Genomic DNA, 218231 nt, shown 5'->3' with positions numbered 1-218231 from the left:
AGCTTTAACCCATGGGCTCTGAGGCCAATTAATGGAACCCCTTTTACTCCTTGGCTAAGTCAGAGCAAATTGACTTTCAAACTTGGATCTTCCTGTTCTTTATCATAATGTGCAACACATTTACTGTACCCCGGGACATTGAAGCACCAGTTCATTAGTAAATATACTTTTAACAAAGGCAAATGATACTTTGAAACACCAGCAGATTTTAGAAGGATAATTAGTTTGTGTGTAAATACATTTTTGATTGACTAAGTTACAGAATGAATGATTTAGAGGAGAAAGATAATCAGATTGGCAATTTGTGTTTGGGAGCTTACACAAAACCCTTGATTCAATTATAATCTTGATCCAAGCATAATATTTCTTGGCACACTACTTATGTCTTGCACCCTGTATTCTAATATATTCCTCATGTGGATCCCAAGAAAAGGAATTTGTAAAATGTCTACGAGATGGCTTTTTGGAGCAGCTTATGGTGGAGCCCACTAGGGACAGGCAATTCTAGATTTAGTGATGTGTAATGAGGCAAAATTTGATAAGGGAGCTTAAGGTGAAGGAACCCTTAGGAGGAAGTGACCATAATATGATAGAATTTACCCTGCAATTTGAGAGGAAAAAGCTGGAATCAGATGTAACAGTATTACAGTTGAATAAAGGCAACCACAGAGGCATGAGGGAGGAGCTGGCCAGAATTGACTGGGAGATGAGCCTAGCAGGAAAGACAGTGGAACAGCAATGGCAGGAGTTTCTGGGAGTAATTTGGGAGACACAGCAAAAATTCATCCCTAGGAAGAAGAAGCATGCTAAAGGGAGGATGAGGCAACCATGGCTGACAAGGGAAGTCAGGGACAGCATAAAAGCTAAAGAGAAAGCATACAATGCGGCGAAGAGTAGTGGGAAACCAGGGGATTGGGAAGCCTACAAAGACCAACAGAGGACAACTAAAAAAGAAATAAGGAGGGAGAAGATTAAATATGAGGGTAAACTAGCCAGTAATATAAAAGAAGATTGCAAGAGTTTTTTTAGATATATAAAGGATAAGAGAGAGGCAAAAGTGGATATTGGGCCGCTGGAAAATGACGCTGGAGAAGTAGTAGTGGGGAACAAAGAAATGGCGGAGGAACTGAATAGGTACTTTGCGTCAGTCTTCACGGTGGCAGACACGAGTAACATCCCCAAAGTTCAAGAGAGTCGGGGGGTAGAGGTGAGTATGGTGGCCATTACCGAGGAGAAGGTGCTAGGAAAACTGAAAGGTCTGAAGGTGGATAAATCACCTGGGCCAGATGGATTACACCCCAGAGTTCTGAAGGAGATAGCTGAAGAGATAGTGGAGGTGTTAGTGGTGATCTTTCAGGGATCACTGGAGTCAGGGAGGGTCCCAGAGGACTGGAAAATCGCTAATGTAACCCCCCTGTTTAAGAAGGGAGTGAGGCAAAAGACAGGAAATTACAGGCCGATTAGCCTGACCTTGGTTATTTGTTAAGATTTTAGAGTCCATTATTAAGGATGAGATTTCAGAATACTTGGAAGTGCATGATAAAATAGGGCAAAGTCAGCTTGGTTTCATCAAGGGGAGGCCATGCCTGACAAATCTGTTAGAATTCTTTGAGGAGGTAACGAGTAGGTTAGACAAAGGAGAGCCAATGAATGTTATCTACTTGGACTTCCAGAAGGCCTTTGACAAGGTGCCGCACAGGAGGCTGCTCAGTAAGATAAGAGCCCATGGTGTTAGAGGCAAGGTACTAGCATGGATAGAAGATTGGCTTTCTGGCAGGAGGCAGAGAGTGGGGATAAGGGGGTCCTTCTCAGGATGGCGGCCGGTGACTAGTGGAGTTCCGCAGGGATCAGTGTTGGGACCACAACTTTTCACTTTATACATTAATGATCTAGATGAAGGAACTGAGTGCATCCTGGCTAAGTTTGCAGATGATACAAAAATAGGTGGAGAGATAGGTAGTATTGAGGAGACAGGGAGGCTGCAGAAGGATTTGGACAGGTTAGGAGAATGGGCAAAGAAGTGGCAGATGGAATACAACGTGGGGAAGTGTGAGGTCATGCACTTTGGTAGGAAGAATAGAGGCATAGACTATTTTCTAAATGGGGAGAGAATTCAGAAATCTGGAGTGCAAAGGGACTTGGGAGTCCGAGTCCAGGATTCTCTTAAGGTTAACTTGCAGGTTGAGTCAGTAGTTAGGAAGGCAAATGCAATGTTGGCATTTATTTCGAGAGGACTAGAATATAAAAGCAGGGATGTGCTGCTGAGGCTTTATAAGGCTCTGGTCAGACCACATTTAGAATATTGTGAGCAATTTTGGGCCCCGTATCTCAGGAAGGATGTGCTGGCCTTGGAGAGGGTCCAGAGGAGGTTCACGAGAACGATCCCAGGAATGAAAGGCTTATCATATGAGGAACGTTTGAGGACTCTGGGTCTATACTCGATGGAGTTTAGAAGGATGAGGGGGGATCTGATTGAAACTTACAGAATACTGAAAGGCCTGGATAGAGTGGACGTGGAGAAGATGTTTCCATTAGTAGGAGAGTCTAGGACCCGAGGGCACAGCCTCAGAGTAAAGGGAAGACCTTTTAGAACAGAGATGAGGAGAAACTTCTTTAGCCAGAGAGTGGTGAATCTATGGAATTCATTGCCACAGAAGGCTGTGGAGGCCAGGTCATTGAGTGTATTTAAGACCGAGATAGATAGGTTCTTGATTGGTAAGGGGATCAAAGGTTACAGGGAGAAGGCGGGAGAATGGGGTTGAGAAACTTATCAGCCATGATTGAATGGCAGAGCAGACTTGATGGGCTGAATGGCCTAATTTCTGCTCCTATGTCTTATGGTCTTATGGTCATCTATATGATAACTGCCCAGAATTACACAATGTGGCCTTTACCCACCAATTCAAATGCATGCTTCCTTTCATTAATTATTCACACTGTTAGTAGATGATTGTAAAGTATTCTGTTCAGAGTGCCTTTGGTTGATTACTTGTGATGTCAAAAAAAAGAATAGACATACATTTATATAGCGCCATAAAAACATCTCAAAGCTGCACATAACATTACTTCTGGAGTGCAGTGAGTGCTGTTCTGTGGGAAGAATAGAGCAGGCATTCTACCAGCAACATTCAGCAAACAGTAGTGAGATAAATTGCTGTTTAATCTGTTTTTGGTGGTGCTTATTAAGGGAGAAACTTCAGCAAGGATACTGTTGTAACTCTCAACTGTTTTGAATAATGCCATGGATCTTTTACACCTGTCTAAACAAGTAGATGTCTCAGTCAAAGAGGTTGGCATCTTCAAACAAAAAGAATTGTCTTCATTTTATACTGGAATGCCAGGATCAAGTACTCAGGTCCAGGTGTTGGACTTAAACCCAGAACCTCATGAACAAGAGCTAAAAGCCTTAAATGAGGGGGGAAAATTGCTGAGATGCTTTGGCAAAACAATATATCTAAAATAAGTTTAGCGATTTGACTAAAATATTGTGTCCACTTCTGGGCATCACACTTTAGGAAGGACATGAACACGTTGGAGAGAGAACAAAAGAGACCTACTAGAATAATTCCAAAGATGAGGGATTACAGTTATGTGCATAGACTGGAGAAGCTGGTGCTGTTTTCCTAAGAGCAGAGAAATGTAAGAGGACATTTGATAGAGATGCTTAAAATCATGAAGGGTTAGATACAGTAAGTAAAGAGAAACCATTTTCAATGGCTGGAAGGTTGATAACCAGAAAGTACAGATTTAAGGTTTGGCAAAAGAACCAGAGGTGACCATGAGACAAAGGTTTTTTATGCAATGAGTGGTTAGGATTTGGGATGTGCCATCTGACAGGGTGGTGGATACAGATTCAATCATGGCCTTCAAAAAAGAATTGGATAAATATTTGGAGATAATCTTCCAGGAATATGCAGGGGAAAGACTATGGGGTGAGACCAGCTGGATTGCTTTTCCGAGGGGCAGATTCAATGGAGTTTCTTCTGCGCTTTTTATATGATATAAAATCTCCTGAATTTTAATTCAAATTTCTCGATAATGAGTTGGGATGGTGGTACGGTATATTGGTGCAGTAACATGTTATAGTAGTTGAGACAAGTTGACATCAGCAATTTCTCCACGTGTGTTCCTTAACGTTAACTAGGTGAGGAGGAGCAGGTGCTTATTGGAGACAGGGAGAGCAATTTGAGGAACTGCTTTCATCAGGTCTTTCGCATGTCCCTTCTGGCAATTGACTTTGATAGATAATTGATAGACAACTGGACTAATTACAAAGTGGGTTAATAGTTTCCGTCTGTCCTCCCAGATTTTGTTTGTATGTATAGAATCAACGGGGCGGGGGGAAAGGTTTTTAAAAACAGGTAAAAATGAATGGTACTGAAAAGTGAAAGAGAAATCTTGCAAATCATTCATCTCAGCCTCGTCGATTAACAGAATTTCAAATGCCCTTTGTTCTTGGCAGAAGGATGGGGAAACAAGAGTCATAGAATAGTACAGCACAGAAGGAGCCTATTCAGCCCATTGACTCTGCGCCAGCTCTTTCGAAGAGCAATCCACATGCTTTTTCCTCATATCCCTGCAACACTTTCTCCTTCCTGTATTTATCCAATTCCCCTTTGAAGCAATCAGTTATAAAACAAACTAAGACACTGATTCAATCTAGTTACCAGAACTGAAAATTCTAAAATGGGAACGGCTAGTCGTTCATCACTTGCCTTAGAATCCAGCTCTTCTCTTTTCTACAGCAGCCGCATTGAATTTCAGTGATATTATTGATCCTCCTTGTAATCCCCAACAATTATTCTTGATGTTCTTCTCACATTTGCCTTGTCTCCCTTGGATGTTACACTGTGCGTAAACACTCAAAAGAAAGTCTAATTGAATGGCATTAGTTAATTTGCATTCTGATTTCTCCATGTAAAATCTTAATTCTCATTAAACTTGAGTGATGTTGCCAAATTGTGGGTCACATGACTAATCTTGTTACAGTTCATTGTTAGCATATGGATGGTGATTAACAGCTCCTGGTTTGGTGTTATTTACTAACTAATCATATACTACTTGATCTTAAAGCTTTTGTAACTGATGTGACAGCATGTTAAATTTAATCAGTTACTTCTCCTGATCCATTCAGATCTTTTTGTAAAGCAGCAGCATTGTGTGTTTTTTGTGTTTTTTCATTCAAGCAACAAGTATATAGAACGGAATCATCAACAAAATTGTAATCGAGGTTTATAAGGTGAAGGGGTTAGATTGTTACATAGAGTCTACAATACAGAAACAGGCCATTCTATCCAGCTGGTCCAAGTCCATGCTTATGCTCCACATGAGTCATCTCCCACCCCCTTCATCTAACCTCATCAGCATGTTACATAGAATTAAATAGAATATGCAGCACATAATCAAGCCATTCGGCCCAACCAGTTCATGCCAGCGTCTATGCTCTACTCAAGCCTCCCAACAAGTTGTAGTTGCATTTCACAGAGAAAATAAGGTGGACTGACAGTGAGGTCAAAGAAATTGCATACCACGGGGCTAGGTTCAAAGGCAACAATTCAAGACTATGCACATATGAACAACGATGGACAGGTCCATCCAACCTGACCCCACACAATTGTGATACCTTGTGTATTACAATATATTCACTCTCCACCCCACCCAAAACCATGTGACCTCCTGGAAGAAGCCAAAAATCAGGTAACAATCTAAGCTAATTTGGGAAGAAAATCTGAGAGATTCTTCCCTGACCCATCTAGGTGATCAAAACTAGTCGAGGAGATCATTCTGGTCCTCAATTCCCTGTTGTACCTAGTCCTTTGTAATATGTGATGTCCACCCAGCCAGAAGCAGGACCAGCTCTTACTGGAACAAATGCAGCAATTTTTAAAAATTCTTCCATGGATGTGGGTGCTGCTGGCAAGGCCAGCATTTGTTGCTCATTCTGAATGGCCCTTGAACTAAGTGACTTTCTGGCATTTCAGAGGACAGTTAAAAGTCAACCACATTGCTGTGGGTCTGGAGTCACATGTAGGCCAGACCAAGGACAGCAGACTTCCTTCCGTAAAGGGCATTAGTAAACCAGATAGATTTTTACAACAATCAACGAGTAGTTTCATGGTCGCCATTACTTAGGCTAGCTTTCATTGAGTTGAATTTAAATTCTAACAGCTGCCATGATGGGATTTGAACCTGTATCGCCAGATGATTGACCTGGGATTCTGGATTACTAGACATTACCACTATGCCAGCATCTCCCTGTAATTATGGCATGAGACGGCATCCTGTCCAGGGATGGACCATCTTTTGGAAAAAGAACCACTACCTGACAACTAACTTAGATCTAGCCAAGTTAAAATTGTGACCTCCTGGTCCTCCATAATCTATTTAATTGGAATAAACTGTCAACTGACATACAGGGCGGAATCATCCCAGATTTGCACCAAGTGCAGTAGTGGGTTGTATTGCCCCATACCCGCCGTATTAATTATGCATTCCCGGGAAACGCATCATTTCAATGGTGGGTGGGCTCTTGTTTGCCCGCCATGCCATCACCTCGCCCCTTCATCACGCAGGGCGCCATATTTAAAGTCCAGCCACGTGCACACCTCTCAGTGCTTCCAGCCCAGGACTACTGCAGGGAAGATGTCCATGAAAGGCAAAAAGACTGCAGCCTCCAGGTTTAATGACGCGTCACTGGAATGCTTTTTAAACACCGTGGAGGCCCGCCGCGATGTCCTCTGGCCACAGGATGGACAGCGGTGTGGGCTTGGGAGGTGGTGGCAGCGGTGGTCAGTGCCAATGCCCTTCAAAAGAGGACAGCCACCCAGTGCCGAAAGAGGATGAATGATCTCCTCCTCCAGGGTAATTTACTCTTCTCATCACTCTCAACTCACACACTCACAAACCCATCACACATCCAGAGGGCCCTCACTCACTGCCAGTTCAAGGGGTACAACCATTCACTTTTTCTCACACACCTTCATTGTCCTCACCCCATCCATGGGACCAGTCACCACCCACGAATGCCAGGCATACTTATCACCTGGCCTAGCAGGCATCCTGCGTACACTCTCTCCGTCTCTATTCATGCAGGACAAGCTGGCACACAATAAGAGGGAGAGGTCGCAGGCCGGTAGAGGAATGCCTGAAATCAAGGTCCTCACAGACTTTGAAAACAGAGCCATCCAGCTGGCTGGCGACGATCTAGACCGTTCCTGTGCTGACGGTGAGGTTGGTGGTGCTCTACCAAGTGAGGATGCAGCACTGCAACATCCATCAGACAACCATGCTGTGAGTGAGGTGTCCTCTTTCACAGGCCACTGCCGTGCACTAATTATCTCCCCTTGCTTCTGCAGGCACATCTGGGATGTAGCCAACAGAGTCCATGACCCAGAGCCTTCAATCAAGCGCCAAAGAAACCTCTGAAGGGGAATCTGGAGGCATCCTCCTTGAAGTCCCATCACAGCATGCACCCACACCCTCCACCAGCGAAGAGACACAAACCTCGATGGGACCTAGCTTTAGAGTAGCCTTGGGATCACAATCTGGAGAACACATTACAATGTCTGATCCACAGCAGGTGGCAGCAGGGACTTCCCAGGCATCCGGCACTCGGAGGACTGCTGGAGGCCAGAAATTTGCTGAGTCCAGATCAGATGACGAGCCTCTGAACTCAGTCATGTCACAGTTGCTGGAGGTGCAAAGGCAAGCTCGGGAACACCAGGAAGGGATGTTCGCTGCACTCCTCATATTGCAAGGCATGATGGAGGAATCCGTCCACCGTCAGGCTGAGGTGATAGTGTTGGCATGCCAACGCACAGAGGTCAACACAGGTTGGATGGCAGCCGCAATGGAGACCTTGGTCCAGGATGTCGCTCCTGCACTGCTGCGCAGGCTCAACTCCATCGCTAACACCATAGCTGGCTTCCAACGTTGTGTACATGAGAGAGGTGCAGAGCAGCTCGATCTCACTCTAGCTACCCCTTCTGCTCAAGGAGTCAGCCAGGGGCCCTTGGGCACCCATAGGGAGGAGGATCAGTAGGTGCAATCCCCTTTTCCTGAGACCTCAGCAGCTCCATCTCCACAGGCCAAGGAGGGTGCCACTGCCACAAAGCAGGACCCCAAAGGCAGGTCCTAGCCTGCCAGAGGATGCCAGCCAAGTCATCACAGGCAAGGTGTAGCAGTCAGCAGGCTGCCTCCACCTCCGCTGTGGATGCCAGGGAGCACCAAGATGTAGCAGCAGGGTTAGGAAAGTTAAGAAGATACAGTTACACAGCCTTGGCATGGGTGTTAATCACTTGTACGTTCTGTTCACTATTGTCAATAAACTCCCACGAATGTCTCCCTGCTTATGGCTCATTGTTCTGATGAGCAGTGTTCGTGTCACTCAGATGTGAAACCTTTCTGCACAAGATAAAGATAGGTGTCTCGGTCCAGGGCCTCTTCCCTGTGCTTTGTGCAGCCTTCAGACCAAAGTGATGGTCCAGCCTCACACTCCATGGACACATTACTGATGCCTGCACCCTGATGGTGCTTGTCATTGCTGCCAAAATGTTGTGGGCAGGCGTCACAGAGTTCCGTTGTTCTCTCTGTATACTCTCAGCACCTTTAAGGCCCCCATCTTGTCAGCATCTGTAACCAGTGATGCTGTGTTCCTGAAGGGATCAGGTGCATTTAAAGTTTTATGGCTGTATCTCCATGATATGACCCTGATCACAGATCGCAAGCGATGTGCCCTCGGCCAGACAGGAGTCAGATATTCTCAGAGCTATGTGAAGATCTATGGAGTGTCCTCACTGCATGTCATCGTCATCCTCCTGCAATTGAGCAACTATTAGGGCCTCCACTGCGTCTCTATGACAGGAGCATTCTCACAGAGGGTATGCGCCTTGCCATAAGCCAGACTGGAGTCAAATGTTCATAGATGCAATGTGAGGATCAATGGTGATTCCTTACTGCATGTTGTCATCATCCTCCACAAATCTAGCAGTTATGAGGGCCAACCGAGCATGCCAGCCTCATCTGGCCAGTGCGAGGGCCTAATCACCATCATCATCGCCTTCAAGGATCTCCTCAACCTCATCACTGTTGGCGTCCTCCTCATCGGAGGAGACGTCAAGCTCCTCCTCAGCCAGCTTCTCCTCCGATTGCAGTGCCAGGTTGTAAAGGGCGCCGCAGGTGACGGCAATGCATGACACCCTCTGTGGACTAGATTGCAGGGCTCCACCAGACCGGTCCAGGTACCGGAATCTCATTGGCGTTCAGGGAGTATTTATACAGAATTTGCCCTCAGGAGATGTAACCAGTAATAAGTGTTGTACAATGCAAGGTATGGCTGATTGTAGTTGATCTATGGACAAAACATGCTTTTCCTCTTTTTTGTTCATTCATGGGATGTGGGAGTCACTGGCAAGGCCAGCATTCATTGCTCAATCTTAATTTCCCTTGATGGACTGAATGTATTTTTCTTGTTGCATGCTTTAATATGTTCTTTAAGTTTGTATAGAGGAAATTGCTGCTTTTTCTACCATAGCAAGGCTGCTATGGTAGCTCAAAGGATAATTAAGGGTTAATATTGCTTTATAAAGGATCAAGTGATCAATTTATACAGACTGACAAATTGGTTAAGAAGGAGGTAGATTTAAGTCAGATAGGTCAATTTGAACTCTACCTGCCTGGCTGAAACTGGGTGGGTGGGCATTTAAACAATGAGCAAAGTACTTTCCTGCTCAATCTCGACACTTTCCCACGATAAAAGAAAAAAGACTTGCATTTATATAGCGCTTTTCAAAGAGATGTCTCAAAGCGCTTTATAGCTAATTGAAGTATAGTCACTGTTGTAATGTAGGAAAAGTGGCGGCCAATATGGGCACAGCAAGCTCTCACAAACAGCAGTATGATAATGACCAGATAATCTGTTTTAGTGATGCTGATTGGGAGGTAAATATTGGCCAGTACACCAGGGATAATGTCTCTGCTCTTCTTCAAACTAGTGCCATGGGATATTTTACATCCATCCGAGCAGGCAAATGAGGCCTTGGTTATATGTCTCACCTAAAGGAAGGCACCTCTAACAGTCTTCCCTCTCCCATGAAACGGTCTGGTCGTCTCTGGCAAGACTGAAGCAGCAGCAGTAAAATCGTCTTGCACTGGATGGTCAGCTGTTTTTTTTTTGTGCTCAAGCCCTGGAGTGTGACTTGAACCTGGAACCTTTTGATTCAGAAGTGAGAGTGTTACACGCTTAGCCTCAACTGACACAACTAAGCTCTTGGCCATTTCCAATTTTAACCTGCAGGCAGATACATCGCCTGCTTAGATCAGGCGAGGACTTTGTGATTTGATGTAAATCAGGGTCCTATTACGCTAATAGGCACCAATAGCATTTTCACCAGGGCCTGTGTGAGGGAGCAGCCACGGGTTTCCCACCAGGCTGAAATTTGTCTGCAGCAGGCCTGTGGACTAAAAAGGCCCTTCCAAGGTAAACATGGAACCAGAAGCAGGAGTGCTCTTCTGGGATTGTGGCACCTAGTAAACTATCTTACCCCTCGCTCAACCTTTTCCTCTCCCAAATATACCCCGGCCTCCACCACCATGTCACTTACGAACACATCAGTGGGTTGCTAAAGTGCCACCTGATCTCTGGCAGTTGCCGCTGTTCTGTTTCTTCTTCCCACGCGGAGCTGAAAATGGATCAGCAGCATTCCACTCATTAGAGAAAGTCCAAATTTAGGGATCATTAGTATAAGATAGTCATTAATAAATCCAATAAGAAATTCAGGTGAAACTTCATTACCCAGAGAGTAGCAAAAATGTGAAACTCGCTACCACCAGGAGTGGTTGAGGTGAATAGCATTGATGCATCTAAGCAGAAGATTGATAAACAAGTCAAGGAGAAAGGAACAGAAGGATTCGCAAATAGGAAAAGATGAATTGAACCTTCCCATCTTTGAAATTCACCATTCTGGTTGATCTAAAAATACATATGTTCTTTACACCTGACATCCTAAAACTTCAACCATGTTTACATATTTAGCATTTTAAATCTGGTTTCCCTTATCTTACATCAAAGCACCCAAACCAGCGGTCTGCAATTCAATTAAAACACACACACACACCCCATACACAAAAACTATCCAAACCCCACTATTAACCTACCGTTACAATAAATTACAATAATATTATGAAAATTATTATATTTTCATGATAAACCAGATGGGTTTTTACAACAATCGATGATTATTGAGTCTAGCTTTCAAATGCAGATTCATTAATTAATTAAATTTAAATTTCACCAGCTGTCGTAGCAGGATTTGAACCCAGCCCTCTGGATCGCTCGATAGTGACATCACCACGACACCACCATGGCTGGAAGTATGATCAATTAGCACCTTCATGTGGGAAGAAACGTTGAATATTGAGGGAAAAATAGAAACTTGTGCAGAATCAAAGGGAAGAATCCATATCCTGGCACTCATGGCTTAGCACAGTCCAATACCAGCCCCTTCCAGAAAGCATTTGGCAGACTGACTGACCCTTGCAAACGCGCTTTATAAAAATGCTCATTTGAGTTCAGCTATTTGAAATCCCACAATCCTTTTTTGAGAAGTGGCCAATCAGTTTCAGGTCAGAGTCACAACCAAAGAAGGCACTTTATTTCATTTGAGAGCTTTGAAGTACTTTTTGAACCAATGTCGAGAATACAACGATTTCAAGTGGAGCTGACTGTTATAACAGAATCTGGAGGCTGATTTTAATCTTGAGTTGATTTTAATCTTTTGAAAGGAAGTGGGTGAGTGTTTCAGATTTGAGGTACTTTAGCTTCTTGATCTCATTTCCGTGGAATTACTTAGAATTTACAGCAAGAAATACAGCCATTCAGCCCATGTGGTCTGCATGCTGGTGCTTATGTTCCACAAGAGTCTTCTTCCACCCCACTTCATCTTTTCCTATTTGCGAATCCTTCTGTTCCTTTCTCCTTGACTTGTTTATCAATCTTCTGCTTAAATGCATCAATGCTATTCACCTCAACCACTCCTGGTGGTAGCGAGTTTCACATTTTTGCTACTCTCTCGGTAATGAAGTTTCACCTGAATTTCTTATTGGATTTATTAATGACTATCTTATACTAATGATCCCTAATTTTGGACTTTCTCTAATGAGTGGAATGCTGCTGATCCATTTCCAGCTCCACATGGGAAGAAGAAACAGAACAGCAGCAACTGCCAGAGCTCAGGTGGCACTTTAGCAACCCACCGATGTGTTCGTAAGTGACATGGTGGTGGAGGCCGGGGTATATTTGGGAGAGGAAAAGGTTGAGCGAGGGGTAAGATAGTTTACTAGGTGCCACAATCCCAGAAGAGCACTCCTGCTTCTGGTTCCACATTTACCTTGGAAGGGCCTTTTTAGTCCACAGGCCTGCTGCAGACAAATTTCAGCCTGGTGGGAAACCTGTGGCTGCTCCCTCACACAGGCCCTGGTGAAAATGCTATTGGTGCCTATTAGCGTAATAGGACCCTGATTTACATCAAATCACAAAGTCCTCGCCTGATCTAAGCAGGCGATGTATCTGCCTGCAGGTTAAAATTGGAAATGGCCAAGAGCTTAGTTGTGTCGGTTGAGGCTAAGCGTGTAACACTCTCACTTCTGAATCAAAAGATTCCAGGTTCAAGTCACACTCCAGGGCTTGAGCACAAAAATAAAAAAACAGCTGACATTCCAGCGCAAGACAATTTTACTGCTGCTGCTTCAGTCTTGCCAGAGACGACCAGACCGTTTCATGGGAGAGGGAAGACTGTTAGAGGTGCCTTCCTTTAGGTGAGACATATAACCAAGGCCTCATTTGCCTGCTCAGATGGATGTAAAATATCCCATGGCACTAGTTTGAAGAAGAGCAGAGACATTATCCCTGGTGTACTGGCCAATATTTACCTCCCAATCAGCATCACTAAAACAGATTATCTGGTCATTATCATACTGCTGTTTGTGAGAGCTTGCTGTGCCCATATTGGCCGCCACTTTTCCTACATTACAACAGTGACTACACTTCAAGTGTTTAATTAGCTATAAAGCGCTTTGAGACATCTCTTTGAAAAGTGCTATATAAATGCAAGTCTTTTTTTCTTTTATCGTGGGAAAGTGTCGAGATTGAGCAGGAAAGTACTTTGCTCATTGTTTAAATGCCCACCCACCCAGTTTCAGCCAGGCAGGTAGAGTTCAAATTGACCTATCTGACTTAAACCTACCTCCTTCTTAACCAATTTGTCAGTCTGTATAAATTGATCACTTGATCCTTTATAAAGCAATATTAACCCTTAATTATCCTTTGAGCTTCCTACTTTGCCGGCAGCCTTGCTATGGTAGAAAAAGCAGCAATTTCCTCTATACAAACATAAAGAACATATTAAAGCATGCAACAAGAAAAATACATTCAGTCCATCAAGGGAAATTAAGATTGAGCAATGAATGCTGGCCTTGCCAGTGACTCCCACATCCCATGAATGAACAAAAAAGAGAAAAAGCATGTTTTGTCCATAGATCAACTACCATCAGCCATACCTTGCATTGTACATCACTTATTAGTCCCCTGAGGACAAATTCAGTATTAATACTCCTTGAATCTCAAAGAGATTCAAGCAAAACGCACAATATTCATCCTATTCCTCTGTCCCCACAGCTTCACAACTGAACACAGGCTATTCATTCTCAATGGGTCAACACTGTGGCCCCCTGCAACACAGGAACCATCCTGAGTATCTGAGCATCTCACCTATATCTACCTAAAAATGCCCAAATACATTGCCAACCAAAAGCAAACTTGATATATCAGTTGGTTGTTTCCTGTCCCATCAATTTCATATGCTTGTAAATATTTTGAAAGACTCAATCACTAAACCATACATTTTTTGGGGTTTACCCCACACTTTCGAGGGTAAAGTATTTATTCCAACCTCGTACCTTGCTTGAGATTTGTAATTTAAATGCATATCTTCCAGTTCTGTCCCCACAAAAGGGACAAATTTTGCTTTTTGATGAGTGTATTTACTATCTAAGGGGAGAGGCTCAAAGCCTCAACCTTTATTGCCCAAGCAGGGTGCAGGTGAAGAGACAACGAGGCAGCTAGGTAGGCCGAGAGTGGATGGGCAGGTGGAATAAATTTAAAATGCAATTAAGTTAAATTGAAATAAAACTTACTTGGCATGGTTATTTCGCCCAAAGAATAAAATTTGACTGAATTGTAAATAAAAATTTATCTGTGGTGGGGCATAGATTTATTTTGGGAGATTGTCTGAAATGGGCAATAATGAATTAGCAACCTGTTTTATTTTACTGAACATGGTTTTCTTTTCCAATCATATCAACAAAAAAGTCAAGTTGCCGATTCTCCATTGCCCATTTTACACTACGCCCAAGACAAATCTATACCCCACAAGCTTCGCCTCCCACCCTAGCTACAGAGCAAGCAAATAGTTTACTTGCATCTACATCATTTATGCTTCTCAGCATTTTATGGACACAAATCATGTCTCTTCCAAATTATTTCTCCAATGAGAAAAAAAGTTCAACTTTCTTCAAAACTTTGAGTTCCAAGCTGTGAAAACATCCTTGGGCCTGTCCTCCAACACCTCTTCCAGCTTTAGGTTGCAATTTCCTACACCCCAGTTAGGTAGTTCTAGCATGCAACCAGAACAGAACCCCATTAGAGTCTGGTATTTGCAAAGTTCAGTTTTTGTCCCTAAGTTGAATGAGTCCCATTGTTTTAACATCTAATAATCACAAGACTTGTTTTTATTATCACTTAATCCTAACTTTAATTTACAGGAACTGAGGTTCCGGGGGAGGCGATGGCGTAGTGGTATTGTCACTGGACTAGTAACCCAGAGACCCAGGGTAATGCTCTAGGACCCAGGTTTGAATCTGGTGTAATTTGAATTCAATAAAAAAAATCTGGAATTAAAATGATTACCATGAAACCATTGTCAATTGTTGTAAAAACTCACCTGGTTCACTAATGCCCTTTAGGGAAGGAAATCTGCTGTCTTTACCTCGTCTGGCTTACATGTGACTCTTCAATGCCCTCTGAAATGGCCAAGCAAGCCACTCAGTTGTATCAAACTGCTACAAAGTTTCAAAAAGGAATGAAACCAGACAGACTACTCGGCATCAACCTATGCACCAGAAACGACAACAGCAAACTCAGCCCTGTCGACCCTGCAAAGCCCTCCTTACTAGCATCTGGGGGGCTAGTGCCAAAATTGAGAAAGCTGTCTAACAGATTAGTGAAGAAACAGTCTGACATAGTCTTCCTCATGGAATCACATCTTACAGATAATGTCCCAGACACGACCATCACCATGCCTGATACCCTGATTTCCTGTCCCAACGGCAGGACAGACCCAGCAGAGGTAGCGGCACAGTGGTATACAGTCGGGAGGGAGTTGCCCTGGGAGTCATCAAACATGGGCAAGGAAACCTCCTGCTGCTGACCACATACCACCCTCCCTCAGCTGATGAATCAGTGCTCCACCATGTTGAACACCACTTGGAGGAAGCAAGGGCACAGAATGTACTCTGGGTGGGGGACTTAAATATCCATCAACAAGAGTGGCTCGGTAGCACCACTACTGACCAAGCTGGCTGAGTCCTAAAAGACATACCTGCTAGACTGGGTCTGTGGCAGATGGTGAGGGAACCAACAAGAGGAAAAAACATACTTGACCTCATCCACACCAACCTGCCTGCCGCAGAGGCAGGCCATGACAGTATCGGTAGGAGTGACCACCGCACAGTTGTTGCAGAGACAAAATCCCATGTTCACATTGAGGATACCCTCCATCGTGTTGTGTGACACGACCACCGTGCTAAATGGGATAGATTTCGAACAGATCTAGCAACTCAAAACTGGACATCCATGAGGGTCTGTGGGCCATCAGCAGCAGCAGCAGAATTGTACTTAAACATAATCTGTAACCTCGTGGCCCGGCATAACCCCACTCTACCATTACCATCAAGCCAGGGGATCAATCCAAGTTCAATGAAGAGTGCAGGAGGGCATGCCAGGAGCAGCACCAGGCATACCTAAAAATGAGATGTCAAACTGGTGAAGATATAACACAGGACTACTTGCGTGCCAAACAGCATAAGCTGCAAGCGATAGACAGAGCTAAGTGATCCCATAACCAACGGATCAGATCTAAGATCTGCAGCCCTGCCACATCCAGTCGTGAATGGTGGTGAACAATTAAACAACTCACTGGAGGAGGCGGCTCCACAAATATCCCCATCCTCAATGATGGGTGAGCCCAGCACATCAGTGCAAAAGATAAGACTGAAGCATTGGCTACAATGTCCAGCCAGAAGTGCCGAGTGCATGATCCATCTCGGCCCCCTCCAAAGGTCCCCAGCATCACAGTTGCCAGTCTTCAGCCAATTCAATTCACTCCACATGATATCAAGAAATGGCTGAAGCCACTTAATAGAGCAAAGGCTATGGGCCCTGACAATATTCCAGCAATAGTACTGAAGACTTGTGCTCCAGAACTTGCCGCGCCCCTAGCCAAGCTGTTCCAGTGCAGCTACAACACTGGCATCTACCCAGCAATGTGGAAAATTGCCCAGGTATGTCCTGTACACAAAAAACAGGACAAGTCCAAGTCGTCCAATGACCGCCCCGTCAGTCTACTCTCCATCATCAGTAAAGTAATGGAAGGGGCTATCAAGTGGCATTTGCTTAGCAATAACCTGCTCACTGACGCCCAGTTTGGGTTCCACCAGGGCCACTCAGCTCCTGACCTCGTTACAGCCTTGGTTCAAACATGGACAAAAGAGCTGAACTCCCGAGGTGTGGTGAGAGTGACTGCCCTTGATATCAAGGCAGCATTTGACTGAGTGGGGCATCAAGGAGCCCTTCCAAAACTGGAGTCAATGGGAATCGGGGGGAAAACACTCCCCTGGTTGGAATCATACCTAACACAAACTGGTTGGAATCATACCTAACACAAAGGAAGATGGGGTTGTGGTTGTTGGAAGTCAGTCATCCTAGCTCCAGGACATCACTGCAGAGGTTCCTCAGGGTAGTGTCCTAGGCCCAACCATCTTCAGCTGCTTCATCAATGGCCTTCCTTCCATCATAAGGTCAGAAGTGGGAAGTTGTGATGATTGCATAATGTTCAGCACCATTCGCGATTCCTCAGATACTGAAGAAATCCATGTCCAAATGCAGCAAGACCTGGACAATATCCAGGCTTGGGGTGACAAGTGGCAACTAACATTTGCACCACACAAGTGGCAGGCAATGACCATCTCCAACAAGAGAGAATCTAACCATTGCCCCTTGATGTTCAATAGCATTACCATCTCTGAATCCCCCACTATCAACATCCTGGGGGCTGACCATTGACCAGAAACTGAACTGGACTAGCCATATAAATACTTTGGCTACAAAAGTAGGTCAGAGGCTAGGAATCTTGCAGTGGGTAACTCACCTCCTGACTCCCCAAAGTCTGTCCACCATCTACAAGGCACAAGTCAGGAGTGTGATGGAATATTCACCACTTGCCTGATGAGTGCAGCTCCAACAAGACTCAAGAAGCTGGACACCATCCAAGACAAAGCAGCCTGCTTGATGGCACCACATCCACAAGCATTTACTCCCTCCACCACCAACGCACAATAGCAGCAGTGTGTACTATCTATAAGATTCACTGCAGGAATTCACCAGGGCTCCTTCGACAGGCCTTCCAAACTCACAACCACCACTATCTAGAAGGACAAGGGCAGCAGATAGATGGGAACACCACAACCTGGAAGTTCCCCTCTAAGTCACTCACCATCCTGACTTGGAAATATATCGCCATTCCTTCGCTGTCGCTGGGTCAAAATCTTGGAACTCCCTTCCTAACAGCACTGTGGGTGTACCTACACCACATGGACTGCAGTGGTTCAAGAAGGCAGCTCACCACCACCTTCTCAAGGGCAATTAGGGATGGGCTATAAATGCTGGCCCAGCCAGCAAAGCCCACATCCCATGAATGAATTAAAAAAAAGGTAACTAACCCCCTTTGGGATAAAGGAAAGAACCCAAGCACCATTTTAACTTTTTGAAAAAAAATAATAATGCTTATAAATCTTCCTGATACATTGCCTACCTTGGCCCCTGCCTCAGCTTGCCTGCTGCTGAAACTTTCATCTTTTTTTACCTTCAAACTCATCTGTTCCAATGCCCTCCTGGCTGACTTCCCATGTTTCCATAAACCTGAGCTCATCTAAAACACGTACCAAGTTTCATTCACCCAATACCCTTATGCTTGCTGACCGACCTTAGCTACCAGTCTGGCAACGCCTCAATCATAAAATTCTCATCCTTGTGCTCATATCCAACATGTCCTCCCCTCCCTTTCTCTGTATCCTCCTCCAGCCCAAAACCCTCTGAGATTGCAGCGTTCTTCCAATTCTGGCCTCTTGCGCATCCCTTATTTTCATCACTCCGCCACTGGTGAATGTGCTTTCAACTGCCTAGGCCCTGAGGTCTGGAATTCCCCCCTTAAACCTCTCCATCTTTCTCTCCTCCTTTCAGTCACTACTGAAAAGTTCCCTCTTTTACCAAGTGTTTGAGCACCTGTCCTAATACCTGTTTATGTAGCTTGATGTTAAATTTTGCTCAGTGACATTCTTGTGAAATGCCTTGGTTCAAATTTACTACATTAAAAGCATTATATAACTGCAAGTGGTTGTTATTATCTATCATATTTATTTATAATACGTGAATATACAATGTTCCATGTTCGCATTTCTCTGAATAAAGAGGTTTCTTCTGAATTCCCTATTGGATTTATTAGTGACTGTCTTATAATTATAACCTCTAGTTTGGGGCTCCACACAAGTAGAAACATCTTCTCTATATCTGCCCTTATTTTTTGTTTATTTCTTATTTCATGGGATGCAGGCATCACTGGCAAGGCCAGCATTTGTTGACCATCCCTATTACCCTTGAACTGAATGGCTTGCTGGGCCATTCAGAGTCAACCACATTACCCTGGGTCTGGATCACATGTAGGCCAGACCAGGATGGCTAATTTCCTTCACTGAAGGGACATTAGTGAACCAGATAGGTTTTTACAACTATCAATGATAGTTTCATGGTCACCATTACTGAGACTGTTTTCAATTCTGGGTTTTTCCTTAGCTAATTGAATTTAAATTCCACCAGCTGCCATGGTGGGATTTGAGCCCATGAACTGGAGTATTAACTTGGGCCACAGGATTACTAGTTCAGCTCACCACCACTTTCTCAAGGGCAATTAGGGTTGAGTAATAAACGCTCACCTAGCCAGCGACACCCACATCCCATGAATGGATAATAAAAACATTATCACTGTGCCACCATCTACCCAAACCCCTTCATAACCATAAAGTTCTCTATCAGATTACCTCTCAGCTTTCTTCTCTATAGAAACAAGCCCCAGGCTGTTTAATCTGTCTTGATAGTTATAATCTCTCAGTTCTAGTATCATTCTTGAAAATATTTTTTGAACTTACTTTCTCCGGTGCTTCAATATCCTTTTCATAATTTGGAGAGCAGAACTGAGCACAGTACTTTTACCAAGAACTGAAACAAGCTTAAGATAAGTTATTTGCTTTCGAATTCTATTCCCCCAGAAATAAACCCAATACTTTGTTTGCATTTTTGATGGCTTTGTAACTTGATGTGAAGCAACTTGAGATGTTTAATTATGTTAAAGGTATCACAAACATACCTTTTATTGTTTGTTGTGATCTTGTCAAGCATCTGACAAACAAAAATGTTTGCTGAACAGCTTCCCATTAGAACAGTGCCACTTTAAGGCAAAATTTAACAATGTCTGAGCATATTTCTCTTATCTCTAGTGGTGTGTGCTCACAATTCTCTCCCGTCTCCTCCCCTTACGTACTACATTCAGATAGTTTTTTGGCCCAAATCAGACTTGAGAGAAAATCTATTTTGACTTTTTCTAAAGGTCACAAGATGGTATATCACAGCGCTGGCAACTGTGAGGGACTTTAAACATTTATTTCCAGATACAGAGGCAACAGATAGTGACCTCACTTACAACAAATAATGAACAAAAAATTGCACTCTGAAATATAGAGAAGCGCTGACATCAGAACTTCCTGTACCAGGAATATGGATACACTGTGCAATAAGATTAGTCACCCTGCCATCGTTTTGCTGGGATCCCAAAGGTTTGTGCAATTCTGCTGTTAAAGTCCCATTGTCTGCAAGATGTCACAATATTAAGACACAACAGCAACTTACATTATATATTGCCTTTAACATTAAAAAATGTCCCAAGGTGCTTCACAACAGTATTATCAAACAAAATTTGATACTGAGGCATATAAGCAAACATTAAAACACATGCTCAAAAACTTGATCAAAGAGGTGGGTTTTTCAAAGAAACATCTTAAAGAAGGAGAAAGGGAGTGAGGTAATGCCCACCACAAACTAATACATCCACACTCGCAGTCCAGACAGATACATGCAGAATGGCCATTAAAATAAGCAACCAGGCCGGCACCTATGAAATGACATCCAAACACAAATCAGCATCATCAAGAGGAAATTGGAAGAAACAAAACAAAATGAAAGAATTTCTATCTTTTATTACGAAAAGTAGTATCGACTTTTGAAGCTGGTCATGTGCAACACATCTTTGAGGTAAATGTTCTGATGTGATTGGAAGTGGGATTTTTCTAAGATCAACAACAATTATTGATAGTCATAGCATTTTGCCTCAAATCTGTAACAGTGGTGGAGATGGGCAGAATATGCAAGGGTGCTCCTCCAGAGATAGAACGCACAATTCTTTTGGTCACAGTTGGGGAAGTTTCATTATCAGAGTCACTATTTTGATTTTACTGAAAATGAAGATTGCTCAGAACAGCAAAGTACACCATCTTCTGAAAGGAAGCTAAAGAAATATAGAGTAAGATGAGATTGTAAACATGCAAACTCTGCATCCATGCAAATAATAATGCATGTGTGAAAAGGTAATTGGATTGCTAATTTCTAATATTGACATCAATAACTCAATTTATCTGTTTTGTTTTCTTTCCTTCTCCTTTTTCCTTCTCTTCTATCAGTCTGTAGGAAAAAAAGTACCCAACGGGTAGCAGAATCATGGAATAAGTTATCAGGGAAGGTTATTACATAGAATATACAGCAAAGAAACAGGACATTTGGCCCAACTAGTCTATGCCTATATGTGTGCTCCACATAAGCCTCCTCACACCCCTAGGTCATCTCACCCTATCAACATATCTTTCTGCTCCTTTCTCCCTCATATGTTTGTCTAGCCTCTCCTTAAACATGTCTATACTATTCACCTCAGCTATTCCTTGTGGCAGTGAGTTCTCCATTCTTCTGTGCCATTCTGTGTAAAGAGCTTCTCCTGAATTCCCTATTGGCTTTATTAGTGGCTACCTTATAGTTTTGGTCCCAGGTGTTGTTTCTCTTTCTTTTGACGACCCTATCAAACCCTTTCACAGCCTTAAAAGCCTCCATCATGTCAGCCCTCAGTCTTCTTGATTGAATTGGAGAAAACAAATGGATTGGCAAGGTCTTTGACACATTTCTCTAGACTGAACTGATTGAGGAGTGAATAAGTGACATTGACAAAAGTAATGACAGATTTGTTGGGCAAATACTGCAGATGCTGGGAGTCTGAAATAAAAATAAAAAATGCTGGAAATACTCCGGTAGCATGTGTGGTAGCAGCTGGGGAGAGATATTGATCTTTCAATAGAAATGATTGACACAAATATTTGATCTGTCCAAATTTAGTCCATTCCATGAAATACTTTTACAGAAACAGATGACATTACTCGGGTGTTGCCTTGAAAAGATTAGTAAACTAGTATTCTAGTTTATTATTTAAGTACAATCATTAAACCCCAGATGATTCAGGATTACTGCATGTTAAATCATCTCTTTCCCACTGTGTTACTCAGTAACTCTTCCAACCCAACACAAACAATGACCTCAGTGCTCAGTGTTTAAACAAGAATATTAAAAAAGTCTCTTATTTTTAATTTGTTCCCTCTCAGCAGTCTTACAAATAAATACCACCTCCATTCTCACCACTCTAAAGTATTTCTAACCTGCTTTGTGATTGTTTTAATTTTGTACACCCTCCTTACCATCTAACAAACCTATCATTACTACTGAATCATAACTTTCCATAATTTTGATGACATCTATCAACTCTAATTAAAAGCCCTAACTCCTCAAGTCTCATAGCTGCAATGATACACAGCTGATAACAACTGAATGAATCTATGCTATAGCTTTTCCATTATATCCTTCTTATAATGGAATACACAACATTTACACAATATACCAACTATGATATTCCTGATGTCTTGAACAAACTCTGTACCTCCAAATACAGAAATAAGGATTCTGTTTGCCTCTTTATGTCTTTATCTACCTTTTAATAACCTGAATATCTGAACACCAAGGTCTCGATGCTTATTTACTCCATTTATTATGTTGCCATTTAATTACAATTTACTTTTCATATTCCTGATTTTAAAAAAGCATTGCCACATATTTTTCTGCATTGAACTACATCTGCCACCTACTTGCCCATCCTGCCAGCTTAGGTCATCCTGCAGTCTTTCACAACTCCACCCAACTTGTCATGTTATCAGCAAATTACAATACTGTCCCCTCACTTCCAAAGTCCAGGTCATTTATGTATGTTATAGATGAGTGGTTCCCACACAGATCTCCGTGGAACACCACTCATCATATTTCTTCTTTTACCCCTTTTCTTCGTTTCTGCTCTCCAACCATTTTTCTATCCATGTAGCCAACACATCTCTTAATTCTATGCCCAATTACTTTTGCTCTAGTTTTCCATTTAATGCACTTCCTTTTATGTCCTCCCTTTCACCTCTCAGTTGAATATTTCCCAGTTTAAACAAATAAATTCAAGCAGTTTCCAAGCCCTTTTGCCTGCCTACATTTCTCAAAAAAATCCACAGCTCCAAAGGATGCCTTTTACCCCAGTTCTTTCTTTCTGCCCTAAAGACACTAAATCAGGCTTGTCCAAGCGGCAGCCCGCGGGCCAGACTGTGAACCCAAATCCATTCCATGTGGCCCCCGGAGCTAGTTTTCAAAATGCCACTCAGACAGGTAAGGAGAGTGGGATTCAGTAAGGAGCCACTCCTCCAATCATAGGCTGGTCCTCTCCCGCGTTTGCTGCTGATAGGCTCACTGGTGATCCTATCAGCAGAAAATGTGGGAGAGGAGAAGTCTGTGATTGGAGGAGCAGCGAACACTAGTGGCGGTGAGTTTGCTGGGCAGAAACAGGCCTTTTTGCGGGAGGCAGGGGGGTGGCAGCATGCCGGGGCCGGTGAGGGACCAGAGAGCTGGGGGTGAGGATAACCAAAGTGCCGGGACCCGGGGAGGTGGGGCAAATGAGGCTGCCGGGATGGAGAGGCTGGCTGCGAGGCCTGGGAGCAAGATGCCTCGGAGTGTGGGGTCAGAGGAGACGGGGTGTGGAAGAGGCTGGCTGGCGTGTGTGAGATTGAGTGAGTGTGTGAGGTGGGGGTGGTGGGTGAGTGAGAGAGTGAATGAATATGTGCGTGTATGTCTGGAGTGAGAGAATAGAATGTGTGTGTGTGGGAGTGAGAGAATGAGTGTATGTGGGAGTGAGAGAATGAGTGTATGTGGGAGTGAGAGAATGTGTATCTGTGGGAATGAGGGAATGAATGTGTGTGGGAGTGAGAGAATGAGTGTGCGTGTATGTCTGTGAGTGAGAGAATGTGTATGTCTGTGAGTGAGTGAATGTGTATGTCTGGGAGTGAGAGAATGTGTATGTCTGGGAGTGAGAGAATGAGTGTGTGTGGGAGTGAGAGAATGAGTGTGTGTGGGAGTGAGAGAATGTGTGTGTGTGTGTATGTGTTTGGGAGTGAGAGAATGAGTGTATGTGTTTGGGAGTGAGAGAATGAGTGTGTGTGGGAGTGAGTGAATGAGTGTGTATGTGTGGGAGTGAGAGAATGTGTGTGTGTGTTTGGGAGTGAGAGAATGTGTGTATGTGTTTGAGAGTGAGATAATGTGTGTATAGGAGTGAGAGAATGAGTGTGTATGTGTTTGGGAGTGAGAGAATGTGTGTATGTGTTTGAGAGTGAGAGAATGTGTGTATGTGTGGGAGTGAGAGAATGTGTGTGTGTGTGTTTGGGAGTGAGAGAATGTGTGTATGTGTTTGAGAGTGAGAGTGTGTGTATGTGTGTGTGTGTGAGAGTATGTGTTTGGGAGTGAGAGAATGTGTTTGTGTATGTGTGGGAGTGAGAGAATGTGTTTGTGTATGTGTGGGAGTGAGAGAATGTGTTTGTGTATGTGTGGGAGCGAGAGAATGTGTATGTGTGGGATTGAGAGACTGTAGATGTGTGTGTATGCGTGGGAGTGAGAGGCTAGATGTGTGTGTATGTGTGGGAGTGAGAGAATGTGTATGTGTGGGATTGAGAGACTGTGTATGTGTGGGATTGAGAGACTGTAGATGTGTGTGTATGCGTGGGAGTGAGAGGCTAGATGTGTGTGTATGTGTGGGAGTGAGAGAATGTGTATGTGTGGGATTGAGAGACTGTAGATGTGTGTGTGTGTGTGTGGGAGTGAGAGACTAGATGTGTGTGTATGTGTGGGAGTGAGAGAACGTGTGTATGTGTGGGAGTGAGATAGAATGAATGTGTGTGTGTGTCTTTTTTTTTTGAAAAATATACTTTATTCATAAAATATCTGGAAGAACATTCCAAAACATTTCAAAATCACCATCACATAAGTACAATCAGATTCAACTTTTACACATGGATCACAAGGTGAATCAATACAATCAATGAATATTACAATCATTTCGATATGGTCAATGCAGACAATCAGACAATGGTATTGGAGTTATCAACATACATCATGTTGCACTCTGAGGTGCTTCAATACAATTATAATACAATTAGTATTCACTGCATACATTCACTTTGAGCTGTACAGCCCGAGGGGCTCTCAACAGTTCCCAGCCCCTCGGTACACTGTGGCAGAAAGGTCTTAGACAGCGACCTTTCCCCATTGTGCCTTTGTGGCGGCTGCCCCAAGCTTTAGTGCGTCCCTCAGCACATAGTCCTGGACCTTGGAATGTGGCAGTCTGCAACACTCGGTCAGGGACAACTCTTTGCGCTGGAAGACCAACAAGTTTCGGGTAGACCAAAGAGCGTCTTTCACCGAATTGATGATCCTCCAGCTGTAGTTGATGTTTGTCTCAGTGTGTGTCCCTGGGAACAGCCCGTAGAGCACAGAGTCCTGTGTCACAGAACTGCTCGGGATGAACCTCGACAGAAGCCACTGCATCTCTCTCCAGACTTTCTTTGCAAAGGCACAATTCACAAGGAGGTGAACAACGGTCTCGTCCCCACCACAGCCACCTCGAGGGCAACGTGCAGAGGGGGTGAGACTCCTGGCGTGTTGGAAGGATCTGACGGGGAGGGCCTTTCTCACTACCAGCCAAGCTACGTCTTGGTGCTTGTTGGAAAGTTCTGGCGATGAGGCATTCTGCCAAACGACTTTGACAGTCTGCTCGGGGAACCATCCCACAGGATCCACCCTCTCCTTTTCCCTCAGGGCCTCTAAGACGTTACGTGCCGACCACTGCCTGATCGACTTGTGGTCAAAGATGTTTCTCTGCATAAATTTTTCCATGAGGGACAGGTGGTACGGCACGGTCCAACTACTTGGAGCGTTCCGCGGCAGCGTGGCCAGACCCATCCTTTGCAACACTGGGACAGGTAGAACCTCAGCACGTAGTGACACTTGGTGTTTGCGTACCGAGGGTCTACGCACAGCTTGATGCAGCCACACACAAAGGTGGCCATCAGTATGAGGGTGATGTTGGGCACGTTTTTTCCCCCTTTATCTAGAGGCTTGTACATCGTGACCCTGCGGACATGATCCATTTTCGACCTCCAGATAAAGCGAAAGATGGCTCGGGTGATCGCCATCGCGCAGGAGTGTGGAATGGGCCAGACCTGCGCCACGTACAGCAACAGCGAGAGTGCCTCACACCTGATGACCAGGTTCTTACCCGCAATGGAGAGGGAGCGTCACTCCCACATGCCCAGTTTTCTTTTCACCATAGCCACTCGCTCCTTCCAGTTTCTAACGCATGCTCCGGTCCCTCCGAACCATATCCCCAGCACCTTCAGGCTGTCAGCCCTGACAGTGAAGGGGACAAAGGATCAGTCAGCCCAGCTCCCAAAGAACATGGCCTCGCTCTTCCCACGATTTACCTTGGCTCCCGAGGCCAGTTCAAACTGGTTGCAGATGTGGATCAGTCTGCGCACCGACAGCAGATCCGAGCAGAAGACAGCGACATCGTCCATGTACAGGGAGGCTTTGACCTGAGTGCCTCCACTGCCTGGGATTGTCACTCCCCTTACGCCCGGATCCTTCCTGATGGACTCAGCAAAGGGTTCTATGCAACACACAAAAAGGACAGGGGAGAGAGGGCAGCCCTGCCTGACTCCAGATTTAATCGGAAAGCTATCTGATTCCTACCCATTGATTGAGACGGCGCTACTGATGTTAGTGTAGAGCAGTTGGATCCAATTGCAAATTCCCTCCCCAAACCCCATTTTGGACAGAACATCCACCATGTAAGTGTGCGATATTCTGTCAAAGGCCTTCTCCTGATCCAGGCTGATGAGGCAGGTGTCCACACCCCTGTCCTGCACATAGGCAATCGTATCCTGAGCAGCGCGAGGCTGTCAGAGATCTTCCTGCCCAGCACAGTGCTGGTCTGGTCAGGGTGGATCACCATTTCCAGAGTAGACTTGACCTGATTGGCGATGGCCTTGGACAGAATCTTATAGTCCACATTCAACATTGAAATGGGTCGCCAATTTCTAATCTCCTCCCTTTCCCCCTTGTGCTTGTAGATGAGGGTGATGATGCCTTTCCGCATGGATTCTGACATACTGCTGGCCAGAAGCATACTCTCGTACACTTCTAGCAGGTCTGGGCCCATCCAGTCCCACAGAGCCAAATACAACTCCGCTGGCAAGCCGTCGCTTCCGGGAGTTTTACTCTTCTCGAAGGACTCAAGGGCCTTAGTCAGTTCGTCAGGAGTTAGCGGTTTGTCCAGGCTCTCCCGTGTACTGTCGTCTAAGACCTCCATGATAGAGGACAGGAAGGATTGGGAGGCCGTGCTGTCTGTGGGCTTCACGTCATACAATCCGGCATAAAAGGATTTGCTGATCCTCAAAATGTCAGACTGCAATGACTTTACTGAGCCGTCTTCTTCCTTCAGGCTGCTGACCACAGAGCTCTCTCTGTGTACCTTTTGGAAGAAGAAACGTGAGCACATCTCATCCTGCTCCACGGAGCGGACTCTGGAATGGAAGATGATCTTGGAGGCCTCCGAGGCAAAGAGCGAGGCTTGCTGGCTCTTCACCTCTTGGAGCTCCTCCTTGACATCGACCCCCATCGACTGCAGCCGGAGCAGATTCTGCATGTTTTTCTGGGGTCGGGACATTTCCCTCTGTTCCTTTCTAGCTTTCTGGGTGCCTTTGAGGATGAAAAACCTCTTGATGTTTCCCTTGATCACTTCCCACCAGTGTGTCAGGGACTCAAAGAGGGGTTTCATGGTTCTCCAACCTTTGTAATCCCTCTTGAGCTCCTCAATGTTCTCTGGGGTCAGCAGTTGCACCTTTAGCTTCCATGCCCCCCTGCCCACCCTCTGGTCTTCCTCTAAGTGACAGTCAGCTAGTAGGAGGCAGTGGTCAGTGAAGAACACTGGCTTGACGTCGGTGGATCTGACTGCGAACGCGTGGGACACAAACAGGAAATCTATCCTGGAACGGATGGACCCGTCTGGCCGCGACCAGGTGTATCTACGCCGCGATCCGTCTGCAGGGTTGCTGAAGACATCGTGCAGCTTGGCATCCTTAACTGTTTCCATCAGGGATCTGGACGTCACGTCCAATCTGCTGTCGGCCCTGCTGGATCGTCCAGCCGCATCGATGATGCAGTTGAAGTCACCGCCCAGAATGACCGGCCTGGAGGTCGCCAGCAGCAGTTGGAGCTGCTGAAAAACCTCCAGCCATTCGGCTCCTTGTGACGGGGCGTACATGTTAATTAACCGGAGTGGAGCGTTCTTGTACATTACGTCTTCTATGAGGAGGCGCCCGCCCACCACCTCCTTAACCTCGGAGATGGTGAAGTTGCCTCCCCGCAGCAGAATACCCAGGCCGGAGGAACAAGAGTCGTTTCCTCCCGACCAGATCGATGGCCCATGGGACCAGCATCGTGACCATTGCCTGTAGTAGCTGAGATGCGGTATCACACACTCCTGCAGATACAACAGGTCAGCTTTGACCTTGGCAAGGTAGTCCAAGGTCGCAACACATCGCGTGGTAGATTTAATGCTACGCACATTTATGGATACAATCTTTACATCCATTTTAAAGCATTTAGTCTCTTACCAAACCTGTTGTCTCTGAGAGTCCCAGACCTTTGGTCTACTCCTGCATACCCATAGTGTTCACAAATTGCCTCACTTTGGATGGGCTGAGGAAACTGTCCTGAACCTCCCCATTGGCAATGTTCTGCTCAGGTGGCATCTGGGGGTTCGTGCAGGGAACGGGATTTGAAATGTCCTCTGTTGGAGAAGCTTCTCCAATCCTCTCCCCCTCTGGGCCGTTGCTGCTCCCGGCTTCCTGGAGCTGGGGAACCCTGAGCGCCTCACTGCTCCCAGATTCCTGGGGCTGGGGTGCGTTGGCCTCTTCGGGTTGTGGGCAAAGTTGGGGTGCGCTGGTCTCCTCATTGTCTCCAATGATCTGGAGCTCGGGTGTCTCATCTCCCAACTCCCTAGCTCTTTGCTGCTTCTTCTGTAGGTGCCGCCCTTTCCCTTCTTCATCCGAAGAGCAGCTGCCCTTGTCATCCGTGTCGGATGGGAGACTGGGAGACGCCTCTTGCCACTTGTCTGGGAAGTGGCTTGGTCCCTTCTTAGCCCCTTCTTCCTTTTGGCTCTCTTCACCAGCTGCCACTCCCCCTGATGATTTTCCACTGCTTCCTCCTCCTCCATTGATTCGCTCTCCTGGGGAGTGGGAGGTTCAGGGGGCAGTGCTGTTGATTGGCTGTCTGCTGCCTCAATCTTTTCCTCCACCTTGTCTCTCTCTGTGTCCTCCTTTGTCCCGTTGTTCTCACTGGGGGCCTTGGTGGTTGGAGTGTTGCAAGTGTCCTTGGTAGTAGTGACACGAAGCATTTCATCTGCTTCCCCCTCGTTGGCTTTGGCTGCCTGTGCATAAGTGAGGCAGCGTTTGGGGCAGGTCCTGTAGAGGTGACCTGCCTCGCCACACAGGTTGCAGCACTTAGTCTGTTTGCAGTCCATTGTCTGGTGCCCTTCCTGTTTGCAGTTCTTGCAGAGGGCAGCGCTGCAGTTGGCCGCCACATGACCAGCCTTGCCGCATGAGTGACAAAGTTTGGGATGACCAGCGTAGACAAGGTAGCCACGGCTTCCCCCGATAGTGAAGCTGGAAGGAGGGTGGAAGATGGCTCCCTTACCATCGGTCTTGAGCATGACCGTTACCTGGCATTTGCATGTCCAAATCCCAAAGGTGTCTCTAACCTCGGTGCAGTTCCCAACCTTGTCAACGTACCTGGCGAGAAAGGTGAACATGTCGGTGACAGGGACGTAGGGGTTGTAGAGATGCACAGTCACCACATGCTCCTGTTGCAACGGCAGAGCAAAGAACGGCTCCACCGTCAGGATCTTCATCTCCGGCTGGTCTCCCTTCTCCTCGAACACCTTCAGGAACTTGACGAAAGCTGCCACACACTTGAAAGTCACCTCGAAACATCCAGCGCTGGGGAAGTCCTGCAGGGAGTAGATCTCCTCCACTTCAAACCCACACACCTTCAACAGGATCCGCTTGATGAAGAAGGCCCGATCCATGGGTGCTCCTCCTTCACTGTCCTTCACCATCACCCGGACGGTGTTACGTACCCCATGGTATGGGGCTCGATTGCTTATAGCCATCGCTTCACGACTACACTTGATCTTAGCCAAAAGGCCGAGAAGCGATGATATATATTCTATCAAAGGCCTTCTCCTGATCCAGGCTGATGAGGAAGGTCCAAGGAGAGTGAATGTGTGTGTCTGTCTTACTCCCAGGCTCAGGTTTCGCACTCACTCACAATGAGCACCCTGAGACTGGGAGTGACCCTGGCATACACAATCTGACCCTATCACACTCTGGTCAATTTTATTAATTACTCCTTTTTAATTTATCATTTATTGCTATGACGATGCTTTAATTTTGCTCAGCAGTTGTTTCTTTTCTTAATACCTCAATTTTTTTTTTAAAATTCAGTTTAACATTGTGCCAAACCTCATCTTTCCAAAATCTGCTCATCAGCACCTTGAGTGAGAAAAAAATGGACTGTGGCCTCCCAAAGCGAAAAGGTTGGACAAGCCTGCACTAAGTCATGGCAGAGGTCCAGGACTGTTGCTCAAACACAATCAGAAAATGGTATCTTAAGTGAGGTACTGAATCACAGCTTGGAATGGTGATAGCTGAATCACTGCCTTTTTAAAGTAAGTTAGATTTAGTGGCACAATCCTACAACATATAAGAACTGGCATTTATGTAGCAGCTTTAACATTGTAAAATATCCCAAGAACTCCCAGGAGCATTATCAAACAAACATTCACATGACATTCACATGAAGCCATTTCAGCGACATCGGGATGGGCTTGGTCAAAAAGGTAGGTTTTTAAGTGCATTAAAATAGAACAGAGAGGTTGAAAGGTTTATGGAGACAGGGCAATTATGGCATTTAGGCCTAAGGCAACTGAAGGTGTAGGCCGCCAAAGAATTAAACAGCCAAACAACAACGGCAAGGTGAGGTTCTGCTTATAAAAGGAAGCTTTGTTTCAACACTAGCAAATTTCAGCATGGTTAAAAGCTGCTTCAAAGAAATAAATCAGAAAGATACTGAAGTGTATGTGGGTGGAGATGAGGTTGGCAGGATTGCAAAACTGGCAGTCATGCCATGATGTGAAGCTGAGCTCTGAAACTATAGAAACCATCACTTGAAGGTTCAATTAGCTGACACATCAGTGTTGTTTTAATCTGTGATGGTTTTATACGTCTACCCTGAAAAATAAGAACATTAAATTGGATAAAAAAGAAAATGTGGACACGGAGTCTTAACACAAAGGCAGAATGTTTCTACCATTGGTACTGGAGCCAAAAGCTTTCTTTGTATTTAATTAAATGTGTGAGGACTAGTGAATAAAGACAAGTCATCGGAGAATTTGGGTCAGTACACGGAGCTATTTTGCATTTTCTTCATTTATTATTTACTGATATTCTCCAACTGTTTCGTTTCAGCACTGTTTTTACAAGATTGTTGGTCTTGAGGAAGATGATAATCTACCCAAAGGTTGAGATTATGAAAATGAAACCGTAGACCAAAGTGACAATTACAGCCTTCAGTTTTGTTTTATTTCTAGTTAAATTTTATACCAGCAGCAGCTTTCAAGGCAGAATTCCAACATCTTCAAATAAACTGGGTTATTCATGACCCCTTGTTGTTCAGTGTGTCAAGTACTACGTGGTTTGATACTGAGCCACAAGCCCAGAAGAATCCTGGTATTGATCCACAGCCTGTGTTGAGTCAGGGTAATGGTTTTGGGAGCGTTGTAGTTGCCTTTGGCTCCCTGGGGCTAAAGAGGAGAGAAAATAAAAGTTAGACAGGGTCCTCACTACTGTTTGCTCTCCAGTGATATCTGACTCAAGTTTGGATACCAAGAGGGGAAAGAACCAAGCATAGCTACAATGCCCCCAGAAGTCAAGCAGCCTGTTGATGCTCACTATTAAGGTTCACAAATGAAGAATGTTCATTTGAGGAGCACTGCTAGTCCCAGTACCCCAGCATGAGTTAATATTTTATGAAAAGGAAGGGAAAAAATTGGGAAGAAATTACAAATTTCAAAAAATTAATTTTTGGGAGGTGAGGATCACCGGCAAAGCCAGCCTTTGTTGTCAGTCCCTTGTTACCTATTGCGAAGGTGACAATGGGCCTTATTTTTGAACCACTATACAACATGTATTAAAGATGTTGCCACAGTGCTGATAGTTGGGAGATCCAGGCCTTTAACCCAAAGACAATGTAGGAATGGCGATAAAAACTTTTAAGTCAGGATGGTGTTTGACCTGGAGGGGAACATTAGAGGTTGTGGTGTTCCCATGCACCTGCTACTCTATCCTTCTGGGTGGTGGGTTTAGGAAATGCTGCTGAAGAAGCCTTGTTGAATTGCTGTGTAGATTGTGGCTGTAGTGTGTACTATGTGCTAATGATGGAGCGAATGAATGTTTAAGGTGGCAGATGGGATGCCAGTCAAAAAGGTTGCATTGTCCTGGATGATGCTGTTGATTGTTTTTGCAGCTGCATCCATCCAGTCAAGTGAAGTGTATTCCACCAAACCCCTGAAAGTGTTACAATGGTACAATAGGGACCACCTCATTGTAGTTGGCTACAGAGCAAATTTTGCAAAGTAGTAGCAGCTGACGTGGAGATAGCACCTAAAAAGTAGAAATTGAATGTAATGGTGGTGTCCTTTGCGTGCTCCGTGAACAAATGGATAGTTTGTTGTGTCATTTGCTGGGTGTTAGATGATCTCAGCAATTTTAGCAGTGAAATTGACTTTCAAGGAACATGAAAAAAAATCAGTTCACATTCCCACTCCCAGATTTTTTCTAGTGACCCATAAACAGATGTTGCATATGTTCAGTGATGGTGATCGTTGCTGTGATCAATTAGCCCACCGGCACTCCAAATGTCAAGGTTCACACATTAACAAAGCAATGTCCAGCCTTGGAGCCAAACCTTTACCATGGGCTATTACCTTCAGGGGAAGAAGGTTAAGGGGAGAAAATTAGAGGAAAAGAAACATGAATGAAATGGTAGCTTAAAGCAAATAATAACCAAGAATAACACAAGCATCTCAGTCACAGATTCAATGAGCAGAAACAGAACCATGGCACCCAAATGGCATTATTAGATGGGGACAGAATTTCCAATTGGTCCATCGATCCTTTAATTGAGCAGCATGGCAGTCTTCTTCAGCTGGTTTTATTGCATGTATGGTTTAAGAATGAGAATGTTTAAAGCTTCCCCACCACCACCACCCCACCAATAATCTGAAGTTAATAACACAACACAAAAAGAAAACTTGCATTTCTACAGCATCTCCCATGACCTCAATGTCCCCAAGTGTTTTTTTTTAAAGCCGATTAAAGTACTTTTTAAGTGTAGTCACTTTGGAAATGAAGAAAATGTGGCAGACAGTTTGAGCACAGCAAGCTCCCACAAACAGCTATGTGATTATTAGTAGATAATCTGATCTAGTCATGTTGATGGAGGGATAAATATTAGATGGGACACTGGAGAGAACCAGTGAGAACCAGAGAGAATCCTTGGCCTGCTGCATTGTTCCAGTGAAGCTCAACGCAAACTGGAGGAACAGCACCTCATCTTTCGACTAGGCACTTTAGAACCTTCCGGACTGAATATTGAGTTCAACAACTTTAGATCATGAACTTGCTCCTCCATCCCCACTCCCTTTCCGATCCCCCCCTACTTTTTTCCCAATAATTTATATAGATTTTTCTTTTCCCACCTATTTCCATTATTTTTAAATGTATTTCCATCCATTGTTTTATCTCTACCTTTTAGCCTTTTTCGATTCCTTCACCCCTCCCCACCCCCACTAGGGCTATCTGTACCTTGTTTGTCCTGCTTTCTACCCTTAATTAGCACATTCCTCAGATAATATCACCACCTTCAACACCTCTATGTCTTTTTGTCTGTGACATCTTTTGGTTATCTCCACCTATCACTGGCCCTCTATCCAGTTCTACTTGTCCCAGCACCCCCTTAAACCACCTTATATTTCACCTCTCTTCTATTTTTACTTAGTTCTGTTGAAGGGTCATTCGGACTCGAAACATTAACTGTGTTCCTCTCCGCAGATGCTGCCAGACCTGCTGAGTTTTTCCACGTTTTTTTTGTTTTTGTCTTGGATTTCCAGCATCCGCAGTTTTTTGCTTTTATCTTAGTGTTTAATTGACTGCCACCTCTCTTCAAGGAATGCCTACCTTGAAGAAGTATTGCACTTTTCTCCGTCAGGATTTTCGTATCTCTCTTTTGCCTTGTTCACCTTCATTGCTTTCCATTTCTCTCCTGGTGTTTGACAAGGTGTTTACTAAAACCTGCTTTCACAGCCATATTTCCTTCCTCAGTGACTGTCTCCGTCTCCGACTTACCCCACGTGGATTTCAACTGAAGTTCCATCCCTCATGTTTCGAACCCACCCAGGATTGCGGGTACCTCCGGGACATACAACGCTCCTCAGACTGCTGTTCCCGTCGCATTCTGAGATCCACACTCAGTGCCATGCGCCGCATTATGAACACACTCGACCTCTCCCTCTAGCAGCACCGCCGCACCCTTTTTCGAAGCTGCGCGTGCCCCCAGTTTCATTTTATTCTTCATCTCATCTGACGCCTCAACAAGAAACTTTGTCTCTTTCTTTCAGGTGCAAAGGAACGCAAGCTCCAACAACTCATCGACACCAACACCCATCCAGGACCCTCCACCCCTGCCTGTCCCTCTGTTCCCACCCCATCTTACAATCCCAGCCCCGGCCGTGTATTCACCATACCCCCTGACCTTCCCCTCTCCGACGCTGAACGTTCAGTGCTCAGCAAAGGATTTAGTTTCATACCCTTACGCCCTCATCTCAATGAATTTCGGGCTCGGCACGATGCTGAACTCTTCTTCTGCCGCCTTTGTCTCCGTGCTCACTTCTTTGGGCAGGAGTCCTCTCCCCGTTCAACGGATCCTTTTACCCACCTCCAGTATTCTCCCTCCACCTGGACCCCTCCCTCTGGATTCTTACCTTCTCTTGATCTTTTCATTGAGAACTGTCGGCGTGACATTAGCCGTCTCAATTTCTCTGCTCCTCTCACCCACTCTAACCTGTCTCTCTCTGAACTTACTGCACTCCGTTCTCTCAGGTCCAACCCTGACATTGTCATCAAACCCGCTGACAAGGGTGGTGCTGTTGTTGTCTGGCGCACTGACCTCTACCTCGCAGAGGTTGATCGTCAACTCGCAGACACTTCCTCCTACCTCCCCCTGGACCATGACCCCACCACTGAACATCCAACCATTGTTTCCAGGACTGTTACTGACATCATCTCCTCTGGAGATCTTCCTTCCACAGCTTCCAACCTGATAGTCTCCCAACTCGGACGGCCTGCTTCTACCTCCTACCCAAAATCCACAAAAAGGACTGTCCCGGCAGACCGATCGTGTCAGTCTGTTCCTGCCGCACGGAACTCATTTCTTGCTATTTTGACTCCATTCTCTCTCCCCTTGTCCAGTCCCTTCCCACCTACATCCGTGATTCCTCTGACACCCTACATCATATCAAGAATTTCCAGTTCCCTGGCCCCAACCACCTCCTCTTCACCATGGACGTCCAATCCCTCTACACCTCCATCCCCCACCGGGATGGTCTGATGGCTCTCCGCTTCTCCCTCGAACAGAGGCCCAAACAATCCCCATCCACCACCACTCTCCTCCGTCTGGCTGAACTTGTTCTCACACTGAACAATTTCTCCTTAAACTCCTCTCACTTCCTCCAAAAAGGTGTGGCTATGGGTACCCGCATGGGCCCCAGTTATGCCTGTCTCTTTATGGGGTATGTGGAACATTCCCTATTCCAGTCCTACTCCGGCCCCCTCCCACAACTCTTTCTCCAGTTCATCGATGATTACTTCGGTGCTGCTTCATGCTCTCGTCGGGACCTGGAAAAATTTATTAATTTTGCTTCCAATCTCCACCCCTCCATCATTTTCACATGGTCCATCCCTGACACTTCCCTTCCCTTCCTTGACCTCTCTGTCTCAATTTCTGGTGATAGACTGTCCACCAATATCCATTACAAGCCTACCGACTCCCACAGCTACCTCGACTACAGCTCCTCACACCCCGCTTCCTGTAAGGACTCCATCCCATTTTTTCAGTTCCTTTGCCTCCATCGCATCTGTTCTGATGATGCAACTTTCAAAAACAGTTCCTCTGACATGTCTTCCTTCTTCCTTAACCGAGGTTTTCCACCCACGGTGGTTGACAGGGCCCTCAACCGAGTCCAGCCCATCTCCCGCGCATCTGCCCTCACACCTTCCTCTCCCTCCCAGAAACATGATAGGGTCCCTCTTTTCCTTGCTTATCATCCCACCAGCCTCCGCATTCAAAGGATCATCCTCCACCATTTCCACCAACTCCAGCATGATGCCACCACCAAACACATCTTCCCTTCACCCCCCCCTGGCGGCATTCCGCAGGGATCGTTCCCTCTGGGACACCCTGGTCCACTCCTCCATCACCCCCTACACCTCAATCCCCTCCCAGGGCACCTTCCCATGCAACCGCAGAAGGTACAGCACCTGCCCTTTACTTCCCCTCTCCTCACCGTCCAAGGGCCCAAACACTCCTTTCAAGTAAAGCAGCATTTCACTTGCACTTCCCTCAATTTAGTCTCCTGCATTCGTTGCTCCCAATGTGGTTTCCTCTACATTGGAGAGACCAAACGCAGATTGGGTGACCGCTTTGCAGAACACCTTCGGTCTGTCCACAAGCATTACCCAGACCTCCCTGTCGCTTCCCATTTCAACACTCCACCCTGCTCTCATGCCCACATGTCCGTCTTTGGCCTGCTGCATTGTTCCAGTGAAGCTCAACGCAAACTGGAGGAACAGCACCTCATCTTCCGACTAGGCACTTTACAGCCTTCCGGACTGAATATTGAGTTCAACAATTTTAGATCGTGAACTCTCTCCTCCATCCCCACCCCCTTTCCGATACCACCCTTTTTTTCCCCAATAATTTATATAGATTTTTCTTTCCCAACTATTTCTATTATTTATAAATGGATTTCCATCCATTCTTTTATCTCTACCTTTTAGCCTTTTTCGATTCCTTCACCCCACCCCAACCCCACTAGGGCTATCTGTAACTTGTTTGTCCTGCTTTCTACCCTTAATTAGCACATTCCTTAGATAATATCACCACCTTCAACACCTCTGTGTCCTTTTGTCTGTGACATCTTTTGGTTATCTCCACCTATCACTGGCCCTCTGTCCAGCTCTACTTGTCCCACCCCCCCTTAAAGCGGCATTTATTTCACCTCTCTTCTATTTTTACTTAGTTCTGTTGAAGGGTCATTTGGACTCGAAACGTTAACTGTGTTCCTCTCCGCAGATGCTGCCAGACCTGCTGAGTTTTTCCAGGTTTTTGTTTTGGATTTCCAGCATCCGCAGTTTTTTGCTTTTATACACTGGAGAGAACCCTCCTGTTCTACTTGGAAATTGTGCTATGGGATCTTTAATGTCAGCAAAGAAAGCAGACAGGCCTCAGCCTAACATCTCATCTGAAAGATGGCACTGCACCTCTAACAGTGCAGCACTCCCTCAGTCTGGAGTGTTAGTCTAGGTTTTTGTGCTCAAGTCTCTGGCATGAGACTATGAACCCACAATCTCTTGACTCAAGAGCAGGAGTGCTACCCACTAAGCCTTGATTAACAAGTCAGTTCAACTATAATCAGTAAAAGCAATGGGATTCATGCATAGTTCAATTGCAGTGGGTTGCTCTTGGAGCTCCTCATTACTGGGTGAGTTGAGTTGCTGCAATGCACAGTGTCAGTACAATGGCAGCATAGCAACAGGCAAGAGATCCTGATTCCCATGATGTAATAGGGAGTCTTTCCATCAGCACCGGTAGCCAGGAAGGACCGTGTGAATTTTCAAGCTGTAGATACTTCTCATTTATTTCAGAATTCCAATTGTTGGAAAACTGTCAAGTCCATTTAACTGTTTTCTTGCAGTGCAATGAGAGATGAATTCTGACCAATGCGTGTCACCTTTATCAATGGGAGTTCTATATGAGGATCCTCATTGCATTGTTTTGCCTTTGGCAATAAAAATAATAAAAGGCGAAATGCATCTAAACTGATAAGCAAAAACATTGAGAGACTCTTATTCTGGTGTTACTCATAATGGGTGGAAGTGAAGGATAAGAGAAAGCTTCTCATAAGCTTGTCACTAACATTGAAAGCCTTGTTAAAAATCCATTGTTAGGAAACAGCTACAACTTTCCTTGTGATGTAAAATAATAATGAAGAATAACTCTAAAGGAAGGACAGGATTAGCATTCTGGTAATTATTGTTGTAATCTAATGTCACGAAAGTATAATAATTCTCATAATATTATTGTGATTTATTGTAAAAGTAGGTTAATAGTGGGGTTTGGATAGTTGGTGTGTGTGGGGGATTTAATTGTATTGGAGATAGCTGGTCTGAAGGCTCTGACTCATCAAAAGAAGCTCGGTTTGAAATGCTAAATATGTAAACATGGCTGAAGTTTTAGAATGTAAGGTGCGGAGATTTGCATTTTTTAGATAAATGAGGGCAGTTTGAATTTCAAAGAGATGGTAGGATGTTTACACCAGCCAGAGAAGCTAGGCCAAGAAGTATGTTTATTTTTCCCAAAGGTTACTTACAATATAAGCACCATGAAAAGATTTATATTATGAGAAAGGTAAAGTTCCAAAGACATATGGGAACAATGGAATTTACATTAAAAGGGAGAAACATGTATAAAGGAGAATGAGGCTATGTGTAGGGGAAGGCATTGTAGGATCTCCCAGAAGTGTGAGAAGCCCCCAGTATTTGTGCATTAAGCCTGCTGCCTACAGAAACCAAAGCTGGGAAAAGCCACTTTGAACTCTACAGTCCAGGGTATTGTGGTCTCTTGCCTGGATCTGTTTAAAATCTATTTTTGTTTACTGTTGCCTTAATGGGGATGTAACTGGAAGCCAGGTTAATTAGGGGTTTTAGGAGTTATTATAGTAGTAATTTGTAGACCTATGTATGTGCTAGATATCTTTTCTTTTGTTATGTTTAATCTAGTTTTCTAAAAAGTCTCTGAAGTCTTGGTGGACTTATTATTGTGAATTCAGGGCACGCATCTTGAAATAAATACAAATTGTAATTGTGATAGCGGGATCAGGTTTCCCTCATGGATTTGATCTGCCTGGCACACATCATCTGCGTCATAACACTAATCACTGACAGACTTGGGAGCCAAGGCTAAACCTATATTATGAACCTGACTCCCGCTGACAGCATCAGGATTGTCTGCTCCTCATGCAAACTTGCTCATTCATTCCTCAGTGTGAATATATATCTTTTAGGAAACAAATTAACTTTATTGCCAACACCTTCAATAAAGTCAGATTGCATACTGCACTTCATTGTAAAATCAAATTGATTAGATTCAACATTATATAAATCACAATCTACGTGCAGAACATCAGCCATTGAAAAATGCTGGTTAATTATGATGAATGAATTAAAAATCTATCAGTTCAGAAATAATTTCCAATGCAACTAAGTTAAAGAGACTGCAAAACCGTTTTTTCATCTACTCTTTTAATTGATATACTTCAGTTCTATTTTGAATCATTTTCTCAATAGATGCCACTATTTATTGGCTTATCAATTCCCCCAGATTCTCCAACTCCGATTCTCTTTTCCTCACCATATTAAGCGCTACTCCCAGTAATATCTCACTTCCTGCTCACCTGCTTATGATGAGGTCTCCTCTACATTAGGGGGTCAAACACAGATTGGGTAACCACTTAGAGGAACATCTCCGTTTAGTGTGCAAGTGTTACCTGAACTTCTGATCACTTTAATTCTCCACCTTTCTCCCGCTCTGATTCCACCATGTTCACTGTCTTTGGCCTTGTGCAGTTTTCCAATGAAGCTCAACATAAGCTCGAGAAACATCACCTTATCTTTCAATTAGGCACTTTACTGCCTTCCAGACTTAAGTTCAGCGATTTCGGATCATAGTCTCTGCCCCCATCTTGTTTCCTTTCTCTTTCCCGTTTTTTTTTGTTTTTGGATGGCAGCTGTTCATGATTCTGCCAGTCACACTTCCTCTAAGCACATCTTTTGTTTCCTTTCTTGTCCCATTACCACTCCCTTTGGCCTTGCACCATCAAGCCTCTCGTAATTTAATCTCTCCTGCCTTCCACCCAATCATAGACCTTCCCTTTAGTTCTTTTTCCCACCCTGCCCACTTTCACTGACTCTTTACTTGCTTATAACTTATTATATCTCTAACTTTCCGGTTCCGATGAAAGGATATCAACCTGAAACGTTGGATGGAATTTAATTAGCACAACGCGGGTCCCAATGGGCCACAATGTCATTCAGAGCAGAAGCAGCCAGCTTACCACAATTACATGGCGGCCAGCCAATTAACAATCTCCATGTTCAGGGCCCATTGAATCATGGGCCATGGTGGGCTGGAAGATGGAAAACATGGACAAAGCTGCCGCCATCAATATGGCCTGGCAGCACTTTTAAATGCCAGCCAGGCCAGCCTGCAGATGAGAGAAGCTGGGATTATTCTTCTTGGAGCAGAGAAGTTATCTGGTGTTCAAAATTACGAAGGATTTTGATTGTTACGAGCTCAATGAATACATTGCTCCTATACTCTAACTTTATGAGAACTGAATGTAACATGGCTGATTCTAGTCAGTGCCTCATGGCAAAGGTCACATGACTATAGCAGGCCAGGTAGGACCTTTAGTACATGATTGCATTTCAACCCAAACATTGATAGAAGGAGAAATTGTTTCCACTGTCAAGAGGGTTGATAATCAGAGAGCATAGATTTAAGATAATTGGCAAAAGAACCAGAGATGAGAAGAGTTTTTTTTCCCACAGTGAATTATGATGTGGAATATGCACTGACTGAATGGGTAGTGAAGGCAGAGTCAACAGTAACTTTCAAAAGGGAATTGGATAAATATTTGAAGCCAAAAAAATTACAGAGATGTGGGGAAAGAGTTGATACGTGTGATTCATTGGATGGTTCTTTCAAAGAGCTGATGTGGGCATGATGGGCAGAATGGCCTCCTTTTGTATAATTCTATGATCCTATAATGTCCTTGGGCTTTCTGTAATATCCCTACTAAAAGCAATTGCAAGGTGCTAGACGTGAGCCACTGATGGTTTTGAAAAAGTTTATTTGGACAAGATGGCAGCTTCAACTCTAAATGTCACTTCTGCCAGGCATTACTTACACAATTTTTGTTGCATCAAAACACTAAGCAGAGGGTAGAATTGATCTATATGTTAGACACCCTGCAGTACAGCTGATTGACATTGCATGGGTGGCCTCAAGAATTCCTGTAACCTGCTTTCAAGAGGAGTCAGCATCTTTTTAATCTAATCATGGTTGTTTAAAATATGTTTACTGAGAAATTTCATTCATGGCCAACTGATCAACAATCTCATCTGACCTATGGGTCAAAATAACATACCAAGGTTCTTGTTAACTCTATGTTTGCTAAGTCACAACCAGTTTCTCTATCTGTCTGACTCACCCACTAAAATCTACAATTATGTTCTCTGCATACAAACAAAATTTGATTGATATTTCCTCATTAAACTTATTTAATTGGTAGTCCTTTATTTTATTCCTTTTTTGATTCCTCCTTTTTCCCCCTTCAAAGCTTCCATGTTTGATGTAGCTTTCCACAGCTAGGGAGATGTACAAGCATCCTCTTCCATTATGATTTAAAATTCTTATCCTTGTTTTCAACTCTCTCCATGACCTCACCCCTCCCTACCTCTGTAACCTCCTCCAGCCCTACAATCTTCCAAGAGCTTTGTTCCTCAAATTCTAGCCATTTGTGTATCCCCGATCTTAATCGCTTTTTGGCGGCTGTGCCTTAAGCTGCTTGGCGCTAACCTCCGGAATGCTTTCCCTGGACATTTCCAACTCACTCTCCTCTTTTAAGATTCTCCTTAAAACTCTTTGACCACTTGTCTTAATATCTCCTCCTGCAGCTCGGTGCCAAATTTTGATCATGCTCCTGTGAAGCGCTATAGGAAATTTTATCTTTTCTTTATTTGTTCATGGGTGTCGCTGGCTAGGCCAGCATTTATTTCCCATCCCTAATTGCCCTTGAGAAGGTGGTAGTGAGCTGCCTTCTTGAACCGCTGCAGTCCATGTATTGTAGGAATGCCCACAGTGCTATAAGGAAGGGAGTTTCAGGATTTTGACCCACCGACAGTGAAGGAACTGAAGCAACAGTAAATGAAAATTGTATGTTTAATACTTCATTGCTGAAGAAATGACCATTTCTGGATCAATTGATGCGCAGTCACCACCTTCAGGGCTTCTGATAAGCATATCTGGCAACCAGTTATTTTGTTATGGTGGACAAGATGTCATTCACTATACTGGGGCATAGAGGCTGAAATCATGTGCACAGGGTGCAAAAACATGGCATGCATTCCCCTGAGTTTAGAAGATTGAGCTGTAATCTGATCAAAGTGTCTAAAATGTTGAAAGAATTGAATAGGCTTTTCCTTTTGCATTTCCTTTGCTGTGGGAAACCAGGACAAGGGACATCATTTTAAAATTAGAGCTCAGATGTTCAGGAGCAAAGTCAGGAATCACTTTTCCGCAAAAGGGAAATAAAATCTGGAACTCTGTCCCGAAAATCATGCGGACACCGAGACGAATGGAGCTTTCAAACCTGAAATCGATAGTTCCCCCATTTCACTCTGTTGTTGGTGGAGAGACATATTAAGGATTATGTTAAGGATACAGTTACACTGGCACTTTTGAATTGATATGCAGCCATTCTCAGTGAACATCAAGAGTCCAGTCTGGATCTACCTTCAGATATGTAGGAGTTCCCTTGGGCAGTGGGGATTTGCCAATGGGGGGACTAGGAGAAAACACCTTGTAATATAACTCCAGGCCAATGTGAAACTGTTTAAAAATAACTCAGGTACTCTTTGTATCTTCTAAGCACTTTAGACACTTAAGCAGCGTCCTCCAGTTGGCTCTCTTAACATTAAAAATTTACTGGACGGGAGAATAGAACTCTTTCCATTTTCATTGTGCGCACAGCATCCATAATTTATCTAAACTCTGGAATTCCCTCACTAAGCCTCTCCGCCTCTCCCCCTCTTCTCCTTTAAGATGCTCCTTAAATCCTAAATCATTAACCAAGCTTTTGGTCATCTGACCTAATATCTACTTGTGTGGTTTTGAGTCAGATTTTGTTTTGGGAGATGCTATATAAAAATAAACTGTTGTTATATCTATTCAAATGGATTGCAAAACGGTTTGTTGAGACAAACCAGAATGGAGGTTGGAGATAATCTGATACTATTGTAGTTCCAACCATAAACAATGCCAATTCGTAATCCATCGGTGTTATTCCCATGACCTGCCAAGCAGCTTCCAGGGAGGTTCCAGGGTCACAAAGGTAAACTTTAAAGAATTGACTGAAGGGCACCAACAGGAGTAGAACCTATGGAATTGTCTGCCTCAACACTGGAAACCTCACCTGGTCCGGACACAGAAAGAAGCCGCAGATTAATAGCTCTTTCTGTGGTTGCATGGCCATTGTTAGTTGGTGGAATGATTTGGCTGGTAAATTTTGATAAACAAAACTCCACCATACAGCAACTCCCAATCTGCAACCCCCAGCAGCCACTCCCAACTTCTTAGACGGGGTAAGTGGTGTTTAGTCACATAAGACTAAATAATAACAGGATTTTTACACTAGATATTTTCTTGGGTTCAGTATCATCAATCACCCTCATAATTGGGCTTGACATTCCCTGCAATGTTTCTACTTGTAGCAGAGTCTAAATCTAAGAGCCATAAATATAAGATACTAATAAATCCTTGAGGGAGTTCTGGAGAAACATTTTTATCCAGAGAGCAGTCAGAATACAGAACTCAGTATTTCATGGAGTTGAGGCAAATAGACGCATTTTAAGGGCATACTGGATAAGTACAGGAAGGAGAAAGAAATTAAAGATATGTTGATTGGGTGACATAAAGTAAATAGTGAGAGAAGGCTCATGTTGAACATAAACTGATGGGCTGAATGGCCTATTTGTCTGCTGTAAATTCAAAATAACTTGGAATGTATCTTTATTGAGCCCAATATTTATTTAAATGTGACTGTGACACAGGAATCATAACAAAAAATTGATACTCTGTACACCTGCTATGGGACATGTCATAAGCCAGAAAATGAATTCTCTCTTTATGAAGGGCAGACCAGGACAAGGCACAGCTTCAGACCAGTAACTGATCTGTTTACATAAAATGCATGAATGAGTGGTAGCCAGTTTTCACCTTGGGAATAATTTCTTTCCTTACACTCCTTGGGTTTATAAAATACAATAAAATGCACAATTTGTTTTCTCTCTAAACATTAACTTCTTAGTCTAGCCCTTCAAATCTAAGTGGTTCAGATGTTATAATGCAAATACCCTTCCCCTGAAATCACAACGCACTCTGTGAATGAGAAAGAAACAGGCCTACCCCAGCCCCGAATATTTTGAAGATCAAGGCTGTCAATCAAAGTTGCTACCCTAAGGTGTGAGCCTATCCTTTGATGTGGAACCGGGAGTCTTGCCAAGTCTCTGCCCAGCTAAGCCCCCTGCTGTGTAAATGGAGTAGAACAACTTCTAGAGCATCAGTAGTCACAAGGAGTCATCTTCTCACAAAGCACCAGATGTTTAAGATTATACATATCAACCTTCTTCAGAATAACTTATTATTAACACTTCAAATCACTATAGTAACCAGACTGGTTTCAGGCTGCCTTGCTTACTATTGAGAAGAATGCTGTGTGCTAGCTTGGCAGTTAACCTTTTCTATGCTGAATCTAGCATTGCAGAAACAGCGTAAGTTAAAAGAATCCATCAGAGGTAAAAATTCCATCTTCCTGCATCTTTGACATATAAGGCTTGGAAGTGTTTGTGCATCAGGTTTTAATTTCTAAATTAAGCTATTAGGAATGTATGGGCCAGAGAGAGGGACCACCTCTTGGCCTTGTCACCATATATACAGCATCATGTAGCATCAATATATCTGAGGCCCCCATCACTGACAGACTCTCGATCTTCATTTCCTCAACTCCTTTCTCCTACAGATGCACCTTCCCTGCACCGAGCTTCCCCACCATTGTCTTTCACCCGTGAAGTAGGGTTGCCAACTCCGGCTGGACATTTTCCGGGAGACACTGGTGGAAGTGCTGTCATGGAATCCTGGTGGCGTGGCATGAGCAGGTGAGCCCACCCAGAGGGGGCAAAGTCCAAAGCTCCAGACACTCGCGGGAGGGGATGGGTTTCTTTGGTGCCCATAAATGTACATAAGTACTTTGTGTTAGTATCCTTGTTCGGAAGTGGCTTGTTCAGGCACTGCTGTACCTGGTCGCCCGCTGGAACCGCGGCCCTTCAAAGCAGCCGCTGCTCAATCCACACCCCCCCTCCCCAGCTCTAAAGGGGACTCATTTGGACTTGAAACGTTAACTCCGTTTCCCTCTCCACAGATGCTGCTGAGTTTTCCCAGCATTTTCGTTTTTATTGCTGAATCCTCACGCCACCAACCCCACCCCCCCCGCCCCAGCTCAGACCCCGGTCTCTCCGGTTGCCCCTCACACACACACCAGGAGGACAATTCCCTGAGCGGGGACACACACACCAGGCAACAGCCAGTCCCCGGCCCCAGCAGCGACCCTCGCCTGCTCCTTCCTGATGGTTACCCGCATTGTAACATGTGGCGCTGCCGGTTACAATGTTGCAGCAAATGGAACCCGGTGCGCGCTCCGTCCCCGGGACCCCAAAGCCCCACAGCTCGCGCCTGCCTCCCGCTCACAGCCGGCCAGGGGCAGCGGCGGAGCAGCCCGACCCCAGCCAGGCAACCCAACAGCACCTAGAGACACAACGGCCGCCATCCGGTCACTCATGTCCACTCTTCTCCACAACGACACGGGAGCACTCAGCCTTTAACCTTCTCGGCGGGAAGAAAAACAGCCAATGACCTTTCTGAGCCCAGTACCCGTGTCTGTACCGGTTCACGCCTTTATGTCTTCGAGCTGCCAATGGGTCACCGTTTTACGACGAATGGTGAAGTATTTACGAATTATGGCGCATATTAATTAATTTGTTTGTTTGTTTTAAAGCCTCCCGGATTGCTGTCAACAGCAACCGGGAGATTGGTGCCGATTCCAGGGGACTCCTGGTCACTCCGAGGGGGTTGGCAACCCGGCCCTGAAGAGGAGTTTTCCAAACTGCTCTCACCCTCCGCTCCCTCAGCTTGGGCGGCTCATTTTTAATTCTACCGAAACCCAGCACCATCAAACATGCTACCCTGATGTGTGATGATCCTCTAGAATGACTCAGTCGCCCATCTGTACACAGTGACTTAATACACTTGGATGGGGGAAGTCTTATATGGCAGAAATGTGGAAAGATTATTTTTTACTTGTGATGAGTTTTATTTGACGTATACTTATCCTGTAATGCTAGATTCGGCATGACAGTGGTTAACTCCCAAGGCTGCACTCTGCATTACTTCTCAATAGTAAGCCAACAGCCTGAAACCAGTCTGGTTACTATAGTGATTTGAAGTGTTAATAAGCTATTCTGAGGGAGGGCTTGATGACTGGAGGTGAAAAACAATTGTAGAATTTTACAGTACAGGGCCATTTGGCTCCCTATCCTCTGCTTACTATCTGAAAGTACTATCCATTTATTCCCCCTCCCCTATCACCATGCATTTCCATTGGGTGCATTGCTTGATGGGCGTAGTGGAATGTTAAATTAGGGAGTGAAAGGTCTTCTCCAGTCTCTTTCTCAGTCAGAGAAAATTAAGGCGTGTACTTAAATAGCTTATTTCATTACTTCAGGACATGCCAAAGGCCTTTAATGCCAATGAAGCACTTTCAAGTGTCGTCACTCTTGAAACATAGGAAACACGGCAATTAGGGCAAAAACACACACAAACTGCAATATGATAATGACTAGGTCTGCTTTTCAATGATGTTGGCTGAGGGATAAAATTGACCAGGACATTGGGAAGAACTCCCCTGCCCTTCTTTTAAATGCTATAAGATCGTTTGCATCCTGAGAGGACAGACAAGGCCTTGATTTACAGGCTCAGCCAAAAGGCTGCACCTCTGACCGTGTAGCACTTCTTCAGTACTGCACTGAAGTGCCAGACTGGATTATGTGTTCAAATCCCTGGAGTAGGACCTGAACCCAAGATTGTCTAACCCAGACATGAGAGTGCTATCCAAGAAACTGCTTTGTCATTTGTGAGCCATGGAGATGAGACAAATCCTCCAAAATGAGGTTGTGGATGAATTGTGTGATTCATACTATTGCATAAGTTGAGATCATCTAACACAGACCAGCAATTAAACTGGAGACCTTCCTGATTTGCAAGTCTCAGTATCTCTGACAGCTATGCATTTACTCATGAAACAAACAGCAATGCCAACAATTGACATTTCATTCATAAATACACTCTTATCATTGGCAAACACCACTGTCAAACTTAAGAGATATAATCAATTTGTGTAAATATATGCTTGAATAAAAGTTTTCAAACAAAGTTTGTTTGATCGAAGTTACTAAATGAATGATGATATAGACTAGGGGAGAAAGACCAGCAACTTTTTTGTGTTTTGAAGCTAACATTAATTCTAATCCTGAGTAGTTGGCAAACTATTGAAACCTTTGATGAAAATTTGATTGTAGTAGTAAAATAAGAAATAAATAGATACTAAATAAAGTAAAATAAAGCAACTTGAGAAAGAGCAAGAATTTAAAGCAGGAAACTTGAATTTCTGTCAGATGCCGTGGTTCATTCTGGAGCTTGCTCACCTCTGAGTCAGGCTGACACTGCAATACAGTGCAGAGGGAGTGCTGCACTGTCAGAAGTGTTATCCTTTAAATCAATGCCCTGTCTGTCCTCTCAGATGGATGTAAAAAATTCCATGGTCACCATTTTAAGGGAATTACCTGCAGTGTCCTGGCCAATATTGATCCATCAACCAACATCACCACATTTTCACATTTTCAAATTGCTCTTTGTGGGAGCTTGCTGTGCACGAATTGGCTATCATGCTTCCTACATTACAACTACATCTCAGAAAGTACTTAAAGGTGCTATATAAATGCAAATTTCTTTTCTTCCATGGAATGAGAGAAACAGGTTTGCTCCTGTGTTTTTCCTGATCTTTGGGTAGGGGCTGTAAGCAATAAGGGAGGAGGGAGACTAATGGATAAATATTTCCAGGGCCATCCTTATGAAACTTTGTGACATTAAACACGAAAAGATTGGACACGGGTCTGTGAATTGGTTAAACACCTGCCCCTGAGGATGAGTGATCAGTGCAGGACTTGAAAGGGATAAAAATACTAACTTGGTAAACATTTAATAAAGATGATTTTCTACTTTCCTTCCATGCCAGAACAATGACCCCACAGCTAAACTGCTCTTCTCTCTTACTGGGCGCAGGTCTCTCTAGGGTGTCCAGCTCCATTGTGTAATATTAAGATTCTACTGTAGGTGTATACAGTCATATCCATGTCTAGCTCCTACATTTTGCAGGCAGAGGGGTTTGGGGGAGGTGGAGAACTATAGACCCACAATTTCACAGGTCCATGATAATATTTGTTTTGTGGACTTCTATATTACTCGAATAAAAACATGACTTAGGAGCAGGAGTAGACCATTCGGCCCCTCGAACCTACTCCAACATTCAATAAGATTTATAGGTAAGACTTTCTTTGGCCTTACTCCACTTTCCTGCCCTATCTCTATATCCCTTGATGCCTTAGTCTCCAAAAATCTACCAATCTCAGACTGGAACATACTCAATGACTGAGCATCTACAGTTCTCTGAGATGGAGAACTCCAAAGATTCAGAACGCTCTCAGTGAAACAATTTCTCCTTGTCTCAGTCCTAAGTGGCCGACCTCTTAGCCTGAGACTGTCCCCTAGCACTAGACTTTCCAGTTAAACGAGACTCTAGTGAGAAACAGATTAAGATCAGTAATGATAATCATGCATCATCCAGTGCAGTAAAAGAATAACTCAGTAAATAAAGGCATTTCATATATTGAATTACCTGGAAAAACTCAGCAGGTCTGGCAGCATCGGCGGAGAAGAAAAGAGTCGACGTTTCGAGTCCTCATGACCCTTCAGCAGGTTCTGCTGAAGGGTCATGAGGACTCGAAACGTCGACTCTTTTCTTCTCCGCCGATGCTGCCAGACCTGCTGAGTTTTTCCAGGTAATTCTGTTTTTGTTTTGGATTTCCAGCATCCGCAGTAGTTTTTTAGTTTTTTGTTTTTATCTCTGCATTTCATATATTGTCTTTTGTTCCATTTACTGGGTGCAGGTTCCACTATGTAATCAGGAGACCTATTTTCTCTCTCCCTCTGCTCCCTTTTGCTGGCTTGAGCATGATCCTCTTCATCCACAACCTCATTCTAGAGAACTGGAGAATTCCCTTTCCTTTTAGGGAAAATAACAGGAAGGTTTCCTCACTACTGTTGGAATGTGCCCGTCATATGAGGGCAGAGCTAGCTCAATGCTGCCCCCCACCTGCTGGTTGAATGGTCTATTAATAATCAGTGTCTGGACTTAATTATGAAGAACAGGCACCAGCTGAGGGACCAGTGGATAACAAAGGGTTATGGAAATCTGGAATTCTCTCCCACCAAAGAGCTGTTGAGACTGGGATTCCATTCAAAATTTTGAAGCGATAGAATTTGTTATGCAAACATTACAGAACCAAGGCAGACAGATGCAGATCAGCCATGTTCTAATTGAATAGTGGGACAGGCTCAATGGTCTGCTCTTGTTCCTATGGTAGCAGTGAAGCCTTCTCTCAGCATGAGTTGGAAAAGATCACTTGATCTAATTTTAACTGACTGATCAATGGTTGGAGTAACTGAGATCCTCCCCACTATCCTGCTCCCCTCTCCATTCCCCCACAGCTGTTGGGCCCGCTGCTGAATTTGGGGAGCTCCTGGTTTAAATTTTCTGCTCAAGTGTTTATTTTTAAATGTGTAAATTAGTGCCCAAATGCCCATTGAAGGATCCCATTGAGAAATTTGTCTGCGTTGAGTGGGGTCCTATTCAGGATTCTTCAACCACAACCTCCGGGTAATTAAAAACCCTGTCATGTGGAGCCAGAAGGAGGAGATGTGCTCCATAGTAATCGGAATTGGGTCTCTGATAGTTGCCCCAGCCTAGAACCCCACCCACCTTTCGAGACACAGTTGAGGGCTGCTGAGGTTGAGGAGGGAACCTGACATTGATCTTGATGCGTGTGAATTACACGCAATTTACAGCACAGAAACAGGCCATTCAGTCGAACTGGTCCATCATGGCATTTATGCTCCACTCAACCCTCCTCCCACTCCACTTCATCTCATTAAATCAGCATATTCTTTTATTCCTTTCACTCATATGTGTTTATCTAGCTTCCCCTTAAATAAATCTATGCTATTACCACTCTATTAATCACTCTCTGGGTAAAGAGGTTTCTCCTGAATTCCCTATAAGAATTATTAGTGACTATCTTATACTTAAGGCCCCTTGTTTTGGTCTCCCCACAAATGGAAACATCTTCTCTACATCTACATTAACAAACCCGTTCACAATCTTAAAAAACCCTATGAGGTCATGCCTCAGCCTCCTCTTCTCTAAAGAAAAAAAACACCAGCCAGTTAAATCTTTCCTGATAGGTACAATCGCTCAGTCCTGGTATCAGCCATATAAATCTTTTTTGTACAATTTTCTGCCTCTCTATATAGCTTTTATAATGTGGAGCCCAGAACTATGCACAATACTCTCAGGGGTGGTCCAACCAAGGTTCTATGTAGATTTAACATTACTCCTATGTTTTCAATTCTATCCCTCTAGAGATGAACCCCATACTTTGTTCTTTTAATGACTTTATTAACCTGCATCATTACTTTTAATAATTTGTGTATATGTACCCCATGAGCACTTTGCTTCCCCGCCCTAGTTATTTTCCCAGAGTATGTGACCTCTTTGTTCTTCCTACCAAAATACCATCACTGCACTCTTACCTATGTTGAAATTTATTTGCCAATTACACGCCCATGCTGCAAGTTTATTAACGTCCGCCTGTGTCACTTATCAATTCAAAACACATTGGAGTTTAGCTTTCACTTTCGTTCATCATTCTGCCGATTACATTGAAACTACTTATGAACCACCTTGTGGCTCTCAGAGCCCCTACAATAGACAGTGCTAAAGTGCTAACAGGCATTTCATCATTGGATCAATGGTCATGATAATTACCAAGGCTCGCATTTGAAGTTGGGATGGGGGATAAGAATTATGGACAGAAAACCTGGAAGTATGGGTTCCCGGAACATTCTGTGCAGGGTACTTTTTAAATATAGGATGTGTTTCAGAGTTTTTTCCCCAGGTTTCCAGCCACCAGATTGTTTGATTGAGAGACTGACAGCCTGTTGGCCGGGCAATGCCATAGAAGGAGGCGGTAGAGGAGAAGGAAGGTCATGGGGGAGAAGGGAACATATTGCAGGGAGGGTGGGGTCAAGCGGTGATGGTGGAGGTGGGCGTTCTGACAGATTGAGTTGGCAGGGAATAATTTATGGGAATATTATTGGGCTTGTAAGATACACTCCTGCTCCTTCTGGTCCACAAGAAGTGTCATGAAGAAACTTACCGCACAGATCCCACGCCCTTTAACATTCTATGTTTCAAAAGGCTCAGGAAACCTGGCTGACTTGAGTTAAAAATAAAAAACTTGTTAAAGTGGAGGCACGAAACCTATTAAAAATGTTTCAATGACCAACCTGACTCCTGGAAATGTATTGGTTGCCTGCTGTTGTATGATGTGCCTGCATGCCACTGTAATGTAAAGGTGCTCAGCAGAACAATAGTTAATGTGGGACTGGAGCATAGCACCACCCACGTATGATGCATAGAGTCACATGGTAATAGACTGAGAGAACAGTCTAGAAAGAACACTCTGCAAATAGCCTGCATCGAGGTAACAGCACCCTTCATGACCATACCTTGGATCCTTAAATAGTTAAAGGTTAACAATAAATGGTTCATGTTTAAATATACAAGTCTCAAGATCTCATCATTGAGACATCTAAGAATCCCTATTACAACACCTGCTCCTTGTCGCGTCTTCATTTAAACCAACATCGGTGGTTTTAGGTTTGTCATTTTAAAACTTTTAGCTTCCTATCCAATGCAAACTGAACCATTTTTGAGATTAAAATTACTCTAATTTCAGCACGAGCAAGGTGATTTATCTCGGGGAAACGGCGAACATAACTAACTGAAGCTGTCAGCTTTGGCAGTGGGTAACACTCTCACCTCTCAGTCACAAGGTGTGGGCTCAAGTGTCCTGTCGATATTTATCCCTCAACTATCATCACAAAAATAAAGATCTGATCATTTATTTCATTGCTGTTCATGGAACTTTGCTGTGTGCAAATTAGTTGCTGCATTTCCTGCATTATAACAGTGACTACAATTCAAACGTATTTACTTGGCTGCAAAGTACTTTGCAATGTCCGAAATGGTGCTATATGAATGTGAATCTTTCCTTCTGTTATTATTTTCCCTCTTTTCCCTATCTGCTCCCCAGCCATGTGTTGTAATGTAGTTTATCACTGGGAGGAATCAGAATGGCCTTTTACTGGCTGTCCTGGTGACATTCCCTATTCTGCTTGGTTGAAATTGCAGACGTAGGGTGTGGGGAGTTGATAGCATAACCCTTTATCGCTCATTGGAGTTCCATCGTTCTGTGTTATTGTCCTGTCAGACTTGATGGGCACTCTGTCCGCCAGCTTAAACATTCACTTCTTCCACTACTGGCACACCGTGACTGCAATATGTACCATCGAGAAGAGGCACTGCAGAAATTTGCCAAGGCTTCTTTCTCAGCCCTTTCCAAACCCATGACCTGTACCTCCCCAACCTAGAAGAACAAGGGCAGCAGGAGCCTGGGAACACCACCACCTCCACCAGATCATGCATTATTATGATGTGAAGATATATTGCTGTTGCTTCATCGTTGCTGGGCCAAAATCTACCTTTTCAAGGGAAATTAGGGATGGGAAATAAATGTTGGCCTTACCATTGACACCCACTTCCCAGGAACCTGTATCAAACCTTGGTTAGAACTTACTGTGCCCTGTACACAGTTCTGGTCTCCAGATTACTAAAAGGCTATAGAGGCATTGAGAAAAGTGTAAAAACTGTTTACAAGGATCGTACCAGAATGGAGAGGTTAAAACTGTGAGGAAAGACTGAATAGGCTGAAGCTCTTTTCTCTAGAAAACAGAAGGCTGAGGAATGATCCGATAGAAGTCTTTAAAATTCTGATAGAGTAATCATAGAGAAGCTGTTACCAATTATGGTAAAATCCAAAACTATGGGCCATAAATATGATAGTCACTAATAAATTCAACGTGAAATTCAGGAGAAATTTCTTTACCTAAAGAGTGGTTAGAATATGGAACTTGCTACCACAAGGAGTACTTGAGGTGAATAGCATAGATGCATTGAAAGGGAAGCTAGATAAACACATGAGGGAGAAAAGAATAAAAGGATATGTTGTTAGGGTTAGATGAAGTATGGTGGAAAGAGATTCATGTGAAACATAAACACCAAATGGCCTGTTTCAGTGCTGTAAAATTCCATGCTGTACTGTGTAATGAGGGAATTTATAAAACAGCTTAAACAATTGATTAAATGGCACCCTTTCACCTTCCCAAACTGAATGTATTGCCTTTATACAGTGGACACCCCTGAAAGACAAGGAGGATGTTGCAAAGAAAAAAAATTGCAAGAAAATCATGGTGCTTATTACAAAAAATAAACAGCTCTCTGGAACGTGTGCTTTGCGTAAGAAGGAAACTGTTACATGAGAGGACCCGAACCCAACCCCAATGATCCTGAGAGTTTTCACAGAGGTTATCCTGTTTTTGGAGAACTGTTTTCTTATGTTGGAGGGCAAGACTAATGGTTGTTTGGGTTTTGAAATGCAACAGTACTACATGTCCTAACTGGCTTGCTGTAGTCATGTGACCTCTGCCATGAGGGAATCTCTTTGTAAGCTGCCATTTTAGATCAGTTCAATAAAGTTCAATACACTGGGAAAGACACTAAGAAGCACTGCTGTCTTTGAACACGAAACATGGTGTCAGAAGTGGGATAGAATAGAGTTTTGTAACCCAGAAAATGCTGCAGAGAAGCCACAGCCCAGAAAGGCACACAGAAATGTTCAAATCTACTAATCAAACAAATTGTGACGACAGTGCCAATGCTGAAGTACTGTGACATCAACAATGAAGTCACCTTGCAGTGTGTACCAGCGAGGCAGGTTTTGGAGCAACCTTAATGCAGCAAAGACAACCAGTCTCATTTGTATCCAGGGCGTTAACGAAAACGGAACAATGCTATGCTCAGATCAAGAAAGAGTGCCTGGCTATTGTTTTTGCTTGTGAGCATTTTCACCAATACCTGCTTAGGAGAAACAAAGTAACAATGGAGTCTGGCCACAAGCCACTTCAAAGCATGTTTCTAAAACCACTACTATCTGCTCCAAAGCGTCTGCAAAGAATGTTACTTTGTTTAGAGAGATGTCATCTGGACATGACATATAAGCAAAGGAAACAGATGCTCATCGCAGACATGCTGTCGAGAACAGTTCTCCCCATGAAGAAAGTTGAGGATGCTACAACAGAATGTGAAATCTTCCAGATTCAACGTGAGGCAGCAGCTAGACATAATCTGAAAGTCATCAACCCAGCAGAGACATTGAACCTGACAGAAAAGCACCTTGCTCAAATCAAGTGAACTACCCAACATGATGCAACTCTCCAAGTGCCACAAGAAATAGTGATAAAAGGATCACCTGAGAGCACCAAGACACACATGTGGTCACAAGAGCATATTGGGCATCCCGAGATGAATTGACAGCCCAAGATGGCATCTTGTACAAAGGAAATGGAATCATCATCCCTAAGGAGTTGAGAGGAGAGATGCTGAAGCGCATTGATGCAAGCTACAAGGAATTGAATCGAGTCTAGCAAGGCAAGAGAAGTGCTCTACAGGCTAAATATGAGCAACGAAATTAAAGACCATAGAGGTCAGTGTGGTGCTTGTAACGAATACCAAGCTAAACAAGCTAGAGAGCCATTGATGATGCATGACATCCCAGACAGACCATGGATGAAGCTGGGAGTGGACCTCTTCACTATAGCAGGAACTAATTATCTTGTCACTGTAGATTATTATTCTGACCACTGGGAGTTAGACCAGCTGACTTCAAGGACAACAGGAGAAATAGTAGAATGCCTGAAAGCACACTTCAGTCATTATGGCATTCCAGACATTGTAATGAGTGACAATGGCCCTCAGTTCACGAGTGAAGAATTCAGCCGCATCACAAAGGATTGAGAAATTCAACACTGTACATCATCACCGCACTATCCCCAGTCGAACGGAAAGACTGAGGCGGCTGTGAAAATCACCAAAGGGATCATCAAGAAATCGGGCCAATCTAGCACAGATGTACACAAGGCAACCCTCGAATGGAAAAACACACCAATTGAAAGCATAGAAAGTAGTCCAGTCTAAAGACTAATGTCACACTGCACCAAAACTAAGCTTCCAATAGCAAAAAAGCTATTGAAACCAGAAGCAGTAACAGGCATGAGTGAAAAAATCAAGGTGAAATGGCATAAAGCCGAATTTCAGCTCAACAAGACTGCCAAACCATTGTCAGAGCTGAGCATTGGAGAGCCCAGTCAGAGTACAAGCCTTCAATGCTCTGAACAGGAGTCAGTCCACATGGAAACTTGGGACATGTGTAGAGAAATTGTCACTTTGATCGTACGCAGTGGAAGTGAACAGCCAAATATACTGGCACAATTGCAGGCATGTACGCACAACTAGTGAAGCTCTTCCTTCACAGCAATCGGCCAGTCAGGGAGAAGGGATCCCACAGCAGTACTGAGTACAGAACTACCATCAATCCTGGAGGTTCATGTGTCCCCAACAGATGCAATGGAACAACAACAATTACCATGGCAACAAGTGCCACAGGAATGACAATCTCCAGACAAGGAACATCACCCAGACGAACAACGTGCATGCGTAGCATTAAGAGACCTGCATGCTTTAAAGACTATGTATGCAATGCAGGGGCAGAGACTGACTAGTAGAGCAAACAGTTATTAATGCATGAGAACAGTGGGTATACGATGGGTAACTCACAGGTACACATGATCATGCATGCAAATTTGTCTTTTGCCTGTTAGGAAAAGGGGGATGTTTGGATCTTTTGTTCGTTATGACAAAGGGGATGTTTAAGTTTTGAAATGCAACAGTACTACATGTCTTATCTGGCTTGCTGCAGTCATGTGACCCCTCTGCCATGAGGGAAGGTCTGGTAGCTGCCATTTTAGATCAGCTCAATAAAGACCTCACACTGAGAAAGACACTAAGAAGCACAGGTATCTTTGAACATGAAACAATGCTAGACAGTGACAAACATGGGCTCCTTTGCTCAAATCACTTGCACTGAACTAAGTGCTGGATTAGTTCATGCTTAGCATTGCAGTGATAATGGATTTTATTTCATTGAAGGTTATTATGGACATGAAACTTTTTGATGGTTAAAATGTCATTTAAATTATCTTTAAGATTCTATAAAACTGCTATCTTTCAAAGTAACATTATCCTGAGGCCCTGTCTACCCTGTCATGTGGTTGCAAAATTGTACTATTTCAAAGAACAGGGAAGGTTTTTCTGGTGACCTGGTTCAATATGTTATTCCTCAACTAACATTACTAAAAATCAATTCTCTCATTGCTGTTTGTGGGAGCTTACTGTGCACAAATTGACTATCACATTTCCTACATTACAGCAGTGACTAGACTTTAAAGGTACTTCATTGGCTGTAAAGTGCTATTGGGAAGCCCTGAGGTTGTGAAAGGCGCTATATAAATGCAAGTCCTTCGTTCGCACTGAATGGGACTGATAAGCAGTACTGCTTCTCTTGCTCGTGTTAATAGGTAACTACGCAATGGGAACAGCCAGATGGGCTGAAATGAAGGGCTCTGCCTGAACTATTAACACTTTACTTTCTCTACAAATTCTGCCTGACTTGCTGAGTCTAAAATGCTCTTGTAAATTTCCATGACTGTGTAGTCCACCTTAACCTGAGGTAAGAACACCACAAGGGGACATTGGAAAAATGTTATTGTGACAGTAATGCATTTTTTTCTTCTTTGCAGAGCAAACATTAACTGAGACGACAAAAATATTTGTCAGTAACTTGAGTTAAAAGCCATGCTAATTGAAGTATGATGACTATATTGGGTCAATGTGTTTCAGAGTCCTTTACAGTAAATTGATTTTTACACTAAACTGACATCCTGCAAGATGCTTTATTTTGAGCGTTGCTAGTTGAGGGAGGAATCTTGGTTAGAATCAATTGCTTGTTTTGAAATTGAGCGCTAGGATCTACAAAATCCACCCAAACCACATCTTTGTTATCTCTAGCCTTGACTATTCCAATGTACTCTTAGCCCATCTACAACATTCTACCCTCCAGAAACTTGACATCATCCAAAATTCTGCTGCCCTCACTTGCACCAAATCCCGTTCACCCATCACCCTTGTGCTCACTGACCGACATTGGCTCCAGGGTAAGCAATGCTACGATTTTGAAATACTCATCCCTGTTTGCAAATCCTACCATAATCTCACCCCTTTCTTTGTAATCCCCTCCGGTCCTACAACCCTCCGAGATTTCTGCGCTCTACTAATTCTGGTTTCACGAGCATCTCTGATTTTAATCACTCCACTATTGGCGGCCTGTGCCTTGACATGCCTGGGCCCTAAACTCTGGAATTCCCGCTCTAAGTTACTGTGTCTCTCTCTCTCTACCTCCGTCTCCTCTTTTAAGACGTTCCTTAAAACCTATCTCTTTGACCAAGCTTTTGGTTATCTGTCCTAATGTCTCTTTATGTGTCAAATTTGTTTGATAATTGATCCTGTAAAGTGCACTGGGATGTTTTATGACATTAAAGATGCTATATAAATGCAAGTTGCTGTTATGTATGGGAGATACTTGATAGATAGATGACTAAACCATTGTGCTTATCAAAGCAAGGTTAGGGAAACTACATGTTGACATAATCTGAACTCACAGCAGCTGCACTAAACACTCTGCCTCTTTATTCTTTCTGCTCCTGTGCACACATCTCCCATGGATTAACTAATGAATAAAAAAAAACTGAACCAACAGATGGACAAGCAGATAACTCGCTGCAGTTAAACACCTTTACTCTTCCCCATGCAGTAATAAGGGGTTTGCGAGGCTGCCTGAATAGATAATCTGGTACCTGCTGGTTCCTGACAATATTTTGAGTTTTGTTTTAAACTCGCAACTGGGGAATGTTGCAGCTGATGAATCATTGCTCCAAAACTGACCAATGTGAGAACAGCGCAGATTTTAAAACCAGCCAATTATGTGACCAATTTTTTTCTACCTGCCCCCCTCCCCCGAAAGTTTAAGAGTCTCTGTGGGATGGAGTTACATGGAGGTGGACAACCTTTCTTCCTTCTCCCAAGTGACTGTTCAGTAATCTCTATGGTTGGTGTCAACAGGGCCTATGACCAAGTAGGACAACAGACAAACCATGTTTTCTTCTCACACCAAGTGTTCTAGCAGACTCAGAGGTGGGAATCAGGAGCAGGAAATCTGGCTACTCGTTCCAGGAACTAGCGCAGGGCAGATGATCACAACAGCCACCTAGGTTGAGAAAGAAAGAAGTTGCATTTCTACAAACCCCTCCACCACCTCAGAACATCCCAAAGCACTTTACAGCCAAATGAAATACTTCTGACATGTAGTCTGTTATGACCGATGCAGTTGGTAAATGCGGAGTTATTAAAAAATCCCAGAGGGAAACTTTAAACAACTGTCATAACCTATAATTTTAAGTGTTATGTTTGAGTTGCGACTCTAAATTCAGGAATCAGACCACCAGTTCTCGAGGCTTTACATTAAACTAAATGAAACATTTTATTAATTTACACAGGTTAAAATACATACACATGGCTACACATTACTACTATCATAACTTTTAACAAATTCCCAAACTAATCTCCATTAAGGCAACAGCAACCCATAGACTTAACCAAACACCAGGCAAAGCATTTGCACCTTACAAATTCACAATGAGGCTCTTTTCACTGTGGAGCCAGCTGGAGGATTGCAGCTGCCTTTTGATCTCACATTGCCTCTGCCCTGCACACCCGAAAACTGCTGAAGTTATACCTACCACCACTGACTGAATTCAAATTCTCATTGTCTCACCAGCCTCTTTGAACTTCACCTTTTAACAATGAAACCCCTTTCATAATACCAATTTTATTAGTAGTATAAACATATTTCTTGGTAGCTGCGAGATAGGCATCAAGTTTTCACCCCACTTCTTGAATGCTCTATTCAAAAAATGCAAATGCACGCTATCTCTCTTCAATATCAAAACTAATACCCATCAAAGCACCCAGACTAGCTGTCTTTAATCCAATTAAGTCACACCCGCAGACTAAACCTCTATTTTAAAAGAAAAATATTTTCCAAAATATATACATTAATAGCTTCATGACAAGTCACTGTTGTATGTAGGAAAGGTAGCAGCCAATTTGTGCATAGCAAGATTCCACAAACAGCACTGTCATAATGACCAAATCATCTGTTTTCTCGGTGATGTTCATCAAGGGATCAATATTGGCCAGAACACAGGGGAGAACTCTTCTCTTCTTTGAAAAATGCTATGGGATATTTCATGTCTACCTGAGAGAGCAGAAGGGTCTCAGTTTAATGTCTAATTTGAAGGACAGCACCTCTGACAGCGCAGCACTCACTCAGTACTGCACTGGAAGTGCCAACCTACATTTTGTGCTCAAATCTTTGGAGAGGGACTTGAATCTATGACCATCTAATTCAGAGGCAGGTGTGCTACTCATTAAACTACAGCTGACATGGATATCAGCTAACTCATTGAAGAGTGGATATTGCATTTGGGAGCTTCTGGTTACTATGCTTCAGCACCACAGGAGGTGTAGTTTTCATCTACTGACCTATTGGGAGGCTCAGGGATGCAGGAGAACACACTTCTTTTCTAAATTCTGCTGAATTAATCCCTTTGTGACTCGATAAGCACATATTGTAGGCACAAACAATTCAACATAGCATCAGGGTCAGAGAATGGAAACCAGGCAAAGAATGAAACACCAGAGAAATCAGTCCACCTGAACCTAGTAAAGCTCAGGCACCTTGGAGCAGGTCATTACCTTGTCCTCTTGGTTGCACAGACCTGGAACAGGAAAGAAAAAAAATGAACAAATTACTTACTTTCTCAACCTGCAATATCTACTATCCAGAAGGACAGCATCAGCAGACTCATGGGAACACCACCACCTGCCAGTTCCCTCCAAGCCACATGCCATCCTGACTTGGAAATATATCGCCATTCCTTCACTGTCGCCGTGTCAAAATCCTGGAACTCCCTCCCTAACAGCACTGTGGGTATACTTACAACACATGGACTGCAGCGGTTCAAGAAGGCAGCTCACCACCACCTTCTCAAGGGCAATTAGGGATGGACAATAAATGCTGGCCTAGCCAGTGAAGCCCACATCCCTCGAATAATTTATTTTTCTTAATTCTGAAACTCAAATATTATCAGGCTGATTCTGCAAACTGGCCTAAAGATCCCACTATAGCAGTTTAGGACCTTCACTAGGAGACTACATAGACAGAGCCTGTGCCTGACAATGACATGGTTCAGATCAAGAGTTGTGCAAAGTGGAACTTGTTCCGATGCTCTCTACACTCTTTAGCACTACATCTCCCTATAACTAACCATCCGTCAATCAGAAATAAATAGATTTTGTTTTTAATTCTCCCATAAATCATTGGAATCTTGACTTTTGTGAGACATGATTCCAGTCAGGCGCTGCAACCAATACTAAAGATTAATTCTTAACATTAAAAATTGGTTACTTCAAAATGGCAGCAGTGGAGCCCTTGGTATGATTAGGACATATGATTCCCTTAAAATTCCAAAACACTTACATATTTTAAATAAACTGGAATATCTTTACCTCACAAAAGAGCAAAAGTGGGAATTAGACCGCGAGAGGATTCTTCGGCTCTTCATTCTTGGATAAGGATGGCCTCCCAATTAACGAGGTGGACTCTTGTTTCAGATCTAATTGCGAGTTCCTCTCATGCTTTGATGGGACTGAGCTGGACTGACAGAAGTCTCTCAGGACTTGCACAAATACCTTGCGGAACTGCTTAGAGGTCATGTTATAAAGAAAAGGGTTGATTGCAGAGCTGAGGTAATAGAAAGTGTTGGTAACAGGCTGCATGGCCAGATAGGATCTGTAGTAATATTCTGTCCATTGGGTTTTGGATTTCACAGCTGTCATTAGACGCTTTGCCTGGAATGGAAGCCAACAAATGGCTAAGGCTGCGACGATACACCCTGCGTAGAAAGGCAATATATCATAATAGTACAGTGCGGCCAAACCTAAGTGACTCTACTTGTCTTATGAGAATAAAAGCTAAAGAAGAGCACAGTAGTACAGACTGCTGGTGTTTTGATGGGCTGTCTCATAGGGTTGGATTGGCAATATATTTGGCATTTGAATCCTCATCCAGTGTGTTCCATGTCTCAAGAATGCCCTAGAGAGGTGCCCTAAAGGGGATACCAGATGTTTTCCCACAGGAAGGGAGGGAAAATTGAAGACCTTCACTTGACATCTCACTCTACACCTCCCAATGATTAGCTATGAAACATGGCTGCCTGCGCTCCAAGCAGTGATATCCAAGCTGGCTGACATTGTGAAAGTCCCAACTAGTGAGTTGTGTCAGGACAGCCTCTTGGCGTCTGCAGCTCACTGATTTTATGTAGATGAAGCCAGAGGCTCAGTGTTTAGTGAGCAAAGGCTGATGCCTGCGGGCATGGTTCCAAATGTGCCATTCACTTTGTGTGGTTTCTGGTGGTAGACCCATTTTTCCCAACTATAATTTTATACTGGGGCCTGAATTACATCCATGTGCTCTGGTCCAATTACCCTCAATCCTCTAAGCCCACTTCACCTGAAAATTGCACTCCTTTCGTGCAATACTGCAGGAGATCAGCCAGTGTATATAAAACCAGAACAAAACAAAAACAGAATTACCTGGAAAAACTCAGCAGGTCTGGCAGCATCGGCGGAGAAGAAAAGAGTTGACGTTTCGAGTCCTCACGACCCTTCAACAGAACTGAGTAATATTAGGAGAGGGGTGAAATATAAGCTGGTATAAGGTGGGGGGGGGGGTGGGAGGAGAGAAGTTGGGTGGGGGGGGTGGAGGGGGGGGGTTGTAGGGATCGTTCCCTCGGGACACCCTGGTCCACTCCTCCATCACCCCCTACTCCTCAATCCCCACCTATGGCACCTCCCCATGCCCACGCAAAAGATGCAGCACCTGCCCCTTCACTTCCTCTCTCCTCACCGTTCAAGGGCCCAAACACTCCTTTCAAGTGAAGCAGCATTTCACTTGCACTTCCCCTAACTTAGTCTACTGCATTCGTTGCTCCCAATGCGGTCTCCTCTACATTGGAGAGACCAAACGTAAACTGGGCGACCGTTTTACAGAACACCTGCGGTCTGTCTGCAAGAAAGTCCCAGACCTCCCTGTCGCTTGCCATTTCAACACTCCACCCTGCTCTCTTGCCCAAATGTCTGTCCTTGGCTTGCTGCATTGTTCCAATGAAGCCCAACGCAAACTGGAGGAACAGCACCTCATCTTCCGACTAGGCACTTTACAGCCTTCCGGACTGAATATTGAATTCAACAACTTTAGATCTTGAACTCCCTCATCCATCCCCACCCCCTTTCCGTTTCTTCCCCCTCCCTTTTGTTTTTTCCAATAATTTATATAGATTTTTCTTTTCCCACCTATTTCCATTATTTTTAAATCTATACCTGTAATGCCCTGTCAGTCTTTCCACCCCAACCCCACTAGAGCTGTACCTTGAGTGTCCTGCCATCCATTCTTAATTAGCACATTCTCTTAGATAATATCACCACCTTCAACACCTCTTTGTTCCTTTGTTTGTGACATCTTTTGATTATCTGCTCCTATCACTAGTTGCTTGTCCCTACAACCACCCCCCCAACTCAACTTCTCTCCCCCCACCCCCCCCACCTTAAACCATCTTATATTTCACCCCTCTCCTAATATTACTCAGTTCTGTTGGAGGGTCATGAGGACTCGAAACGTCAACTCTTTTCTTCTCCGCCGATGTTGCCAGACCTGCTGAGTTTTTCCAGGTAATTCTGTTTTTGTTTTGTTTTGGATTTCCAACATCCACAGTAGTTTTTTGTTTTTATCTCTATATAAAACCAGAGTCAGTCTTGACACCATTATGTCAGATGGAGTTAGAGTGGAACTTACAGCAAACAGTATAGTTTACAACACAAAAACAGAATTACCTGGAAAAACTCAGTATAGTTTACAGCCTATTTACTCAGCAAGGTCTGTTTACTCTGCAAACAACAGAGTCCATTTAAACACCAAACAATAGCAAACGGAACTCATGTCAAAATGACAGAAATGTCTCCCAATAAAAGCAGGATTATTTCTACAGCAAAATGCAGTGACTGGAGGATAATTACATAATAGAAATTATTTGGCTAAAATCAATCCAAGTTACATCTAGCAGTGTGGTCTCTGTGCATGATTGATGTGGGCAATACTCAATCATCTCCATTCCAGCTGAGAGTAACTAGTAGTGTGACTATATGCAGCCATCTGAAAACAGTCTTGGCCATGCTATCATACTTCCAGTCCATTCAAATCAATAGATAGCATTGCAATGGTAAATTTTGCAAATTTTCATTTCTCCAGAAGATGGTGCTATTACCCCAAAAGTGATAAGAATGCTTGTTATTCTTCTGTTCTCCAGAGGCACTGTAACTTCCCTCAGCATGTTACAATAACCATTTATTCTGCATAATCTAAGGCAATGACATAGGGGGTTGACTAGTTATTAAAGTGCATTTATATAGCAACTTTCAGGACCTGACAATCAAAGCACTTTACAGCCAATTAATTAGTTTTGAAGTGTAGTCACTGCTGTAATGTAAGAACTGCAGCAGCCAATTTGTGCACAGTAGGATCCCACTCAGTGCACTCCCTCTATACTGCACTGTTGGCCAAGATTTTGTGCTCGCATCGCTGGTGTGGGAGATGAACCTACAGCATTCTTAGTCAGAGGTGAATGTGCTAACAACTATTATTAAAAGTCTTATACATGGTGCAGATTTCCTCTACTTCTGTAAATATGATGCTCACAGAGGTGAGAGCTGTGACACGTTAGCCATCATATTTTAGTTGTCAGACTTTAACTTATCCTCTGATTCACATGCTCAGTAATTAGGGGATCTGCTAGCAATGTATTAAAAAGTTTTGAAACCTGTCGAACATCGACACCATCCTGAAGATTCAAACTTCCCTGGAACTCTGCCCAATTCTGGCTTCTTGCACAGAACGATTACCATTGGTGGCTGTGCTTTCAGCTGTCTATAATCCAAGCTCTGGGATTTCCTCCAGAAACCTCTCTCTCCCCTGCGTTGCAGGAACTCACCAAGGCTTCTGAGACAGCACCTTCTAAACCCACGACCACTACCATCTAGAAGGACAAGGGCAGCAGATAGATGGGAACACCACCACCTGGAAGTTTCACCCTGATTTGGAAATATATCGCCGTTCCTTCACTGTCACTGGGTCAAAATCCTGGAATTCCCTCCCTAACAGCACTGTGGGTGTATCTACACCACATGAACTGCAGTGGTTCAAGAAGGCAGCTCAACACCATCTTCTCAAGGGCAATTAGGGATGGGCAATAAATGCTGGCCCAGTCGGCGAAGCCCACATCTGGTGAATGAACAAAATAACTCGTCACCCCTGCGCTCGCTGATCTACACTGGCCCCTGGTCCTTGTTTCTTTTAATATTCTTTCATGGGGCGTGGGCTTCGCTGGCTGGGCCAGCATTTATTGCCCATCTCTAATTGCTCTTGAGAAGGTGGTGGTGAGCTGCCTTCTTGAACTGTTGCAGTCCATGTGGTGTAGGTACACCCACAGTGCTGTTCAGGAGGGTGTTCCAGGATTTTTACCAAGCGACAGTGAAGGAACAGTGATATATTTCCAAGTCAGGATGGTGTGTGGCTTGGAGAGGAACTTGCAAGTGGTGGTGTTCCCATGTGTCTACTGCCCTTGTCCTTCTAGGTGGTAGCGGCCATGGGTTTGGAAGCTGCTGTCTAAGGATCCTTGGTGAGTTTCTGCAATGCATCTCGCAGGTGGTACACACTGCTGCTACTGTGCGTTGGTGGTGGAGGGAGTGAATGTTGAAGGTGGTGGATGTGGTACCAATCAAGCAGGCTGCTTTATCCTGGATGGTGTTGAGCTTCTTGAGGGTTGTTGGAGCTGCACTCATCCAGACAAGTGAGAGTATTTCATCACACTCCTGATTTGTGCCTGGTAGATGGTGGACAGGCTTTGGGGAGACAGGATGTGAGTTACTCACCACAGAATTCCTTCCACAGCCTCACCCCTTCCTATCCCTGTAACCTTCGGCTGCCCTACAACATTCCAGGATCTCTGCACTCCTCCAATTCTGGCCTCCTGAGCATCCCCGATTTTAGTCACTCTACCATTGTCAGCACTACCTCTGGAATTCCCTCCCTAAACCTCTCCGCCTCTCGACCTCTCTTTCCTTCTTTAAAATGCTCCTTAAAACCTACCCCTTTGACCAAGCTCTTAAACCTTGTTTTGCCTTTCCCTAACCTCTGCTGCCCAGGCCAAATGTTTTGTGGCAGGGACTGTGTATTATCAGGGTCAACTGGCCTGATAACAAGCCTAATTAACCCTTGACTATTCATTTAAATATGGTGGATCGCTGTCAATTTCCATATTATGGGGGAGAACTCGGGGGCAGGTGGGATGGGTGCCCGCCCTATTTTACATGCCCCCCTAACGGGAAACATGCCTGTCGGGCGCATGTAAAATTCAGCCTCTTTCACAGCTCAGTATTAAATAGTGTCTGATAATGCTCTGTGAGGCACCTACCATGATAAAGCCGCTATATAAATGCAAATTTTTGTTGTTATTAAATCATTTGCCACAATTAACCTGATTGTCTCAAATTTCCAAGGAGCCAATAAATTAATTATCTACATATCTACCTCCTGAGTTTCCTCACTTTACACACAATCCTCACTGTGAGGAATACCTCGAGGTTTCCAAACATGAATTGGAAATTTCTCTTTGTAACACTCACCCAACATCACCACATTTTGCCTCCTTATCGCTTTGGGCTTTGACAGGACCTTTCCTGTGGAGTTTGTCCTTTTAAGTGCGATGGGCAGAGGTCGGTCTTTGAGGAGGGTTTTAATCATCTGTCGACAGGTAAAAGCGACCAAGAGGAGAACCAGAATGTAGAGTGAGAAAGAGATGTAAATGACCAGCTCAAAGATAACTTTTCTTCCAGAGATGTTAGTGCAGATGTAGAGGGGTGGTAAGGTCTCAGTTCCCGACCTGAAGGGCTTCCAGGCATCTTCAACACCGACTGCGAAGGTGACAGGGAGCCCTGTGATGGCAGCCATTCCCCAGACCAAGCCAATTAGCCTCTTGGTTCTTGATGTCACCATGACTTTGGCCTGCATTGGATAGCAGATGGCCAGGTAACGTTGGAAACTAAATGTCAAGACATTGAATATGGTTGCGTAGCTGCATATCTCCCAGAGCAAATAGAAACCTTTGCAGCCAACATTTCCGATGGGCCAGGGGTATGGACGCCAGATGATGCCATACAACTCAATGGGCAGTGCCAGGGTTAAGATGAAGAGGTCAGAGCAGGCCATGCTGACCATGTGGTGGCTCAAACTCTGTTTGCAGGCTTGACCTTTTAAAACCCAAATGACCCGAATCGAAAGCAGGTTCCCAATCATCCCGGAAATGAAGATTGTGCCGTACACAACCGAAGTGGCTATTTTAACCGCTGGGGTCATCAGCACCAAGCCAGGGGGCACATTGCCTGGACTGGTCCACCGGTCCTCTCCTGTTGCGTTCATGGTTCACTCAACTCCTTCCGATTTCAGAACAGCGTCAAGTTAAAACCCAAAAAGCCTGAATCCCAGAGGCAGGTTGGTAATGTTTAAATTCCAGGATGGATTCAATTCTTCATGAGCTCCTGCCACTTTTGCAAGTCTCTCCGCCACCCATTCATTGACACCTCTCGTCCTGATTTTCTTCCCAGTTGCTGGTGTTTCTCTCGATGCTCCCGAGTGAAGTCACTTCCCTGCTTTAGCCAAGGTGGGGTTGGTCGGGGCTAAAACTCGGACCCTAGATCCCTCTCTGCATCCCTGTACATCTCATCCTCTGTCCTGTGCCCTGTGCCCTGGGCTCTCTTGGTGAATCGCTCTCTCTCTCTCTGCAGATATCCCTTCCAGGCGACCTCTCTGTCCCTCTAGATCTTAAATCAGTGGATCGCTGTCCCTCTAGATCACTGAATCAGTGGATTTGTCTTTGGGGATCTCTGAAGCTCTCTCTATCCGCGCAGATCTCTGTCCGGATCCCTCTCTTGCTCCTTTGCAATGGTCTCTCTCTCTTCCTCGCTCTCTCTGATCTCTCAGTCCCCCCAGTGCCAGACCGTTCACTTTCTCTCACTCTGACCCACCTCCAGTCTGCCTCCCCTCTCCAAACAGAGCCAAACGGGAAGCGGAGGGAGGAGTGAAGGAGGAGGGGGAGGGAGAGGATTTGAAGGGGGTGCTGAGTGTTCCGATGGGGGCCCCCCAGAATTCCCAAATTTCCAGCATTTTTGCTCTGCACTTTCCTTTTTAATGTCAAATGATTAGTTGTGTAAATATTAGCGATTCCCGTCGGTGGTTATTTTTTTTGAATTGTTGGATTTATTGGCACTTTCAATTCTTCACGAATGCAGAAGAACTGAAGAGCATGTCGAATGTTGTCTTTCTCTCTGTGTTAGCTGAGTCTAACTCCTCTCTATCAATCTGAAGAAGAATCGAAACGTTAACCCTGTTTCTCACTCCACAGATGATGTTAGACCTGCTGAGTTTTCCCGGCATTTTCTGTTCTTGTTTCAGATTTCCAGCATCCGCAGTATTTCGCTTTTATCCTCTCTGTGGCTGCCAAGTTGAATAAGGAAAAGGGGAGGGGTGATCGAGTTTCCGCTTATTAGGGAGATGAAAGCACATTCAATGATAGCATTCTAAAGGGATTTGGATAAATACTTGAAAGAAAAAAGAAATTGCAGATTTCTGGGAAAAGAGCAGGAGAGTGTGACAAAATGGACAGCCTTTTGGCAAACCTGGTACCGATAGGATGGGCTGAATGGCCTCCTGTGCTGCAGCATTGCATGATTCTATTTTTGTTTCAGAGGGCTCTTCAAATTGTGCTCATTTCCTTAGGTGCTCAGGCATTGATACTTCTGTAAAGTTATTGTCACAAATGTAACCTCCGAAAGGAATACAGCACTGCCTGAGATGCTGTCTTCGGTTGAGACATGAATCTGAGGTTCTATCTGCCCACTGAGGTGGGTGTAAAAGATCCCATGGCACGACTCTGAAGAAGTGCAGGGGAGTCCTCCCCACTGTCCTGGCCAATATTTGTCCCTCAATGAACATCACAAAAACAGATTATCTGGTCATTATCACATTGCTGTTGGTGGGAGCTTGCTGTGCACAGATTGAGTCCCTCATTTCTAACATTACAGCAGCAACCAGACTTCAAAAGTACTTAATTGGCTGTAAAAAGCTTTGATACCTCTGGCCGTCCCGAAATGAGCTATTTAAATGCAAGTCCTTTCTCTTTGTCTAATAGTATGAGGTAGTGGCACAGTGGTCTTGTCACTGGGGAGCTGGGTTTAATTCCCGCCATGGCAGATAGTGAACTTTGAACTCAATAAAAATCTGGAATTAAAAGTCTGATGACGGCCATGAAACAATTGCTGATTTACTAATGCACTTTAAGGAAGGAAATCTGCTCTCCTTACCTCTTCATCCAAACCCACAGCAATGTGGGGGTTGATTCTTAAATGCCGTCTGAACTGCCTAGCCATGCCGCATAAACAAATAAAAACAAATGGTTATTGTCATTTTCTTGGCTCTGGATGTTGGGTTCCTCTTTGTGGGGATTCCAAAGTGACAGTATAACTTTTAATCTGGTTGTGCAGTGTGGGACACTACAACATGAAACTCCCAAGAGTGGGATTGCCATCTCTCATGCACCGAGTGTAGTATAACTCCAATGTAGTGTGAGGCCATATTGATTTCTTGGACCCTTTAGTTAAGTAAAAATACATTGCTCTAGCTTGTAAAAGGTCCAGGAGGTCTAATGGCTTCACACTGTACAGAGGTTGGAGTCATACCTCGCACAAAGGAAGATAGTTGTGGTTATTTGAAGTCAATCATATCAGTTCCAGGACATCACTGCAGGAGTTCCTCAGGTAGTGACCTGGGCCCAACCATCTTCAGCTTCTTCATCAATGACCTTCCTTCCAGCATAAAGTCAGAAGTGGGGATGTTTGCTGATGATTGCACAATGTTCAGCACCATTCGCGACTCCTCAGATACCGAAGCAGTCCAAGTCCAAAAACAGCAAGACCTGGACAATATCCTGGCTTGGGCTGACAAGTGGCAAGTAACATTCGCGCCACACAAGTGCCAGGCAATGACCATCTCCAACAAGAGAGAATCTAATCATTGCCTCTTGACATTCAGTGGCATTACCATCGCCGAATCCCCCACTATCGACATCCTGGGGGTTACCATTGACCAGAAACTGAACTGGACTAGCCATATAAATACTGTGGCTGCAAGAGCAGGTCAGAGGCTAGGAATCTTGTGATGAGTAACTCACCTCCTGACTCTCCAAAGTCTGTTCGCCATCTACAAGGCACAAGTCAGGAGTGTGATGAAATACGGTCCACTTGCCTAGATGAGTGCAGGTCCAACAATACTCAAGAAACTTGGCACAATCCAGGACAAAGCAGCCCGCTTGATTGGCACCCCATCCACAAACATTCATTCCCTCCACCACCGACGCACAGTGGCAGCAGTGTGTACCATCTACAAGATACACTGCAGGAATTCACCAAGGCTTCGTAGAAAGCACCTTCCAAACCCACAATCACAATCACCTAGAAGGACAAGAGCAGCAGACACATGGGAACACCACCAATTGGAAGTTCCCCTTCAAGCCATCCTGACTTGGAAATATATCGCTGTTCCTTCACTGTCACTGTTAGGGGAGGCGGTGGTGTAGTGAAATTGTCACTAGACTGGTAATCTGGAGTAATGCTTTGGGGACTCGCGTTAGAATCCCACCATGGCAGATAGTGAAATTTGAATTCAATTTAAAAAAATTCGGAATTAAAAGTCTAATGATGACCATGAAACCATTGCCAATTGTCACAAAAACCCATTTGGTTCACTAATGTCCTTTAGGGAAGGAAATCTGCTGTCCTTACCTGGTCTGGCCTACATGTTACTCCAGACCCACAGCAATGTGGTTGACTCTTAGAATGCCCTCTGAACAGGGGCAATTAGGGATGGGTAATAAATGCTGGCCCAGCAAGCGACGCCCAGATCCCATGGATGAATGGAAAAAAAAAAAATCAAAATCCAGGAACTCCCTCCCTTTTAGCACTGTGGGTGTACCTACACCACATGGACTGCAGTGGTTCAAGAAGGCAGCTCACCACCACCTTCTCAAAGGCAATTAGGGATGGACAATAAATGCTGGCCTAGCCAGCGACACCCGCATCCCATGAAGGAATTAAAAAAGAAGTGTGGGCAAAGATCTGGCAAATGGAGAGTAATGTGGACAAATGTGAAATTGTCCATTTTGTCAGGAAAAATAAAAAAGAAGCATATTATCAAAAATAAAAACGGAAAATGCTGGAAAAACTCAGCAAATCTGGCATCACCTGTGGAGAGAAAAACTGAGTTAATGTTTCGTGTCGTATGACTCTTCTTCAGAGATAAAAAAAAACAGAAATCACTCTAGTCTGCAAAATGTCTGGGAGGCCTAATGGCTTCACAATGTATTGAAGTTATATTTCTCTCAGAGTCATAGATTTTGAGAAGTCCTTACATTCAAAGTATTACAAAGGTGTCCATGTGGGGAATACACCCATGTGAGTGGTGGGTGTGGTCTCAACGCACCTCCTGCCAGACAAAGTGCAGTTGGTAGTCTGCAGTATAACTCTGGTTCTTCTTGCTCTAAGTCAAAGTGCATAGACAAGCATTCTCCAATGAGTCATCAGTATCACCACAGACTGAGGTAAATGAGGCAAGTATGGAGAAATATAATTTCAGTGCAATGTGGAGGATGTCTGTTTTTCTTTATACTTGTCATACTTGCATATTATCTAAATGGTGAGAGATTGCAAAGCTCGGAGATTCAGAGGGATCTGGGTGTCTTAGTGCAAAAGGCTAGTATGCAGGTACAGCAAATACTTAGGAAAGCTAGTAGAATATTATCGTTCATTGCGAGGGGAATTGAATATAAAAGTAGGAAGGTTATGCTTCAGTTGTACAGGACTCTGGTGAGACCACACCTGGAGTACTGTGTACAGTATTGGTCTGCTTATTTAAGGAAGGATGTAAATGCGTGAGCAGTTCAAACAAGGTTTATTAGACTAATACCTGGAATGGGCAGGTTGTCTTACAAGGAAAGGCTGGACAGGCTAGGCCTGTATCCACTGGAGTTTAGAAGAGTAAGAGGTGACTTGATTGAAACACATAAGATCCTGAGGGGTCTTGACAGGGTGGATGTGGAGAGGATGTTTCCTCTTGTGGGAGAATCTAGAACCAGGGGTCACTGTTTAAAATTAAGGAGATGCCCATTTAAGGTAGAGATGAGGAGAATTTTTTTCTCTCAGAGGGTCGTGAGTCTTTGGAACTCTTTTCCTCAAAAAGGCGATGGAAAAAGAGTCTTTGAATATTTTTAAGGCAAAGTTAGATAGATTCTTAATAAGCCGGGGGTGAAAGGTTGTTGGGGGTAGGCGGGAGGTTACAATCAGATCAGCCATGTATATATTGAATGGTAGAGCAGGCTCGAGGGGCTGAGTGGTCTCCTCCTGCTCCCAATTCGTGTGTTCGTATGTTTGAATCCCAACGCATTTTATAGCCAATTAAGTAATATGGGATTTCAGACGAGTGCGTGGGTTTTTTTGAGGTCCTGTGTCAATGGGAGGTCTATGTTAGCTGTCAGCTGACGGTGTTCTTTGAGGATGCTAATTTCCCTGCGAACATCAGGGGATTCAGTGTGTGCTAGCACAGGAAGCTGCTTGAGCTGTGTTGGTCTCAACATTCCAGAAATAATCCTCATGACTTCACGGAGACGTATATCTACCATGTTTGTGTGGTGGCTCCTGATCTGCAACACTCTGCTGTTGGGTAGACTAGAGTGCGTGCAACAATGTTATAATGTAGGAAACACGGCAGACAATTTGCTGAAAGCAAGCTCGCTCACACAACGACGAGATAAATAACCAGATAGTTTTTTTTAGTGATGCCGATTGAGGGACACATATTGACCAGGGCACTGGAGAGAATCCCCTGCTCTTCGGGCAGAACTGCATGAAAATAAATTCCCTCCTTTAATTCCTAAACTCACATTCCTGCCAGATAATTCCTGATCCCATGAGGTCTCTGTGAATAGCAGCATTTTCTGCTTCATTCAAAATAAATAGCAATCTGAGCAACTCTCTTACTTTCACATGCACTAAAAAAGAGCGTAAATCTTCAAAATGGAATCTGAAATATGAATTTGCTTTTGCATTTTTGGTCTGGTTTATTTCCAGTGTGAAATAACAATGTCAGTCAGTTGCACAAGATCTGTCTTGTAAACGTTTCAGTGAAGGTTAACAGGCTGCTCATGTTGACACTAAACATGAATCATGAGAAGTTGGGCCCGTCTGATTTGGTCAGGAGTTCATATATCCCTGAGGACTGATGTTATTTTAGCTCAGTGTGTGATGAGAATATTCTTAAGAGCTCATAACACTGCGAGAAGGATGGACTGCCTCTTGTATTTTATGATCTACAATCATTTTAACTTGATCTAGGATCATTAAATTGCAGTGCAAATAATGGTGAGAAACATTAAATGACGTGTATCAAAAATGAACTTGAACAAACTCTATAACCCAACATGCAGAACACTCATATGTCTGTTCCTTTTCTATCACAGTATTTCATCATTCCTGATACATTAGTTCACATAATTTGTTCTAAACCTTAATAAAACCACAAAGCTGTGTGGTTATAGTTAAGCCATGTTGAGGAGGAAGCTCCAGCTAATATTTTTCCCTTATTCCCTATCTTCCCTGGTCAGCCTCCCACCTTACACTCTCTGTAAACACGATTTGATCCCAAACTCTGCTGCCTGTATCGAAACCTGCACCAAGTCCTGTTCACCCATTACTCTTGTGCATGATGACCTACCTGGGCTCCCAGTCCAGGACCAAACATTTTGCTTTTACAATTTGAATCCTTGCTTTGTCCTTCCCTAGCTCTGTAATTACCTCCAGCCCTACAAGCACCCAAGATGGCTGCACTGTTTAATCGTTCCACCATTGGCAGCTATGCCCTCAGCTGCCAGACTCTTAAGCTCTAGAACTCCATCACTGCCGCATCCTTTGAGACCTATTTCTTTGACCAAGCTTTTGACCACCTGTTCTATTATCTCCTCATGTGGCTCGATGTGGAATTTTGCTTGATAATATTCCTGTGAAGCACATTGGGATGTTTTACTACTTCAAAGGTGCTTTACAAATACAAGTTGTTGTTGTTGAGGTGCTAAGTTAAACTGGGTTAATGGTTCCATGGATGCTGCTGAGTAGAATCAATCCAGCACCTCATCAGAATATAAACCAAGAGGGTATTTGACCTTGGGAAGAGAATCACAGACAAGTCTGGTATTCTCACCTTGTAGTTATGTACAGGGGAGATGAAAAGAAACAAATGCACAAAACGGGAAACTGAGATGGAAGCAGAAGGTTCCGGAATTGCACAGCTTGTCCGTCAACAACTCCAAGGCAAAAGATGGGTTGGCAGGATCATAGAGATTACAGCCCAGATGGAGGCCATTTGGCTGATTGTGACTTTGCTGGTTAATTTTTCAGGAATGATCCTTCGAAACAGCTCATCTGAACTCAGATCTGTTCCAACAGATTCCTTTGGCTAGCGTTTAGGGATATAAATGTTGCTGATTTCAGCTTCACTTCCAAGCCAAGAACACTAAAGCCAGTTGTTAATTATAGAAATTATAGCATTTGTCCCAACCAGTCTTTTGTAGTATTCACCCTTCATGTGAGCAATGGTCCTAATCACATTTACTGGCTTTGGTCCTGTATTTCTTTATCCTCTTTTCCTTCATCACACTATCCAATCTAGTTGTGAATGTTGACACAGTTTTGGACTCAGTCAATGTGGCTTAGTTGGATGTGAAATCTTCTTCCTTGAACAGAGGCCCAAACAATCCCCATCCATCACTACTCTCCTCCGTCTGGCTGAACTTGTTCTCACACTGAATAATTTCTCCTTTAACTCCTCTCACTTCCTCCAAATAAAAGGTGTGGCTATGGGTACCCGCATGGGCCCCAGCTATGCCTGTCTCTTTATGGGGTATGTGGAACATTCCTTGTTCCAGTCCTACTCCGGCCCCCTCCCACAACTCTTTCTCCAGTACATCGATGATTACTTCGGTGCTGCTTCATGCTCTCGTCGGGACCTGGAAAAATTTATTAATTTTGCTTCCAATCTCCACCCCTCCATCATTTTCACATGGTCCATCTCTGACACTTCCCTTCCCTTCCTTGACCTCTCTGTCTCAATTTCTGGTGATAGACTGTCCACCAATATCCATTACAAGCCTACCGACTCCCACAGCTACCTCGACTACAGCTCCTCACACTCCGCTTCCTGTAAGGACTCCATCCCATTCTCTCAGTTCCTTCGCCTCCGTCGCATCTGTTCTGATGATGCTACCTTCAAAAACAGTTCCTCTGACATGTCCTCCTTCTTCCTTAACCGAGGTTTTCCACCCACGGTCGTTGACAGGGCCCTCAGCCGTGTCCGGCCCATCTCCCGCGCATCCGCCCTCACAACTTCTCCTCCCTCCCAGAAACATGATAGGGTCCCCCTTGTCCTCACTTATCACCCCACCAGCCTCCACATTCAAAGGATCATCCTCCGCCATTTCCGCCAACTCCAGCATGATGCCACCACCAAACACATCTTCCCTTTACCCCCCCTGGCGGCATTCCGTAGGGATAGTTCCCTCCGGGACACCCTGGTCCACTCCTCCATCACCCCCTACTCCTCAACCCCCACCTATGGCACCTCCCCATGCCCACGCAGAAGATGCAACACCTGCCCCTTCACTTCCTCTCTCCTCACTGTCCAAGGGCCCAAACACTCCTTTCAAGTGAAGCAGCATTTCACTTGCATTTCCCCTAACTTAGTCAACTGTATTCGTTGCTCCCAATGCGGTCTCCTCTACATTGGAGAGACCAAACGCAAACTGGGCGACCGCTTTGCAGAACACCTGCGGTCTGTCCGCAAGAAAGACCCAAACCTCCCTGTCACTTGCCATTTTAACACTCCACCCTGCTCTCTTGCCCACATGTCTGTCCTTGGCTTGCTGCATTGTTCCAATGAAGCCCAACGCAAACTGGAGGAACAGCACCTCATCTTCCGACTAGGCACTTTACAGCCTTCCGGGCTGAATATTGAATTCAACAACTTTAGATCTTAAACTCCCTCCCCCATCCCCACCCCCTTCCCGTTTCTTCCCCCTCCCTTTTGTTTTTTCCAATAATTTATATAGATTTTTCTTTTCCCACCTATTTCCATTATTTTTAAATCTATAACTGTAATGCCCTGTCAGTCCTTCCACCCCACCCCCACTAGAGCTGTACCTTGAGTGTCCTGCCATCCATTCTTAATTAGTACTTTTCTTAGATAATATCACCACCTTTAACACCTCTTTGTTCCTTTTGTCTGTGACATCTTTTGATTATCTGCTCCTATCACTGCTTGCTTGTCCCTACAACCACCCCACCCTCAACTTCTCTCCCCCCACCACTCCCACCACCCCCCCCCCCCAACCTTACACCAGCTTAAATTTCACCCCTCTCCTAACTATACTCAGCTCTGCCAAAGGGTCATGAGTACTCGAAACGTCAACTCTTTTCTTCTCCGCCGATGCTGCCAGACCCGCTGAGTTTTTCCAGGTAATTCTGTTTTTGTTTTGGATTTCCAGCATCCGCAGTAGTTTTTTGTTTTTATGGCCTAGTTGGAGTTGGTTAGTTGGAGTCCCAAGCTTGTGGATTCATTTCCTACTCTGAGCGCAAAAAGATAGGCTGACACTCCAGTGCAATACCAAAGGAGTGCAGCATTGTCAGAGATGAGGTGTTAAACTAAGGCTCCATGCGCTCTCTCAGGTGGATGTCAAAGAGCCCATGGCACTATTCAAAGAATAGCAGAAGAGTTATCCCAGTGTCCTGGCTAATATTTATTGCTCACTAAACATCACTAAAATAGATTATCTGGTCATTATCTCATTACTCTTTGTGGAATCTTGCTTTATGCAAAATTGACTGCCACATTTCCTACATTGCAATTGCGATGGCGTTTCAAAAGCACTTTATTGGGTGTAAAGTATTTTGGGACATCTGGTGCTTTGGAATGAGTCATTTATTTTCTTTTTCCAACCATTAACCTGGAAGTGAATTTCACAACTCCCTGTGTGAAGAAGTTTCCCCCTCCCTCTATTCGAAACCTCTTACATTTCATCTTCTATCTATGGCCCCTTGTTCTAGACTCCTCAATTACTGAAAACAGACTGCTTCAATTTAACCTGTGTCGCGGAAATCAGAGTGAACACTCAGACCCAGGAGGTTTGTCTCGGAAGCCTTTATTAATCGTGATATCACAGAGAGCCCAGTAGCATACAAGGTAGCTAGCTGACACTCTGAGGAAGCATCAGAGCACACACGTATTTATAGTAGAAATTGTACATATCAAAGAGCTTGAAGGTGATAAGGCTGTCTAACTTTCAATGATCAATTACATTGAGAATCATTGTCACACAATTAGTCTATTCTAAGTTTATGACTATACAGGATATTGGGGGAAGCTCACGTAGTAATAAAAGTGAGACAGAGAATAGATGACCAATGCTTGATCCTGGGGGCAGACATCCCGTCTCAAGGACTCCAGGAAGCCTGCCCATGACACTCCCCTTTCTCCCCTCCTGCTCAATTAGCTGGCAGCTGCAGGTGTGCCTGCTAGAACAAAAGAGGGAACTGTGCTGTAGTATTCCACCATTGTGCTAACGACAGAGGGAACTAGTATTCCACCATGGTGCTAACTGTTTAACCCTTAGTTGACCTGTAGATGTATTTTATTCTTCCACAACCTGTCCCAACCTTCATCATTTTACATACCTCTATGATAACAGCCCCATGCTGTATATCTTTCTAGTGAAAAATAGCCCCAATTTTTCAAGTCTTTTTTTTGATTCCTCACACCAGGCAGCATCTTAGCAAATCTGTAATGTATTTTCTCTATTGCCTCAACATCCTTCCTGTAGTGTAGAAACCAAAGCGCACACAGTGTGCTAACTGTGGTCTCATTAAGGGTTTATAAAGCCATATCATTACCTCTTGACTTTCATATTCTGTACTTGATGCGATAAACCTTAGAACTGCATTAGGTTTTTTTTAATGGTCTTATCAGCTCAAGATGTTTTCTTCAATGTCCTGTGAATCTGTCCCCCCCAAATTCTTCTGCTCCTCCAGAACACCGAGCCTAATTCCACTCGCAGTATAGTTGCTGCTGATATTTCTTTTTAACCAAAATGTATCGCTTCACACCTACTGGTACTGAATCCCATCCATCACCTGTCAGCCCCAATCTTCATCTTATCTACATCCCTTTGTTGCATCAACCAGCCTCCATTGACTGCGACCAGCTAACTCCACATGATAGAGAGATAAAATTCGGGACTTCCATACTCAACCTTCCCAATCTTTAGCTGAGGTCATTTATGACTCAGTTAATATCCTCCTGTCCTCCACTCCTGATTGTATTGACCCCTCGCTTGGTCTTGGATGATGGGAGCTGATCATTCTCTGGTAACCTAGCCTGAGTAATCAATATTGATATGTAACTGTGGAGAATGTTACACAATCACCCTGAATTGTTTAAGTTTCAGTTCTGGACCTTTAGTTCAGACCACGCTGGGTACAGGTATGGTGTCATAAGCTTAACAGAATTTATTAATAAGTTACAATAAGTACAAAAATGCAATACGCAAAGGCAGTGGTATACAGTCAGTTCACTCTGGAACACTGGCTCACAATCCTCCAGTTGACTGTGGCACTGTCTCCTGACCGTAGTTTATCTTTTTGGAGCTCATCTTCCTTGAGCTGCTGAAACTGGTGCTTAAGTCTTTCTAGACACAGCCCTTGTGCATGATCAAATGATGTTCCTGAACTTTGTTTGGTTTGGATAGCACATGATTGGCCCCTGGTTTGTGTAGGTGGTGCGTGATCAATTTCCAGTTGGTTTCTTAAGGGTGATGGTCATCTACTGGTGTCACTCCCTGTTATCTCTTAACTGGCCCTCTAATGTGTCAGTTACTTGTAGGAGTGCCTCCTCACTATAGCTTTTCCTGTTATTTCACTAAATTTTTATGGCTTTCTACTCAGATAATGAGGTGCTTTAAGACATTTTCTTTGTCCACTAATTTGAGATAAGAAAGCATGTGATGTTAAGTCCTAATTGTTAATATTTGGGCTTATTGTCCCAAGCACCTGATTAGTGTGTAGATGTCCTGTAGATTTCTCATTAGGGCAGGCACCTATCAAGATGTTCTTTCAAGACGTTTTAGTTAAGGAAACTGCTTGCTAGTGTATATATATATTTTATGGTGGCTGCTAGTACTTGGGACAAAGTTAATTTTAAAAAAAGAGTACAAAATGGAACACAGCCTTAAACTAATACATAATTACAAAGCTCCTTCATACATAAAGATCCATACAGAACATGTATAAAATCAGTGCATAAAGACTGTTTTAAAGCTAAGGTAGCAAGTTACACTTGTAAAACACAATATGATACATGCTCATAAGTAATAAGAGTCAAAAGAATTACATATGTTACAACCCACCCCCCAGGTGAGGTTCCCCAAAGTTGTTGATCCAGGCGAGACCCCTCAATTTGTCACTGTCTGGCAGGGACACCCCCAAATTGTTATGCCCCAGGTGAGGATGGCTCCATCTTTATTCAGCATTCCTCCTCCCCACCACCACTGTCGGTCGCAACAAGATTTAATCTGAAAAAGATCTTTCATGGATACCTTTTCCCTCCAGACTGAATCATTCTGGTTTTGAAGGAGCCAATTTGATCAGACTTTGAGTTAAAGGTAAGAGTAAGTTTATTAACCACTAAAGGCAAGAAAGGATAAAACATGCATATATGGTCATACAGGTTAAAAGTAAGAATTTAGCGGAACAGATTGAGCGTTGCAGTCGTTGTGATTCAAGATCCCAGTAGGATTAACTCTGGTAGACGAATTGTGGGATTAGAAGTTCCAGCAGCATTGAATTTGGTAGAGAGGGAGAGAGATCAGGATACTTGCAAAATGGTGATTTCCAGGGGTACTGTGTGGCTGTTACTTCTGAATCAAACTTCCAACACTTGCTCTCTCAGAACACCCACCAGACAGAGACACTGGGGCAGCTTTTCCACTCACTTTCAACCCCTTCTTTGTATATTCCAAGTGGAAAGTGAATTCACAAATCTGTCTGGGCATTGCTTACAAAATTTCTTGATAAGATGATACTCATCTCCCATTATGTCCCATTGCCTCTACCGGAGGGAGCAATTAGTTTCTGGGATGTCTTTGCAAGTGCTTTGTCTGTTGTTATGACACAGCAGTTGGTAAAGGCCAAGTTGTTTAAATCCCAGAGGGAAACTTGAACAACTGTCATAACCTATATTTTCAATTGGTATGTTTGCGATGCAGCTCTGAATTCAAGAATAAAACCACCAAGCCTCAAGAGGTTTTCTATATTTAAAAAATTAAACATTTATTAATTTAACAAGAAATCAAACATATACACATTTCTACAAATTACTGCCATGATAACTTTTAAACAAATCCCCAAATTAATCACTCCCAGTTTCAAATCCCCAAATTAATCACTCGGGCAACAATAACCCATAGACTTTAAACAGACACCAGGCAAAGCACATTTGACCTTATGAATTCAAAATGAGGTTCCTTGCAATTTGAATCCTTTTCAGACAGTTGTAGGCTTACAGGCTGATAAGATCTTAGATGCTCCTGACCTGCACCCACACAAAACTCCTTCCTGTTTATACCTAGTTTTCCCTTTGAATGTAAATTTTCCATTAGATTACTCAGTTTTTAAATTTTACCTCTCCTAACAATCCTTTCATTCCACCAATTTTATTTGTAATATAAACACATTGCTTGGCAACTCCCAGCTAGGTGCAGGATTGGTTTATTCAACAAATGCAAATGTACACTTTACCTTTTAATTTCCTTTTATCTAATTAACATCTCAAACTACTATACATTAAAGCACCCAGACTAGCTGGCTTTAATCCAATTGAGCCACACATACACACAGACACACACTACAATTCTCATTTAACAATAATTCCCACTAACATTATAGACATTAATATCTCTTCATGACACTGATAACAGGGTGGGTTTCCACGACCTTTAAGGGAGTCACCCTGCAGCATTTCCAGCCAGTGTCTTGTCTGCATTTTAAAAACTCATGTTTTTTTTTTAAAAAGTCCAATATTTCCGGATGCAATTTGGTGTTTTTTCTTCGTTATCATGACGCAGCTACAAAAACTGATCACAGAACTTTACACGACCAAAGGTTGTTTATTTTTGTCTGTTATATTTTTTTGAAAGAAAGTGGCTTCTTCTCTTTTGAGACACTACAAGTTAAAAGGCTAAATTCATTTAAGACATAAGGCTGAAGGTTTGAAACCTCACCGTTGCTTTCTTCAGACAATATGGCCTTCTAACTAAAGTATAAGTGTTAAATGTCAATGGCTGGGTAGTTACGGCTTCAGACTTCAGCTCATCCAACTACAATGGGCTTTGTAGCACTTGCTCTGTAAGTAAACCATAAAAGTGTAGCTTTGCACTGGCCTAGGGCCATGTGGTGTATTTCACCCGTCAAGTACGGATGCAGCTAGAGACAAAAGGTCAGTCATGTGGTGCTAGGGTTCCTACATTGATTAGAATTAAGCAGAATATAATATTGGGTTAGTCGATTAATAAAATTTGATTACTTGATCATTACATATGACTAAACTGCAAACTAATGATTAAACCTGACCTTTGTTACAGGTGAATGTAATAGATCCCATTGCACTTCGTTAGTGTCTTAGACAATATTTATACCTGAACCAAAATGATTAAAAATCAGATTATCTGGTCATTATCTCATTAGAACGTACAGCATGGAAACAAGCTATCTAAATCAAGGGAAAATTCCAACCTGACAAACTCAACCTGAATCTAATGATCCTTGTTTTCAAATCCCTCCATTGCCTCAGGCCTCCCTATGTCTCCTCCAACTCCACAGCCCTCCAAGTATCTCCACTCCTCTAATTCTGACTTTGTAAACATCCCAGATTTTAATCACTCCACAGTTGACAGCTGTGTGTTCAGCTCCCTGGCTTTAATCTCTGGAAGCTTCTCCTTAAACCTCCTCTACAGCTCTTTTCTCCTTTTAGATGCTCCTTAAAACCTGTCATCTGCCCTAATATCCCCTTATGTGGCTCAGGAGCAAATTTTGTTTTATATTGCGCTTGTGAAGTGCCTTTGGGTGTTTTATGCTGAAGGTGCTATAGAAATGCAAGTTATTGTTGCTTGCACAATAGTTAGCCCAAGTAAGATGAGGAAGGGTAAAAATAATGGTCATTTTGGAAGTGTTGACACCTCAGGTATAGAGATATATCTCCAGTGTGTTCATAAATAATCAGTGTTTCCTTGTGTAATTTGGGTGTAAACTTTGCATTACTGCCACAACCCGCAACAAGGGAGAATCTAACCATCACCCCCTGACATTCAATTACATTACCACCACTGAATCCTGCACTATCAACATTGTCATTGACATTAACCAGAAAGTGAACTGGACGAGCCATATAAATACTGTGGCGACAAGAGCAGGTCAAAGGCTAGGAATCCTGTGGCAAGTAACTCATCTCCTGACTCCTCAAAAAGTGTGTCCACTACCTATCAGGCATAAGTCAGGCAAGTGATAGAATGCACTCAAGAAGCTTGACACCATCCAGAACAAAGCAGCCTGCTTGATTGGCACCACATCCATAAATATTCACTCCCTTTACCACCAATGAGCAGTGGCAGCAGTGTGCACCATCTACAAGATGCACTGCAGAAACTCACCAAGGCTCCTTAGGCAGCACCTTCCAAATCCATGACCGCTACAACCTAGAAGAACAAGGGCAGCAGACACATGGGAACACCACCGCCACTCACCATCCTGACTTGGAAATATATCACCGTTCCTTCACAGTCACTGGGTCAAAATCCTGGAACTCCCTCCCTAACCTACACCTTGTGCACTGCAGCGGTTCAAGAAGGCAGCTCACCACCACCTTCTCAAGGGCAATTAGGGATGGGTAATAAATGCTGGCCCAGCCAGCACAGCCCACATCCCATGAATGAATAAATAAAAAAGTAACTCAAAAATAGTTTAAAGAGAGTCAGTGAGGACACTAATGTAGCTTGGGAGGCAGAGTTCTGTAATGCTGCAAACTGCAGTGATGTCCTGGAGCTGAGATGACTGACCTCCAAAAACTACAATCATCTTCCCTTGTGGAATGGGCCAAATCACCTAAACTTTGAGGGTACTATTAATTCCTCTCAGTGCTAAATTTGAAGGACTATGTAGGTGTCACTTGCTTTCTCCTCACCTGTTACTTCAATATATGAAATAAATTTAAACCTTTCACTGGTGAAACCTCTTTCAACAAAGACCAGGCTGCAGTGAAACTAATATCTGTTAGATATTAGATGATATATAAAATATCATCTAACAATCTAGAATAAATCTTTGGCTCAATGTTGGAGGGATCGACTCCTAATCCAAAGAGATCCAGTTGTTTGACTAAGGACTGAGAGGACCTATAAAGACAGTTGGGTGGAGCACTTGAATGCAGCTCCAATAAGTTCCTGGCTCAAATCTAGGTGCTTGCTGAAAAGTTTGAACTAGATGTAAGTTACATCGAAGATGTATTCCTCCATGGGAGAGTAAAGAATGTAGTGTGACTGAGAGCATGTGGAGACTGGATATAGTTCAATTAGTAGAGTCCCCCTTTAAGGGGCTTTTAATTAGTTAATTGGTTTAAAAGAGCATTTAAAGAGAGTTGGGGGAGGGGAGAGATAGTGGCTTTGTGTTCATGTCACTTTACTAGTTATGCCCAGGCTAATACTCTAGGGAAATGAGTTCAAATCCCACCATGAGAGCTGGTGGAATTTAAACCCCTTTAAGGGGCTTTCAGTTATTTAATTTGTTTATATGTTAATTTGATTTTTAAGAAGCATATGATGAAGGTTGCTAGGGTTCATCATAAGAACATAAGAACTAGGAGCAGGAGTAGGCCCTCCGTTAGCTAGTGTGAACATCAAATTCAGAGTATGGGGTTTGATCCCTGTACTGGCTGAGATGGACTTGGGGTCTGGTACTTGTGGTCATTTTTTTAAAGAAAAATTATTTTTTGCCATGGTTTGAGTAATTGCCAAGGACCTGCCTTTGGGCAAAGAACACAAGAATCAGTAAAGTAATGGAAGAGGTCATCAACAGTGCTAAGCAAGTGCCACTTGAGAGCAATAACCTGTTTGGGTTCTGCCAGGGCCATTCAGCTCTTGACCTCATTACAGCTTTGATTCAAACATGGACAAAAGAGCTGAACTCCTGAGGTGAGGTGAGTGACTGCCCTTGACATCAAGCAGCACTAGAGAAACTGGAGTCAATGGGAATCAGGGTAACATCTCAACTGGTTGGAGTCATACCTAGTGTCACAAATCACTGGGGATAGTGCACTATATCAAGCTCCACTGTTCCCTGAGCTGTGGAAAAAGTTTGATCAAACTACCAGATTGTCCCAATTCTACTTAAGTGTTTAATTTAGGTTAACAAAATACAAGCACCAGGTTTGTAAACTTAATAGGTAAATAACTGTTTATTGAACAAAATGTTTTTAACCAGTGGCAAAAGAGAAATATGAATTGCTAATTTCTAACACTATAACTTAAACTCTATCCCCTCCTTAAATCCCTAAACACACATACAAGACACAAAAAACATGGATTTTAAGGGAGGGTTAAAACAGTTCAATAGCACCAATTCTGAAGTACAGGATTCGATGGGATGATTTTGATTGTTGTCTTCTAAATTCCTTTCAGTTCTTAGTTCTTGTTGATGACACAAGGTGGTTTTCCAGCACTTTCAGTATTTAGTTCACTAGTTGAGCACTTGCCTTTCAATGTCTTGAACAGTGATTTTTTTTCCCCCCTTTTGCCTCTTGACAAGGGTTTTCAGAGAGAGCAGGTTAACGGTATGAGGAGGAAAAAAAAACAGCTAGCTATTATTGTGCAATTACTGGAATCTTCCACACACTGGAGAAAGAGGTTTCAGGTCTTGTTCCTTTCAGGCTAGGAGCTATTCACAGAATCCCACAGTGCCGAAGAGGTCCATCGAGTCTGCACCGACACGTGAGAAACACCTGACCTACCTACCTAATCCCATTTACCAGCACTTGGCCCATAGCCTTGAATGTTATGATGTGCCAAGTGCTCATCCAGGTACTTTTTAAAGGATGTGAGGCAACCCGCCTCCACCACCCTCCCAGGCAGAGCATTCCAGACCGTCACCACCCTCTGGGTAAAAAAGTTTTTCCTCACAGCCCCCCTAAACCTCCTGCCCCTCACTTTGAACTTGTGTCCCCTCGTGACTGACCCTTCAACTAAGAGGAACAGCTGCTCCCTATCCACCCTGTCCATGCCCCTCATAATCTTGTACACCTTGATCAAGTCGCCCCTCAGTCTTCTCTGCTCCAATGAAAACAACCCAAGTCTATCCAACCTCTCTTCATAACTTAAATGTTTGATCCCAGGCAACACCTTGGTGAATCTCCTCTGCACCCCCTCCAGTGCAATCACATCCTTCCTATAATGTGGCGACCAGAACTGCACACAGTACTCCAGCTGTGGCCTCACCAAGGTTCTATACAACTCCAACATGACCTCCCTACTTTTGTAATCTACGCCTTGATTGATAAAGGCAAGTGTCCCATATGCCTTTTTCACCACCCCACTAACGTGCCCCTCCGCCTTCAGAGATCTATGAACACACACGCCAAGGTCCCTTTGTTCCTCAGAACTTCCTAGTGCCATGCCATTCATTGAATACTTCCTTGTCAAATTACTCCTTCCAAAGCATATCACCTCACACTTTTCAGGGTTAAACTCCATCTGCCACTTATCTGCCCATTTGACCATCCCGTCTATATCTTCCTGTAGCCCAAGACACTCAACCTCATTGTTAACCACCCGGCCAATTTTTGTGTAATCCGCAAACTTACTAATTCTACCCCCCACATAGTCATCTATGTTGTTTATATAAATGGCGAATAATAGGGGACCCAGCATAAATCCCTGTGGTATGCCACTGGACATTGGCTTCCAGTCACTAAAGCTGCCTTCTGTCATCACCCTCTATCTCCTACAACTAAGCCAATTTCTGCTCTGCTCCCACACAAAACCTGTTCACCTGGTCAGGAGTCAATTAAAATGCTGTTGTCAGGCAGCTCCCTTGGTCCAGGACTCATTTTCAGCACCATCCTGTCTTTCATGGCACACTCTTGTTCCAGAACTGCAACATTGTATATATCTCCCATCCTGTTCGAGTGGACATGTCTTTCAACCTGCAGCTATTGTAATTTTAATCCACATTCCAACAGAAAATAAAAACATTTAAGAAATAAAAAGATATGTGCCTTACATGCCTCCACCCTTAAAAGAGATGAAACACAATTTCAAAAATGTTTCATCACAAGGTATGTGATGAGACTTACTTTCATTCATCCTTCCTTCCCCCTTATGCACTCTTGAGCATTTCTTACCCCCTTAACTTATTTTAGTATTTTACACCCGGACAATACATCCACTATCACGTTATCTTTATTGGCAATGTGACCAATCTTTACATTGAATGGTTGAAATAATTGACTCCATCCAAAGAGTCTTACATTTTGAGTTTTAAACTTTTCAATGAACACCAGTGGATTATGGTCAGTGTAGATTAGTGTTTCTTTGTTATTGTGTCAGGCATAACTGCAAAGTGTTGAAGAGACAACAACAATGCTAGAGTTTCTTATTTTACTGTCGAGTACTTGCTCTGATATTGATTTAGTTTCTTGGAAAAGTACCCCACTGGCTTCTCTATCCCTAATTTATCATCTTGTAATAGGACTGCACCTACCCCCAAGACACTAGCATCAATTGCCATTTTAAAAGGTTTGGTAAAGTCAGGGGTGGCCAACACTGGTTCATTTATTAAGACTGCCTTCAGCTTTTCAAAGGCTGCTTGGCATTCTGCTGACCATACCGCTTTTGCCTGTTTTCTTAAATTGGTGAGAGGCACAGTTATTGTGCTGAAGTTATGCAAAAAATTCCTATAAAACTCACACACTCCCAAAAACCTCATGATTTTCTCGCTCAGGTTTAGGAATGGGAAATTCTATTAGCATGTTCACTTTTGCTGTTCTTGGCAACATTTGCCCTTGTCCTACGATGTGACCTAAGTAAGTTACCCTTGCTTTTGCAAATTTGCTTTTGGCCAGATTTATGACTAAGCCAGCCAACTGCAATTGCTTAAACAGCTCCTCTAATTGCTTTACATGTCCTTTCCATGTGTTACTATATATTGCGACATTATCTAAATAAACCACACAGTTATGTACTTCAGCTACGACTTGATTAAGTCTCTGAAATGTAGCTGGGGCATTTTTAAACACACACAGCTTGACTAGACATTGATACAACCCATTTGGTGTAACAAAGGCGGATATTTCTTTAGTCCTTGATGTTAATAGCCCTTGCCAGTACCCCTTCAACTGATCAATTTTAGAAAGAAATGAGGCACTGCCCACCCTATCGATGCAATCTTCTAACTGAGGAATTGGGTGCGAATCTGTCCTCATTACTCCATTCACTTTCTTGTAGTCTATACAAAATCTAGTGGATCCATCCGGCTTTGGAACCAATACAACCATGAACTCCAGCCACTTTGGCTAGGCTCAATCAATTGATTGTCCAGCATATATTGGATCTCTGTTTCTAACTGAGCTTGTTTTTCTGGGCTCACCCAATAATGATGTTGTTTTATCAGCACTGAGTCTCCTATGTCCACGTCATGTTTAGCTAACATAGTACATCCAGGTGTATCCCTACAAATTCCCTTATACTCCCTAAGTAACCTTATTAGATATTTCTTTGGTCCTTCCTCTAAATATAAGAACAGTGTCTAACTGTCCCAGTATTGTCATATTGCCTAGTCAAATTGTAGGAGGTTCACTTTGGACACTGTCTACTTGTCCTTCTACCTTGCCCTTACTGTCTCTGTCATCATCCACTACTCCTACCATCTGGCACACTTGCTCTATCTTATCATCTTTTCTGCGATGATATTGCTTCAACATGTTTATGCAACATAACCATTTCTCCTTCCTATGTTCAGGAGCATCTATCAGATAAGTCACTTTACTAACTCTCCTAACCACCTTGTAGGGGCCACAGAATTTCGCTTTCAGGGGTTCACCCTGCAAAGGCAACAATACCAATACTTCATCTCCGACTTGGAACGTTCTAGTTGTAGCATGTTTATATGCCCATTCATTTTTCCTTGGGAAATTTTCAAATGCTCGCATGCTACTTTACACGCTCCTGTGAGTCTTTCTAGAAACATGGTCACGTAATCCAACATGGAGGATTCATCTTTCTGCTTTAGAAACTTATCCTCACTTTTAATGGACCTCTTATTTCATGATCATAGATCAAATTAGAATGGATTAAATCCAGTAGATCCATTCGGAGAATCTCTGGTAGCAAATATTAAGAAATCTAACCCTTTGTCCCAAACCTTTGAGTATTTATGGCAATAGGTCTTAATCATGGTTTTGAGAGTCTGATGGTGCCTCTCCAAAGCTCCCTGTGTCTGTGGGTGATAGGTGGTAGATTTTAGTTGTTTGATACCCAAATTGCTGATTATGTCCTGGAAAATTTTAGACGTGAAGTTACAATCTGACCAAGGTTCTATTTCAATTGGTAGGCCATAATGAGTGAAAAACTGAGTTAACTTCTCCACTACCACCTTAGCTGTAATTGTCCTTAAAGGAATAGCTTCTGGAAATCGGGTTGTCGTATCCATGATTGTAAGGATATTCTGATGTCCTGCTTTCGTTTTGGGTAATGGTCCTACACAATCTACTAATACCCGACTGAATTGTTCTTCAAAAACTATGGGTATTGAAGGTGCTAGTTTGATTACATGTTGAGGTTTACCTACTACCTGACATGTATGACATGTTTTACAAAATTGCACTCATTAAGTCTTGGCCAGGTAAAATGCCTGTTTATCGATGTTTGGGTTTTCCGTATTCTTACAAGTCCTGCCATAGGGATTTCATGTGCTACTCGCAATATCCCCTTACGACATTTGGGCAGTACCACAATCTGATGAACAACCGTCCATTCCTCATCTGCAGGTCTGTGAGGGTGTCTCCACTTCCTCATCAGAACTCCATTTTTAACATAACATCACTCTGAAATTCTTTCTGCCTCAGCTTCAGTGTGAGCTGACTGTGCTAACTTGTTTAACTCGGGATCTGCTTTCTGAGCCTCAATTAATGAAGACATGCCAAAAGCTTCCTTTGAATTGTCCTCATCCTTAAAGAAAGTTTTGGCTACTCTAACATCTGCTCATGGTATTACTTTGACCTCTGGTGATGGACTTTGTTTAGACCTTGCTCTGGTCACTACACATGATGGAAAATTACCAGGAACCTGTTCTTGTAACTGCTCTCTCTTTAGCCTCTCTCAGATTTTTTGTAATTACGGGTGAAGCTATAACCTTCACTCCTGCCAAATCATTCCCCAGGAGTAAATCAGCTCCATCCATGGGTAATTTCTTAACCACTCCTACAACCACTAATCCAGACAAATCACACTCCAATTACACTTTGTACAATGGAACTGGGATATACTTTCCACTTATCCCATTTACCAATACCTTAGCTTTCATTGAACTCTCTTGAGGGAAAACTAAGTCCTTCTCCAGCAAGAGAGTTTGAGTAGCTCCTTAATATAGTTATCATCATCATTTGATGAAAAAGGGTTATCTTTCCTTTAGACAAAAATCCTTTTATATCTCTTATCTACCTTATTCACTTCCACCTGCATTCACAGTAGTGTTTACCTCCAGACCCTTATTTATAGTTAAAGCTACAATTTGATCCATGGCATTTTCTTTTTAAGTTCCCTTTTCGGACTCACTCTTACAAACTCCAATTAGTCCCATGGGCTTCCCTTGCGACTTCCAGCATTCTGAACAAATGTGTCCCACTTTATTACAATGGAAACACTTAAGCCTTCGAGTTTCACCTCCATCCTCAGTACCTTCCTTCCTGATCTAGGGAGGAGATCTTAAGGTATTCCCAGCTATCCATTCTTTACCCTGGCTACTTGCCTTCCTTTCACTCTCCCACTTTCTATCCTTTTCAAATTTATGGGGCGAAGGAAAAAAAGTTTAGTTTTATAGATCAGCTCATAAACGTCAGCCATTACTGCTGCCTGTCTAGCAGTTGCAACCCTTTGGTCTTCAACATGGGTTCTTATTATAGAAGGTATGGAGTTTTTTAATTCTTCCAAGAGAATGGTCTACCTTAGAACTTCATGGGTAGTTTCAACTCTTAATGCTCATATCCACCTATCAAAACTACTTTGCTTAATCCTTTCAATTTCAATGTAAGTTTGCCCAGGCTGTTTCCTTAAATCTCGCAACTTTTGTCTGTATACTTCAGGGACCAAATCATAAGCACTCAAAATGGTATTTTTCACCACATCATAATCCCTAGAAACCACCTCTGACAGTGAAGCATATATTTCCTGTGCTCTACCTGTTAGTTTGCTCTGCATGGGCAATATCCAGCTTTCCTTTGGCCAGTTCATCTGTTTAGCTACCTTCTCAAATGAAATAAAGAATGTTTCAACGTCGCTTTCCTCAAATTTTGGAAGAGCTTGTACAAATTTAACCATCTCCCCAGTGGGTTCTGATCTGGAAATAAGTGCTGCATCACCTACTGGTGTCTTTTTTTTTTAAACTGCCAGCATTTTAAGCTGGTATTCCCTTTCTTTATCCTTCTCTCTTGCCTGGAATTCTGTCTCTCTTTTTCTTTCCTGTTCAAGTTTATGTTTCTCCATTTCTAACCTTGCCATTTTGAACTCTCTTTGAAATGTGCTCTCTCTTTTCTTTTTCTGTCCTTTCTGCCTGTTCCCTTTGGAATGCCCTTTCTCTTTCCTTTTCTTTTCTCTGCTGCCTCTAGTTCCAATTTTTTTTATTTGCAACTGAATTTGAGCCCATTCCAATGAACTCGGTCTCTCAGGTATTCCTTCCAATTTCAAATGCTGTGACATCTCTTCAATTATCTCTGCCTTCCTAGCTTTGGCAGGCAATCCTACTCTTAATTTACTTACCAACTTGACTAACCTGGTTTTTAGGATCCCTTGTAAAATCGTCAGGGACATCTCTTCCACTTGCAGGAAACTTTAGCAGTTTCCAGTGCCATCTTATTTTTGACAGTACAAACCTGGTGTTTCCTTTTAACTTTTATTACTCACTAAATCTACACCTAAATCATCGTTGACTTTTGTTCCAAAATATCCTAGATGAGCCCCCAAACTTTGTCACGACTCACTGGGGATAGTGAGCTATAATATCAAGCCCCACTGTTCCCCGAGCAGCGACAAATGTGAAAAAAGTTTGATCAAACCACCAGATTCCCCCAGTTCTACCTAACTGTTTAATTTAGGTTAACAATATGAGCACCAGGTTTGTAAACTTAATAAGTAAATAACTGTTTATTGAGCAAACTGTCATTAACCAGTGGCAAAATAAAAAAATAAACTGCTAATTTCTAACACTATAACTTAAACCCCAACTCCTTCTAAATCCCTATACACACACATGCAAGACACATAAGACACACAAAAAACATGGATTTTAGGGATGGGATAAAATAGTCCAATTGTACCAACTCAGGATTCGATGGGTTGATTTTGATCGATATCTTCTAAATTCCTCTCAGTTCTTGTTGATGACATGAGGTGGTCTTCCCAGCACTTTCAGTCTTTAGTTCACTGGTTGAGCACTTGCCTGTCAATGTCTCGAACAGTGATTTTCCCCTTTGCCTCTTGACAGGGATTTTCAGAGAGCAGGTTATAGAGATGAGGAGGGGAAAAAACGGCTAGCTATTATTGTGGAATTACTGGAATCTTCCACACACAGGAGAAAGAGGTTTTAGGTCTTGTTCCTTTTAGGCGAGGAGCTATTCTGCTCTGCTCTCACAAAACCTGTTCACCTGGTCAGGAGCCAGTTAAAATGCTGTTGTCATGCAGCTCCGTTGGTCTAGGACTCCTTTCCAGCACCATCCTGTATTTCATGGCACACTCTGTTCCAGGACTGCAACATATAGCTCTCATCCTATTCCGGTGGGCATGTCTTTCAACCTGCAGCCATTGTAATTGAATCCACATTCCAACAGAAAGTGAGAAGATATGTTCTTTATAACAGCCCAATAGAAATTAAAAGATATGTTCCTTACACTAACACAAAGGAAGATGGTTGTGTTGTTGGAGGTCAGTCATCTCAGCTCCAGGACATCACTGCAGGAGTTCCTCAGGGTAGAGTCCTCAGCCCAGCCATCTTCATCTGCTTCATCAGTGACCTTCCTTCCATCATAGGTCAGAAGTGGGGATGTTCTCTGATGATTGCACAATGTTCACCATTTGCAACTCCTCAGATACTGAAGCAGTCCATATCAAATGCAGCAGGACCTGGACAATAGCCAGGCTTGGGCTGACAAGTGGCAAGTAACATTCACGTGTCAGGCAATGACCATCTCCAACAAGAGAGGATCTAACCATTGCCCTTGACATTCAATGACATTACCATCACTGAATCCCCCACTATCAACATCCTGGGGGTTATCATTGACCAGAAACTGAACTGGACCAGCCATATAAATACTGTGGCTGCAAGAGCAGGTCAGAGGCTAGGAATCCTGCGACGAGTAACTCACCACCTGACTCCCCAAAGCCTGTCCACCATCTACAAGGCACAAGTTAGGAGTGTGATGGAATGCTCCCCACTTGCCTGGTGAATGCAGCTCCTACAACACTCGAGAAAGTTGACACAGTTCAGGACAAAACAACTCGCTTGATTGGCACACATCCACAAACATTCACTCTCTCCACCACCGACGAACAGTAGCAGCAGTGTGTACCATCTACAAGATGCACTGCAGGAATTCACCAAGGCTTCTTAGACAGCACCTTCCAAAACCATGACCACTACCATCTAGAAGGACAAAGGCAGCAGATAGATGGGAACACCACCACCTGGAAGTTCCCCTCCAAGCCACTCACTATCTGGACTTGGAAATATATCGCCGTTCCTTCATGGTTGCTGGGTCAAAATCCTGGAACTCCCTCCCCAACAGCACAGGGACTGCATCAGTTCAAGGAGGCAGCTCACCACCACCTTCTCAAGGGCAACTAGAGATGGGCAGCAATAAATTTTATTTAACATAAATGAATTTTAAAAAACTGAATTTAAAAAAGGAAAATTTCATGCAAGTTCACAGCATCTGAAAGAGAAAGATAGGATAACATTATAGATGCGTCATTTCATCAACAGGTTCCAGCAAAAATGTTAATAAACCGCTTTTGTTTATACTAAAGCCTCTCCCCACTTTCTGCTTCAATCCCGTTTGGATTGAATGGAGATGCTGCACTCCCACCACAGAGGGCGCTCGTGGCGGGCCCGGCGGGGGCGGGGGGGGGGGGGGGGGGGGTGCCGGCCCTGGTCCTCCAGTATCCCGTCAGGCTGCGGGGTGGGAAAATGGCGGCGTCCATAGGCAGGCTCCTGTGGGCAGTGGATAAACCCCGGTGGAGCGCCAACCGGCAGGTAGGGCGGCCTCACAAACACCCGGGGGTCGGGGCTGCTAGACCAAGCCGGGCCTGGAGTCGGGAAACGGCGGTTAAAGATAAAGCGAAGTCCGTCACCATGGTGCCCGGTGAAGAGCAGCCGACCCCGAGGTTTCTTAGAGCCGATCAGCTGGAGCGGCCGTTGTCAAGGAACAAACTCTCCCTTCACCTAATTCTCCTCCTGGCTGGGGAAGGTTCCAGGAGTTTACAATGGTCTCTCAACCAAATGGCAGTTAATGAGTCTTAACGCGTTACTCAACTGCACAGGAACATAGGAGCAGGAGTAGGTCACTCATCCCGTTAAACCTGCTCCGCCATTCAATACGATCATGGCTGATCATCCACTTCAATGCCTTTCCCCCGCAATATTCCCACATCCCTTTATATCATTAGTATATAGAAATCTTGTCAATCTCTGTTTTAAACATACGCAACGATGGAGCTTCCACAGACCTCTGGGGTAGATAATTCCAAATATTCATACCTCCCTGAGTGCATGGGAAATCACAGATGAACCCAATCCTTGTGCACTTTCTCCTCCCTTGACCAGAGATGTGAAGGATTCTGCTTTTTAGATCCCTCCACCCCACATTTTGTGTCTCAGGGAGGCAATAAGAACGTCAATTAGCATAGATTCTGAACGTTAAAAAAAATGTTCAGAATGGTTTACAAATAGGTGTGGGAAACATAGAAGTCAAGACTGCAAGTAAGAGATTACAGCTGAGATCAGAGATGGATTTTGAGGTCTTTAATAGAGGTGGGTGGGAGAGAAGGATGCGGGAGAACGTGATGCAGAGTTTTAGGTAAGGAGTTTGAGGTCAGAATCTTAGTGGTTGAGAACCTTGCCATTGGGGATGGGTGAGATGAGGCCATGCACAGAAAGGAAGACAGGGCAAGGGAGCTTTTTAGAGGGAACATTGGACTGAATCAGGTTTCAAAAAGAGAGTCAAGATCATGGAGGCATTTAAAGATGAAAAGGATTTTGCATCCAGTACATTGCAGATGAGTAGTTAATGTAGGTTAGTAAGAGTGGGAGTGATGGGAGAGCAAGATTTAGTGTTGAACCATATGTGGCAAAGTATTGGTTAAGTTTGAAGTTGTAGTGGGTAGACGATGGAAGTGAATTTTCATGCATTCTTGAATGAAGATGATAGTGCAAGCCCTCATACATTTCTCTATGGGAGGCTTGGGCAGTGTTGGGAAGGGGGAAGTAAGTGGTCTTATCAATGGAATAAATAGGAGCTTTAAAGCTCCGATTCAAACAGACAGCAAGATTGCAAACAGTCAGAAAGTGATGAAGGAGGGAAATGGAGTCACTGGCTGGGAAGCAGCGATTCTAGCTGGGATCAAAAGTGTTGGCTTTTGTGTTCTGAATGTTAAGCTGGAGCAAACTGTGACTCGATAAGTCCAAATAAGTAATAAGTGCAGGAGGGAGTCGAACTGGGTAACGTCTGTGCACATTTGAAAGCCAATTTTATGCCTGTGGATGCTGTCAGCAAGAGCCGGAATGCCAATGAGGGAGTTGGTTACCATGTGATTAAGCTGAATAAGAATGTTAGCTGCAATGCACCATAAGGAATCATAGTTCTGTACTCCTTTTGACTCATCACATCAAATTGTTTCCATCACTAAGACCAACAGCTTGCTTTCGAATATGCTGCTCATTTAGTTTCAAAGGAAGCTCAGACCCTGAACAAGATTTACGAACATATGAACAAGGAGCAGGAGTAGGCCATTTGGCCTCTTGAGCCTGCTCCGCTAATTAATAAGATCATGACTGATTTGATAAAAACCTCAAATCTGCATCCTACCTACCCTCAATAACCTATCACCCCCTTGCTTACCAAGAATCTGTCCATTTTTATGTCTTAAAAATATTTAAAGACTCTGCTTCCACCACCTTGTCAGGAAGAGAACTCCAAAGACATTCAGCCCTTTGAGAGAGAATTTCTCCTCATCTCCATTTTAAATGGGCGACTCCTTATTTTTAAACAGTGATCCCTAGTTCTAGATTCTTCCACAAGAGGAAGCCTCCTCTCCACGTCCATCCTGTCAAGACCCCTCAGGATCTTTTATGTTTCAACTAAATTACCTCTTACTCTTCTATCTACTGGAGTTTAGAAGCCTGGCCTGTCCAACCTTTCCTCATAAGACAATCTGCCCATTCTAGGTATTAGTCTGGTGAACCTTCTCTGAACTACTTCCAATGCGCTTACATCCTTCCTTAAATAAGGTGACCAATACTGTACACAGTACTCCAGATGTGGTCTCACTAGTGCTCTTTACAACTGAAGCATAACCTCCCTACTTTTGTATTTAATTCCCCTTGCAACAAATGATAAATTTCTATTAGCTTTCCTTTAATATTTGGAACAGTTGGTGGAAGGGACTGAAGGTGTCAGCAAAGATGTCGATTTTGAGGAGAGCTTTGAAGGTGGACGGGATTGGGAAGAGAATTCTGTAGTGTAGGGATATGATGGTTGAAGCCTCCACCACCAGCATTGGAGTAGAGAAAAATGGGATACACAGTAGAGCAGAATGAAAATGCAAAGTACAGCACAGGGCTGGCGGAGGTTGCAAAGGGAGAATGTAGAAGGATTTGTAAACAACCATCATTTCATCTGCCTTGTCTGAAAGTAAATTAATTGCAAGTTTAATGGTAATGTGAAGGAATATTTGTCTGCCTGACAGGTTTGCCAGGGCCTGGAAACACTGCTTAGCCCTGTAAAGCTGTGCGCCTCTGCTACCATCATTACCGTCAGAACCAAGAAGAGGCATTATATTCCTCCACGTAAACAGGACAGCTCTGTTGATCAGGAGAAAGCAGCTCGAGCTGCAGGACTGGTGATTCGGCAGCAGTACATGGAGCGGGCCATTAACATATCATGTACAGGTACGGGAGATCCATCACTAGCAGTACAGAGTATGAGCTTTTAGAAGGAAACCAAATTGTGTAGGAAGAGTTTTGTGAATGATTCACCTTCAGTATCCCAGGAAGGTTGAGATGATGTCACAATGGCTTTTTTGTATCTTGGGTCTGTACATTTTTAATTGGAGGAAGTGATGTAACTTTCTCCCTGCTTCTCTCCTACCCCTCCCTCCTGCTGTTCCACTCCCTTCCAGCAGACATTGGCCCATACTGTGGCACAATCCCACTTGTACTGAATACCTTCCATGGCCTCTCAGTCAAGTGACCATTCTTCCTATGTGATCTTGAACATTGATTGTTGATAAATGATTTGATTCTGAGGTCTCAGTGGCCAAATGGGTAAATTCATTGGTCTAGGATCTTCAGATTCATAGAACTTTACAACACAGAAGGAGACCATTTGGCCCATCATGTCTCTGCTGGCTCTTTGAAAGAGCTACCCAATTAGTCCGACGTCCCTGCTCTTTCCCCAAAAAGCTACAATTTTTTCCTTCAAATACATGTCTAATTCTCGTTTAACAGCTGCTGTTGCATTTCAGATCATCATAACTTTCTATGCTTTAAAAAACTCCTCCCTCAAGACAAATTGGAAAGGGGACAGACTCTATTATATAATTGGAAACAGACTCTTTGTTATACAATTGGATTAACCTTGACTTTTACAGAAAGTTGTTTTTCCAACATCACCAATATCTCTAGAACTAAACAATGGAAGTTCAAAGAAAATGCACAATTTTATTTTTATGTCCCTTTGATTTTTCTCCTGGATTTGCTTGCACCTGCGCCCTTGAGATTCAGGTTACATTTCGGAAGACCCCAGAACAATTCTGGATGGTTGCTAACCATTGTTTTCTGCAAGCTGTATGTGTTGCCATGCAGCGGCCCAGGAGGTACTGTGCAGCATGCTCACAAGTTGTCCCAGTTAAGATATTTGGCACAAAGCAATTTAAAGGTACTACACATTCCAATGAACAGGCTGTGCACAATGAACAAATTTAGAGGAGACACTTTTGGTACCCTACCCTAAGACCTTGATCTTAGGTAGTGTGGCAATACAGGGCCTACAGTAGGTCACAGCTACTGGGTTAGGGAGGAGAAATAATCAGCCAGGGTTTTGACACCCTTTCTCCATCTAGTGGCCTGTGCTAGAAATGCATGTGTACAGATAAGATCAAGCCAATCTCCATGATCAAATGACACTCAATATCCTGGCTCATACAGGGAGGATGACCACTCAGACAGGGAGTACTGTAGGGTGGCCAGGGCACGGTTCAATGCTTGCAGGCAAGGAGGGGAGAAAATTGATTTGTTTTCTGTTCTTAATCTACAGTTGGCAAAATACATTTTTTGGTGTGAAAGCATTTTATTATCCTGAGATTTATTTTAAGAGGATGACGTCGTAAATCATTTTAACACACGTAGTGTGGTGGGTGCTGACTCTCTGCATTGCCTTCAAGAGAGGATGGTTCTTGACTGGGGCTGAGATCACATCATACAGCGTTCTTTACAGACAAAACATGATCAGTGTGGACTGGTTTCCATTGCCTGAGGGGTTGGAGAGGAATTTGCAGAGTATTTTTTCCCCCTTTTTGGACTTACTCTTTTTTTGCCTCTCCCAGGAGATTACATAACTGGGTGTGGGGGTTGAGGGTAGAGGGAAGTGATGTTCCAGCCATCATGGGTGTGGGCAGGCTTGCTGGGCTAACTGGTCTTATCCTGTTAATGAGCTTGTCTGTTAACTCTGCTGTTATGTCTTTACTGCAGCGGGAATATTTGATCCGTACATTCCTCCCGAAGGTGATGCTCGCATGTCCTCCCTAACAAAGGCAGGATTTAAACAACGTGCAGAACAGATCAAGCAAAGTGCGACATCGCAGCTTGCGTGAGTTGTCTTTGTGCATTCTCATTGTGTAATAAAGCACTGGTTCCCCAACCTTCTTTGGTTGCAGGACCACTTCATAAATAGGTGAGCAATCACTGGCCCATCATTTAAATTATAATATATAAAACTCACAATACAAAAGTGCAGCATTATAGAGTGTTTTAATGATGCTTTTAAGAAAAAAGATATTTGCTGATTGATTTCAATGAAATAGGTGTGCCTGCTTCTCACTGTAGAGTCTGTGTATCCTTAGTGTGATGTTTCCTGCACTCTGCTCACACCCGAACTTGCTTCTGGCTACTGCTTACTTTTGACTGTGGTGTCCTCTCAACCACAGCAGCTTTGGCAGTCCCCCACCTGTAGGTCCGGCCATGTTCAGTAAACATTTCACGCCATTTTGCGGATCCCCTGCAAAGTCTCTAAGGTCCCTGGGGTTCAATGGAGTTCAATTTGAGAACCACTGTAATAAAGTATTGTACACTGTGTCTCTCTAGTTATTAATGTGCTTGAGATAGTGATGTAGTGGTAATGTCACGGGACTAGTAATCCAGAAGCCCAAGCTAATGCTCTGGGAACACTGGTTCAAATCCCAACATGGTAGCTGGTGGAATTTAAATTCAATTAATAAAAAGCTGAAATGAAAGGCTCGTCTCAGTATTGTTGACAATGAAACCATTGTCGATTGTCGTAAAAACCCATCTGGTTCACTCATGTCCCTTTAGGGAAGGAAATCTGCCATCCTTACCTGGTCTGGCCTACATGTGACTCCAAACCCTCAGCAATGTGGTTGACTCTTAACTGCCCTCTGAAATGGCCCAGCGAGCCATTTAGTTCAAGGGCAATTAAGGTTGGGCAACAAATGCTGGCCTTGCCAGTGATGCCCACATCCCATGAAAGATGAGATAAAAAAACTTGGGTTAGAGTCCCATTCGTATGCAATGTTGACCCTATTGAGCCAGTCAGGATACCGAATCTGAAGAAAGATTGGAAGGGAGGGGAGAAGCTGACTTGGGTTTGTGATCCTTGTTTAATTCTTTACCATCTTTAATGACTGTGTTGGTTATACATACTGGATAGTGAGGTAATTGTTGGGAAATGTAAGTTAACATGTCTTCTAAAATTCCCTAATGAAAGGAAATGTACAAACACTCAATGTCTTGGATCACAGCGTGAGAACTGAACATAGCTCATTCAATAGCACTCTTGCCTCTGAGTCAGAAGGCCATGGAAGAAGTCCCACTCCGGAGACTTGAGCACGAAATCTAGTAGTGAGGGAGTGCTGCACTGTCGGAGGGGCAGCGCTGAGGGAACTCCCTCCCTAGCAGCACCATGGGTTTTCCTACACCAGAAAGACTGCAGCGATTCAAGAAGACAGCTCACCACCACCTTTCAAGGGCAATTAGGGATGGGCAATAAATGCTGGTCTAGCCGGTGATGTTCACATCCCATGAACGAATACAAAACAAAAAGGGAATGTTGCACTATTGGAAGTGCCATCTTTTGGACGAGAGGATAAAGAAAACCCCATCAATTCTCTCAGATAGACAGAAGAGATCCCATGGCACTATTTCAAACAGGAGAAGTGGAGTTCTCCTTGGTGTCCTGGTTAATATTTATCCCTCAACCTGTATCACTGACCATTCATCTTATTGCTTTTTGTGAGACCTCGCTATGTGAAGTTAGCTGTAATGCCCTTTGAAGTGTTCTGAGGGTGTGAACGACAGAATATTAGTGTAGGTTTTTCTATCTGACCAGGGAAGAAGTAAAGCAGTTGGATTACACAGTGTGGCTTTTATCGCTGGAATTGGGACATGAAAATGGGCCAGGTAGACCGAGATGAAATCTCCTTTCTTGGCTATTAATGTTCACCAGAAATAAGTTCAGCAAGACGAATCCACAGGGACCAGCCCCAGTATCAAAATTAATCAATTGTTAATTTCAGAAACTCAATCAGAGGTACCTGAAGGTGAAAATGTGTAGTGAGTAAAGATGTTGCACTGGTGGATCAGTGAGGCTGGTGTAGAGCTATATATGGTGAGAGGAGGCCTGCGGTCCAATTGAGCAATCATGTACCTGGTTTTCATTGAATGCAAAATAAAAGCAAATTGCACCCTCCGAGACATTTATCTGCTTGAATGTCTGTCTACAAACATGCAAAGATGGAATGGTCCACAGTCTTCACTGAAGGTTTGGCATCAGTGCACTTTGTGGTGTCTTATTGAACCAGATGAACTCCCCCTCAGGTTTCTGCTGAGGGAACTGATCTCAGCCATGGTGGTTGGATGAGGATGCTGCAGTTTTCCTCAATGTCCTCAGGCCAGGGAGGTGTGACCTTGGCCAAGGTTCCTGTTGGCTGTGTGCTGCCCCTGTTGGAAGTTGCAAATTGGGTGAATCCAGGAGTGGACTTGGCTGTGATGTTGCCCATAGTCAAATAGCCTTGCTGGCACTCATTGCTTGTGTTTGTATGTGAAAAGTGCGAACTTGGAAGAGGTGCTATTGGTGCCTGTGCAATTCATGAAATTAAAGCATCATGGGTAAAAGCAAATAGATTGAGCTCTGGATGGTGAAATTATTGGAATTTACCATTTTATTTATTTAATATCTCTGCTCTTGGTAGACAGGGAAGTCCCTCTTTAATACTGGCTACTAACAGTCTTTCTTTTAACAGTGTCCGAAAGGTGAAAGAATACGATGAAGAATTCAACACAAAGGGCTTTGCCTCGAAGGCCCAAGATATGTACATAGAAGCACACAACTGCCTTGTGAAGTGAGTAACATTTCTAAGCACATTTGCACAAGTAAATGAAAATATAAAAGCATTGCCCTAGCCACCCTTGCTACAGGAGGACAAAGGGTTTCACCAAAACACTTTACGAGTGACCAACACCGTAACCACCTAAAGCAGTCTGGGATCTTTACTGCTCCAAATCCGGCCTCTTGAGCATTTCCTGATTGTCATTACTGCACCATTGTCAGCTGTGCCTTCAGATGCCTGGACCCTAATGTAAGGGATTTCCTCCCTCAACCTCTCTATCTCTCTTTTCTCCTTTAAGTCGCTCCTTAAGACTTTGACCAGTTTTTGATCATCTGTACAAATAACTCGGTGTGTGGTTCAGTGTCACATTTTGCCTAAATTATGCTCCCATGCAAAGCCTTGTTAAAGGGGCTACATAAGTAAACATTGTTGTTGATGTCCTAGTCTCGACTGTGCGACTGGGCAGGGAAACTAGAGTAGAAGAGAGGCAGGGGAAATTTAAGACCATTGCTGTGAATCTCCTATGGGCCAACTGCGTGGTGTCATGCTAGATAGAATACTGCGCCACCTGAGCAGCTTTGCAACCAGGTATTGAGATGTGGTGCCTTGAGCAAGGGGAAGGAGTGCCCAACAGTGTCAGGAGACTATAACCTGTGTTACAATTTTGATGACTTTCTCCCAAGTCTGAAAAGCAGGTTTTCTGGGCTGTGGTAGATATCTCGATGCTCTTGTGTTCTCAGTTATTGGGTCAGAATGCGCCTTGTTCACTGATTCCCAATATCACTATTCTGATTCCAAGCCATGCAAATCTCTGTGCCAACCATGGCACACTTGGGAGCACACTAGCCTTATGTCGGAAGGTCATGAGACTTGAGAACAAAATTTAGGCTCCCATTGCAGTACTGAGGGAGTGCTGAACTGTCAGATGTACTGTCTTTTGGATGCAACATTAAATTGAGGTCCCATCTGCCCTTTCAGATGGACATAAGGATTTCATGGCCATGAGCAGGGGAGTTCTCCTCATTGTCCTGGCAAATATTTATCCTTCAGCCAACACATTATTTGGTTATTATCTCATTGCTGCCCGTGGGAGCTGGCTGTACACAAATTGTCTGCATTTGTAACATTATGACAGTGGTTGCACTTCAAGGGTGCTTCATTAGGTCTAACGCACCTTTGGAAATTCTGAAGTTGCGAAAGGTGCTATATAAATGAAAGTTTTTTTTTAGATTATAAATTATGCAGTTAACTGCATGAAAACAAATGTGATTGCTTTTATTGAATATTACTTCTCCTGCTCTTACACTTACTAATTGGCAATAATTCAATTAGCAGATGTTTCCAAAGTTCTCTTCCCATCGATTTGTTTTGGCCTGCCCTCTCCCCAGAATCAAAGGACTTTTGTAGTTTTATTTGAGTTCTGGTTTGTGGAATTTGTCCAACTGGATCTCCTGTTGTTGATGTATTTTATGATCCCCAATGTTATTACTTTGAACATTTCAAAAGTATTATTCCCAGTTTTATCTCAAACTGCGGTACAGGTCCACTGACACCAGCGACCATACTGGTGTGAGTGTTGACGATGAGTATTGCCTATTCGACTGCATGAGTCAGTTCGATCTTGTCCACTGATGTTTGTACACATGTACTGTTGTAGGAGGGAGTTGCTGCATAGAGATCAGGGGTAGGAACCCTGGCTGTAAATGGTGCATTTATCCAAGAAACCATTGGAGTAACCAGTGAGTTTATTTTAGCGGACTGGTAACTTTGGCTTCCTGTGTGTTGGTGTGGGGAGGTTTTCCGGAGCTGCTTTCCTAAACTATGATTGTTATAGTTTTGCTGAAGACCGGGCTCTCATCTACTGCTTGTTAACTCCTGCACAGGGGAGATTTACTGGAATGCTACCAGGGATTAAGGATTTCAGCTACGTGCAGACATAAGAGAAGCTGAGATTGTTTTCCTTAGGGCAGAGAAGATTAAGGGAAGATTTAATAGAGGTGTTCAAAATGATGAAGAGTTTCCAACAAAGTAATTAAGAAGAAACTTTCTTCTGGCAGACAGGTCAGAAATCAGAGGGGCCAGATTTAAGATCATTGACAAAAGAACCAGGAGACGAGGAGAATTATTTTTAAATCGAGACATGTGATCTTGAAAGCACTGCCGGCAAGGTTGGATGAAACAGATTTAAAAGTAACTTTCAAAAGGGAATTGGATAAATACTTGAAGAAGAAATAGAGAAAGAGCACGTGAGTGGGACTAATTGGATAAGGTACTCAGAAAGCCAGCACAGACAACAATGGGCGGAATGGCTGCTTTCTATGCTGTGAGATTCATGATTCCATTCCCTGCCATATTGAACTGTAAGTGAAGAGAATTCAGGGATTTGTTCCCCTGAGGAGACCATGAGCACAATGTGACTTTTTTTTTCTCAATTTTTGTTTACAGTTTCGACAAAGTAACACTCCACAAGCTGGTAACAGAGCGCTGTTACCCAGTAAGTACATTTCTCATCCTGTGATTTTATCTTTGCGGGCAGGGGAAGGGAGGGGAGAGAAACAGAATGAATTCTCCTACCCTTCTCTCTGTAATTAGCGTGGGTTAATTTAGCTAAGGCTGAGATGTGTTCGTAAACCCCCTTTTGTGTGTGGTCAGTTTTTATAAAGTCACTAGTAACAGGCTTGCATGGATTTTTAAGCCAGGAACATTATTTATCCTCTCTCACTTTTCCTGGAAAAGTTTTATCACTACTTCAAGCACACCACATACACATGTTATGAGGTCCAATCTTACCTTATTGTGAGCGGGGGCCAGGAACTCCAAGTTCTGGCAGGCCTCGAGGTTCTGCACATGCACGGACTGGGACTGGGAACGGGCAACACGTGCGCAATGCGGCATTTTGAAGTTCTTCGGGCCAAAGAAAATGGTGCAAAAGCCTCCATCATGTGACCCAGAAGTGGGGCACCGCAATTGGGGAAGAGTCCCGGACAAGGCACAGGGAGGAGTCTCAGCTAAGAAGAAAGAGAGAGGAGCAGAAAAATAGGCTTCAAACAGAAAAAGGGCTGCAGTTGGCAGACTTTAAGTAATGGGAGCTCGGGAGAAGCTCTGAAGATTTAAGAAGACAACAGAAGGTTGGTGACTCTATGCTGCAGGCTGTTGTGGTGAAGGTAACCCTTTGGAGCAGTAGTGTTCTGCTCAGCGCAGCCAAAGAGCTGAAGCTGTGCTTCTGAGTTAGTGCTGGAGTGCAAACTCAGGAATCCAGTGGAATGGAGTCTCTGGAGACGAGATTGAAATCCTGCAAGGTGGGCCGCCATTGAGCCCACCCGGGTTGGAGTGGCTTTTGGAGAGAATTCCAAGACATGATCTTTGAAGGTGAAGCCTGGAACCCTTATGAGAGAGTCAGAGTTTCAACAAGATTCCGCATTCACATTGTTTACTGACATCTGTGTGGGTTGTTAAGAAATCCATGGAATCTGTTTTTGTCACATCTGCCATTTATTGTGCAATGTGTTGTGTTTCACCACAATTAACCTGTTAATTCACACGTACCTCATTAACCCTGAATGTTAATGTGTAAGTTACTGGTCCCTGATTGTATTATACCAATAAACTTTGGGGTCTGGCTTAGGATCATAACATACACAAGAAAGATACAATAAAAGAAAAGAGTTTCACTTCAACAATTATTAAAATCAAATAGAATAGTTAACAGTTCACGTGTTTGTAAGAGTCCAGTGAGAGGGACTTCTTCACTTGGGAGCTGAAGTTCGGACAAGTCCAGATAGCCAAAAACAAGATTTCATAGAGTTTTTTCAGCATAAGATTTGCACAGCAAGTAGAATAGACAGCCTTAATAATACTTTTAGCCAGAGGACCAGTTTCTCTTTTCCGGGCACACTTGGATCTTTTGGAAGCAGACTTTCAAAAAGGCTTTAAAAACTTTAAACCTTGTGGCTTGGTTAAAGGTTAGATGATGTAGCCTGATTTTAGCAGAGATCTTCCTTCTGATGTTACTCCTGCAGTCTGCTGCAAAAATCAAGCAGGGTTTATCATAAAAGACTTCCAAAAGTCAGAGTATTGGTCATGTTACACTGTTACACTGGATAATGTTACACCAATGGAAAACAATCAATAGTCTATTCAAGTTAACAAAGGAGTTTCCACCTCTGATGGTCAAAAACCATCGACATACAATAGAGGCATATAGGCATTTCCCTTGTGCATAATCAGTTTCATTAGTTTTCCTTGTTATGTGGCAAACCTTGAGTCAGAAGGTCTGAGGGCTTGTTGTCCTTGTTTTGAGAAGTCCTGAAAATAGCAGGTGTGACGTTCCACAAGAATGTTGTCTAGGCATGACCATTATAATCCACTTTTAGAAGCTTCCAGAAGCTTGGCCAGCTTGCAGTTCCAAACATTCGGTGCCCAGTGGCAGCCACCTTAAAGATCGACGGTGTCCTTTTTAAAGGGGGCACATACAGGTTCTTAAAAATTTGTAATGTCCTCAGCATGACAATTTTGCTTTGCCGCACCTTCACAGGGAGGGAGGATTCATCCAAGTTGATGAAAGCGGGTCACAGAGAAGCCTGTGGAACCTTTTCTTCCCGTTGAAGAAAGTAGACTAATCCGTGTCACTGGTCTTCCCTTTAGGATATGGTGCGTGGAAACAGGTACAAGACTATTCGCTGGAAGTTTCTGCAGTCGCTAGAAGCACCGAGGCTTGTGCACGTCCGATGCCCTGATATGGTCAGCAAAGGGAACCTGTACGGTCAGGTTACCATCCGATTCCACACCCAACAGGTATTGGTCAGCCAGCCCTGTTTATCATTGATTATGGGGGAGCCCAAATGAATGTGAGAATCTTAAAACTTGGGGAAGGAGAAGCTGGGATTGTTCCCCTTAGAGCAGAGAATTTTAAGAGGTGATTTGATAGAGGTATTTAAAATCATGAAGGGTTTATATAGAGTAAATAAAGAGAAGTTGCTTTTAATGGCTGAAGTATCAATAGAGGGCACAGCATTTAAGATAATTAGTAAAAGAGCCAGAGACTCCATAAGAAAGACTTTTTTATGTATCGAGTGGTTAAGATTTGGAATGCACTGCTTGATACAGTGGTGGATGCAGATTCAATAGTAGCCTTCAAAAAGGAATGAGATAATTACTTGAAAGAGAAAAGCATTGCAGGGACCTGGGGAAAGAGCTGGATGTGCTTCAAAAGAGCCAGAGCAGAATTGGTGGTCTGCTTCTGTGCTGTATTGTTCTGTAATTCTATAGGATCAGCACCTGGATGTCTGTTACAGTATAGAAGAAAGCTCAGCAAGTTATTCAGGCTTGCTTATCAATGTTGATTGAATTTAGAGCACAGAACAAGCCATTCAGCCCAACTGGTGTCTCCGCAAGAGACTCCACCCATCCTACTTCATCTCACCCGAACAACATATCCCCTATTCCTTCTTCCTCGTGTTTATTTAGCTTCCCTTAAATGTGTTTATGCTATTCCCCTCAAACACTCCATGTGGTAGCAGCCACTTTACTCACTCTTTGGGTAAAGAGGTTACTCTTGAATTTCTTAATCAAGTTATTGGTGACTATCTTATATTTATGACACCCGGTTTTGGATTCATGAATCTATAATCCCTGTTTCTCAGACACAACTTCACGCAAAAATTACACGTTGGTGTCTATTCTCAGTGTCGAGATTGACTAGGACTTTGTTTAAAAGTTCTGTGTATGGCATGTACTTCTTGTTAAGATCACAGACTGACCTTTGGTCAAGATTCTGCCCCCCTACCTCCACCGCAGCTCCCCAGTGGCACCATCAGCGCGTTAGATTATTTGTTGGTGCTCAGAGACAGAATTTTTGCTGTGACAAGTGGAATTTTCCACCTAGCTTCTCCTCTTTTCACTCAGTTTCCGAATAGTTTGAAGACACCAACTTAAATGGAGATCAGCATGTAGACGAAATGTCTGGGTCATTGGCTCAGACTCCCTTTGAAGGAGCCGTAGTATGTTGACATACTGTAAGAGAAAAGGGCTCCTGCTTTCAATCAGCAATAAATCCATCAAGCTAAAGATGCTTTGAAGCAACATGTGAAGGGAAGGTGTCAGATGCCTTTTGTGGTTTAAAATTGTCACACCTAGAAATGATATGACCACCTTCCACATCAAACAGATATTTCCAGATGGTTAAATGTTATTATTGTTGACTTTCAGAACTAATGCTTGCTCAACATAAGGGTTCTTAAAAATTAAATATAATACATTTGATGTCTTACTATTTGCTCATCTTGCGGCACTTCACAGGCCAGAGCTATAAAACGGATTCTGTAGGAATCCATGTTACAGCACAGAATGAGGGAGTTAAGCCCACTGTGCCCGTGCAAGCTCTTTGAAGGTTAGTCCATTTCCCCACAGCTTTACAAATTTTCCCCTTCTAGAACTTAGTCAGTTATTGAATCCATTTTGACCATCCTTTCAGGCAGTCCATTCCAGATCATAACAAGTTGCTGTGTGGAAAAGGTCTCATCTCCTTCTGGTTCTTTTACCAGTTACCTTAACTCTGTGTCCTCTGGTTACTGACCCTCCTGCCATTTTATGCATTTTCAGATCAAACGCACATCAAATAAAAACCAAAGTGCCTCTTTTTTATAGAGGAACATAACTAGGAAGGGACTAAACCATAAGGTAATATTAGTTAAAAGCAAAAAACTGCGGATGCTGGAAATCCAAAACAGAAACAGAAATACCTGGAAAAACTCAGCAGGTCTGGCACCATCGGCGGAGAAGAGCACAGTTGACGTTTCGAGTCCTCATGACCCTTCAACAGAACTAAGTAAAAATAGGAAAGGGGTGAAATATAAGCTGGTTTAAGGGGTGGGTTGTTGGGACAAGCAGCCAGCGATAGGAGGAGATAACCAAAAGATGTCACAGACAAAAGAACAAAGAGGTGTTGAAGGTGGTGATATTATCTAAAGGAATGTGCTAATTAAGAGTAGAGAGCAGGACAAGCAAGGTACAGATAGCTCTAGTGGGGGTGGGGTGAAATAATACTAAAAGGGCATAAAAGGTATAGATAAACAATGGGTGGAAATACATTTAGAAATAATGGAAATAGGTGGGAAAAGAAAAATCTATATAAATTACTGGAAAAAACAAAAAGGACGGGGAAAATCAGAAAGGGGGCGGGGATGGAGGAGAGAGTTCAAGATCTAAAATTGTTGAACTCAATATTCAATCCAGAAGGCTGTAAAGTGCCTAGTCGGAAGATGAGGTGCTGTTCCTCCAGTTTGCGTTGAGCTTCACTGGAACAATGCAGCAAGCCAAGGACAGACATGTGGGCATGAGAGCAGGGTGGAGTGTTGAAATGGCAAGCGACAGGGAGGTCTGGGTAATGCTTGCGGACAGACCGAAGGTGTTCTGCAAAGCAGTCACCCAGTCTGCGTTTGGTCTCTCCAATGTAGAGGAAACCGCATTGGGAGCAACGAATGCAGTAGACTAAGTTGAGGGAAGTGCAAGTGAAATGCTGCTTCACTTGAAAGGAGTGTTTGGGCCCTTGGACGGTGAAGAGAGAGGAAGTGAAGGGGCAGGTGTTGCATCTTCTGCGTTTGCATGGGGAAGTGCCGTGGGAGGGGGTTGAGGAGTAGGGGGTGATGGAGGAGTGGACCAGGGTGTCCCGGAGGGAACGATCCCTACGGAATGCCGCCGGGAGGGTGAAGGGAAGATGTGTTTGGTGGTGGCATCATGCTGGAGTTGGCGGAAATGGCAGAGGATGATCCTTTGAATGTGGAGGCTAGTGGGGTGATAAGTGAGGACAAGGGGGACCCTATCATGTTTCTGGGAGGGAGAGGAAGGTGTGAGGGCGGATGCGTGGGAGATGGGCCGGACACGGTTGAGGGCCCTGTCAACGACCGTGGGTGGAAAACCTCGGTTAAGGAATAGCAGGTGGAAGAAGGCGGACATGTCAGAGGAACTGTTTTTGAAGGTAGCATGATCAGAACAGATGCGACGGAGGCGAAGGAACTGAGAGAATGGGATGAAGTCCTTACAGGAAGCGGGGTGTGAGGAGCTGTAGTCGAGGTAGCTGTGGGAGTCGGTAGGCTTGTAATGGATGTTGGTGGACAGTCTATCACCAGAAATTGAGACAGAGTGGTCAACGAAGGGAAGGGAAGTGTCAGAGATGGACCATGTGAAAATGATGGAGGGGTGGAGATTGGAAGCAAAATTAATAAATTTTTCCAGGTCCCGACGAGAGCATGAAGCAGCACCGAAGTAATCATCGATGTACTGGAGAAAGAGTTGTGGGAGGGGGCCGGAGTAGGACTGGAACAAGGAATGTTCCACATACCCCATAAAGAGACAGGCATAGCTGGGGCCCATGCGGGTACCCATAGCCACACCTTTTATTTGGAGGAAGTAAGAGGAGTTAAAAGAGAAATTGTTCAGTGTGAGAACAAGTTCAGCCAGACGGAGGAGAGTAGTGGTGGATGGGGATTGTTCGGGCCTCTATTCGAGGAAGAAGCTGAGAGCCCTCAGACCATCCCGGTGGGGGATGGAGGTGTAGAGGGATTGGACGTCCATGGTGAAGAGGAGGCGGTTGGGGCCAGGGAACTGGAAATTGTTGATGTGACGTAAAGTGTCAGAGGAATCACGGATGTAGGTGGGAAGGGACTGGACAAGGGGAGAGAGAAGAGAGTCAAGATAGCGAGAAATGAGTTCTGTGGGGCAGGAACAGGCTGACACGATCGGTCTGCTGGGACAGTCCTGTTTGTGGATTTTGGGTAGGAGGTAGAAGGTAATATTAGTTCTTGCTGTGGAATAAGATTGCTTTTTTTTTCCTTTTGAGAGCTGCTTCATCTCAAGTTCCCCAAGGAGAATAAATTGGCTTGAGCCTGTTACTTGTTTCAGTAACTTCTCATCAACCAGCTCCAAAGTTATAATACTACACTGTTTGCTATACTGCTGGCAGTGTTTGTAAGTGCTACTTGTCAATTAACTATTTGTTACATGGGTGTCCATTCCTTTGTGTGTATGATAAATCCTTTGGGTGATGGTCACAGCTGAATTTTAAATACAGTTTCTTCCCTAACTTCCCAACCCTTGTTTTCAATCCCTCCATAGCCCCACCATCCCTCTTTCTATAATCTCCCTCATTTCCACACACCTACAAATTATCTGCAATTATATAATTCTGACCTCTTCAGCATCGTGATTTCAATCGCTCCACCATTGGTGGCTGTGCCTTCTGCTGCCTAAACCCTGAAGTTCCCTCCCTAAACCTCTCTGCCTCCACATTGCACTTTCCTCCTTAAAGCTGACCCTTAAAACCTACCAAGTTTTTGACCATCTGCTCTAAAATCACCTTTTGTAGCTCGGTGTCAAATTTTGCTTTATAACGCTCCTGTGAAGCACCTGATGACATTAAAGGTGCTTTGTAAATACAAGTAGTTGTTGTTGTAACCATCTACACGTTTTACTTATTTAAAAGCAAAATACTACAGATGCTGGAAATCTGAAATAAAAATGGAAATCTGAAATAAAAACAGAAAATGATGGAAATACTCAGCAGGTCTGACAGCATCTGTGGAGAGAGAAACAGTTAGCGTTTCGAGTCTGTATGACTCGGGCTCTGAAGAAGAGTCATACGTACTCAAAGCATTAACTCTGTTTCTCTCTCCACAGATGCTGCCTGACCTGCTGTGTTGTTCCAGCATTTCCTGTTTTTATTACATATAAGTTTTGAAAGGGGGCATATCCTTTTAAAGGAAGGGAGTTATGATGGCCATAATAGATTTCAGGTTTTATTTTAGAGTTTTTCCTTAATACTTCCTTGCTGAGTTGTCCCTGTTTTGCCATAATACTGCCTTCACATGCCCATTATTAACAGTGCTCGAAAGCTTTGACATTGATAGAATGTTAATTGTAGCGGCACATAAGCCATAACCTGTTTTCTCTGCCCTCAGACTTTGGCAATCTATGACCGATTTGGTCGGCTGATGTATGGCAATGAAGATCTACCAAAAGATGTCCTTGAGTATGTGGTGTTTGAAAGACATTTAATTAATCCCTATGGTTTATGGAGAATGCATGGAAAGATAGTACCTGCTTGGGCTCCTCCCAAAGATCCTATCATTAAGGTAATTTGTGTGAGTTGCACCTTGTGTTTGTATGTTTTCAAATCCCTGTGGCCTGGCCCCTCTCTATTCCCTCACATAAAGTAAGGATTGAATATATAATCATAAAACAGAGACTGAATTCCATCAGTACAGCTTCGACTAACTCTTCATCACTCACTAGCCCCACTTCATCCAAAAGCTATATTCGCACTTGACTCCTTCATGTGCTATGTCCCAGTAAATCATCTAGTTTATAAGGCTGTAGAGAATTGGTGGCTACAATGTTTAATTTCTATGTCATGCATAGCCTCCATAAAACCTACTTGTGTTATGTTGAGCTCTGAATAACCTAATTTTTGTTGCATCTGTCCCATTTGCTTCTGTTTTTTTGGAGGGAGGAGATTACTGAGTTTTTAAAATTTTTTTTTAAAAAAGCTTTTAATTTATTGAGTTCCATAACAGTCAGAATGAAGTTTAATCCTAATCAAAATAATAATGAACAATCATGAAGCATAATCAGTAATTCCTCATAGTGACAACAGCTGTGATTAGAAAGCAGGCATTGACAGCAGGAGATAATGGAATCTGATTTAAAAGGGGCACAAAATCATTCCAAAACCAGCAAAGATTCCGTTGCAATTAGAAAGCAAAAAGAGTTCCTCTCTCTTAAACCAGGAGGAAGTTTTGTCAAAATTCTTGGAGCGCAACGTCTGGAAACACCCCAAAGAGAAACTTCTTTTCAACATGTGTTCATGTTCACTTAAAACATGCCACTGAGTGTCAGTCTGTGTGGCCGTTGATGATGACGCCACTGATGAATCCTGCACTTTAGTTGCGCTGCCCCATTTAGATATGACTTGAGTTGCGATTGTATTGTAGGAAAAATTGCAAATAGAAATGCTAATTTTGGTTTGTTTTTAAACTCCAGACCATTATGATCCCTGGACCCAAACTTGAGCCGTGGGAAGAGATCGAGGTGAAAAATACTGAGATTCCCAAACCTGAATCCGTACAATGGAACAAGTGAGGAACTGTGCAGAAAGTGAAAATTGTGTTCGAGCTTTGATGTTTGCACTGGGACGTCATGATTCATTCAGTACAGTGGGCACGAATTTCTACACACCTCACCATCCTTTGATTACCAGCTTAGTCTGTCTATAAACTGGACAATGCCAATCTCCCTCCAATAAGAGTTAACATGTTGGAACACATCAGTTTTCCTTCAAACCCAGAACCACTTAAACCCGGAATCAACAGCTGAATGCTCTTACTCATTCTAATCTTAGAGCAGACTTCTTTCGTTTTTTATTATCCTGAATGTTTATTTTTGATCAGTTCCCCCAACCCCGTATGTTACAACTACTGAAAGCCCGGTTTAATTTGAGATGCACACAGAGGCTTCATTTTAAAACTGCAGTGAGCACTGTCTTAGCCTGTTGTTATACCAAGAGCAGAAATCTTATGCCCATTCATCAATGTTGCATTAAACACATATAAGGGGAATAGCTCTAGTATCTTCAAAGAACATGGAATTCATCCCATGTTAGTGATTCTAGACTGTTTTTCACTGCATCCCATACAGATAAATCAAGACCCAGGAATGAGTGGCAAAGTTGTAGCTTAATGGACCAAGTTTGAAGGGGTCATATCTCTCGGAGGTGTCTTGAGTGGTTTACAGGAAATTTAATTGAACCTTGAGTTCAGATGTCAGCCTTGCAACTTACTTCCTAGGAATGAGTTCCAGGTAGAAAGAAGGGATCTAATTTGTGAATGTGCTGGTACTTAAATTCCTTTGGTTTGTAGAACTCTGGTTCAGAGTTCAAGGTTTGCTGTTTCCATTTGTTAATAAAATCAAAATCTACGTGTTGTCTGTGTATGTGAGAGAGCAAGATTTAATGCATTTGAGTATCAATATTAGCTGTGACGTGGAGCGATGGGACTGGGATTTGAGTTCCTATGTAGTGAATTTCCAACTTATCAGCCAGAGACCTTGTGCTTCCCCATGGAGGAGGAGGGCGGGTGAGCCAGTAGGCGGTTAGAATCAGCATCAATAGATGCCTGGGAGAACTTTCTTACTCATTGTTAGGGGGCACTGAACTGAAAGAATTTGCACCTACAAAACACCTTGGCTCAAAGCACCTCTCAGCCCATGAAGTGCTCTTTGTGTATTGGCTGATGTAATGTAGGAAATGCTGCAGCCAATTTTGCACTCAGCAAACTCCCACAAACAGCAATGTTATAATGACCAGACAATCTGTTTTGCTGATGTGGTTAAGGATGAATATTGGCAAGGTAACTGGGGAAAAACTCCCCTGCTCTTAGACAATAATGCCATGGCATATTTTTACATGCACTTGAGAGTACAGGCGCAACCTCTGTTTAACACCTCTTCCGAAAGGCGGCACCTCCAACAGTGCAAGCACTCCCTCAGTACTGCACTGGAATGATCTGTTTGGAGGCAGGGAGAAAGTGTGAAATTCCATTGTGACAAAATTTGAACCATTTTCAATGTTAAGGTCATATTGATGACTGTAAAATGTGGGATAGATGTGTCATGCACACCAATGTACAAACTGCTGCATCATTATTTGCCTTGGGATATTTCCAAATTGGTGTCATACTTGTGTGTTCTGGCCAATTTTGCACTCTTTCTTTGTAGGTGCCATTTGCCATTCACTGGCTGAGATGGTCAGTAGACGAGTAACCCAGTCCTAAGCTGCCGCTATTTCTGCTCTTGAACCATTGGCTGGGAAGTGACAAGTATTAACCCACCCTTAATTAGTCCTTAATGTGCGTGCTGAGTGATGTTAGAATCATCCTTCTGATGGAGTTTGATATTGGAAACTCTGTGTTAGGCAGCTAGTGTTTTTCTAAATTTATACTTTTAGGTGAAGCTTAATACTCATGAAGATGTAGGATGCTAGTGTATAAAATGGAAGTGTTTCCTTTTCCAACACGCTAGCATGAAGCATTCTCAGGTCTTATCACACAAGCCAGATACCGAGTAAAGCTTTTTCTAACACAACAATGTGCTAGGGAGTGTGAATTTCATTCCTCATTCTTGTATAAGGCAGTCTGGTTGACTGAGTGACTGCTGTTGAATTATGAACAGTTTTATGCAGTTCACAAGGATGTGGGTTACCCCAAACTCCATCATCCCAAAACTTTTACTGACAGAGCGGTGACTTTCATCCCACCGCTCTGGCAGCAATGCAAACCCAAAATCCAGCAGTACAAAGAGAGGTATAGAAATTCATTTATATTGCCCCTTTCACATTCTTGATGTCCCAAAGTGGTCTACAGCGGCCAGATTATTTTGAAGTGTGGTCACTGTTTGTTATAAAGATGGGATAGTGGCCAAGACACCAGATCTTTTATGCCAAACTGAACAGGCAGGCAGGACTTTGGCTTAATCTTTTGCCTGGAAGACGGCGCCTCTGACAATGCAGCACTGCCTCAACAATATATTGACGCATCAGTATTAATTGAAGATCGAGTTTGGTGATCTCAACACCCAGTACCCAGCCACTATTGTATTCGAACCACTCAACTTGTAGCAATAGATTTGTTTTGCTTAAGATGATTTTTATATTTCCTTTGTTTCAGTGCCTTAAGATTAGTTGGCAGCTCCAACTGACTGTTGATTCTGGTTATTCTGTTCATTAAGGGCAAAATTACTCAAAGACATTTAAAAAAAAATATTAATTTACTTTGTTGGCTTATACCTGGAAAGTTTTAGGAACATATTTAAGATTCAGGGGGTGCTGGTACTTGAAGTGAGAAAATCCTGGCTGCCAGAATTTATTCAATATACCATCTGTTTTCAATCTGTTGGAGGAATATAACTGAGCCTGTTAATCAACACATCTTGACAATGACGGCTTGGATTTATATAACACCTTGAATGTAGTAAAATGTCCCAAGGTGTTTCACAGGAGTGTCACCAAACAAAATATGACACCAAGGCACACAAAGCAGATGACCCAAAGTTTGGTGAAAGAGATAGGTGTAAAGAAGCATCTTGAGGAGGAGGGGGTTAGGGCGGAAATTCAGATCTTAGGATTGTGGTTGCTGAAGCCACGGCCGCCAATAGTGGAACGATTAGATTTGGGGGTGTGTAAGAGACCAGGGTTGCGAGAGTTCTCCGAGAGTTGTAGGACTGCAGCAGATCACAGGGATAGGGAAGAGCAAGGCCATGGGGGGATATGAGCATTTTAAAATTGAGGTGTTACTGGACTAGAAGCCAATGTTGATTTGAGAGCATGGGTGATAGGTGAACAGGACTTGGTAAGAGTTAGGATGTGGCAACAGAGTTTTGGATGGGAGTTTGAGCTTAAGTAAGGTGGAAAATGGGAGGTCAGCCAATAGCCAAATGTAGAGGTAAAGGCTTTCAGCAGCAAATGAACTGAAACGAGATGGAGTTAGACGATGTTATGGAATTGGAAGGAGGCAGTTTTGGGAATGGGATGTATATGTGGTCAGATACAACAAAGGTGTTACAAACCATCTGTTCAGCCTCAGACAGTCGCGAGGAAGTTATGAAATAGTCTTTGCCGAAGAAAATATTTTAAAATAAATTGGAGAATCAACTGGAGCATAAGAAAATGACAAAATAATAACCCATCAACCTTGACACTGTTACATGGCATTGAGTGTGTTTTTATCAAATTTCAAGTGTTACAGCGGCGGAATGTCACAGTGGTGATAACCAATTAACCAAAGAGGTGACTGGCAAAGGAGGAGGATTACTCACTTGCACATTGTCTCAGTGTCGAGGTATGTGAGATCTGCTAATGACAAGGAATATTGAGGCTATTGGAAAGAAACTGAAACTAGCAAATAAATATTTTTGCTAAATTACTTTCCCTTTGGCAGGGCATTGACTGATTGAGTATTAACTCTGACCTGGCAGAATCACAAGTAGTCATTTTATAACCATTTTAAACATGTAGGTTTTAGTTCACTGTGGTTTAGGATTTGCTCAGACATGAAGAAATATTTTGGCTACTGTCGCCCCAGTATATGATGGACCAGCCAACTGAGGTTGTGGGTTCAAATCCCATGGCAAGTTATGAAAATAAATTCAACAAATCTGTTCTAATCACATCTTTCTAGTTTGTTGCTCTGATTGGAGAACAAATAACAATAATAAAGGACAATATCTTCTTACAAACTACACCAGTGGATAGATTTTGTGGGTTCAATCCTGGCCTCCGGTGTTTTAGAAAATGAAATTTATCTCGGCTACCTAACCTGGCTGAATGTGACCCCTTTCCCAAGCTACATGACTGTCTTCAAAGGAAACACTAAAGTTGACATTCTTAGTGCAACTGGAGCTTGGCAATAAATTTAGTTTTGGTAGTGTCTTCAATATTTCAGGTGTAAAGTAAAAATATGTTAGCTGTCACGGTAGTTGGAGTGCTTCGATTAGCTTCTCTACACCTTGGTTAGAGATATATCAGCAAGATATCCTCCTCCAAATTGCTATCCAGTAGAAGGTATGCATTTCTCTGTCAGGTAACACCTAGCTACAATATTTTGATGTCAATGAACTAGGATACTAATGCAATGTGTATATTTGGGAAGTGTCCAATTGGAGCACATTTCCTAGTGCAGCTGCAGCCACCAGCAAAAAACATTTTCTCTATCTAATCCCATGGGGAGGACAGCAAAATGAACCTGCAATCTGTAGATTTTCCACTGAACACTGATTAAACTTGCATGCCAGTATCATGGTACAAGCATGGTATCAGAAAAAAAACCGGGGAAAGGAAAATACCTGTATATTCCCCTGTTTGTTAAAATGGCAGTGGCGTTTTGTACCAGTTTACAATCAATGAGATGTAATTTAATTTAAGATACCTTTTTAAAGTATCTCCTGTGTTGGACCATGAAACAACCCTCAAGGTTATCATCACCACTGTCTTTAGGGATATGCAATATGGATACACCTGCTTCAGGTTGCTTAGTCAATTGTAGCAATGAATTGAATATTTAGTTGAACACAAATGTATTATTAGCCACTCCTTTTGGAAAGAAGCTGTTTATTATGTTGCTCACTTTGTATTTACATCAGAAATCCTGCATTTAACGAATTTTGTTTTATCCCATATCATGGGAAAGCTTTACATAAAAATTTCACGGTCCCTAAACCTTCAGCTTTGGCACCTCAATCAACTCATACTAAATGCATAGGACAGCTGACAGTGGAATCATTAACATTTTCTTTATCTTTTGGTCTTTCAGCTTCTTTATTTTCAGGCTGGTTTGTTGTTGTTGCCTGAATGTCCCAGGGAGAAATTGAAGTTAAATTACTTTCAGCTTTTGTACACGTTTGAATTCTTCCAGTTGCTGATGGTTCTGTCTCCCAAAGACAAACATCTGGAACTTTAGATTTATCAATAGGCAGTGATAATTCTCCTTTGCTCCCAATATCTCCTGTATCCCAGGGACAGATATCTGCGACCTTAGGTTTATCAACAGGTGGTGATAATTCCTCCTCCTTCCCAGTATTTTCTGTATCCCAGGGACAGGTAACTATGTACTTAAATTTATCAATGGACGGTGTTTTTTGTTCATTGCTCCCAGTATGTTCTGTCTCCCAAAGACAAATAGTTGGAACTTTAGATTTATCAACAGGCAGTGATGCTTCCTCCTTGTTCCCAGTATTCTCTGTATCCCAGGGACAGATATCCGTGACCTTTGATTTATCAACAGGCAGTGTTGCTTCCTCCTTGTTCCCAGTATTCTCTATATCCCAGGGACAGATATCCACGACCTTTGATTTATCAACAGGCAGTGTTGCTTCCTTGTTCCCAGTATTCTCCGTATCCCAGGGACAGATATCCGTGACCTTTGATTTATCAACAGGCAGTGTTGCTTCCTTGTTCCCAGTATTCTCTGTATCCCAGGGACAGATATCCATGACCTTTGATTTATCAACAGGTAGTGTTGCTTCCTTGTTCCCAGTATTCTCTGTATCCCAGGGACAGATATCCATGACCTTTGATTTATCAACAGGTAGTGATGATTCCTCCTTGTTTCCAATATTCTCTGTATCCCAGGGACAGATATCCGCGACCTTTGATTTATCAACAGGCAGTGATGCTTCCTCCTTTTTCCCAGTATTCTCTGTATCCCAGGGACAGATATCTGCGACCTTTGATTTATCAACAGGCAGTGATGATTCCTCCTTGCTCCCAGTATTCTCTGTATCCCAGGGACAGATATCCGTGACCTTTGATTTATCAACAGGCAGAGATTTTCCTCCTTTGTTCTCTCTATCGAGCATCTTTCCTGGTGCCATCATAAGTTTTAATGATAGTGTTAATTGTTTAGATTGCTGCAGTGAATAATTTACATCATTTGCTTTCAAGGTGCCATGCACAAGTGATCCCGAGACATTAGCACCAAGTGATAAAGACCTTCCCTTCTTCTGATCTGCACTTATGCCCGATGTCTCTTCCAAAATGACATCCCATGGACAGATGATTGCAGTATTTGCTGATGCCTGTTTTAAGAGTGACATGTATTTTTCCCGCTTGTCCCCTGTATCTCCTGTGCGCAGTGGGGAGATATCTGCTACTTTAGGCTTATCAGTTGACTGCGATTTTTCTTCCTTGTTCTTGGTCTCTCCTGTTTTCCAAGGACAAATAGCTGCTTCTGTTTTCTTCTCCTTTTCCTTGACTTTCTCACTTACTTTCCTCAACTTCTCTTTCTTGCTATCCTTCATTTTGTCTGGTGCCACTAGGAGTTTCAAGGACTGTCCAAAACCTTTAGGTTGCTTCAATGGGTCATTTGCATCCTTCACTTTCAAGGATCCATGTATAAGTGATTCTGGAGAACCAACACAGACCGACAAAGACCTTCCCTTCTTCTGATCTACACTTGAATCTATGGATAATGTATCATCTGCCATTGTCTCCCATGGACAAATGATTGAGCTATTGCTTGATGCTTGTTTCATGAGTGACATATATTTTTCCCGCTTGTTCCCTGTATCTCCTGTGCACAGCGGAGAGGTAGCTGCCACTTTTGACTTATCAGTTGACTGTGATTTTTCTTCCTTGTTCTTGGCCTCCACTGTTTCCGAAGGACAAATAGCTGCAGACTTACCTAACAAACTCGCTGCTTCAGTTTTCTTTTCTTTTTCTGTACCGCCCTTGACTTTCCTCAACTTCTCTTTCTTGCTATCCTTCATTTTGTCTGGTGCCATTAGGAGTTTCAAGGACTGTCCAAAACCTTTATGTTGATTCAATGGTTCAATTGCATCTTTAACTTTCAATGATCCATGCATAAGTGATTCTGGGGAACCAACACAGACCGACAAAGACCTTCCCTTCTTCTGATCTACACTTGAATCCATGGATGATGTATCATCTGCCATTGTCTCCCATGGACAAATGATTGAGCTATTGCTTGATGCTTGTTTCATGAGTGACATATATTTTTCCCGCTTGCTTCCAACTACAGGGGCATCCGTTTTTATTTGATCAATCTTTTCAGTAGATAATCGTGTTTTATCAGCCTTGGGAGAGACTGCTGCTGGACGAATGCTGTCTTTTCTTGAATATTCTACTGATTTGCCAAATCTTGGTGATGTATTGACTCCATGTTTCACGTCGGTTGACACTGCAGTTTCAGACTGAACCATTGATGTCTCCTGCACATCACAACCAACGCTATCTTGAAACAAACTTTGATGCTTCCTCACCAAATTGGCAAATTTTTTTCTGCTCCCCTGCAGCTTTCCTGGTGACTGTAAGTTGTCAACACTGCTCTGTTTGGCTGGCGCACAGGTGATGTGTTTGTTAACCTTTGTCTCAGAAGGTGGAGGTTGCAGGTTTTGAAAGTCCCAGGGACAAACCAGGGTGTTATTGCAGCTGTCTTGTAACAGTGGCTTTGCTGTTCCTTGAGGGGATTCACTGGTTCCTAGCTGCATGGTTGAATCAGACGTTTTATTTGCCTCTTCTGACTGTATTGGAGCCGTGGAGGGCTGTTGCTTGGCTGGTGCTTCCTTGGTTGACAGCTTCTTTTGAATTCTGTCTCCCACCTGTTTTGTGTTCTCTTCATGCTTTTTTGTGATCGTCAATGTCTTTTCTCTTGCACAGCTAACAACACTGAGAGATTTTTGCAGTGTGCCTGGCTTGACATTTAATGGATTCATATCCACGGTTAGGTTATGTGCACTAACGGACTTGTACACTAAAGGGGCGTCATCTAACGAGTCAATGTCGGATCTCTGCGAGGCTTTCTTCGCCAGCTTCTTCCTCATCAGTGAATCCAACAGCGAAGGATCTCTGGCGGAATCGGCCCTGCTGATGTGGCCATCCCGATGCTCCCTGACATGGTCATAGGTACTGTGAGATTTTCTTATTGAGAAAACACGATGCTTTATGGAGTCTTCCTTCACTTTCAGGCTGGAGCTGGCAGAATCATAAAGCTTTTTTCTGTATGAACCCGCATAACTGCTCCCTGCAATAGATCCATCTCTGCTGCACTGTCTGCTCATTGACTCAGGGATTTCACTTATACGCTTAATGATGGAACGACCGAGAGCTCTCCTGGAACTCCTCTTTTTCTGCAGGTGTGGGTTATTGGCTGTCATCTTCTTTGTCTTATGCACTTCCAGTTGGGCATAAAGCTTCTTCAGTTCATCCTGCAGGAAAAAAAAAAACAGTCAATGGAGTATTAATGTTTCCCAGAAGTTTCTTGAAAAGAATGCTCCTGATCAGCTTGATGGCATCTTTTCACCTTTCTCCCGGTGTATCTTTCACGGGAAGATGAGACTGTCTTTCTTTTGGGATCACAATGGAGATGCCATAAAAATCTCTCCTTGCTTATACCCTTTGAGACCTCACTACTAGTGTTGCCAACCCTGCAGGATGGTCCGGGAATTGAAGATTAATCTCTAGGACATTGCCTCAGGCAAAACCCTGGAGAAAAATCATAAGATCAGCAAATACGATTTTCTTAGAACATGTTTTTATTGATTATAAAGACATTGGAGATTTGGGAGGAAACAAACAGGCAAGGATCATCTGATTGAGTAATGGGGAGTTTTGTTTGCTTTCTGATTGGCTGTGGGAAAACCAGGCACCATGAATGACAGCGCATTGGGTGATCAATGGAAAGGAGCTCTGTGATGAAACCTCCATGAATACATTTAACCAAGGTTGGCAAGACAGCACACTACAGTTTCATTTGTCCATCAGCATCTGACCCACAATGGTGTAGTTTTTGGGAAGACTGCTCCATTGCTAATCTTGTTGTCTCAGTTCTGAGCCTCTGGAACTCTGCTCTTGAACATTTTGTTAAACCATCTGTCATTTTTAAAAATTCATTCATGGGATGTGGGCATCACTGGCTTGGCCAGCATTTATTGCTCATCCCTAGTTGGGATTGAGAAGATGGTAGTGAGCTACCTTCTTGAACCACTGCAGTTCATGGGGTGTAAGTACACCCACAGTGCTGTTAGGCAGAGGTATAGAATATAAAAGTAAGTATATAATGTTGGAATTGTATAAAACACTGGCGAGGCCACAACTGGAGTATTGTGTGCAGTTCTGGTCACCATATTACAGGAAGGACGTAATAGCTCTGCAGAGAGTGCAGAGGAAGTTTACAAGAATGTTGCCAGGGTTAGAAAAGTGTAGCTACGAGGAGAGATTGGATAGGTTGGGGTTGTTTTCCTTAGAACAAAGAAGGCTGAGAGGTGACTTGATTGAGGTGTACAAAATTATGAGGGGAATAGATAGAGTGGACAGGATAAAATTGTTTCCCTTGGTGGAGAATTCTAGAACCAGGGGACATAGATTCGAGATAAGTGGCAGAAGGTGTAGGGGGGACATGAGGAAGAACTTTTTTATGCAGGCGGTAGTGGGTGTCTGGAATTCGCTGCCCAAGTTGGTGGTAGAGGCAGAAACTCTAAACTCTTAAAAAGTACCTGGATCTGTACCTTAAGTGCTGTAAGCTGCAGGGCTATGGGCCAGGTGCAGGAAGGTGGGATTAGAAAGGGCACCTGGGTGTCCTCGGGCTGGCATGTACAAGATGGGCGGAATGGCCTTCTTCTATGCTGTAACTTTTCTATGGTTCTATGGAGTTCCAGGATTTTGACCCAGCGACAGTGAAGGATTGACAATATATTTCCAAGTCAGGATGGTGAGTGGCTTGGAGGGGATCTTCCAGGTGGTGGTGTTCCCACATTGCTTTGGACATCTCTGAAGCTATCAGCTCTTCAGGGACCATGCACTTCTAAGTATGTTACAAACATAACATAGAGAACAAGAAACAAACAAGTAATCCATCAAACTTGTCTCACCCTGGCATGGTGTAACTCCCATACGTTGATCATTACTTCCACCATCCCCAGCCCCAACTTCCCAACAGTGACAGGGTCTTCTGGAAGAAGCAAATTTGGAAAAATTCTCAGGGAAATTCCCCTGTCCAAGGAGATGATTAAACAAGATTCTGGAATCCATGCTGACCAGGTGAAAGAGCTCCCCATGATCCATCAGCCTAGAGGAAACTAAATAAGTACATGAGAAAGAAAGAAATCAAAGGATATGAAGAGAGAGTGAGATGAAGTCGGGTGGTAGAAGGCTTTTGTGGAGCATAAACACCAGCAAGAACCTGTCAGGTCAAATGGTTTGTTTCTGTGCTTAAATTTTATGTAATGCATGAAATTCTAGAAACAGATATGATTGTGGCAAGCCTATTACCTCCTACCTATGTTACTGATTGTCTCGTTTACTCTGACACTGTGTTCTCTATGTTATAGTTCACATGTTTGGGGGAGTGGGGAACAAGGAACGAGGAGATGATGTAGTGGCAATGTCACTGGATTAGTAATCCAGAGCATCTGGGGACATGGGTTCAAATCCCACCATAGCAGCTGGTGGGAATTTAAAGCCAATTAATTTTTAAAAGCTGGCATTAAAAGTTAGTCTCAATAATGGTGACCATGAAACAATCATTTATTGTTGTAAAAACCCATCTGCTACATTAATGTCCTTTAGGTAAGGAAATCTGCCATCCTGACCTGGCCTGGCCTACATGTGATTGACTCTTAAATGCCCTCTGAAATGGCCTAGCAAACTACTCAGTTCAAGGGCTCTCAGGAATGCCAGTGACACCCACATCTCATGAAAGAATAAAGAAGGAAAAATAGCTTTCTGGGGTTGAAGTAGGTCTGTGAGGGGATCTCAGATGATCCACATGATCATTGGATTTCCATCTTGCAATGTATTGCTTTATTTGGCAACCCAGCAGCAAGACCTGGACAATATCCAGGCTTGGGCTGATAAGTGGCAAGTAACATTCACGCCACACAAGTGCCAGGAAATGACCATCTCCAACAAGGGAATATCTAACCACTTCCCCATGACATTCAATGACATTACAATCACTGAACCCCTCCCCCCCCTCGATCAATATCCCGGGGGTTACCATTGTCCAGAAACTGATCTGGACCAGCCATATAAATATTGTGGCTACAAGAGCAGGTCAGAGGCTGGGAATCCTGAAGCAAGCAAATTGCCCACTCCCAAAACCTGTCCATCATTTACAAAGCACAAGTCAGCAGTGTGATGGAATATTCCCCACTTGCCTGGGTGAGTGCAGCTCCCACAACACTCAGGATGCTTGATACCACCCAGGGCAAAGCAGCCCGCTTGACTGCCCCCCCATCCACCACCTTCGACATTCAGTCCCTCTGCCACTGAGCTAAGTAGCAGCAGTGTGTACCATCTACAAGATGCACTACAGCAACTCACCAAGGGTCCTTCGACAGCACCTTCCAAACCCGTGACCTCTACCATCTCGCAGGACAAGAGCAGCAGATACAAGGGAACACCAGCACCTGCAAGTTTCCCTCCAAGCCACACACCATCCTGACATGGAAATATATCGCTGTTCCTTCACTGTCGCTGGGTCAAAATCCTGGAACTCCCTTCCTAATAGCACTGTGGGTGTACCTACACCTGCAGCAGTTCAAGAAAGCAGCTCACTGCCACCTTCTTAAGGCCAATTAGGAATGGGCAATAAACACTGGCCTAGCCAATGATGCTTACATCCCATATAAGAATAGACTTTTAAAAATGTTGTTAAGGCTAATAATCATGGTGCAACCCAACAATACTTTGGATGGCCAGCAATATTTTTTTGATAGGAAAGCATCTAATCTTTTTCCAAGAGCGTTTAATGAAACACAACAATTGATATCATTCTGGCATAAACATACCACGTTTGTCACGTGGTGAGAATCCCTTTATAGTCTTTATTTCTAGTATTCGTTCTTGGGATGTGGTTGATTCTGGCATGTCCTCATTAGCGGTTGAAAGTTAACTTGCTCCCAGGGGCTGGATCGCAAGTAGGATTTTTTTTTCTCCAGCCATACTTCCAAAGGTGACCTACTTATTTGCTGCATTTACAGCAACCTAGTTTCAATCTCTTTCTCTTTGCTCACCCTGATATCATCAGGCTCCAAGCTGTGATCACTCCAGGCAGACGTGATACTGCTGTTGAGATAGGAACCAGAAAAGCGCAAGTCAAGCTCGTCCTCATATACCTCGGCCACTATGTCCTCCCTCACGGGTGCTCCCACGTGGAGGAACTGCAAACAGAAAAGAAAATGACCTGAGCTGTGGAACAATTCACTAGGAATCTCATCAATTTCTTCACGTAAAACCTTCTGCCTAAATAACCCTAATTACTGTACTTACTGTAAACATTGTTCATGTTGAAGCATTATTTTTTTTAAATTCTGAAAGATTGGCCCTAATCTATTTACTAATGTAAAAGTGATTATATAGTATGTACAGCAGAGAAACAGGCCATTCTGCCTAACTGGTCTATGCTCCACACAAGCCTCCCCACCCCGCCCCCGCCACTTAATCACATCCTATCCACACCTCCTTTTATTCCTTTCTTTTTCATCTGTTTATCTACCTTTCCCTTAAATGCACCTGCGTTCACCTCAGCTGCTGCATGTGGTAGCGAGTTCTACGTTCTAACTACCCTCTGGGTCCATATTCCTTTTAAAATTTTAATTAGTAATGGGTTGAAAGGTTATGGGGAAAGGGCGGGAAATTGGAGTTGAGGCCGAAATGAGATCAGCCATGATCATATTGAATGGCGGGGCAGACTCGAGGGGCTGAATTGCCCACTCCTGCTCCTAGTTCTTATGTTAAGATTTAGTTGCTGCTGAGCATCGTCCGATTTTATCAGTGTGCAGTCCCTTTGATTTGTTTTGCATGGCTGTGCACACCCATTATTTATCCCAGAACAAGGCCTTTGTGGTTCTTTTCAGGCACCTCAGGCTGCTCCATGGTTGTGCACCCAAACAGTTTAGCAGAAACATTGCTCTGGGTAAAGGCAGTGTGCTATCTAATTGAACCACAGCTGACACCTTGAAAGGTACAACCACGGACTTAGCCATACAAATGACCCCATTTACTGGAGAGCCTGTCCTGCCTCTTGGTGCAACTCAATGGAATTCAGTAGTAAATGTGTGGAATTAAAGTAATTTTTCATCTTAAGGGCTTGGACAGAAACCCAATGGAGCAGATCAGCTTCCAGTTTTCAAACCCGTCTCAATCCTAATGGCATTGAACTCGGGTGGGCAATCTGTTCCACTCCCCCTTTGTGTGGTAAATTGGGAAATTTTCCCCTTACCATATCTCTTTAGTACCTTGGGAATGAAGAGCAGAATCAGAGTCATCGTAACTGTAAGGTGGGAGTGAGCGAAGAAGAGCAGTAACATCCAATCAGGGTGAAGAGTCATTGCCATGGTGAACCTAGGGGAAGGAATGAACCTTACCTTAAAATCATTGCAGCTTAATGATAGGAACACTCTGATAACTAGGAAGGATTTGTTGCCCACCCCTAGACCATTTCAGAGGGCAGTTAAGATTCAACCACATTGCTGTGAGTCTGGAGTCACATTTAGACCAGACCAGGTAACAGCATTAATGAAACAGTTAGGTTTTTACAATAAGCAATGATAGTTATCATGGTCACCATTACTGAGACTAGCTTTATATTCTAGATTTATTAATTGAATTTAAATTCCACCAACTGTCATGGTGGGATTTGGATCCATATCCTCACAGCAATAGCCTGGGCCTCTGCCTTACTAGTCCAAAGACATTCTCACTATACCACCGCCTCACATGCATGACACACATATTAACTGTTCAGAGATGAACAGGGGGTGTGTGTGGGGACATAAGGTAAAAGAAATGGATCAAGGCCATGGAGAGATTTGAAAACAAGGCTGGGAATTAGTGAGGCAGTGAAGTTAGGAGAGAATGGGATGGAGACTGCTTGTTAGTTAAGATGTGGGCTGCACCATTTTGGATGAGTAGAGGTATAAGGATGACACTGGGGAAGTCAAGCTTTGAAGTGACAAAGGCATGCATGTTGCAGTCTGGAACAATGGATAGTGATGCTCCAATCTCTTTCTATGACATGGCTGATCAGGAATCTCTCCCGCTCATACTGCCTGTCACTGGCGTGTGTTGGAAGGATTTACATGGTGATATCAACCTGTTTGGCTGTGTTATGAATGCCTCTTCCTTGGCCATCAAGTCCTGAAGTGGGACTTGAACCTGGAGCTTCTGGTTCAGAGGCAGGGATACCACCCACTGCACCACAAGACCTCCACCTATATGCTATCCCTTAGCAATATAACCTGGAAGTAGGGCAACAGCTTTCACGCATACTTCAATGACACCCAATTCTACCTCACCGCTTCCTCCATTGAGTTTTTTAAATTCATTTACAGGATGTGGTTGTCGCTGGCTGGGCCAGCATTTATTGCCCATCCTGATTGCCCTTGAGAAGGTGGTGGTGAGCTGCCTTCTTGAACCGCTGCAGTCCCCGTGGTGTAGGTACACCAATAGTGCTGTTAGGGAGGGAGTTCCAAGATTTTGACCAGAGTTAAAGGTTATGGCCACATTCTATAAAATTGGCAGATTGAAATCAAAACCTGGATGAGGCAAAACTTCCTTCAGCCGAATCTTACTAAAACTGAGCCTATTCTGTTTGACCTCCATGAGCGTCTCTGTGTCTCTGCCCTCAGCTCCACTGACCTCCTGACTGTTATCTCAGGACTGAAAGCTTTTGCATCTTTTCTCAATTCATACACTCACTTTTTTCTCCAACATCTGCTCACCTATTATCGAAGCTCATTCCTTCCACCTCCCCAACATTACCCACCTTACCCCCTATTCTCCACTGTCTCTCTTCAAAGCACTTAAAATCTGGAATGTGCTGCCTGGTGGAAGCAGATTCAATAACTTTCAAATGGGAATTGGATAAATACTTGAAAAGGAAAAATTATCAGGGACATAGGGAGGGTGCAGATTAGTTTGAGACTGAAGGGTGAATTGAGCGTAGGGAGAAGTGGCAGTTATTAACAGACAAGGTGTTTGGAGTTGTTTCTGCTCAAGGACAATCTTGGTACAGAAATAGTTTTGGCCAGGGAAAGAGAGTGACATTGGCCAGGACTTGATGGCCAAGGAAGAGGCGTTCATAACACAGCCAAACAGGTTGATATCACCATGTAAATCCTTCCAACACACACCAATGGCAGGCAGTATGAGCGGGAGAGATTCCTGATCAGCCATGTCATAGAAAGAAATTGGAGCCTCCTAGCATCACTATCCATTGTTCCAAACTGTAACATGCATGTAAAAGTGTATGTTGCCATAGCAACTTGGATCCCTTGTGGGGTGCTGGTTGGTCCAGTTGGCTGGAAAGCAGGTGTGAATCAGGTTAGTGTCAACAGCATGGTGCTTGATCCCCACTCTGTCTGGGGTGGATTCAAGACCTGCCCCCTTCCCCTTTCCAGGGTGAAGGTTGTGGATCCGACCTGTCTTTGGGCAGAGAACTGAAGAAGAAGCATATAAGTAGAGAAATGGGATATCAAAGATGGTTCCCTGAGGTACACGGGAAGACACAGTGAACAGATGCTGTTGGCAGTAAGACAGTGTCTTTGTTGAGTCAGGTGTAAGAGTAGAACCAGATTTATAATCCCTTTGAAAAGGGACTTTGACAAAGCGATCAATTGCCTTGAAGGCAGCGGAGACAAGGAGCTTGATGCGACGGGTTGGGGAGAAGCTAAATTGGAAGAATGTGAATAACGAGTCAAGAGAGAGATGAGGAACATCCCAATCCAGACCCTGAAAGGAAGGGAAGCTGTGAATCAGGGCAGTGCTTGCAGGGATTGGAGAGGGTTAGGATGGGTTTCTTGAATGGCTCTGAAGGAGGTAGGGATGTTGCTGGATGAAAGACTCAGGCTTGAGGGTGAAAAAGTGAAGTTGGGCAGTCAGAAGCTAGAATGGGAGGTGGGCTTCATACACAACGTAAGTCAGCCTATACCGAGGGCAAGGTAGAATGAGGAGCTACAAAAAATGGGAAGGCTGAGGGTGCAGTTTGGTAAAGGGGAAGCTGGGAGTTTGAGGGGGAGTGGATAACAGCGACTGCAATAAGGTTAATCTTCATTGGAAAGTATAAGTAGTTCCTGCCAGTTTGAGACTGAAGGGTGAGTTGAGCGTAGGGAGAGGTGGCAATTATTAACAGACAAGGTGTTTGGAGTTGTTTCTGCTCAAGGACAATCTTGGTACAGAAATAGTTTTGGCCAGGGAAAGAGAGTGACATTGTAATCGATGATCTCACCTGAACTGCTGTTAGACACCTAGGCCATGTGGGTGCCAATGCATTCAGTGACCTGTTGATTTGAGGCTGCAGTATTGGCTGTTATGCCAGATGGGGAACTGCATTTGTCTGAAAGGGGCAAGTTTTTCACAATTCCAGGTGAGTTGTGGAGAAAAGCAACTGATATTTAGATCAGGTGTTTAGATCAATGCATCAGTGACTGTTCATCTTTTTAAAACTGGGTTTTAACAGACATGATAGATCTGATAAAAAGCCTAAGGATTTTGCTGTAGCTTTTGCTACATTGTTTGGAAATGTTTCTTTTTTCGTAGTTTAAAAATATTATCAATGAAGACCTGAAGTTAATAAAGAGCAGAAGGAACATTCATCTTAACCTTTCAATAACTGAAGAAGCAAGTCTGCATGAAGTAAACAGAATAGTAAAAAAATTTCAACAGTAACAGCTTGCATTTATATAGCACCTTTAATATAGTTAAATTTCCCAAGTGGCTTCACAGGAGTGTTACCAAAATTTGACACTGAACCACATGAGGAAGATGACCAAAAGCTTGGTCAAAAAGATAGGTTTTAAGAAGGGTCTTAATCAGATTTCAGCCACTGTACTGAAGCAGCTGTTATCAAAGTCACAAATGACATCCTATGTGACTGAGACAAACTAACCCTCCTGTGGTAACTATGGTTTTATCTAATGTGTAGTATACCTTTAAGAGGAATGTTAGAAAGGAAGATCACATGATTTTGTGTAACCAATAGTGGAGTAGCGCAGGCTAACTCTGTAGTTAGTTAGTAGTCAGTTGGAAGTCAGTAGTCTGCAAGTGAGCAGCAGGAGTATGTAGATAGAGTTTGGTGTAGAAACACACGTGTACTCGCTGAGTACCTTGTAAATAAACAGAATGTGTTCCCTTAGAAGTGTCTGCAGAACTAAAGTACCAACTCGGTCACCCCGCAACAAGTGTGCATATGTGACTCACAAGTCACAACAAACTTGCGACGAGGATAAAACGAAGATAAAATGAGGATAAAGCGTAGACCCAACAAACTTGCGACGAGAATTCAACAAACTGGCAAGAAGGAAAAAGTGAGGCTAGGAGAAAGGTACAACAGACCAGTGTTGAGAGTAAAATCATGGATGAAATCAAAAGAATCGAAATCGGGCTGTACCTCGCTCAGTCTGAGTAAGTAGAAGTTTCCGTTCAAATCGCCGAAGCAATACCCTCAAAGCATGACGTAATTTGGGAGAATTGATCCATTCGATCCAATCATGGATGATTGGTCTCATTATATTGAATACCTTGCATTCTATTTCCAAGTGAACACCATTACAGGGGAAAAAGAAGAGGCGGGCGATCCTCTTATCTACATGTGGGAACAGAGCCTACGGCTTAATTCAAGTTTGATGGCACCCAGTGCCCCAGATTCAAAAAGTTTTGATGAATTGGTGGACCTCGTGAAAGGTCACTACCAGCCAAGGCCCTCAGTAATGATGCAACATTTCAAGTTTAATTCAAGGAATAGAGCCCCAGGGAAGACAATTGCTTGTTATGTGGCAAGTTTGAAACAGTTAACAGAACATTGCGAGTTTGGTACATCTTTAAACGATATGCTCGGAGATCGTTTAGCGTACGGTGTGAATGAGGACATGATTCGGAAGAGATTACTGTCTGAAACAAATTTGGATTTTAAGAAGGTGCTGGAGATAGCACTGGCCATGGAAAGCGCAGTCAGGGATTCGAAAGTCATACAGGGAGCACAAAATGGCGCCGTCCTCCACATTGGGTGGGAAGCCCCAGCCAAAAAGGGCTCAAAAATGCAAGACTCTGCCCAGAAGCGGGAAACAGCCACAGCTAGCAGACAAATAAAAAGAATTGGCTCAGCAATAAAAATAAGGAATAATGGCAACAGTGGTGGAAATAAGCAGACTATTAATGATTGGCAGCTTAAAAAAATCGAATGTCATTGAGATGGACACATAGTGAGACAGTGCAACGGAAGAATCAGGCAGCCTTTCAAACAAAAGAGAAAAGCCCATAAGATTTACAACGGAGAAGAGCCTGAAGCAACAAATTCAGATATTTATTCATTATTCAATTTGAAGGAAGGGAAAATAGAACCAATGTGACAGTGAAGGTAAATAACAGACCTATTAGAATGGAAGTGGATACACGAGCTTCCACTACAGTGATTGGTGAGTATACCTTCAAATATCTGTATTATGGTGAACATAAATTAAATTTGGAAGAAACTGATGCCAAATTAAAAACTCACAAAGGTGAAAACGTCCAAATCAAAGGCACAAGCAGAGTTACTGTCCATTACGGGAGCCAATCAGCAAAGCTACCCTTGATGGTAGTAGCAGGTTGGCTAAAGGAGGTTAAGTTAGAATGGCCTGAAATTTTCCAGCTGAGAGCAAGTAGGATACCAGAGCTACAAAAATATGCCTCAGTCTTCAGGGATGAACATGGGAAGATCCAGGGGCTGGAAGCAAAAATTCATGTGGATCCAGAGGCAACCCCATGATTCATGAAGGCAAGACCAGTACCTTATGCACTGTGGGAAAAGGTCGACACCGAACTGGACAGATTAGAGAAACTGGATATGTAGGCAAATTTCAGAGAAGTGTAAAAATAATAGGATAGTAATAGTGGGGGATTTCAACTTCCCCAACATTAATTGGGTGAGTCATAGTGTCATAGGTTTAGAGGGAGCGGAATTCTTAAAATGCATCCAGGAAAGCTTTTTAAGCCAGTACGTAGAAGGTCCGACAAAAGAGGAGGTGGTCCTGGACTTAATTTTAGGGAATGAAGCCGGGCAAGTGGTAGAGGTATCAGTGAGGGAGCATTTTGCAGATAGTGATCATAACACCGTTAGATTCAAGGTTGTTATGGAAAAGAACAAGGATGGGCCAGAAATCAGAGTTCGAAATTGGGGGAAGGCCGATTTTAATAAGATCAGATATGATTTGGCCAAAGTGGACTGGGAGCAGCTACTCTTAGGTAAATCTGCGTCAGAGCAGTGGGACTCATTCAAGAAGGAAATAGGAAGAGTACAGGGCCAACATATTCCAGTAAAGACAAAGGGTGGGACCAACAAATCCAGGGAACCCTGGATGTCGAGGGATATACAGGATTGGATAAACAGAAAAAGGGAGGTTTATGGCAGATACTGAGGGCTCAAAACAGTGAAAGCCCTAGGGGAGTATAGAATGTGTAGGGGGGGAACTTAAAAAGGAAATTAGGAGAATAAAAAGGGGGCATAAAAAAAATTGGCAAGTAAAATAAAGGAAAATCCAAAGTTATTTTACAAGTACATTAAGAGTAAGAGGATAACTAGGGAAAGAGTAGGGCCCATTAAGGACCATAGTGGTAATTTGTTTGTGGAGCCGGAGGACGTAGGTAGGGTTCTATATGAATATTTTGTGTCGGTGTTCACAAATGAGAGGGATGACATGGGTATGGAAATCAGGCAGAAGGACTTTGATATAATTAAAGAAGTTAGCAAAGAAAGGGAGGAGGTTCTAAGTGGTCTGGCAGGCTTTAAAGTAGATATATCTCCAGGCCCAGATGAAATGTACCCCAGGCTGTTGAGTGAGGCAAGGGAGGTGATAACAGGGACGCTGGCAATAATTTTCAATACCTCTCTGGCCACAGGAGAGGTGCCAGAGGACTGGAGGACAGCCAATGTGGTACCATTATTCAAGAAGGGAGGAAGGGATAAACCAGGGAACGACAGGCCAGTCAGTCTAACCTCAGTGGTGGGGAAACTATTGGAAGCAATTCTGAGGGACAGAATTAATCTACACTTGGAGAGGCAGGGATTAATCAAGGAGAGTCAGCATGGCTTTGTTAAGGGGAGGTCATGTCTGGCCAATTTGATTGAATTTTTCGAAGAGGTGACCAGGTGTGTAGATGAGGGCACTGCACTTGATGTAGTCTACTTGGACTTCAGAAAGGCTTTTGATAAGGTCCCGAATGGGTGACTGATAACGAAGGTAAGAGCCCATGGGATCCAAGGCAATTTGGCAAATTGGATCCAGAATTGGCTGAGTGGCAGGAAGCAGAGGGTAATGGTCGAGGGGTGTTTTTGTGACTGGATTCCTGTGTCCAGTGGGGTTCCACAGGGATCGGTGTTGGGTCCCTTGCTGTTTGTGGTATATATAAACGATTTAGACTTGAATGTAGGAAGGTTGATTAGTAAATTCGCGGATGACACGAAGATTGGTGGGGTGGTAAATAGTGAGGAGAATAGCCTTAGATTACAGGAGGATATAGACAGGATGGTCAGATGGCAAATGGAATTTAACGGGATAAGTGTGAGGTGATGCACTTGGGCAGGTCAAACAAGGCACGGGAATACACAATGAATGGTAGGACCCTGGGAGGTACCAAGGATCAGAGAGACTTTGGTGTGCATGTCCACTGGTTCCTTGGGACAAGTAGATAAGGTGGTTAAGAAGGCATATGGGATACTTGCCTTTATTAGCCAAGACCTAGGATATAAGAGCAGAGAGGTTATGCTGGAACTTTATAAAACGCTGGTTCGGCCACAGCTAGAGTATTGCGTGCAGTTCTGGAATCTGCATCATAGGAGGGCTGCGACTGCACTGGAGAGAGTGCAGAGGAGATTTACCAGGATGTTGCCTGGGCTGGAGAGTTTTAGTTATGAGGAGAGATTGGATAGATTGGGGTTATTTCCTTGAAGCAGAGGAGATTGAGGGGGGACATAATTGAGGTGTATAAAATTATGAGGGACATTGATAGGATAGACAGGAAGGTACTTATCCCATTGGTGGAGGGATCAATAACCAGGGGGCATAGATTTAAGGTAGGGGGCAGGAGGTTTAGAGGGGATGTGAGGAAAAATTTTTTCACCCAGAGGGTGGTGGGAATCTGGAACTCACTGCCTGAAAAGGTGGTAGAGGTAGAAACCCTCATAACATTTAAGAAGTATTTGGATGTGCACTTGCAATGCCATGGCACACAAGGCTATGGGCCTAGTGCTGGAAAATGGGATTAGAATAGTTAGGTACATGTTTGACTGGCACAGACTCGATGGGCCAAAGGGCCTTTTTCTGTGCTCTAGACCTCTATGACTCTATGAGATCTAAAAAGAAGCCCTGTCAATCGTCTTTGGTGTCAAGAAATTTCACCAGTACGTACACGGCCGTCATTTAACTATCGTTTCAGACCACAAGCCATTGCTAGGATTGTTCAGCGAGGACAAAGCTATATCTCCCATATCCTCAGCAAGAATACAGCGATGGGCCCTGATCCTGGCAGCAGACGAGTATACTTTTGTACATTGGCCTGGAAATCAAATCACAAACACCGATGCACTTAGTCATTTACCTTTATAAGAAAATGATGAAGATCTCCCAGTTCCACAAGAACTCGTGTTACTGTTAAATTTTTGAGATGGTATGTGCTAGACAGGTCAGAGACTGGACAAGTAGGGACCCAGTCCTATCTCAAGTACAAGAAAAATTATTTCATGGTTCGTCACAAGAGCCTGTAGCTGACGAAATGAAACCGTAGTTTAACAAAAGACATTAAATGACCAAACAGGATGGTATCTTATTATGGGGAGCACGAGTGATATTTCCTCCAAAAGGAAGAAAGCAATTGTCAATTGAACTACATAGTGCTCATCCAGGAATATCCTGAATGAAGATCATAGCACAGAGCCTGGGATAGGTGGAGAAATAGAGAGTTTAGTGAAGAATTGTGTACAATGTCAGTAATTGCAAAAGTTGCCTTCAACAGCTCTGTTACACCATTGGGAGTGGCCAGGAAGGCCATGGGTATGATTACACATTGACTATGTGGGACTTTTCATGGGAACAATGTTTCTGTTCATTGTTGATGTCCACTCAAAATAGATGGACATATATGAAGTGAAGTCACTAATGTCTTCCGCTACAATTGAGAAGCTACGTCAAAGTTTTGCAACTTTGCGACTACCAGAAGTGGTCGTATCTGATAACAGTTTAGCGTTTATGAGTGCTGAGTTTCAATGGTTTATCAGCCTCAACGGTAACACTCATGTGAAGACTTCGCCGTACCACCTTTCTTCAAATGGACGGCCTGAAAGAGCAGTTCAAACGTTCAAGTCTGGCATGAAAAAGTTAACAGGAGATTCCCTTGCAACCAAGCTAGCTCGCTTTCTTTTTCATTATCGGACCACCCCACACACAACAACAGGTGTCACACCTGCGGAATTATTAATGAAACGCCATCTTAGGATGGGATTGAGCTTAATAATGCCAAATTTAGGGGGGGAAGGTGGAAAAGAGTCAAGCAAGTCAGAAAACTGGACACGACTGACATAGTCGTGAGAGGAAATTTTCCGTGGGGGAGATTGTGAAGAGCTTTGGAGAAGGACCAAAGTGGTTACCAGGTGAAATAAGTGCAGTGACTGGATCCCTATCTTACCATGTGAAAGTGGAAGGCTGAATCATACAGAGACATGTGGATCATTTGAGGAAGAGAGAGACAAATCATCAAGAAATGATTCCACCAGTGTTCACGACCAAGTCAACGTTTCCTGTTGAGAGAACTGAACCTGGTACAGATGTGTCTGAAGTGCCTGTTGTACCTACAAGAGTTGAGGAAACAGATCTGCAGGTACCCGCCAAAGAATCTGATGTTCAGACAACTCCAGAAAATGAGGTTCCTAACAAGGCATCTGAAGTTGTAGAACTGAAACGTTTTACATGCCAAAGGAAAACCCCAGAAAGACCGAATTTGTAAATTACTTATCAATGTAAATAATTTGCTATTTTGAAAAAATTGTAATTGTAAATGTAAAAATATGTTTCTGAGTAAAGGGGGAGGAATGTGGTAACTATGGTTTTATCTAATGTGTGGTATACCTTTAAGAGGAATGTTATAAAGGAAGATCACATGATCTTGTGTAACCAATAGTGGAGTAGCGCGGGCTAATCTGTAGTTAGTTGGAAGTCAGTAGTCTGCAAGTGAGCTGCAGAAGTATGTAGATAGAGTTTGGTGTAGAAGCACACGTGTACTTGCTGAGTACCTTGTAAATAAACAGAATGTGTTCCCTAAGAAGTGTCTGTAGACACTATCTATCTAAAGTACCAACTCGGTCACCCTGCAACAAGCGTGCAAGGCACAACACCTTCTCACCTCATCATTCTTCTTGACCTGTCTGCAGCCTTTGACATGGTTGACCACACCATCCTACTCCGTCTCTCTATTCTCATCTAGTTGGGTGGGACTGCACCGCCTGGTTCTATTCTTATCTAACTAACCATAACCAGAGAATCTTTGCAATGGCTTCTCATCCTGCTTCAGCACCATTACCTCTGGAGTTCGCCAAAGATATTTCCTTGGTCCCTCCTATTTCTCATTTACATGGTTCCCCTTGGTGACATTAGCCAAAAGCACGGCAGTAGTTTTCACATGTACGCTAATGAAATCCACCTCTACCTCATTGCCATCTCACTGCCACCTCACTGCCACCTCACTGCCACCTCACTGCCACCTCACTGCCATCTCACTGCCACCTCACTGCCACCTCACTGCCATCTCACTGCCACCTCACTGCCACCTCACTGCCGTCTCACTGCCACCTCACTGCCATCTCACTGCCACCTCACTGCCACCTCACTGCCATCTCACTGCCACCTCACTGCCACCTCACTGCCACCTCACTGCCACCTCACTGCCATCTCACTGCCACCTCACTGCCACCTCACTGCCACCTCACTGCCACCTCACTGCCGTCTCACTGCCACCTCACTGACACCTCACTGCCACCTCACTGCCATCTCACTGCCACCTCACTGCCACTTCACTGCCACCTCACTGCCACCTCACTGCCACCTCACTGCCACTTCACTGCCACTTCACTGCCACCTCACTGCCACCTCACTGCCACTTCACTGCCATCTCACTGCCATCTCACTGCCATCTCACTGCCACTTCACTGCCACTTCACTGCCACTTCACTGCCACCTCACTGCCATCTCACTGCCATCTCACTGCCACCTCACTGCCACTTCACTGCCACCTCACTGCCGTCTCACTGTCACCTCACTGCCACCTCACTGCCACCTCACTGCCACTTCACTGCCACCTCACTGCCACCTCACCGCCATCTCACTGCCACCTCTCTCAACTCCTCCACTCTTGTTAAATTATCTGACATCCAGTACTGAATGATCAGACATTTCCTCCAATTAAATTTTGGGAAGACTGAAGCCATTGTTTTCCATTCCCTAACTACTGACTCCTTCCCTCTCCCTGGCAACAGCCTGAGACTAAATTAGGTTGGTTGCAACCTTGGTGTCATATATGATCCCAAGATGAGCTTCCATGCCATATTCATTCCATCACTAAGACCGCCTATTTCCACCTCTATCATCGCCCGACTTTGCGCGTGCTGATGAAATTCTCATTTGTGCCTTCATTATCTCGAGACTTGCCTTGTTCAATGCATGTGTAGCTGGCCTCCCAGTCTCCCACATTCTAACCTATGTAAACTTGAGGTCATCCAAAACTCTGCTGTCCATATCTGAACTCACAGAAAGACCCGTTCCCCTATCACCGCAGCGCTCATGTCCTACATTGGCTCTCAACCAAACAACATCATGATTTTAAAATTCTCAACCTTGTTTTCAAAACCCTCCCTATCTCTGTAATGTCCTCCAACCCCATAACCCTCCAAGATATGGGTGCTCATCTAATCCTGACCTCTTCTGCATCCCCAATTTTAATTATTGCACCATTTGTAGTCATGCCTTCAGTTGCCCGGACCCTAAATCCTGGAATTCCCTCCCTATACTACTCCGCCTCTCTACTTATGTTCTTTAAGACACTCCTTAAAAGTTACCTCTTTGACTAAGCTTTTGGTCACCTGACTTATATTATTAAGTGGCTCAGTGTCATATTTTACTTTATAATGCTCTGGTGAAGTGCCTTAAGACATTTTATTATGTTAAAGATACTACATAAATGTAAATAGTTGTTGATAAAGCAGGTGATGGAGGTGGAGGGTGGACAGATTTAGAGAAGGAACTCCAGAGTTTAGGCACTATTGGAGCTGAACACATGCCAAATCCTTTTACGATGTTCTCTCGTGAGGGAACAGACACTTGCTGGGAAAATCCTTCTCCCAGCTCCAGGAGCCATCTGGGACCCGAGTCCCCATGCTTCATGTATAAATCTAGACAGTTAGCTGTTTGACAGTGTGTTGAATTGCAGTCAAGCTCTGCCTCTGTTAGCGATCAGGAACAATAAGCGGCTGGTATTTCCCCCTCTTCAATTGCTGAGGCAACTGCAGCAGACTAACTGCTTGTCTGGCTGACATCAGCCAACTCCATGGAGACTTCTGGGGGTTAAGACCAACACCTTCTTATGTTTATGGCTTAATGCCAGATGGGGTATTGCAACCCTTCGGTATTGCTCTGGAGTCCCCAGGAAAGCAGATTCACCAGAATAATACCAGGGATTAAGTGCTGTGGGATATTTTTTGCCCATCTGAGAGAGAGGACAGGACCTTGGTTTCACACTTCATCCAAAGGGCTTCACTTCCAATGGGGCAGGCCTCCCTCAGTGCAGCCCAGATGAAGGGTTCAAGTTCCTGGACTGGGACTTGAACCCATGCCCTTCTGACTTACAGCTACAAACTGGACCACAGTTGACTTCAGATAATAATAGAATAGGAGACAATATACAACTAAGAGTTAATGTAGAGTTTTAGATTGCTGTACCTGACACCATAGAAGGCAGCAGACATGAGGATTTCATTGTGGATGGCGAGGCCCATAAAGCGAGGCTCATGGTATGTGGATGGGACTGTTCGCACAGCGTAGCAGAGATAACTGCCCCAGCATAGGAAGAGAAACTCAGCTGTTAACAAAGCATATAAAATACAGAAAGACATCAGTTACTTTGGAAAAGCTAGAGAAACTGGGCTTGAGCTCCTCAGAGAAGAGACGCTAATGGGGAGATTTGAAGGAGGTGTTCAAAATAATTAAAGATTTTGATAGAGTAAATGAGGAGTAACTATTTTCAGTGGCAAACCAATCAGTAAACAGAGAACACACATTTAAAATAATTGGCAAAAGGACCACAGGTGCGATGAAGAAAAATATTTTATACAGTGTCAAGGAACTATCATTTTTTCAAAATATTATTGTGGGACATTTTGAAGCAGGCTTCTGTGTGTGTGTGTATGTGTGTGTGTATGTATGGTTGTGTGTGTGTTTGTGGTTAATTTAATTAAACTATAAATGATTAGACTGCAATGTTTAAATTATCAATGAAGTGATGTGTAAAACAGGCGTCTGAAATGGAGATGAGTAAACTAGGGTGAAGTCTTAGCAGAGACGGTGTGAATAAAATTAGCATTTTTAGATAAGTGGGAAAGATGTTTGGTTTTCAAAGGGACATGGAAAGCGTTTACAACTGGCAGGATAAATAAGGCAAAGTGATTATGTTGATTTTTCCCAAAAGCGCTGGCCATAATGAGAACATGAAAGATTTTTATATTCTGGGAAAAGTAACTTCTAAGCACAAGTGGAAACAAAGGGATTTACAAGTCAAAAGGGATTAAATATGTTTAAAGAAGGATGGAAGGCTGTGTGAGGTGTGGCCGTGTGAGAGCCTGAAAGGTGACTGTGTGAAACAGACTTGGGGAAAAGCCTCTAGCCACTCTGCAGAAGTTTGCTGTTCCAGTAACCAAAGTTGTGTTAAAAGCCTTTGAAATTCCACTGTCCCCTAGGTGCTTGTGGTAATATTGCTGGGTGACTTTACAAATTTGGAATAAATTTGGATTGTTGGCTTAAAGTGGGCGTGCAGTTGGGAGCCTGGTTAAGCAGAAATTTTGGGAACTGTTATAACTGTGTAACTGTAATCCTGTGTGTGTTTAACTTTGTTCTTCTTTTGTTAATGTTTTAGTGTAATCTTTAAAATTTCTAAAGGTGATAGTAGACTCATTACTTCTGATTTCAGTGAACAAGCCTTTTCATAATAAATACAAATTGCATAACCGTTGTGATAGCTTGGCCAAGTTTACCTTGTGGATTTGGTCAGCCTGGCAAATACTACCTGCCATATCACATCAACAGCGTGTTGTTGTAATCTGAAATACACTGCCTGAAAGGTTGGTGGAAGCAGATTCAGTATTAACTTTCAGAAGTTTAATTGGATAAATACTTGAAGGGAAAAAATTTGCAGGACTTTGGAGGAAAAGTCAAGGAGTGAGACTAATTGAATTACTCTCAAAGAGTTTGCATAGGCATGAGGGGCTGAATGGCCTTCCTTCCTTCCTGAAAGGTTATGGGGAGAGGGCGGGAAATTGGAGTTGAGGCCGAAATGAGATCAGCCATGATCGCAGGGCAGGCTCGAGGGGCTGAATTGCCTACTCCTGCTCCTATGTTCTTATTGTTCATTGTTGGCAAGGGCTCATTGGAAAAGGGAAGATTGAGGAGTGAGATCATTGCTGTTTTTTTATTGTTCATTCATGGGATCTGGGCTTCGCTGGCTGGGCCAGCATTTATTGCCCATCCCTAGTTGCCCTTGAGAAGGTGGTGGTGAGCTTCCTTCTTGAACCGCTGCAGCCCATGTGGTGTAGGTACACCCACAGTGCTGTTAGGAAGGGAGTTGCAGGATTTTGACCCAGCGACAGTGAAGGAACAGCGATATATTTCCAAGTCAGGATGGTGAGTGACTTGGAGGGGAACTTCCAGGTGGTGGTGTTCCCATCTACCTGCTGCCCTTGTCCTTCCAGATGGTAGTGGTTGTGGGCTTGAAAGGTACTGCCAAGGGAGCCTTGGTGAATTACTGCAGTACATCCTGTAGATGGTACACACTGCTGCTACTGTGCGTCAGTGGTGGAGGGAGTGAACATTTGTGGATGTGGCGCCAATCAAGTGGGCTGCTTTGTCTGGATGGGGCAAAGTTTTTGGAGTGTTGTGGGAGCTGCACTGATCCAGGCAAGTGGGGAGTATTCCATCACACTCCTGACTTGTGCCTTGTAGATGGTGGACAGGCTTTGGGGAGTCAGGAGGTGAGTTACTCATCATGTGATTCCTAGCCTCTGACCTGCTCTTACAGCCACAGTATTTATATGGCTAGTCCAGTTCAGTCTCTGGTCAATGGTAACCCCCAGGATGTTGATAGTGGGGGATTCAGCGATGGAAATACCATTGAACGTCAAGGGGCGATGGTTGGATTCTCTCTTGTTGGAGATGGTCATTGCCTGGCACTTGTGTGACATGAATGTTACTTGCCACTTGTCAGCCCAAGCCTGGATATTGTCCAGGTCCTGCTGCATTTGGACATGGACTGCCTCAGGTCTGAGGTGTCGCGAATAGTGCTGAATGTTGTGCAATCATCAGCGAACATCCCCACTTCTGAAGTTATGATGGAAGGAAGGAAGCAGCTGAAGATGGCTGGGCTGTGGACACTACCTTGAGGAACTCCTGCAGTGATGTCCTGGAGCTGAGATGACTGACCTCCAACAACCACAACCATCTTCCTTTGTACTGGGTATGACTCCAGCCAGCGGAGAGTTTTCCCCCTGATTCCCATCGACTCCAGTTTTGCTAGGGCTCCTTGATGCCACACTCGGTCAAATGAGGCCTTGTTGTCAAGGGCAGTCATTCTCACCTCACCTCAGGAGTTCAGCTCTTTTGTCCATGTTTGAACCAAGGCTGTAATGAGGTCAGGAGCTGAGTGGCCCTGGCGGAACCCAAACTAGATGTCAGTTAGCAGGTTATTGCTAAGCAAGTCCTGCTTGATAGCACTGTTGATGACCCCTTCCATTACTTTACTGATGATGGAGAGTAGACTGATGGGGCAGTAATTGGCCAGGATGGATTTGTCCTGCCTTTTGTGTACAGGACATACCTGGGCAATTTTCCACATAGCCGGGTGGATGCCAGTGTTGTAGCTGTACTGGAACAGCTTGGCTGGGGGGTGGGGGGAGGTGGGGGGGGTGGGGGGCGGCAAGTTCTAGAGCACAAATCTTCAATATTATTGCCGGAATATTGTCAGGGCCCATAGCCTTTGCAGTATCCAGTGCCTTCAGCTGTTTCTTAATATCACGTGAAGTGAATCGAATTGGCTGAAGACTGGCATCTGTGATGCTGGACCTTGAGATGGATCATCTTCTGGGTGAAGATTGTTACGAATGCTTCAGCCTTATCTTTAGCACTGATGTGCTGGGGCTCCTCCATCATTGAGGATGGGGATATTTGTGGAGCCTCCTCCTCCAGTGAGTTGTTTAATTGTCCAACACCATTCACAACTGTATGTCGCAGGACTGCAGAGCTTAGATCTGATCCATTGGTTGTGGGATCACTTAGTTCTGTCTATCACTTGCTGCTTACGCTGTTTGGCACACAAGTAGTCCTGTGTTATAGCTTTCATTGAACCAGGGTTGATTCCCTGGCTTGATGGTAATGGCAGAGTGGGGGATATGCCGGGCCATAAGGTTATATATTGTGTTCGAGTATAATTCTGCTGCTGCTGATGCCCCACAGTGCCTCATGGGTACCCAGTCTTGAGTTGCTAGATCTGTTTGAAATCTACCACAGTTTGCACGGTGGTAGTGCCACATGCCACGATGAAGGGTATCCTCAATGTGAAGGCGGGACTTCATCTCCACAATGACTGTGCAGTGGTCACTCCTACCGATACTGTCATTGCGAATCTAAAGGACCATAGTGTAGACCATGATGTTCCATCTGGTGCAGAGTAGCACAACCAGAGTATGTAGCCTGCACTTGAAGGAGTTAAATTGAAAACTAGGCTGTGGAAATGATACTTCAGTGAGTGAATGTTCAGTCTATGGAACAGGCTTCCAAGGAAGGCTGTGGTAATAATTAGTACTGATTAATTCAAATGCAAATTAGACAGTTCTTTCAGAAAGTAACATTTTGGAATACAGTGTGTAAGTATTTTGACAAATGACATGTTGGTGAGTGGAGTATAACTCGGGGGGAACAGGTTTCCAAATCGTTCCACCGCTGGGGGTTTTTCCTCACCTCATGCCTGGGTCTGTTGTAGACTCATTGAAGAGATTGATCACTGTGATTAGTCCACAGCTCCATGATTGTTCTATCAAGGGACTACCAGGACAGTAGAAGGTAAATTAGATGGTCTTTGGTCTATTTCGGCTAACTATTCCTATCTCCTCTGTAACAGGTTTAAGGTTCTCCCACTGGAATTCTGATACCTGGACCTTGAAATTAAGCTGTGCAAATGTGTTCCAACATTTTAACATTTGTTGGAAATTCCCATTTGCCACTTACTTTGCACTTTGCAACATCCCAGTTAAAACAGCAGGTAAAGGAATCTCATTTGAATGTGTTTTGTATTTGTAGACACTATGATTTTAAGGCACTTGTGTTTTGAGGTCAAAAAGAATCTAAGTGACAGAGTCAGGGAAAAGAGGGGAGAGGTTGCCAAGTTTCCAGCGCTATACTGGAATCTCCAGGTATTATAGATTAACACCCCAGACACTCCATATAAAACCCAGATGGAAATCATGGAGGTATTGAAAAAAAGTGATTTTTGAAAAAAATATCTTTGAATATTTTTGTTTATTATTAATAAAATTATTGGGTTGGGCAGGGCAATTAGAGTTGGGGGGTCATGTGACAGAACCTCCAGACCTGAGCTGGCAACCCCCAGGGGGTGAATGTTATACATCAAAAAGAGAAAAAGATGATGCTATTGGTTTATGTGTTTATAATGGCTTAAAGACCTCTCATTAAAACTCTCGCTCCCCCTTTTTTAAAAACATGTTCTCATTCCCAAAATATTCACTGGGAACCAGGAGAGAGAATAAGCAAAGAAAGTTTATTTTATTGGCGCTTAGATAGTCTAGATAAAGTACAAAAATGAAGCTGTAAAGCAAAAATACAAGAGAAGAAAGGGAAGGGATAGAAATTAAAGATTGTATTTATATAGCATCATATAACATGCAGTGGACTTTAGGACTGTGACTTTTTATGTGGATAAATTTGACAATCTATACGGAAAATCAGATTTGCAGATTAGTGTTCAAAATATTTTATTTTCAATTTTAGTTATGACAGCCTCTACACTCCCGATGTAATTCACTGCATAACGTGTTTTGGGATGTTTCAGTATTATAAACTGCTGTATAAATGCCAGTGTTTCTTTCATATTTTAAATTATGTTTGTGTAGTGTTAATGCAACAGTAATATTATGGGAACTGCACTAATATAGAATCAATGTGAGCTATTACCATATATCCTACAGGAGTCTATGGGAATATACCCCAGTGTAAATCTGAGAATATATCCCAGTGGATTCTGTGGGAATAGACCCCAGTGTAAATCTGAGAATATATCCCAGTGGATTCTGTGGGAATATACCCCATTGTAACTCTGTGAGAATATATCCTAGTGGATTCTATGGGAATAGACCCCATTGTAACTCTGTGAGAATATATCCCAGTGGATTCTGTGGGAATATACCCCATTGTAACTCTGTGAGAATATATCCCAGTGGATTTTGTGGGAATAGACCCCAGTGTAACTCTGGGCAGGATATATCCCAGTGGATTCTGTGGGAATATACCCCAGTGTAATTCTGTGAGAATATATCCCAGTGGATTTTGTGGGAATATACCCCAGTGTAATTCTGTGAGAATATATCCCAGTGGATTTTGTGGGAATATACCCCAGTGTAATTCTGTGAGAATATATCCCAGTGGATTTGGTGGGAATAGACCCCATTGTAACTCTGTGAGAATATATCCCAGTGTAACTGTGGGAATATATCCCAGTGTAACTGTGGGAATATATCCTATTGTAACTGTGGGAATATATCCCAATGTATCTCTGTGGGAATATATCCCAGTGTAACTGTGGGAATATATCCCAATGTAACTGTGGGAATATATCCCATTGTAACTGTGGGAATATATCCCAGTGTAACTGTGGGAATATATCCCAGTGTAACTGTGGGAATATATCCCATTGTAACTGTGGGAATATATCCCATTGTAACTGTGGGAATATATCCCAGTGTAACTGTGGGAATATATCCCATTGTAACTGTGGGAATATATCCCATTGTAACTGTGGGAATATATCCCAGTGTAACTGTGGGAATATATCCCATTGTAACTGTGGGAATATATCCCATTGTAACTGTGGGAATATATCCCAGTGTAATTCTGTGAGAATATATCCCAGTGGATTTGGTGGGAATAGACCCCATTGTAACTCTGTGAGAATATATCCCAGTGTAACTGTGGGAATATATCCCATTGTAACTGTGGGAATATATCCCAATGTAACTGTGGGAATATATCCCAGTGTAACTGTGGGAATATATCCCATTGTAACTGTGGGAATATATCCCAGTGTAACTGTGGGAATATATCCCATTGTAACTGTGGGAATATATCCCATTGTAACTGTGGGAATATATCCCAGTGTAACTGTGGGAATATATCCCATTGTAACTGTGGGAATATATCCCAGTGTACCTCTGTGGGAATATATCCCAGTTTAACTGTGAGAATATATCCCTCTGGAGCCTGTGAGAATATATTCCAGTGTAACTCTGAGAATACGTTCCAGTAGATTCTGGGAATATATCTCAGTGTAACTCTGTGGGAAGATATTGCAGTGTAACTCTGTGAGAATGTATTCCAGTGTAACTGTGAGAATATATCCCATTGTAATTCTGTGGGAATATATCCCATTGTACCTCTGTGGGAAGATATTCCAGTTTAACTCTGTGGGAATATATCCCAGTGTAACTCTGTGGGAATATGTCCCACTGGAGTTTGTGGGAATATATCCCAGTGGAAACTGTGGAAATATATCCCAGTGGAGACTGTGGGAATATATCCCAGTAGAACTCTGTGGGAATATGTCCCACTGGAGTTTGTGGGAATATATCCCAGTGTAACTCTGTGAGAATATATCCCTCTGGAGCCTGTAAGAATATATTCTAGTGTAACTCTGAGAATACGTCCCAGTGTAACTGTGGGAATATATCCCATTGTAACTGTGGGAATATATCCCAGTGTACCTCTGTGGGAATATATCCCATTGTAACTGTGGGAATATATCCCAGTGTACCTCTGTGGGAATATATCCCAGTGTAACTGGGAATATATCCCAGTGTAACTGTGGGAATATATCCCATTGTAACTGTGGGAATATATCCCAATGTATCTCTGTGGGAATATATCCCAGTGTAACTGTGGGAATATATCCCATTGTAACTGTGGGAATATATCCCAGTGTAACTGTGGGAATATATCCCATTGTAACTGTGGGAATATATCCCAGTGTAAATGTGGGAATATATCCCATTGTAACTGTGGGAATATATCCCAGTGTACCTCTGTGGGAATATATCCCAGTTTAACTGTGAGAATATATCCCTCTGGAGCCTGTGAGAATATATTCCAGTGTAACTCTGAGAATACGTCCCAGTAGATTCTGGGAATATATCTCAGTGCAACTCTGTGGGAAGATATTGCAGTGTAACTCCATGAGAATGTATTCCAGTGTAACTGTGAGAGTATATCCCATTGTAATTCTGTGGGAATATATCCCATTGTACCTCTGTGGGAAGATATTCCAGTTTAACTCTGTGGGAATATGTCCCACTGGAGTTTGTAGGAATATATCCCAGTGGAAACTGTGGGAATATATCCCAGTGGAGATTGTGGGAATATATCCCAGTGGAACTCTGTGGGAATATGTCCCACTGGAGTTTGTGGGAATATATCCCAGTGTAACTCTGTGGGAATATATCCCAGTGTAACTCTGTGGGAATATAACCCAGTGTATCTCTGTGGGGATATATCCCAGTGTAACTGTGGGAATATATTCCAGTGTAACTCTGAGAATACGTCCCAGTAGATTCTGGGAATATATCTCAGTATAACTCTGTGGGAAGATATTGCAGTGTAACTCTGTGAGAATATATCCCATTGTAACTGTGGGAATATATCCCAGTGTAAATGTGGGAATATATCCCATTGTAACTGTGGGAATATATCCCAGTGTACCTCTGTGGGAATATATCCCAGTTTAACTGTGAGAATATATCCCTCTGGAGCCTGTGAGAATATATTCCAGTGTAACTCTGAGAATACGTCCCAGTAGATTCTGGGAATATATCTCAGTGCAACTCTGTGGGAAGATATTGCAGTGTAACTCCATGAGAATGTATTCCAGTGTAACTGTGAGAGTATATCCCATTGTAATTCTGTGGGAATATATCCCATTGTACCTCTGTGGGAAGATATTCCAGTTTAACTCTGTGGGAATATGTCCCACTGGAGTTTGTAGGAATATATCCCAGTGGAAACTGTGGGAATATATCCCAGTGGAGATTGTGGGAATATATCCCAGTGGAACTCTGTGGGAATATGTCCCACTGGAGTTTGTGGGAATATATCCCAGTGTAACTCTGTGGGAATATATCCCAGTGTAACTCTGTGGGAATATAACCCAGTGTATCTCTGTGGGGATATATCCCAGTGTAACTGTGGGAATATATTCCAGTGTAACTCTGAGAATACGTCCCAGTAGATTCTGGGAATATATCTCAGTATAACTCTGTGGGAAGATATTGCAGTGTAACTCTGTGAGAATATATCCCATTGTACCTCTGTGGGAATATATCTCTCTGGAGATTGTGGGAATATATCCCAGTGGAACTCTGTGAGAATATATCCCAGTGTAACTCTGTGGGAATATATCCCAGTGGAGATTGTGAGAATATATCCCAGTGTAACTCTGTGGGAATATATCCCAGTGTAACTCTGTGGGAATATATCCCAGTGGAGATTGTGAGAATATATCCCAGTGGAACTCTGTGGGAATGTACCCCAGTGTAACTCTGTGGGAACATGTCCCATTCGAGCCTATGAGAATATAGCCTTCATTGAGTGTAAAGCACTTTATGAAGTCCTGAGGGCATGAAAGGTGCAAGTCTTTCTTTCTTTATATGTGGCCATCTTGGTCACTATGACATCTAGATTTAAAATTTTGTGAATACTGATTAATGACACAATGGGGGGAATCACATCAGCCTCGTTTCTTCAGGTCCTTTGGACTCCAACGCTAAAGTTGCCAACACTGGTTGGATGTATTCTTGATAGGACCTCCCTGTCCAACTTTCCCATCTTATCACCAACATTTTTATAATTAATAAACAAAAGTGTTCAGAAAAAATGGAAAGTAAACACTTTTTTAACACCCCAATGATTTTGTCCAAGGCTGGTCAGAGCATTAATCAGATCCCGGAGACTCCAGGGCAATCCTGGAGGGTTGGCAACCTCACTGTCATGTAGCTGGGCCGCTCAGTTTAGGATGTAGATGAGAGTCCTTCTCACTGAAACACATGTAATATCATATTTCCTAATGAAGTTGTGTTCCTTTCTGTTGCTGAGCAAGCCTCTCTCATTAAACCGAGTGGTTTGAACTTGGGCGTTATCACAAAGAAAGAACAGAACAGTCAAGCGCAAACTGTCGGCTTTAATGAGAGATGGTTAGTTTGTTTACTCAGCGAACTCTGTTCCACATCATTGCTCCAAAAAGGGACAACACAGATGGACAGTTGGAGATGGGCAGAAGAGCTCCCGGCAATTTGCAATGATTTTGGCTGCACCCGGATCAATTCATCATATTTTACAGCTTTTGTCATCAAATCTGGTTCCACATCATTTGTTACCAGCTGCCCAATGAAGGGAAGGCCAATGGGAAAAGCAGTTTACGGGATTTACAGACAGTTTTTGTGTATCCTTCTATCCCATGAACAACATGAATGTCACTAATCACACATTTGATTTCAATGCAAGTATCAGTACAGCAGATTGTGAGCTGGTTTTATTTGGTATGAATTTATTTTTAATTCCTAGGGTTAGGTAATGCTGGGAGATGGACTATAGCTGGAACTTAGTGTCGAGATCGGGTCAGATATAGCATGGTTAGAGGCACAATAAAGCTCCCGCTACTCTGCCCTAACAACCTGTCCCAACCCCAAAGATCGAAGAGCCTCAGTGTGACATTTTGTCACTTGTTTGGTGACACATCTGTTTTTTGACCTCGGTGAATGAAATGACCAAGTTAGTGATCTGTCTGTCCTGGGAAGTGAATTGATGTCCCACTGCCCAATCAGATGGATTGATGTATCTCTGAGCAATTGGGCGAGAGGGTGGTGTAGTGGTAATGTTACTAGACCAGTAATCCAGAGGGTCAGGCTAATGCTGTAGGGAAGGGGGTCCAAATCCCACCACAGCAACTGGTGGAATTTAAAAATTCAACTCATAAATTTGGTATATAAAAATAACCTCAGTAATGGTGACCATGAAACCACCGTTGATTGTCGTAAAAACCCATCTGATTCACTAATGTTCTTTAGGGAAGGATACCTGCCATCCTTACCTAGTCTGGCCTATGTGTGACTCCAGACCCACAGCAATGTGGTTGACTCTTAACTGCCCCCTAAAATGACTGAACGAGCCACTCAGTTCAAGGGCCATTAGGGATGGGCAATAAATGCTGGCTTTGCCAGTGATGCCCAAATCCATAGAATGAATATATAACAAAAACAGGAGAAATAGTGAGCTGACAGGACTTGAATCCACATGTCAAAGGTAAAGGTACTTTGAAATCGAGAATTCACAAGGGGAAATGCCACAATAGGAAGCTTCCTTATTGAACGATGTTGTAAAATGAGAGTGGAAGGTTAAAAAGATTTTGGGGTTGCGAAACTTATCAGCCATGATTGAATGACGGAGCAGACTCGATGGGCTGAATGGCCTAATTTCTGCTCTTAAGTCTTATGGTCTTATGGTCTAATCATTATCCTGCATCCAGCTGTGGTTAAAAATGTTGCAATATGAACAAAATTAAAAAGAAAGATTTGCAATTATATATCGCCTTTCTCAATTCAGGATGCCCCAAAGTACTTTGTTATCACCTGCATTTCAACAGTGACTACATTACACAAAGTGGTAAAGGAACAGGCATTTGAGACGTTAAATGAATGAAGGGCCATCGGTCTATCTCTTTAACCAACGAGATTTAAGGATAGAGAAAGAAACAGAGGAACAATGGAGAAGGAAATGGGATTACATCGTGAAAAAAGCACAGAAACAGGCCATTCAGTCCAACTAATGCCAGTGTTCGTGCTCCACTAGGTAAAATAGGGTGGATTAGAGTCAAATTAGATCAGAAAGAGAAATAAAGAGAGGGAGAGAAAGACTGGATTAAAAGAAAAAGAGAAAGGAAAAGTAAGATTTTTAAAAATAAATTTAACATTTAAAATTCTATAAATCTCCAGGAACAATTTACTACCTGCAGGAATGAGATTGCACAGTGTCAATTGTTCACTTTTGGGGCCAAAGAGTTTGAGTGCATTACCAGAGCATAAATCTTGTCATTAAAAGGGTCTTTACATTGTTAAGTACCAACCCTAGCTTGGTGGGGATTCACTTTAACAGTGTTAATGCAGAATTTTAAAAAAACTCTTGGGTTGGTTGAAGATGAGCTGCCATTTTTGTGAAGCTACCAGTGCAGCAGTGTTTACTGTTCTAGAATTTGTAGCAATTCGCAATTCATGCCGTATCTCTTCCTTGCCATAAACTGCTGGACAATTTACAGTTTAATAACAGTGAATTCCATCAAACCTTTCCATTATTTCTCAGCAAATGCTTGGTCATTAGAGTTAAGAAAGATCAATTGATATTTTCTAGATATATTTTTAACATGGCCATTGGGGAGCACTTTGAACTAAAATGTTAAGCCTACAATTTTCTGAAAACACTTGTAAACACAAGGCAATAAAAGCAGTAAATGCTACCAGTGGCCATCATGTAGTCCCAACGATCGAGCTGGCACATGTTGAACAACTGTCCATCTGTAGTTTGTGACTGGATGACCAGTGGGATCTTCCTGTCCATGTTTTCCCAGGCAGCCACTGTCCAGGCAATGAGGAACCAACAGACTGTTAGCACGATGACGCCCAACATCTTTAGCACCCTGCAGCAAGTCATATAGGGCACCCTCTGGGCAGTCCGGGATAGGAACACCTTCAGCACTCTGGAGAGAAAAATATGAAAGATTAAAAAAGGAGGGGGAAGAATGAGAATGAGGGAGGTGAAAAAGAAATTTTTAAAAAGAGAGATGGAAGGGGAAGAGGAAGCAATATAAGAGGGGTGAGACCATGAAATATCCAAAAGTAATGAGAGAGTCAGAAGAATAAGCAACATCAACTTTCATTTATATAGCACTTTTAACATAGGAAAATGGCCCAAGGCACTTCACAAGAGCAAGATTCTGAAAGTTAATTGGTTCATACTTTAAGTAAAGGAAGAGAGAGAGACTGACCAAGACCATAACCGGTGGAATGGGGAAATGGCATTTACCCCATGACCTCCAGGTACAAGTTGCATGGTTATGCTTCTCAATTTATTCTAGTTTCCTATAGAAGGTGACTATATTCTGTTAAATTAGGAAGTCAAAACTTTCTCTAGGTAACATTGCACATGCTGAATAATGTGCCAGGTGTTGCTGCTACAGCAAACTATGTAGTCATCTCTGCCTAAATTTACCTCTAAAGTTTCAGTTCCATTCCTGGCCTAATGGAGAACTCATTGACTTTCAGAATGTTGCATTGTAGTTTTGCAGTCCATTCAAATGGCCACACAGGCATTGAGATGCAAGGACTCCTCCATGCACACCACATATCATTCGGATTGCAGGTGAATCTTGTTCCATATGTAGAACTATAGCTTAACGGTGGCCCAATAGAATTACATAGATTTTACTGCACAGAAGAAGGCCATTCGGTCAAACTAGTCCAATTCCAGTGTTTATGCTCTACACAAACTCCTCCCACCCCTCTTCATCTAACTTTATCAATATATCTTTCTATTCCTTTCTCCCTTTTATCTAGCTTCCCCTTATGTGCATCTATGTTATTCACTTCAGCTACTCGCTGTGATAATTGCACGGTCTCACTACTTTCTGGATCAAGATGTTTCTCCTGAATTCCTTATTGGATTTATTACTGAGCGCCTTATATTTATGGCCTTAATTTTGGACTCCTCGCAAGTGGAATATCTCCATGTTAAATTTATCAAACACTTTGAAAATCTTAAATACCTCTATCAGGTCACCCCTCAGTCTCTTCTTCCTAGAGAATGTTGATCTGATTCCAGACCCATAGCCCGCTAGGAAGTGCAGATATTGCCAGGAGAATTAACAGAAAATGTACAATAATGTAACCTAATTGCACTTTTGCCCAAGCGATCATTGATCATGGGTGAGTCTTGCTGGCAGGCTATCTGATTGTGGAAGACATCACAGCATATTTATACATACTTGGTCTGGTTAGAAGTGCCCTGGTTGCATAGGAACATATGAATTAGGAACAGGAGTAGGCCATTCGGCCAATTAAACCTGCTCCGCCATTTGATAAGATCATGGTTGCTCTGATTGTGGCCTCAACTCTACTTTCCTGTCTAACCCCTATACTCTCTGACTCCCTTGTCAATCAAGAATCTATCTAACTCAGCCTTAAAAATACTCAATGACCCTGCCTCCACTGCTCTCTGGGGAAGAGAATTCCACTGACTCAATACCCTCTGAGAGAGGGTCCTCATCTCCATCTTAAGTCAGAAGCCCCTTATTTTTAAACAGTGTCCTCAAGCTCTAGTCTCTCCCATAAGGGGAAACATCCTCTCAGCATCCTCCAGTCAATTCCCCTCAGGGTCTTATATGTTTCAGTAAGATCACCGCTCATTCTTCTAAACTCCAATGGTTACAGGTCCAGCCTGTTCAACTATTCCTCACAAGATAACCCCCTCATCCCCAGAATAAGTCGAGTGAACCTTCTCTGAACTGTTTCTAATGCTATTATATTCTTTCTCATATACAGAAACCAAAACTATACCACAGTACTCCAGAAATGGTCTAACCAACAGCTGTACAATTGTAGCAAGACTTCCCTACTTTTATACTCTATTCCCCTTACAATAAATTACAACATTCCATTTGCCTTCCTAATCACTTGCTGTATCTGGATACTAACTTTTTGTGATTCATATACGAGGACACCCAGATCCCTTTGTACTGGCAGATTTTGCAATCTTTCTCCATTTAAATGATATTCTGCTTTTCTACTCTCCTGCCTAAGTGGACAAGTTCACATTTTTTCACATTGTACTCCATCTCCCAATTTTTTGACCACTCATTTAATCTACCCTAAATTACCTTGTAAACTCTTTAAGTCCTCCTCACAATTTTCTGATCTTTGTGTCATCAGCAAATTTAACAACTATACAATTGGTCCCTCCATCCAAGACATTTATATAGACTGTAAATAGTTGAGGCCCCAGGACTGATCCTTGTGGCACTCCACTAGTTACAGCTTGCCAACCTGAAAATAACCCATTTATCCCTACTCTCTGCTTCCTGTTTGCCAAGCAATCCTCTATCCATGATAATATGTTACCCCCTAAACCACGAGCTCTTATTTTGTGTAGCAACCTTTGTTGTGGCACTTTATCAAATTTCTTTTGTAAATTGAAGCATACCACATCTTCAGGTTCCCCTTTATCCACATTACTTATTACTTCCTCAAAGAACTCTAATAAATCAGTCAAACAGGATTTCCCTATCACAAAACTATGGGACTCTGCCTAATTGCATTCAGGTTTTATAAGCGCCCTGCTATAACCTCCTTAATAATAGATCCTTACATGTTCCCTATGACAGATATTCAGCTAACTGGCCTATAGTTACCTACTTGGCCTATAGTTACCTACTTTCTGTCTCCCTCCTTTCTTGAATAGAGGAGTTACATTTGCTATTTTCCAGTCTGTTGGGACCTTTCCAGAATCAAGGGAATTTTGAAAAATTAAAACCATTGCAAGTACTATCTCACTAGCTACTTCCTTTAAGACCCTAGGATGAAGTCCACCAGGTCCTGGTGACTTGTCAGCTTTCAGTTCTAATAGTTTTCTCAGTACCCTTTCCCTGGTGATTGTAATTGTTTAAGTACCCCCCCCACCCCACCTCTCCCCGCCCCTGCCCTCTCACCTCTTGATTCACAATTGGCTCTGGAATGTTATTTGTATCTTCTACAGTGAAGGCGGACACAAAGTATTTGTTCGATACTTCCACCATTTCCTTATTTCCCTTTATTAATTCCCCAGACTCTCACTCTAGAGGACCCATGTTATTTTAGTTACTCTTTTTCTTTTTAGACACTCGTAGAAACTCTTGCTATCTGTTTTTATAATTCTAGCTAGCTTTCTCTCATACTCTCATTCCTCCCTCCTTAGTAATTTTTTTAGTCTTCTTTTGCTGGTTTTTAAATTCTTTCCAATCTTCTGACCTACCACTAATCTTTGCAGAATTGTACACTTTTTCTTTCAATTTGATATTCTCTTTAACTTTCTTAGTTAGACACAGGTGGTGCATTCATCTCCTAGAGTCTTTTTTTCTCACTAGAATGTATCTTTGCTGAGTGTTAGCAGATATCTCCTCAAATGTCTGCCACTGCATCAGTATTGACCCATCCCTTAATCTGTTTTCCGAGTTCACTTTAGTAGCTCTGTCTTATACCCTTATAATTGCCTGTAAGTTTAAAACATTAGTTTTAGATCTACTCTTCTCTTCCTCAAACTGAATGTGAAATTCAATCATGTTATGATCACTGCGACCTAGAGGCTCTTTTACTATGAGGTCATTAATTAACCCTCTCTCATTGCACACTACCTGGTCTAGAATAGCCTGCCCTCTTGTTGGCTCTAAAACATTCTGCTCTAAGAAATTGTCCCAAAACACTCTATGAGCTCATCTTCCAGGCTACCTTTGTTGATCTGATTTGTCCAATCTAAGTGTAGATTAAAATCACCCATGATAATTGCAGTGCCTTTCTTAGAAGCCCCCATTATTTCTTCCTGTATCATTACTATTAGGGGATCTATAAACTCCTCCCACAATTGACTTCTTCACTTTGCTATTTCTTATCTCTACCAAAACTGATCCTACATTTTGATCTTTAGAACTAAGGTCATCTCTCACTTTTGTATTAACGTCATCCTTAATGAACAGAGCAACCCTTGCACCTTTATCTAACTTGCTGTCCTTCCAAAATGTCAAGTACCTTGAATATTCAGATCCCAGCATTGATCACCTTGCAACCATGTCTCTGTAATGACTATCAGGTCATTCATATTTATTTCTACTTGAGCTGACAATTCATCTGTTTTGTTGCAAATGCTATGTTTTGAGATACCTTGCCCTTCCAGGGTAACCTGAGGTAGACAGGGCACTTTTCAGGGCTATGGGCTCAGGGTTCATGAGTTTGCATATACAGCATGCAATGATCTGATCAGGGGAGCCATTATCCCGCAGGATGCCTTTGATGTGCCCCTATCTCAGCATCAAACTTGCATGGTGAGCAAGTGGCTCGGGCCCTATTCACGAGGTTGCCGATAAGGCCAATCTTATAGCGCGTGGAACTGTAAGAATCTCAGTGTGTATATTGACCAGTGAAGGTAGATTTGTGGTAGACCATGGTAGAGAACCCCCTGGCAGACTTCTCAACTAGAACATGAAGGAAAGGGAGTTCATTTGACTGCTTCATTTGAAAGGTGAATTTGAGTGTAGGATGGATGTTGAAAACTAATTAAGATTGTCACTCGGGCTCACAGTTTGACACATTTGTGTGTACTGGAAGCTACATTTATTAATTTTTAAAAAATTATTTTATGTGATGTGGCTGTCGCTGGCTAGGGCAGCATTTATTCCCCATCCCTAATTGCCCTTGAGAAGGTGGTGGTGAGCTGCCTTCTTGAACCACTACAGTCCATGTGGGGTAGGTACAGCCCCTGTGCTGTTTGGAGGGAGTTCCAGGATTTTGACCCAGTGGCAGTGAAGGAACAGCGATATATTTCCAAGTCAGGATGGTGAGTGATTTGGAGGGGAACTTCCAGGTGGTGATGTTCCCATCTATTTGTTGCCCTTGCCCTTCTAGATGGCAGTGGTCGTGGGTTTGGAAGGTATTGTCTAAGGAGCCTTGGTGAGTTGCTGCAGTGCATCTTGTAGATGGTACACACTGCTGCCACTGTTTGTCGGTGATGGAGAGACTGAATGTTTGTGGAAGGGGTGCCAATCAAGTGGGCAGCTATATCCTGGATGGTGTCAAGCTTTTGAGTGTTGTGGGAGCTGTACTCATCTAGGCAAGTGGGAAGTATTCCACCACACTCCTGACTTGTGCCTTGTAGATGATGGACAGGCTTTGGGAAGTCAGGAGGTGAGTTACTCACCTCACGATTCCTAACCTCTGACTTGCTCTTGTAGCCACAGTATTTATATGGCTAGTCCAGTTCAGTTTCAGGTCAATGGTAACCTCCAGGATGTTGATAGTGGGGAATTCAGTGATGGTAATGCCATTGAGTGTCAAGAGGCAATGGTTATATTCTCTCTTGTCAGAGATGGTCATTGCCTGGCACTTGTGTGGTGCGAATGTTATTTGCCCATTGTCAGCCCAAGCCTGGATGTTGTCCAGCCCTTGCTGCATTTGGATACAGGGCCCTGTTCTTTGCAGATTGAAAGAACATATATACACATTGTGCCTGTTTCAGCTGAACAAAACAAGTGACAGCTGGCTCATTCTCCAGGGCAATGTCGTGACCAATCAGAGTCAAGCTGTTTGGTTTAAATTTCAAACAATGCTTGGCAGCTAACTGTCAGCCACCATCAACTGGTGCATTTTCCATGACAATGCCTCTACCAATCGTTGTCCACTTGCCAACCAATCAGCATTCTCTTTTCATACAGTATAAATATGTTGTTTCCCCTGACATTGGTATTTTCTCATGAATTGAGTGCAAGACAAAAAAATCTCTTTTTTCAGCAATACTTAAGTTCTGTACAATCACATGAATATTTAATCTTTATTGCATTTTAAATAACTAAGTAAGTATTTATTTTCTTTATTACATTTTTAATCAATGTGTCTGGTCTTGTTTGTGCCTATCTTCTTATTATTTCAATTATGTTCTACTTATCCAATTGAAATTCCCTAGTTTAGATAAAATAAATAGGAAATGCTCACAGCCAATCACCCACCTGTTCCCTCTGATGTCATACCTGGATTTTTGACTGTCCACAGGCCCCACTCCCTCCACAGGCCCCACAGGCCCCACACGCTCCACAGGCCCCACAGGCCTCACAGGCTCCACAGGCCCCACAGGCCCCACACGCTCCACATGCTCCACAGGCCCCACATGCTCCACAGGCTCCACAGGCCCCACATGCTCCACAGGCCCCACAGGCCCCACACGCTCCACAGGCTCAACAGGCCCCACTCACTCCACAGGCCCCACACACTCCACAGGCCCCACAGGCCCCACATGCTGCACAGGCCCCACAGGCCCCACACGCTCCACAGGCTCAACAGGCCCCACTTGCTCCACAGGCCCCACAGGCCCCACACACTCCACAGGCCCCACAGGCCCCACACGCTCCACAGGCCCCACACGCTCCACAGGCCCCACACACTCCACAGGCCCCTCACACTCCACAGGCCCCACACACTCCACAGGCCCCACACATTCCACAGGCCCCACACACTCCACAGGCCCCACAGGCCCCACATGCTCCACAGGCCCCACAGGCCCCACATGCTCCACAGGCCCCACATGCTCCACAGGCCCCACACGCTCCACAGGCCCCACACGCTCCACAGGCTCAACAGGCTCCAGAGGCCCCAGAGGTCCCACAGGCCCCAAAGGTTCCACAGGCCCCAGAGGCCCCACAGGCTCCACAGGCCCCACAGGCCCCACTGCTCCTCTTACTGTTAATGACCCTGCTGCTCCTCTCACTATTAATGGCTCTGCTGCTACTCTCACATGGTGATGGTCCACCCCTGAACCAAGGCCAATTGTGGCATCCCCGTTGCTGATTTGGCCAAGATCAGCCAACACAGCATACGTGGAGATCCTGTTCTGCACAACTTTTATTTCTGCACTATTTTGATTGGGTGTAGGGAGCAAGAATAGATCAAGGACCTTCACACTCACCTCCCATCCCCAACAAAGCTTACACAAAAACTTGTTAAAAGAATTGGACTAAACAAGTGACTGGCACCTCTGTATGAACAAGTTAGTTCTGGGCACTGGACCTCAGGAAGGATGCATTGGCCTTGGTGAGGGTGCAGCACAGATTCACCAGAATAATACTGGGGCTAAATGAGGACATGTTTAATAGACTAAGCTTCTATTCTCTCCAGTATAAAAGAATAATGGACGATCTAACTGAAGCGTTTAAGATGATTGAAAGAACAATGATAGAAAGAAATTATTTCCTTTGTTGGGCATGGGGAGTCCAGAAAAGGGTTACAGCTCAGCTGTTCAGGGGGTGATGTCAGGGAGCATGTCTTTACACAAGGACTAGTGGCAACCTGGTCTCCCCTCCAAAAAGCTGTTGAGGCTGGGGGGTCAATTGAAAATTTCAAAACTGAGATTTAAAGAATTTTGTTAAGAATTGTATTCAGGTTTATGAAACCAGTGTGGGCAGACGGAGTTAAGATACAGACCAGCCATGGTCTAACTGAATGGCAGAACAGGCTCGATGGGCTGAATGTCCCTCCTCCTGTTCCTATGTTTCTGGCAGAAGGACAGAGAGAACGTGGTGGCATAACATTGAAACAGATCACGAGGAGCTATGGGTGACAGTGTTAACATTTCTAACAGCACACAGCAGGCAGCCTGGTTCTCCAGACAAGGGAGCTGGTGGTTGGTTTCACAGTGATGGGCTAGAGGTTACGTGGTTCACAGTTACTTACAGATGTACCTCACAGGATGATAGAGGGTCGGCATTGTTAAAAAAAAAACATGAAACTGTGCTTTTTTTCAACTTACCTTATAGAAGGCTCAGGTTTAAAGCATCCCATTACATTAATAATTAAACAGCATCTACCGAGGAAACATGGCACTGCATTCTATTCCCATTTCCGTTGGTATTTTAGCCAAATACAATTATTTTGTTGCTTTTTACCTGAGAAGTCTTAAAGGATAGTACCTGACAACCAGACTTTCTCAATCCTTACAGAAATACAGATTTCAGAGATATTGCGCTCAAAAGGTTAAACTACAACCCATACCAGATCTCTAATTATATTAGCCAATCGGCCATGGCAACTGATTAGAGTTAGGGGAATAATTAAACGCAGACATAATACAAAACCCATTCTATCTGAGATGTTCTGCCCTTATTTTTATATTTCATTTATAAATTCCTATGTCCACATCTATAATGGAAATTATCTATGTAAACTTATCATGCTGTAATTACACCCCATCACCTGTTGTGGCGTTGCAGGGCCTCGACTGGCAGAAGGGTGTGATTAGTGTGGACGTAGCAATTTACAATTGGAAAAGCTGATGGGAACCGTGTGCAGCCATAATATTAGTCGACTTACAGTTGTTTATTGATACATTTAGCTCAGGTCCAACAATAAAATAGAATAACTTCCTCAAATAAAGTTCTCCCCATGCAGAAAGACTCACTTAATGCTAGTATATGGAGGGCACCTAGATCCACCCAATAGATGCAACATTGATCCCATGAACTGATCAGTTGGCAAAACTTGACCAGTGAAGGGAGGTCCATCAGAACCCAACCTGGTGACTCCCAGTCATTCACAGTGACCCTGGTACCTGTAAATCTTCAACGTTACTGTTCCGTAGATGATGGCAAATCCCAGGGTCCGGACCCATCGCAGGAGAACACATCGGAAAACACTGGGCTGAAAATATAGGATAAAAACCTGATGGAAGAACACAAACAAAGGCAAACTTTAACCCAGAACCAACAACATCTGAAAGGTTTGGCGATCGGGTATAAACCTCAGGTTAAGGAGTTTCTGTTAAAGCATTTGTTAAATGCCCAGATCACTAGACCTGGTGTGGGGGTGTTTTCAGAGGAAGGATGCATTGACATTGCATTTCACAGTGTTGAGGATTTGCCTGCTTTCCAATCCTACTGCTGTGTGCCCTATGCCATCTCTTTTGCTGCATTCTATTGACAGCAGTAACCCAAAATGTGATATTAGCAGCACTATACCAAGAAACTACCAATTCAATGTGGTTCAATTTCAGGAATTATCCCTTCTAACCACCTTGGTGCAATTGGTAAATGTGCTACTGAAGGGGCTGCACAGACCAGGGAAGTTTTGTAGGTCTGTGCTGAGTCAGTAGCTTAACAGCTTGGGCTGTGGATGAAGCTATTGCTACTCGATGGAGGAGTGTTGGTCTTGGGTGAGGACAGAATTGGGCTTGCCTGTGAATCACCTCTTGGTTGACTAGACCATTAACACTCTGAAGTTTGGCCACATGGATGAAGTAACAGAGGATAGTTGGAACTGTACTCTCTATAAATCAGCACCTTCCAGAGGAGAGACAGAAACTGTTAAACATCAGAGTGTTGTATGAGCACTGAGGACGCAGGAACCTCAACTCTCAACACAACATGAAGGGTTGGCACAACCACAGCCAATTTTTTAAAACAAAGTTGACTTAAAAAGCTCACTATTATCCAAAAACACTGGGATTATTTTCACTTTTGATTCATTTTAAATCCCATTTTGCTCCTTTTCTTCAAAATTCCAGATCGGAAGTGGTTTCTGAATTTGTACAGCAGTGAGTAAATGTCCCTGATTGAAAATGCAAATTTTGACTTGTGGGGTGGGCAGCAAACTAAAGGTGAAACGGAGGCTCTGTCCACCCTCACAGGTGGACGTATTGTGAGGAACTGAGGAGTTTCTCTGGTGTCCTGGGTTAACATCTATCCATAAGACCATAAGAAGCAAAATATCTGGTTGTAATCACTTTGCTGTCTGTTGGATCTTGCTGTGCACAAATTGGCTGCTGTTTCCTCCCTAGCAACAGTGGCACTATTTCATTGGCAATAAAGCTACTTTGGGATGTCCTGAGCTTGTGGAAGGCGCTATATCAATGCAATTTGGTTTATTTCTTCTTTCTTAAGATCCAAATCTCAGAGTGTCAGAATGAAGCTCTCCTTCTTCTATTGGGCCTGTGTGGAATGAGTTTGAGATCCAGCCTAGATCCTGGTGAGTCTACCATATAAAACTCCTCCATCTTGACAAGTTGGCAATTCCCAATCAGAGACCAGAAAAATGACAGACTGGGGAAACTGGAATGTTACACTGAGGGAGTGGGAGACGCTGATTGAATGAAGGTAAAATGGGGTATACCTTCTATCATTGTTAAATTTAGTGAGAGGGACAAGTGTGAAAACCCTTTCGCTTAAAATTATCAAACATTATTGGGACAATGTTGAAAGTGGTTTATCCTTTATCGAATCTGTGTTACATCTGACATGAGAATGCTAAATCCTGACATATTACAATCATAACTTGAAGATTATAATGTTGTGCCAAACAAGTGAGTAAATGAATTGGAAGAGGGGAATCAATCAGCCCAACTTTCCATCATTTTAACGCAAGACAATTCAATGACAGCTGTTGGAATTACAGCTTTAATGGTTAAAAATAAAACTGACTAATCCTCAATCAGGAATGAGGGGACAAAAGTGAGCAATTATCATTAGATGCGTCAAACATGTAAATTCACCTTCCAAATTTAGAATGAGCCATCTGTCACCCATCGACAAAGCAAAGCTCTCAATAGAGGCACTGATTCACCAGCAGTATAATTGCTGGCTCCAATATTACGCTTCCAATGCAGTTCAATGAAATATGCCTATGTTTGAGTTTCAAACAGTGGCCAGTAACAGAGTGGATCAGGGTCATTCAGAGTTCTTTCTAAAGAGACAGTTAACTGGATGGAGGTAAAGAAGGCAGCCGATTTGAATTTAATTGGCTTGTTTTCCTGTTTGCTTACACTGTTGTTCTGTTAGAGTATGTGTGGAGATTATGGGAAGCAGGTATATACTTGAAAATTTGCAGGACTACAGGGAAACAGTGGGAGAGTGGGATTAATTGGATGGCTCTTACAAAGTGCTTGCACAGGCACAATGGGCTGAATGGCCTCTTGTGCTGTGTGATACTATGATTAAAATTGGGTTCATGACTCACTCTGAGTGCAGTGGAACCCATTATCCAAAGGTTTGGAGACAGGATGTCTGAAAAAGAGCATTTTCTCAATATTTTTGGGGTTGCGGGCGGGAGGCTAGGGGAGGGGAGGCAGTAATTGGGAAAGGTCCTGCCCCGTGGTTTGAGGAGTGGGTATCTGGGACAGGTGCTGCCCTGTGGTGAGGGGTATCTGGGACAGGTGCTGCCCAGTGTTAGTGGCACAGGTGCTATCGCTGAATACCTAAGTGTGATTGATTCTGAAGGTTCTGCATTCCTAATCACGCAGTTATTTCAGTACTTACTGGAAAATACAGCAGGATGGATCCCCCGAGTATGGTCTCCAACAGGAGCAATCCTGATGATCTGATTTGCTGTGAAGGAAAGGAAATTTTCAAACATTCCGATAAGATGATGAATCTCAAACTGGGTGATACTGACATGCGATTCTCACACTTCAAACAACAATTCTGCTTCTTCCCAATTCCTCCCCACCACATAGCCAGACCTAGATAAATGTTCATCTGTGTCTGCCCAGCTCACAAAACCTACAAACCTGTAACAGATGAAACCCAAGCTTGGAATGTGTCACAAGAGAGATGAACGTGGATATTAACTTGCATAAATAAAGCCATTAAAGTATTTGTCCATTTTCAACAGGGTTACAAAATGAATAACCAGTTTGCTATTTAGTCAGCATGCATTTTATCCGTATAACAATATTTTGCAAAGTACCAGCAATAAAAATGTTGGAAACTCACGAGCCACACTTGAAATCTCTGTGTCCCATAGTTCAATTAATATCAGCACCATTTAAGATTGGTGCAATTTTTATTTACAGATTTTATGGTCGAAATGATTGAGTGGATCAGACCAATTTGTACAAGCTTTCCACCATCTACAAGGCACAAGTCAGGAGTGTGATGGAATACTCCCCACTTGCCTGGATGAGGGCAGCTCCCACAACACTCAAGCAGCTAGACACTGTCCAGGACAAAGCAGCCTGTTTGATTGGCACCACATCCAGAAACTCCCTCTACCACCGGCACAGAGTAGCAGCAGTGTGTACCATCTAGATGCACTGCAGGAATTCACCAAGGCTCCTCCAACAGCAACTTCCCAAACCATGAACACTACCATCTAGAAGGACAAGGGCAGCAGATAGATGGGGACACCACCACTTGGAAGTTCCCCTCCAAGCCACTCACCATCCTGACTTAGAAATATATCGCCGTTCCTTCACTATCGCTGGGTCAAAATCCTGGAACTCCCTTCCTAACAGCACGGTGGGTGTACCTACACCACATGGACTGCAGCGGTTCAAGAAGGCAGCTCACGACCACATTCTCAAGGGCAATTAGGGATGGGCAATAAATGCTGGCCCAGCCAGCGAAGCCCACATTCCATGAATGAGTAAATAAAAGCTAAGCTCCCACTCTACCAATCCAGCAGGCTTATGCATTTAAAGAAAAATGACCTTGGGCATTTATATAGCACTTTTCATGACCTTTTCATGGGTTATCCCAAAGCACTTTGCAGCCAGTTGAATACTTTTGAAGTGTAGTCACTGTTGTTATGTAGGAAATGTGGCACCAATTTACACACAAGTTCCTGAACGGCCTTGACAAGGTGGATGTGGAAAAGATGTTTCCTCTTGTGGGTGAGTCCAGAACTAGAGGGCACTGTTTTAAAATTAGGGGGCGCCCTTTTAGGACAGAGATGAGGAGAAATTTGTTCTCTCAGGGGGTCGTGCGACTTTGGAATTCTCTGCCTCAGAAGGTGGAGGACGCGGGGTCACTGGATATTTTTAAGGCAGAGGTAGATAGATTCTTGTTAGTCAAAGGAATCAAAGATTATCGGGGGTAGATGGGAATTTGGAACTCGAAACACAAACAGATCAGCCATGATCGTATTGAATGGTGGAGCAGGCTCGAAGGGCCGAATGGCCTACTCCTGCTCCTAATTTGTATGTTCATATGTTCATATCCCACAAACAGTGATGTGATAATGATCAGACAATCTGTTTTTGGGAACTGGATCCCTACTTAGTTCTGCTGAAGGGCCATGAGGACTCGAAACGTCAACTTTGCTCTTCTCCGCCGATGCTGCCAGACCTGCTGAGTTTTTCCAGGTATTTCTGTTTTTGTCAGGGATAAATATTGGGCAGGACATTCTTGACAGAACTTCCTGACTCTTCAAAATAGTGCAAGAACTATGATATGACAAAGGGCATCACGTCAGCTTCCACACTCTAAGGATAAGCCTTTCACAGTTATTCAGTCTTCTAACTCCTTGAATTCTCCGGTGTGACTACCCTCCAGAACCTCATGTCACGTATGAGTCTAATCAGTAAATGGCAGCAGGTTTGACTACAGCGGAGGAGCAAGGCAGGAGGCGGAAAGTTAATCACGGACGGGATTAATTATGTTGTCACCCGATGCTTGCGCACTTACCGTCTCCAGTAGGAGTCACACCAGATTGCAACCATACGCACAATCCTGACTGATTCTTTCCCACTGACAACAATTGTCGTCCAACTGAGGCTTACTCCCCCTACAACTGAGATCATTTATAATTTAACACAGACCAGGGATCAGTTCGGATCTGCGAGACTCACAACTTCTCTCTTATCTGAATGTTTTGATACTTTTTCAAAAATTGTTCCATGTATTGGGGTCCAGACAATATAAACCATTGCAGCTTAACTCTGTAACGAATAATTTTCTCGACCTCCTCCATATATTTCACTGCTTGTTTTAGAAAAAACATAGGACAATATATTTAGACAAAAATAACCTCGCATGTTAAAGGCATAAGAATTAAACATTGATATCATTCACAAAAATCTTTGGTAGAGATGAAGAAGAGATCTTTCTCCTCCATTGATCAGCATTTGATGTGGAATCTTGTCACCTTATCATCTATAATATCCACCTGGTAAAGAGATATCAACAGACAGATTTTATTGATCAATGTCTGATGTTTCATGGATCTCCCCTTTCATGGAGATATATTGATCTATAAGCAGCAGGGGCTGTTCTGCATTTCCAAATTCCCTATTCTGTTCACTTGCTAAGGACTTTCGATGTCTGTGGGCTGTGAGTTCAAACCCTACTCTAGGCTTTGAGTGTACAGTTTTATTTTTACGCAGTAAGTTGTTGTGGTCTGAAAGGGTAGTGGAAACAGATTCAGCGGTAACTTTCAAAAGGGAATTGGGAAGATACTTGAAAGAAAAAATATTGCAGGGCCATAGGGAGAGAACAGGATGTGGGACTATTTGGATAGGTTTACAAAAGAGCCAACAGAGGTATGATGGGCCGAATTTTGTCCGAATACACAAGAACATAAGAAATAGAAGCTGGAGTAGACCAGATGGCCTGTCAAGCCTGCTCTGCCATTCAATATGATCATGGTTGATCTTGGGCTTCAGTTCCACATTCCTGTCTGCCCCACTTATCTCTTGATTCCCTGAGAGATCAAAAATCTTGTTCTAGATTCTCCAGCCAGGGGAAACAACCTTTGCAGTATCTACCCTGTCAAACCCTTTCATAATATTTAATGTTTCAATGAGATCACCTCTCAATCCCTGAAACTCCAGAGAATATAGACCCAAAAACCCTTTATTATAAGATAGCCCTCTCATCCCTGGGACTAATCTAGTGAAACTTTGCTGTACTGCCTGTAAATATGTTGACCAAAATTGCACAGTCTCCAGGTGTGATGTCACCAAAGCCCCATACAATTGTAGCAAGATTTCTTTATTCTTATACTCCGATCTCCTTGCAATAAAGGTCAACATGCCATTTGCTTTCCTAATTGCTTGCTGTAGCTGCATGTTAACTTGCGTGGTAAGATGCAGAAACAAATAAAAGGTGACAATAGTCTGCAGTACAGAATCTGGGCTGGTGCAGTTCAAAGACTCAATTCAGGGGGACTTACTGAAGAAATCGTTTGACACTGTTAGAGTGTTGGCTTTGGCCTCAGTGAATGAAAAGCATATTCATGGCGGTGGAGACACCCTTCAAACTATCACAAACCCCTTTCTTCTATTCTTTTCATAGCCCTCCTGTTTCCCTGGCTTTGCATTCATTTAAAGGCTGTTCTTCCCCAACATCTTCCCATTTTTTTACAGTTGTGTTTAAATCTCATCACGGCCTTTCCTCTCCCCATCTCTGTAACCTCCTCCAGACCCGTAACCCCCTCTTCTACCACTGTTCCCCAAACATTTTCTTACTTTGAATCTGCCTACTTCCCATTCCTCCCTCTATTCACTCCAGCATTGATGGCTGTGCCTTCAGGTACCTCGACCCTCAGGTTTGGAATTCCCTCTCTAAAGCAGGCTGCCAGTCCACTTTCTCCTCCTCCATACCCTCCCTCTTTTGTTTTATATTTACTTCTTTACATTATACCTCTACGAAATACTTTAGAATGTTTTCTATACATTAAGGGTGCTATATAAATGCAAGTTGCTTTGTTTTGGGCTTAGTTCATTCTGATGATGTTGTGGAACACACACAGAGACACACACATGCACAGACATGCATGAACACACATGTACGCATGAACAAACACACACGCACAAACATAAACACACACAGAAAAAATATATGTAGATGCACGGACACAAACACATTCATGCACACAAATACACGTGTGCACACACACATACACAGAAACACATCCATGCACACACATGCCCAATCAAACCATGAGGTGACTTACCTTGTTCTTTCTAAAGCGATAAACTACCACCATACTGATGAACACCAACAACATGCAGAAAGCTTGGAAGGACAGGACAGCCAGTCTTAAGTGCCCATCCACCTGGGTGAAGCACGGAGCATCACTGACACACGAGCCACAACCATCTTTGCACGGTAGACACTGAAACAGTCTCCTGGGCTCACCAACAGCATAGCGGCTGAAGTAGGAGATGTGTTTATCATCTTGCCCTGAAATAATCACAAAAAGAGAGATTCTGAACCTTGGGGCATTGGATAGACCCTGGGCAGCAAATCCCTCTCCAGGCACACCTTATGGTGCAATCAGCAGGATAAAATTGGACTGTTTACAATTCACAAATCTTGAATATGTACAACATCAGGGAGTAGCTTTTAATGGACATCCTTTAATTGAGCCACGATTCTAATTCCACCCCCACCCCTCCCCCCAGAGGAAACCAGGCTGCAGTATGGACGCAGTGAACCGCACCACAACTACGCACCTATCTCCCACCCTCCCCCACACATAACAACTCAAGCTCATGATTGATACCCAATGTCAATTACTGTACATTTATCTGTGCTAAAATCAATTGCCCATCTGCTTAATGGAACCAGATTATCACGCAAGCTAGAGGTCGAGATAATAAAGTTGACATGTCTTAACCAAGACTAGAGGTTTGTCTCCTTTATCGAAGAGTGCGTGTGTGGGAAAGACTTCCAGCAAAAGTGGTTAATGCCGGATAGTACTTAAAACTGGATGATTATCTAATCTGGAATGGGATTGGGGTTAAAAGGATAATACTGGAATGGTGTGAGCAGTGGAAGCTAAGAGATGCAGAGCAAGGAAATTGGTCAAGGTTACATATTCTTGGATCTACCTTGATTTACCTTTGGGCATTAGGGAGAAGCTTTGCAGAATGCTCCCTCAGAAGATTAAAGGAGTAGGGCAGACAGCAGATTGTACATGATCAATACGCTGACTGGTCATCCTGAGTTCTGGTTTTCCTATATTCATATCAGTTTTTTCCAGGAGGATTGGATACTTACTACCAAAGCTGTTGGTTGAGATAAGATTAGGGTTGTAAAATCCTTCCTTACAGACACACTGATAGGCTCCCAGTTGAAACCCTTGTCCTTTGAGTGGAGTACACTGGAATTGAAAGAGACATCAAGTGATTTGTGTTTTATCCTTTTATCCCAATGCAGCTGGGGCTAATTGCAGCAGTTTTGTACGTCTTATCGATTCACATCATTCCCTGTTTGTAAAAGGAAGCAAATCTTTAAATTTTATGTAAACACCTACATTTTATTTCTCCTAATTTTCAACCTCCTCTCCCAAAGCCCCTGCCTTGCAGCGCAGTTGAGTTCTGAACGTGGTTTGCCCCCATGTGTGAACTCAGGTGATCAGTGCTGATACTCTACTTGATCGTAATGAGCATGGAACTCTTAATACCAGGGTCATGTGTTTGAGCCTCACACTGGATGGTTTGTGTTTTACATGTATCAATTGAATAGCTCTACCACAGACCTGGCACAGGGACAATGGGCCGAATGGCTTCCAATGGTGTTGCATTATTCTATGAATTTTTGCTAATGGGCGGGGTTCATCAAAACTGTATTTAACCCTCTTCACCTTAGCTATGGCTCAGTTGCTAGTGCTCTTGTCTTGCAGTCAGAAGGTTATGAGTTCAAGTTCCAGTACAGGGCCATAAGGGTAAAACCTAAACTAAAACTCCAGTACAAAACTGAGGTAACGCTGCACTGTTGGCAATGCTGCCTTTCAGGTGAGACATTAAGCCAAGGTTTTGTCTGCCCCCTCAAAGGATCCCATGATACTGTTCAACAGAACAGCAGGGGAGTTCTCCTAGGATCAATATAAGTTATCCCTCAACCAATATTGCTAAAACAGATTATCTGATCATTTATTTCAATGCTGTTTCGTGGGATCTTGCTGTGAATTATTTCACCAGCTATAAAGCATTTTGAGATGTCCTGAAGTTGCGAATGATGCAAATGTAAGCCTTGTCATTATTATTAATTATGTTGAGAACATGTCCAATTCCAGTGGGGCTAATGGATACCAGAGAAAAATGGGAAGGTTGGGTAACATTTCCCCAACATTCCCCACCCCACAATAACACGAGGGTGCTGCGGCCAGTTGCTGTGACCTTACCACTATCACACTGGAGGGCTGCTGGTTCATTACAACCTGGGGATTATACCTGTGTCTGTTCCTCTGAATATCTCTGCTGGGAAGTAGGCAGGAGAGAACTTGCAGGTGATGGTGTTCCCATGTGTCTGCTACCCGCTGCACATCCTGAACATGAGCAACCAGAAGATGGTTTCTTACAGAAATTTAGATGGATGAGCTAAAGCACATCATTTTCAGCAGATATGACAAGCACTGCCCTCAAAAATATCAGCTCAAATATTCTCTGCAACCCTGGAGGGAGCAGAGCAGAAAGGTTAATATATAAATATTAAGCAGCTGAGAATGTCATCCCAGGGTTGATACATAGAGAGCTTCAGAAGTGTGCTACCTACAGCAATGAGCTGATAGGGCAGCCCACGTGATCCTGTTTTTTAAACATGATGTAGAAATAATTTGAAAGGTCACATTGTATTTAGGGGAGAGAGAAGCTACTTCTGTTAATCAACTCATGATTAATTAACTGGGATTGGATGATGGTTTACCACAAACACTTGTCATTAATCTGTTTGCCAGATGTTGACAAGCCACTAGCTTTCAGGCAGTACACTGCTGTCAATGCAACTCATTGCGCTATCCAACTATTTATGCTTAAAATATCTTTTTACAAACTTTAGTTTGTGTTATTATTTAACCCTTTCCTCAAATTTACTTCCCTTTTGCTGTTGAAGATGCGGATTTCTTGGTGAGGAACCATTCAACCGCCAAAATCTGATACCTCCTTACCCTCCCCACACGCTTCCACCTCACCCCCACTCCGGGTGCGAACTTTGTGGCTATTCATCTGTGGAAGGCATCACCGCAGAGGCAATCCTATCCTCACCTGGCATCCATGATTCTTAAAAATTCATTTTGGGGATGTGAGCATCACTGGCAAGGCCAACATTTATTGCCCATCCCTAAACGCCCTTGAGAAGGTGGTGGCGAGCTTCCTTCTTGAACCGCTGCAGTCCATGTGGTGTAGGTGCGCCCACAGCGCTGTTAGGGAGGAAGTTCCAGGATTTTGACCCAGCGACAGTGAAGGAACGGCCGATATATTTCCAAGTTGGAATGATGTGTGGCTTGGAGGGAACTTCCAGGTGCTGCCCTTGTCCTTCTAGATGGTAATGGTCGTGGGTTTGGAAGGTGCTGTCTAAGGAGCCTTGGTGTGTTGCTGCAGTGCATTTTGTAGATGGTACACATGCTGCTGCTACTGTGCGTCGGTGGTGGAGGGAATGAGATGTTTATTCAATCTCCCGACAATAATCAAAAGCAGCAGCTGTGACTAATCGTTTTCCTCCTTAGCCCAGGGGTGTTGAAGCAAATTGTAAGTGGCCTGACTGAGGTCAGCTAACTTGCCACAGCCAAGGGGCTTGAGCCTGAGTATGTGTTGGTCTGTGTAGGTCAGCACCACATCAATCAGTGCATTTAGCAGCTGAACCCCTGGGGAGCGAAATATTTTATTTTTAATCATTGCGCATGGAAGTTTTTTTGTTGCAAAGTTGGACTTCAAAAGCTATTAGCACTTAAAGAGATTATTGAAATCCCAGGATAAAAGATGCAGCCATTAGGAAATCAAAGTTAAACATGGAAAATCCTCCTTAAAACCTAAATGGACCTTAATGCTAACAGAGCAAAATTTCCACTTCATTAAATCAGCTGTAGCTCTGCCTGGGATCAGGCCTCTGAATCGCTCTCTAGCCAGTGTTGTATTTACATGCCCATCTGCACAGCTCACTCTCATTCACTCTGATAGAATAATCAAAACCCAATACTGCTTTCCTGCATTACGATCGTGATTACACTTCAAACCCTTGCTGCCACTTCACCCCTCTCTCTAGCCCAAGGGAACACACCACTGACCTGCTGCCTCAACTGCAATCAGTTCACAAAAGTAGAGACGAGGGAGAGTAAAACTGGGTGACAGCAGTCAATGAAGTCAGGCTCGGTGTTAAAGTGGGGAGCTCCCAATTTCACTGTGAGTACATTTTGCCTTAGGGTCAAATTTGGACCTTCCTGAATCCTCCGGCCTTGTACCACTTTGAATAGTGCAGATGCTCCTTTCATTTTAAATTTAATAGAGGCGTTTGGTGAAGTAAATAAGGAGAAACTGTTTCCACTGGCAAGAGGCTCAGTAACCCTGGGACTCAAAGTTAAGTTAATTGGTAAAAGAACCACAGGGAAGGTGAAGGGAACATTTTTTTGTCCAGCCGTTTTAACAATCCGGAATGCGCTGCCTGAAAGGGCGGGGGAAGCAGATTCGATAATAACTTTCGAGAGGGAGTTGGATAAAAATGTGAAAATTAAAACTTGCAGGGCTTTGGGGAAAGAGCAGAGGAGTGGGACTAATTGGATAGCTCTTTCAATGGGCTGTTTCGGTCAAGATGGGCTGAATGGCCTCCTTCCGTGCTGTAAGAGTCTACGAAGTGGGCTGCAATCGTGAAAATGATTAAAAAGACTACGAGCGGTTTTGGAATTTTGTTCCCCCCCGACTTTAATGGCAGTTTAAAGGTAAGTTAAGTTTCCCACTGATCTGTTGGTAATACCATTTGCATCTCATGAATGCCCATTAACAGGCCAGCTCACCGGAATGACATTCCCCCTCCAAATTAAGCGCCCCCTTTCCTGACTGTACATAAATGGCGTGCACCTGACGAGCTTCATTTCATCAATGACTTCAAGGTACGTAGTCGCTGCTTTCACCTACCGTCAAGAGCGTTGCTGCAAGATTTTCGGTGCTTGTATCAGAAACTGCGCCAAGGCTGGGCATGGGAGGCAATACCAGCAGGGAGGGGGATGGTGGAGGCAGGACTGGGGGTGCCAAGGAACAGAGTAGAGCAGTGAAAGACTGTCCTGCGGCAGGAGTTATAAAACTGTCCAAAGAGGAACCAGAGGCTGTCCTGGGGCTCAGGCCACGCTATCGGGGGTATATTGATGAGAGTGTCCTGGGGCTGTGTAGACCATTTTAGAGGGCTTTGCATGGCACACGTGTCTTTGTCCTGCCCTTCAGCGGGGCAAGGCCTCTCTGGGCAGTGACGGTCGTGCACAGCATGGTGTGCAGGGCATGGTCCGTCACCAAAGGAATTTGGTACTGGGGGTTAGAGGCAAGGTATTGTGAGACAGATGGCACAGTAACATTCAGGGGAATCATGTATGTTTGCTGTGTGTGCGCTCAGCCCTCCTCAATAACTGTTGAAGATACCGTTTGTGCAGGATCTTACATGAGATGGTGATCTTAAAATGGCTGGCAGACATTCAGTGTTGATGTCCCATCTGCTGTCATGAGTGGACTCTAACCCTTAGAATGCCTGATGTTCCTGTGAGAGTGTTAGTTTGGGGTGAGGAAAAGGTTCACTTACCCTGGCGGAGCAGATCAGATCATTCATCCTTTTCCTGCACTGCAGGGTGGACCTTGTATGTGGCTGACGGGTGCTGACCCCCCTGGCGACCTCCTCCCAGGCCAGCGTGGTCAGGTGGGTGGATCTCCTGCTCTCATTCCTCGGAAAGAGGACCCCCCCCACCTTTCCCCAAGCCCCCAGCCTTTCCTGGGCAGCCTGGAGGAGTTTCTGGGAGGCCTCGCTGAACTGTGGAGCGGAGGGTTTATTTTTTTTTGGTCACCATACTAATTTACACCTTCAGTCCTCACCTGTCCTGTAGTGAGTGAATGTGTGTGCGGGCGCCGTTTAAAGGTGTCACCAGGACCTTCAACCCCATGAGGTAATGGTGAGGTGGATGAATCCTTGCCCGCCCCGCCAGGTCCTCGCTGATACGTAATTAATGAGCTAAAAGGCGGAAGATCTGGCGTGAAAATCCACTCTGCCGCCCAGCGGGAATCACGTCCATCGCTGCGCTTAGTCTCCAGATTGGAAAATTCCCACCCTGCATTTTTAGAATAAATAAATAATCAATATTGCATGATCTGACCGGCATTCACTCCGAAAGCTGGTTTGGAAACGCAGGCCTCGTCCTTTGCGGATGCTGAATTTTTTTTCGGAATTTCTAAATTATTGTGATACCTGCGAAAGCTTGAGATTAGAGGGTTTTGTCCAGCAGAGTTGCAGCCTGTGACACCCAAGCGACTCAGCTGTTGAGGGCATTGAACAGAGAATCACACAAACCTTTAGGAGCATGCTCATTTACTGAACTCCTGTCAACATGACATACACCAAGAAAGGAGCAAATGGAAAAACTATTTATAAGCGATGCAGTTTGCGGCAAACCACGGCTGCACTGGCAACTGAAGCTTAAAGGGGCGTTGCCATAGTTACAAGGCAGTTAACTATCTTTTATGTGGTGAGAGATTGAGTGTCTGAATGATCCAGCCTGTGACGCTGGTCATGCCTGTTGCTAAAAATTAATTATTTTTTAAAGTTGGTTGGAAATAATAGCACAACAATAAAACTAGAACTGATTAGTGCTCTATCTGTTTGCAAATTATTGATGCTGGTGTTTTGATTTCAAAAACTGGAAATGTTCTCATTTCCACAGCACTAATGTCCCCATTCTCCTAAACACAATCATTCAGACTCTGCAGCCAAGCTATGCACAGCAAGCTCCCACAAGCAACAGTGTAACAATGACCAAATAATCAACTTTAGTGGTGTTAGTTAACGGGTAAATATTGGCCGGGATACCAGGGAGAATTCTCCTATTCGTCTTTGAAAATGCGCCACGAGATCTTTAGCCTCCCCTTCCACCTGAGAGGTTCTCAGTTCAACACCTCATTGAAAAGACAGCACCTCTGACAGTGCAGAATTCCTTCAGTACTGCACTGCACTTGGGGGAATCTGCCTTGGATTACGTGCTTGAGTGGGGTTTGAACTCATGACTTCCTGATTCAGGCAAGGGTGTTTGTTACCCACCAACACTTTAGAGGGCAAAATGGATTAGAGGGGATAGGAAAATGTCCCAAGTTGCTTCATAGGAGCGTTATCAAACAACATTTGACACTGAACTACGCACCGTGATATTAGGATAGGCTTTAAAGAGCATCTTAAAGGAGGAAAGAGAGATAAAGGGACAGAGCAGTAAAAGGAGGGACTTCCAGAGCTTATGGCCAAGGCAGCTGAAGGCAGGGCCAACGACGTTGGAGTGATTAAAATTGGGGATGCTCACGAGGCCAGAACTGGAGGAACACAGATATCTTGGAGGGTTGTGGGACTGAAAAAGGTTACAGAGATAGAGAGAGACAAGACCATAGACAAGAGATATTGGAAACAAGGATGGAATTTTAAAATCGACACGTTGCTTATAACTGTGAACCTACATAGGTCAGTGAGCACATGAATGGGAATTGGTCCGAGTTGGAATATGAGCAGCAGAATTTTGGATGATCTCAAGTTTACAGAGGGTAGAACGTGGGAGGTCGGCCAGGAGGGCATTGGAATAGTTTAGTTTAGGAGTAACAAAGATGTAGATGACGGATCCAGTAGCAGATGAGCTGAGGCAGGGGCGGAGTTGGAGGTGGAATTAGGCAGTCTTAACGATAGTGTCATATATTTCAAAACAGAGCTTTGAATGAAATGCAGCCAGAGTTTGTGGAATGACTCACTGACAGGAGATAGGAATAAAACAATAAAACAGTAACACTAATCCCACTGTTAAATCTTCAGCAATAAAGGAACTGTTGCATTTTTCATGTGTAACTTTGTAAACATCACCATTTGCACTAATTCATTTTTAATGGTGTTCATACTAACCTGCCTCACCGCATTCATGAAAATTTTAATTGAAAGCAAGGTTCTGATGTCATAATTCATAACTGGGGAGCAATTGAGAGAAATTAATTACTGTTATATTTTATATTCAGGTATTTGTTACCTCAGTACAGCAAACAGAAGCAATAGAAGGATAGGGCACAGAAGGAGGCCATTCAGCCCACTGTGTCTGCACCAGCTCTTTGAAAGAGCAATTAATCCTACTCTGCCTGCTCTTCCCAAATCCCCGCAAAATTTTCCTCTTCAAGTATTTATCCAATTCCTACTATTGAGTCTTCTTCCACTGCCCTCTCAGGTTGTGCACTTCAATATGTGAAGTGATTTTTCATAAGGCTCCAGGCTCATTTCATTTTTCTCTCCTCCTCTCATGGAGACTTTTGCTGGACTTCACTGGGTCTGAGCAGCAGCCCGAGTACCCTTGGTGTGAGCTTGGCGAGTGAGCTTATTGGACCATGAAGGCTACCAGATCAGAGTACAATCTTATTCACATGAAACAAGCAAGCAGTAATCACTGTATAGCCCTCAGGGAGAGTACACTTGACTGCTGCTTCTCCCATCAGCACCAATGCAAATTCTAGTTCTGCTGAGACTTCAGTGCCGACTGGGAATCAAAGCCAGAGGCGTTCTTGTCAGTATGGTTTGTATCACATCAGGCAAGATAGATATCCACTGGGAAACTTCTATCCAATTTAAAAGCAAAATGCTGCGGATGCTGGAAATCTGAAACAAAAACAGAAAATGCTGGAAAAACTCCACAGGTCTAACAGCATCTGTGGAGAGAGAAACAGAGTTGACGTTCTGAGTCCATATGACCCTTCTTCAGACCTAAAGTGAAGTAGAAATGTGATGAAATTTATACTGTTTAAGGGGGGATGGAGCAGGTGAAGCTGGACAGAGGCCAGCGATAGGTGGGGGCAAAGGAGAGATTGACAGAGATCTCATGAACAAAAGGATAAAGGGAATGTTGTTCTGCTATTCACACATTCTGCTTTCTTACCTTTATGCCACTGTCAGCACCTTTTTAGTCAGCACCACAACCATTAACACCCCTTTGGTCCTTTTGTTCATGACATCTTTGTCAATCTTTCCTGTGCCCCCACCTATCTCTGACTTTCTATCCAGCTTCACCTACTCCACCCACCTTAAACAGTGTGAATTTCATCACATTTCTACTTCTCTTTAGCTCTGAAGAAGGGTCATACGGACTTGAAACGTTATCTCTGTTTCTCTCTCCACAGATGCTGCCAGGCCTGCTGAGTTTTTCCAGGATTTTCTGTTTTTCTTTCACCCCTCCTGTGTTGTGTTCAGCAGAATGTTTGGAATCCATGTAATTTGTAGTCATGTTGGCAGACTTAAAAAAGAAAGAACTTGCATTTCCATAGCGCCTTTCACAATGCCAGGATGTCCCAAAATGCTTTCCAGCCACTGGAGTACCTTTGAAGTGCAGTCACTGCTGTAATATCAGAAACATGGCAGTCAGTCTGTACGCAGAAACCTCCAATGAGCACCAATGTGATAATGACCTGATAATCTGTTTTAGTGAGGAATAATACCCACTAGGCTAGGGTGAACTCCCCTGGTCTTCTTCAAATAGTGCTGTGAGATCTCTTGCATCCACCTAAATTGGGCAAATGAAGCCTCAGTTTAATATCTCATCTAAAAAAACAGCACCTCCAACAATGTAGCACACTCTCAGTGCTGCAGTATACCTTAGTGTTGGCCTGGATTATATACTCAAATGTCTGGAGTGGGGTTTGAACCCATAACCTTCTATATTTAGGGAAAACACTCTACCAACTGAACCACAGCAGACACTATTTCCCAACTTTGAGCTCAATGCAACTTTCTAATATTGCAGTTTAATCTCCAACAGTCAATACTAAAATGTTGCAAAATTTTTCTCTTTACTTACAGACTTGATTTAATTGGGCCAAATGATCTGTTTCTGTGCTGTAAAGTTCAATGTAATAATTAGGGAATAAGAATGATCCAGTTAAGTACTGTTAGGATCCCAGCTGATGTTAATACTGGATAAGTCAGATCCCAGAGAGAAACTTTACATTGGCAGATCCTAACTTAGAAACTGTGGAGATCAGTTACTGAACACATTCACAAGAGTCTGCCAGTATACCTTTAACACAAAGAACAAAACATTAATTAAATAAGAAAAAATAAACTACATTACACTAGACAAAAAGGTTGGAAAGATTTCAATACTGGAAAATGATTCAAACTCACACTATTCCTTTTATCCCAGCAACCCTTACAGACACAAAACCCCAGTGAAGAATTACCACTGTCTCAACACCAATGTTCCTTGCTTGGGTTAGCTCAGTTTCAGTTTTCTTCTGGCGGACTTTTAAGCATTCATTTGATGCTTTTCTTCAGCTGGTATCTCTCCCTGAGATACCCAAAAACCACAATCTAAACTCACTATTACCTTAACTTCAGAGCAAACACGAGTTCCCTAAGGCTTGCAGGATTTCTTATTAGAGAGATTAGATCTTCTGCCTGCATTCTCTGGTATACACACACTAACTGATCATCCTTCTGTGTTTCCCTGTCTCTCCGTGTGTTTCTGGACCCCTGTTGCTATGCAACAGCAGTTTTTTCTACTTTATGGCTTTTTTCAAACTTCACTAAGTTGCTAACCCCATCTCTTCACTTCAAGAGGTGTAAAACCTCATTAAAAATGCATGTAAACAAACAAGGCCCCTGACTTCCCGGCACACAGCTCACAAAACCTCTAAATGAAACTGAAACCAGGTTTCACCATTCTTAACACCCAAATACGAAATATAAATTAAACTTAAATCTGTACATTGTTCCTAACAGTACAAAGAATGGGCAAAGCAGTTTTGGTTTCAGACCAACCAGTTGTCATCGAATGTTGAATATAAAGAACTTTGAAATGTTGTAATTGATTTGATTCTTCAAACCTTCCTTGGGTCAGTCCCCACTCTATGCTGTCTCCGCAACCACGGATAGAGTGAAGCAGCTACAATTAGTTTCAGCATCCTGAAGAGGGAATATTACCAAAGATTCCTGGGCCAGAATTTTACATCGGTATGTGGGGGTGGGCCTAGCATGCCGACGTGTAAAATGACGCGCGGTGACATCGGGCGTGTGTCCCGATGTCACTGCGCATCATTTAGACCTTTTGTTCAGCCATTAGAGAGCTAATTAGGATAATTAACAGCGCTGCCCATCTAGCCTTAAGGTTGGCAGGGGGCAGGCAAACAGCCCAAGCGGCCTTCACATTTTTCAGGAAACCTCATCCATGGGCGGGATGAAGTTTCCTGAAGGTTTAATAATATCAATAAATAAATTCCGATAAATTGACAAACATGTCCTAGCTCATGTGACACTGCCGCATGAGGGGACATGTGTAAATAATTTTTACCTTTAGTTAAAAATTTCAATATGAACTTAATCTCCCTGAGGCAGCGCCATGCCTCAAGGAGATTTCTGCGCTCTTTCGTGAGCATGCGCAAAAGAGCGCAGGCCCCACCTCCCCCTCCTCCCCTCGCCCGTTGAGCGCTACCGGCTGCGTGTCACGCTGGGTGGGCCTTAATTGGCCCGCCCCCGTAAAATGGCAGCGCGCAGCCGATTGAGGGCGGCGATCGGCTCTGTGCCCACCTGCGCCCGCTCCCGACATTCAGAAAATCCTCCCCTGATTACTATTCAGTGACTGCCCCGTGAAGAGCAGGTTACAGAGATAAGGTGATTGGCATTGGGCTCACCTGTGACATGACTCATGGTTGGATAACCATTAGTTATCACTCTCTATGCTAACACGTGAAGACTAATCACGAGAACCAACGCCAGCATTTGTGATTACAGTGTAGCTTGGTGTTTTCACATGGCAAAAGGAAGGGAAAATGGACTGTGGTTATAAAAGAAATGGTGCAGAAGGCCATTTGGGAGTTTACAGAAAAATTATAGGAATGTAGGAGCAGGAGTAGGCCATTCAGCCCATCAAGCCTGCTCTGCCATTCAATTAGATCGTGGCTGATTATCTACCTCAACACCGCTTTCCTGTGCTATCCCCATATCCTTGATGTCATTAGCCTCCAGAAATCTATTGATTTCCATCTTGAACATGCTCAATGATTGAGCTTCCACACCCCGCTATGCTAGAGAATTCCAAAGATTCATCACCTTCTGAGTGAAGAAATTCCTTCTCATTAAAGTCTTAAATGGCCTATCCCTTAACCTGAGATTATGTCCCCTGGTTTTAGACTCAACAGCCCGGGGAAACATCTTCTCTACATCCACCCTGTCACACCCTGTAAGAATTTGGTAAGTTTCAATGAGATCAGCCCTCATTCTTCAAAGCTCTAGGGAATACAGACCCAGTCTCCCCAATCTCCCTTCATAAAACAATCCCACCATCCCAGGATTAATCTGGTGAACCTCTGTTGCACTCCCTCTATGGCAACTATATCCTCCCTTAGATAAGGATTATGGAATATGATCTCCCGGAATATTATAAAAAAATCCCATGTAATAGAAATTAAATTTAGCTTATTCAATCACCATAAATCAATTGGCCAAATGATGCCCTTGTAATGATAGAATCTGGTTGAAGGGTTGGATCATCCCTGCCCTTCACCTCAAATTGTAATTTCACAAACATTCTATTTTGAAAGATTGCCCCTCTTCATGAATTGTTGCTGATTACAGTCACATTGTATTGGTAGTTGTCTCCCTGCAGGTTCTATCTGTCCTGACCAATATTTTATCCCTCAACCAACATCACTAAAAAATAAATTATCTGGTCATTATCTCATTGTTATCCATCTTGGGTATTCCCTAACTTCTGTGAATCTCACTCTCAGTTGCCTGCAGAAATTGATAAGTAATAATGCCTGTTCATTTACACTAAATTGGATTCTTTACTGTCTCAAAATCAAACACTAAACACATTGGCCAGAAATTTCCAGACCCTCCCACTGCGGGTTTCCCCACGGCAGGGCCGGTGAACCATTGAAACCTCCGTTCACATCGGCGGGACTGGAAGATCCCGCTGGCGCGAGGGGCTGGAAAATGCTGGCCATTACTTCAGGTGAAAGGTCATTGATCTGAAATGTCAAGACTGTTTCTCTCTCCACGGATGCTGCCAGGTCTCTGAGGCTTTCCAGCACTTTTTGTTTTCATTTCAGATTTCCAGCATCTGCAGTATTTTCTTTTGTATTAATCACTTCCCAATGTTTGTTTGGGGACTGAATGCTCCTTTCTCAACTAGCTGCAAGCGAGAGTGATTTTGGTTTCACACTGAATATGTACGAATATTATCTACTCCCTACAACAAACCACTATAACTTGTGTGGCACCTTTAACATAGTAAAATTTCTCAAGATGCTTCCAGGAGCGTTATCAAATGAAAGATATTGACAATGAGCTGAAGAAGGAGACAATAGGACAGCTGGGCTGTGAGCTTGGTCAAAGAGGTACGTTTTAAGAAGTATTTTAGTGAGGGAGAGTGAGGTAGAGCAGCCAAATTAGTTTAGGGGGAGAATTCCAGAGACTTGGTGAAAGGCAGCTGCCAATGGTGGAGCAAAGGAAGTTGGAGATGCGCAAGAGACTAAATTGGCCAGTAAATTGTATTTATTTCTGATTTCAAAGATGCTGTCTCTGTATTGAAATGGATAATTGTCAACTTTTCTTTTAAAATCGGTCAATTCCTCTCTTCTTCCTCTTAAATGGAATATGAACTAACCCTCATAATCTTCCTACTTCTTGTAAAGCACTTAACTTCAGCTTGGTTTTGTGCTCCTTGTAATTCAAGATTAGAGCGTAATGCTAAAGGTCCTATCTTAGTACAAATTGTTGTTGAAAGGAAAATGGAACAATATTAAGGCTTTAAATAACTTATAACAATCTCCTGTTTACAAACTTTATCGTGCAGAGTCCCAACTTCTGTAGCCTGGAATTAAGCGGGCAATTATTTGAGACATTGCCACAAGTAATTGTTAAAAGAGTATCTCTAAATTAAATATTCACTAATACAGTAAGGCTTTGCTGGCAAAGTGGCAGGTTAAAATATTTACTCCGAATCTCTCCCATTTAAAAACAATAATAGTGCATTCTAAGTATTTCTGCATTCTGTGCGACTGACGTGGAATTTATTCCATCCTTTTCAGAAGCATTCCAATTGCAGGATTCTCCTCTCCCTCTTGCTGAATTGAAATGATTACTTTTATGTGGCATTGTTCAAAGCCTCAGTGATTCCCTATGTTGTCCAATTCTAGCAAAAATAATTGTGTGAAAATAAGCTGGGAAATCTGCTTTATACTTTATGCTAAAATGAACGAAATGAGTCAAAAATAACTGAAAGCATTTGTTTCATTAATGTACAATTCTACTGATCCTTATGAACTTAGTGCGCATATATTCACTATAAATGGGGAATATTCCACCATTTAGCAGTTTTTGTATAGGATGTGCAATTGAGCTTGGAATTATTTTTGTTGTAAAGGAAGATTCATTATGGGCAGAATTTTTTATATGGCAGGTGGGCTGTTTTGTGAGTTTCACTGTTTTGAGTTTCATTGTTTTTTGAGCTTTGCTGTTTTTGAGTTTCACTGTTTTTTGAGTTTCATTGTTTTTGAGTTTCACTGTATTTGAGTTTCACTGTTTTTGAGTTTCACTGTTTTTGAGTTTCACTGTATTTGAGTTTCACTGTTTTTTGAGTTTCACTGTATTTGAGTTTCATTGTTTTTGAGTTTCACTGTTTTCTGAGTTTCACCGTATTTGAGTTTCATTGTTTTTTGAATTTCACTGTATTTGAGTTTCATTGTATTTGAGTTTCGCTATTTTTGAGTTTCACTGTTTTTGAGTTTCACTGTTTTAAGTTTTGTTGTTTTTGAGTTTCATTGTATTTGAGTTTCACTGTTTTTTGAGTTTCGTTGTTTTTGAGTTTCATTGTATTTCAGTTTCGCTGTTTTTTGAGTTTCACTGTGTTTGAGTTTCATCGTTTTTTGAGTTTCATTGTATTTGAGTTTCATTGTATCTGAGTTTCATTGTATTTGAGTTTCATTGTATTTGAGTTTCATTGTTTTTTGAGTTTCATTGTATTTGAGTTTCATTGTATTTGACTTTCATTGTATTTGAGTTTCACTGTTTTTGAGTTTCACTGTTTTGAGTTTTGTTGTTTTTGAGTTTCATTGTATTTGAGTTTCATTGTATTTGAGTTTCATTGTTTTTTGAGTTTCACTGTATTTGACTTTCATTGTATTTGAGTTTCACTGTTTTTGAGTTTCACTGTTTTGAGTTTTGTTGTTTTTGAGTTTCATTGTATTTGAGTTTCACTGTTTTTTGAGTTTCGTTGTTTTTGAGTTTCATTGTATTTCAGTTTCACTGTTTTTTGAGTTTCACTGTGTTTGAGTTTCATCGTTTTTTGAGTTTCACTGTATTTGACTTTCATTGTTTTTGAGTTTCACTGTTTTTGAGTTTCACTGTTTTTGAGTTTCACTGTTTTTTGAGTTTCATTGTATTTGAGTTTCATTGTATTTGAGTTTCATTGTTTTTTGAGTTTCACTGTATTTGACTCATTGTATTTGAGTTTCACTGTAGTTGAGTTTCACAGTTTTTTGAGTTTCATTGTTTTTGAGTTTCATTGTATTTGAGTTTCACTATTTTTTGAGTTTTACTGTTTTTTGAGTTTCATTGTTTTTTGAGTTTCACAGTTTTTTGAGTTTCACTGCATTTGACTTTCGCTGTTTTTGAGTTTCACTGTTTTTTGAGTTTCACTGTGTTTTGAGTTTCACTGCTATTTGAGTTTCACTCTGAGGTTCACTCTATTTGAGTTTCACTGTATCTAAGTTTTGTTATATCTAAGTTTAGCTGTGTTCAAGGGTTGGAGTTTGAGCCTCACCATTTGAAACATGAATCAGACGGCAAGATTGCTATTAGAGTCTGTTTGGAAAACTCTCACTTTCAAAAGCTGATGAGCTTCAAGCATCAAGGGTACAGGCTCTGTCAACTGGGGAACTGAAAAGCTGCCCCAGACTTCATATTATTTTCTTATTTTGGTACCATATGGAATCCGCCTCTTCACTGTGTCTATGAAGATAATCTTAGCTGCACTGTACCCAATCAGGGGAGATTACACTATAAAAACTAGTGATGCAACTGTCTGACTCATCTTAATTCATTTCCTGTTTCCCTGAGGATCTGCCGATGTGTCATGTTGCCATGTTCGTTTTGTTGCTATTAATGAAGTCCTCAGTATTCGTGAGATCTCTCACATTCCCTTCCTATTTATATTCCCCATCTTGAAACTGTGGCTGACAATTTATGTTTCTTCGATTACAACTATTTCAACTTTATTTTGAAGAATTTAAACCATCCCTTCTATTATATTTGATCCCCACCAAGTTTTCCTCCTGGTTTTTCTGAAGGTGTTGACCCTTGCTGGGTTGCAATTGCCTTCCCAAATGGCTGGTCATCATGGGGAGAATTTTCTCCCCGTCGGCAGGGTGGGGGGTGGGGTTGGCGGGGGGAGCGGGCACGGGTGTGCGTGCAGCCGTTCGCCACTCGCGATTGGCTGGATGCTGCCATTTTACATCTGCTAGCCAATTGAGGCCCGCCCAACATGCACGCAAAAGAGCGCAGAAATCTCTTTGAGGCACAGAGTTAAAGTTTAAAAAATTTTAATAAAGGAAAAAAAAATTTTTAGGGCATGTCCCCTCATGTGAAACTGTCACATGAGCTGGGACCTGTCTATGAATTTTATTAAAAATGTTTTCAAACCTTTAAAAACCTTCATGAAACTTCATCCCTCCTGTGGATGAGGTTCCAAGAAAAATGCGAAGACCACCTGGGCTCTTTGCCTGCCCCCCCGCCAACCTTAAGGTTGAACGGGCAGCTCGGTTTATTGTTTTAATTAATAGTTAACTGGCCTTAATAGGCCTTTGATATGTCGGTGGACGTGCAGCCAACTCGGGTGCGCGCCCGCTGAACTGAAAACCTGAATGATGCGCGGTGACGTCGGAATGCACGCCCGACATCACCACACATCATTTTATGCCTCGGCAAGTGGGCCACACCCTCATTTGCTGAGCCAAAGATTCAGCTCCATGAGTCACTCTACGACGGTGAGTTGACTGAAAATCCCATCCTGTCTCCCCAGCTCTTCCCCTCCCCTGCATATACATTCCTTCGAGGAGGAGAGAGTGGATGGGGAGCAGGAATAGGAATCCTGGCCGATTTCTTTCTCTACCGCTTTCTGAGCCCAGAGTTGTTGGGGTGGGAGGTGGTGGGGGATGGGTCATCTAATTAATTCCTTCCCACCCTGATCGCCATTTCCTGCAGTGACAGGTTCTATCGCAACCAAGGAGTTGCCAACCTTACAGGATTGTCCGAGTGTCTTCAGGAATTAGAGACTAATCTCCGGGATGTGGCATGGAGCAACTCCAGGAGAAAAATTATTGAAACGTTAAACAAAAATGACTTCCTTTTTTCATTTTCTTCAACTATTTTAATTTCTGAAATATAAAAATACTGTAAATTGGGTAAAGTCAAGATTAATCCAATTGGGTGACTAAGTGCCTGTCCCCTTTCCAATTGGCTATGGGAAGGCAATGTGTGGCTGGAAGATGGACCAATGGTTGGACTTTGGAGATGAGGCTGTTTGAAGCAGGAATTAATGTGATGCAACATCCAGGAATGCATCCAAGCAGAATTGGCAACCCTAGCTAAAGGTGTAAGTTGGGAAATTGCTCATGGGTAGCTCTGTGATTTTCTGCCCATTAAAGTTGGTGGTCATGTATTGGGGGATGGGATACATCCTTTTATAACAGAAAATCTCTCCAAGTACGTTCCTGATCTCACACTCATTGTTGGAAGAAGATTAGTAATTGGGGGCCATGAGCTTCCGTTCAGCACAGAGAAACCATAGAAACTCTCAGAATGCTCTTATGCACCCTCTACCTGCTGGGTAGAAAAGAGCAGAGTAATATCTAATCAGCTCTTCTAATCATTTCTCCTACAATGCTTTCATTTGTATTTTTTTCTCCTCTCTTTAAAGGACCTTGGGACATTTTCTAAGTAGAGGGTGCAACGAAAGACTTGAATTGACATAGTATCTTTCATACTCTTCGGACGTCCTAAATCCTTTACACTCCAACAAAATAGCCTCATATTCTTAGTATGAAACTTTGCTAAAAAAACGTTAGAGGATTATGGTCCATATAAATAACAGTTTCTGCAGAGTTGTTAGATATGTAGATTTCAAAATGTCATAGAGCCAACACCAAACTCAAAGTCTCTTTTTCCACAGTTGAGTGTTTCTGCTGGTGAGAATTTAACTTCCGAGAAAAGTAACTGACTTGGCCATTCGATCCCCATCTCATCCTCTTGTAATAAAACTGTACCAATACCTAGGTCGCGGGCGTCAACAGCCAGTTTACATGGCTTAGCATAATTCGCCGCTGCCAAAACCGTTGTGGTACATACAATACAACTTTCAAGCTATCAAAGGCACTTTGACACTTCTTTGTCCATTCAAGTTTCTTGACTTTCTTTCACAAGCTTGTCAGGTGAGCCGCTACAGTGCTGAGATTTGGAACATACTTCCAATAGAATCCATTCACGCCTATATACCACAAAATCTCTCGTTTTGTCTTAGGCATGAGAAAATCCAAGATAGCCCTTATCTTTGCTTATCTAGATGCTACTTGGCTTGTCCCACAGTGTGGCCCAAATAAATTACTTTCGCTTTGGAAAATTCATTTTTTGCCACGTTTATGACCAAATTAGATCTTTGTAACCAATCAAACAATTTGTTCAAGTGTTATAAATGTTCCTCCCAGGTTTGGCTGAACACAGTGACCTTGTTGGTTGAGAGGCTGCTTCCCCTTATGGGAGAGTCTAGGACCAGAGGGCATAATCTCAGAGTAAGGGAGCGCCCATTTAAAACAGAGATGAGAAGGAATTTCTTCTCTCAGAGGGTAGTCAATCTGTGGAATCCTTTACCACAGAGGGCTATAGAGGCTGGGTCGTTAAGTATATTCAAGGCTGAGAAAGACAGATTTTTAATCAGTAAGGGAATCAAAGGTTATGGGGAAAAGGCAGGAAAGTGGAGTTGAGGATTATCAGATCAGCCATGATCTCATTGATTGGTGGAGCAGACTCGATGGGCCGAATGGCCTACTTCTGCTCCTACATCTTATGGTCTTATGGCTAATCTTTTAAAGTTGCTGGTGCATTTTTCATTCTGAAAGGCATGACTTTACAGTGATAAAGTCCATCCGGGATTACGAAAGTTGATATTTCTTTGGCTGTATCAGTTAATGGAACTTGTCAATATCCCTTCAATTTTTATAATGAACATTACCTGTCCAATCTACCCAATACAGTCTTCTAATCGTGGAATTGGATATGAATCCACCTTTGTCACCACATTAACTTTGTGACATCTATACATAATCACTGCAACCCAGAACCATTACAATAGGTGAGCTTAAGCTACTGTGAAACAAAAACAGAATTACCTGGAAAAACTCAGCAGGTCTGGCAGCATCGGCGGAGAAGAAATCAGTTAACGTTTCGAGCCTTCATGGCCCTTCGGCAGAACTGAAGCATAGTTAGGAGAAGGGAGAAATATAAACTGGTTTAAGGTGGTGGGGGGGGGGGGGGGGCGGGGGGTGGAAGAGAGAAGTTGAGGGTGGGGTGATTGTGGAGATAAGCAGTGATAGGAGCAGATAATCAAAAGATGTCACAGACAAAAGGGTCAAAGAGGTGTTGAAGGTGGTGATATTTGTCTAAGAAAAGTGCTAATTAAGAATGGAAGACAGGATACTCAAAGTACAGCTCTAGTGGGGGTGGGGTGGACAGACTAACAAGGTTTTAGTTTTAGATTTAAAAATAATGGAAATAGGTGGGGAAAGAAGAATCTATATAAATTATTGAAAAAAAAGGGGGGGGGGGAGAGAAACGGGGTGGGGATGGGGGGAAGGGGAGTTTAAGATCTAAAGTTGTTGAATTCAATATTCAACCCAGAAGGCTGTAAAGTGCCTAGTCGGAAGATGAGGTGCTGTTCCTCCAGTTTGCGTTGGGCTTCACTGGAACATTGCAGCAAGCCAAGGACAGACGTGGGCAAGAGAACAGGGTGGAGTGTTAAAATGGCAAGCGACAGGGAGGTTTGGGTCTTTCTTGCGGACAGACCGCAGGTGTTCCGCAAAACGGTCGCCCAGTTTGCGTTTGGTCTCTCCAATGTAGAGGAGACCGCATTGGGAGCAACGAATGCAGTTCCGGGACACCCTGGTCCACTCCTCCATCACCCCTTACTCCTCAACCCCCACTTATGGCACCTCCCCATGCCCACGCAGAAGATGCAACACCTGCCCCTTCACTTCCTCTCTCCTCACCGTCCAAGGGCCCAAACACTCCTTTCAAGTGAAGCAGCATTTCACTTGCATTTCCCCTAACTTAGTCTACTGCATTCGTTGCTCCCAATGCGGTCTCCTCTACATTGGAGAGATCAAACGCAAACTGGGCGACTGTTTTGCGGAACACCTGCGGTCTGTCCGCAAGAAAGACCCAAACCTCCCTGTCGCTTGCCATTTTAACACTCCACCCTGTTCTCTTGCCCACATGTCTGTCCTTGGCTTGCTGCATTGTTCCAGTGAAGCCCAACGCAAACTGGAGGAACAGCACCTCATCTTCCGACTAGGCACTTTACAGCCTTCCAGGTTGAATATTGAATTCAACAACTTTAGATCTTAAACTCCCCCTCCCCCCATCCCCACCCCGTTTCTCTCCCCCCCCTCCCCCTTTTTTTTTCAATAATTTATATAGATTCTTCTTTCCCCACCTATTTCCATTATTTTTAAATCTAAAACTAAAACCTTGTTAGTCTGTCCACCCCACCCCCACTAGAGCTGTACTTTGAGTATCCTGTCTTCCATTCTTAATTAGCACTTTTCTTAGACAAATATCACCACCTTCAACACCTCTTTGACCCTTTTGTCTGTGACATCTTTTGATTATCTGCTCCTATCACTGCTTATCTCCACAATCACCACACCCTCAACGTCTCTCTTCCACCCCCCCCCCCCCACCAACCTTAAACCAGTTTATATTTCGCCCTTCTCCTAACTATGCTTCAGTTCTGCCGAAGGGCCATGAAGGCTCGAAACGTTAACTGATTTCTTCTCCGCCGATGCTGCCAGACCTGCTGAGTTTTTCCAGGTAATTCTGTTTTTGTTTTGGATTTTCCAGCATCCGCAGTAGCTTTTAGCTTTTTGTTTTTAAGCTACTGTGACTTGGTTCAATAATGTAATTTTCCATCATGAACTTGCTCTCTTCCCTCACTTGGACTAACTTCTCTGGATTTAGACTATAAGGATGTTGCTTTATGGTTGGTAACGCATCCCCTACATCCTGTCTAGCCAAAAATGTTTCCCTCGCCTATTGACAGAAATCGATTCATCAGTTTGTAATAGCTTTCGTAAATCGCCTCAACAGTTTTCTGGAAGATAGCTTAATATTACAACTAAATTTTTAAGCACCTCTATATTACCCAATCTGATTGCTGGAGGGTCGACTTTAGAATTTTTGACTACTGATTCATTCATAGAGTGTTCTGATATTTTTATTTCACTCCCTACATCTTTTACCACTGTGGATACACTCCTATCCTCACCATCTTCTCTGTCATAATATTGCTTTAACATATTAAGGTGATACACTCGCTCTCCTTTCCTCCTTTCTAGAGTACTCACTATATCATTTCCATCATTGAGCTTCTTTTAGATTTGATGAGGTCCAGTGAACCTTGTTTTTAACGGTTCACTAAAGACAGGTAACAATACTCACATCTTGTCTCTGGCGTCAACATTTTGAGCTTTGGCATTTTAATCTGCTCTAGTTTTCCTTGTTTGTTGAGCAATTTTCAAATTATTTTTGGCCAACTCACGTGGTTTGGTTACTCTTTCCCAGAAAGTTGACATATAGGTCAAAAGTGTAGTCTCTGAGCTTTGGTTTAAAAATCTTAGGGCAGAATTTTCCCCCTGTTGAGGGGGGGGATGTTTAGGAGCGGGAGCGTGGAGACCATTGGGGACACGCCGCCATTTTACGTGATCGGGCCAATTAAGGCCCGCCCAGTGTGATGTCCATCAGGAAGCACTATGCGTTCCCTGTGCGGGGTGGGGGGTGGAATTCCCTGAGGCTAAGTTACGCCTCAGGGAGTTCGGCTCCACAATAAAAAATCTTTAAAAATAGGAAAAAAAAATTTCCCTGACATGTCCCCTCATGTGACACTGTCACACGATTTGGGATATGTCCATCACTTTCAAATACGCCTTTATTACATTTTTAAAAACATACATGAAACTCATCCCGCCCGTGGATGAGGTATCATGCTTTTTCCAATGCCCGCAAGGGCTCCCGGCCTGCCTGCCAACCTTAAGGTTGGACGGGCAGGTCCGCTAATTACATTAATTACTTTGTCAATGGCCTGAATTGGCCATTGAAAGGTCAGCGGGCGCACAGCTAATTCTGCTGAGCTCCCGCCCACCTGAAAATTGAAATGGGGCGGAGTTACGTCGGGAGTTCCGCCCAACATCACCGCGCATCATTTCACGCGTCGGCAAGTGGGCCCCGCCCCCCCCGCTTGCCGACTGGGAAATCCTGGCCTTTCTGTAATTAATTTAAAGGATCCTCTAACCTCATCCCCATATATCAGTTCAAAAGGACTGAATCCTGTTGACTCAGTAGGGAGATCCCTAATGACAAACAGTAAAAAATGGAATTTCTTTAGGACATCGTTAGGACATTCCTGACAATAGGCTTTAATCATGGTCTTTAAAGTTTGATGCCATCTTTCTAATGCTCCTTGCTATTGTGGATGATAAGCTGAAGACTTAAGTTATTTTATTTCCAAACTATTCACTATTACTTTGAATATTTGTGACATAAAATTTGAGCCTTGATCTGATTGTATTTCCATACCCTGTAAAAAAATTGAACTAACTTTTCCACCACCACTTTTGCCATCATTTCCCCAGAGGCAATGCCTCAGGAAATCAGGTTGAAACATCCATAATTGTTAAAAGGTACTGGTTCCCAGGTTTTAGGTCTTTAGTGCCAGGATTTTACATTTGGAATGCGGGGGCGGGCCCGACACGCCAGAACATAAAATGATGCGCGATGATGCCGGATGTGCATCCCGACATCACCGCGCTGTCTCGCGATATTTCGTTCGGCGGGTACGCGCCGGAGTCGGCTGCGTGCCCATCGATAATTGCAAAGCCCATTAAGGCCATTAACGAAGTAATTAATTTCAAGTTTATGCTGCCTGTCCAGCCTGACGGTTGGCGGGCAGGCAAAAAAAGCCAAGCAGCCTTTACGTTTTTTAGGAAATCTCATCCACGAGCGGGATGAGGCTTCCTAAAGCTTTTTACGAATTAAATAAAAACTTTTTCTGAAAAATAAAAACACGTCCCATATCATGTGGCACAGTCACATGAGGAGATGTGCTTCATTAAATTTTTATTGCATCTATTTATTTTTTTTAAAAGCGCTTCAATCTCCCTAAAGCAGCTTTGTATCTCAGGGAGACTGAGGCGCTCTTTCCAGCGCCTGCACAGAAGAGCGCTGGACCTGACTCTCCCTCCTCCCCCATCACAGGTAGTGCCCAGCGCTACCGCTCGCGTATTACGCTGGGTGGACCTAAATTGGTTCGCCCGTGTAAAATGGCGGTGTGGAGCCGATCGCAGGCGGCGGTTGGCTGTGCGACCACCTCCGACGCCAATCCCACCGAGCCCATCTGATGTGGGAAAAATTCAGGTCTAGGTGTCTATTAAGACCCTGCTAAACGGCTCTTCAAAAGCTGGTATCGGAATTAAGGGTGCAGGTTTAATTCAGGATTGGGGTTTCCCCACTACCTGACATGTATGACATATCTGGCAGAATTTAAAAATGTCTTTATGCAATTCTGGCCAATAAAAAATGTTTCAATATTTTAGCCTGCATTTTCCTAATACTTGCGTGACTTGCCATTGGAATTTCATGAGCCACTCGTAAAGTTTTGTTATGATATTCAGATGGAACTACCACCTGATGAACTACTGCCCATTCCTCATGTGCTGGTATTTGAGGTGGTCTCCATTTCCTCATTCGCACTTTGTCTTTTAAATAATGACACTCAGGTATTGGTTCTGATTCAGTCTCTGAGTAGGCTGTTTGATACAACTCTTTCACTCAGGATCAGCCTGTTGCATTTCTACTAAAGAAGATGGGCTTAACATGTCACCCTTATTTTCTTTACCTTCCTCCTTTTTGTTTAAGTTTTTGAAAAAAGTGTCAGGTAACTGAATTTCTACATTATCTCTCTTTTGTACAGCTTCCTCTTCTTCCTGTCTAAGTTTATGGGCCTGAGATCTAGTCACAACACAGTCAGGAAACAGTCCAGGATGTTCCTCCTGTAGCATCTCAGTTTCTTTCACTTCCGCTGGCTGTTCCAACACCCTCGGTGAGGCTAATAATTTTGAACCAGCCAGGTCATTCCCCAGGATAAAATCAATTCCTGCTGTAGGCATTTGATGCACTACTCCAACTGCAACCTCTCCACTTACTAAATCACACTTTAATCCAACTCTATGTAATGTGACTGATTTATAACCTCCATGGATACTTCCAATTAATATTTTTTCCTTCATTAGCCTCTCTGAAAGACAAATTGTATCATCAGCCAGCATCAGTGTCTGACTTACTTCAGTGTCTCTCAATATCTTTATTGATTTGCCTCCTTGATTAGAAGAATAAGGGAATATCTCGCTCCATAAACAAAATCTTTAAACCTTTCTGTAATTTGTTTTCCCACGTTTACTTGACTAATCTGATGAATTGTCCCTACCTCTTTGGAAGATTCTGAATCTCCACTGTGCACCTGCACTATGGCTACTGTGTTGTCACTTGTCTCCTTCCCTCAGTTAGTTTTCCCTAAAGATTCTTTAGGCGTCCCTATTACTGCAATAGGTCTCCCAAATCAATTTCCAGCAATTTGCTTTAGAATGTCTAGTTTTTTTGCAATGGAAGCATACTGTTTCTTTACATCATTTGTAGGCTCTAGCCTATCTCCTCTACTGTTTTGGCATACTTCTGTCTGTTCCCCAGAACCAGTAGCTTTTCCATCACCAGATTTTCTGTTCTTCCAATTTCCCTATTGATTCCGAAATGACCATTTCCCCACATGTAACAGGCTGTGTGGGATATCATAGGTACCAGTCAAAACTGCCACTTCACGGATCTTTGCTACTTGACACTCATCTAAATAAGTCTAATTGTTACTGGGATATTATTTTGGAATTCTTCTCAAAATTTTTCTCTAACTTCAATGATCGAGACCACTGATCCTACAGCATTTCTTTCCCTCCGGCAAACCCTACAAATGTCTGATTAGGTTTCTTTCTTATGGCTCTGAACTTTAATTGATAAGCTTCAGGGACAAGCTCATTAGCATTGAGTATTGCACTTTTAACCACTTCATAGTCTGTAGTTTGCTCTTCTGACAGATTAGTGTACACATACATAGCTGTACCTAACAGGACACTCTGTAGCATTAAGGTCCAAGCATCTTTTGGCCACTTCAACTTCACAGCTATCTTTTCAAATGAGGTAAAATATCTTTCAACTCCATCCTCTGTAAATTTAGGCACTAAACAAAGATTTTTAGTTCAATCAAACTCCTCAGTGTAACCATAATCATCTTCTGAACTACTATCTTTCTTCCTTTATTCTAAGCTTTTCTCTAGCCAAGTCATGTTGTCTGAGTCTTTCTCTCTTTGAAACTCAAGCTCAAGCATTTCCATCTCCATTTTTTTTGCTCTTCATTTTTCTCCAATTCAAGCTTCTGTTTTTCTCTCTTTCTTTCTATTTCAAGTTGCTTCATCTGCACCTGAGTTTTTGCTGACTTTAGCTGTGAGACCCCGATTTCAGGTTACTCTCCTTTTAATTCTAAATGCTGGGTAATTACTTTAATCATATCATCCTTAAAACATCCTGCTTTTATTTCTGCATTTAGTTTATCTGCTAACTCTCTTAGTATAGTCTTAGTCAAGGATTTCAAATAATCTAGTGTTACATCTTCTTCTCCCAGAAAGGTCTTATCAACAGTCAAAGCCGTTTTTGAGTTCCAAGCCATGTAAAACACTTTACAGCAAACCCTGCTCCTATGCTCAGTACCTCCATGCACTCATTTCTTTAAGGATTCACAGATCCCACTGAAATTCAAGGACTTTTGATCCTGCATGAGCCCTTACTTTGTTACAATTCCAGCTGATGCTAAATCAGATTCCAAAGTGAAACCTGGCTTGATAGATTCTAAGCTAAAGGCAAAATACTACAGATGCTGGAAATTTGAAACAAAAACAAAAAATGCTGGAAAAACTCAGCAGGTCTGACAGCAGCTGTGGAGGGAAAGACAGAATTAATGTTTCAAGTCCGTATGACTCTTCTTCTTCTTGTGTTGATAGGTCCATACCAAAATAGTTGGGAAAGTAAGTTGCAATGAAGAAATAAGAAATTTACAAATGGATATGGACAGGTTAGGTGAATGGGCAAAAATTTGGCAGATGGAGTTTAACGTGGATAAGTGTGAGCTTATCCATTTTGGTCAGAAGAATAAAAAGGCGACTTATTATTTAAATGAAGAGAAACTTCAGATTGCTTCAGTGCAGAGGGATCTGGGTGTCCTCGTGCCATAAATCACTGAAAGCTAGTATGCAGGTACAGCAGGTAATAAGGAAGGCAAATGGAATTTTGGCATTTATTGCTAACGGAGTAGAGTATAAAGATAGGGAAGTGTTGTTGCAACTGTACAAAGCATTGGTGAGACCGCACCTGGAGCATTGTGCACAGTTTTGGTCCCCTTACTTGAGAAAGGATGTAGTTGCATTGGAGGCGGTTCAGAGGAGGTTCACTAGATTGATTCCAGAGATGCGGGGCTTGTCTTATGAGGAGAGATTGAGCAGTTTAGGCCTATACTTGCTAGAGTTTAGAAGGATGAGAGGAGATCTAATTGAGGTATATAAGATGCTAAAGGGGATAGACAAAGTAAACGTGGAGTGGATGTTTCCCCTTGTGGGGCATTCTAGAACGAGAGGCCATAGTTTTAGGCTAAGGGGTGGTAGATTTAAATCAGAGATGAGGAGGAATTACTTTTCTCAAAGGGTTGTGAATCTGTGGAATTCACTAGCTCAGAGTGCAGTGGATGTCGGGATGCTGAATAAATTTAAGGAGGAGATAGCCAGATTTTTAATTAGTAACGAGTTGAAGGGTTATGGGGAGAGGTGGGAAATTGGAGTTGAGGCCGAAATGAGATCAGCCATGATCATATTGAATGGCGGGGCAGGCTCGAGGGGCTGAATTGCCTACTCCTGCTCCTAGTTCTTATGTTCTTATGTTTTTTTTAAAAACCATGGAACATACCAACAAGGAGCAGGAGTAGGCCATTTGGCCCTTCGAGCCTGGTCCTCCACTTAATAAGATCATGGCTGATCTGATAGCGGCCTCAAATCTGCATGCCACCTACTCCTGATACCTAGAGCTTACCAAGAATCTGTCCACCTCTGCCTTAAAGATATTCAAAGTCTCTGCTTCCACCACCTTTTCAGGAAGAGATTTCCAAAGATTCACGACCCTCTGAGAAAAAAATTTCGCCTCATTTTCATTTTAAATGGGCGACTCCTTATTTTTAAACAGTGACCCCTAGTTCCAGATTCTCCCACAAGAGGAAACATCCTCTCCACATCCACCCTGTCAAGACCCCTCAGGATCTTATATGTTTCAACCAAATTGCCTCTTACTCTTCTAAACTCCAGCAGATATAAGTTCAGCCTGTCCAACCTTTCTTCATAAGACAATCTGCCCATTCCAGGTATTATTCTGGTAAACATTCTCTGAACTGCTTCCAATGCATTTACATCCTTCCTTAAATAAGGTGACCAGTACTGTACACAGTACTCCAGATGCAGTCTCACTAGTGGTCTGTATAACTGAAGTACATCCTCCCTACTTTCGTATTCAATTCCCTTCATAATAAAGGATAACATTCTATTAGCTTTCCTAATTACTTGCTCTACCTGCATACCGGCCTTTTGTAATTGATTCATGCATGAACATACCCAGCTCCCTCTGCGCCTCAGAACTCTGCAATCTCTCACCATTTAGATAATATGCTTCTCTTTTATTCTTCCTGCCAAAATGGACAGTTTCACATTTTCCCACATTATACTCCATTTGCCAAATCTTTGCCCACTCACTTAAGCTATCTATATCTTTTATTAGCCTCCCTATGTTCACTTCACAACTTACTTTCCTACCTAACTTTGTGTCATCAGCAAATTTGGCAACCATCCCACCAAGTGATCATCCAAGTCTGCAGCTGCACCTGAGGTGCACCTGCACCTGTCTGCAGGTGCAAGGTGCAGACTTCATCCAAGTCATTTATATAAATTGTAAACACTTGAGCATTGATCCCTGTGGCACATCACTCATTACATCTTGCCAACTTGAAAAAGACCCATTTATGCTTACTCTCTGCTTCCTGTTAGCTAGCCAATCTTCTATCCATGCCAATATGTTACTCCCTATGCCATGAGCTTTTATTTTCTGCAATAACCTTTGATGTGGTCCTCTGGAAATCTATGTACAGTACATAGCACATCCATTGGTTCCTCTTTATCCACAGCATATGTTACTTCCTCAAAGAACCCCAATACATTGGTTAAACATGATTTCCCTTTCACAAAAGCATGTTGACTTTGCCTGGTTATCTTGAACTTGCCCAAGTACCCACCCATAGCTTCTTCAATAATAGCTTCTAACATTTTCTATGACAGATGTTAAGCTAACTGGCCTGTAGTTTCCTGCTTTCTGTCTCCCTCCCTTTTTGAATAATGGAGTTACATTTGCTATCTTCCAATCTAATCGGACCTTCTCTGAATCTAGGCAGTTTCAGAAAATTAAAACCGATGCATCAACTATCTCACTAGCCATTTCTTTTAAGACCCTAGGATGAAGTCCATCAGGACTCGGGGACTTGTTAGCCCACAGCTCCAACAATTTACTCAGTACCACTTCTCAGGTGATTGTAATTTTCCTGAGTTCCTCCCTCCCTTTCATTTCCTGATTTGTAGCTGCTTCTGGGATGTTACTTGTGTCCTCTAGTAATGAAGACTGATGCAAAATACCTGTTCAACTCATCTGCCATTCCCTTTTTTTCCATTATCAATTCTCCAGACTCATTTTCTATAAGACCAATGCTCAGTATGTTAACTCGTTTCTTTTATAAATATTTATAGAAACTCTTACTATCCGTTTTTATATTTTTGGCTAGCTTTCTCTCATTCTCTAATTTTTCCCTCCTTATTAATCTTTTGATCATCCTTTGTTGTTCATTATATTCCAAAGGAACATTACTGAACATATCCACATGAGTTTACTGATGAACTTCTAACATAAAGAATAAAACATTTATTAAACAGGGAAAAAAATGAACTATATTACATCAGACAAAAAGGTTGGAAAGATCTCAACATAAATGCAAGAAACTGATTCAAACTCGCACCATTCCTTTTGTCCCAGTGATACCCTTACAGACACAAAACCCGAGTGATGATTTACCACTATCTTAACACCGAAGGTCCCTGCTTGCACTGGCTCAATTGCAAACGATTTTCTTCTGGCGGATTTCTGAGCATTCACTGGATGTTTTTATCCTGGCTAGTATCTCTCCCTGAGACACCCAAAACTGCACTCTAAACTCACTACAAATTCAACTGCAGAGAACCATGAGCTTTTATTTTCCATAATAACCTCTGATGTGGCACCTTATCAAATGCCTTCTGGAAATCTAAATACAGTACATCCACCGGTTCCCCTTTATCCACAGCACATGTTACTTCTTCAAAGAACTCCAATAAATTGGTTAAACATGATTTCTCTTTCACAAAAAAATGTTGACTCTGCCTGATTACCTTGAATTCATCCAAGTGCCTTGCTACAATGTCTTCAATAATAGCTTCTAACATTTTCCCTTTGACAGACGTTAGGCCTGTAATTTCCTGCTTTCTGTCTCCCTCCCTTTTGAATAAAGGAGTTACATTTGTTATTTTCCAATCTAATGGAACCTTTCCTCAATCTAGGGAAAAATAAAGCATCAACTCTCTCACTAGCCGCTTCTTTTAAGACCCTAGGATGAAGTCCATCAGGACCTGGGGATTTGTTAGCCCACAGCTCCAACAATTTACTCAGTACCACTTTCCTGGTGATTGTAATTTCCTTGAGTTCCTCAATCCCTTCCAATTCCTGATTTACAGCTATTTCTGAGATATTACTTGTATCCTCTATAGTGAAGACTGATTCAAAATACCTGTTCAATTTGTCTGCCATCTCCATATTTTCCATTATTAATTCCCCAGGCTCACTTTCTATAGGATCAACGCTCACTTTGTTAACTCCTCTTTTTAAATTATCTATTACTATCTGTTTTTATATTTCTAGTCCAGTTCCCCAGGAAATTCAGCCAGGGCTCTGGGTGCTGAGGTTATCCAGTCATCCCTGTGGGGAGCACATGTGCTTAGGTGTCGAGCGAGGGCTTGGCGTATAATGTCTGATGCTGAATGGCCTGTTGACACAGAGGATCCCGCAAAAGGGGCCAAGAGTATTGCAACAAAATGGATCTGAATATGAGATACCCACTGACAGGTGCCCAAGGGGTTTATTGGTAAAACCTTTATAAATTACATCACAAATCATTGTCACATCATCCACAAAATATTCTTCACCTGCTGAGATCCTAAACTCATGAGGCAGTGTTTCTGAAATTTTCCAGAATGTTCCCTGACTCGTTTTCTACCGGAAGCAATGCTGAATAAAATATTATTATAATGGGATGAGTAATGTTGAATAGATAAGGTTGAAATTGCAAATTATGCTAATTTGCTCAGAGCTGGAGCAGTGGATATTTTGAGTTTGTGAATAATTTCTATTCATGGAAAGATTTTATTATGTTAGTCGAATGGAAAGGCAAGTCCCGAGGAGGTGGGGAGGTGATCTTTTGTGTCAAAACTGCTTTATTGAAAAAAGAAATATTCTTATGAAAATTACCTTTGACATTTAAAATAAAATTTCTTCAGAGCAAATTTTAAATCTTGTTTTGTTTTGTTCACAGGCTTGAATTCCCTTTACCATCTGGAACCCTGTTTATTTCCTGTCAGGAAGCATCAAACCTCCCATCAGTATCATTTCTCAGGGACACAAGGGTTCTCACTATGAGCAACAACAGCTTGCATTTATATAGCACTTTTAATGTTGTGGAACATCCCAAAACCTTTCATGGGAGTGTTAACAAACAAAATTTGACATCAAGCCACATAAGGAGATATTTTGTCAGCTGACTAAAAGCTTGGTCAAAGAGTTAGATTAAGAGGAGGGTCAGAGAGAGAGAGGCAGAGAGATCGATGAGAATTCCAAAGCTTCAGACCTAAATAGCGGCAAGTGTGCTCACCAATGACCAGGCGAAGGGAGTCAGGGGTACTCTACAGGCCACAATTGGAGGAATGTAGAGTTCTCGAAGAGTTTTGGGGCTGGAGAAGGTTACAAAGATAAAGCAGGAAAAGGCCATAGATGAATGTGAACATAGTATTGAGAATTTTAAAATTGAGGACTCTGTAACCACCTCCAACCTGACAACCCTTTGCAATATCTGTGTTCCTGCCCTAATTCCGGCCTCTTGCATTTTCCTGATTGTAAGCACTCCACCATAGGCTTCCAATGCCTGCAGCTTCCAAGGCCCTAACATCTGAAATTCCCTCCCTAAAGCACCTGGCCTCTCTACCTCACTCATTTCCTTTTAAGATGCCCCTTAGAATCTATCACCTTCACCAAGATTTAGTCACTTGAGTGAAACTAGACAATGCATGTCATCAATTGATTAAATCATAGGCTGGTTCCCAGCCACACTTCTAGGTACCATTTTCCCACGGAGGTGACCAGGCACGAGAATCCTGTCTGATTTTCCTTTTCACGTTTCCTGGCTCAGAGATATTGAGACCAATTGTAGATTGTCCATTTTGCTCTGACTAAAATCTGTTAATGTGACATCAACTGGAACTTGAACCCAAGCTCAGACAAACTGGGTTCCACTGAGAACCTGCATTTACCAAATAAGCATCAGGACACACCCTTAAAATAGCACAACCAGGAAAATTATTTTAGTCGAAATTATACGGCAAATCTGATGCTTTCAAAGAGCAGACTTTTATTCTCGTTTAGTGATTTGAAAAATCCTCCCTCTGCATAGCCACAAAACCACCATAAAGTCCACCAGGGCTTCAAACCCAGCTTTCCATCAACCATCCCTACCTGTGTGCTGTTTACATCACACTGATGGGAATCTGCAAACCAACTGTCTCCAGTTGAACACTGGTCAATATCCACACTCTGCAGATTAACATCCATTCGAATCACGCCCCTGAAACAGAAAAGGCAAGTGCGTGTTTAAAGACAAACAATTAAACTCTTGGAAAATCACAAGAGGAATAAAAACATTCACTATCGTCAAAGTGGAAGCCACTCCATTAGGGCTCTCTTTAAAAGAAGAACATTATCACCCCTTTTAAACGGGGAGTCTTATCATCAGGAGCATTTTGAAGAGTTGGATGAGCATTGTAAAGATTGAGTCTTCAGGGGGCTCAGTGGTGGTTTCACCACTGTGGAGATCTAGGGTGGGATTTTACAGCCCCTCCTGCCAGTGGGACCTTCTAATTCCGCTGAAGTCAACGTACTTTTGAATGGCTTGCCTCATTTTCTGGCTCCACCCCCACTGTGGCGGGGGCGTAAAATTCCGTCCCTAGATTTGGATGCAGCTAAGAATAGGAATGGAAGTGTGTCTCTCGATGGATTGTACAGAATGAATTGGGGCAGATGCGATGAGTAGGGTTCAGTCCACAGCACAAAGTTACACATCAAAATCGCTCTCATAACATTGTCCTGACCAAGATTTATCCTTCACCCACCATCACTAAATAACAGATTATCTCATTACTCTTTGTGGGAGCTTGCTCTGTGAACTCCCTTGCTCTTCTTCAATATTGTGGTGTGGGGTCATTTACAAGCCCCTGCAATGTAAATGTCCTATTCAAAAGATGAAAAAATGAGGAGAGTGTTACTGCAGAATAGTGTGTGGGGGGTAGGAGCTTAAAGAGAGAATGCAAAATAATTGAACACATTTAAGGAGAAAAAGAGTAAGGGAAAGTAATCTGCACGTCATAGATTAAAAAAGGGACTTTCAACTGAACCAATAACAGAAATGAGCTCATGAAATAGTAATTATTGATTTTCATTGAATTCTTAATGTGATGAGCAATGTAAACATATCAGAGTCTGCAAAGGGATTTGAATTGCCTGGAGTTAATGTTGCAGAGCAGTAGATGGATGTGATGGATAAGTACATGGATTAGAACAGAAAGACTGACAAGACTTTGGAGCTGAGGCTAATGAAGAGTGAAATGGATCATGATGAATATTTTACTCCAGTGAACATAGACCAGTTGTAGCCAACAGGCATTCTTCTCTGGTATACTCTTTGATTCTTCAAAGACAAATTAGTTTAGTCTCTTGCACCAGCAATTACCGCCTCTTATCTTTGACATCTTCACTATGGCTCCTTCCTCAACTATCAACATTTTGGCCTCGCCCTGTCTTCTGGTCTCTAACAGGAATTCCCCCAAGCTGGGGGTTCGTGATGCTGACCTTTACCATTAGGTAGGTCCTGGGAAGGTGAGGGATGTTTGGGAGGGAACACTCCCCCTCCCAGTTCAAACAATAAGGTGAATACAACATAAATTTTAAAACTAATTGCTTATCACTTGGTTCGCACCTCCAACTGCACCCTAGCCCCCCGTGATCCCTTTACGAACTGCGGAACCTAAAAAACTAGGTGGATCTTTGGCAGTGCAGTCATTGATCAGGTCTATAGGGTCATGGAACAATCTCTAGGCTCCTCAATAGAATTGTCAACTCTAGCTGGAGATGTTCTTGGCAATTTCATCTAATGGCCTCTTGCCTCCAACCATTCCACCCAGTCCAGCAGTCTTTTCCCCCGCAACCCCCAACATTAAATATTTTTAAAAACAAAAATGTTCATGTTAAATATAACTCAAGTTTTAATGCCCCTATCGTTTTTCTCCTCTCCAGAGCTGTATCTAGGAGATTAATCTTTAATTCCTGGAGGTTTCAGGTCAATACTGGAGTGTTGGCAACCCTATCTATCATTAGCATATGCAAGACACCTCATGCATGTTTCAGAGAGTTTCCAGGAATCTCAAAATATCACCTGGACTAATAAAGGGTCTGACAGTTTTCAGGTGCAGTTTGGGCGCCGGATATAACACCGCAAAATTGGAGGATTTCGTGCAATTTTTGGCACAATTTCTACCCCATTCACAAGAGCTACTCACGCTGTCCTTTATTAAATAACTGCAACCCAGACATTTTGACGCCTTTAATTAAAATTGGAATTTTAATTACACTATTAATTTGGAAACCAGTACAGGAATTTGTTTACAAATTTGACTGCATGTTACGAAAATTGTCATCCAGAATGTGATCTATATAATTAATGTGAACCTAATAATGTACTAATTACAGAGAAAACAAATGAACACTTTTGGCAGAGGGACTCAACGCTCTGCATAAATCTCCAGAACCACATCTCTCTCTCACATCGTTTTCTGCTTCTCACCAAAGTGTTTATTTATCTGAGGCCTTTCAATTTTTGTTTCTGTTTTTTGGCAAATCAGTCTTGAAGGCCTTCACTTTCCCCAGGGTATAGTTCACTGGGCATTGACAACACTCCTGGAATCATGTCAGCCACAATGCGGTGTGTGCCAGCAAGTATTTGACAATAAGGGGCATTACAGCTGAGCCCTGTCCTATACTCACACTGTAGGTTCCAGAAGGGATCGTCAGAAATACTCACTTCCTCCACCACTGGCGCACTTTGGCAGCGGTGTAATGCATCTACAAGATGCACTGCAGCGACTTACCAAGGCTCCTTTGACAGCACCTTCCAAACCAACATCCTCACTTACCGAGTAGAGCAATGACAGCAGAAGAATGAAAAAACCACCACCTGCAAGTTTGCATTTTGACTTTGAAATGTAGCGTTGCTCCCCCTTCATTGCTGAATCAAAATCCTGGAACTCCCCCCCCCTAACAGCACTGTGGGTGTACCTACACCACATGGACTGCAGTGGTTCAAGAAGGCGACTCACCACCACCTTCTCAAGGCCACGGGCCTTGTCAACAACACTCACATCCAAAGAATTATTCAGATCAATAAATTACAAAGCCCCACCATTAACTCTGGAGCCTCGTCTTTTATTTTGCTGCTTTATTATCTCACTATTATAATTTGCTTTTGCAATTAGTGTGGGACCAACCCCAGAAACTGTACTGACGCAGCTGCCATGATGCACTAGTTTGTAAAGCCCAATGTCTTCCCTGAGAACTTGCTAAATTTACTTCATTACTATTGTCAGCAGGATGCCTAGGCTGCTCTGTCAGCCCTTTGTCAAAATTCAAATGTAATTGGTATTTGGCAGTGCAGAGGGCCCTGGCAGGAAGTGGCAAAGGACTGCAGTACAACAAGAGTGATTGACCCAGTGCCACCCTGTCGTACTAGATTCCAACCATAGTACATGCTCTTAGCTATCTTTTGAACACCAACAGATGTCCTATAATAGGTCAGAAGATATGTTGTTTTGTAAAGAATGGGAGATTTATGGTAGGTAATGCACAAGGTATTATTCTGTTGCTGAAGTGAAACAGTGTGTTAGCCCCTTTAAGATCAACCTTCTAGTTTTTGATCCTACATAAACTGGAGCTCATCTAAATCTGTGCTGCCCATGTCCTAACTCGCATTAAGTCCCATTCAGCCGTTATCCCTGTGCTCACTGATCTACATTGGCTCCCATTCTGGCAATGCCTCAGTTTTAAAATTCTCATCCTTATTGTTGGGCCCTCCCCATCTCTGTAATCTTCTCAACCCCTACAACCCTCCGAGATATCTGTACTTCTCCAATTCTGGATTCATGCGCATCTACAATTTCCACTGCTTCAGCATTGGCGGCCATGCCTTCAGCTGCCTGGGCCCTAAACTCTAGAATTTCCTCCCTAAACCTCTCTACCTCCCTCCCTCGCTGATCCATTGAGGCGCTCCTTGAAATCTACCCTTTTGACCAAGCTTTCGGTCCTAATGTTATTCTTATGTGGTTTGGTGTCAGAATTTGTTTCATAACACTCCTGTGGAGCACCTTGGGAAGTTTTATTTCATTAGTGTTGCTATATAAATGAAAATTGTTGTTATCACTAAGTTTAATTGCTGAGCCTTCCTAAGGTCATTTTAAGACTCATTGGTCTTATAGGTAGATTTTCAGGTTTATTGGAAGTCTTTCTTTGTACAAAAGCAAAATACTGCAGATGCTGGAAATCTGAAATGAAAACAGAAAGTGCTGGAAATACACAGCAGGTCAGGTAGCATCTGTGCAGAGAGAAAAGGATTTAACATTTCAGTTCATGATGACCTTCCATCAGAACTCAATTTCCCTCTCTACAGATGCTGCCCGACCTGCTGAGTATTTCCAGCATTTTCTGTTTTCTTTCTTTAAAATCCTTTAAATATGACACAGAAATATACACATATGAAAGTGTGGCCAGTGCATTTCAATGCTTTTACATAATTCAAATATTGCCATCATATTTAACCCCATTATTGTATATATTATCTTATTATGACCCCAGAATAAGCAAGCATAATCCTAAAATTACAGCTTTTTAAGAGTGAAATCAGGAATTACTTCCTCATATAAAAGGTAGTGGAAATCTGGAAAAACTGTAGTCGCTGAGGGTCAGTTTAAATATTTAAGACAGATCAATGCACTGCAGGAATTCACCAAGGCTCCTTAAACAGCACCTTCTAAACCCACATCCACTACCATCTAGAAGGACAAGAGCAGCAAATAGATGGGAACACCACCACCTGGAAGTTCCTCTCCAAGTCACTCACCATCCTGACTTGGAAATATATTGCTTCAGTTGCTTCACTGTCGCTGGGTCAAAATCCTAGAACTCCCTCCCTAACAGTACTGTGGGTGTACCTACACCACATGGACTGCAGCGGTTCAAGAAGGCAGCTCACCACCACCTTCTCAAGGGCAAGTAGGGATGGGCAATAAAAACTGGCCCAGCCAGCGAAGCCCACATCTCATGGATGAATTTAAAAAAATAGATTTTTTGTACGGTAAGGAGTTGAGGCACATATCAGCTCTGATCTGTAATACACACAAATACAGATGTAATACTCTCTGATTGCAGTGATATGAGCACATCTTTGATCATTATTTTAAATAAAACCATGAAACAAAAAATAATTTTTCTCCCAGAGTAATGATACACAGTAACACCCAGATTAATTAGATGGGGTGAGCTGTGGGTGTGTGTGGTATAATGATTGTGAAGCTAAAATTATAAGTTAATGTCAACCTACCATCTTGTTACAGTACCTGTGAAAGTAATATGTAAAAAATCCATAATTAAATCCATAAGAGCCAATAATAACACGAGAAAAGCCATTGGGATGTCAATGTTTATCACTCTCCGAGCACTCCAACTTTCTCGTTATAACGTTGGAATGTCCCTAATGTTTTTGCTTCCACTTTAGCAAAGAAGAGTTTCCTTTTATTTATTTTAAATTTATATTTAATTAAAGATGATCTCTATTTCTCCCACCATTTTGGCCCAATTTGAAATGTATAGAATGAGTTACCAACTGAGGTTGTGAAAGGTGTTGTTAAAATGAAAACCTTCCTTCCAAATAGCTCTCAATCTATGCTCACCTTAGAAGAATGGCCCCCTTGGAAATGTTCCTGCGAAGCCGTGCATGTGTGTAGCAGCCTGGCAGGTACAGAACAGGCACAGGCCTTGTTCCAGGTTGTATATCTCGCATGTGTGGCCACACAAAACAATCAAAGGTCAGCGCGTCGAAATAATCAGGTCGCACAAATCAAAGAAAATTGGGAGGGATTATTGCTGCATGAGTACCTTCACCACAGAAATTGTCCAAGGAATCAGCTCACCGCCACCTTCTGAAGGGCAATTAGGGATAAATGCGGGCCTTGTTAGTGATGTCTACACCCCATGAATGAATTCAAAACTATTGAAAGAGAAGGGAACACTCCTTGTGCCCACAGCAGCATTCATCCCTCAAATAACATTCATTGGATCCACTAGCCATTTGTCACATTGCTGTTTTGTGAGATCTTGCTGTGTTCAAAACTGGCTCTCATGTTTCCTGCATAACCACAGTGACTAGACTCCGAAATTAATTGATGTGAAAATCCATGATTCCTTTCTCAGACCTGCAATAAGCAGATATAGAGTACAAGTTTTTCTTTATTTTAAAATAAGTAATCTGAGGATAAATAGCCTTTATATCACAGTGTTGACGTGATAATATTAAGTCCATACAGTAGCGCTTTTTACACTGACTGGCTTGACTAAACAGCTATTTATTGCATGCACTCAATTACTCCAGCTGCTTAGTAATGTAATTGCACGTTGAAACTCCAACAGCAAGGTAATAACAGGCAATGGATGAAAAGAAATACTTGCACTTCTATAGCACCTTTCACAAACTCAGGACCATCCCAAAGCATTTTACAATGAAACTCTTTTCAAGTGCAGCCACTGCGGTAATGTGGGAAATGTGGCAGGCAGTTTGTGCACAGCAAGCTCCCACAGACTGCAATGCGATAATGACCAGGAAATTTATTTGAATTACGTTGGTTGAGGGTAAATACTGGCCAGGGACACTGGGACTATCTCTCCTGTTGTTCTTCAAGATAGTGCCATGAAATCCATTATTCCCACCTGAGAGAGCAGACAGGGCCTCAGTTTGACGTCTCATCTGAAAGACAGGATATTCAATAGCGCAGTACTCCCCAGGGCCGTACTGGGTGTGTCAGCCTCGATGTTGTCCTCAAGTCAATGCAGTGGGACTTGAAATCACAGCCGACTTATTCAGAGGCAAGTGTGCTACTGACTGGGCCACAGCTGACATGTTAACTGCTACAGATAGATGCTCCATTTGCAATAGCAAGCCTTGGTTAGACTCTGTTACAATGGTGGTTCGAAGTTGTCAATGGAGGTGAGTGAAACGTGAGGTTGGAGGTGCACTCCTCTCTAGATCCCTTGCCACATTCAAACCTGGAGATACTGAATTTGGGAACGGGAAGGTGCAGGTGGTTGTCGTTTTGCTATCTTTGGTCATAGATTTGTGGAATGAGTTATCAGGACGCGTTACTGAAATAGACCAAGTAAAGGGCACAGCTGGACCTGTTGGCACTGTCAAGACCTTGGAGAGGGTGCAGAGGAGATTTACTAGAGTGGTACCGGGGATGAGGGATTGCAGTTATGTGGAGAGGCTGGAAAAACTGGGGTTGCTGTCCTTCAAGCAGAGATGGCTCAGGGGAGATTTCGTAAGAGGTTTTCAAACTTATATAGGGTTTTGATAGAATAAATTGGGATAACTGTTTTCCACTGGCATGAGGGTCGGTAACCAGAGGAAACAAATTTAAGATGCTTGGTAAAAAAAGCCTGAAGAGAGATGAGGAAAATTATTTTTACATAGTGAGTTGTTAGGTTGCAGAATTCACTGCCTGAGTGGTGGTAATAAGCAGATTTAATCATAACTTTTTGAAGGGTGTTCAAATATACCTGAAAAGGATAAATTTGCAGGACTATTGGAAAAGACTAGGGCTTCGGACTCATAGCTCTCTCAAAGAATTGGCATAGGCACAATGGGCTGAATGGCTTCCTTCTCTGCTATATGATTCTATGATTTGATACTTGGAGCTGCTATAAAATAGCAGTGAGTTCCAGCTCCAACAAAGAGCATAGTTTCACACGTCATTGATTAGTCCACTGAGAATCCTAGTCTGCTTCATTTCCTCATGCATCAAATTAACATTTCAGCAGTTGTATGTGTGCCACACTCAAACATAATGCAACAATCCATTCTTATTCATCAGATACAGGTTAATCAAATTCAAAGACAAATAAATAAACCTCAAGGAACTCACAAATTGCCTTCATAAATTTGAAGATGATGTAATATAGATTGAATTTTTCATAGGGCAGGATTTTTAGCTCGCCAGGTGGGTGATCCGACCGAGTGTGAAATGATGCGCGATGATGTCGGCCGAATGTGCCAACGTCAACGCGCAGTCGCGCGATAGTTCAGTCGGTGGGTGCACATCAGAGCGGGCAGTGCGTCCACCGACAATTAAAAGACCTATTAAGACATTAAGGTATCAATTGTGCTGAATTTTTCACTGCCCATTCAACCTCATGGCTGTCGGGCAGGCGAAAAGGCCAAGCGGCTTCTGCATTTTTTTGGAAACCTCATCCACGGGCAGGATGAGTTTTCCAAAATCGAATACAAATGAAATAAAAACTTTAATTTTTAATTAAAAACATGTCCCTGCTCATGTGACACATGAGGGGACATGTTTCATTCATTTTTTGTGCTGTTTAATCATTTTTTCAATATATTCTTCATTCTATGTTATTCAGCGCTCTTTTGCACTCATGCATGAAGTTTGCGCTAGGCCTGCTTGCCCTCTTCCCCCTGCCTGCACAGGCAGCACTCAGCGCTACCGCTCACATATCACCCTGGGCGGGTCTTAATTGGCCTGTCCGCGTAAAATCGTGGAGCGCTGCCAATCGTGGGCGGTGGGCAGCTTCCCGACCATCCCCACCCGCCCCCGCCGATCTCGTTCGCCAAGGGCAAAATTCTGCCCATAGTATACTTCGCTTGACACAAGTGACTTTCATTTACGCCAGAGATATTTTACATTAATTCATTTCTTTCAAGGGTTTTTGTGCTCATCAAGGGGAAGCATAGAACACCTTTCATTTCATACCCCCTGTCTCTGCATCAAGCACTCCCAGGCAATGAAGAGCACAGTTAGATGCAGAGTAAAGCCCCCTCCACTCTGCTTCAGCTCCAGACTGAACATGTTGTGCCCTACAAATCCACTGTGACATTTTGCACACCAGAATGCATTTTTTATTCATTTACGAGATGTGGCCGTCGCTGGCTGGGCCAGCATTTATTGCCCATCCCTAGTTGCCCTTGAGAAGGTGGTGGTGAGCTGCCTTCTTGAACTGCTGCAGTCCATGTGCTGTAGCACTGTTAGGGTGGAAGTTCCAGGATTTTGACCCAGCGGCAGTGAAGGAACGGCAATATATTTCCAAGTCAGGATGGTGAGTGGCTTGAAGGGTGTCATGATAATAGTCGATTGCATTAGTGGACTCCAGTATTAGATACTATACTGTACTCTGTACCAGATAGGGGGTCACCTGACCTGGGAGTTGAAGGTCAGATAGTACATGCTGGAACCTATCCCGATAGAATTCAGTTACTGCAGATATATGTTCATGTTAGGAAAATGTGTTATCAATAAAGTTAGTTCAGCTTCAATGCTGATGGCCTGCGTGCATCACTGAAACAAAAAACAAGACAGAGGGAAACTTACAGGTGTTGGTGTTCCCATGTATCTGCTGCCCTTGTCCTTCTAGATGGTAGTGGTTGTGGGTTTGGAAGGTGCTGTCTAAGGAGCCTTGGTGAATTTCTGCAGTGAATCTTGAGGATGGTACACACTTCTGCTACTGTTGACCTGCTCTTGTAGCCACAGTATTTATATGGCTAGTCCAGTTCAGTTTCTGGTCAATGGTAACCCCCAGGATGTTGATAGAGGGGGATTCAGTAATGATAATGCCATTGAATGTCAAGGGATGCTGGCAGGATTCTCTCTTGTTGGAGATGGTCATTGCCTGGCAGTTGTGTGGCGTGAATGTTACTTGCCACTTGTCAGCCCAAGCCTGGATATTGTCCAGGTCTTGTTGCATTTGGACATGGACTGCTTCAATTTCTGAGGAGTCGCGAATAGTGCTGAATATTGTGCAATCATCAGCGAAAATCCCCACTTCTGACCTTATAGAGCCAAAGGGATGGAAGGAAGGTCATTGATGAAGCAGCTGAAGATGGTTGGGCTGAGGACACTACCCTGAGGAACTCCTGCAGTGATGTCCTGGAACTGAGATAATTGACCTCCAACAACCACAACTATCTTCCTTTGTGCTAGGTATGACTCCGACCAGGGGAGAGTTTTCCCCCTGATTCCCATTGACTCCAGTTTTGCTAGGACTCCTTGATGCCACACTTGGTCAAATGCAGTCTTGATGTCAAGGGCAGTCACTCTCACCTCAGTTCTGGAGTTCAGCTCTTTTGTCCATGTTTGAACCAAGGCTGTAATGGAGTCTGAGTGGTCCTGGCAGAACCCAAACTGAGCGTCAGTGAGCAGGTTATTGCTAAACAAGTGTTGCTTGATAGCACTGTCGATGACCCCTTCCATCACTTCACTGATGATCGAGAGTAGACTGATGGGGTGGCAATTGGCTGGGTTGGATTTGTCCTGCTTTTTCTGCACAGGACATACCTGGGCAATTTTCCACATTGTCAGGTAGATGCCAGTATTGGAGCTGTACTGGAACAGCTTGACTAGCAGCGTGGCAAGTTCTGGAGCACAGCTTGGGGGGGAGATAGTGATGTAGTGGTAATGTTACTGGACCTAAAATCCAGGCTAATGCTCTGAGGACATCGGTTAAAATCCCACCATAGCAGCTGGTGGAATTTAGATTCAGTTAATAAATCTGGAATTAAAAGCCAGTCTTAGTAATGGTGACCATGAAGCTATCATCTTTTGTTGTTTAAAAACCCATCTAGTTGACTAATGTCCTTTAGGGAAGGAAATCTCCTATTCTTACCTGGTCTGGCCTACATGTGACACCAGACCCTCAGCAATGTGGTTGACTCTGAATTGCCTTTTGAAATGGCCTAGCAAGCCACTCGGTTCGAGGTTAATTAAGGGATGGGTGGCATCCACATCCCATGAAAGCCTATAGGGGAAAAAAAAGTTCTGTGCTGTGTTTGTTAGGAACTAGTTTGTAACACCAAAAAACATTTCATGTAAGATCCTGTCAGCTACTGGGTAAGCGAAGAGAACTTCCTCCCCTAGGTTGGGGTCAGAAGTGAAAGTTGGGAACTGACCCTGTTTTTTCCTTCAAATCAGCTGATTTCCCGCATATGAACAATGCAATAACTTGCGTTACACCTTTAACTTAAGAAAACACCCCAAGGCATTACGTAGGAGCATAATCAGACAAAAATTGACGCTGAGCCAAAGGTGGAGACGATGGGACAGGTGAGGTAGGTTTTAATGAGTGTCTTAAAGGAGGAGAGAGGGGCGCAGTGGTCAGGGAGGGAAGATGGCTGAAGGCATGGCCACCAATGGTGGGGCAGAATTCAATCAAAAGGTGAGGTCACAGCCCAGTCATTGTTGAGTCAGCCCTAGGAATCAGGCCACTCGATTTTAAAATTTATTTTGATCTTAACAGTTAAGATTCATTTGTCAGGTTGACAATGGTGGAAAGACATTATTAATAAGTGCACAGTGAACAGATTCTGCCTGAATGCTCTTGTTGACTCACTTCTCTCTGGTGAATCAGTCTGCTTTGTTATCTCGTGCAATCCACTGATGTTTACAATAATAGACATTTGCTGCACAGAAAGAGGGCATTCGGCCCATCATGTCTGTGCCAGCTCATTACAAGAGTATTTCCAAACACAAAGAGAAGGGGTTTGGATATACTGAAGGTTACTGAAATCTAAATTAATTTCAGTCGCGGTGGTAGCGGAGATCAGTCGGATGTGAGTTTGTATTAAATTCCCACTCAGTAAATCCCGATTGTTGCTTGTGTGATCAGATTGGCAATGCTGAGCAGAGAGTAAGAACAAGATCGCACCCCATTTCCTCACCAAATCCCCACCCCCTCACCTTGACAGGAAGGGAAGAAAATCCAGAGTATGAGCCACCAACTTAGGCCTCTCCACACCATATATGCTCACATCGAATTACACAGTTTAAGTAGAATTTTACTGTGTGGAAACAGCTTCAACTAGTCCATGCCATTGTTTATGAACCACCGCAGCATCCTCCCACTTTACATTTTCCCCTTGTCAACATATCCTTTTATCCCTTTCAGCCTCATGGACTTACCCACCTTCCCCTCACCCGAGCAACACCAATGACCCATCTCTGCTCTGTGCCATGTTGGTTGACATTTTGGGATATGGCATATGAATAATTTGAGATACTACATACTGGTGAGTGTAGCGTGCTAGGGAGGAACAGGTGACTTTGGATCTATGATTCCCAAATCTCTCCACCACTGGAGTTTCCCTCACTTATGTCTGGGTCTGGTCTAGACTCACTGATAGAAATTGATCACTGTGTTTAGTCAACAAGTCCATTATCGTTGCATCATGTGACTACATGGATGGTTAGAAGCAAACTAGAATGGACCTTGAAATAAAAACAGAAAATGCTGGAAAAACTCAGCAAGGCTGGCAGCATCTGTGGAGAGAGAAGCAAAGTTAACGTTTCGAGTCCGTATGTCAGGATGGCTCCCTGACATGTTCCCAGGGTAGCCGGGAAACAGATTGGATGTCTGCTGATCGGAGGCATGCAGCCAATTTGCATGCTTAAGGATGCAGTTAGGGGCTATTCAGAGCACTCCCTGGTGTTTTGGCAGTGGCAGAGCCATCCACTGCCGCATGTGGAGACTGACGATTTAATGGAGATAATCACCCCATGGCTGACTGGGGGGGATCAGAACAAGCGGCTCCATCCCCCAAAGAGGGGGCTACACCCGTGGCTTAAACACTGCTGCTGGAGGGGTTTCCCTCCTCTCCGGGACCTGCCTGTTTAACCCCCGCAAATTTTTACTTTAAATTTATGCCTCCATATTGAGGCGCCCTTGCGGTCTCTGACCTACCTCAGCAGTGCCCACCACTCCCAACGGGGCTGCCAAGGCCCTAGTGCTGGTAACGCTCTGAGTGGACTGCCATAACTGGGATCCTGCCCTCCATCCTTCATAGAAAGCCAAATGCAAAAGTGACCGATTGGGAGGCCTCCTCTAGTAAGATAGCTCTGCCGGTCTGGCTCCCAGCGAGTGTGGGCTCAGGGACTCCATTTCGCCCCAGCTTTGGAGTCTCAAAGCCCACGGGAAAATGCTGCCCAAATCTCAACATGACAATTGTGAAATTAAACTGGTTCGCTAATGTCCTTTAGGGAAGGAAATCTGCCATCTCTGCCTGGTGTGGCCAACTTGGTGTGCCTGTAATTGATTCTTAATGCATTTGGAGGTGGCCTCACAAGACAATCAGTTTTCAATGCAAATGGAATAAAGAGAAAGGAGGGGAAATTGGAGATGGAAGGAATGTTTTCAAAAAGACTAGACTGCCAGAGCTGCAGCAGTAATACTGTGAGACATGTTAAGAGACTCTGGGATGTTAACCACGATGCTTAAAATGAAATCAATGTACAGATACTTTTCTCGAAGGAACAGAAACCTTTTCTCTCCCACACAGAATGAAAAAAATTGCAGAATTACTACCTGAGGGACTTGGTTCTGCCTGTTCGTATATCTGAACAATTATTAATTTCACCTCTGAAAACGAACAATGAACTTGGCAGCAATTAAAGTAACTGCATTAATTAAATATAAAAATTACTTTGATGTGAGAGTGGATGATTCATCTGTTTATAGATAGGTTGACGCCTGGAGTGACAGTTCAGCATCACACCCACACGCAGTTCTTACCATTCTGTCTGTTATGGAATAGAAAAAGATCAGTGGATGCACAGCCTTCCCAGGTGAAAAGTACACACAGGACCAAACCTGCAAACTGAGTGAATATATCATTTAAATTTAATTCTCATAGAATCATAGAGTCATCACAGCTCAGGACACCATTCAACCTGTTGGGTCCATGCTGGCTCTGCAGAGAGCAATCCAGTCAGTCCCATTCCTCCATTCTATCGCTGTCGCCTTGCATGTTTGTTCCTTCATGTGCCCTTCCAATTTTCTTTTGAAATCATTGATCGTCTCTGCTTCAACCACCCTCGTAGGCAGCAAGTTGCAAGTCATTAACATTTGCTGTTTAAGAAATTTCTTCCTCACATCCCCCTGCATCTCTTGCCCACAACCTTAAATCCGTGTCCCCAAGCCCTTCTACCATCAGCTAATTGGAACAGCTTTCCCTTGTCTACCATATCTAAACCTGTCAGAATCTTGTACACCTCGATTAGATCTCCCCTCAAAGTTCTTTGCTCCAAGGAGAATAACTCCAACTTTCTCCAACCTAACCTTGTGGCTCAGTTCCCTCATCCTGTTAAATTCTCCTGTTTCGATGTGCTTTTTGCAGTTTGAGAACTCTCCATTTATTTTGATGTCATGTAGCTGTTTTTGAAAACAAAGATAAAAGCAGAAAATGCTGGAAACACTCAGCAGGTCTGGCAGCATCTTGTGGGGAGAGGACGATAGGGTTAACATTTTGCGCTGGTGGCTTTTGTTCCTGAGTGCTTCTGGAATCTTTTGTTTTTATTTCTGATTTCCAGGATCTGTGCTTTTTGGTTGTTAAAATGTTAAAGCAGGAGGACAGGTTGGATAAACCTGGATTGCATCCCCTTGAATTAAACAGGTTGATGGGTGATTGAATCGAGCTGTTTAAGATGTTAAAAGGATTTGATAGGGTAGATATGGAAAAACTATTTCCTCGAGTGGGGGAATCAAAAATAAGGGTCATGTCTTAAAATTAGAGCTGGATTATTCAGGAGTGAAGTCGAAAAGCACTTTTCACACCAAAGATGGTAGAAATTTGGAATTCTTCTCCCTCCTCACCCACTGCCCTTTGCAAAGGGCTATGATTCACAGAATGGTTACAACACAGAAGGAGGCCTTTCAGCCGATTGTGTTGGTGCTGGCTCTCTGCAAAAGAAACTCACCTCGTCCTACTCCCCTGCCTTTTCACTGTAGTCCTACAAATTCTTTTCAGATAATTATCCAATTCTCTTTCGAATGCCTCGATTGAATCTGCCTCTACCACACTCTCAGGCAGTGCATTCCAGGTCCTAACCACTTGATGCATAAAAAGATTTTTCTCATGCCATTGTTACTTCTATTGCCAATCACCCTATTTTTGTGCCCTCTTATTCTCGATCCTTCCACCAATGGGAGCACTTTCTCCATAACTACGCTGTCCAGACAGCCCTCATGATTTTGAACACCTCAATCAAATCTCCTCTTCTCCAAGCAGAACAGCCTCAGTTTCTCCAACCTATCCACATAGTGGAAGTTCCTCGTCCCTGCAACCATTCTTGTGAATCTTTGCTTCACCCTCTCTAATAACTTCACATCCTTCCTAAAATTTGGTGCCCAGAACTGGACACAATACTCCAGGTAAGGCCAAATGAACTGATTCAAATTCAGGCAGAGGTGGGATTGAAATCGAAGCCTTCTCAAACACTGGAGACTAATCCAGTGCCATAGATCACTCAGTCAGATTCTGACATGAATATTGGAGCTCCATTAAAATGTTCAAAACTGTGATGACAGATTTCTGTCCGGTAAGGGTATCAAGGGATGTGGATCAAATGTTTCCAAAGGTGATACAGATCAACGTTGGTCTAATTAAATGAGGGAACAGACTCAAGTGATTGAATGGCCTTTTCTTGTGCTTATTTCTAGGCACTATTTTGCTTTCAAGTTTTTTTTTAAGTGGCAAATCTTTTTGTAGGGAGGGGCTGGACAGAAGAGATAATTTTCCTCATGGTGACATCATGGTGATGAGAGGGACATCAGGATACACATCAATGCATTACCTCATTGCGGGCAGGCAAGCTATAGACACAAAGATCTGTCACAAATCTTTCCTGAAGACTCTTTAAAATTAAAAGCAAAATACCGAGGATGCTGGAAATATGAAATAAAAACAGAAAAGGCGGGAAATACTCAGCAGGTCCGGCAGCACCTGTGGAGAGAGAAAAACAGAGCTAACATCTCAGTTCTGATGAAAGGTCACAGACCTGAAATGTTAACTCTGCTTCTTGACAGATGCTGCCAGACCTGCCAAATATTTCCAGCCTTTTCTGGTTTTAATCTCTTTAGGACACACAGACCATACACTTTGCACTCTACATGGTTCCTTGCTTGGAAGGAGGAAGGAGAATGAATGTGAAGCAGGGCGATGGGTGCTCTCTCTCTCTCTCAATGTCTAATAAATGAGGGATGAGGCAGGTTAAAGTTATCAGGGAACCAGTCACATCCCTGTTTGTTTTCCAAAGATTAGTTCAAAGTAGAACTACATTAGAATGGAAGTGGAGATATAAATGTAATATTCAATAGAATTCTGAACGTTATGAAGGGCTTAGATTTGAGAATGCAGCAATTTACTCAGCTTTTGCGCCTGTTTAATATTTGCCCTTATTTGGAGCGGTGGTGGGAATGTGAATGTCTCCACATTTCGGGATATGAAAATCAACTCGACCTGAAACCGATAGGGTTGCCGCCGAGTCCACTGGTGACTTTCGTTAAGAATGTTTCCGGCTTGACTCATTCATGGGGCTGCGTGTGTAACAAATTTCACTGTCACCTTAGACATGGAAGGAAGGAGGAAGAAGATGGAGGGAAGGAGAAAAGCAGTGCAGGAAGAGAAAGAAGAAAGTTTAAGAGAGGAAGAGTGAAAAAAAACAACTGAAGCGAAAGATACAACTCGAATTCGAACCGTTTTAAATCCAGTCTCCAGCCTGATCCAAATTTAAGAAAACGAATGTCAAATATTTCTGTTAGTCTGAGCTGAGTTTTTACGATTCTCGTATTTACTGAACGGATTACGCAGATTTAATTTAACAGAAATCATGTCAAGAAATGTTGTTAAACTTACTTAAACTCGGGACTGAGGTCGGGCTTCAGTCCATAGAATGAAGAAGACAAGGTCATCATCCATTTGGGGATGAATTTATAATCTTCACAATCTAAGAACGGGCTGGACCACTTAATGTGGCCTCTATCAATCATGTAACTGTCCCCTTGGCCCCACTTCGGGGTATCTAGTGTTTTCAGGTCGTTGTTTAAGATCCTCTTGTTGAGATAAGGCGTCCTTTGGTGTTTCATCCCATTGAACCACTCGCTGTCCACAGTCTGGTTCTCCAGGTAATCCGAGCTGGTGGAGAGCTCCCGCAGGTAGATCTCATCCTCTTGTTTCGTTGCCTGGAGCACCAGCTGGGATTTGGACGGTATGGTCGGAACATCGAGAATCAGCATCGCCCTGAAGATCTTGGCATCTCCTTCAACGATGCTCCTCACTAAGGCATGGTACCACTCAATATCCTCCTTAACACTGGACTCCCGCATGTCATTGGTCTGAAAGACTAAATTGAGGAAATTGGTGGCGTGTATCATTGTGTCTATGGCCCCGTGAACCAACGAATGGAGGCTCGCGGCTGGATCTCCATTCACGCCTCTGATCTCTACCCGTCTTGTGCAGTTCACTCGCACCAGCTTGGAGGCATCTCCAGAGTAGAGGAAATAAGTGGTAGCTTCCGATGTCTCCGGGTCTGGTTTGTCCAGCCTGCCTTCTGGAGACATGACCAGCATGGAGACCTGTGACCCATTCCACCCCCCCCGGGACAGGCCAGGCTTCGCCTTACTCCTGAGGCTTTGAAACCCCCCGAACCCACCAAAGACTCCGACGTGGAGCAAGAGAATCACTCGCAGCACCGACATGGCCAGACGACGTTGATGGTGATGCATGTGACTCCTTCCCACTCAGGCTCTAGTCCAATCTGCCAAACTGGAAAGCGACCCACCGCCAGCAAGAGGCATTTAACAGGTTTGCTAACAGCCCAGGCAACTCCTGCGGTCACAGTTCATTCTGGTCCCAAGTCATGAAGCATGAAGCTGACTCTAGCCTTGCTGCTGGGGCTGGGGCTGGGGTGTGCCAGATATAAACCTGTCCTGTTCCCAGTGCAGCACATGGACGCTCGAATGATGTTTGCTGTGTTCCTGAAGCCCAGATTCCGCCTCCCTCTACTTCCAGGGCTTCGGTTTCCAGATCAGGACGGATGGAGCCCTCCGCTTTTAGAATCTCACATCTCCTAATGTCAAGCCTTTTAATCGAACCACATTTCAGGAGAATGTTAAAAATAGCCCAGGCATTAAAAAAAAAAGTGGGAAAGACCATTTCAATAGGGGCAGTCTGTTAAAGAAGAAAAAATCTCCACATTTTTCATTCTCAAATAGTGCATCCTCGGTGATGAAAGCAAATCGCTCACCATGGCAACGGGAGACATGAAATTAACATGCATGACCCATTCATGAGCAGCAGAGACCAGGTGATTGGCATTTACCAGGTTGTTGTGTCTGTCAGTAAAAACACAGCAGAGTGTGAACCCTGCACCCGGCTCTCACTGTGAACCTGCAGAACCTGAACACTGACTGGAATCAATCACAATCTCTTCATTTACACAATTTACAGATCTAAAAAACTAGGGTTTATTCCCTTTAGAATTTAGGTGCATCCCCCGCAGTAAAGTTCACTGTCTTTTCCTGCACATTTGACAAGAGGACAGCAAGGTTTAGAGTTTTTCCAGCTATTTTTGTTTTTGTTTTGGATATTTATCCCCCCCCCCACCCCCACCAACCCCCAGTTGTCTCTCGATCTCCGCGGGCGTCTGAATCCAGATGGACCCTGCACGCCCAGTAAAATCTACTTTGCAGCTTTTAAAATCGCCATGTGTTCAGACAAATAAGTTCTGCGCGTCTGTCATTGTGAAAAAAGAAAACAGGGATTGGGCCCGGGGACTAATGCGAAGGCGCTGGAGACACATCGCCTCTGACTGGGAAAGCGCAGAAGAGGCGATCTTGCGGATGTAACCAGTGTCTGTCCTGTTTGTGTGACCCAAGGGCAGCGCAAACTGGTGGACAATTCTTCCCCTCGCCCTTTAACAGCTTCGGACAGCTCGAGACGGTCATGTGTCTCGCAATTAACAACTTAGTAATGTTACAAAACATTCATTATAAAAAAAAACCCCAAGCAGAGCAAGAGACATCCAGCAACAAAAACAGAAAATGCTGGAAAACTCAGCATCTCTGAAGAGGGGTCACACTGACTCGAAACTTCAACTCCGATTCTCTCTCCACGGATTCTGTCAGGCCTGCTGAGTTTTCCAGCATTTTCTGCTTTTGTTTCAGATTTCCAGCATCCGCAGTATTTTGCTTTTATAAGCGACATCTAACTCCATCCCCAAAACTCAGGTGCAGAGGGTTGACTGAGAATGGAGAGGATGGTCTGTCTACAGGTCCTTCACGTTTCCCGGTGGGGAGTATGATCGGCTAATTTGCAGATGACACAAAACTTGACCGTGTAGTTGACAGTGAAGAGGATAGCTGTCCACTCCAGACTGATATCAATGGCTTGGTTGAGTGGGTGGAAAAGCGGCGGATGGAATTCAAAAAGTGTGAGGTAATTAATTTGGGGAGGGCAAACAATGCCAGGGGATACTCAATAAAGGGGAAGATATTGAGAGGGGTTGAGGAAGTGAGAGACATTGGAGTGCA

The 218231-nt window shown here is 43.2% G+C and overlaps 3 protein-coding genes across 3 annotated transcripts; 1 reads left to right on the top strand and 2 right to left on the bottom strand.

Moving 5' to 3' along the window:
* Positions 1 to 31368: 31368 nt before the first annotated feature.
* On the bottom strand, positions 31369 to 67837 carry LOC144667723 (G-protein coupled receptor 39-like). Its single transcript, XM_078529176.1, has 4 exons — positions 66447 to 67837; positions 61218 to 61603; positions 60405 to 60427; positions 31369 to 31754 (listed from the first exon to the last, which is right to left on the bottom strand). Exons 1-2 carry the CDS (start codon positions 67237 to 67239, stop codon positions 61242 to 61244), a joined length of 1155 nt encoding a protein of 384 aa, XP_078385302.1. The 5' UTR covers positions 67240 to 67837; the 3' UTR covers positions 31369 to 31754; positions 60405 to 60427; positions 61218 to 61241.
* A 25585-nt stretch (positions 67838 to 93422) lies between these two features.
* On the top strand, positions 93423 to 113083 carry mrpl45 (mitochondrial ribosomal protein L45). Its single transcript, XM_078529382.1, has 8 exons — positions 93423 to 93530; positions 96242 to 96443; positions 98244 to 98361; positions 101030 to 101128; positions 103562 to 103610; positions 105761 to 105910; positions 111070 to 111243; positions 112151 to 113083. Exons 1-8 carry the CDS (start codon positions 93465 to 93467, stop codon positions 112247 to 112249), a joined length of 957 nt encoding a protein of 318 aa, XP_078385508.1. The 5' UTR covers positions 93423 to 93464; the 3' UTR covers positions 112250 to 113083.
* A 4163-nt stretch (positions 113084 to 117246) lies between these two features.
* LOC144667855 (metabotropic glycine receptor-like) lies at positions 117247 to 216398 on the bottom strand. The gene is made up of 11 exons (XM_078529381.1): positions 215557 to 216398; positions 199011 to 199119; positions 167778 to 167880; positions 166729 to 166958; positions 162312 to 162380; positions 159614 to 159723; positions 150739 to 150977; positions 138632 to 138770; positions 125912 to 126017; positions 124688 to 124834; positions 117247 to 120880 (listed from the first exon to the last, which is right to left on the bottom strand). The coding sequence occupies exons 1-11, from the start codon at positions 216396 to 216398 to the stop codon at positions 117401 to 117403; spliced, it is 5574 nt and encodes a 1857-aa protein (XP_078385507.1). The 3' UTR covers positions 117247 to 117400.
* Positions 216399 to 218231: the final 1833 nt, after the last annotated feature.

The sequence above is a fragment of the Cetorhinus maximus genome, chromosome 25, assembly GCF_964194155.1.
Source record: "Cetorhinus maximus chromosome 25, sCetMax3.hap1.1, whole genome shotgun sequence".
Taxonomy (NCBI): domain Eukaryota; kingdom Metazoa; phylum Chordata; class Chondrichthyes; order Lamniformes; family Cetorhinidae; genus Cetorhinus; species Cetorhinus maximus.
Note: the sequence above shows the minus strand (reverse complement) of the source record. Positions and strands in the feature narration are given on the sequence as shown.

Coding starts and splice junctions, on each gene's coding strand:
- LOC144667723 (XM_078529176.1), bottom strand. CDS start 67,239: ATGAACGCAACAGGAGAGGACCGGTGGACCAGTCCAGGCAATGTGCCC. Junction 61,604..66,446: donor GCAAAATGTGGTGATGTTGG/GTGAGTGTTACA, acceptor CTTTCTACGCAG/GGTGTATCGTCGCAGCCTTA.
- LOC144667855 (XM_078529381.1), bottom strand. CDS start 216,398: ATGTCGGTGCTGCGAGTGATTCTCTTGCTCCACGTCGGAGTCTTTGGT. Junction 150,978..159,613: donor GTAACGTTGAAGATTTACAG/GTACCAGGGTCA, acceptor TTTTCTCTCCAG/AGTGCTGAAGGTGTTCCTAT. Junction 126,018..138,631: donor GCTGCCTTCTATGGTGTCAG/GTACAGCAATCT, acceptor TCCTTCCCCTAG/GTTCACCATGGCAATGACTC.
- mrpl45 (XM_078529382.1), top strand. CDS start 93,465: ATGGCGGCGTCCATAGGCAGGCTCCTGTGGGCAGTGGATAAACCCCGG. Junction 101,129..103,561: donor GCACACAACTGCCTTGTGAA/GTGAGTAACATT, acceptor TTTTGTTTACAG/TTTCGACAAAGTAACACTCC. Junction 105,911..111,069: donor TCCGATTCCACACCCAACAG/GTATTGGTCAGC, acceptor CTCTGCCCTCAG/ACTTTGGCAATCTATGACCG.